The following is a 274,420-nucleotide window of genomic DNA, read 5'->3' on the forward strand; positions in this document are numbered from 1 at the left end:
AAGCAGGTTGGCCACGTCCTGCAACAGACATGTGCAGACTCTGAGATAAGATCTTACCACGTGACTTGTGTCTGAGAAGGGCTGATAAGGCATAGTGACTAAACAGGGCTCAGGTGGCCTCTAGCAATAATGCTCATATGACTACCACACCTGCAGTTGTTACTGCAACCCCCCCACCCCCTCCCCCCACCTCCCTCCCCCTCCCTCCACCGGGGAGGGGGACAGGCTTTATCAGGAGGCCCTGGGACTAGAATGATCTATGGCCAATTGTTCTGCCTTAATAATAATGGTTCTGATTATAGTATATTAATAATGACAAAATGACCATATTGGTATTATTACTGTGACTGCTATTATTATAGTTGATTCTCATTATTTGCGGTAGTTACGTTCTATAAAGTTGTTGACAACTTCAAATAAGTTGATACTAAACCATTATTCCTAGGGGAAAAGAAAGGTTAGGTACGTACAAGACTCCTGTTACATCATTTTCATTGATTGATCAATACAGAACCTTATTTCATGTGTGTTTCTGTTAAACACACCGTATTTGGCATATATTGTTGATTCATTGTCTGACACGGGTAGTTTTGAGACTTACCTGACATGTATTTTCTTCTGCAGTGCACATCACAGCCTTCTGGCCCTTAGGAACCCTAGAAAACATTTCACCATTATGCACGGGGACTATTTTAAACAGAGAAATCACTAACAAAAAGCAAAACATGCAAAAAACAGAGCACTATTAGAGACGGCGAAAGGACACTTGTTTAAGGTGGGGAGAGCTGGCACAAGAAGGCAGAGCATTCATCACCTCATTCAACCTCAGCTGGGAACATGTGCATCAAGTTCCTCTCTAATTTCAAGAGACAAATACCTAGCAGAATGCACAGAATAGCAAATAAACAGGCTTGCTAAAAAAGAACTGCTTTGTCTAATTTCTCAATTAGTTTAGAATTTACCAGACTCTGGCACGTACCCCAACACACAGTAAGAGCTTGAGCAGAGCCCCAAGAATCTGAAACAGCTGAAATTTCCGTCTCTGATTTTGGAAATGATCCGAGGTATCCATTTTCCAAACACATCCAGTTTCCCAGGAAAAGGAGATACTTTATACGGCGAACTGTGAGAGAAACCACCCAGCAGGTTACAGTAAGCCTTAGGCTTGGCTTGCTATTGGATATGCCAGAGGTTGGCTTAACACATCAGGGACACCCATTTCACTGTTCCCATGTATGCCAACCTGACAGGGCTCCCTAGTTATGTCAGGACTAAATATTACCCAAACCCTGACCAGGAACCCGACTGCCCATTGCAAGCCAGATGTATTTTCTTTGTTTTGTTTATAGAGCATATTATCAGTCTCCCCAGGGCACTTTATACTCAGAAAAGATCTTCCCAGGAACCAGTAGATAGCTTTTACGGTTTGGCAGTGTTTATACAAGACTGGGCTAGGGGGTGGGCGAAATGAAGTAAAATCTAAACCTGTTTTTCATTCCAGGCTCTTAGTTTAAATGAGCGGCACACTGCCCACAAAATAAGAGCACCTAACCAAGAGGAACATGAAAGGGTAAGTCCAGGTTAGATTTCTAGCAAATTCATTCTCGTCAGGGCCTCTCTTCTAAAGCCATTTGTTAATCACAAACACAAGTCTAAAACCACTATTTATTCACTGATTTACAGTTTGGAAACAGCTTGGACATCTTTCTTCTAGACTAGAATGAAGATCTTTCTTGTTGAACATTTAGTTTGTCAGAGCACAGTGCTAGATACTTTCACAGATAATGTTCAGTTTAACTTCCACAATAACAGAAATTTTTACTTCAGGCTCTGCTGGTAAAGGAACGAAGGTTTAAACTTGTAGTGTAATTTGCCCCCCCCTCCGCCCCCCCCCCCCAGTTCAGTTAGTAATGGGAGAACTGGAAGGAGAATCGAAGTTTTTAAGACCAGGAATAGGATAAGAATTTCTTTTCTTTTCTTTTTTTTTTTTTTTACCCAGGGTCAAAAGAATGACAAATTAGACTACATCAAACAAACAAACAACAACAAAAACCTGGCATGATTTTTGGCAAAACATGAAACTTATCTGACAGGTATTTTTTCTGCAGGGCACATCACAGCCTTCTGGCACTTAGGAACCCTAGAAAGCATTTCACCATTATGCACGGGGACTATTTTAAACAGAGAAATCACTAACAAAAAGCAAAACATGCAAAAAACAGAGCACTAAATAGACTGCAAAAACACCACAAGCAACACAGTATGTCAAGAACCTCTACATTCCAACTCAAGATGCGAGACCATCTATGCAGGACTTGCAAAAGAAATTTTGGAAAACCTCGTTCGTGACCCCAGGTGGATGATCTGGAGAGTCAACATTAAGGGAAGTTTCATGCGTTGTGCATTCAGTCTTCCTTCAATAAGGGTGGAAAGGAGAGCCTTGCCTACCTAAACCTTACCCTGAATTCGGCAGGTTACAAGAGATCTTGGCATGTGTCACTGGAGGTGAAGGAACTCCCGGATTTGTACTTAATCCACTTCTGAAAAATTCTTCAGGCAGGTGGCTGAGTGATGCAGCCTTAGGTGGCTGAGTAGAAGGACCCACACTGGGAACAAATTGCGCATCACTGATGGGGAGCACAGATGTTTCCGAGGGGGCCAACTGGGGGACAAATTGAAGGGATTCAGCTTGAAGTCATCTTGCACTCCACCCAAAAGAACTTTCTGGAGGAGTAATGTGACTCCAACAGAGGAGATGCTAAGTGCCCATTTGCAGGGGGGTTGGGGGGTGGTGATGAAGGAAGCTGCAACCACATGGGGCTTCTCTGGGGGATCCATGACAGCATCACTGCAGAGAAAGAATCCCCTCGAGAATCCCCATACAGTGGAGACAAGGCTCTGCATTTTAACGCCCCGGGCACACAGTTAGACCACATTTCCCAGCTGCCCTTGCATTTCAGTGGCATCATATGACTGAGTTCCAGCCAACAACGTGTGGGCAGCAGAGGTGTGGCAGATTACCTTCCCAACTGAAGTACACCCCACTGCATCCTCCATGATCTTCTCTTCCCCACCCACAGCAGAGCAAGGTGAGGCCCTAGAAAATGGGGAAGCCACACACTGGAAGAACTATGGCTTTGAATGACGCTATGGAACTGAGTCCTGGCACCCCACCTGGCTCAAAGACTGATCCAGGTTCCCCAGGACATGGGTGAGAAATAAATGTTCCCTGTTAAGTCACTCTAATCGGGGGCCATTTGTTAGTATAGTTCATGTAACTCTGATTAGTAAGCTCTGATAGCTAGAAGACACCATTGCCCGATTGTATCCGTGACCAGCAACTAAGGCTTTTTCTGTCCCTTACCTCTCTTTCCGCCTTCCTCCCCAGCCCTCTAACTCCAGAGAAGTCAGAGGCTGACTCAGTGTGGGGCAGGGAGGAGAGACAGGAGGGAAAATAAGTCCCTTCCTCCACTGCAGACTTCCAACCTGTAGTAGCGGAGAGGGGACATCCTTACACAAGCTGAGAGTATGACAATTTTAATATTACCCCAGACTAGATATTCAGGCTCATACAACAGGGCCAACACGGTAATAAAAATCTCCAAAGATATTTTTTATTATCTTAAGTGTCTGGGGAAAAAAATATGAGAACAGCTTGTGATTTCATCCAGGGGTAGAAAAAAGCTAGGCCCACAATGAGAGAAAACATAAAGCTTTGTTTTTATTGTTCCCTATTGGAGTCAAGCTCATTTAACACAAAGGTCAACACATTTAGATTGTTTCTAGTTTATTGCTACAAACACTGCTTCAGTGGATAACCTTGCACATATATAATTTGGTAGGCATGTGAGTCTAGCTGTATGATAAATTCCTGTCATTGGAATTGCTGGTTCAAATAATATGTGTGTTTGAAATGTTGATAAATATCACCAAATTGCCTTCCATAAAAGGTGCTCTCCAATTTACCACCCACCAGTAATGTGTGAGAGAATTGGTTCCCCCCCTCAATTATAGAGTTTTGTATTCATTTTCTGAGGTCACCATAACAAATAATCACAAATCTGGTGACTTAAAACAACAGAAATTTATTTCTGCACAGTTTTGGAGGCCAGAAGTCTAACATCAAGATGTTGGCAGGGCCATGCCCCCTTCAGAGGTTCTGGGGGAGACTCTTCCTTCCCTCCTCCAGCTTCTGGTGGCTCCAGGGATTCATGGACATCCTTGGCTTGTGACAGTGTCACTCCAGTCTCTGCCTCCGTCCTCAGGGCCTTGTCCTCTTAAGGCTGTGTAATGTCCCCCTACCTCACTCATGAGGATGCTGGTCTTTGCATTTCAGTCCCATCTGGATAATTCAGGATGATCTCCTCATTTCAAGATTCTCAACCTAATTACATCTGCCAAGACCCTTTCCCCAAATAAGGTTAACATTCACAGGTTCCTGGGATTAGGACATGGGTACATCTCTCTGGGAGCCACCATTCCTCCTGCTATACTTTTAGTAAAACTTTAGAAAATCTTTATCAATCTCAGAGATGCAAAAGTAGCATCTCTATAGTTTTATATTCCCTCCTTCTTAAATACTCTTGTTCCTTGATTTCTGTGACGCCGCTCTGTCATGTCCTTTCCAGGCTGTTCCTCCTCGGTCACATCTGGGGGTCTGCTCTCTTGTCCACATGTCCTTCCCAGGTGTACTCCTCAGAACTCTCACTTCCTTTGTCTTCCTGCTGTTCTTCCATCTGAGCTCAACCAGCCCATGGTTTTAAATACCACACTTATTTGTCCGTACTCCCACATTTATGTGTCCTGCACTCCAGACTCCATGTCCAGACTCGCCCTTTCCACTCGATGCAATTCCCTGCTGAGCACATTGCAGCATAAGGTCAAAGAAGACAGGTGAGCCCCTATCTATGCTTATCAAAATATGTTCCATGTTCTGAACCAAGTGTAAAAGGCAACAGAAGTTCTACGTTTTAAAAAAATGACAATTTGTAAAGCTCTGATAACTAATCCTTTCCAAGAACATTGTCAACCTTCATTAAGGGGAATGAGGGATTCCATCAGGAACCATAAGCTAATGCAAATGATTGTTCTTGCTGCATAATAAAACAGGCTAATAAACAAACAAATAATAACAGCCTATCTTTAAATTTTTGACATTTTGTTCAACATCAATTTTTTGCAGTAATTTTTATTTTTTAATATTTTAAAATATTTTTATTTTTAAAAAAGTATATTTTAAAATGTTATTTATTTTGGGGTGGCTGGGTGGCTCAGTCAGTTAAGCGTTCAATCTTGGTTTCAGGCTCAGGTTGTGATCTCAGGGTCATGAGATCGAGCCCTGCTCAGCACAGAGTCTGCTCAGGATTCTCTCTCCCAGTCCCTCTCCCTCCCCCTTTGTCCCTCCCCCCCCCAAATAAATAAATAAATAAATAAAATCTTAGAAAAATATATTATCTTGATTATTGAGTTTTTTGGTGTCCCTTAAATTTTCTGTCCAAGGCAAATGCCGCACTTGTTTCACCCTGATCTGGGCCCTGTTTGGCATGGAAAACCAAACCCTCGACTCCCCACGCTGCTCCACTCCACCCCCAATCTCAAACTTGTTCCTTGTTCATCTCAGTAAATGTTAGCTCATTTTCCCAGTTGCTCAGGCCAAACCTCTGAATCTGCTTTGATCCCTTGCTTTCTTCTATCTCCCATGTTGCATCCATCAGTAAATCTTGTCAGCTCTATCTCCAAAATTACCTACAGTCTGACCATTTCTTTTCACTTCCTCCGTTACTCACATAGTCTAAGCCATCATTGTCTCTCAGTTGTATTACTGCAAACATGTCCCTATTGGTCTTTCTGCCTTTACCCTCTAGCGGCCTCCTGGTCCACCCAGAACAAGATCCAAAGCCATTCTATGTCTTACAAGACCCCAAATGATTCTGTCACCCATACCCCTACCTTACCACCTCTCTGACTTTATCTCCTCCTGCTTCCTTTGCCCCTTCCCTGCCCCCATGCTCTAGCCACACTGGCCTCCATACTGTTCCTCGAGTATGTCAGTGCCTCAGGGCCTTTGCACTTGCTGTCCCCCTGCCTGAGATGTATTCCTGCAGATATCTGCATGGCCAGATATTTCCCTCTATTAAGATCTCAGTTCAAATATCACTTCATAAAAAAGGTCTTCTTGACCATTATGTCTAAAATAATGCCATCTTTCTACCTCCCACCTTCATTCTTCTCTATCCTATTACCTGTTTTTATTTTCTTCATAATGACCAGTAGCCATCTAATGTAATACATACATTCCTATGTTTATTTTTTTGTCTGTCACCTCCCACTAGATTGTAAATCCATGAAAGCAGAGAATTTCTATCATTCAGAATATATCTCCAGTGCCTAGAATAAGACCTGGCTGGGAGTAACTTTTTGGAGCTAAAATACTTGAACTTGCTCCTACTCCTAAAAGGCAGTTAAATATTTTATCCTTGGTTTTATTTCTAGCCACCTACATGGCCTATTGAAGTTTATTCTGGATGTCTCTCTCTCTCTCTCTCTCTGTAAGCAAAATCAGGTCTTTCTGGTGTTCTCCCTCTCTCCTCCTTACCCCTGCTTCAGGCGGTTAATAAAAATCTGATGACTATAATGATTTTCCTCATTAAATCAGGAAGATGTGGTATCAGTAGACTGACAGGTGACTGAAAGTCACCCTGGAGAATCATGCTGATTGGTACTCTATAAGATAGAGGTCAAAATGATTTAGTTCTTAATATGTGAATGAAAACATTTTAAAGCTTGTTTATATTGCTTGTTGATTATTCCACTGAGCCTTGTCATTAACACATTGGGGAAAATAAATATAATTCAAAGTCACCTTTACCAAAGAGAAAATGATCTCTCAAGAATAAAAATAAATTTCAAAAGGAACAAGTGAGACAAATTTGGAGGGAAATGAATGGCAGCGAGTCAGGTCGTTAAAGACTTGGGATGCTACACAGGACAGATAGAGGGTTGGCATCTTAGTGCCACTCACGCTGGACCAAACACTGGCATTTCATCGGCTACTCATAAGAGACAAGGCACCATGGAATCTGACCAGAGAGGTAATATTATCACCCCTACTTAACTGACAAACTGAGGTTCCCGGAAGTTTGTAACTTGCTCCGGGTCACACCCAGCCTGTGCTCAGTATTCTCCCAGGGGAATCACAAGGAAGCTGAGAAAGCTCTTCCTATCTGGAGTGAGAGGTTTGGGTCCCATATCATTCCTTCTAATTTAGAAAGAATTTCACACAGCCTGAAAAGGAGCCAAGAATAATGATTTAAAAGATGGACATGTGCGAAGAAAGGGTCAAAGCCAATCTATTCATGGTGAAGGAGGAGAAGGGTTGAAACAATGTTTCCTAAACCTTCTTGCTCTCAAATGATTTACTTTGTAACTGAGAAAAAAGGATGCTGATCAGCTCCTTGACTTAAACTTATGAATGGAGGTACCATAGAATAGGAAAGGGTAATTATAGGATTTTAAAAACTGCCTTGCATTTACTTTACTTTATTTTTTTATTATGTTCAGTTAGCCAACATGTAGTACATCATTTGTTTTTGATGTAGCGTTCAATGATTCATTAGCTGTGTATACCACCCAGTGCTCATCACAACACATGCCTTGCATTTTAAAATAAATTATCCACCTCCACATTTGGGGTAGACAGAGGACAGAGGCAAATGCCATTTAAGTACTAGCTGCCCATAAATTTTAAGTGACAAGATGAAATTGGAGTTAATATAGTAGCAAAATGACCATATCCTGTACATAACTTTGTCATTGCCCTTGTCGTACTGTAGGAACTACTTGCTGAGCGTTTTTCCTGTTGGCTGTGAGTATCGTAACAGTAGCAACCACTTCTTTTTCATCTCTGTAGTTCCAGCACCATATCGTTTGTTGATTTTTTTTTTTATAAAGATTTTTATTTATTTATTTGAGAGAGAGAGAATGAGAGACAGAGAGCATGAGAGGGAGGAGGGTCAGAGGGAGAAGCAGACTCCCTGCCAAGCAGGGAGCCCGATGCGGGACTCGATCCCGGGACTCCAGGATCATGACCTGAGCCGAAGGCAGTCGCTTAACCAACTGAGCCACCCAGGCGCCCTCGTTTGTTGATTTTACTTACAATAAATAATGGCCACCATTTTCCTATTAATTAAAGACAAATTAGACCCCCTCAAAGATATCTGTTTGTGAATTAGAGTTGAGCCAGAATGTAATAGTCAGTACTCTGTTAGTTGTAAGGGGCAGAATTTCAACTCAAATCGGTTGAAATTAATTGTGGATCCTACAGTAGTTCACAAAATTAATACAAGTTTTACAGGAATCATGGCAAATGTCAGTTTCCCTAATGTCTCCAATGAGCGGCATCCCTTTGTCATATACTCTTACAGAACTCTGTCCCTGTCCTTAAAGGAACTTGCATTTATACATTTGCTTGTGTGCCTTTTCTGAATAAGTTGGCATCCTCCCACCAGAGTGTAAGCCCCATGAGGCAAGGGCCATGTTGACTTAAGCTTGCCATTGTGTCATGAACACGAGCACTTAGAACACTTAGAATAAAGGATGGATGCAATTGCTGAAGATATCATCATGAATAACCTATTTGAGGAATTGTAAACACAAAGCAAAGCTGAGAGCCAAGGACTAAGCCTTAGGGAGGGCCTAAAATAAATCAAACAAGAGGAAGAAGAAGCAGTTGATGAACCAAGCAGAGATGAACCCCAGGAGGGAGATTTGGCTTATTTGGCATTTCTCTAGTCAAGAGAGGATAAAGTTTCAATGAAAATGGAGAGATGGCAATGTTTATTGCAGCGAAGTGGAAAAGGATAAAAATTTTTAAGAAGTCACAGCCCCCTAGGTTTGTTCTGGAAGAGAGAGATGAGACTCAACCCACTGCCACAATCCCTCTTGACCCAAGTTGGAACTGGCCGCCCCATGGGTCAGAGAAAGCTTTCCCACTTAGAAAAAGCCTGAGCACTTGGCCTTGATCTGAGGGACTCTGCAGGCTTTAAGGAAAATGAATAATTTCAGAGCTTCTGCTTGTTATTTATTTTGTTAAAGGTCAGAAGTTGGGATTTGCTTCTGGTAAAGAAAGGAGTGAGTAGGTCTTTAGCTATGCAAAGAAGAATGCAAACTTTTATACTGGAATTGAGAAGCAGACACAGTGAGCAGACAGCTGGGATTTCTTTACTCTGGCTGCACATTAAACCACATGGGGAGCTTTTCGAACATAACTGTACCCTGGCCCCCATTCAGAACACACGAATCTGAATCTGGGCAGGTACAGTCCACTCACTGGAGTTTTTAAAAAGCTCCCCAGGTGATTCTTGCGTGTAGCCAGGATTGAGAATCACTGAACTAAACTGTTGTAAGTGATAAGGTCAAAGCATGGTTTTCCTAGGGGGCAGGGATTATATGCGGCTTTTAGATGTTTAGCCTCTGCGTGAGGTTAGAGATGGGGAGTCAGAAACTTGCTAAGTGAAAAGATGAGAGGTGGTCTTTGATCTAATTGAGGAATGGATCTTCTATAACATGGTGGCTGGCCTAGGGCTAAGGAGGTAGACAGCCAATATTGACTGTCCTCCCTGACTCTCATTTCCACCCCTGCCCCCCATGCCCCGAAAGGGCACAACCAGTGAACTTTAGATTTTTGTTATCTGACTTATGACTGAGGTCATATTTAGTTTTTTTTTGGGGGGGGGGTTGTTGTTGTTATTGTTGTTGTTACTGCCTTCTGTGATAATTCCTCACAGTAAACTTTTGTCAGCAGGGACATGGGGAGTGAGGGAAGGGGCTGTGTCCACCGTTGGGCAAGAACGGCAAGGTGGCAAGAGGAACCCAAAAGAGCAGCCTGGTACAACTATCTTGAGGGAAGTGACAAGCATCTCTCACTCAGTAATCTTCGGCTGTATCTGACAAGACACTGGGTTTCTCATAAGAATGTGGAGTGAAGGTGAAAGATTTTATTTGTGTATCGTTTTTAAAAGTAATACAAAAGGTGAGCGCTGTGAATTGTGTAAGACTGTTGAATCACAGACCTGTACCTTCTGAAACAAATAATACTTTATATGTTAATAAAAAAAAGAAAAAAAGAAGATAGGAGGAAGGGAAAAATGAAGGGGGGGAAATTGGAGGGGGAGACGAACCATGAGAGACTATGGACTCTGAGACACAAACTGAGGGTTCTAGAGGGGAGGGGGTGGGTGGATGGGTTAGTCTAGTGATGGGTATTAAGGAGGGCACATACTGCATGGAGCACTGGGTGTTATACGCAAACAATGAATCATGGAACACTACATCAAAAACTAATGATGTGGGGCGCCTGGGTGGCTCAGTCGTTAAGCGTCTGCCTTCGGCTCAGGTCATGATCCCAGGGTCCTGGGATTGAGCCCCGCATCAGGCTCCCTGCTCGGCGGGAAGCCTGCCTCTTCCTCTCCTCCTGCTTGTGTTCCCTCTCTCGCTATCTCTCTCTCTGTCAAATAAATAAAATAAAATCTTTAAAAAAAAAACCAAACTAATGATGTAATGTATGGTGATTAACATAACATAATAAAAAAAAAAGTAATACAAAAGGGCAATAAATTTGACTGGGGGCAAAAACGTCAAGGACCAAGGAAAGATTTTTAGATTTGGCATTAAGATCTGAGGGAACATCCAAACCGCCAGTTTCGGAGGCATATTTGTAGAGTCTTACAAACAGGGCTGTGTGTGATATGTATGTTGGGAATGGTGGTGAGGTGCAAAAGAAGCACGAAAGTGACAAGTATTCGAGCAACAGAGGCATCACTAATGCCCACTAAGGGCAGAAATTTGGCAGTAAAAAGGAGAGAAATAGAATCTCAGCTAGAGGAGTTTACAGGATCGAATGAGGATGCTCTTGTGTGTTTGATTTCAAGAAAGGATGGAGGTGTGTGTGCTTGAAGAGAAAGGAAGAGACACCGAGGGGAACTACGGATGTTGGACAAGAAGTGCATAGGGGTGAGCCCACAGACGTAAGACATTTTTAGGTGAGTGGTCTTGAAACTTCAGAGTGTGCCATTGTTATGGGTGAAACATTTTTGAGGGTTTACTTTGAACTCAAGTATGTTTATTTATTTAAAAAATTGCTTACATATGCCATTGTGATATACATTTTAAAATTGTGCAAAATGGATATTTAAAAGTGAGGATATAAAAATAAAATATTTTAAAATAGTTTATTCATGCACAAGTATTTTGTATTTAAAATTATTTATATCCACTACTATATATTATTAATAGTGATAATAATATATTTAGTGGCAGCAGAGTGATTGAATATGCTTCACTGTTTTTGAAAATCTTGATTTAACATTTTGTAATATAGCAATTCAAAGGTCTGGTTCTAATTTCAGCTTATTCCGATACTTGATTTTGTGTCTGTTATCGCTGAAAAAGATACCTCACAAAGACATGTAGATCTGATTGAAAGTAGTGTACCATTTGCTTGGCATACCAAATCATGATCCTTGTTTTTCATTCCCACCCATCAGTTATGCAAGGGTGGTCATTGAAATTTAGCTAGGAACTTTCCATCTTCCCTCATGTCAATCATTCGCTCTTGCAAACTAACTGTAAGGTGTTCTGTCTCTATTTTTAACAAATGTGTATAAAAGCCATTGAAGTTCTCTGTTTGGAAAACAAATTTAAATAGGTCATGGGGGGTGTAATAATGTACAGCATGGCAACTATACTTAATGCCATACTGCGTATGTGAAAGTTGCTAAGAGAGTAGATCTTAAACGTTCTCATCACAAGGGAAAGGGTATGTGTGATGGTGGATGTTAACCAGACTCATTAGGGTGATCATTTTGCAACATATGCAAAAATCAAATCATGTAGTACACCTGAAACTAATATGTTGTATGCCAATTATTCCTCAGTTAAAAAAAAGGAAATGGGAAAAAATATTGTTTATTGAGTGACAACTTACACACAGTAAAATACACTGGTCTTAAACTCAAAAGAGGATTTCTAAGCAGAAGAAAATTCAGTTTCCAAGTTTCTCAAGTGCGCATCTTTGGCTGCTTTCACAGGGAAGAAACACAAGTCATTTGGAGCAACCCCCTGAAATATTGTGGCACACTTGCAGCACCAGTTTTGAAACTGATCCTTCCATAGCGTATATTTTTAAAAACAATGACTTTTTTTTAAAATCATCACTAGAAATCACCTTTACCTTGAAGAGAGATTAAACCTATCAAACGTGCTAGTTAGCATTCTAGTGGCATTTACTGCTCACCATAGGAAAGGTTAGCAGATTTGTAATGCTTCTAATTTTGTAAAAAAAAAAAAAAAAAAATGAGTATCATCTTTATGTTTGGCAATGATTTTACCTTAAGATAATTGCTTCGTCCCTGGGGGACCATGTTGTCCACTGTTGCTGCCCTGACCAACAAATGCAGGACCTATGGCCTAAGGCAAAGCATTATTTCCTGCTCACAGGTCCGGGGAGACTCTGCTTCAGGCTGTGGGTCACTGAGCTTGGCTCTGGGCGGCCCCATGCATCTAATTACAGAGCATAGGCTGATGGGCAGCAGGGAATAGTCTTCTCGTGGTGATAGCAGGTGAGCAGGGATTGGCTAGTGCATTTTAAGCCTCAGCTCATGCAACAGCCTCTAATACCCCATTGGTCAGAATGAATCACACAGTAAACTCAAAGTCAAGAGTGGAAAGAACAGTCTGCCCACCATGAATCCGTGTCAAGGGTATTAAAATGTACTTTTCTAGCAGGGGAATGACGAATTGGGATCACTCAGTTCACCACAGGTTCCTAAGATTTTTGTGGTCACTTCTCATCTCACTAAAACATATTATACAAACTTCACCACAGGGAATGTTATCTTTGTCACTTTTTCCCCAGAATGTCTTTATTTATTCCTATCAAAGTTCTTGTCCCATCAGGAGTTACACTCACATGGCTTTTAACAAAGCTAAAACTTTTTTTTTCTAATTATTTTTTAATGGAAAGCATTCCCTATTGAATTCTTCTACTGGCCACCCTTCCTTCGAGGTTCCCACGCACACACAAAGATCCTTCTTCTGTTCATTAGTGAAACCCAAACCCTGAAAACTGCCAAGTTGAAGCATGCCTGCAACATCTGTGGTTTCCTCCAACAGAATAACAAACTTCCCGAACTGCTTGACTTGTACTGATATTGATTCAATTTTTGCAGCAGGTTGTTGTTTTTTTTTGTTTTTTGTTTTTTTACAATTTATTTATTTATTTGAGAGAGAGAGAGAGAGCATGGAGGGGGTGGGGAGGTACAGAGGGAGAGAGAGAGAGAATCTCAAGCAGACTCTTCACTGTTTGGGGAGCCTAATGTGGGGCTTGACCTCACGACCCTGAGATCCTGACCTGAGCCAAAATCAAAAGTCAGATGCTCAACTGACTGAGCCACCCAGGCACCCCCAGTGTTTTTTTTAAAATATAACTTCCAACAGTATTTTCTGACAGATAAATATGTATTTGTTTTTAACCATATTGTTTTCAATGTATCATTTTGGCCATTTTCACCACCAAAGGAAGAACAACTGTTTCCACTAGTGGTGTGTGGCTTGTTTGGTTTCCGTCTTAAGACATTTCATATGAGCATTCTAAATATTTATCACCCAATTTAATGAAATGTTGAAGAGTACTAGATTGATACCGCATTATTTCAAATATTGCTGAAAAGTAGTAGGGCTTTTTCATGTTTTTCCTGCTTGATTTTTTTTGTTTGTTTTAATGTGACTTGGTGTTCTATCAAAGGAGAATATCCACAATATCTGAAAAGGATATAAAAACACACCTCCCTTTTCCAGTTACCTATCTGTGTGACACTGGATTTTTTTCATCACCCACAAATAACAGGGCACCACAAATTTAACTCCACAGCAGATTAAAGAATCCAGCTGTCTTCTATTAAGCCCGACATCAAAGAGATTTGCAGAAATCTAAAACAATGCCTTTTTTCTTGCTAATTGTTTCTGAAAATACAGTTCTTTTAAATGAAAATATTTAGGTTAATATACAATGGGTTTGTTGTTGCTATTTTAAAACGAATTAATAAGCAGTCTTTTTTTAAAAAGATTTTATCCATTTATTTGAGAGAGAGAGCATGAGCAGGGGGAAGGGCAGAGGGAGATGGAGAAGCAGACCCCCCACTGAGCAGGGAGCCTGATGCAGGGCTTGATCCCAGGACCCTGAGATCATGACCTCAGCCAAAGGCAGATGCTTAACAGACTGAGCCACCCAGGCACCCTCCAAGCAATCCTTTTTGGTGGTAAATATACATAACATAAACTTTAGCATCTCAGTCATTTTTAAATGTGCAGTTCAAAACATTCATATTGTTGTGCAACTATCACCACCATTCACTTCTATCCATCTCTGGGACTTTTTTCATCTTGCAAAACTAAACACTACATATACCTGCTAATAGGAAGTCCCCATGCCCTCTCCTTGCGTCTCCAGCAACCACCATTCTATTCTCTGTCTGTATGATTTTGACTACCCTAAGGACCTCACAAAAGGGGAGTCATAACAACATTTGTCTTTTTTCTACCTAGCTTATTTCACTTAGCATAACGTCTTCAAGATTCATCTGTGTTGTAGCATGTCAGAATGCCCCGTTCATCCATCAAAGGACACTTAGGTTGCCTCCATGTTTTAACTATTGTGAATAAATCTGCAATGAACACAGGTATGCAAATATCTCTTCAAGACTCTGCTTTCAATTCTTTAGGGTATATACCCAGAAATAGAATTACCCAGAAGTAAAATTACTGGATCATATGGTAATTCGATTTTTAACTTTTTGAGGAACTGCCGTACTGTTTTCCATAGTAGCTATATCATTTTACATTTCTCCCAAAAATGCACAAGGATTCCAGTTTCCTTTTTCATTTCTGTAGAATCAGTAGTAGTGTCTCGCTTTCTTTCCAATTTTAGTAATTAAATATTCTCTCTTCATTTTTTTTAGTTCATCTAGCTAAAGGTTTGTCAATTTTGTTGGTTTTTTCAAAAAACCAACTTTTTGCTTAATTGATTTTCTATATTGTTGTTCGCTATTTTGTTTACTTCTCCCCTAATTTTTATTTCCTTCCATTTTAGCTTTTGTTTAGTTTGTTCTTTTTTTCTCATTCAGTTGTTGATTTTGAGATCTTTCTCCTTTTTTAATGTAAGTGTCTAGAACTATAAATACCTCTCCCCACCCCCAGCAATGTTTTCTTTATGTCCCATAAGTTTTGGTATATTGTGTTTTCATTTTCATTCACCTCTAAGTATTTTCTAACTTCCCTTGTGATTTCTTCTTGGATCCATTGGTTGTTTTAAGAGTATGTTGTTTAATTTTGACAAATTTCTGAATTCCTATTTTTCTTCTGTTAATTGATTTCTAACTTCATCCTGTTGTGGTCAGAGAATATATCTTGTATATCTATCTTTTTAAATCTTTTGAGACTTAATTTGTTGCTTAATATATGATCTATCCTGGAAAACATCCCATGTGCACTTGAAAAGAATGGGTATTCTGTTGTTGATGGGTATAATATCCTATATATGTCTGTTAGAGTTAGATGGTTTATTGTGTTGTTCAAGTCCTCTATACCCTTACTTATCTTCTGTCTGGTTGTTCAATCCATTATTGGGATTGAGGTATTGAAGTCTCTAACACTGTAGAATTATCTATTTCTTCTTTCAATTCTGTTAGTTTTTGCTTCATGTATTTTGACGGTCTGTTATTAAGTGTGTAAATGTTTATAGTTGTTATACCTTCTTGCTGTATTAAACCTTTTACTAATACATAATGTCATTCTTTGTCTTATAACCTCTTCTGACTTGAAGTCTAGTTTGTCTGACCTTATTATAGGCACCCCTGTTCTCTTTTGATTTTTGTTTGCGTAGAATTTCTTTTGCAATCTTTTCAGTTTCAGAGAGAGAGAGAGAACATGATCAGGGGGAGTGACAGGGGGAGAGAATCTCAAGCAGACTCCTTGCTGAGCACAGAGCCCGCCACAGGGTTTGATCTCACAAACCTGAGATCAGCAAACATAAGCTGAAATCAAGAGTCGGATGCTTGACTGACAGCCACACAGGCACCCCTCAATCTTTTCAGTTTCCACCTGTTTGTGTCTTTAGATCTAAAGTGAATCTCTTCATTTTTCCAAAGAAGACATACAGACGGCTAACAGATCCATGAAAAGATGTTCAACATCATTCATTATCAGGGAAATACAAATAGAAACTACAATGAGATATCACCTCACACCAGTCAGAATGGCTAAAATTAACAACACAAGAAACAGATGTTGGCAAGAATGTGGGGAAATGGGGAACCCTCTTACACTGTTGGTGAGAATGCAAACTGGTGTAGCCACTCTGGAAAACAGTATGGAGGTTCCTCAAGAAGTTAAAAATAGAACTACCCTACAATCCAGCAATTGTACTCTTAGATATTTATCCAAGTATACAAAAATATTGATTCAAAGGGATACATATACACCTCAATGTTCACAGCAGCATTACCAACAATAGTCAAATTATGGAAAGAGCCCAAATGTCTATTGACTTATGAATGGACAAAGATGTGGTATGTATGCATACAATGGAATGTTACTCAGCCATAAAAAAGAATGAAATCTTGCCATTTACAATGACATGGATGGAGCTAGATAGTATTATGCTAAGCCAAATAAGTCAGTCAGAGAAAGACAAATACCATATGATTTTACTCATATGTGGAATTTCAGAAACAAAACAAATGAACGAGGGGGGAAAAAGAGAGGCAAACCAAGACACAGACTCTTAACTATACAGAACAAACTGATAGTTACTGGAGGGGAGGTTGGTGGGCGAGATGGGTTAAATAGATGAGGGAACTTTTGAAGAGCACCAGTGTTGTATATAAGTGATGAATCACTAAATTCTACACCTGAAACTAACATTGCACTGTATGTTAACTAGCTGGAATTTAATAAAAACTTGGGGAAAAAAAGAACTATAAAAAAATAAAGTGAGTCTTTTGTAGACAGCATATAATTTGATGATTTTTTTTAATCCACTTTACCAATCTTTGTCTTTTGATTAGAGAATTTAATCCATTTACATTAAAATTAATTACTGATGAGTTACTTAATTCTGTTATTTTACTGTTTGTTTTCTATGTGCCTTATAGCTCTTTTTTGTTCCTCATTTCCTGCATTATTGTGTTTATTGACTTTCTGTGTTTAGTTGATTTTTTGTAATGAAATGTTTAATTCCCTTCTCATTTCCTATTGTGTATATTCTATAGCTGTTTTCTTTGTGATTACCATGGGGATATCATTTAATAGTCTAAAGTTATAGCACTCTAATTTGACTTTATACCAGCTAAACTTCAATAACATACAAAACTCTGCTCCTGACAGTTCCCTTCCTAATGCTTTTGGTTGTTGATATCACAAAACTACATCTTTATACATTGTGTTTCCAAAAACATAAAGTAATAATTGTTTTGTTTTTAAATGAATTAAACTCTTAAGTTATGTAGAGAACAAAATGTGGCGTTACAAACCAAAGTTATAATAATACTAGTTTTTATAATTGCCCATGTATTTATTTTTACTATGACCTTTATTTCTTTATGCAACTTCCAGTTGCTGTCTAGTGTCCTTTCCTTTCAACCTGCAAAACTCTCTTTAGCATTTCTTGCAGGGAAGGTCTAGAAGTAATGAACTCCCTCAGCTTGTTTATCTGGGAATGTCTTGAGTTCTCCTTCACTTTTGAAGACAATTTTGCCAGATATAGGTGGACAGGTTTTTTGGCTTTTTGTTTGTTTGTTTTAGCACTTTAAATATATCCACCCACTGTCTTCTGGCTTCCTAAGTTTCTGATGAGAAATCTGCTGATAATATTATTGAGGATCCTTTGTATGTGATGATACTTCTTTCTTGCTGCTTTAAAGATTTGTTGTCTTTCAACTGTTTGATTACTGTGCATTTCAGTGGGGGTCTTTTTGAGTTTATCCTCCTTGAAGTTTGTTGAGTATCTTGATTGTTTATAATCGTGATTTTCATTAAATTTGGGGAGTTTTGGCCCTTTGTTTCTGAAAATATTCTCTCTTCCTCTTTCCCTTTCCTTTTCTCCTTGATGGTGTCCCACAAGTCTCTTAGGTTCTGTTTACTTTTCTAAAATCTTTTTTCTATCTTTCCTTCTATCTTTGTCTCTCTAAAATCTTTCTATCTTTCTAATTTCCTATCTTCAAGTTGGCTGTTTCTTTCTTCTGCTTCCTCAAAGCTGCCTTTGTATTCTTCTAGTGAATTCTTTATTTTAGTTATTTTACTTTACAGCTCCAGAATTTATCTATCTATCTATCATCTATCTATCTATCTATCTATCATCTATCTATCTATCTATCTATCTATCTATCTATCTATCTATCTACCTATCTATCTATCTATCTATCTACCTATCTAGTTTTCTCTTTATTGATATTTACATTTTGTTCATACATCGTTTTCTTGATTTTCTTCAGATCTTTCTTTTGTCTTTGAACATCTTTAAGATAGTTGTTTTCAAGTCTCTGTCTAATGCATCTGTCAGGTCTTTCTTGGAGACAGTGTTTGGTTAATTTTCCCTTTGAGTGGGTCATATTTTCCTATATTTTCATATGCCTTGTGATTTTCTTGTTGAAAACTGAACATTTGAGTCAAATGAAATCAGATTGTTCCCCTTTGTTAGGTTTTGCTGGGTTTTGTTCTGTTTGGCTTTGTTTTGATTGCTGTGGGCTCTTTCTGTGCCAAGGATCAGCCTGAGCTGTAAACTTAAGGTATCGTTAGGTCTTTTCTGAGACTAAGCCTTTTCCTAGGCATGTGTGGTGACTTTCCAATTTCTCCTATATATGTGGTTGCTTTTGAATGTCCTAGGTTTTTTTTTTTTAAGATTTTATTTATTTATTTGAGAGAGAAAGAGATAGCTAGAGAGAACACTATTGGGGTGGAGGGGCCAGGGAGAGGGAGAAGCAGACTCCTCACTGAGTAGGGAGCCCGACGTGGGGCTCCATCACAGGACCCTGAGCTCATGACCTGAGCCAAAGGCAGACACTTAACGACTGAGCCACCCAGGTGCCCCTGAGTGTCCTAGTTTTTAATGTCTGACCCCAAAAGGAGGAAAAAGGAGAAAAACGAAGGGAGAAAACAAAGACTCTGGTCCTTTAAACCCCCGGGGAAGTGACTTCAGCTGGATGAGGAGGGGCTTATAACAACAGAAGGAGGTGCAAGAACAGGACTGCCCACCTTTGTGACCACACTTATGGGATCAGAAGCAGCAATCAGCAATTCAAATACATAGCCCCAGTATGTGGAGGACATGATTTTTATTGCCCCCTGGCTCCCACAAGCAGCCTGCAAGCAGTTCCAGGAAGAAGCGCACAGCTGTGTGCCCCCAGAGTGGGTAAGTAGCTGTTGCTGAGCTAAAAGCTAAGATTGACCAAAGTTTACCACGCAAGCTTTCCCCTGGAAGTTGCAAGTCTTCAACTGACTCCATAATTCCAAAATAGCTACATCAGACAGATTCTGCCAGTATAATTGTTGTCTGAGTGCGGAGACAGATTCCTAATGCCTTCTATTCTGCCATCTTCCCAGAATCCTCCTTGCCTGCTTGATTTTTAAGGGTCCTTTTAAATTGTGCTGCCACCAGGCTATCAATAACTAATATCCAAACCACGAGATACATTCAAGGGGGGGTCATTGCTTATGAGAATGGATATAAACCTATATTTCAAATAGACTTATTAATATTTGCAAGGAATAGTGCCAACTTCTAGTCCTATCATTGTTTTTTACAATAGGTTACAATGACATGTGATTGACAAAGGGCTTGTATGAGTAGTCACAAAATAACAGTTTTGCCTTTATGGTTTATTTGCAGGTGTCTTTTGTTGTTGCTTTGTTGTTGGTGGCCCATTTTCTAAGGGTTGGTTTCATTGAAACATGAGCACACAATCTGTAAATCCACTTCCCACAGCTCAAATCTATGTGTTCCAAACTATTGAAAAGTGGAATAGCCTGAGACCACTATGGTCAGTCCCTCTGAAACCTTTCCCCCTGTGCACCTCCCACCCTGAGTGTGCAACATGGCCACAGGCGATGTGGAATAGGGTGGGCAATCTTCTTACTAAATCACACTGAAGTGTAACTTTATTTTCACAAGACAAATGCATATAAGTAGAGCTTCTAATATTGATTCACTAATCCTATTCTGGAAACTGCTAATTCAGGCCAATAGTTATATAATGGTAAAAGAATTTCTTAGTAAAATATTTAAATTATTTGTTCAAGATTAGATTCTACCAGCAGGGTTAGAAAGGCTAACTCAAAAGGTCTGCTTCTCTTTCTTGGCTCTCTGACCCTGTAGTAGGTCTCCTTCATGGGCTGGTATTTCCTAGGAAGGTAAGTTATTTTCAGCCTAATTCTCAGGGTTTAAAGCTTTCTTTTTTTCTTTTTTTTAAGAATTTTTTTTTTTAATTCATTTGAGACAGAGAGATACAGAGAGAGAGAGAGAGAGAGTAGGAGCAGTGGGGAGAGGCAGAGGGAGAGGGAGAAGCAGACTCCCCGCTGAGCAGGGAGCCTGATGCGGGGCTCGATCCCAGGGCCTGGAGATCATGACCTGAGCCGAAGGCAGACGCTTAACGACTGAGCCACCCAGGCGCCCCAGAGCTTTCTTTTTTTCAAAGCTCTGTTATCTTTGTGACCTAAACAAAATATAATCTGTACAGTATAATGTGGAAATGACATGAATTTTTTTGTGTTTGGTTGAAATTTGTACTTCTGAAGATGGGCTATGGCTTTTCTTTGCTGTCTTATGCTAGAACTATTCATTTTGCTATAATCAGCTCTGGCAACCTTGAGAGAGCCATTTAAAATTAGTCATTCTTTCCTTCCTGAGCTTAATAGACACCTATTTATGCAAGGACAGAGAAAGGATCTTTGCATTTCCAGGAAATAGATCATGAGACTGTGCAAATAGTGCTCTCAGACAGCACAGTGGCTAACAGAATTTTATGCCATTCAGGAAATGGGAAAGCAACATGAGCAAGGTAAAGAGCAAATTATGAATGTATTTCTTTTTCTAACAGACTGTCCAAAGAATTAGACAAAGAACATTAAACCCCATAAGAAGAATGAAGAATAATTTGACCTGTTGAATAGTAGACTGAATCATTGGGAAATGAACAGGTTTATCTTTAGCCATCCAGCCCTCCCTTTATTAATAACAATCTCTAATATTTTTACAACACTTTGCAATTTACAATTTACATAAAGCTTTTCTTGTTGGTAGCACCCTCCTTCTTGCATTCTCTCCTGGTCCCCATGGACTTTCATCAAATCTGATCAACTCATTTCCAGTAAGCAGCTTCAAATCGTTTATGGAACAAGGCAGGGTCAAATTGGAAAAAAAAAATCATTCAAACAAAGGTAAAAATGACTGATAGTGTTTAATGCGTGACCTTTCCAGAGGCATTTGTATTTTACCAGAAGATAAGGTCTTAGATGAATCTGTAATTTTATAAATCAGGCAGCAAGAGAGGTTTTCTGGGGGAAGGGAGGGCATGGGACTTGCAGTGTCCTTTTTGATATCTCTGCAATGAAACTATTTAGGAAATCATTTTGCTCTCCGGCAAGGTATGCCTCTCCCCAAGTCTATATATCTGATAGCATACATTTCTTAGATTAGTTGAATTTAATTTATTAGAGTCCAGCTTTTCAAACTGCCCAAAAATATAGACTCTCAATGTTTTAGAGATTGAAAGAATCTTTGAGTTATTTTGGCCAAACCTCTTATCTTATAGATAAGAAAACTGAAGACAAGGAAGTCTAAATCCAAATGCTTTAATAAACAAGGAAGCTGATAATACGAGGACTAAACTTTGAATTGATCAGGAAAGTATCTTGAAGTGTGTTATTGTTATTTAGACACTGGCCAGGCACAGGATGTTGGGGTTTGTTGTTTTTGTTGATGTTCATAGATCTAACTCAACCATATTTGAGCAGTAGGAGATGTTACTATTCCAGTGCCTATTGATGTGTTGTTTTGATCTGCTATAATCATTACCTTTTGTCCCTAGATTAATCATTATTACTTGCATTAAACTTTTCTAATTGTCTGTATATTCATGAAATTTAATATACAATAGAATACTAGAAAAGTCAATAGATTCTTTTTTTTAAATATTTTTATTTATTTATTTGATAGAGATAGACACAGCGAGAGAGGGAACACAAGCAGGGGGAGTGGGAGAGGGAGAAGCAGGCTTCCCATGGAGCAGGGAGCCCTATGCGGGGCTCGATCCCAGGACCCCAGGACCATGACCTGAACCAAAGGCAGGCACTTAACGACAGAGCCACCCAAGTGCCCCAATAGATTCTTTTTAATACCGGAGTCTTTCATCATATTACCAAAGATGTCCTTCCTTAAAATACAATATTGTTGAGCCACTGAATTCCTTGTTAGCTTTACATCATCATAGGTTTTGATGGAAAATCTTTAAACATCTTGTTGGTTAGCCACATCATGTTTTCAGATGAGACACTAAGACCCAAAGAGCCACACACCTAATTTGTAGCAGAACCAGATTGAGAGCCTAAATCCCCTGAATCCGTGTCCAGGTCTCTGTCCACCATACCACATGGCATGATTTTACAAGCCCAGAAGTCTCTCGTGGCTCCAGAAAGACACATATCCCATATACTTTAAACCTAGAGAATATTGACTGGTATGATTCCTTTGTTGTAAATCAAATTCTGGAAGAGGAGAGGAGAGACAAAGTTATTCTTCTCCCAGGCTTCCTGAGATCACAGGAAATATTCACAGATGATGTGTGAACCTCTAAGAGTTTGATTTTTCCATTCAGTTCTCTTTTGTTTTGCTTGGCCTTACAAGGAAGGAAAATGTATAACTGAGTGATAAAGTCAATAAGATCTGAATTGGCTGTTTGTTTTATGTTTTCCTCATTAAGTATTTCCATTTTGTGTTTAAAATTCAGAAGGTCATCTTAAAGAGCAAAGGTTACATTCAAGATTAGCATCAAAGAATTTCTGGGAAAATTGACTGAGAAACCAAAATCCTGGTCCTTGGAGGAACTGTTCTTTCTGAGAAAAAACTGATGAGTCATGCTGGTTGTAGAAATTTGTAATCTGCCATGAAAATTGGGCATTTATGATTCAAAGATTTCCTTGGCTGCATCTACACTGAATCATCTGGAGGAATATTGGAAAAAACAAAACACAAAAAACAAAACCCAACAGTCAATTGTCTGGGTATTTTGGCTACCTAATGACAAGCATATAGCTGTTTACAAGTATTAAATGACTGTCTGAGGCTTTGTTTTTTTTTTCTCCCCAAACTTTTTATTTAAATTCCAGTTAATTAACATACAGGGTAATACTAGTTTCAGGTGTACAATACAGTGATTCAACACTTCCATACAACACCAGTGCTCATCACAAGTGCCCTCCTTAATCTCCATCACCTATTTCACCCATTCCCCACCCACCTACCCTCTGGTGACCATCAGTTTGTTCTATATAGTTAAGTCTGTTTCCTTGGTTTTCCTCTCTTCCCCTACCCACCCCCTGCAACATGTTCATTTGTTTTATTTCTTTTAAAATCCACATATGAGTGAAATCATATGGTATTTGTCTTTCTCTGACTGACCTATTTTGCTTAGTATCATACTCTCTAGCCTGAGTTTTTTATCATCCAGATTTGCAGTAATGGACATAGTCAAATTCAAACCTAGAGTAGCATCAAGGAACAATTCATTTCTACCTGGAATATAGTTGGAAATTTAAGGCACAGATTTGGATGATTACTGGCTTAATGAAAGAACATAGTTTAGTTGGTGTGCAATGCCACTTAACCGACTGAGCCACCCAGGCACCCAGGACAAAGGCTTTTAAAGGACTATATCGAGAAGATAGGTACCTCTTGTGTTGGTTAAATTTAACCAGGTAAGGGGCGCCTGGGTGGCTCAGATGGTTAAGCGTTTGCCTTTGGCTCAGGTCATGATCCCAGGGTCCTGGGATCGAGCCCTGCATCAGGCTCCCTGCTCCGTGGGGAGCCTGCTTCTCCCCTCCCTCTGCCTCTCCCCCTGCTCATGCTCTCTCTCTCTCTCTCTCTCTGTATCTCTGTGTCTCGAATGAATAAATAAAAAAAAAAATCTTAAAAAAAAATTTAACCAGGTAATGTTAACCTGACTGGACTACAGTGCCCAGTTGTTTGGTCAAACACTAATCTAGATATTGCTGTGAATGTTTTTGGTGGATAGATATGGTTAGCATCTACAATCAGTTGACTTTAAGTAAAGCAGATTGCCCTCCATAACGTGGGCCTCATTCAAGCAGTTGAAGACCTTAAGAGCAAAAATTGAGATTTCCTGGAAAAGAAGGAATTCTGCTTCAAGACTGTCACTTAGAAAGCCTGAGTCTCTAGTGTGCTGCCCTGTGGATTTTGGACTCAAGACATCAACTCTTAGCTAAATTTCCAGCTTGACGACCTGCCCTATAGATTTCACATTTTCTAGTTCCCACAACCACGTGAGTCAATTTCTTAAAATAAATCTCTCTCTATCTCCTATTGGTTCTGTTCCTCTGGAGAATCCTACTGATAATACCTCTGTTGTCATTCTTCTCTAATACAAAAATGTAAAGTTCAGAAGACTCTGCTGGGCTGGAAGTTTGGGGTTACAGCTGCAAGACTCCAGTCAAGCAGTTTCACCTGGAGAAATTTGGAAATCATCATTCCTCTTTTGACTGCTTAAGAAGTACCTGCTACCTTCCAGGCACCACATTAGGTACTAGATGTAGATTAGGTTCCCCCCAGAAGCAGACTATGAAATAAAAATGTGAGGGTTCACGGTGTATTGGGGGTGATCTCAGCAAATACTTGCAGTGGAGTGGGGAAGTGAGATAGGGAAGGGGAGATAAAATGGGGTATGTTAGTGCATAGGGTACAGATGCGGGCTATTAGGTTCAGCACTGCTGAGACTTCTGGGACAGCATATGGTGTAGGGCACTCAGCTGTGTCCCACAGAGTATGCTGACAACCAAGGTTACACATGATACGTTAGTTTTCTAGATGTTGCAGTATTTAAAACATTTTTATATTGAAATACACAAAGGTATATTTTGGAATACACTTATCGTGTCATGAATTTTTGAGATAAAGCATAAGAACTCAAGGATATTTGAGCTGAGAAACATTGTTTTATTGTAGTCTTTGTCTTTCGTTCTCTTTCTTCTCTGTATCAAACATTTAATTCAACTTCCCATTTTTTTTCAGTCATGCCATAAGTTTATTTACAAACATAACAAGTACATTAAATTCAAGAGTTTGATTCATTTTTCAAAGAAATTGCGTGTCTTAAAGTGCTTTTCTTCTTATCTATCTCATGGATTAACTAACATATCCTTATTTCTTAAGTAGTTGGTGTTTTACTATAAAAAAGGATGCAGCAAATCCAGATCCAAAGTACACAGTCATCATAATTAGTAGCTGCCACTTGTTTTTCACTGAAAATGGCAAATTCTTCCCTAGGCCCTCCTCATAGTGTCTCCTGTGCGTGAACCTCTGGATGCTCTGTCCCAACATGGTGCTGGTGGAAGGTCTGTGAAAGGCACTGAGACCCAAGAGGAGGAAATGGTGGCACCATGCCAAGTCCCCCTTTTTTTCCCTCAGTTTCTCACTTGAAAGGCTTTTCCTTGCCAAGACACCCACTTTGTTCCAGGGTCAATGGCTTTGCTCTTTGCAATGCACAGAGCTTGTCTCAACTTAAGTCCTGGTAACAACCTGATGGCCCCTTCCCTAGGACCCCTCCCATTAACAGGCATCTGCGGGGGGCACTGCTGGTTCTGCGCTAGAGGTGCATGCTCTGCTCCTCACTGGCTCTGCTCCTAGATGACTAAGCTTGCGACAGATAGTTTTTGATCTTCTTCCAGGTCTATAACTTAACCCTGATTCCCCATATGCATTCTTATGGACAATTTTCCCTTCCCTAATGGACAGGGACAGGCCCCACTGTGGCCTTCAATTTGATCTCAAGTACTTAATATTGTAGCTGTTCTATTCATATATATATATATATATATATATATATATTTACCTTGTATATGTTGCTATGCCTTCAAAAAAACTGGAAAGAAGAAAAGATGGCAGACAGTATGTAAGTTTCCTAAGAGGCAATGGAGGAAATGTGGTACAAAACAAGAAAGAATAATTTAGAAAGAAACATCGTGGAATGGATGTGTGTGTGTGTGTGTGTGTGTGTGTGTGTGTGTGTGTGTGGTGTAGCTTGGCTGGGGGAGGTAGGAAAGCAAAGCTATGATCAGAGAGCTGAGGAGAAAATGAGTCAAGTAGATCCTGCTCTACTGTGTCACCTGAAACCTAGAGGAAGTGTGTGGAGAAACTAGGCCATCCATCACTTGGCAGCAGTAAGCTTCTTTTGCTCCAAGCTGTACAGATTGTGTTAGAGAAGAGGTTATTTCCAGTGCTCACTTCTGCTTGTACAACCAGAGAGAATAACCTAGAATTCCAGTAGACTGACTTCCATATACAGGGAGGCCTTCACGGAAAGTTATTTATGAACAAGCTGTTTTCTTCACAAGTCATCAATTTTTGTCTTTTTAAAAATAATAACACTTGTAAATTTTCTGTTCTTGTCAAATAATCTTTTACTTATAGATCTTATTTTGCAAATGGGTCAACCTTATTTATTTTTAACTTTTATGTCACCATAATACTGAGAAAACGCCACATCAATAAGTACTATAATTTAGATTCTGGATTCTGAACTTCACACAACCAACTCTGTGGATAATAAATGATCTGGATATTGCCCAACTCTACTTCATTTGTGGTCCAATTAGCCTGAATGTCAGTCAGGAATTCTCACCTACAAGTGTTCATATCACAATGCCGATCTGAGACTGAAGTTATTTTGGACAATTTGGTAGAATCAACAAACCATTCTTCTCCTTCATCTTTCTCCCAGGATTGAAGATAAAATACCAGATCATTTCTTGCCACTCTCTTGTGGCTAGAGGTGGTCAGTGACACAGCTTTGGGCAATAAGATTCATGGGAAAGTCTTCTTGGGGGCTTCTTAGAAAAATAATCTTTCCTCAAAAAAAGAAGAGACATACAAAGTCATTGAGAACTCCTTTATTTTGTCTTCTTCCTGCCTCCCTTTGTAGGCAGTGGTAGAAGAATGTCAATTTGGAACTGCAGCAGCCACCTTAAGACAGTAAGCTGAATGGTAAAGGCCAACATGCTAAGGAGGGCAGAATGGTAAAGAAGGAAAGAGCTTAGATTTTTGATGATGTTGTGGAGGCATTAAACCAGCCTTTGTACATTCCTTTAGACTTGTTGGTAAAAATAAATATCCTATGATTTAAACCAGTTACTTGGATTTTTCCCATGAGTTTTATATTTAACATGAAGCCAACATAGTCCCTGAGAGTGTTCATGGAACCAATAGCCCAATCCTCCCCATTTACACATAATTGCCTGGGTCCAGAGGCAGGAAAGATGGAGAAATGGAGTATAGTGAAGGGCAGAAAAATTTTTCCTCTTCCATTCTAGGTTCTTTGGCTGGTCTAATGATTAAATTGGTTTAAGACAGATTAACAGGAGAAAAACAAACAAAATTTCATGGATAGGGGAGAGAGAATGAAGACTCAAAGGGCAGCTAGTCAATTGAGGCTTATATAACATCCTGAGCTAAGGAAAGATGTAGGGGTTTGGGGATACAAAGGGGAAAATACCATTCACAGGAAGGCAAAGAAGATGTTTACGAAACAAAGGTTGCCTTCTTATGCAGATAAATTTCTTAGGGGAAACGATATTTCTGGTAATAGCTCTCTTCCAGGTACAGGTCCCCCTTCCAATATAAAATTAAGCGGTTTTCCTGAATCTACTGGGTTTTAAATGCCTTTAGCTCAAAGTAATCTTTATGCCAAAGAGACATATTTTGGGGTAGCAAAATCTGCTCCCCTCCAATAGCATGGTCTTCTATTCAGCTTGGGTTCAGAAAGGAGATCTGACCACCTTATAAAGGGAGGTGGCAAGCAGAACCCTAAGGGGCTTTGTTCTTGAGGGGTTTTGTGAGCCTTGGGATTTAAGTATCTCTGGGTTTTTGCAGCTTTGGGAGCACCAAAAAGCAGCAGCACCCTGGACAGTAGCTTTGGGGCATCAGATACCATCAAAGCAGGTAGAGCAGATCACAACCAGATTTGCTCCTAAGCACACATGTGCCACTTCCTGAGGACTCCCAGAAGTAACAGGAAGAGACTTTGAAGAGGAGCCCGAGGTCCTGTGCTAAGCATATGGGGCTAACGATCCAGTGACAGATAACTGGTATCACAATGAGCTCATTTGTTCCCAAAGAGAAGGAGGCCTGTGACGTTCATGGTACACACAACACACACAAAATACTTTTTATTTAAGTAAATTCCTGACACCATAATATTCAATCTATTCTGCAGATACAGCATGCTAATAGCAGTGTCTCCTAAAACAATAGCTGAACATACTTGCATTGCAGATCCTGGAGTTTATGTAAGCCTCAGTTTTGTGTGGAGCTCACAGGGTGTTTTGGATGTGGTTCTCATCTTTGCTCATGTGAGGCCACTGGTCAGTGGCTTCCCCCACCCACTCACCCACAGTGAAATCTGACACAATATTATATATACAATAAATCAAAGCAGAGCAGATCCGAGAAAGGCAGGATTGAGCCCAGAACCTTACACATGTTGGCCCAGAAGTGCCTTTGCTTCGAATTTGAGGGGATTTTGAGGAGAATTCTCTCTGCATTCATTTTACTTTTGTTTCTGTTTATATAGTTTTAGCTACTCAGATGAGATTGGATTCCTTTTGCTATTCATCTCTTAGAGTGTTTTCCCAATTCCCTCCCACTCTGAGTAGAATAAGGATTTCCAAGGCAAAATTCTACTTGTGAAATGGAGATGGAAATCTGCATCTTTTGCTTTTTATTAGACAATGACTTTAGAGTAATAAAATTTCCAGATACACAGGTGGGAGTCTAAAGAGGCCCATCTACCATTATAGCTCTTTGTGTACTGACCTCACCATCCCTTTGTGACTGAGAATTTCTTAGAAGAAAGGACATTTCTTAACTCATCTTTGTATTCCTTGCCTGTCTTAGCACAGAGCAAGTGTTCTGAGGAGTTTTGCTAAATTGAATTAGAAAGAGAACAGAGGGCATTCTAGAATTGAATTATAACCTAACACACCTGCTTCTATGTGTGTAAGAAACAAATCTTTAACACTAGGATTAAGTTTTTTTTTTTTTTTTTTTTTTTGCTTGGGCATGTCTTCAGAATCAAATCCAAACTTCTTAATTGTTGCTGTAAGCCTGCAAATTATTTTCTCCTTAGAAAAAACTTTTTAAAACCTCTGTGCAAAAAATTGTGCTGGGCACTTTCACACATGTTGCTACATTTATTTACTTTCCATTCCCTTGTCAATAGCTTGGACATTATTTTTATTTACTTATCTCAATTTTAATATTTCATTTATTCATATTTTTAAAAAAATATTTTAACACAAGGTACATCTTTCCCCAGAGTGTCCCCTCAGGTCAGTATTTTATCCTCTTGTTACAGATGAGAAAGCTGAAACTCTGACAGGGGAAGGGACCAAAGGATACACAGCAGAAAAGGAGTTAGGTTGTTTTCTGATTCCAGGTACCATGACTTTCTGCCACTCCACAGTTGCACCTTCTTTCCTCCCTATGCTTTATGACCGTTCTCAACCTAAGTGTTCTTATCTTTTTAGTTATTAACCACCTTTCCCCTTCTAATCTCAAAAGAACTCTCTCCATAGTTTTCCTTTATTTTTGTTCGAAGTGACGTTTGTGCTGGAGATTCATGGATGGGTGGGGTGTTGGGATGGAGAGGCTGTAAAGAGTTGAGATTTATTCCTCTACAAGCTGGAGAAATTCTGAATTGTAGGGGGAATGTTTTGTAGAGAAACTACATGTTTTGTGGAGTCTGTCATTAATTGCCTTTAAGTACTTTTTCCTCCCTGCCTGCCTCTTTCCAAAGTTGTTTTTAATAAACAAACATGACCAAGTGGGTTATTTGGAATCTGTATTTGCCATCACAATATTCTGAGCAGTGGTGTTATGAATGCCAAGGTGTTGTGCATGGGTGCCAAAGGCCCCGTCCTTCAGAATTTCTATCATGTACCTGCTTTAGTCCTTTGGTGTTCAGAGTGTAGTTCCTGAACCACCAGCAATACAATCTCCTTGGAACTTGCCAGAAATCAGATTAGCAGATCCTACAAGAGTCCTATTGAATCAGATCCTCTGATTAAAGTTTAATGTAGTTAGGCTAGAGTAGTTTTTGCAGTCATCTTGATCTGTTTTCTTGGAATCTTACCTTTGCTTCGCTTAAAAATACGCACACACACACTTGAAATTAATTCTTGATTATTTTGGTGAGGTTATTCTAACGTTTATATTATTCCACAGGTATTTTTCTAGCTGCCTTTGGGAATGCCATTCAATTAGCTAAATCTGTTTCTTCTAGTTCTACTAAAAACCTTTGATATGTTTCTTTGAAGGCAAGAACCATGCCTTATTTACCTTTGTGCCCACACCGTTTCTTGCATGTAAATGCGCAATAAGTTGAAAGCTGAATGACTTTTCTTTTTGAAAGCTGAATGAATTTTGAATAAATGATTGAATGGATGAATACATAGAAGCAGAGGCATCTAGATGGTACATCCCTTGGACTGGGACAATGTCTTCGTCATCCTTGAATTGCCAATGCTTCACAGAAAGCCTATAAATAAATAAATCCTTCTTGGTTAAGTTGTAGCTGTTTGATGAGAAGATGTTGTCTATTTATTCCTGGCATAAGACCCCACAGAATAGAAACAGGAGAAGTGCAAATAAAACCAATTGTTAAATACAGCGCTAGCCACCTTCACAATTGTTACCTCAGCTAATCATCACAACATCTGAACTGGTGTTATTTTACAGAGATAGAAACTGAGTTCTGAAATGTAAGCACCTCACCCAAGTTTACACAGCTAGTGTCAGAGCCTGGTAATTCTTGGCCGTAATTTTCCATGTAACTGTGTGTACAGCCCTGTTGTACACACAGTTTCTGCAGAGATTGAAAGGTGGAAAAGGAATGATGCATTATAATAAAACACAAAAATACACGACTCTGAACTCCCCTGGTGCATCAGAGGTACCGTATCTCCGGAGGAAAGCGCTCCTCTCGTTTCCTCTTAGGCGTACACCAAGCAGGAGCAATGGAACGAAAAAGCTTCCCGCAACCAGATCCTTTTTTTGCCAGCGGAACGCAGGCGCTGGGACCTTCAGCGGCCGGGGGGACCAGAGAGGAACGGACTCACGGCCCGGCAGTTGCCTGGTAACGCCCGCTAGGGGAGTCCCAGCGTGAGAAGGTCCCGGAGAAGTGTCACTGGCCCCGAGTGGGACCTCGTAGCCCGTTCTCTCTGCGCCAGCCTGTCTCCGCGGCTTGGCGGGCTAGGGCAGGGGAAATGTTGCAGGAGGAGTCGGATCTGTCTCTCATTATTGCCCAGATAGTCCAAAAGCTCAAGGGCTCCAATTTGTACGCTCAGTTGGAACGGCAGGCCTGGGTGAGTGAGGCCGAGCGGGAAGGGATGGAGACGGGCGGGGCCGCGGTGATGCCTGCTCTCCGTCTGCAACCCGCTGACCTAAGCGGGAGCCCGCCCGGGTCTCCTCGGCTCCGCTCCTGGGCACGGAAAAGCTTCCCTTGCAGGTGGAAGCTCCACTTGCTCAGCCTCGCGCGTGGGGTAGTAGATTTTTAAAGCAGGCTGGGGCGCACCCCGCCTTTCTTTAGGCCGGAGAATGCTGAAGCTATTCATTCATACCATAGTCCTTTTTTAAGCTGCTGGAATCAGTAGAGATGGGTTGGGCCACGCCTTCCCTCAATTTTTCGGCCTGTGGGTGGGTTTGGACCCCCAGATGCCTTTTTGCTTTCCATTAGTCTATCACCTTCTTGCTCTCTATCCTCCCTGCAGTGATTTTTTCCTCTTTCTCTCCATCCAGCATTTACTGAGTATTTTCTAATGTGCTAAATTCTTTGGATGCAGAGATTGATCAGGAGATCTTTGCCTTTTTGTGTGAATGTCGTATAAATGGGATCATACAGTATGTAAATTTTCGTGCTGGTTTCTGTCACTTAGCATAATGCTTTTGACATTTATTCATATTGTTGGTATTTCACTACTTCTGTTCCTTTTTACTGCTCAGTAGTATTTCATGTTTGGCTGTATTGTGATTTGTTTATCCACTCATTGGTTGCTGGGCATTTTCCGTTATAGTTATGGGTTGTTTCCAATTATAGAGATTATGAATAAAGCTGATATATACATTTTGGTAAAGGTTTTTGCTTGAATATTTGGTTTTTTTTCTCTTGGATAAATATTTAGGAGTGGAATTGCTGAGTTGTATGGTAAGTGTATGTTTAATTCTATGAGAATCTGCCAAACTTTTCCAAAGTGGCTGTATTATTTTGCATTTCTGCCAGCAATTACGAGAATTTCAGTTGCTCTGCATCCTTGTTAGTACTTGATATCAGTTTTTATTGATTAATTTTTATTTATTAATTACATTCCTCTGGTAGAAGCATGATATCCCATCATGGCTTTGATTACATCTCCTGTATGACTAATGATACTGAACACCTTACCATAGGTTAATACCTTCTTTGGTCAAGTAGTTTGTGCAAATCTTTTGCCCATTAAAAAAATTGTGTGTGTTCTCTTATTGTTGGATTGTAAGGATACTTTATATATGACACAAGTCTTTTATCAGATAGGCATCTTGCAGATATTTTCTGCCAATCTGTGGCCTATCTTTCCATTTCCTTAACTAGATCTTTCAAAGAGCAAAATTTTTTATTTTGATGACAATTTTTTAATCAGTTTCTTCTTTTATGATTTGTGTTTTTTGTGCCCTACCTACGAATCTTTGCCTAACCCAAAGTCTCAAAAAGTTTTTCCTATGTTTGGTTCTAGAAGTTTTATAGTTTTAGCTTTTACATTTAGGTCTGTGATCCATTTTAAGTTAATTTTTTGGTATAGATAGATTGGTGTCCAATACCACACCTATTTCCAGTACCGATTTGTTGACACACCTATCCTTTCTCCACTAATTTCGTTGGCACCTTTGTTGGAAATTGATTTAGGACACACACACACACACACAACTATTTCTGGCTCTTTGGTCTGTTTGACTGATCTATTTGTTTTGATTTTTGTAACTTTATAGTAAGTCTTGAAATCAGGTAATTAGTGTTCCAACTTTGTTCCTCTTTTTCAAGATTGTTTTGAGTATTCTAGACCCTTTGCTTTTCCATATAAAGTTTAGAGTTCATTTTGTAAATTACTACAAAAAGTTTGCTGGGATTTAGATTGGGATTATGTTGAATATGTAGATCAATTTTGGGAGAATTGACATGTAAACAATATTGAATTTTCTGCCTATGAACATATTTTATCTCTTTATTTCTATTTTCTTTATTTTTTCTTGTCAGTGTTTTATAGTTCAGTATACAAATCTTGCACATAGTTTGTTTAGATTTTCCCCTATTTATTTTTTTCATGCTATTATAAATGCTGATTTTTTCATTTCATTTTCCAATTGTTTGTTGTTTGTATGCAGAAATATGATTGATATTTGTATATTTACCTTGTATCCTGTGACCTCACTAAACTTATTAGTTATAGTACCACTTTTTTGTAGATTGCATAGGATTTTCCAAGAACATGTATCATATGTGAATAAAGACAGTTTTACTTCTTCCCTCCAATCTGTATGCCTTTTCTTTCTTTCTTTTCTTCTTTCTTTCTTTCTCCCTCCCTCTCTCTCTCTCTCTTTCTTTCTTCTCTCCCTCCCCTCTCCTCCCCTCCCCTCCCTTCCCTTCCCTTCCCTTCCCCTCCCCTCCCTTCCCTTCCTTTCCTTTCCTTTGCCCTGTTGCATGGCCTAGTGCCTCCACTGCAATGGTGTATAGATGTGTTCTACCAGGTTGAGGAAGCTCTCTTTTATTCCTTGTTTTTTGAGAGTTTTATTATGAATGGATGGTGAATTTTGTTAGATACTTCTCTTGTATATGTAGAGATGCTCATGTGGTTTTTCTTTTTTTAATATGTTGATATGGTGAATAATAACTGATTGGTTTTGAATGTTGAACCAATTTTGCATTCCTGAGATAAATTCCACTTGGTTTTGATGCATTATCCTTTATATATATATTTCTTGATTTGATCTGCTAATATTTTGTTAAGGATTTTGTGAATATTTTCATGAAAAATGTTGGTTTGTAGCTTTATTTTAACATCTTTGTCTAATTTTGTTATCAGGTAATGCTGATTTCATAAATTGAGTTGGGAAGTGTTCCCTCTTTCCTATTTTGTGGAAGAATTTGTATAGAATTAATATTATTTCCTTCTTAAATATTTGGTAGAATTCCTAGTAAGGTCACTGGGGCCTGGAGTTTTCTTGGTGGGAACCTTTTTTATAAAAAATTTGAGTAAAATATGTATGCAGGGCTATTCAGGTTATTCATCTTGTTGAATGTTCCATGTGCATTTGAAAAGAATGAGCATTCCGCTCTTGGTATTCTATAAATGTAGATTAGGTCAAGTAGACTGGCAATTTTGTTCAAGTGAGTGTGGAGGCCTACTGAGTATGGAAGCTTCAGTCAGTATCGTTGGGGATCAAGCTTGGCTTGAGTTTTGTTATTACTGTCATTAGCCTCAGTGTACCATAGGCTTCAAATTTGGTGGGTGGGCTGCTGTAACTTTGTGCTTAGAAAGGGCCCTGGAGTACTGGAAGGTTTTTCTCAGTGTGTTCTACATCCTGTGCTTTCATCTGCCTCTGCTTTCCTGTGCCACAGAGAGAAATCTCTCTCCGTGTTCTTGTCTTTTCGTCAGCAGTAGAATGTTGTTTGTTACTCAGTCCTAAGCTCATAGTAGGTACAGGCATTCTCTATGCTCCTGGTCCTGTCTTAGTCCATGTGCCTTGGGAGTGGGTCTTTCTCAGTGTTTCTTCCTCTTCTCCCCTTGGCAACCAAAATCCGCCTTGTATTTGTGGCTGATAACGGGTGAAAGAGAGATTCCTGATCCTCACCAGTGCTGGCTCACCTCGGCTTTGTACTGGTGTAGGATCCTGGGCCCAAGAGCGTTTTGTTTTTTTTTACCTTCCCTTGAGCAAGGTCATTTTTGCATCTGTCTCACCCCCAGAAACAATTAATTATTGCCTTGTCTTCAGAGTAGGAAGTTTTCTGAGCCCTCCCTCAGAGGTTTAAGGCCTTTTCCTCACATGAGTGGAAAGTTAGGCAAGGTAGCACAGTTTTATGCCTGTCATGGAGTGGCAGTTTACCCCTTCTTGTGCACCTGTACCACAAAAGGGGGCTCTCTGCAGTTCCTGGCTTTGCTGCCATTCTTTTGGATGGGCACCTGGTTAAGACTCATGGAAAAGAGCATGAGAGTGTAAATTCCCCATGTGTTTTGAGCTTTTAGTTACTCTAAACTGAAATGCTAGCTCACATACAGTCTACTACAGTTAAAAAGTTAACTGATGTCTTCTTTTTTGCTTGTATGGTAGCCTCCCTTTCCTCCTGTGCTCTGCCAAAGGTGAAATAGTTTGGAGTCCCTTCTGTCCTTGGAGAGACTTGTTATTCTTTGAAACTTAATTCACTTGATTGTCCTACAACTTCAATTTTCTGATGGGTTCAAGAACAAATTATGATTTGGTAGATTATACCATTTTTTCTCATTATTAGGGTGGGAGAGACATTCTTGTACTGGCTTTCTACATCCTATGTATTAGTAAAACTCCAATATTAAGTGTTAAAGGATTGCATCTATGTCCATGAGAAAAATTGGTCTGTAATTTTCCTTTCTTGTAATGTCTTCGACAAACTTTATATCAAGGTTATGCTGGCCTGATAAAATGAGTAGAGAAGTGGTCCCTCCTTTTTAATTTTCTGTTTGCTGAAAGAGTGTTATGAGATTGTGTTATTTCTTTCTTAGATATTTGGAAGAATTCTCCAATAAAGTCTGTGTCTTAGATTTTCTTTTGGGAAGGTTTGTTTTGTTTTTTACCGGACTTTATTTTTTAAGAATAGTTTTTGGTTTACAGCAAAATTGAGCAGAAGGTACAGAGTTCCAAGATATTCCCCTTTCCCTTGTACACAGTTTTCCCTATTATTAACATCTTGCATTAGTGTGGTACTTTTTTACAATTGGTGAACCAATATTGATACATAATTATTAAATAAAATCCATAGTTTACATCAGGATTCACTTTTTGTGTTGTACAGTTCTAATGGTTTTGACAAATGTGTAATGTCATATATTTGCTATTTCAGTATCTTACAGAATAGTTTCACTGCTCTAAAAATCCTCTGTACCCTACCTACTCATCCCTCCCTTTATACCTCGCATGCCTCTGGCAACCACTGACTTTTCTGTCTCTATAGTTTCACCTTGAAGAATGTCATATAGTTGGATTCATGCAGTATGTAGCATTTTCAAACTGGCTGCTTTTACTTAGTAATATGCATTATGTTCCTCTATGCCTCTTTGTTACTCTATTGATAGCTTTTTTTTTGGAATGATATTCTATTATGTGGATGTATCACAGTTTATTTATACATTCACCTATTGAAGGACATCTTGGTTGTATCCAGGTTTTGGCAGTTATGAATAAAACTGCTAAAACATTCCCGTGTAGATTTTTGTGTTGACATAAAATGCCAAGGAGGATGACTGCTGGATTGTATGGTAAGACTATGATTAACTTTGTCAGAAGTTGATGACCTGTCTTCCAATGTGGCTGTACCATATTCCATTTCCATTACCAATGAACGAGTTTCTGTTGCTCCACATCCCCACCAACATTTGGTGTTATCAGTGCTTTAGATTTTAGCCATTCTAATAGGTGTATTGTGATATTCTCACTGTTGTTTTAATTTCCAATTCTTTAATGACTTATGACACTGAGCATCATTTCAGATGTTTATTTGCCATCTGTATATCTTCTTTGGTGGGTGTCTGTTCAGATCTTTTGCCCATTTTAGATTGTATGTTCTTATTGTTGACTTTTAAGAGTTTGTTGTATATTTTGGGTACAAGGTTTTTTGTTTTTGTTTTTTTAAATCAGCTATGTCTTGTACAAATATTTTCTCCTAATCTATGGCTAGTCTTTTCATTCTCTTAACAGTATCTTTTCAAAGAAGTTTTAAAATTTTAATGTAGTCCATCTTGTCATTGTTTTTCTTTTATGGATTGTACTTTTGGTGTTGTGTCTAAAAATTAATTGCTAAACCCAAAGTCACTTAGGTTTTCTATTATGTTATCTTTTTTTAGAAGTCTTATAGTTCTGGGCTTTGATTTGGGTCTGTGATCCATTTTGAGTTAATTTTTGTGAAGGGTACGAGGTGTGCATATAGGTTTTTTTTTTTTTTTTTTGCATATGAACGTCAAGTTGTTCGAATACAACTTGTTGACTTGTTGAGAAGACTATCTTTGCTCCATGGAATTGTCTTTGCTCCTTTGTCAAAGATTAAATGACCATATTTGTGTTGGTATTTCTGGGTCTCTATTCTATTCCATTGATGTGTTTGTCTATTCTTTCACCATTACCACACTGTCTTGATTTCAGTAGCTTTATAATAAAAGTTGGGTGGTGTCAGTCCTCCAACTTTGTTCTTGTTCTTTAATATTGTGTTGGCAAGATTTTTTTTTTTTTTTAAAGATTTTATTTATTTATTTGAGAGAGAGAATGAGAGAGAGAGAGCATGAGAGGGGGGAGGGTCAGAGGGAGAAGCAGACTCCCCGCCGAGCAGGGACCCCGATGCGGGACTCGATCCTGGGACTCCAGGATCATGACCTGAGCCGAAGGCAGTCGCTCAACCAACTGAGCCACCCAGGCGCCCAAGATTTTTAATAACATTAAATTTTAATAGATATAGGAGTATTAAGATTTTCTGTTTCTTTTATTGTGAGTTTTAGTAAGTTTTGTTTTTCAAGGGATTTATTTCATTTAAATGATAATAAATCAGTGGCCTAAAGTTGTTTATATTAAACATATATTTTTTTTAATGTCTGAAAATTCTATTGCAATTTCTGATAATGGTAATTCGTATGTGTGCATGTGTGGTGTGTGTGTTTGAACAGTTTTGCTAAGGGTCTCTCAATTTTGTTAATCTCATCAAAAAAAAGCAATTTGGGCTTTGATGATTTTGCCTTAATTTTGGATCATTTCTTTATTATTAATTGCCTCCTACTTTCTTTAGGATTGATTTGCTGTTTTTTGTTTTGTTTTGTTTTTATTTTCTTCAAATGGAAGTTTACATCAAAGATTTGAAACCTTTCTTCATTTCTAAAATATGCATTTAAAGTTATCCCCCTAAGCACTGTTTTAACTGTATCCCATAGTTTTAATGAGTCATATTTTCATTATCCTTTCATTCAAAATATTTCCTAATATTTTTGTGATTTTTAATTTGATGCAAGTGTTATTCTGAAGTATATTGCTTAATTTCTAAACAGTTGAGATACTCTATTTTTGTTATCAATTTCCAGCTTAATTTTAGTATTGTCAGAGAACATCCTCTGACTGATAAAATATTTTTAAAATTTAAGGGGCTTGCTTTATAACCCAGTGTATAATCAATTTTGCTGAATGTTCCACATGCACTTGTAAAGAATGTGTTTACTGTCACTGTTGGGTTAGGTTTATCTCTATATGCCACTGAGGTCCACTTGTTAATTATGCTGCTTAACTTTCCTATAATCTTATTGAGTTTTTTTCTGCTTGTTTTATCAGCTATTGAAAGAAATATGTTAAAATCTCCCACCATGATTATATATTGTTCTATTTCTTCAATACTCTCAATTTTTGCTTTCTATATTTTAAGGCTGTTTTATTGGTTGTGTAAGATTTATATTGTGTTATCTTCCTGATAGCTTAACCCCTTAATCATTATGAAATGTCCTTTATTTCTAGTAAGTTTCCTGCCTTAGAGTCTGTTTTGTCTGATGTTAGTATAATTACACCAGCTTTCTTTAGTTAGTGGTTGCATGTTATGACTTTTCTATACTTTTATTTTCACCCTACTGTGACTGTATGTAAGATATGTCTCTTGAAAGCTTCAGCATCATATAGTTGTTTTTTAAATGCAGTCTAACAACTGTAGTCTTTTAATTGTATTATTTAGTCTATTTGTATTCAGTGAATTTACTGACATTAGTTTTGTATTTGTATGTTACTGAATTAGTTTTGTATTATTGGTCTTAATATTTGTTTTTTTTTTTTTTAAAGATTTTATTTATTTTTTTTATTTATTTGACAGAGAGAGGGACAGCGAGAGAGGGAACACAAGCAGGGGGAGTGGGAGAGGGAGAAGCAGGCTTCCCACTGAGCAGGGAGCCCAATGTGGGGCTCGATCCCAGGACCCTGGGATCATGACCTGAGCCGAAGGCAGACGCTTAATGACTGAGCCACCCAGGCGCCCCTTAATATTTGTTTTTTTATTTGATCCATTTGCTTCATATTCTGCTTTCCCTCTTTTGTTTTGATTATTCAGTTATTATTCAAATATTTTATTATTTATTTTTCTCTCCATTAATGTGATAGTTATACATTGTTTCACTGTTCTTTAAATAGCTACCCTAGAGGTTACAGAATTTATTCTTGATTAATTATAGTCTCATAAATGATCACTTTACTGTTTCCCTATTATGTAATGCTAGAACTTAGGACACTTTACTCATTTATGCCTCTTTCCTTTTGTTATTTTTGCCATGCCGTTTATGTGTAATTTAAATCCCTCAAGAGAGAGATAGTCCAAGATGGCGAATGAGTAGGAGACCTTAGTTTCGTCTGGTCCCAGGAATTCAGCTAGATAGCTATCAAATCATTCTGAACACCTGTCAACTCAACTGGAGATCTAAGAAAAGAATAGCTGCAAGTCTACAAGTAGAAAAGCAACTACTTTCTGCAAGAATGACAAGATGGAAAAACTCACCTCAAAAAAGAACAAGAGGCAGTACTGACTGCCAGGAATCTGATCACTATGGATATAAGTAAGATGTTGGAACTAGAGTTCAGAATAATAATTATAAAGATACTAGCTGGGCTTGAAAAAAGCATAGAAGACACTAGAGAATCCCTTTCTGGAGAAATAAAAGAACTAAAATCGGATCAAGTCAAAATAAAAAAGGCTATTAATGAGATGCGATAAAAATGGAGGCTGTAATTCCTAGGATAGGAGAATTAGTGATATAGAAGACCAAATGATGGAGAATAAAGAAGCTGAGAAAAAGAGAGCTAAACAACTACTGTATCATGAGGGGAGAATTTGAGAGATAAGTAATACCATAAAGCAAAACAATATTAGAATAATTGGGATTCCAGAAGAAGAGGAAAGAGGGAGAAGGAGGGGCAGAAGGTATATTGGAGCAAATTATAGCAGAGAACTTCCCTAATCTGGGGGAGGAGACAGGCATTCAAATCCAGGAGCCACAGAGAACCCCCTTCAAAATCAATAAAAATAGGTCAACACCTCAACATATAATAGTGAAACTTGCAAATCTCAGAGAGAGAAAATCCTGAAAGCACAGGAGGTCCATAACCTACAAGGGTAGAAACATTAGACTAGCAGCAGACCTATCCACAGAGACCTGGCAGGCCAGAAAGGACTGGCATGGTATATTCAGGGTGCTAAATGAGAAAAACATGCAGCCAAGAATACTTTATCCAGCAGGGCTGTCATTCAAAATAGAAGGAGAGATAAAAAATCTTCCGGGACAAACAGAAACTAAAAGAATTTGTGATCACTAAACCAGCCCTGCAAGAAATATTAAAGGGGATCCTTTAAGTGGAGAGCCCAAAAGTAACATAGACCAGAAAGGAACAAAGACAATATACAGAAACAATAATGACTTTATAGGTAATACAGTGGCACTAAATTCCTATTTTCAATAGTTACTCTGAATGTAAAAAAGACACAGGGTATCAGATTGGATAAAAAGGCAAGACCCATCAATATGCTGTCTGCAAGAGACTCATTTTAGACCCAAAGACACCTCCAGATTGAAAGTGGGGGGGGGGGTTGAAAACCATTTATCATGCTAATGGACATCAAAAGAAAGCTGGGGTAGCAATCTTTATATCAGACAAATTAGATTTTAAACCAAAGACTGTAATAAAAGATGAGGAAGGACACTATATCATAATTAAGGGGTTTATGCAACAAGAAGATCTAACAATTGTAAATATTTATTCCCCTAACATGGGAACAGCCAATTATATAACCAATTAACAACAAAATTAAAGAAACACATTGACACAATAATAGTAGGGGACTTTAACACCCCACTTTAACACCCCACTCACTGCAATAGATGGATCATTTAAGCAGAAGATCAACAAGGAAACAAGGGCTTTGAATGACATACTGGATCAGATGGACTTCATAGATATATTCAGAGCATTCCACCCTAAAGCAACAGAATACACATTCTTCTTGAGTGCACATGGAACATGCTCCAGAATAGAACACATACTGGGTCACAAATCAGGTCCCAACTGGTACCAAAATATTGGGATTATTCCCTGCATATTTTCAGACCACAATGCTTTGAAACTGGAACTCAATCACAAGAGGAAATTTGGAAAGAACTAAATACATGGAGGCTAAAGAGCATCCCACTAAAGAATGAATGGGTCAACCAGGAAATTAAAGAATTTAAAAAATTCATGGAAACAAGTGAAAATGAAAACACAACTGTTCCAAACCTTTGGGATGCATAAAGGTGGTCCTAAGAGGGAAGTATATAGCAATTCAAGCCTTTCTCAAGATACAAGAAAGTTCTCAAATACACAACCTAACCTTACACCTAAAGGAGCTGGAGAAAGAACAGCAAATAAAGCCTAAAGCCAGCAGGAGAAGAGAATTAATAAAGATTAGAGCAGAAAACAATGAAATAAGAACAGTAGAACAGATCACTTTTTCCTCCTTTTTTCAAAAAACATATAACTCATAATTATTTTAAAGTCCTTGTTAACACCCATATCTGGATCACATGTAGATCTGTGTCTATGGCGTTATTTTCTCTTAGCTTTTGTTTATCTGATTTTTACTATCAGCATGACTAGTAAATTTTTATTTGATGCTAGACATTGTGTGTGAAAAACTGTAAAGCCTGTAGATATCTTACTTTCTTGAGGGTTCCCACTCCACTGGGAAGATAGTCTTGTGACTGGTTACTGTAATCCAATTAGGGAATGTTCTGGATTGAGGCTGAGTTTTAGCCTCTTAGGCTCAATCTTTCTCTGGTTCTTTCCTGGCTCTCCAAGGTTTTCAGCTAAGACTTTGATGTATTCTAGAGGTCCTTTCCCCCTTGGGGCCCAAACTCTAATCTTTTTCTTGTCAGACTGCTAAAAAAACTTTTTCGCAGGTTTCCTCCTTAGATTTTTAGCTTTCCACTCCACAGAATCCTAATATTCAAAAAATTTCTTGAGGACAAAACCAGCCATGTGCTTAAGACTTCCAAGTCTCTGCCAAAGCTCTCCTTATTTCTCTGTGCACTGTTGGTAGCCCTGCTTTGTACTGGGTTTGTATTGATTCTCAGCCTCTTGTTCTGTGCTCAGAATCATGAAACCAGGGAAAACATGGTTATAGACACCAGTTCATCTATCAAGATTTTTCCCTGTTACTGTAGTTCTTGTTCTCTCAGCAGTTCTCTTCTACCGTCAGATAGTTGATCCCCACCCCACCCCCCAACCCCCGGGTTTGCTAGTTCTATGCAGGGATGCTGATCAGCCACCAGCTCTTCCGTCAACTTGGAAATGTAAGTCCCATTTTGTGAGGACTGGAGAAGATAATATGCCTGGCACATTGTAAGTGCTTAGTAAATGGAAACCTGGATATCGTTAAAGGTCCAAACAAGATTGCTTAAAACCCATGAGGCTTCTTATGGCCCTTAGAAAAATGATCAAAATCTTTGATCATGCCTACGAAGCTTGGTGGTACTGTTCTTCACTCTACTCTTTCAGCCAAGACCATTTAAGCTCTGTAGGTCTTATATAACCTCCCAGTTTAGTGGCCTGTAGTACCTGGAACTTTTTTTTGGGTAATATTTATCATACCTGTATTTATTTTTTAACTATCTGCTTTCCCCATTAAAGTATAAGTTTCATGAAGGCAGGAAGAGAGTATGTCTTCATTGTTTGGTTGTATTTTACACCTACCAAAATGACTGGCATGAGCCAGGTGCTCAATATGTATTTATTAAATGGAATAAATCCAGATTCTTCTTCTTTAATGTTGATTATAATGGTATATATGGAGTATCTACTACTTTACTATGTGATAAAAGATTACGGAAAGCATCCTTACCATTCAGAGTCTTATGTGGGACTCTGCTTTTCTTTGAAAAGGTTTTTTCCTTTAAATATTTCTTTTTTTCAAACTTGAGATCTAATAAGTTAATAGCTGTTTCTCAATTTATAAGAAATATTAAAGTTCCAGAAAATAAGCAGCAATGACAAAACTTTGTTTTTAAAACTTTTGTATTTCAAATTGCAGGTAAGAGATTAAAGACCTGTGTATAATATAACCTTATTTGGAGATTACCACCCTGAGGAAGTATTTTTGTTGCTTTCTATTTTGAACTCCACTTATATTAATTAAATATGATTATTTATTTGATTATTCAACAAGTATTTATTGAACATTTAGTATATGTTAGGCACAATTCTACTCCCAGGGGATACAATAGTGAATAAAATAAAGTTCTACCATCATGGAGAAATGATAGTATTACAAATAAATACAGGCCCACAATCCCTTATCTAAAATCTGCGGGCCAGGTATGTTTTGGAATTCAGATTTTTTTCAAAATTTAGAAGGGTAATTCAGGCATATTCTATGTTATTTAATATCTCTACCATGGTCTTGTAGCACCTTGTAATTATACAAATTAATATTTCTGCAACAAAATGTATGAATTTTCACACTAAATGTGATAAGTAAGGACTATAAATAGTCTCATGTCAATTCAGGTCAGATCAGATTTTGCTGCCAAATGAGTTCAAGTCAAGACTGATTATTCCACCAATTCAGTTATGAAAAAAACTTTGGTTTTCAAGGAATTTAAAGTAAAGGATAATGTATCTGCAATATAACATCAGTTAATTGCTTTGATATAATAAAAAATAGGGAAAGGGAAGAGAAAAAGATAAAGCAGGGTAAGGAGATGATTACATGGGAACTCAACTTATATTTGGCTGGTTCTTAAGATACATAAAGTAAAAGATCTATAATATTATAGATTGATACTTTAAAAGAATGTAATTATAGATCTTTTAATATTAATACAACCTTGAACCTGAAAACATGTGTTAACAACTTTGCCTTAGCTTACATCCACTACTGCAGACATTTAATAGAAATAAGCTAACTCTTAAAAGGCAATGCTACAATCAGTTTTAGTAACATACTTTTAAACAACTGGCTACTTATTTGTTACATGCCTTTACAATTTTAATCATGAGGGCAGTTTCGTGCCACCAGCCTTTTTCTGTACTGTCTTCATTTTGTCTGTTTGGGTATACTCTGAAAGTGCTAGAGCAGTATTGGTTCAACTTAATTAGAAAAATAAAATCACACAGAATATTTCAAAGAGAAATATAAATGATTTTTAGACTCCCCCCCATTAGCACCTCTTTTTTAATAGTGTAATTAAACTGTATTTTAATATATCCTTTTGTAGATTAAAGTTTAATTATCAAGATCTTAGTGTGATAACATGGAATTTTGTGTTTCTGGAAAGGGGTGGTGTTTTTTGATTTCTGAGTTTTCTTGAGTTACTTTGTTATGAAGTCGACCTACATCTTAAAATCGAATTTGCTCACTCATCCTCTAAGCATGATAACCTAATCTAAATTTGATGTTTAGCACAAAGATCAACATTGTTATTTTGTATCATTCATTATTTGTATTTAAAATGGATGTTGTGTAAAACCTCAAATGTTATTTCCATTCCATTAAGTGTTTAATAAGTCTTTTTTTTTTTCTTTCCTGGGTTTTAATCATGATATTAAAAAAAAACTGGCAAACACAGAGAATGATATAACGTCTAGCTCCTAGACCCAACATGTCAGCAGTTTTCTAGTTTTGTTTCAGATTGGAAAAACAGCAGTCCAGATCCTGGTGGCTCCCTAGGCCTCTCCTGCCCCCTGTCTGGAGGCAGCTGATGTTCAGAGTGGCGGATGTCTTGCCGGCTCGGTCTTTATCATTTAGCGGTGTGTATAGGTCTTGCATACAGCACATGTTCTTATCTTGTGTGCCTTTAAATATTCATGTATAAGTATCAGAGCACAACATTAGTCCTTCAATTTGCTTTTTTCCACGTTCCAGCCTGTTTATCCTTGTTGATGCGGGCGAGCGTACCCTGTCCATTGTAGCTGCTGTACGGCTTTGTATTGGATGAACAGACCCGTTACTTAGCCATTCCTCTACTGAGGGACATTTAGCTTGCTTGCAAGTTTTTCTAAACGCAGTAATGCTGCGAGGAACATTCTGGTAAATGTCTCCTTGCACCGTGTAACTCATGGTCATCCTCACCTGCTGTGTCAGCACCACCTGGGACTGTGTTAGAAATGCAGACTCCCAGCCCCCACCCAAGCCTGCTAAGCCAGAATCTGTGTTTTAACAAGTTCAGGAGATTTGTGTGCACGTTCAATTTTTGGTTTTTCTTTTTTGCATCATTTTATTTAATTTTTCAAATTATCATGTAGTAACATTGACTCATTGACTTTTTTATTGTGGTAAGATATGCATAATATACAAGTTGCTATTTTAACCATTTTTTAAAAAATTTTATTATGTTATATTAGTCACCATACAATACATCATTGGTTTTTGATGTGGTGATCCACGATCCATTGTTTTCATATAACACCCAGTGCTCCATGCAGTACGTGCCCTCCTTAATACCCATCACTGGGCTAACCAATCCCCCCTCCCCCCTCACCTCTAAAACCCTGTTTGTTTCTCAGAGTCCATAGTCTCTCATGGTTCATCTCTCCCTCCAATTCCGCCCCCCCCCATTTTTCCCTTCCTTCTCCTAATGTCCTCCATGCTATTCCTTATGTTCCACAAATAAGTGAAACCATATGATAATTGACTTTCTCTGCTTGACTTATTTCACTTAGCATAATCTCCTCCAGTCCCATCCATGTTGATGTAAAAGTTGGGTATTCATCCTTTCTGATGGCTGAGTAATAATCCATTGTATATATGGACCACATCTTCTTTATCCATTCATCTATTGAAGGGCATCTCGGCTCTTTCCACAGTTTGGCTATTGCAGACATTGCTGCTATGAACATTGGGGTGCATATGGCCCTTCTTTTCACTACATCTGTGTCTTTGGGGTAAATACCCAGTAGTGCAATTGCTGGGTCATAGGGTAGCTCTATTTTTAAATTTTTGAGGAACCTACACACTGTTTTCCAAAGTGGCTGTACCAACTTGCATTCCCACCAACCGTGTAAGAGGGTTCCCTTTTCTCCACAACCTCTCCAACATTTGTTGTTTCTTTCCTTGTCCATTTTTGCCATTCTAACTGGTGTAAGGTGGTATCTCAATGTGGTTTTGATTTGGATTTCCCTGATGGCTAATGATGATGAACATTTTTTCATGTGTCTGTTAGCCATTTGTATGTCTTCTTCAGAGAAGTGTCTTTTCATATCTTCTGCCCACTTTTTGACTTGATTATTTGTTTTTTGGGTGTTGAGTTTGAGAAGTTCTTTATAGATCTTGGATACCAGCCCTTTATCTGTAGTGTCATTTGCAAATATCTTCTCCCATTCTGTGGGTTGCCTCTTTGCTTTGTTTACTGTTTCCTTTGCTGTGCAGAAGCTTTTTATCTTGATGAAGTCCCAAAAGTTCATTTCTGCTTTTGTTTCACTAGCTTTTGGAGATGTATCTTGAAAGAAGTTGCTGTGGGCGATGTCAAAGAGGTTACTGCCTATGTTCTTCTCTAGGATTTTGATGGATTCACATTGAGGTCTTTCATCCACTTTGAGTTTATCTTTGTGAATGGTGTTAGAGAATGGTCGAGTTTCATTCTTCTGCATGTGGCTGTCCAATTTTCCCAGCACCATTTATTGAAGAGACTGTCTTTTTTCCATTGCATGTTTTTTCCTACTTTGTCAAAGATTATTTGACCATAGAGTTGAGGGTCCATATCTGGGTTCTCTATTCTGTTCCATTGGTCTATATGCCTGTTTTTGTGCCAGTACCATGCTGTCTTGGTGATCACAGCTTTGTAATATAGCTTGAAATCGGGCAACATGATGCCCCCAGCTTTGTTTTTCTTTTTCAACATTTCCTTGGTGATTCGGGGTCTTTTCTGATTCCATACAAATTTTAGGATTGTTTGTTCCAGCACTTTGAAAAATGTCATTGGAATTTTGATTGGGATGGCACTGAAGGTATAGATTGCTCTGGATAGCATAGACATTTTAACAATGTTTATTCTCCCGATCCATGAGCATGGAATATTTTTCCATCTTTTTGTGTCTTCTTCAATTTCTTTCATGAGTGTTTTGTAGTTCCTAGAGTATAGATCCTTTACCTCTTTGGTTAGGTTTATTCCGAGGTATCTTATGGTTTTTGATGCTATTGTAAATGGAATCGTTTCTCTAATTTCTCTTTCCACAGTTGCGTTGTTAGTGTATAAGAAAGCAAGTGATTTCTGTGCATTGATTTTGTATCCTGCCACATTACTGAATTGCTGTATGAGTTCTAGTAATTTGGGGGTGGAGTCTTTTGGGTTTTCCACATGAAGTATCATGTCGTCTGCGAAAAGAGAGAGTTTGACTTCTTCTTTGCCAATTTGAATACCTTTTATTTCTTTTTGTTGTCTGATTGCTGTTGCTAGGACTTCTAGTACTATGTTGAACAATAGTGGCGAGAGTGGGCATCCTTGTCGTGTTCCTGATCTTAAGGGAAAGGCTCTCAGCTTTTCCCCATTGAGGATGATATTCGCTGTGGGTTTTTCATAGATGGATTTTATGAACTTGAGGAATGTTCCCTCTATCCCTATACTCTGGAGAGTTTTAATCAGGAAAGGATGTTGTATTTTGTCAAATGCTTTTTCTGCATCAATTGAGAGAACCATATGGTTCTTCTCCCTCCTCTTATTAATGTGTTCTATCACATTGATTGATTTGCGAATGTTGAACCACCCTTGCATCCCAGGGATAAATCCCACTTGGTCGTGGTGGATGATCCTTTTAATGTATTGTTGGATCCTATTAGCTAGGATTTTGTTGAGGATTTTGGAATCCATATTCATCAGGGATATCAGTCTGAAATTCTCCTTTTTGATGGGGTCTTTGCCTGGTTTGGGGATTAAGGTAATGCTGGCCTCATAGAATGAGTTTGGAAGTTTTCCTTCTGTTTCTATTTTTTGAAACAGCTTCAGTAGAATAGGTATTATTTCTTCTTTGAATGTTTGGTAGAATTCCCCAGGGAATCCATCAGGCCCAGGACTCTTGTTTTTTGGGAGGTTTTTGATCACTGCTTCAATCTCGTTACTGGCTATTGACCTATTCAGGTTGTCAATTTCTTCCTGTTTCAGTCTTGGCAGCTTATAGGTTCCCAGGAAGGCCTCCATTTCATCCAGATTGCTCAGTTTATTGGCATATAGTTGTTGATAATAATTTCTAATGATTATTTCTATTTCCTTGGTGTTAGTCGTGATCTCTCCCCTTTCATTCATAATTTTATTAATTTGGGTCCTTTCTCTTTTCTTTTGGATAAGTCTGGCCAGTGGTTTATTGATCTTATTAATTCTTTCAAAGAACCAACTTCTAGTTTCATTGATCTGATCTACTGTGTTTCTGGTTTCTAATTCATTGATTTCTGCTCTAATTTTAATTATTTCTTTTCTAATGCGTGGCTTAGGCGTCATTTGTTGCTTTTTCTCTAGTTCTTCAAGGTGTAGAGGTAGTTGGTGAATTCAGGATTTTTCTATTTTTTTGAGTGAGGCTTGGATGGCTATGTATTTCCCCCTTAGGACCGCCTTTGCAGTATCCCATAGGTTTTGGACCGATGTGTTTTCATTCTCATTGATTTCCATGAATTGTTTAAGTTCTTCTTTGATTTCCTGGTTGACCCAAACATTCTTGAGCAGAGTGGTCTTTAGCTTCCAAGTGTTTGGATTTCTGCCAATTTTTTTCTTGTGATTGAGTTCCAGTTTTAGAGCATTGTGGTCTGAGAATATGCAGGGAATAATCTCAATCTTTTGGTATCGGTTGAGACCTGATTTGTGACCCAATATGTGGTCTATTCTGGAGAAAGTTCCGTGTGCGCTCGAGAAGAATGAGTATTCTGTTGTTTTAGGGTGGAATGTTCTGTAAATATCTATGAGGTCCATCTGGTCCAATGTATCATTCAAAGCTCTTGTTTCCTTGTTGATTTTCTGCTTAGATGATCTGTCCATTGCTGAGAGTGGAGTATTGAGGTCTCCTACAATTAACGTATTGTTATCAATATGACTCTTTATTTTGGTTAACAGTTGGCTTATGTAGATGGCTGCTCCCATGTTGAGGCATAGATATTTACAATTGTTAGATCTTCTTGTTGGACAGACCCTTTAAGAATGATATAGTGTCCTTCTGTGTCTCTAATTACAGACTTTAGTTTAAAATCTAATTTGTCTGATATAAGAATTGCTACCCCAGCTTTCTTTTGAGGTCCGCTGGCATGGAAGATGGATCTCCATCCCTTCACTTTCAGTCTGGATGTATCTTTAGGTTCAAAATGAGTCTCTTGTAGACAGCATATGGATGGGTCCTGTCTTTTTATCCAGTCTGCAACCCTGTGCCGTTTTATGGGAGCGTTTAGGCCATTCACGTTGAGAGTGATTATTGAAAGATATGAATTAATTGTCATCATGTTGCCTGTGAAGACGTTGTTTTTATAGATTGTCCTTGTAAATTTCTGTTGTATATCACTCTTGGGGTCTTTCTCCTTTTATAGAACCCCCCTTAATATTTCTTGCAGCGCCGGCTTAGTGGTCACATATTCTTTCAACTTCTGCCGGTCTTGGAAGCTCTGCATCTCTCCATCCATTCTCAATGAAAGCCTTGCCGGATAAAGTATTCTTGGCTGCATGTTCTTCTCATTTAGTACCCTGAATATGTCCTGCCAGGCCTTTCTGGCTTGCCAGGTCTCTGTGGATAGGTCTGACATTATTCTGATGTTCCTCCCTCTGTACGTAAGGAATCTCTTCCCGCTAACTGCCCTTAGGATGGTTTCCTTGGTTTTAAGATTTGCAAGTTTTACTATTACATGCCGGGGTGTTGGCCTGTTTTCCCTGATCTTGAGAGCGAATGTTTGTTTCATTCCCCAGATTAGGGAAGTTCTCAGCTACGATTTGCTCAAATACATCTTCTAGTCCTCTCTCTCTCTCTCCACTCCCTCTGGGATTCCAATTATTCTGACATTGGAACGCTTCATGGTGTCACTTGTTTCTCTGATTCTATTTTCATGGATTCTGAGTTGTTTTTCCCTGGCCTCCTCTTTTCCTTTTTATTATATTGTCTTCCAGGTCGCTTATTCGCTCTTCTGCCTCAGTTACCCTAGCTATTAGATTATCTAGATTGGATTGGATCTCATTGATAGCATTTTTAAGTTCTGCCAATTCACGTTTCATTTCTGCCCTTAGAGACTCTATGTTGCCATTAATTGATTTCTCCATTCTAGCCATTGTCTTCACAATTGCTAGCCTGAATTCCATCTCCAACATCTTGGTTATATCTGCATCCATTTGTAAATCTGTAGCATAAGTCATAATCTCTGAGTCTTTTCTATTTTGGGGGCTCCTCCTCCTAGTCATTCTCTTGATGGGTGTTTGAGGGAATGTATAGAGTCCAAATTATTGACCAGAACCCAAGCAAGATGCACCTGTTTTCTTGGGACCTTAGGGTTGCTGGCCTCTTGTTTTCCCAGCCTGTCTTCTGTGGGAGGGGAATGCCGCGCTGTTACTCAGGCAACCCTGTTTGGGCGGAGTTGCCCTGCCCCCCTGTGGCGGATGGGCTCAGCGGGAATCAGTCTTTGGGGCTTTTGTTCTCTGGCGCCTTTCCCTGGCGGCTTTCTGCGTCTCTTCCACGAGTCAGAGCAGAAGAGACCGTTTCCAACCCTCTGCCTCAGAGCAGAGAGATCGCAGTCTGTTCTTCAGTGAGCTCTCCAGGCCACACCTTCTCTGTTTCTGTCCGTGCTGCTATAAACTGCAGCGGCCTGGGTTGTGCGCCCCTCCGCAGCGCCCCCAGTCCTGCCTCCAGGTCAGGGCTCGTCTCTGCCCTTTGTGCTTCTAAAACTGCCAGCCACCCCCAGTTCGCAGGCGCGACCCCGCTGCTGTGGGTTTCTGCCCCGGGGGCTGCCCTAAAGTCCTTTCCCCGCCGCTACCGGTCTGCGAGTCTGTGCCCGGTCCCCAGCACACAAGGCTGTCGCTCACCTGTGGTGTAGGATCCCCACGGCCGGGCACCCTCCCGCTGCTGTTTATCCTCCGATATCTGCCCACAGAATCATGGCTCCCTGCTTTGTACCTCGAAACCAACTGCCTGAGATATTCTGTTTGTAGAGATCCAGATCTTCTTGCGTCTCAGGCTGGTTTCGTGGGTGCTCAGAGTGGTCTGGTAGATATCCAGCTCAATTCTGGGGACCAGTTGAAATAGGGTCCCCTACTCCTCCACCATCTTTCCCCCCCAAGTGTTTAATAAGTCTTGATGCTCTGATTGTTATTATAAATAACAGAACTGTGAAAGGAAGGAACCTGAAAGAAGATAGGCTTTGGAGAGAGAAGGAATAATATAATTGATAGGATGTTGTCATAAGTCTAGAATCCCAGAGCATCTCAATGCTAGTGTCCCTTACTAAAAAACTTATGAAATAATATTTCAAATATTGTTTTTTTCATTCATCATTATCAGAAATATATACATATATAGAGAATTTAGAGATCATAAAAAGAAGAAACTGACATTCATTTATCATTTATTTTAAGGAAATGAAAATTTAATGGATTTAAATAAATTTTAATTAAATATATTTTCTGTAAGACATAGATAGAACATGTATATATTTTTTAAAAGTTTTATTTATTTATTTGAGAGAGAGAGAGAGCACAAGCAGGGGCAAAGGGAGAGGAAAAAGCAGCCCCCCCCACCCCCCACCCCAGCAAGGAGCCCAATGCGGGGCTTGATCCCAGGTCCCTGGGATCATGATCTGAGCTGAAGGCAGATGCTTAACTGACTGAGCCACCCAGGTGCCCCAGAACATGTATTGGTATTGAAAGGCCTGTACCATGAGTAGAACTTACCATCTTCTGTCTTTTTTTTTTCTCTCTAGGATAGGATTTGGCATATATATGGTTAAGCTTCAGATTGGACTACTGAAGTTGATATATAAATTAATAATTCAGGGACTCTGATTGTGTTTAGTGTGAACCAAGGACTGGTGTCATTCTTACCCATATCGGTCTTGGCTATTGTTGTGTTCTTTAATCCTGGAAAGTAAGACAATTGTAGGAGTGCTGACAATACTGACTGCATCTTTGGCCCTTCATTTTGTCATGTTCACTGGATGACCTTTCTTGGAGCTACGTGTTCCTGGCTCTTTGGAGATTAATATACGTAACTTGGAAATGCCCACCAAGGCTAGGATGGGGGGAGGCTTGCTTTGACCTCCCATGAATCCATTAAAGATAACATAGTCTTTCTCCTTCCTGATGCACAGGTGGTACCACAAGATCTAATTAAAGGTTAGCTGTTAATTAGGTGCCTGGAAAGCCTTTGAGGTGCATGCAGACCCTTTAATCTCACTACACTGCCCTTCTGCACATCCTGTCACACTATAAAATCTGTGGACTAAGGTCTAGACTTTGTGGAGAATAACTATACAGCACCTGAATCGTCATCTGCCTGATCCACCCCTGTCAGTAAGTTACCTGGCAAAGCTCTCTGTAACTTGTATGGAGTTTCATTTTCTGGTCTCAAAGTGCCTTCTCTCTCTCTTTTATTGATTGATTGATTGATTTGGTATCAGTTTTTTATTTACATTTTAATTAATTAACATATAGTGTAATACTGGTTTCAAGAATAGAATTTAGTGATTCATCACTTACATATAACACCCAGTGCTCAAAACAGTAAGTGCCGTCTCTCATACCCATCACCCATTTGGCCCATCCCCCATTTATCTCCCCTCCAGCAACCCTCAGTTTGTTCTCTAAAGTTAAAAGTCTCTTATGGTTTGCCTTCCTATCTCTCTCTTTTTTTCCCCATCCCCTCTATTCCTCCGTTTTGTTTCTTAAATTCCACATATGAATGAAATCATGTGGTATTTGTCTTTCTCTGACTGACGCATTTCATTTAGCATAATACACTCAAGCTCTATCTACATTGTTGCAAATGGCAAGATTTCATTCTTTTTGATGGCTGAGTAATATTCCATTGTACATATATACCACATCTTCTTTATCCATTAATCAATCAATGGACATTTGGGTTCTTTCCATAATTTGGCTATTGTTGGTAATGCTGCTATAAACACTGGGGTGCATGTGCCCCTTCAAATCAGTATGTTTGTATCCTTTGGGTAAATACCTAGTAGCGCAATTGCTGGATTGTAGGGTAGCTCTATTTTTAACTTTTTGAGGAAACTTCGTACTGTTTTCCAGAGTGGTTGCACCATCAAAGTGCCTTCTCAATTTGGGGGATACTTTACTGTCTCTCCCCCACCTTCTAACAACAATGTAGAAATGAATTATTGTGTATAGCATTTCAAAATAAGAAACCTCTTTTCTCCATAGAATTTATGTACTGGGGTGGTGGTGCAGATAAGATAACTATTAATATATGGGATTGCTTTGAATAAGTAAGTATATCTCTTTGCATTTTATTTCAGCACTGAGTTGCTTAGAGAAGGTCATATAGGGTTTTTGAATTAGGTAAGGCAAAGCTGAAACAAGAGAGAAAAGATTGATAACTAAATGTGAACTGAAGACTGGCTCAGGCATAAAGTATATTATGAAAGGAGGCTAAGAAGTAAAGATGTGGAATAAGGGGGATAAGACAGACAGTGCTGGCAGAGAAGTGGGTCAGCTTTGGGATGTCAGCAAAAGAAAACCAGTGAGGAATCTATCTTCAGGTGAGAGAAACCAAAGTAGGGTTTGAATTATACAACACAGATTGAGTGTAAGGCATGGTCAGCTTGCATAGTGCCAAAATTTCCAATTTGTAACTAAAACTCATTCCTGGCTACAATGCATGTCCACTGGGACTACTTGGATTACAGAAACAGATATGGTCTACCATTTCATAAAGAACCAAAAATATTAGGAAGGAATGGAGATACCCAATTCAGCATGTTTTAATTGAGCCCCTCTTCTGTGGTGGTGATGGGAAAAATTAGCCAACGTCCAAAACAGTGATGTTAATGAGAAGAATGTTTGTGGATTGATGCAGGAAACAGCATTTATTTATCATACTTTTTCTTAGCTTTTTTTTTTTTTTTTAAAGTAATCTCTACACCCAGTGTGGGGCTCGAACTTACGACCCCAGGATCAAGAGTCACATGCTTTACTGGCTAAGCCAGCCAGGCACCCCAGCTTTTTATGTCCCTCAATACATTGTGAGTTCCTCAAGAGTGAGGGAAAATCATGTCTTGTTTTTCTTTTTATGTTCAGCAACTGGCACATAGGAAGTGTTTAATTAATACTGAAAGAAGAATGTAAATCCATAGGCATATACTAGGATATAAATATACTGAAAGGACACAGATGGGGGTAGAGAAGGCTTGGCTAGCTCTCAAGGAGGGAGGGTTGGAGTGAATTCCCAATATAGGAACAGCGAGAAGGTTAAGCAGAAGTTTTCTGTTGTAGGGCACTTCTAAAGAGTGAAGGAGTTCAGAACAAGTCTCCCCAAAATGTGCCACTTTGGTATGTGGACTGTTTTGAGCTGAAGGCAGTTGAGATCCTGCAGGCTCAAAAGAAACTTCTGCACTTAACTACCTAGAAGAATCTAAATTGGGTGTTTCCCAGAATAAGTGTTACTACCAGAGATAAATTTTATCTGAGGGCAAACATCTAATTATGAAACATCTGCTCTTCTTACTCTCTGTGGATTACCTTCCTTCCCTTTGAAGCCCCAGGTTTCTAACCCATTCTTTAGCTCAGGATGGCACATATACCTCATTTTACCTTTCTATTTTGAACCTCTTATGTATGTGGATTTCCCATATGTATGAAATTAAATTTGATTTTCTCCTGTTATTCTGTTTCATGTCAATTTAATTCTTAGACCAGCTGGAAGAATCTCTGAAGGCTAGAGGAAAATTTTTCCTTCCCAACAAAAGATAAGATTATATAAGTTGGGTAGGACTAGGTTTTTAGAAGATCATAAATACCAGAATGAATTTGCTTTTATTCTGTAGGTACTGAAGGGGTCATTGAGGTATTTTGAGGAGGGTGAAGACATGAAGGATTTTTTAAAGAATATTAATCTGTCACTGGTGAGTTCAATAAATAGGAATAGGAGAGAGTGTTCCAGCTTCATCTTCCACTTTATTCTTTCCTACATTCTCTTGGAACTTTTGCTATTCCACAAAGTGATAGTGCACAAGAACATCCCTATGCCTTTGTTCAGTCTGTTTACTTAGCCTATACTCCTTTTTCCCCTTTTTCCAGTTCTTCAATTAGAATTGTTCCTGTCTCTAAGGATGATATCTCTGTTGTAACGTATTTTTTTCTTATGGTAGCATTAGTTTTTTTTTTTTTTTTTTATTGGGTATCTTCATGTCTAGACTAAAAATTTCAGAAAACAAGGGCAATCATCTTGTGTTTCCTATGGGGTTTTGCAGGTGTAGGTCTAAGGAATCTCTAGTGCAAATGCATTCATTGAGAACATGTTTATGAAGTATGTACTATGTGATAGCTATTGTGCTGATTCTTGGGATACAGAGTTGAAAGACACTTAGATTCTAGAAAAACTTGAATTCATCACTGTGAACTTGACGGCTCCTCAATACTTAAAGACTTTTCTGATGATATTTATGGTGATGTTAAAGAATGTTACTTTTGATATTGTTTAATGAAATGTGTCCACTGCATCACTTAATAATATTCAAAATGATCAATGCATAATGTTATGAAATCATATATAGGTAGAAGATTGGTTCAAAGTGCAAGGCAGAGCATTACATGTTTATGTAATAAAGCGTGAAAACTTTACTGAGGTTCAGATTCCACACTGCAACTAATTTTTAGGAAACTACTAGTCAAATTTTGGTATACTATCACAGGAGAGTATCTATAATATCTGAGAAGGATATTAAAATACCCTTCCCTTTTCCAGTTACATATCTGTGTGACACTGATCTTTTTCATATACATCAATCAAAATAACATAGTGCCACAGATGGAATATCACAGCAGACTGAAGGATCCAATTGTCTTCAGTTAAGCCAAACATCAGAGATTTGCAGAAATGTAAAGCAATGCCTCCTTTTCTCACTGATTTTTTGTGTCTGAAAATACAGTTCTTTTAAATAAAAATATTTAGGCTAATATATAATGGGTTATATAGTGTTATATTTATTTATTTATTTATTAAGATTTTATTTATTTATGTGACAGAGAGAGACACAGCGAGAGAGGGAACACAAACAGGGGGAGTGGGAGAGGGAGAAGGCAGGCTTCCTGCTGAGCAGGGAGCCCGATGTGGGGCTCAATCCCAGGACCCGGAGCCAAAGGCAGATGCTTAACGACTGAGCCACCCAGTGCCCTATAGTGTTATTTTTAAACAGATAAATAAATATTTTTATTGTGGTAAAATATGCATAAAATTTACCATTTTTAAGTGTATAGTTCAGTGGCATTCAGTACATTCACATTGTTGTGCAACCATCAGTAACCATCCGTTTCCAGTACTTTTTCATCCCAAAATAGAACTTTGTACCCATTAAATACTAACTCTCCATTCCCACCTTCCCCATAGCCCCCCACAACCAACATTCTACTTTCTGTCTCAATGAATTTGATTGTTCTGTGTACCTCATATATGTGAAATCATATACTATTTGTCTTTTTGTCACAGGCTTATTTCACTTAGCATGATGTTTTCAAGGTTCATCCATGTTGTATATGTGTCAGGATTTTCTTCCTTTTTAAGGACTGAGTAGTATTTCATTGTGTGTACATATCACATATTGCTTATCCATTCATTTATCTGTGGACATTTGGGTTGCTTCCACATTTTACTTACTGTGAATAATGCTGCTATGAACATGAGTGTACAAATATATGTTCAAGTACGTACCCAGAATTGAAATTGCTGGATCATGAGGTAATTCAGTTTCTAATTTTTTGGGGGGGAAATTCCATACTAATAAACAAATAAGGTGTTTTTTTTTCTGTTTTAATTTCTGAATCTGTAAATATCAGTAGGTATAATCCACATAAAGAAAGTACTCTTAGAGCCTCAATTTTTAAGAGAGTGAGAGTCCTGAGGTTTAAAAGTTTGAGAATCAGTGGTCTAGTGAAATGAGTAAAGTAGAGAGATCAGTTAGGAAGTTACTATGGTAGTGGACAAGTTGGACTGGACTTTGCTCATAGAAGAGTGGGCAGGGTGGTAAGAAGAATCTGTCATACGAAGAGAACTTGGAGAATCTGGAAATAATGTGACCTTGAGAAAAGAAGCTTTTAGGGAAGACTCAGTAGCTTTCTTTGAATATTTGGAGGTCTCCAATAGAAAAGGGATTAAGTTTATATTTTGTGACATTGTGTATGTGTGTGGGGGGTGTGATGGTGGAATATGGTATGAGGAATCAATTTTAGCTCATAATAAAGAATTTTCTAATTAATAATTCAAAGGTGGAATTGGCTAAGGTAGGGATGTAGTGAGTTTCTAAACTAGAAAGCTAGTTTAGAGCTTTTCTTTTCTTTTCTTTTCTTTTTTCTTTTCTTTCTTCCTTTCTTTCAGGAGTAGAATTTAGTGATTCATCACTTACATATAACACCCAGTGCTCACCATAACATGTGCTCTCCTTAGTATCCATCACCCATTTAGCCCATCTCCCCACCCACCTCTCCTCCAGCAACCCTTAATTTGTTCTCTATAGTTAAGAGTCTCTTATAGTTTGCCCTCCTCTCTGTTTTTATCTTATTTTATTTTTCTTTCCCTTCCTCTGTGTTCATCTGTTTTGTTACTTAAATTCCACATATGAGTGAAATCATATAGTATTTGTCTTTCTCTGACTGTTTATTTGGCTTAGCATTTTGCTTAGCATAATACACTCTAGTTGCAGCCACATCCTTGCAAATGGCAAGATTTCTTTGTTTTTGATGGCTGAATAATATTTCATTGTATATATCTATACCACATCTTCTTTATCCATTTGTCAGTCGATGAACATTTGGGCTCTTTTCATAATTTGGCTATTGTTGATAATACTGCTATAAATATCGGGGTGCATGTACCTCTTTGAATCAGTATTTTTGTATCCTTTGGATAAATACATAGTAGTGTAATTGCTGGGTGGTAAGGTAGCTCTATTTTTAACTTTTTGAGGAACCTCCATACTCTTTTCCAGAGTGGCTGCACCAATTTGCATTCCCACCAACAGTGTAAAAGGGTTCCCCTTTCTCTGCTTCCTCGCCAACATCTATTGTTTCCTGTGTTGTTAATTTTAGCCATTCTGACAGTTGTGAGGTGGTATCTTACTGTAGTTTTGATTTGTATTTCCCTGATGTTGAGTGATGTTGAGCATTTTTTCATGTGTCTGTTAGCCATTTGTTTGTCTTCTTTGGAGAAATGTCTATTCATGTTTTCTGCCCATTTCTCTACTGTATTTTTTATTTTTTAGATGTTGAGTTTGATAAGTTCTTTATAGATTTTGGATACTAGCCCTTTATCCTATATGTCATTTGCAAATATCTTGTCCCATCCCGTAGGTTGCCTTTTAGTTTTGTTGATTATTTCCTTCACTGTGCAGAAGGTTTTTATCTTGATGAAGTCCCAATAGTTCATTTTTGCTTTTGTTTCCCTTGCCTCTGGAGACACATGTAGTAAGAAGTTGCTACAGCCAAGGTCAAAGAAGTTGCTGCCTGTGTTCTCCTCTAGGATTTTGGTGTTTCCTGTCTCACATTTAGGTCTTTCATCCATTTTTAGTCTATTTTTGTGTATGGTGTAAGAAAGTGGTCCAGTTTCATTCTTCTGCATGTCACTGTCCAGTTTTTCCAACACCATTTGTTAAAGAGACTGTCTTTTTTCCATTGGATATTCTTCCCTGCTTTGTCAAAGATTAGTTGACCATAGAGTTGTGGGTTACCATTTCTGGATTCTTTTATTCTGTTCCATTGATCTATGTGTTTGTTTTTGTGCCAGTACCATACTGTCTTGATGATTACAGCTTTGTAATAGAGCTTGAAGTCCAGGATTGTGAGGCCATCAGCTTTGCTTTTCTTTTTCAACATTCCTTTGATTACTCAGTCTTTTCTCGTTCCCTACAAATTTTAGAATTATTTGTTCTAGCTCTATAAAAAATGCTGGTGTTATTTTGGTAGGGACTGCATTGAATGTGTAGATAGCTTTGGGTAGTATAGACTTTTTTTTTTTTTTAAGATTTTATTTATTTATTTGACAGAGAGAGACACAGTGAGAGAGGGAACACAAGCAGGGGGAGTGGGACAGGGGAAAGCAGGCTTCCCGCCAAGCAGGGAGCCCAATGCGGGGCTCGATCCCAGGACCCTGGGACCATGACCCAAGCCGAAGGCAGACGCTTAATGACTGAGACACCCAGGCACCCCTGGGTAGTATAGACATTTTAATAATATTTGTTCTTCCAGTCCATGAGCATGGAAGGTTTTCCATTTCTTCATATCTTCTTCAATTTCTTTCATAATTGTTCTGTCGTTTTCAGAGTACAGATATTTTACTTCTTTGGTTAGTTTTATTCCTAGGTATCTTATGGTCTTGGTACAATTGTAGATGGGATTGATTCCTTGATTTCTCTTTCTGCTGCTTCATTATTGGTGCATAAAAATGCAACAGATTTCTGTACATTGATTTTATATCCTATGACTTTGCTAAATTCCTCTATGAGTTCTAGCAATTTTTTGGTGGAGTCTCTCAGGTTTTCTACAATGATTATCATGTCATCTGCAAAGAGTAAAAGTTTGACTTCGTCCTTGCCTATTGGATGCCTTTTATTTCTTTTGTTGTCTGATTGCTGAGGCTAGGACTTCTAATACTGTGTTGAACAACAGTGGTGAGAATGGACATCCCTGCTGTGTTCCTGACTTTAGGGGAAAAGCTCTCAGTTTGTCCCCATTGAGGATGATATTAGCTGTGCATCTTTCATATATGGCCTTTGTGATGTTGAGGTATGTTCCTTCTATCCCTACTTTCTTGATGGTTTTTATCAAGAAAGGATGCTGTATTTTGCCAAATGTGTTTTCTGCATCTTTTGAGAGGATCATATGGTTCTTATCCTTCCTTTTATTAATGTGATGTATCACATTAATTGATTTGTGAATATTGAACCACCCCTGCAGCCCAGGAATACATCCCATTTGATCATGGTAAATAATCCTGTTAATGTACTGTTGGATTCAATTAGCTAGTATCTTGTTGAGAATTTTTGCATCCATGTTTATCAGGGACATTGGTCTATAATTCTCCTTTTTTAGTGGGGTCTTTGTCTAGTTTTGGGATCAAGGTAATGCTGGCCTCATAGAATGGGTTTGGAAGTTTTCCTTCCTTTTCTATATATTTTTTTTTGGAAAAGCTTCAGAAGAAGAGGTATTAATTCTTCTTTAACTGTTTGGTAGTATTCCTCTGGGAAGCCATCTGGACTCTTGTTTGTTGGGAGATCTTTTATTACTGATTCAGTTACTTTGCTGGTTATGGATCTGTTCAGGTTTTCTGTTTCCTCCTGCTTCAGTTTTGGTTGTTTATCCAAGTAATTTATCCATTTCTTCCAGATTGCCCAATTTGTTGGCATGTAATTGCTCATAATAATATCTTATAATTGTTTGTATTCCTTTGGTATTGGTTGTAATATTTCCTCTTTCATTCGTGATTTTATTTATTTGGGTTCTTCCTCTTTTCTTTTTTATAAGTCTGGCTAGGGATTTGTCAATTTTTGTTAATTCTTTCAAAGAACCAGCTCCAAGTTTCATTGATCTGTTTTTTTTTTTTTTTTAAATTTCTGTATCATTTATTTCTGTTCTAATCTTAATGATTGCCCTTCTGCTGGTTTTAGGCTTTTTTTGCTGTTCTTTTTTTTCAGCTCCTTTAGGTGTAAGGTTAGGTTGTGTATTTGAGACTTTTCTTGCTTCTTGAGGAAGGCCTGTATTGCTATATACTTACCTTTTATGACTGCCTTTGCTGCATTCCAAAGGTTTTGGAATGTCATGTTTTTGTTTTCATTTTCATTTGCTTCCATGTATTTTTTTTTTAATTTCTTTTTTAATTTCCTGGTTAACCCATGTAGGATGTTCTTTGACCTCCATGTATTTGTGGTCTTTCCAAATTTTCTATGACTTCAGGTTTTATAGCATGGCCTGAAAACACCATGGTATAATCTCAATCTTTTTGTACTGGTCTAGGCTTGATTTGTGACTCAATATGTGATCTATTCTGGAGATTGTTCCATGTGCACTCAAAAAGAATGTAGATTCTGCTGCTTTAGGATGAAATACTCTGAATATATCTGTTAAGTCCATCTGGTCCAGTGTGTCATTCAAAGCCATTGTTTCCTTGTTGATCTTCTGCTTAGATGATTTGTCCATTGCTGTGAGTAGGGTGTTAAAGTCCCTTACTATTATTGTATTATTATCAATGTGTTTCTTTAAGTTTGTTATTGATTTATATATTTGGTTGCTCCCAAGTTGGGGACATAAATATTTACAGTTGTTAAATCTTCTTGTTGGATAGACCCCTTTATTATGATATAGTGCCCTTTTTCATCTATTACAGTCTTTGTTTTAAAATATAGTTTGTCTGATATAAGTAGGGCTACTTCAGCTTTCTTTTGATGTCCATTAGCATGATAGATGGTTCTCTACCCCCTCACCTTCAATCTGGAGGTGTCTTTGGGTCTAAAATGAGTCTTTTGTAAGCAGCATATTGATGGGTCTTATTTTTTATCCATTCTGACACCCAATGTTCTTTGATTGGAGCATTTAGTTCATTTACATTTAGACTAATTATTGATAGATATGAATTTCACTAAATTCATTACCTGTATTACCTGTAAAGTCACTGTTCATGTAGATTGTCTGTGTTCCTTTCTAGTCTTTGTTGCTTTTGGCCTCTCTTTCCTGCTCAAAGGGTCTCCTTTAATATTTCTTGCAAAGCTGGTTTAGTATTCATGAACTCCTTTAGTTTTTGCTTGTCTTGGAAACTCTTTATCTCTCCTTCCATTCTGAATGCCAGCCTTGCTGGATATAGTATTCTTGGCTGCATGTTTTTCCCATTTGGCATGTTGAATATATCATGCCACTTTTTTCTGGCCTGCCAAGTTTCTGTGGACAGGTCTGCTGCTAACCTTATGTGTCTACCCTTGTAGGTTAAGGACCTTTTGTCCCTAGCTGCTTTCAGAATTCTCTCTTTATCTTTGTATTTTGCAAGTTTCACTATGATATGTCTTGGTGTTGACCTGTTTTTGTTGATTTTGAGGGGGTTTCTCTGGGCCTCTTGGACTTGAATGCCTGTTTCCTTCCCCAGATTAGGGAAGTTCTCAGCTATAATTTGTTCAAATAAACCTTCTGTCCCTCTCCCCCACTCTTCTTCTTCTGGGACTCCTATGATATGGATATTATTGTGCTTTGTGGAATCCCTGAGTTCCCTAAGTCTATATTCATGATCTAATAGTTTTATTTCACTCTTCTTTTCAGCTTCATTATTTTCCATAATTTTATCTTCTGTATCAACTATTAATTCCTCTGCTTCTTCCATCCATGTTGTGATTACATCCAGTTGGTTTTGCATCTCAGTTACAGTATTTTTTAGTTCATCCTGACTACTTTTTAGGTCTTTTATCTCCTCAGCAAGGTGTCTATTATGCTTCTTTCAAGCCTGGCTAGTAGTCTTTTTTTTTTTTTTTTTTTTTTTTAAAGATTTTATTTATTTATTCATGAGAGACAGAGAGAGAGAGACAGAGACAGAGGCAGAGGGAGAAGCAGGCTCCCCGCGGAGCAGGGAGCCCGATGTGGGACTCGATCCCAGCACCCTGGGATCACGACCTGAGCCGAAGGCAGACGCTTAACCGACTGAGCCACCCAGGCGTCCCAAGCCTGGCTAGTAGTCTTATGAGTTTTGTTCTAAATTCTTAATCAGGTATATTGCTTATATCTGTTTTGAGCAAATCTTTGGCTGTGATTTCTTCTTGATCTTTCCTTTGGGGAGAATTCCTCCATTTTGTCATTATGTCTAGGTTTGTGTCTTTTGCATGTTATGAAAGCTTGTTATGTTTACTGCTCCTAAGAGTAATACTATATTAAGAAGGGGGTCATACATTGTCCAGGGCCTGGCACTTCAGGAAGTGTGTCTGTGTGCACTCTGCTAATGTGTTTTGGCTGCTCTTTCCCACAGGTCAGCCCTCTGCAGAGTTCCTCCTTGCTTGCTGTGGGAAGTGTTTGGACCTTTAACTAGGTGTGCTTTGATTTGTTTGTTAAGATAAGCCTGAAACAAACAAACACACAAACAAGCCCTGATGAAGATAAAAGGAAAAGGAACAGAAAAGCAAACAAACAGACAAAATACTATAAGCCTGATTCCAAAGAAAAAGAAAAAAAGAAGGAAAAAAGAATAGGAAAAAAACAGCCTGATCCAAGAAACGAGAAAAGGAAACAAACAAACATAGAAACAAATGAACAAAAAACTATAAGCCTGATTCCAAAGAAGAAAGGGGGAAAAAAAAAAAACCAACCTGGTTCTATTTTCACCAGAACTGAAACTGATGCTTTAGAGCACTCTATGATCATTTGACTTGGCACTTGCAGAGGGCCTGTGTTCGTCCTCTGGGGGAGAGGCCTGCTGCATTGGCTCACAGTCAGACCTGCCCTAGTAAAAATGCCCCTACCAGGCACAGGGGGGTGGGGTTTGTTGTAAGCAACTCCAGCCTCCACTGGGGGTACTGTGTTTCTCTCTGAAGTCTCATGGTGCTGGTTGGGGGCGGGGGGGGTGGTGGAGGTGTGTGGTGGGGAAGATGGCGTCACCCTTCTCTTTCTTCCCCCAGGGAGGGGAACTCAGGGGTGCTGTTGTTCAGAAAGCTCTCATAGAAGAGCAATCTCCCTTCCTGTGTTCCAGGCTTCTGTCAGATTCCTGCCCTCAATCTGTCTGTGCCCAAGCCATTGTTCTCCTGTGTTTTATCTCTGGTGTGGCTGGGGTTCAAAACTTGAAATCTTAAAGGACCTAGCAAGGCGTGGACCCACTCCCCTCCCCTGGAGGAGAGCCTCACAGCGCTGTGCCTGGCACTGCTCTGTCTCAGAAAAGCAGCTGTAGGGCCACACAGGTGCCTGGAGTCTATGATCACAGCGAAAAGCTGTGATCAGGTTTTCTGCCCTCCAAGTGAGCCTCTGTCCCAGGCTGTTGAACAGCCACTCAGCGGCACCTAATGGGCCTTTAGTCCTTGGAGAGGCAATATACCCTCTTCCAAATGTACTCCAGGAAGGGGCATGTTCCCTCCCAGTGTGACCCAGGGGATCCCCACACCACAGCATCTTGCAGGAACCCTCCCCACTGCTCTCTCCCCCTCTCTCCCTGACTTCTCTCCATGTAAAAGGCTCCCTTCCCTCCATGGCATGGTGGTTTTTCCCTCCCCCAGCTCACGTCTCTGAACCTTGCACCGCCCTCTAATTGTGCAGATTGTTAATCTTCAGATCGATTTCCTAGTTGTTCAAAATGATTTGATGTTGGTCTAGCTGTGTTTGAGGGATGAGGCAAGCCCAGGGTCTCCCCATCACTCGACCATCTTAACTCTCACCCTAGTTTAGAGTTCCTAAGCTAGAAAACCACTTGAAGAAGACAGTTTTATTAAATGGTTAGTTGACCTAGAAGAACTCTGTAACTTCTTTTAACCCTGAAATTCTGTGATTCTTCAGACACAGAAAAATGAAGTCCAGGATTTGCATGATGGCATAGTGAGAAGTGGAGAGGATGGGGCCTCTTTAAAGGGAGTTAAAAGATCCTTGGAACCCCCTTTTTAGACCTTGCTATGCCCTGGTTAGTACTTCATGCAGTATTTAGTCTCAGGTTACCTCCCAGCTTCTTGGACTCAGCCACAACATCAGCCACTTTGCTTCTCGTTTTCTTTACTTACCAGGTTTAGAAATTTAAGATTGCCAGTGGCCAATGCTTTGGATTAAGACTGTTCTGGTGGAAGTAGAAAGAAACTGAATTTGTGTGTGTGTGTGTGTGTGTGTGTGTGTGTGTGTGTGTGTGTGTCAAGGGCAGCGGGAGCAAAGACGGTCATGTGTTTTTAGAATGCAGAATGGTGGAGGATGTCAAAAATATCAACATAAATGAGTGAAGAATATATGCAGGGTAATGTAACACTTGCTGGATTTTATATATATATTAATATATAAATATATATAATATGTAAATGTATATGTATTATATATATATTAAAGATTTTATTTATTTGACAAACAGAGAGAGTAAGCACAAGCAGGGTGAGTGGCAGGCAGAGGGAGAGGGAGAAGCAGCCTCCCCTCTGAGCAGAGAGCCCGATGGGCTTGATCGCAGGACTCTGGGATCATGACCTGAGCTAAAGGCAGGTGCTTAACCAACTAAGCCACCCAGGCATCCCTGGATTATATTTTTTATCATATTTTTACCAGCTCTTATAGTGAGTTAGAGGTGTTTTGTTTAAAGAAAGGGTTAAATTTTGTTGTAGATTTTTAAAAAAAACCTTTACTTCCAGGCACTCCCTGCCTGCTAGTCTTTTACATTTAGACCATTGTCAGCTGGATACCTCATATTTTATAACACAACTTTAATTTACACTGGACTTCCCAACTAAAAATAACTTTGAAAATTTTTTTATTTAAGTCTCACAATAACCTAGTTAGTTCAGGTGTTACCTTCCCTATTAAATAAAGAACACTGAGATACAAGTCAAATGACTTGACTAAGATAATAAAAGAGAGAGATAATTCAGAATCTTGTGATGCCAAATCCTATCCTCATTTAGTCCCAAATAATTTTAAAATCTGTTATACCCAAGGACTCAGAAAATGTCCTATTTATTTAAAAATTCTTAATTTAAAAAATATATTAAGAAGCACCACTCTTTCAAATGCTTTGTTGTTATATTAAATACTTCATAATCCACTGTTATGCTGCCAAATTAACTTGTCTCTAGAGAAGTCCCAGGAAAAAATGCTGTTCCTTTCGTCATCTTCATATATTAGAGACAGTTATAAATGTGTCATTGATGAGGAAGGATATAATTCTGCACTGGTCTTTCAAAATATTTGGGTTTGCACATGTGCGTTCATGTTTCATTGTGCAAGTGAGGATACTACTGCAGAAGGTAGGCAGAGCACAGGTGCATCTGCTCACAGAGGCTCCCTTAATGGTATACTGCCCTGATGTGGGACAAGTGAGCCATCATGTGGTAGTAATATCATGATATGTGTAGTTCTAACAGTCTTAAGCATCAGAAGCTCTTTGTCTGATTTTGTATTTATGATAACTAATATCAGTGATTTGTTTTCTTTTTTAAAGATTTTATTGATTAATTGATTGATTTAGAGAATGAGTGGGAGGAGAGGCAGAGGGAAAAGGAGAGAAAGAATCTCAAATAGACTCTAGGCTGAGTGTGGGACCTGACACAGGGCTCAATCCCACAAGATCATGACCTGAGCTGAAATCAAAAGTTGGACGCTTATCTGACTGAGCCACCTAGGCGCCCCTTCAATGATTTGTTTTCAAAATAAAATTTCCAAGTACTCCTCTTTTGATTTCCCACAGCAGTTTAATTTGGGAGTGTGCTGAGATTGCCAAGAAGGCTATTAAAAGTGCAACCATTTATCTCTGTGAATCAAGACTTTTTCTTTATGTTGAGCAACCAAAACCAAATACAAAAACAGATTGGATATTAAGGCTATATCATGATAAAGCTATGCATTTATAATGTAATTATACCTTAGTCAATGAGAGAATACTTATTTTCATTGTCTACTACTATCACTTTCAATATGTTTCATATAGTAGATTTTTTTTATAGTAGGGTTTTTAATTGGGTTCAGATTTCATTTGAAAAAAGGATTATGCTGCTAAAACATGTTTGAAAACTGCCTTACCATGTTGTCCTCCTGTCACTGGCCTGCTTTTGATTTTCAAATTTCTCTATTTTTTTTTTTTTTTTTTGAGAGAGTGTGAGTGGGGGAATGGGGCAGAGAGGGAGAGAGCGAATCTCAAGCAGGCTCCACACTCAGCGCAGAGCTCGACATGAGGCTCAATCCCACGACCCTGAGATCGTGACCTGAGTTGAAATCAAGGGTCAGATGCCCAGCCAACTGAAACACCCAGGCGCCCCAAATTTCTCAAGATTTTTATAATTATGTTGATGATTATGAATTTGGTTTGCCTTTGATTAAAAAATATATCTAGGAGGTCTAGCAACCTTAAAATATTGAAAATGTTTAGAAGGAATAACCAATTTTTTCTCTTGAAATTCTTTTAATTATGCTACCTCAGAGTCATTTCCAAATACAGACTTAGTAAAAGAAAACCTGTTTCCTTTTGCTTTGATACTTTTGAATAATGAGCAAGGTTTTGCAGCTTTTACAATCCTAGGAATAACAGACTGGAAACCAGTCTCCTTAGTTAAAAATAACTTTTATAAAGTTCCTTGTTTATTTGGGTGAAAATTGGATAAAAAGGATAGAACATGGTTTGATCAATATAATTTTGTCAAGCAACAATTAATACTGAGTTAATACCTGAGATTCAAAAATGAAGTCATGGTCCTTTGAATTTAAGAGTCAAAAAGAAAAATAGGTGAGCTGAAAATTACAATATAATCTGATGAGTGCTATAACAGAGGAACCGAGTGTACTATCTTTGTAGGGAAGTGGTAGGGACAAATTGAGAAAGGAGGTAGTATTTGAGGGATGTCTTGGAAGCTAGTAGGTATTTGCCAGGGTGGTGAGGGAATACTTGCATCTGAAGAGCAACATGAACAAAAGCCTGGAACCCTTAAAATATTTAACAGTTGGGGGATCAGTGAATGTAGTTCACTGTGACTAGAGAGTAGGGTGTCCTGGGGGGAGAAGGTGTGACAAAAGACAGGATGTTGTTAGCTTGGTGGAAGAGCAGCTGATGAATTTGGAAAGATAAGTTGGTCTGCACTGAAGGGCCAAGTGTGCCCTGTTGAAAAATTTAGATTTCTTGTTTATGCTATCGAGATTTGCAGTTAGGAAAGCCTTATGTTTTAGGAAGGAAATGCTGGAGGATGGATTAATAAAGGGAGAAATTGGTTCATTTACTCAATAAACATTTATTGATCACCTACTGTGTGGAAGTAACTATTCTAAGCACTTGGGCCATAACAGTGAACAGAAAGACAAAGATATCTGTTTTAGTGGAGCTTATCACTTCTAATGTAGGATGGTAGACAATATACCAATAAACATAGTAAATACATTAGTCATATGGCATATAAGGAGGTAATAAATGATAAGAAAGAAGAAAAAGTAGACTAAGGGAGTGTAAAAATGCCAGGTGGGGAGTAGCTGCAATTTGAATAAATTGGCAAGATGTACGGTTCGGAAGCTGTTACAGTGATCCAAATGAGAAATGATGAGGATTTAGGCTTAAGTGTGGGACTTTAGAATGCAGAGAAGGAATAAATTGGGAAACATATTTTTCTTTTTCCTTTTTGATGCTTTTTATTGTAAAATAAAACACAGATAGAAACTGTATAATACAAACCTATAATGTCATCAATTATAAGATGAACGACCTTGGAACAACCACCCTGGTAAAAAAATGAAACTTTGCCAGCCAAACCAGAAACCCCTCCATTTGCCCCACCCCAATCACAAACTCCTTTCTCCCAAGCAACCTGATTTTTATGGTAATCACTTTCCTGCATTTTTGAATAGTTTTATTGACCAAATATATATCCCTCACATGAAGACACTCTCAGTCTTGCCAATTAAAAAGTTAAAAATTTTTTTTTATTTTTAAACTTTTTTAAAGATTTAATTTATTTATCTATTTGAGATTGAGAGAGAGAGAGAGAGAGCTCGCGAGAGCAGGAGTCGGTAGAGGAGCAGAGGGGAGGGAAAGGGAAGGGGAAAGAATCTTAAGCAGACTGAGCATAGAGCCTGGCATGGGGCCAATCCTACGACTCTGAGATCATGACCTGAGCCAAACCAAGAATCAGTTGCTTAACCGACTGAGCCACCCAGGCGCCCCTAAAGAAGTTTTTTTGATATGTCTTTTTAAATCAACAGGTTTTCTCTCCTTCCATTTGTTTTCCTTACACTTTATGAGCTAAAGAACAGAGCCATTTGACCTTTACGATATCTCATATCCTGGATTTTTCTGATTGCACCCTCATGGTGCAGCTTAACATGTTCCTCTGTCCTTTGTATGACTTGTAAATTGACAGCTGGACCAGGGGCTTGATCAGACTGAGGTGTCTCCCTTTGGCCATGACTATTGGCAAGTGGAGTGTTCTTTCGTTAAGAAGCACATAATACCTGGTTGTCTTTTGCATTGTTAACAGCTGTTTCTTCTCAGTGCCTAGAATTAGTAATTTATTAGGGGCTGCAAAATGGTGATATTCTAATTATATCACATCTGTTTTAGTTATTAGCTGGAATACTTTTATCAAGAGACATTTCCCCTTATCTATTATTTAGTTACCCTGTGATGCAGTTTCTATAGGAAAGGCAAGATACATGCCTTTTCCTTTATTTACTGGTTTTCAAGGTAATACATTGGCTCTCTGTCATCCTCAATTTTTATTACTCTATCAGTATTTTCTCCTCAGTATGGCCTTGTCTGGAAAGGGGGCGCTGGTTGGTCAGTGTCAAGAATTCGTAGGTGCTAGGCTGCCAGTCTCTTCAGACCTCATCTGCTATCTTTAGTTAGGCAAAACCCCTCCAAGTTTTAGCTCCTGTTCTAAAATTGGCTTTTCATATGTTCCAGTGAAAACAGTGTTGGCTATTTTGGGGGTCCTCCTGTTTTCACATCCATCACATATCCCACTGCTTCCTTCTGCTTTTTCCTGCACAAATGCTAATACCATACGGGTCTGTGGCTGTTGGTTTGTCCCCAGCTGCTTGTATTTTAACTTTGTTATCACCAAGTTTTGTAAATGTTTTCCATGGGATTTTGGTTTTCCTATTCAGTTGCTTGGTCTGTTTTTATGTGGAAATCAGGGAGATTAACAAATAAAACAAAAAACCACCCAAACCAAAAAATAACTCACTGCCTCCAATGCCATCTTCCCAGAAAGAGGTGTAATCTTTGAGGGGTTAGTGTGAAAGTAAGAATAACTGAAGTTTCTGACTTAGAAGATCTGGTGCATGGTAATTTCAGTGATAAGGATTAAAAAATAGAAGAGAAGGAACAAAGTATGAGTGGAAGATAAGATCAATTTTTGATTTCTTAGGTTTGAAATGCTTATCATGAGTTATCCTAAAATTATTGCCTTCTTAAGGAATAGACTTTTAGAACTTTATAGAAAGAGCTAGGTGATGAAAGATCAACACTGAAAATAATCAAAGCCATTATAAATTGGACAAATTATTACTTTTTGTTAAAATTACAGTGTGAAAAACCAGTAGAATAGAAAGCATGCACTTAAAGATGAAGGAGACACTAATAAGTATTTGTGAACTAATAGTTTTATGTGTTTTCTATAAATATGCACAACAAATGAAGGTTTGCATTGAGCAGCAATCTGAAGAGGAAGACACTTTTCAAAGATCTATTTATAAGGGATGCAACTGGCTTTTTTGGTCATTAGGTGTAAATGCCGCCGTATATGTTTGATATAATATTAGGAGAATGAATTTATAAAATCTGAGTATTTTTCCTACTAGAAAAATAGATATTAAATATTCATAAGATAAAAATCCTAGGTAAAAATTTAAGTATTCATAAGCTGCAAGTTTTTATATTTTGAGTAGACTGCAGTGTACCATCACAGATCCTGTATTTTTTTTTTTTTTAAGATTTTTTTTTTTTTTTTAAGATTTTTATTTATTTGACAGAGAGAGACGCAGCGAGAGAGGGAACACAAGCAGGGGGAGTGGGAGAGGGAGAAGCAGGCTTCCCGCAGAGCAGGGAGCCCGATGCGGGGCTCGATCCCAGGACCTTGGGATCATGACCTGAGCCGAAGGCAGACGCTTAACGACTGAGCCACCCAGGCGCCCCCACAGATCCTGTATTTTAAGAGTAGGTGAAAAAGTCTTCTCTCTTATGAGCTATTCTAGATAATTCTAAAGTGCTCTGACTTCAAAAAGGGATTTTTAAAATAGTATGCACATCTGGACCCTCCTTTTTAAAATTTTCATTCATATTAAATATCAACCCAAATGACTTACTTTTGACTTCTGTCTTTTCCTTTCTTTTTCTTCTTCTTTCTAAAATTAGGCCTGTCTTCAGAGACCTGAGATTAAACTTGAATCACTAAAAGAAGATATTAAGGAATTCTTTAAAATATCAGGTTTGTAAGTTGCTTTTTTCCTCCTAATTCTTTAAGGCAAAATAAGGAAATACTTTATTTGGAGGGAATACTTTATCCTCAAACTTCCAATTACTCATTAAAAATTGTGGAACAGTGGGTGGATAGGTTTCTATTTGATGAGAGTTAGAACTTTCAGATATTTCAATAAAATGCTGCAAAAATTCAGGAACACTGTGGGAATCACTGCATTAAATTAATCAGTTTTGAATGCTGTTTACTTCCTGATCAACATACATCCTCAATGTATGAAGAATCTCCCTCACTAAGCACTTCCTCTTTTACTTTTCATTTGTGGTTTCTTTTCCTTCTACACTTTTTTCCCCTTCCTCTTTTCTATCCTTTCAAAGAAAAGAAAAGAAAATGCTAATTTCTTTTAGAGCAAGAAGAGAAGTTCCCTATTCTAACCTTTGCACACAGAAATTGAGATGTTAAGTGGTTTACTTACCCAGAAAAATTCAAGTAGTTAGCAGCCAAGCTCACTGGTCTGATGGTACCTCATAATAATGTTTCTGTTGTTCAGGAGTTTACGGGCTGGTTAGTTGTAACTAATTGCTTATGATCGATCTTTGTCAGGTGCTTGGCTGTTTCTTGCCCTTCCCTTGGCACATTCCTGATAGTACTAGTAGTACAGTCGCCAGCACTGTTTTGGTATTCACTGAGCAATGGAAGAAGGATTTCTCCCATCCTGAGAAAATGGTACAATAGTTTTACTTAAAAAACAGTGTCATACTGATAATTTTGCTACTCAGTGTTTGCCACTGGACATAGTGAATGTATAGGAAATAATGCCTTAATAACACTTACACACAGCAATTGGCGATTGATAAAGTTCTTTCACAAATGAATATGATGTTAGAGTTTTAGTGAGATAAATTTAATTATAATGTATGCTTATTTTTAAAACTAACACGTTCATATATTTTATTCTTTTTTAAAAAATAGGTTGGGAGAAGAAACTTCAGAATGCTGTTTATAGTGAACTGAGTGTGTGAGTTTTTCCTACCTATTTTGAGATACTGTTATGTTTAGCTGTATTTACTTTGTAAGTAATGAATATAGTATTGCTGTGTACACTCATTATATTGTTATCTTTCATTAGTATTTATATAACATTTCACGTAAGTTAATACATTTAAAACTTACAGTCCTGCCTGAGAATGAATAATGAATAGGTGGGGTTTTTACCACCAAAATTTTTATATTAACAATTCATTTATCCAGTGTAGGTTAGGGAAATAAGTTACTATTTCAGATAACTGAAGCTTATCAACTTCTTTTTATTGTTGCCATTTTGGATATTACCCTTTTTCTGTCTTTATAAAGCAACCATTCTAAATATAATTACTTTTTTTTTTTTTTTTTGCAAAATTGGTGTCATTAGTAAGAAAATCAGTGTTTTTGTTAATCTGGACTTGCCCTCAGAGTCTGTTGAGGTGTATAAAACTATTTGTCATTATAAAGAATAAAGATGTAGAGTTAGCTTTTATAGTTTATTCAATATTCCATTATTCATCAGTTATTTATTGAGCCCCTACCATGTGCTAGCACTATGCTAGGCACTGGGAATATAGTATAGAACAAGAAATCAATTCCTACCCTCATGGAGTTTATAGTCTAATGGAGTTCCTATGTCTTTTTTTTTTTTTTTTTTTTTTTTTTTTACTGCTATCAGTGTGCCTGTGTTCTAGCATTCTCTAGATTCTAACACTTCTGCTCCTAACTTGTCCCTTCTAATCTGCTGTTAACTGGGAAACAAGATAATCTAGTTTATCAGAACTGTTTCTAAAATAGAGACGCAGATGAAGGCCTGTGGACCTGTGCTTGGACACACATTTTAAAAATTAGTATTTACTTCTTTGCTTGTCACCATTTTCCCAGTTGATTTATAAATTCTTAAATAATATCATATTTAAGTGCTATTGAAGTTGGACTGTGACCATATCCCTGGTACTAGTCACCAAGGAATAGATGTTTATCATGATAAGTAAGGTTTTAAATGTACAATATGTATAGAGATGCCACAGGTTGCTTAAATTAATATGAACATGGTGATTTTTCTCTTTGCCTATTATACAGGAAGCTTGTTAACTTTCTTTGTTTCCAGTACTGGTGGAATAAAAGCATCTGGTTGTGTGTAATTACAAACAGTGGCTTCTCATCTGAGGAGATTTTACTGGTGATTGCTATTTTTGTAGTCTAATCCATTCCTGAAAATTGTTCAATGAGTGAACAGTGAGTGCCTTTTTACTTGATGGCAGGGACAGTATTTCATTCATTGTCTTATTTTCAGTATCCTAACAATAGACATTAAATAAATATTTTTGAATAACTTGTTGGGATTTTTGAAGGAGTAAATAATACTACTTTTTTTATTCATTTGGGTTTTGAAGAAATTGAGAAATAAGATAAAACATAAAGGCAAGTGGGTGATCAAAATTATACTTCGATTACTGATAAATACTAGATAGGAGGACACAGCTTAGTGCAAGAGCAAAATGAGTCCTTTAACTGAACTCCAGAACTAAATAGACTTAACCTTCCAGTTAAATAACATTGGTGAGCATGTTCAGTTTATTACTCCAAAATTTAAAAGTTGGATAAGGCACTAAACCTCTTCTGTGGTGTAGCAAGTAAAGCCCTGGAGAGAGGCCAAGAATGTGACGGTAGTGGAGCTCTTTTCACAGGGAGGGACACGTCCAGGGTGGAGAAGAAGTGTTTCCCCTAACATAAATCAGAAGAATAAAGGGGACTGAGTGTACTGTGTTGCATTTTTCATTGGCAGAAACCATTAGATGGACAAGTAGAGAGCGCAAAAAGTGAAGTTGAAGAATTCACTAGGTTAAGTAGAGTAGAAAAAACACGTTCTTACCTAATAAAGGTGTAGACACGTGAGCTGTACAGATGATACCTGAAAGTTGTTCACTTCATTTTAGTAAACATGTCGAAAGATTTTTGTCCAATTCTTGTTTAAAAGAGAGAGAAAAATTTTTGTATTCTGTTATTTACCTGAAACTTTAATTGTAGCCTAGGTGAGTTCTTCCCACTTAAAATTGACTACTTAATTGGGGCGCCTGGGTGGCTCAGTCCGTTAAACGACCGACTCTTGGTTTCGCCTCAGGTCATGATCTTGGGGTCATGGGATCAAGCTTATTTAATTATTGTTGTGTTAATATTTAATAGGCAATTTACATAATCAAATGAGCCTTTTATGTAAGCACTGTGCTAAGCACTTTAAATACATTACCTTATGGAATGTAATCTTCACAACAACTCCATGATTGTGGAATTTATTATTATAACCATTTTGCAGAAGAGAAAACTGAGGCTCAAACTACTTAAATAGTTTACTGAAGATCATATGGCTAGTAAGTGTTAGTGAATGGGTCTTGACCTCCAGCTGTTTGATACTACATCTCACATAGTGTCTATCTTATCTCTCGCCTGGATTAAAAGTGTTATGAAACAAGAATTATACTTTATATTACCTTCAAATAAATGGTATTGAGTCAGCAGATAGGTAGTTATTGGGCCACCAACCAATGCTAACACACAATAAATATTTGTTGAATTGAGTATACCCTGTAGTTATTAATCCTAAACTTACTAAAAAGATTTAATTAAGATATTCTTTACATGGAACATGCACCTTTTTTTCTGTCTTAGTTGTACTTTGTGTAGAACAGTTGATAAAGAATTAGGTTACCTGTTATTATCCTTTAAGGAATATAAATAAACCTTTTTAAAGTCTTTCAATATAGGTATATATTATAAAAACATATACCATAGTCTACTGTTACAGTAGATAGATGCAAATATCTGCCATACTTTAGAGAGGTGTGAATGTTGAACAGTAGCAGACCAAAAATGGAAAGATTTTAGATAATGGGTACCTTTCACTAGACCACAAGATATGGTTAAGTCTTTATAGACATTCATGGCATTTGCTGGAAGAGTGTCAGGCAGTAGATCAGAGTACTTCCAAAATACTAATCACATAGTTCTTCATTGCCTTCTTTCGAATGTTACTTTAAATGTACTTGCTATGTGTTATGCACTGAGCTAGAAATTGAGGATGATGAACAAGCTGCATAGTCTTTGCTTTCACGGAGCATATATCTCAGTGGAGCACACACAGTTTAAGGAGGCAATTATAGTACAGTACAAGTACTATGATGAGGAAGTACGCAGAACACGTAGGGCAGGCAATTAACTCACGTTGGGGATATCATGATGGCTTACCAAAGGAAACAATATTCAGATTCAGATAAGAAAGCTAAGGTAGTGTTAATCTGGGGAAGGAGTAGAGAAGAAAAGTGCTTTAGGAAGAAGGGAGCAACAAGCTTAGAGATTTAGAAGTGGAAAAGTGTGGCACATTGGAGGAGCGAAGTTGTATGGCTGAGTGGTATGGGGAAAGGGACATGGTGAAGGATGATCCCAGATATGTAGGTGGGGATGTGCTTCTTCCTCAAAGCTTGCTATCTATCAGATTTATTTATTTATTTGAGAGAGAGAACATGTGGGCGCTGCACTGGGAGAGGGGCATAAGGAGAGAATTTTTCAAGCAGACTCCATGCCAGGTGCAGACTTGGGACTTGATCCCACGACTCATGAGATCATGACCTGAGCTGAAACCAAGAGTCAGCTGCTTAACCGACTGAGCCATCCAGGCGCCCCTCTAAACTTTCTTAGACTGGATTCTAAGAGCATTTGGGTGTCATTTTAGAATTTTAAGCAGAGTAGTGACATGATCGTATTTGCATATTATATTCACTCAGCAATGTACTGGTTATCTAGTATGTGCCGTGCATTATGCTAGACACTGGAAATGCAATTACTGGTGAATAAGGAAGACATTGCTCTTGGCTAAATAGCCAGACAAATTGGCAAGTAGGTTGAAAATAGTATGGAAGGAGGGGAGACTGCTTAAGAACCTGTCAGATGAATACAGGCAAGAGATGTTGGTTGTCTGTCAGTGGGTGGAAAAAAGATGAGAAGTATTTCCAGGGACTTAAGGCACAGGAAGAGGCAGGAATCAAGAGTGATGCACAGGTTTCTTCAACCTTCATGTCTTCATATAAAAACATGAGCTCTACAAGGACAGAATTTTAGCCTATTTTGTTTACTGATATTTCTATTACCTTAAACACTTAGTAGATTCTTATTAAATATTTCTGAATGAATAAAAATGTAACTTGATTTGGCTTAACATTAATGATTTTTGGGTTGCTACCTCTTCTTACCTATTTATGGATAAACTTCTTTGTGCACTAAATAACTTAAAATTATCAGTAAGTTCTCTCAAGTTTCAATCCTAAATTTCTAAGTTTTATTAAATTTAGAAATAATTATCATTAAAATTAAAGGATTTTGAAAAATATTTAATTCTAAAGTATGGGTCCCTTACAAATGATATAATGAACAGTATGAAATAGATGGTTTTTAAACTATCTTGCATATATGAAGAAATATTGAGGTATATATATCATTTTTTCATTTGTGAGTGGGGAAAGATGATTTATTTAGGTACATGGAGTACAGATTTTAGTGGAAAAAACAATTAGCTAGAAATAATTAGTGAAACTGTTTTAGAGATTGGGTTGAACAGGTTGCTTTTTCTATTCCAGAAATGTTTCCTTTGGACAGTTGAGCATTTTACTCTTAGGTCCTGGGGTAGGTATAATTAAGCTTGGTATATCATAAACACTTTACATGTTGGTGTCCCACTTTGGATGAGGCATTTCTTGAAAATTCACTGTGTGTGGGGCTCCTGGGTGGCTCAGTTGTTAAGTGTCTGCCTTCGGCTCAGGTCATGATCCCAGGGTCCTGGGATCGAGCCCCGCATTGGGCTCCCTGCTCAGCGGGAAGCCTGCTTCTCTCTCTCCCACTCTCCCTGCTTGTGTTCCCTCTCTCGCTGTCTCTCTCTGTCAAATAAATAAAAAAAATAAATAAAATTTTAAAAAAAGAAAGGAAATTCACTGTGTGGTTCTTGAGTATTGGAACATGATTGCTTTGCTGTAGGCACAAGTGTTATGACTAATTTCAGTAGGAGTTATTTGTTCTTGTGAAAGAGACTGGAATCTCTAAGTAAATGTTGAACTGTTATGTTTTCATTTTGTGCTTTCTGTGATTTCATGTCACTGTGTCTCAATCATTATATTCCAACCATTCTGGCTTTTTCTGATTTTTAAACATTCCAAATGTTCCTAACTCAGGGTCTTGTGCTTGCTGCCCCTCTGCCTGAAATATTCTTTCCCTAGATCTTTGTATGGTCAGCTCCTTCTCACTTATGTCTTAGTTCAAGTATTAGCTCCCCTAGATACCTACCCTTGCACATCACTTCTATCTCATTACCCCGCTTTCATTTTCTCATAGCATGTATTGCTATCTGATATTGTTCTATTAATTTGTTTCTTTTTGTAATTATTGACTGTCTTTCTTCACTAGAATGTTAGGTATATGAGAACAGGGGGTGTCGTCTCAATTACCACCATATACTTAGTACCTAGAACGGCTCAAATATTTGTTGAATAAATAAATGTTTTCTTAATAAAAACAATACATTTTGAATACGAATGTAAAGTTACCTAGAAAACAAGACATTAACATTTTTAAATTTTTATTAAATGCGTGTATTATATATTAAAACATAGCTCTTTTAAAGATTGTATTTATATTATCATTTCAACTATGTAAAAAATATGTAATCATATGGAAAAGGAAATTGGGAGAAATGAAAACAGTTGATATGTTAGCAAGTTCATGGATTTTTTCAACCTTAAAAAATTCCTCTAAATGTTACAATATTTATATGCTGAAAATAACAGCTCTGACAATTTTTACATGAGCATTTACAAAGCTAAGTAATTTTAAAATTACTTCAGATTATGAATTCAGATTATTGTGCAGTTCAACTTTTAACAAGTAAATTGCTAATCTAAAACTACAGTATTAGTAGGATAGAAAGCTTTACCATGTTGTTGTACCTTCTATAAACACACAAAATTGCTAACAGATATTCTATTTCATTTATGACATGGACCACAGAGGTAAGTAATTTCTAACAAAGAGAATTAATTAGTTATCAAGATAATGCACAGTATTTAGCTGCCTCTTTTTACCCCTAGGTTTCCTTTACCTAGTCATGCTGCTGCACCCCCTGAGCATCTGAAAGAACCTTTGGTTTACATGAGGAAAGCACAGGTTGGCTGTTGTTCATTTTTAATTTTATTTTTCCATGCCAAGTTATATAATACAGAATGAAAGATCCTAATTGGTATCAGGAGTATATATTATTCATTATATGGAAGCCTGGGTAAGAACCACTCCAGCGATGTGAATAGTATTTGCATGCTCTTCCTTTCTACTTTTAGCAACCAAGGAGCACACCTACTTAACTACAGTAATCCTGAAAATGTTGAGTAGAAGGAAGAAAAAATCATGTACCGTCCTGGCCTGAAATTTTAAATGTGATAAAAGTATTATGTGACCGTTTATTCCTCATGCTCTATGATAGTAAAAGAATGAAATGGGAATGAACTGACTCACTCTTCCCTTAAAATATTGGCTTTTGAAGCCGGTGATACTGATACTGTATTTGAAATAGGTTTGTTCTCACAGCAGGCTGCTATATACTAACTGTATTCTTCTGTCACAGAACTCAAATGAACCTGCTATCTAAAATGGGCTGAAACAACTAAAATTCACTTAAAAAAAAGAAATGATTTTCTTTTCTTTTTTTTTTAAGATTTTTAATTTTATTTATTTGAGAGAGAGAGCACAGGAGGGGGTACGGTCAGAGGGAGAAGCAGACTCCCCGCTGAGCAGGGAGCCTGATGCGGGGCTCGATCCCAGGACTCCGGGATCATGACCTGAGCCGAAGGCAGTCGCTTAACCGACTGAGCCACCCAGGCACCCCAAAAAGAATGACTTTAAACAGAAAAACTGTAAAGAACTGTTAAAATAGAAACTTAGGCCCTGTCACATGCCCCTGACCTCTGGACTGTTCACCTCAGTGTGGCCTGGCGCACCTCTGTAAGCCTTCCTTGCGGTACTGAGTGTGACTCTCTGCCGCTGCCAAGGGGTTTAATGGGCACCACACAGTCGATCTTTCTCAACCATAGTCTCAGAGATTATCATGAGAAATTTCAAATATACCCCAAAGAACTCTCGTAAACCCATCACCCAGCTTCACTTATCATAGTGGTTCGTTCTGCTCCTGAGAAACAATCTGCTGCTTTGAGTTATCACAATCCAAGCAGTGGGTGTGGGGCAGCTTTTTTATTTTTCAACTTTTATTTTCATTTAAAAAGCTCTCAAAATCAGATGGTGAAAGGAAGCAATATAAACAAAAAACATGGACATATTTGAGGAAATATGTAATATGTTCGTATCTCTGGGTGGTACCTTTAGGTCTAACAATCAGACAGTATTATTGATATGTCATAAAGCAAAATCATTAAATGATACTTGTGTGAAAAAATTGTTCGATCGTTTGTTGTAAAGATATAAACTCAAAAAAATAAAAAGATTGGGTCTGAATAATTTTTTGGTGAAATTTGAAAATTTCCAGAGGGTTTGGAGAAAGTATCAGTTTTAGCATATTAGGTATAGGAAAGAAGATAATAAAGTTATTTTCCTATCATGATGGAAAAGAAGAGGTAAAGAGGTAAATCATAGGTCCATTCTTCAAGCCTGCTTCTAGTTGCTGAGAACACATAGGAAGGGTAAGTGTATGTGTCGTGTATAAATATACACCACTCCTCTCTCATCTTCCCAGACTTGCCCATTCACTCAGGGCCTGGTGCACTACAGCCCGTGGGCCAGATCTGCCCTGCCATCTGCTTTTGTACAGCAGGCAAGCTAAGAATATTTTTTTTACATTTTCAACTGGCAGAAAAGCCAAAAGAATAATAATATCTGTGACCCATGAAAATTATAGGAATTAATAAAATACCTTTTATTGGAAAATAGTCTCGTTCATTTGTTTACATATTGTCAGTGGGTGCTTTTGCACTGCAATGTCAGAGTTTAGTAGCTGCATAGAGACCCTATGACCCGCAAAGTCTAAAATATTTGCCGTTTGTCTTTTCACAAGAAGCTTGTCAATCCCTGCACCACATTATTCATTCTTTAAGAGCAGGGACTGTGTTTTTTTATCCTCGGCATCCAGCACAGTGCTTAGCCCATGGAACACGATTTGTTGAAATAATTGATTCTTTTTTTTTTTTTTTTAAAGATTTTATTTATTTATTCATGAGAGACAGAGAGAGAGAGAGGCAGAGGGAGAAGCAGGCTCCCAAGGAGCAGAGAGCCCGATGCGGGACTCGATCCCAGGACCCTGGGATCATGACCTGAGCCGAAGGCAGACGCTTAACCATCTGAGCCACCCAGGCGCCCTGAAATAATTGATTCTTTAACTGTGGTCACACTAAATACCTCCTCTACCAGTTAGTGTCTGCCTGTCTTCTTTTATTTGTTCTCCCTGAGTCATCTAGTTCTTAAGCTCCCTGTTGTATTGGGCAGTTCGCTCACTTTGTAGTCCGGATGGCATAACTCCTATTCCAGCAGTGTGCTCCCTGGCACCTCATCGTCTCTTGCCCCATTAGACTTCTGTTCTGTCTGCCATTCCAGTCCTCAGCCTAAGCCTACCTCTGTCATCTATTTTCTTCTCCCAGAATGTGGAATTACTTAGGAAAGTCACATGAATTCTACGTTTACCCTCAGTTTAGTCTAAATCCATTTATTTGTCTTTCAGTGGATTCATTTTACTGCCTGTCAATCCTTTTATTATTATTCATCATGCGTTATCTGCTTTCCAGTTAGGTTTTCCCAGTTTTTCACACTTGTGTAGCCCCTAATTCTACCTCTCTCTCATTTTAAACATTTAAATATTTTTAACATTCGCCACTTAGTTTATTAAGAACATTCAGGTCCTCTCATTCAGGTTTCCACAGCTTCCCTCTTCTTTGCTGCCTCATCTTTTTTTGCCTCTAATCCTCTATAATCAACTATCTACTGTACATTTCTTCTGTGACGTCAAACTCAACATGTCAAAAACTGAGTTTATTATGTTATTCCTAAAATGAGCGTCTCCTCCTGACCTTCCTATTTCTATTAATTCATCATTACTATAGTAATTTAGACTTGAAATATCTATGATCTCTGTTTTCCATGTCCAAATAGTCATTAAGTTCTATAAGTTATTTCTTCCCATAGTCTTATAGCCTTTTCGTCCTTTTTTATTATCAAGGCCATTACCATGGTGATCACAGCGATGAGGAAGAGGACGACTGCCTTTTATTGAGTGCTAACTTTGTTTCAGACATTAATTCACATCCTGATTTTCAACTTGTTTCCCTCCCCATCGTCATATGTACTCTTATTACAATTAACTTTAGCTACAAGTGGGTGAAACCTTATAACGTATCTCACTGCCTTCTCCCAAGTCTTCAGTGACTATGAATGCCTAACAAGTTCCTTTTCCAAAGTGCAACATTTAAGGATTTTTACTGTTTGTCCCTAGCTTCCCCTTCTACTTTATCAATCTCTGCTCTCATAACTGTCCTATGTGCCCTTCCAAGTGAATTGTTTTGCCTTTCCCTTTTGCATCTTTTAACGCTTTTCTTATTTTGTTTTCTTGTCCCGGAAACCTCTTTCTGCCTGCTTAGCATTATGAAAATCCATCTATTTTGTGAGGGTCAGCTCAGATGACATCTCTTCTCTGTGATAGTTACCATCCCTGTTGAAAAGGATCTCTCCCTCTTTTGGACTCTTGTAGCACACTGTCATTTTATGGTTCTTATCACAAATTGCAGTCTGTTATAGCAATTTCTGTGTACATTTTTTGACTTTTGTTATAAGCCTCTTGAAAGCAGTAACAATTTAAAAACATTTTTTTTTATACCCATTACATCTAACATACTGACCTTTATGTAGTACGAACTTAGGAAGTTTATGTCAAATTAATAATAAAGGTGCTTGCCATCTCTTCTACCGATTATTGTGATATTCATTTAAAAGATCTTTACTGAATGCCTGCTAAAAGACTCTCTACTATGTGCTATGAAGATTCAGAAATAAATTAGATATGGGGCGCCTGGGTGACACAGTCAGTTAAGCATCTGACTCTTGGTTTCAGTTCAGGTCATGATCTCAGGGTTGTGAGATCAAGCCCCATGTTGGGCTCCGTGCTCAGCATGGAGTCTGTTTGGGTTTCTCTCTCCGCCTCCCTCTGCCCCTCCCCCCAGCTCACTGTCCCTCTCTCTCTCTCTCTCTCAAATAAATAAATAAATAAATCTTAAAAGAAAGAAAAAATTAGATAAAGATGCTGCCTGTGGGTAACTCATGGGTTAATCATTGAAAGAAGACATGGGCATAAATAGTTGTAGTGTAAGGTAGAGAGTGCTATGTGCAATGGGGGAGGTGGCCAAAACATTCTGTAGGAGCACTAGGAAGGACTTGGGCATAGGCGGTTCCTTATTAAGTTGTTCTTTGCTCTTTACAATCAGAAAGAACTTAAAAAAAAATCCAGTTAGTATTTCCTTCCCCTTTTATTAAGTAAAACAGGTTGGCAGAAAATATTTTGGAACTGGAGCCTGGAAAATTTTGATTTTTTTTTCCTATTAAAGTTGCATGAGTTATTTGAACTTCACTTAGATCTTGATTGTGTCTTCAGAGTTGGGATATAAATCAGCTCTCTGCAGTTTTTGGCAAGCTAGATTGGTGTTCAGTTTTCTGGATTGATGTGGGAAAGAGGTTTCTTATACTGCATCAGCATTTCCCAAAGTGTTTTCTGCTGAATACTAGCCCTGAGAGATGCTCCACAAAAAAGGGTGCCGTGGACAAATAAGTTTGGAAATTGAGGCCCACACTGCCTTCCTCTTGGTGAATCACAGTTTATTTATTTATTTATTTAAAAATTCGTGTTTTTTAATTGAATTTATTTTTTGTTGAAGTATAGTTGACACGCAATGTTACATTAGTTTCAGGGTTTCAGGTGTTCAGCATAGTTTCGGGTATACCACATAGTGATTTCATGACTCTATGCATTATGTTCACCAGAAGTGTGGTTTCCATCTGTCATCATACAATGCTGTTACAGTACCATTGACTATATTCCCTGTGCTGTACCTTTCACTCCTAGACTCACAATTTATTTTATGACTTTTTAATGGACTTAATTTTTTATTTTTTTTTTTTTAATTTATTTTTTTTTTTATTTTTTTTTTTTTAAAGATTTTATTTAATTATTTGACAGAGAGAGACACAGCGAGAGAGGGAACACAAGCAGGGGGAGTGGGAGAGGGAGAAGCAGGCTTCCCGCAGAGCAGGGAGCCCGATGTGGGGCTCGATCCCAGCACCCTGGGATCATGACCTGAGCCGAAGGCAGACGCTTAACGACTGAGCCACCCAGGCGCCCCTGGACTTAATTTTTTATAAAGGTTTTAGATTTACTGAAGAATTAAGAAGATATTATAGAGTTCTCATAGATTCCACACCTAGTCTCCCCTATTATTAACATCTTAAGTTACTGTGGTACATTTGTTACAGTTAGTGAACCAATATTAATATGTTATTATTAGCTAAAGTTCATACTTTATTTGGATTTCCTTAGTTTTAACCTAATGTCCTTTTTCTGTTCCAGGATCCCATCCAGGAAACCACATTACATTTGGTTGTCATGTCTCCTTAGGCTCCTCTTGGCTATGAAAGTTTCTCAGACTTTCCTTGTTTTTGATGACGTTGACAATTTTGAGAAGTACTGGTCAGGTATTTTGTAGAATATCCCTCTGTTGGAATTTGATGTTTTTCTCATGATTAGACTTGGGGGGGCTGGTTCTTGGAGGAAGACCACAGATAGAAAGTGCCATTTATGGTCCTCACATTGTGTCAGGGTATATACTATCAACATGGTTGGCACTGTTGATGTTGGCCTGGCTCGCCTGGCTTGGGTAGTGTATGTGAGGTTGCTCCACTGCAAAGTCACTCTCTGCCCCCCACCCGCTTGTATATACTGTTCTCCTTGGAAGGAAGTCACTGTTTATGGTTCACATGTAAGGTGAGACAGTTATGCTCCCCCTCCTTGAGGTGGGAGTCTCTACAGAAATTACTTGGAGTGTTTCTGCATGGAAGAGTTGCCTCCCTCCCCCCAGTTATTATATCACTGTGGACTCATGGATGTTTATTTTATACTTTGGGTTTTAGTTCAGTACTCCTTAGTTTTGTTGCACGCAATTTGTTTTAGGCTCTGAGATGTTCTGCAGTAAAGAAACTGTTTAATTTTATTTAATCCAGTGTTGTTCAAACTTACGTGACCGTGAAACCCTATTTCCATGTAAAACAATTCGAGAACTACTTTGCTACACCTTTTAGAGAAAGCAGTATTTGAAGAAACTGATATATGGTGTGTGATTAAATATAAGTATATGAACTTTCTTGTGAAATAGTACTAGTAAGCACATAGCGCTCTAATTATGTGCCAGGTACCATTCTAGGGCTTTACAAATGTTTACTCATTTAACATTCATGACAAGCCTGTGAGGTGTGTTACTCTTAGGATCTTAGATAGGTCCAGTTTCACAAAACCAGTAGGTGGAAGAGTTGGGATTTCAACCTGGACAGTCTGGCTCTAGAATCTGTACTGCCAGATGATATTTAGCCTGTTTCTCTATCCACTCCCGAAATGCTCAAATTCAAGGTATGCTATGTGGTGGAATTTGCTCAGTTCTCTGTCAATCCAGTAACCTAAATAAAAATGAAAATTTTGTTAGTTTTATGTGACTTCAATTCCCATCCTCTTCCTAATTGATCTTTCTGCCTTCTGTTTAGTCACTCCATTTCTTTTTTTTTTTTTAAAGATTTTATTTATTTATTTGTCAGAGAGCGAGCAAGAACGAGAGAGAGCGAGCAAGAACGAGAGAGAGCGAGCATAAGCAGGGGGAGCGGCAGGCAGAGGGAGAAGCAGGCTCCCCCTGAGCAGGGAGCCCGATGCGGGACTTGATCCCAGGACTCCGGCATCATGACCTGAGTCCAAGGCAGGTGCTTAACCGACTGCGCCACCCAGGCGTCCCTAGTCACTCCATTTCTTAAAACTTCCCAGACTTTTAGGGGGTTCATGGGTGGTTCAGTTGGGTTAAGCATCGGACTCTTGTTTTGGCTTAGGTCATGATTTCATGGTGTGATATCGAGCCCTGCGTGGGGCTCCGTGCTTGGCGGGGAATCTGCTTGAGATTCTCTCCCTTCCCCTCCCTCCCCTTCTGCTGCTCCTCCTGCTCAAGCTCAGGTGCAGGCGTGCTCTCTCTCTCTCAAATAAGTAAATAAAATTTTTTTAAAAAACCCAAAACTTCCCAGACTTTTAGGGTACAATTGCAACTTCTTATTTTTGCTTACAGAACTATAAATGATCTTGCTCCTTTTTACCAGTCAGGTCCTATCTCTTGTGTCCTCACACTGTTCCTCCCCATCCTGCCACTCCCCTGCCCACTTCCACACACATCTGCCTTCTCTATCTAATTATGCTTGACTTTCTTCAGTTGTTCCAGCAGGAGAACTGTTGCTCATGCCATTGCTTCTACCCGAAACTGCCTCCCCACAAATCCCACCTATTCTGGCTAACTTCTGCACATTCTCAGGTGTCAGGTTACACGATGGTTTCTGACCTTGAGATCTCAGATTCTCAGGTGCTTTTTCTTTGTCTCCAATCCTCCATACAGGAAGCCCCCTATACCTCCTACCACAGTACTTGGGTTGTCTGTATTACCATCTAGATTCTGCCATCTCTGTGAAGCAGGACCAGTGTCTCTCCTTTCACAACTACATCTGGCACAGTGCCTGCTCATGGCAGATGCTCAGTGGATGTTTTTTTTTTAATGATCGATCAATTGAATAAACAAAAAATAGAAAATGTTCCCCCTTAGAAAATATTCACACCCTTTTTCCTAGTAATTCTACTTCTAGAACCTTATCTAAAGGGAAGAATCAGGGAAATGCAGAAATTTATGTTCATGATAATATTAAAAAATTTAAAAGACTCTCAATGAGTAACAGTAGGGTTTGTATATATATAGCATGGTATCTCCAAAAGACAGGCATCAAAAATGTTATTTTTGAAAGAATATAATGAAATAGGAAAGGGTATACAATATAATCTTAAATGGAAAAAGCAAAATATAAAACAATATAATTCCACTCTAATTAAATATGTATATGCATGTGTATGTGTATACACACCCATGTATATCTCAATTGTACACACACATGCATAGGAAAAATGAAAGAAGAGAACAAAATATTAACAGTGGTTATTTTTGGCTGATAGACATTTATGGATACTTGTTATTCTATTCTTTTCATATTGTTCTTTTTTCCAAATTATCTAGAATAAATGTGTTACTTTTATAGTGAGAGAATTACTAAAATCTTTCTCCTTTAGATAGCTGGGTTATAACTATTATGCTTTATTTTTTTCAGAGTTAAGGAAATAATTTTTTAATTTTATAATTTCATAGTTTTTTACACTCTAAATTATATGGCTTTTAAAGACTTACTTACTTTAGTTGTTATAAAAAAGTAGCAAGGCAATAGGTAATACCGAATTAGAGATTTCAATACAATTGTGATTCTTTTGTAATTTTTTTGCTTCTCATGGCTTAGAAATTACCTTATTTATAAAACTCTTGAAATCTTTTGACTTAATACCATAGATTCCAGTTGTTAGGGAAACTGATTTGAAGGCAACAATAATTTCATTTGGAGAGGATATGGGTTTAGGTAAAAGGTAATGTCTTCCTATTAAACATTTTAAATGTAAAAGGCCATTCATTTTTCTTTTAAATAGCATTTTAAAGCTTTATTTATTTCGTAAGTCTTTTGGGCAGAAACCATTATTTTCTTTGTATCTTGCTTTAGTGTGCTGTCATTTTCAATAGTTTATCTGCCATTTCCACTTCTTTTTCTGTGTGTGCTAAATGTATATTGATATTTTAATTTCAATAATAGCCAGGACTATGTTTTTTTTGAGCATTTATTTTTGAGACTTTGGGCTTGTTTAGTCATGTCTACAGATAGAGCCTGAGAAAAGTTATCTATAAAAGTGGGGAGTGGAAGTGGATCCAACCTCTCAAGTTCATGTCCTTTTGCTTGAATACTTTTGGAAACAGGGAAGTCAGGATTTCACTAACATAATCCATTTCAGTTAAGCCTTTCTACTTATTGGAAAGTTTCTTTCTCTTATTAAACGGTCATTTGCTCCTTACAACATTTACTCACTGGTCATAGTTTTATGCTTGGCACATAGAAAGCATTCCATACATGTCAGTCAGTGAGGCAGCAAGTAAACAAAGGAATGAAGGAGTACCCCTGAATTCAGATTAGAGTTCTTGAGGGAACCTAAAGGGTAACCCAGGTTGCAAGCAACCACTTTCATCTTGGATTTCCCCTCATTGTCAGGAAATTCTATTCCTCTTTCTGATGTCAATAGAAATGACTTTTCTGACTACCCAAGATTTCTATGGAAATAACCTGTCCGATCATCTGACTGAAGTTCTTCTAAGCGGTACCTTGGAAAAGCCCTGCTGACCTTGGCACTGTGTCATAAATATGGAATAGGGAGTGGGGAGGAAGACATGGTGAACCACTGGAGTTACTTTTCTTTCAATATTTTTAGGCTTTAAAAAAAGTGGTTTGTATTTTATTAACAACTAGAAGTTTTGACATACCTAGCTCCCTGTTTCCTTGCTTACTCTTTTTTGTTCCTTCTGTGTGTATGGCATATGGGCTAATACAGCCCTTATGACCTTTTTGAATCAGTCTCATGTTATTTGTGTATCTGTCCTATCTTCCCCACTCCCACGACAAAAATGATTTGTTTCTTAGAGACAGGGATGCCGTTTTATTCATCTTCAGTGGCATGTGTTTCAATAAATGTTTGTTGAATCAAAATCTTTTCATTATTTGAATTTTTAGCTATAACACCTCATGTCCCCCTCTTCTAGCCACAAAAATCCCAATTTTTCTGAATTTAATATTCTTTTCCTCTTATTTTTAGTTATGCTTTCTTCTCTTCTGGATTATTTCTAAGTTCCTGCTTCAGTTGTGGAGCACATAAAAATGATAATTGAATAAAGATTTGTTCAACATTGCTTCAGTTCTTAATATTCTTTCTCATTCTACTCTCATGTGCTCCTTTTAAAAGTTTCCTCATTTAGGGACACCTGGGTGGCTCAGTCGTTAAGCGTCTGCCTTCAGCTCAGGTCATGGTCCCAGGGTCCTGGGTTAAAAAGAATAATTTACTAAAACATGGTATATGTGGGTAATCAATTTATGACTGACTGTTGAAAAGAACTTATTATTTCAAGTTTAAAAGAGATACAGGGGTTAGAGAAGAAGGTAATCAATGCTGCGAAAAAACAATAAGACAAATCCAGATTATAACACATCCTGCAAGATAACTGGCCTGGACTCCAAAAAAGTCAGTATCGTGAAAAAGAAAAGGACAAAGAGACTCTAGATTCAGCTACATGGGAAGAGACATAACAACCAAATGTAATGTAATGCATGCATTTTTAATGGATTGTGGATTAAAAAAAACTTTTAAAAGATATTTTGGAGACAACTGGAAAAGTTTGATGGTGGACTAAGTATTAGATGATGTGAAATATTATTGCTAATTTTCTTAGGTGTGATAGTGATATTGTGGTTATTATGTAGGAGAAGGTTCTTACTAGAACATTCATGCTGAAGTATTTAGGACTGAAATGTCTTGGTTGGAAAAATGACAATATAATAATTCCTGTAAAGTTTTATTTTTACTAGGTTATTAATGGGATTTCTGAGTATCAAACATTTACAAAATGCTTAAATGTAATTTACTTTTTTATTACCTGCTATTTTTTCTTATAATATGGATTGTTGATTTTTTAACCTATCCTCATCACCATCCTCCCCTAGAACATCAGTTCTATGAGGACTGAATCCTTCTGTTCATGGCTTAATTCATAGCACTAAGGATAGTATCTGGCACGTAGTAGGCCTTAATCAATATTTGTTGAGTAAACTAATGAATGAAGTTAACCAATCTCAACCAACCTCACCGTTTCTATATAACTCATAATATCTTTAATTTTTTAAAAATTTGTTTTGGTATTGTTAATCAGAAACAATAATAAGTTGTTCTTTATATTTCAGGGAAGCTGGGAAAAAAGAATTTTGAAGAGTTTAAATAGTATGTGCACTGAACTGAGTATCCCATTGGCACGAAAGGTACTTTTAACATTTAAGTATTTTATTGTGAATCAAATACTAGGAGACCATGAAGTTGTAACTGTTAGGCAGATTTATCTTTTTTTTTTTAAACCAGTGTATCAGTTTGTTTTGAAACAAAAATCTGTAAAAGGCCACTTACATGGGTGTATTCTAAATAGGTTTCTATTACATATACTGTAATGCTTTTTGTAATGAAGCATATCTTGAGAGTAAATAAAAATACAGTATATAAGTAAATAAAAATACAGTATATAATCTACATACAGATTATTTAGAAATTTGGCTGTAAAAGTTATAAGTGTTATAAATGTACTTTAAGAATTTTAATTACCTTTGGTCTCCTTACTTTTGACCAATTAGCACAATAACCATATTTTTTGAATTAGAGATGGGGTTCAGGCATACTATCATCTTGTAATAGCCAGTATGGTACCATCTTTCAGGGTTAACATAGAGAATGGAAAGGTGATTTGTCATCTCTCTGTTGAACTGTTTAGTTCTAATAGTAGTAGTATCAGATCTAATTCTCAACATTTATCTGTCACTATGGGCTTTGAGGGGGGAGAGATAAAGAGGAAGAGAAAAGCCACTTGAGGAATGCTCTGGATTCTTTTTGGCTGCTCCTGCGTAGGGAAAACATGTTTCTCTTCACTTTGTTCTCCCTACCTGCTATTTATTCCTTGTCGTGGGACAGGATATTGTGGATGAACTTTGGATAATAGCCAAGGACAAGTTAGTGAAGGCACCAGAAGGATGGTGTAAAAAAACAGATAAATTTATATGGAAAACTGTCAAAGTATGTAGTATTGTGTAATATACTGTCTCTCATAGAGGAAGATGATGCTCCTGACTCACAGTCACACTCTCTTGGCCCGTCCCCCTTGCGATGCATTTCTGAGGTTGCTGGATGGGGTAAGAGATGTAGTATGTGGCTGAGGAGCAGTTTTTCTTTGTGAAATTTACTGGCCAGTAGAGATCATTTGCCTTCTTTTCTTGGGCTCATTAGTATCACATTCTACCTGAGCCATTGAGACTAGATATAATAGTTAAATAACAATAATTTAAGAGTAATTCCAAAAAAAGTTCACCATATGTAATGAAATTATTTTTTTCTTATGGTAGCTTATTCAAACTTTTAGATAAGTTATTGGTTCTTATTTTTCAGCTGCATTGCTAAACTTCACAAAATGAAACCAATTTTAAAATTACCTTTTTTAGAGGCCAGTTGGAGAACAGAAAGAACTGCTCAATAAATGGAATGAAATGGGAACTGATGAACCAGGTATATGAACAACTTTTTTCAAAATGTGGAAGTAGGAAACAAATTGCCTTTTTAATTGTGGATCCAAAATAACAAATTTAACAATTCTTTTGGAAAGATAGCAATTTTCCTTCCCTGCTAATTACTATCCTCTACTTTTTTTGCTTAAACTTCTACTTTGCAGTTTAAAAATTCCTAACTTTGGCCAATGTTTTACATTATTTCGAGAATATTTAAATCAATTATCCTTTTTTAAAGCAGCATTTGAAAACATTTTTATAGTAAAGTAGATTAAATCTTTCAGTGGATTTCTTAGACTCATAATTAAGGTAAATATTTTTCAGGCTCTAAAGATAGGTTAAATGGTGAAAGTTTTGAGACTTCTTAATGTTTTTAAGTATTTATTTTGTTTCATTTTAATGGTTAAAATGGAGTCAATCAATTTTATAAACATATGAGTGACAACTATATCTCATTTACTATGATAAATAGATGCATATAATTGTATAGATAGACATGTACATAATCCCTCACCACTCCTTTAAAAATAAGTGTGGGGGACTGGGCAAGACATAAGTACTGTACTAGAGGAGCAATGTGTTATACAAGCTCAAAAGGGAAAACAGTTCAATACAACTAGAGGAATTCACTAAGAAAGTATTATTTATGTTCTGTGTACTTTGAGAATACTCATATAGAACTTTTATGTTATATTGACATTGTTTTTTCAATTCAGTTATAAACTTACTACAGATTTATGGAGGGGAGTCTTTTAATTTCTTCCAGAATATGTCATCTTAGGCTGTTAAGGGAAGGGACTGCCTTTTCATTTTTGTGTTCCCAATACTTTAGACAATGAGTGACAAATTATCGATACTCTGCAAGTTTGAATTAATCTAGCTGCATAGTAACATATGAAAGAGTCATTAACATTTATATTAATAAGCATTTATATGTTGTATTAATTGAAATTTTGTTCTAATCTATTTTATTAATTCCAGATTTAAGCCTTTTCAGACCTGTTTATGCACCAAAGGATTTTCTGGAGGTAGGTTATATTGGATCAATATAGGTATATTAATGAGGGAAAAAATGTGGAAGAAATGATGATATAAGAATATCTCCAGGCAGAGGAATCACCATGTATAAAGCCCTAGAGTCACTGAAGCAGCAGAATGACATGATCAGATTTGTGTTTGGAAATAGCTCTTGGAAAATACATTGGAATGTGGAGAGATTAGAGGCAAAAAAATCAATTAGGAAGATTTTGATTAAAAACTAGTAATTGTAAATCAGGTAGCCTGTTGCCTGGCCCATATAGATGCTCAGTGAATCTTTTCCTTTTTTAGTCCTCCCCTGTTTGAGTAGTCTAGGCAAGACATGAAGTAGCCTCCTAACTGGTCTTCGTACTCCACCCTTGCCCACCCAGAATCTGTTCTCAGTGCAGTTCCCAGAGGAAGCCCTTTAGGTACCATTCCAAATAAACCACTCCTCTGGTATCCAGCACTTCCCCACCTCATTCTACTTAAAAGCCAAAGTCATGGGGCACCTGGGTGGTTCAGTCGTTAAGCATCTGCCTTCAGCTCAGGTCATGATCCCAGGGTCCTGGGATCGAGCCCCGCCTCGGGCTCCCTGCTCGGCGGGAAGCCTGCTTCTCCCTCTCCCACTCCCCCTGCTTGTGTTCCCTCTCTCGCTGTGTCTCTCTCTGTCAAATAAATAAATAAAATCTTAAAAAATAAAATTAAAATAAAATTAAAAAAAAAAAAAGCCAAAGTCATGACAGTGGCATCAAATATCCTATTTGATCTGATACCCCCTTACGTCTCTGAGTTCATCTCCTATAACTTGTCCCTGATTTGTTCTACTCCAGCTACTTTAGCCTCCTTGCTTTCCCCCAGCTTCCTCCCATCTGAGGGCCTTTGCTCCTTGTTTTCTCTGCCCACAGTGCTTTTTCCTCAGATACTTGTCTGCATGTTCCCTCATTTCTTATGTCTTTGCTTTAAATATCACCTTCTTGGCAAAGCCTTCCCCCCACCCCCCTGCTTGGAACTCCTGTTAGCCTTTTCCTACTTTGTTTTTCTTCATAGCATTTATCATTATATAACATTCTCTTTTTCTATTTTGCTTATTGCCTGCCTTCCCCTATTAAATGGAAGATCCACAAGGGCAGGAGCTTCTCTTTCTGTTTTGTGCACTGCTGCAACAATTATAGAGTCAGATAATGGAAGACAGTCACAGGACTTCACAGGATTTAACCACAGAAGGCTTTTGTTTCAGCAAGAGAAAGAAAGCACATACAAATACAAAGAGATACAAACTTCCAGGGATAGCTCCTAGGGCCCTTTGTTAGTTGCACAGGACATGCTTTGTCTTTGGGTTATGAACTATCAAGATACAAGTGAGATACACTGGCCTTGGGAGTCGAAAGATACAAGTGAGATACACTGGCCTTGGGAGTCTAGACACAAGTTTCCCCAGGGGTCTTTTATATCCCCACTGGTAAATCAGGTGAAACCAACAATCTGTACATTTTCAAGAAACAGTATAAATAAACTGATATGGACTGCCTCCAGGGGACATTAAATAGCACAGTATAAACGACTAGTTAGTATATTTCATCCCATCTTGGCCAAGGGTCACTCCCAGACATCCAGGTGTCCCTGGAGATAAGCATAGAGCTACCACAAACCAGCTGCAAGTTAACTGTTCCATCTCCAACAGGTAGAATAGTGCTTAGCACATAGTTGCTCAATAAATAGGTCTTGAATGAATGAGTAAAAGAATGAATAAATCTTTCACATTTTCTTTTTATTTCTTTTCTGAACTGTTGTCTCTGATACTAGTTTGCCAGCATAAAACATGTGGTTGATGCTTGAACAGCGCAGGGGTTCTGATCCCATGCATAGTCGAAAATCCACATAAAACTTTTGACTCCCCCGAAACTTAGCTACTGATAGTCTACTGTTGACTGGAAATCTTACTGATAACATAATAGTCAATGAACACATATTGTGTATGTTATATGTATTGTATACTGTATTCTTACAATAAAGTATGCTAGAAGAAAGAAAATATTAAAATCATAAAGAAAAGAAAACATTTACAGTACTGTACTATAAAAAGTCTGCATTTGAGTGGACCCATGCAGTTCAAACCTGTGTTGTTCAAGAGTCAACTGTAGTATGTCTCCTTTTTTTTTTTTTTTTTTGAGAGAGAGAGAGAGAGACCAAGGTGGGGGCGTGGGGGATGTGAGGGGTAGAGGGAGGGGGAGAGAGAGAATCTTAAGCAGACTCCATGCTCAGCACAGAGCCCAAAGCGGGCTTTGATTTCACAGCCCTGAGATCAGGACCTGAGCTGATATTAAGAGTCGGACACTTAACTGACTGAGCCACCCAGGCTCCCCAACTGTAATCTCCTTTTAACTCTAAGAAGTTAGTCTGGTCAGAAACTGCCTTTATGGTGATGGTGTTATTTCTCTTAGCTTGTTAAAGATTTCTCCCAAACTCTTCCCTTTTCTAGTACTTAAGGGCCAAAAGTTCGTGTAATTTTTGTATGGTTATCTTTAACTATGTTTTCTCCTTAATAATCATAACATTCTGTTTCCTTCAGGACTGTTGATGCATTGATCCTTTTATTATTCAGGCTGAGATTCTTCTTTAACTAAAAAACATTGTCTATAATTACATCCTTACAGTTGCTGCATTTCTAATATTTTCTCTTTTCTATTACCCACATATTCATTGTTTCTTTCTCTTTTCTATCCTATGTTTGTGAGGTTCCTGTATAGTATAATCCCTTGTTTGTGTAATTAGGCTAAAATTGCATTGTTCTGTATTAGTCTGCATTTAGCACTGTTGATTCTTTGCTATATTTTTTTTTTTTTTTTAACAAATAACATTGATATTTTTAGTTTCAATTTAGTGTTTGCAATTTTAGGAAACTGTTTTGGCATTATAGCGCATTCCATTTTATCAGTGATTAGTTATCAGTTCATTAATCCCTTTCTCAGGTGTGGTAGTATTTCTATTACCATAATCTCCTTCACTGGATTTTTTTATTTTTTAAGCTTTTATTTAAATTCCAGTTAATTAATATACAGTGTAATATTAGTTTCAGGTGTACAATATAGTGATTCAACATTTCCATACATCGCCTCGTGCTCATCACAAGTGTGCTCTTTAAGTCCCATCACCTATTTTACCCATCCCCCACCCACCTACCCTCTGGTAACCGTCAGTTTGTTCTCTATAGTTAAGATTGTGTGTCTTGGTTTGTCTCTTTTTTTCCCCATGATCATTTTTTTGTTTCTTAAATTCCACATATGAGTGAGATCATATGGTATTTGTCTTTCTCTGACTGACTAATTTCACTTAGCATCATACTCTCTAGTTCCATCTATGTCATTGCACTGGATTCTTGATTTTTTTTCCTCAAGATTTTCAATTTAAAAATATTTTTTAAATTGTAATTATTCTTTCCTAAAAATGTATGTTAATTGTTAGAAAAATAAGAAAACACACATAAGAAGAAAAAAAATTTTTTTAAGAAGAAAATTTTTTTAAAAATTACTTTTAATACCATCACACAGGAATAAACATTACATTATTACACATTTTTTAACTGAATATATTGTGAATATTTTTCTATGTCATTACTTACATTACCTATATTAATTAAGGCAAATGCCATTGTATTTTATTATATAAATTAACTATAATTTATTTAAGTAATTCCCTCTAATGGAATGTTTAGGTTGTTTCATATTTTTCTGCTATAAACAGTACTTCATTGACATTCTTTCTGTACTGTCTTTGCAAACATCTTAATTATTTCCATAATCATACTTATAGAAGTACGATTTCTAGATTAAAGGGTATGTAAATGTCTAAGACTTTTTTTATCTGCTTAATTTTGAAAAGTATGTAAACGGTTTTTCTTGTTAGCTTGGCTTCTGAATTTTTTTTTCTTGTGGGTTTGGTTTAGAGGCAATACCCTTCAGTATTATTTCCCCTATCTCTCTAAAAATGTTGTCAGTGGCTGTTTTTAAAAGGGCTAGAGTTGATTCTAAAATTTTCCCTGGCAAATATTATAATCAAGCAATTTTTATTTTTTATTACCATCAAAAGGTTTTTCATTCTAACTAAATTCTTAACTTTTTAGACTTTCATATGGTAGATCACCAGTTGGAATATTAAATTTAAAGCATGTTTATGGTATTTTAACATTTCAATACAATTGAATAGTTTTTTAAAATATAATTAAAGTATATGCATAGCCCCAAATAGTTTTTAATTTTGTGGTGATACACCAAGAATATTACTGCCAATTTTGTAAGTGTAAACATTCTATAAAGAAACTAACCAATTTTGTTGGATTTGTTTTTAAAGGTGTTAATTAATCTTCGCAACCCAAATTATGAAAATGGTGATTCTCTTAGTTTCAGGACTCATTTGGGTTTAATCCAAGTACCTCTGAAAGTAAAAGACATCCCTGAATTGGTAAGTATAGGCATTTCAAAATATTACATATTTTAGAAGACAGCCATTAGAAAAATATTTTAGTGCAGCATATATCTAAAGCAACAGGACTGTCTGCTCATTAAATAAATTAAGTGAAAGGTTTGTTTTTTATTGTCAATATGTTATATAGACAGTGAGTTACTTTGCTGGTAGGACTAAAGATGAGCTTTCATGGACCTATAAATGCTTTTGCTTTTTTCTCATTTTAATCAACAGCATAGACTTATAAGACAGCTTGTTGCGATTCAGGTGTATGATCTATGGCAATATAACTCACTGAAACAAGTTGTGAATTTTATTAAAAAGTTTTAAAGAATGTACATTTTATTTAATTCAACTAACCTTTATTAAGCTTAACAGGATGAGGCACTGAGGGAGAAAAGGAAAGAGAAGATGAGGTAGAGATTGTCTTTGCTCTGGAAACTATCACATTTTGGTGAGGAAGTTAGTGTTAAAATAGAGCAATTATAGAAAGGTGGGGAGAATTCCTAATGGTGGAGTTAAGAAATTATCACTCCTCCTTTTGCTGATCACCCCAAAGCAATAAGGAGCACAGAACTATAAATACTGTCATTGGTGAAACTAGGAAACAACTTATAGCTCTGTTAATGTATTCAGTTGGAGAACTGGTAGGAAAATGATAAATGACTTAAACATGAAAGAAGGTCAAGCTCAAATGCCTCTATCTAGAAGATGGGAGATACAGATGAGAGGCATGCCAATTATCAGTTTATCTTTTAGCTCTATATCCACCTTTTTTTGCTCTGCTTTATTATGCTGGAGCTAGATCTTACAAACATTCCTCTTTTGCTAACTGGCTTGATGTTAGGCTTTATCAGTAGAAGGTTCTGGAGGGGCACTGCAGACCATAACAAGAAAAAGGAACTTCCCTTCCTGGTTCCTATGTTCGGAAGGCAGCCGATCAGCATGGAGAAACCAGCTCCAGACTGTGCCCTGACAAGTTTCTTCACCCATTCCCTCACCCCCATGAACATTCCTGGGGTAGCCATTCTCTCTCCTTAAAAGACTGAATCTGGGGCACCTGGGTGGCTCAGTCAGTTAAGTGTCTGCCTTCTGCTCAGGTCATGATCTCAAGGGTCCTGGGATTGAGCCCCACGTTGGGCTCCCTGCTCAGCGGGGAGCCTGCTTCTCCCTTTCCCTCTACTCCTCCCCACCGCTTTCTCTCTCTCTCAAATAAATAAATAAAATCTTTAAAAAAAAAAAAAGACTGAATCTCATGGAATCCGAAATAGAAAACAAACAAAAAAGAGAATAAACTCACAAATACAGAGAACAAACTAGTGGGTATCAGAGTGGGGAGTGGTGGGGAGATGGGCAAAATAGGTGAAGGGGATTAAGAGGTACAAACTTCCAGTTAGAAAATAAATAAAGCACGGGGCTGAAAAGTACAGCATAGAGAATATAGTAGGTAATAGTGTAATAACTTTGTATGATAACAGATGGTAACTACAACTTACTATGGTGAGAATTTTGTAAAAAAAAAAAAAAAGTCTGAATCTCAGTCTTGAGGGCAAGGGGGACCCTTTCCTGAGTTCTTAGTTCCTTCTTGGTTCCTTCTTCATCAGTCTAGAAGTCATAGTTGCTTTTTGCATTTGCTAATTCTATTCTTCCCTGTTCATATTTCTGGTATGATTTCTATTTTCTGACTGGACACTGACTGATACAAGAAGCAAGATGATTTTCTCCATAGAACTTTGGAAAGGCTCAAGAATTGGAGACACCACATGTTATAGAAGGCCTTGGTGAGCAATAGGGTTGAAAATGAGACTGTGTGAAAATCTATATCAGGAGAGAGTAGACCTACAGACTCCTACCACCTTGCATATTCAGATGACTCCTCCTTCCCCACAGGAGACCAGAGACATATTCATGAGAGAAAAAGAATCAGAAAGGCTAAGAATTCAGAGACTTCAGATTTAGAGCAGTACAGGAATGAGACACTATTTTGAAAACAGAAATTAAGTGAAAGTTGACCAAATGATGAGACTGATACCGTCATCCCCTACCTCCATCACTGTGCCTGCCCAGTTCTCTCCCTCTACTGCATCCTATGCCCTATCCTTGCAGACACAGCTTCCCGTTGATTGCCTCATTCCTAAATATGACTGACCAGCCTAGGATCTCCAGATATTTGAAATCTTCCAATTTGAAAGGCAGAAACCAAAATTAAAACCAAAAAAAGAAAAATAGCCAATTTAAGGAATGAATGCTTATCATGAGCACTAATAATTGTTTTAGGTTTAGAGTTACATTCACACTCACAGGATACAATAGGTCATAACCTGGCATCAGATTCACTTAGATTTGTAGAATAGGACAGGACAGAAAACATAGCATGTCTGTATATGACGTAGATCTTCACTGGGAGTCCTTACAGCCAATCCTCTGCTACTTCCCAGCCCTGACAAGGAATGCATGCAATTGGAAGTGACAAAGTTACATAGGTACAACATAGGGAAGTCATACACGATAGGAACTGTTTCTTGTAATGCACATGAGCATAACTTCCAAGTCCTATCAAGAGACACCACACCAGGCAACTAAGGCCTGTGTTTTCTAATAGATTTTTATAGTCCACTCACAGTCTTCTATTTCAAATGTAATTTATCATTAAGGGTCATATTTTTTCAGTAAAGTCCATTGCTTAGTAATGTAGCTGGCATTCCTTTGCCACAATTTGTGTGTATGTGTGTATATGTGGTGTGTGTGAGATCCAGAACACAGGGCAACAGTGCTGGGAGAAGGTAAACCCAAGGTCATCTTCACATGGACAAAGAGGTTAGCCTATTAAACATTTCTTTCCAATAGAAGACTTAATCCATTAATATTCTCAGAGAAGATACTACTCATGAAACAAGAATTACACAAGAACAGAGTTTCATTAAAACCACAAAACATGAGAGAATGAAAAAGAACATTTAGGAATCAAAAATATGGTAGGAGAGTTGAAAACAAAGGTGAGGAAATCTCTATCTGAAGACAAAACAAGGGGCGCCTAGGTGGCTCAGTCGTTAGGCATCTGCGTTCGGCTTGAGTCATGATCCCAGGGTCCTGGGATCAAGCCCCACATTGGGCTCTCTGCTCAGCGGGAAGCCTGCTTCTCCCTCTCCCACTCCCCTGCTTGTGTTCCCTCTCTCGCTGTCTCTCTCTCTCTCTGTCAAAATAAATAAATAAAATCTTAAAAAAAAAAAAAAGACAAAACAAAAGCAAAAAGCCAAAGAGATGAAAAATAAGAGGGAAAAGATTTTTTTTTTTACCTGGATGATTAATCCAGAAGGGCTAACATCTGACTAGTAGGAGTTCCAGAAAGAGAAAACAGTGGTAAGGGAATTCTTAAAATTCCCAAGACCTGAAAGATAGGAATCTCTGGTATGAAAAGGTCCCCACCCACTTTCCAATGCCATGAATGAAAGAAGAGCAATATCAAGGCCCCTGAAAAGAAGACTCTAAAAACTTTATAGAAGGAAAATAGAATACATATAAAGTGTCAGGAATTAGAGTGGCATCTGACTTCTCAGCAGCAAAACTGGAAGCCAGAAGATTTTGAAGTAATCCCTTTAACAATCCAAATGATTTCAAGCCAAGAATTCTGTATGTAGCCAACAGTTAATCAGATGTGAGGTTGGAGTAGACATTTTCAGATATATGTGATCTAAAATATTTACTCTTATTTGGGGAACTATTACCAAAACCTCCAAAACAAGCTCATAAAGAGAGCAAAATAGGGGAACCCAGGAAATAGGGTTCCAACCTAAGAGAAGAAAAATTTCCAGAATGAGAGTGAAAAGAAGTTTCAGGGCAAAGGGTGTGCAATAGGACCAGAGCACAGGGATTCCAGATTGAAGCAAGAGGTGGAGGGTTCCAGGATGAATGCCTGCCAAGAAAAGTTTGACCACATGCAAAATTATATTGTGGAGGGTCTTTTCAGAGTTGTTGAAGGGTAAAGGAAGAGATAAATGATTAAGGTAGTATCTTGCAGAAATACGATGGGCCCGAAATCCAATTCGACCAGTGTTTTTATAAGAGAAGAGACACAGAAGAGAGACGAGGAGAGTTTCTTAAGACAGTGGAGGCAGAGATTGGAGTTAGGCATCTATAAGCCAAGGAACACCAAAGGTTGCCAGCAATACCAGAAGCTAAGAGAAAGGCTTGGAAGAGATCTCCCCTAGAGTCTTCAGGGAGAGCATGGCCTTGTTAGCACCTTGATTCTAGCCTCTAGAACTGTGAGAATAAATTTCTGTTGTTTAAAGCCACCCAGTTAGTGGGACTTTTTTTTTTTTTTTTATGGAAGCCCTAGGAAACTAAAATATAAAGCATATAGATGGTACTTGAAACTTAGTAAGCAGTATATAACTGTTAATCATTACTAAAAATCTAATCAATTAAAAAAATAATTTTTAAGAAGTTATTTTTTTAAAAATGTTAGAAGTCCTGTTTGTAGTAGTTTATACAAAGTGTACAGAAGAGGAAGTGGCAGATTCTTCTGCTGGAAGTGGTGGGAAGTCTTCTCAGAGGTACTGCCATTTGGACTAGTTTGAAGGAGTTTGCTAGGTAAAGAAGCAGGGAAAGGATACTGTATGAAAAGGTTTAGCATGTGTGTGAGTGGGACTAGGTATGTCTTCTGTCTGTCTGGGGGGACCTGGAGCTGATGTGGATTCATTCTTAGCTATTGAAGAACCAAAAGCCTGTGGCTAATTTTCAAAAAACTTGTGGCTATACCCACTAAGAGTATGGTTAGTCCTTCTCTTCCTGCTGTGACGAGGGCTAGTTGTTCCTGCCTTCCTTGAGTCATGTGGGCTGGTGATACGATTCTGACTCCAGGATGCATGGTTTATTTGAGATCCTGGTCTGTGTGTATGAGTATTGAACTTGGTGAGGCTCACTGATCAAATGATCCTTTAATAGATGGCTTTCAAACCTAGTTTACAATGTTATGTAGACTCATCCATGTTAAAAAGACATTTTTTTAAATAAACTGAAATTTATTAACTCTAAAGTGAAATTGTCAACTCATTCCTGTTTACTGTTTCAGTCATATAGAGGCAACAGGTTGGAAACTAGAGCTCAGCAGGGTGATTCAATATTTATGGAGCCCCTCTGCTATGTGTCACTCAGCACACTCTACTGGGCGTACAAATATTTGTAAGACATAGTCCTTGCCTTCCAGGAGCTTCAGGTTAATGGGGAGATGGACAGTAAAAAGATAATTTCAATATGATGTGATTCTATGCTTTGGAGAGGTTTATAAAAGGTAATACATATAGCATATAAAGTTGTTTCCATTAGCCCAGAATATCAAGGAAGGCATCCCAGAAGGCCTAGTATCTTGGGTGAGTTTTGAAGGAAATCTGAGATTGGGGTGCAGGTCTACTGATATTGAATGAAAAATAGTACAGAGCAGTGAAATAGAAAATGAATGTTCAGAGTTCTGTTTCTGTGCCTTATCATGTCTTAGCATAAGTAAAATTCTCCACTGTGATTACAGAAGCTAATATTGACATGTTTATTGGATCTAGGTCCCTTCTGTAGTATGAAGGGACTTTTCCTCTTTAGTCATTAAAAATTGGAAACATAAATTGAAGTGCTTTTTAAAAGTATATGTAAAAACCAAGTTTAGTTAAAAATTGAAGTATAACATCAGTTATTTAAAATCAATACAAAAATGAAATGACTGTACATGTTAGGCTGGATAACTGTCTTATGAGGGGCAGAAATAAATCACTAACTTAAATAATAATATAATTATGAAGGATTAAAACTAATTCCATCTTTTAAAGGAGAAGGAAGTTTGGTTTTAGCAATTAGAATAATAACAAAACACTGAGGCAGATATTAATAGAAATATTTAATTACTTAGGGAATAAAAATAATGTGAATAATATGGGGTTGTTATATATTTAAAAAATAACAGACAAACATGATTACTTACCCTAGACATTACTAGATAAGTGGAGGAAGTCTGGAGAATAAATCTAATTTGTTCTTAGTTTAGCAGAACACTTGAAAGTCTAATTTTACTTAAAAATTAATTTAAGTTGTTTTGGATATTTGCAGTGTTTAGTTGATTAAAAGCGAAGTGAAGTACAGTACCATAGAAAACAGGTAGAGAATCATATTGGGAATTTTAGACAATGAATTTAGAAGATAAAATTGTTGAGTTCTACACATACTGTGTGGGTATGTTTCAGGAAAGATTTGGATGTTACTAGTTCTTTACTCAAAAGTATAATTATCATGTCTTACTTTACTTAGTTTACTTACTTTACTTTACTTACTATTACTTAAAAAAGCAAAATTTTGACTAACACATTACTCTTGAAAAGTTCAATAATATCACCTTCTTTTTAAGATATTTGAAGGAAGCAAAGATTCATTTTTCATTGTGATTTTTATTTAAGCTTACCTTTGGAGGAGGCTGATTTTTTTTGATACTGTGTAGCAAAGCCTGAGATGTATGTTAATTCTATGTGTGTTATTTTTCAGAAAGAATTCTTTGTAGAACTCGGCTTAACTACAGGACAGCTGGGTATAGATGATTCTACACAAGTGCCTCCTGGTGAGTGTTTCTTCCATACAGCAGATAATTAATGATAAATGAGAGTGAGTTGAAGGCTCATCTTGTCATTTCCAAATTAATCTAGTAACTTTTTTATGTCTGAAAACTTAAGCATACTTTTTGATTACTCCTTGATTACTGTTAATTATTGAATAGAATTCTGTATGTTATAATTACCAGAATTCAACTAGATTTTGTCTTTTTATTTGAAGGTCTTTAATTTTGAAAAGTCATTAAACATACTTAAGTCATTTTGTTGGTAAAATTGTCACTGGCAGCCCTCATATTTTCATTTACTGGCCATTACCATCTATTTTTATTACTGTTTGTATCACCAAGTTAATTATATACATATATTCTACCTTGTATAAACTTAGGCTATAAAATTAGTGTCTTTTAAATCTTAACCAAACAGAACATTTCCCCAGCTTTTCTCTTTTTTGTGCATAAATACAATGTGTTTTTCATAAAAGACCAGATTAGTATTTAGCTATAATAAACAAGAAGTAAAAATTGACTTAAAATATGGAGGCCTATATTGTAGTGGAATTGTTCTAGTCTTTCCTCCACCACTGGCTAGCTATGTGACTTGGACAAGTCACTTTACATTTCTGGACTTGTTTCTTTCTCTATAAAATAAGGAAGTTGGCTATTTCTTATTAATAATAGTAAATATAATAAAATCATTGAGTACATACTATATGTTACATGTGTATTATCTCATTTTAACCCCAGCAGCTCTAGGAGGTATGTACTATTACCATTTTTAAAACTTTATTAATGTATAATGCATATAGAAAAGTACGGGGAGGCTGCCTGGCTAAATTGGTAGAGAGTGTGACTTCGATCTCTGGATTGTGAGTTTGAGCCCCAAGTTGGGTGTAGAGATTATATTTTTTAAAAAAAGGAAAAATACATATATCCTAAGAGAATGGCTCATTGAATTTTTATGAATTGGACACACCTATTAAAATACCATCCAGATCAATAAACTGAAGGCCCCTTCTACCCTCTTTCAATCTTTATTTCCTTTGTCAAAGATAACCACTATTCTGATTTCTAGCAGTATAGATTAATTTTGTCAGTTCTTGAACTTCATATGAATGGAAGCATATAGTATGTACCCTTTGATGTTTGACTTCTTTTATTCCACATTATGTTTCTGAGATTCAGCCATATTGTATGTATTTGTGGGCAATTTTTTTGCATTATAATGTTCTACTGTATTGATATACCACACATTTATTTATTCATTCTGCTGTTGATGAGTATTTGGGAAGTTTCAAGTTTGGGGTTTTACAAATAAGGCTGCTGTGAACATCCTAGTATGTTTCTTTTGGTGAGCATATGTATACTCCACTGTTGAGTATACACCTGGGAAGACAGTTTCTCTCTCCTGGGGTTTGCATAAGTTCGGCTTTAGTAGATAATTTCCAAAGAATTTTCAAAAACCGTAGTACCAGTTTACACTTCCACCAACAAGGTATGAGAGTAGAAGTTGTCCTATATGTTTGCTAATGCTTGATGTATGCCATCTTCTTTGTAGTCATTCTGGTGGCATATAGTTACACTACATTGTGGCTTTAATTTTCTAGTGTCATGTGAGATAGAAGTATTACTACCATTTTAAAGTTGAAGAAGTGGAGATGTTAAGTAACTTGCCCAAGGTCACAAAGCTAGTAAGTGCTAGAACCAAGATTCAAAACTAAACAGTCTGCCTCCAAAGTCTGCCATTATATGCTGCCTCCCCTCCTAACCCCTTTGATAGTCCTTTTTTATTTTATAAGAAGATATCAGATATCTTACAGAAGAAGATATTGCTATGGTTTAGATGTTTTTGTCCTGAACTATTTTGAAGTTCTAATCCCCTAGGTGATGGTATTAGGTGGAGCCTCAGGCAAGTGATTAGGTCAGGAGGGTGGTGCACTCACGCATAAGATCAGTGCCCTTGTGAAAGAGCTCTCTAGCTCCTTCCACCATGTGAGGACACAGAGAAGAGGCAGGAGTCTGCAAACCAGAAGAGGGCATTCACCAGAGCCCAACCATACTGGCGCCCTGATCTTAGACTTCCAGTCCCCAGAGCTGTAAGAAATAAATTTCTGTTGTTTATAACCCAGTCTGTGGGTGTTTTATTATCGTAATCTGAACAGACTAAGACAGATATCTTCTATTTCTGTTCATGGCCAGTGATAGCCATATATATAACAAAAGGAAAAGAAAATAATAATAATACAACCTTGAATGATATTTATGTTTTTCATTTTTGAAATAACCCTTAAGAATTGCTTAATATTATTCTAAATCCTGTAGTAGCTATGCTTTAGAAAGCCTAATTGTTTTCTTAATCTGGAGTATAGTTCTTTCTTCTTGATTCACTTGTGACACAACAAATGTGAGACCCTGCTAAGGGCCAGAGACTAGTGAACACAAAGATGTGACGTAATCTTTACTCTTGGTGAAGATATAGTGGAAAGTAAGATTCAGATAAGAATCAGTGTAGTATTTGCTATTATTACATACAAGGCATACAAGGGACAGTTGGAGCAGAGGAAGGAACACTACATCTGCTAGAGAAGGCTGATCGTCTCTTTAGTTGATGCAGTTGTTTTTATTCTCTACTCCTCAAAGCAGGACTGCTAGAAATTGGGAGGAGGGAATCAGGTGCCAAGATGGTCACCAGGTTGCCAGGGGACCCAGGCTCTATTTACCCAGACAGTCACATGTAAGTTCATGGCCCTTAACACATGGTTATCCCATTCATTAGAAAAGGCAAACTAATCACTGTTGTAGAATCTAACAAATCCAATTAATAGCTCCTCCTTTCTCAGCTGGTGGGAAGAAAGAGGAAGAAAGGAAATTGAAAAAATGATTTTCTCTGGGATGGGGAGAAGAGCTAAAATCTTTCCCTCTCATAGTTTCATAATCTTTTTTTTTTTTGCTCCAATTTTTGAATAACATTTATAGTAGTATAATGTGCATACTGAAAAGGACACAAATCCTAAGTATACAGATCAGTGAATTTTTATGAAGTGAAAACACTTGTGAACCCTCTGACTAGATCAAGAAATAGAGTATTACCAGCATCCCAGAAGCCTCCAAGTACAATTCTAGACTCTGCCACCTCCATGGGTAACAACTATACTGACTTCTAACATCATAGGTTAGTTTTGCCTATTTTTTACTTTATAGATAGGGATCATACAGTTGATGATTTCTACTATTGATGGTCATTTGAGTTGTTCCCACTATTTGGTTATTACCAGTAATGCTGCCATGAATATTCTAGTATATGTCCCTTGGGGCACATATGCATTCATTAAGGTGTATACCTGAGGGTAAATTGCTGATTGTCCTAGGATGTGCATACGTTCAGTGTTAGTAGGTGCGGCCAGTTTCCAAGGGCTGCGCTATTTACATTCCCACCACCTTCGTATGAAAAGTCCATTTGCTTCATTTCCTTTGAATGTAGAATTGTCCGTTTTTCATTTTACCATTACAATGGGTGTGTATTTCATAATGGTTTTAATTGCATTTCTCTGATGACTAATGTGGTTGAGCCTCTTTCCATAACTTTACTGGTCCTTTGGGTCTCCTCTTCTGTAAAGAACCTGTTCACATGTTTTGCCTATTGTGTCAGATAGTTGTCTGTCTTTTCCAGGAGTTCTTTACAGGTTCTAGATACAAGTCCTTTGCCAGGTATATGTATTGCAGATGTATTCCCCACTCTGCGACTTACCTTTTCACTCTCCATGGTGTCTTTTGATGAATAGAAGTTTTTTCTTTTTTTAATGTGATTTAGTTTATCGAGTCTTTTCCCAGTATGATTGGTACTTTAAAAGCAAATCTTTGGGATGCCTAGGTGGCTCAATCAGTTAAGCACCTGACTCTTGATTTTGGCTCAGGTCATGATCTCCAGGGTCATGGGATCCAGCCCCACGTCGGGCTCCGCACTCAGTATGGAGTCTGTTTGAGATTTTCTCTCTCCCTCTCCCTCTGCCCCTCCCCCTGCTCTCTTGCACTCACGTACTCTGTCTTTCTCTCTCTCAAAATGAATAAATAAATAAAATCTTTTTAAAAAAAAGCAAACCTTTCTTTCTCCCATATAATCTTTTAAAATGGCATTTGTATAGTGGAATTTTACCTATAATAGCATTAAGGCTTTTTTCAGCTATGCTTTCATAGCAGATTAGAGAGCAGAAGTAGGGTTTTGCAAATGAAGCTGTCAAGATGAGTAGACATTTTTCTGTTGTGAAAAGATATTCTGTTTTATTTTAACAAAGGAAAATTATCAGTTTTTTCTTCTGATTAAATGTAGTTATTTTTAATTTCCATAAACTTTAAACAACTTAGAAAAAAGATTTTTCTACATATAAAGATACATATTCTTGTAGTTCTCTATAGAGCCAATCAGCTTTAAAACAGTATCGATAGCAGAAAAAATATACCTAATATTGTTCTAAACGTGGTTGATCATATTTGTGTCTAATAATTTTATTTTATCATTTTTAGAACTTTTTGAAAATGAGCATGTACGTATTGGGCAAAAAGGTAAGCTTTTGATTATACTTATACTTTCTGAAAATGAAACAGTCTGAAGTAAATGTCTGCATTCTATACCTCCAACTGAAATTCAGTCTCTAAAAAGTTAAAAATCTAAAAAAGAGTAATATTTAGTTGTGTAGTTAATATAATGGGAATCTTTATAAAGAGGAGAAATGCATCATTTTGGCTTCATCAATAAATGTTAGATAAAGAAGTACACAGATGGTTCACTAAAAAGGAAATAATAAATGCAGACACACATTCTTCAAGAGTGTTAGCTTACTCCATTCAGCAATAGAATTTCATTTTAAAATCAAAGAGGCGGGCTCTCTCTTTGATGCACCGACACACTTCTCATTAGTGTTAATGGGAATATGCCCTTGCATCAGGAGAAACTAACTTTCATGCTTCTCGATGACTGTTCACAATGGTAAGACTTAATAGCCAAAGCGGCTCTTAGTGTTCCAGGGAATAATTTTTCCCTACCTTTTGAAGATTCTTTTCCTTGTTTTTATAAATCTTGTTTTGTCTTTGAAATACGAAGTGCAGGTAAGTCTTTGGATCACAAAGTACCTTCTATGGCAATTGTACTGTCATGTTCTAAACTCCCTAGTTCAATTTTTCAAGATCATATTTATTCAAGACTTCATCATTTTTCCCTCATATGTTTGACATTTGCATTAAACACAATTGCAAATTAAAGAATATGTCTCATCTCTTTTTATTTTATATGATCCCTTTATTTCTTTAGGTTATGTCATTTTCATTTAGTATAAGCTTTTATTTTTCCCTTTTAAGAAAAAAATAATAAGAAAACTTATGTTAGATAAATACCAGCAGTTGTCTGGTATATCTTTTTTTTGCTTTTTTTGTTTTGTTTTGTTTGTTTGTTTTGGGAGAGCTTTTATTTCCAGACTTAATAGTTGGTATTTTCATTAAAGAAAATAAAAATGAAAACGAAAGCAAAAGGATAATATATTAATTTTGTGAACTTGGCTGCTTACAAATAGTTTTTGGCCTTCTTAAAGGTTATTAGATCTTTTATTTTTTACCTCTTTTTTAAAAAAAAATCTCTCTTTTCTGTTGATTTTGGCAGATAGCTAGGAAGTCATCTAATAAATTAGATATCTTACATCCTTCATAATTCCTTTTTTCTTTTTTTTATATTATGTTCAATTAACCACCATATAATACATCTTTAGTTTTTGATGTAGTGTTCAACGATTCATTAGTTGCATATAACACCCAGGACACATCACCTTTATAATTCTTAACCATAATACTTCAAATACCATACTACTTCCAAATACTAGAACATTCATGACTTAGAGAATATGCATAAGAAATTTGAGTTTTTTGTAAATATGACTTTACTTGATCATGGAACCCAAAGATTATATATATATATGTGCAGCTATAGTTAAAGCAAAGTGATTTCCAGATACTTACATTAAAAACTTTTACCAGATTAGGCAGAAGGTGGGGGAATTTAAGGCTTGACACGTATAGGGCTGTAAACAGGGCCACATCAAAATTCAGAGAGTAAAAGAAGGTTGTCCAGACGTGATGTAATGTTAGATATAAGATGAAATGTTAGCTTCCCCAAAGATATTTTAATTAAGGATTTCAGTGTTATTTCTTACATTATGAATTTTCTAATGAGATCTTTCTACACTTCTGACAGTTCTAGCAGAACAAGATGGTGCAGCTGCTCAACAGTATATCCGACAAGGAAGCCCCACAGCACTGAGAGCAGACTTATGGGCTCTCATTTTGAATATTTCCAGTCAACCGGAGGTAAGAAGGAGAAAAGATGGGCCAGATTTGAGCTATTAATATTTATTCTTCAACGACCAGTTACTCAAAATAGAAATACTTTTGTTTCTTTTTTTCTCTACTTTGGTTTCTTAGTCTAATATATTTACCCCCTTTTTTATTTTCAAAGTCACTATAGTTTTGAGTTCCAAGACAAGATTAACAGAATTTAATCACTGTGTGCTTAACATAGAAGTTTTTGTTATTGATAATTAGTTGGATACTTTAAACTTACAGGTGCAAAAACCAGTAAACAAAATTGTAAGAAATGGAGTCTGCCAGTGGAGGTCAGTGAAGACATCTGGTAGAACTGTGTTGTTAGAATAGGGAGAAATAAAGAAGGACCACCCCACCCAGTATATGTGAATGAGCCCTTTCTCCCTACAATTACTTTTGAAACATGCACTATTTTTATGGTTCTAAAAATTGACATACTATATGGGAATATTATTTTTCTAAGTATAGGAACATTTTATTTTAGGAAATATAATGAATATGAAGAGAAATCACCAACAGACAGGTAATAGATTCAATAAGGAAAAATGATACAAGACATTGATTCCTTTTGAAAAAAAATTTTACTTTTTTTGCTTTAAGCCCATTGATCATATAATCCATCCACTTAAAGATTTTATAAATAGCAAACGGATACTTCCCTAGCCTAGTCCTTGAAAGCATGGGTGTTGGAATCATATGGACCTGGTTTCAACTCCTAGCTTTCTCAACTTATTTGAAATGAGTCATTGAGCAAGTTAAATTTCTTGAAACCTCAATTTACCCATTCTTAAATATAGGTAATAATATTTATATCATAGAATGGTTGTGATTAAATGAAATGATGTATGTTAGTCTTCTACCACAGTGCCTGACACAAATGGTCACCGTTAATGGTAGTAATAAAATAATACTTACATGTTGCATTTATTATGTTACAACTTAATTATAATTTATAATAATGCAGTTTTTAAGAAAATTAAATATTATAATAAAAACTACACCTCTAGCCTTTGCAAATTATATACTTGTGTGCTTGTGTATATATGTATGTTTTAAATCTCTGTGATCAGCACTGTCAAAAATCACGTCCTTTTTGAAAGAATAAACATTGTGATTTATTTCAGAGAAGTTTTAGACCAACTGATATTGCTGATTTTTTTTTTTTTTTTTTAGAGATTTTATTTATTTACTTGACAGAGAGAGAGACAGCGAGAGAGGGAACAGAAGTAGGGGGAGTGGGAGAGGGAGAAGCAGGCTTCCGGCTGAGCAGGGAGCCCTATGCGGGGCTTGATCCCAGGACCCTGGGATCATGCCCGGAGCCGAAGGCAGATGCTTAAGGACTGAGCCACCCAGGCGCCCCAGATATTGCTGATCTTTTGTGGTGACACTAGAAGTAACAGTTTACAGAATAGATGTTGAGTGTATATTGGGCATTTTTTGTGAGTGTATCAACTCTTGGAGAAGAGATGGTAACTCTTGTTCTGATCTAACCGTGTAGATGACCTACCAAGTTCACTAACCAGGCGCTAGATTAACAAAATCTGTCTCTCCAGAGGAACTAACTGCTGCTATTTTAGGAACAAACTTAGAATTTTTCCAGAAGTATCACCCTAGAATCAAAGTAGTAATCCCAGATAGTGATTGTTTATTATAATATACAAAGGCAGTTTTTACACTTGAATTTTGGAGCTAATAGTCATCTTAATTTTTAAATGCAAAATGGCAAGTTTGTAAATAGAAATTAATATTATCAGAAAAGCAGTTTTGATTTTATTGAATCAAACATCTTCCATCGCTTACACTTATTTTCAGCTGTAAAAGTATGACCTCAACAAACTGGAACAAACAGTTCCAAATAATTGTTATAGGTAGTACATTAGAGGGAGGAGGGGGGGAAAGAAAGGGGGAATGGTTGCTTCTTATCAAGAATACTTTATCAGAACTTTTTGTTCAATTACTTTTCAGTCACTTAAACTACACATAGCATCATAATTAAGGAGTTAGAGAGATAAGTGGAATATTTCACATTTCACACCCATAAGGATATTTTTAAAAATCTTACCTCAACAGAAAGACTGGATATAATGCTTTAAGTTCCTAGTAATTAATTTATTTCACTAGAACATTACTAACTTTGATTTTTTTCTCTTACTAAGAAAATACGTGATAAGTTTAAAAGGATTGCTTTTATATATTTTCTTTTATGCAAATCTCTAGGTGTATATAAAAATATACATATTTAGTAAACATTATTCAGATTTTAAACATTTTTGCTTAATTTCAGTGTGCTAATTAAAGAATACAAAAAATTTCTCTATACTTTGCTCTAGGTACTCCCTTACTGATAAAATCGCCAGGACTAGTATTAATATTTAACATTTCCTTTAGTGAGTTCATAAGGTTCCCCACAACCTTACGCGGGTCCACAACAACTCCTGACCTTCCTAGGTTTTCCTGGTCAGCTCGTTAGTCTTCACAGTGCCTGTTTCTGACCTTCACTCTCCTCAGCACTTCTTTGCGGAGTCTTAGCGAAACACCTCACCTTCTCCTACCCAGAGAAAACAGAAATCATCCTAAGAAACTCATTCAGATTCCTTCTACCAAACCTGTAAACTTAACTGCATCCAGCACCTGTTCTTGCCTCCTCTACTTTTGTAGCTAAACCTTCTGAAAGAAAAGTCTATGGTGGCAGCATCTACTTCCTTAAAATCATTAATCACTCAGTCTACCATAGTCTGGGCGTACACCCCACTACAGGACTATAACTGCCCTAGCTAAAGTCACCAAGGAACAGTGGACACGTTTTAGTCTTTACGTCTGCTGCGTTTGATACTCTTGCCTACTTCGCCCTTGAAATATTGGTCTTTAGTTTGCCCTAGTTTCTTAGTTCTTCATTCTCTTGTTCTCCTTTTTTTTGTGTGTCTATTTGGGTTCCTTTTTTAGACCTTAAGGGCTTGTATTTCTAAGAATGCCATTTTGATCCTCTTTTCATTCTGTACATGTTTCCTGGACTGTCTCATCCATAAGTCACTTAGTCCCTAATGGCTTTGACTCTGGGTTCAACCAAGCTCTCTCTTAAACCTAAAACTTTTATTTCCAGTTGCCTACAGAACTCCAATATGTGGGGGTCCCTGGGTGGCTCAGTCAGTTAAGTGTCTGCCTTCGGCTCAGGTCCCGATCTCAGGGTCCTGGGGTGGAGCCCCGCATTAGGCTCCCTGCTCAGTGGGGAGTTTGCTTGCCCCTCTTCCTCTGCCCTTCCCCCTGGCTCATGCTCTCTCTCTTTCAAATAAATGAGCAAAATCTTAAAAAAAAGAACCCCAATATGTGTTCTGAAAGTATGCCAGACTCATGATGTCTAAAAGAAAAGGCATAATCTTTACCTCGATGTGTTGGTGGTCCTCCAAGAGATGCTCTATTGTCTCTCTTTGCACCATGCAGTTCTCTTCCTGAAAAAAACCTTCGCAGACTTTTGTCTGCTTGGAGACTCCTACTCATCTTTCAAACACAGCTTATTCCATCACCTTTTCTGAGAAGCTTTTCTAACATTCTCTCCCCTATCTTGTCTTCTCCCAGCTCCGTCACCGTTACAGTTAGATACCTCCTTCTCTTTTTCTCCCTTCATAACCAGGGCAGGAGCAAAGACCTAACGACATAGAAAAATGTACCATACTTCTTACTTTATTTGGCTGCCACTTTTTCTAGGTTGAGTGCCTGAGGACAGAGATTTTTTCCTCTTCACCATCTGTGAATGTCAGTATCTTGCATAGTGTCTAGATGTTTAATGAACTGTAAAATGTTAGGAATGTTCTTTGAGGTCTTTCATTTCCTGAGAGTACATTTCCTTTTTTTCTTTAGTTAAAGTAGTGTAAGTCTGCATAAAATACCAAACAAATATATATACTAAACTTTAAATATTCTCTGATACTAAAAATTTGGGCTACTTTGTTTTTCAGAGATTGCTTTTTATAATTATAATTTATTACTCTTAAATATCTATATTACTGGAGCTTATACAAAATATTCTTTAAGAATATCCTGTTATATTATTGTATCCTGTTATATTATTGTAATCATTGTATTTTATAAATACTTATGTATTTTATAGAATAAAATTAAGCTATTAATATAAAAATCATCCCTTATCACTATAACATTGTTATAATTTCAACTCTCCTATCCATGTTTTTCTTTCATTTTATATGGATAAATTACACTAAAAGTTATTGAAACCAAACACCATAGACTGGAATTGGGAAGACTAGTTCAGCCAATAGCCAGTTCTATAATGTTAGCTAAGGCAGTTAACTTGACCAGATCTCATTTTCTTAATGTGCAAATAAGGCAAATAGACTAGATATTTCAAAGGTCCCTTCTAGGTCTCAAATTGTCTGATATGCTTTTTTTTTTCTAGAATTAAAAGATTTTTGTCGGTAGCACTGTTAGATGTCAAGAGTTATAGATGTTCAGTTACTCACAGCATTTTGAAGACGTATTTCTTTATGGAAGCATACTGCACTACAATTAGAATTTTAATGACTTGCTTTTAATAAAATATTTATTAGCTTTCTAGCATTGGTCATGAAGGATGTTTATTAATTTACAATAAAAAGCATTACAAATGCAATTACAAATTACTATTTAGAATAGCAATTAAAATGAAATTCCCTGTGGGAGGTGCCTGGTTGGCTCAGTTGTTAAGCATCTGCCTTCGGCTCAAGTCATGATCCCAGGGTCCTGGGATCGAGGCCCACATCAGGCTCCCTGCTCCATGGGAAGCCTGCTTCTCCCTGTCCCACCCAACCCTGCTTGTGTTCCCTCTCTCACTATGTCTCTCTCTGTCAAATAAATAAAATCTTCAAAAAAAAAAAAAAAAAAAAGAATTCCCACAGGGAATTTCTGAATTATAGGCAATAATATAGATGTGAATACATGTTTGCAGTATATATTACCTAAAGAAATATTTTCTTTGATTTAACTTCACTTTTTTATGTTAATATAAATATAAACCCGACATTTTTTTTTTTTTAAAGATTTTATTTATTTGACAGAGAGAGACAGCGAGAGCAGGAACACAAGCAGGGGGAGTGGGAGAGGGAGAAGCAGGCTTCCCGCCGAGCAGGGAGCCCGATGCGGGACTCGATCCCGGGACCCCAGGATCATGACCTGAGCCGAAGGCAGACGCTTAACGACTGAGCCCCCCAGGTGCCCTAAACCCAACATTTTAAAATAGCAAATTAAATAAATAATAAATTGAAATCACTCAGGGTGCCTGGGTGGCCCAGTCGGTTAAGCATCCAACTGTCGGTTTCAGCTCAGGTCAGGATCTCAGGGTTGTGAAATCAAGCGCTGCGTGGGGCTCTGCGCTCCAGAGGGAGTCTGCTTGAGATCCTCTCCCTCTGCCCCTTCCCTACTCATGCATGTGCATACTCTCTCTAAGATAAGTAAACAAATCTTTAAAAAATATAAAAATAAATTAAAATCACTCAAATCACTCAAACTAAAATTATTAAGACTTGATTTTTTTAGAGCAATTTTAGGTTTATAGCAAAACTGATAGGAAGGTGCAGAGATCTCTCATATACCTGCTGTGCCCCACACATGGATTATCTCCCCAGCTGTCAACATCCCCCACCAGAGTGGTACATTTGCTACAATTGATGAACTTTTATGTTGACATATCATAATCACCCAAAATCCAGTGTTCACCTTAGGGTTCATCTTGGTGTTGTACATTCTAAGGGTTTGGACAAATGTATAATGACAGGTATCTATCCTTATAGTATCATACAGAAGATTTTCACTGCCCTAAAATTCCTCTGTGCTCCACCTATTCATCTCTTCCCCTCCAACATGCTAGCAATTACTGATCTTTTTACTGTCTACATAATTATGCCTTTTCCAGAGTGTCACATAGTTGGAATCATATATTATGCAGCCTTTTCAGATTGGCTTCTTTCGCATAGTAATATGCATTTAAAGTTCCTCCATGTCTTTTCATGACTTGATGGTTCATTTCTTTTTAGTGCTGAATAATATTCCATTGTCTGGATATACCACAGTTTATCCATTAACCTGCTGAAGGACAACTTTTGGCAACTATGAATAAAGCTGCTATAAACATGAGTGTGCAAGTTTTTATGTGGACATAAATTTTCAACTCCTTTGGGTAAATACCAAGGAGCAAGATTGCTGGATTGTATGGTAACAGAATGTTTAGTCTTGTAAGAAACCACTAAATTGTCTTCCAAAGGGACTCTACCATTCTGCACTGCAACCAGCAATGGACACGAGTTCCTTTTGCTCCACCTCCACCAGCATTTAGTATTGTCAGTGTTCCAGGTTTGGGCCATTCTAGTAGGTGTGTAGTGGTATTTTGTTGTTTTAATTTGCATTTCCCTGATGACATGTGATGTGGAGCATCTTTTCATATGCTCGTTTGACATCTGTACATCTTCTTTGTTGAGGTGTCTGTAAAGGTCTGTTAAGCTCTTTAGCCCATTTTTTAATTGAGTTGTTTGTTTTCTTATCGTTGAGTTTTAACAGTTCTTTGTATATTTTGGATAGTAGTTCTTTATCAGATGTTTACAAATATTTTCTCCTGGTCTGTGGCTTGTTTTCTCATTCTCTTGACATTGTCTTTTGCAGAGCACAAGTGTTTAATTTTAATGCAGCAAGCTTATCCATTATTTCTTTTTATGAATCATGTCTTTAGTATTATATCTACAAAGGCATCACCACATCTAAGGTCATCTCAGTTTTCTCCTATGTTATCTCCTATGAGTTTTATAGTTTTGCACTTTACACTTAGGTCTGTAATCCATTTTGAGTTAATTTTTATGAAGGGTGTGAAGTCTGTATCTAGATTAATTTTTTTGTATGTGGATGTCCACTTACTCCATCATTTTTTGTAAAGATTGTTTTCTGTTTTTTTTACTCCCTCATATTTCCTTTGCTCTTTTATCAAAGATCAGTTGACTATATTTATGTGGGTCTATTTCTGGGATCTGTATTTTGTCCCATTGATTTATTGGTCTGTTCTTTTGCCAATACCACATTGCCTTGATTACTATAGTTTTATAATAGGTCTTGAAGTTCAGTAATATCAGCCCTCCAATTTTGTTCTTCTTCAATATTGTATTGGTTATTCAGGGTCTTTTACCTCTTTATATAAACTTTAAAATCTCCTCCTTCTCCTTCAATATTGTGTTGGCTATTTTGGGTTTTACCTCTTGATACAGACTTTAGAATCAGTTTGTCGATATTCACAAAATAATTGTCTGGGATTTGATTGGGATTGCATTGAATCTATAAATCAAGTTAGGAAGAATGCACGTCTTGAATCTTGACAATACTGAACATGGAATATCTCTCCACTTATTCAGTTTTTCTTTGATTTCATTCATCAGAATTTTGTGGTTTTGCTCATATAGATCTTATACATATTTTGTTAGATTTTTACCTAAGTTGAAATTATTCTTTGGGGGGGCTAATGTATATGATATTGTGTTTTTAATTTCAAATTCCCCTTGTTCATTTCTTGTATATATGAAAGTGATTGGCTTTTGTATATTAACATTTTAATCTTGCAACCTTGCTATAATTGCTTATTAGATCCAGGAGGTTTTTTTGTCAAATCTTTTGGATTTTCAACATAGACAGTCATATCATTTGCAAACAAAGACAGTTTTATTTCTTCATTGTCAATCTGTGTACCTTTTATTTCCTTTTCTTGTCTTACTGCACTAGCTAGAATTTCCATCATGATATTGAAAATGGTGGTGAGAGGCAACACCCTTGCCTTGCACTTAATTTTAGGGGGAAAGCTTTGAGTTTCTCAGCATAAGGATTAACATTAGCTATACGTTTTTTGTAGATATTCTTGTTGAGGAAGTTGAGGAAGTTCCCCCTCTAATTCTAATTTATGAGAGTTTTTATTATAAATGGGTGTTGGATTTTATCAAATGCTTTCCTTTATCTATTGATTTAATCATGTTTTTTTTTTCTTTTTAACCCATTGATGTGATAGATTACATTAATTGATTTTTGAATGTTGAACCAGCTTTAAAGACCTGTGGTAAATCCCATGTGGTCACGGTGTACAATTCTTTTTATACGTTATTGGATTCAGTTTTGCTAATATTTTGTTGAGGATTTTTTTTTTTTTTTTTGTCTCCATGAGTGATATTGGTCTGTATTTTTCTTTTCTTGTGTTATTTTTGTCTGTCTTTGGTATTAGGGTACTGTTGACCTTGTAGAATGAGTTAAGAAGTATTCCCCCACTTCTGTTTTCTGACAGATTGTAGAGGATTGGTAGAATTTCTTTCTTAAACGTTTGGTAGTGAACCCCTCTGGGCTTAGTACTGTCTGTGTTGGAAGGTTATCCATTATTGAATCAATTACTTTAACAGTTATAGGCCTATTCAGGTTGTCAGTTTCTTTTTGTGTGAATTTTGGCAAGTTGTGTTGTTCATATAATTGGTCCATGTCACCTAGGTTATCAAATTTGTGGGTATACAGTTGTTTATAGTATTCCTTTATTATCCTTTTAATGTTCACAGGATCTGTAGTGACGTCCTCACTTTCATTTCTAATATTAGTGGTTTGTGTCATCTTTTTTCCTTAGTTAGCCTGGCTAGAGGTTCATCAGTTTTATTGATCTTTTCGAAGAACCAGCTTTTTTTTTTTAAAGATTTTATTTAGAGAGAGAGAGAGCACGTGCATGCACACATGTGAGCGGGGAGGGGTAGAGGGGAAGGGAGGGAGAATCTCAAGCAGACTCCCCACTGAGTGCAGAGCCCAACATGGGGCTCCATCCCATGACTGTGAGATCATGACCTGAGCTGAAACCAAGAGTTGGATGCTTAGCCGCCTGAGCCATCCAGGTGCCCCAGAACCAGTTTGGTTTTGACGATTTTTCTCTACTGATTTTCTGTTTTCAGTTTCATTTATTTCTGCTCTAAATATTATGATTACTTTTTTCTGCTTACTTTGGATTTAATTTGCTTTTCTTTTTCTAGTTTCCTAAGGTAGAAACTTAGATTATTGATTTTAGATTTTTGTTTTCTAATATATTCATTCAATGCTTTTATAAATTTATCTTTAAGCACTACTTTCAGTGCATCCCACAAATTTTTATAAGTTGTTTTCATTTTCATTTAGTTCAAAATATTTTAAATTTATCTTGAGAGTTCTTATTTGACCCATGTGAATGTTGTTTAATGTTCAAGTATTCAGTCATTGTCCAGTTATCTTTCTGTTACTGGTTTCTAGTTTAATTCCATTGTGATCTGAGAGCAGATGTTATGTGATTTTCATTCTTTTAAATTTGTTTAGGGTGTTTTATGACCCAGAATTGGTCTGTCTTGGTGAATGTTCCATGTGAGCTTGAGAAGCATGTCTATTCTGCTATTGTTGGATGAAGTAATGTATAGATGTCCATTATATCCAGTTAATGGTGTTGTGTTCAACTTTATCCTTTACTGATTTTCTACCTGCTGAATCAGTCCATTTCTGATAGAGAAGTAATAAAGTTTTATTTCAATTGGAAATGTATGGTTTATTTAATAAATAATGCTGATAATTAACCATCTTCCTGAAAGAAAACAGACCTTTTGCCTATGACATATAAAAGTAAGCTTCAGGTAGATTATAAGTATTTAAATAAAAAATATCAATTTTAGAAAAAAATAGAAAAATATTTGTATAAACATGTGGTAGGATGGCCTTACCTAAGGCAAGCAAGAAAACCCAAAGCTGTAAGGAATTTTTATTTTATTTATTTATTTTAAAGATTTTTTTTTTTTTTTTTTTTTTTTTTTTTTTTTTTTTAAAGATTTTATTTATTTATTTGAGAGAGAGAGAATGAGAGACAGAGAGCATGAGAGGGAAGAGGGCACAGGGAGAAGCAGACCCCCCGCTGAGCAGGGAGCCCGATGTGGGACTCGATCCCGGGACTCCAGGATCACGACCTGAGCCGAAGGCAGTCGCTTAACCAACTGAGCCACCCAGGCGCCCTATTTTAAAGATTTTTTAATATTTAAATAAAAAATAGCAATTTTAGAAAAAAATAGAAAAATATTTGTATAAACATGTGGTAGGATAGCCTTACCTAAGGCAAGCGAGAAAACCCAAAGCCGTAAGGAATTTTTATTTTGTTATTTATTTTTTTTAAAGATTTCTTTTTTTTTTTTTACAGAGAGAGAGACAGCGAGAGAAGGAACACAAGCAGGTGGAGTGGGAGAGGGAGAAGCAGGCTTTCTACCGAGTAGAGAGCCTGACATGGGGCTCGATCCCAGGACCCTAGGATCATGACCTGAGCCGAAGGCAGATGCTTAATGACTGAGCCACCCAGGTGCCCCGCCATAAGGAATTTTTAAAAAATTTGTCAGTGTATGCCCTAAACAAGAATCAAACAACATTTCTTTTTTTTTTGAAGAAAAGGTATTTGTAATACAAATGACAAAGGGTTAATTCCTCACTGTAAATAGCCCAACAAATTAATAAAATAAATAAAATCTAATAGAAAAATAGGTAAATGTTATGAAAGGCAAATCATTGAAGTATAAATTCAAATGCCCCATAAGCATATGAGAGGATGTTCAACTTTATTGATATTTGGGAAAGTGCAAATTAACACAACAGTAAGACCATATTTTTCATCCGTGAGAAAATTAAAAGAGGTGAGGATATAGGTAAGTTTTTGCTCTCATGTCTTGCTGGTGGGAATTTGAATTGATGATTTTTGGAAAATGATCAGGCAAACTGTAGTCCAACTAATATATATATATATATAAAACCTTCAGCCCATGTTCCTTCCTTTGCCAGTGTATCCCATAGATACAAAAGCACATGTGTATAAGAATATCTATTACAGTGTTACCTGTAGTGACAAGCAACTTCCGTATCTATCTGTAGGAGAATGATTAAATAAATGGTGATCTCTCTATGGCAGAGCTTTAAAAATATAAAGCGTATGTAGCTATCAAGAAGAAAGATAGATGTATACCTATTAACACAGACGGATGACCATGCTATATAGCTAAGTTAGAGAAGCTGAATAATGAGTATAGTATGATTCCAGTTTATGTTTAAAAAATGACAACTAAAACCCCTACATATAAGTATATATTTATACAAGCATGGAGAAAGTTATAGAAGAATACAAATTATAAATAACGTTACAAATACAAATAACATTAGTTTCTTCAGGAAGGCAGAATGGGAAAAGGAAGGATTATTACCTTTTTCTTTATCCAGCTTTAGATTCTTTTACTTCTTTAATAGTCACATATCAGTTTGTGATTTTAAATTTATTTGATTTTTTAAAAGAGGCATACGTCTAAACTTACCAGCTTTTCCACTCTAATGTTTGCTAGAAAACATTAAAGTATAATACTAGGCTCTTTGTCAGTTGTCAAGGATTGGTATTTGAATTAGGTACTGTTCCTATCTTTAAGAATGTTCTTTTATGGGGCGCCTGGGTGGCTCAGTCGTTAAGCGTCTGTCTTTGGCTCAGGTCATGATCCTAGGGTCCTGGGATCGAGCCCCCCACATCGGGCTCTCTGCTCAGCAGGAAGCCTGCTTCTCCCTCTCCCTCTCCCCCTGCTTGTGTTCCTGCTCTCACTATCTGTCTCTCTGTCAAATAAATAAATAAAATCTTAAAAAAAAAAAAAAGAATGTTCTTTTATTCTAGTGAGAGAAATGGATTCAATAGATACAATGGAAGTTAAAATAATTTTGCCTTAGTTAAGAAATCAAAACATCATAAATAAGAGCAAAGTAAGGCTTTTTTATTAAAATTAAAATGACTAAAAATAGCCAGTAAATCTCCAGATTATCTTTAGGCAAAGAGCACTTTGACCCAAACCAGAGAACTGTGCATTAAGCATCTTTCCAGATTAAGAAATCGTATTTCAGGGGCGCCTGGGTGGCTCAGTTGGTTAAGCCACTGCCTTCAGCTCAGGTCATGATCCTGGAGTCCCGGGATCGAGTCCCGCATCGGGCTCCCTGCTCAGCGGGGAGCCTGCTTCGCCCTCTGACCCTCCCCCCTCTCATGCTCTCTCTCTCTATCTCATTCTCTCTCTCAAATAAATAAATAAAATCTTTAAAAAAAAAAAAAGAAATCGTATTTCAGGAAACATAGAGTCGGACACCATCCTGCCAAGGCAGCTGCTCACAACAGATATTCTTTGTCCCACATGACCCTTCCCCTCACCTCTTCCTTGTCTGAGGCAGTGTCTTCAGAAAGAGTCTTACAGATTGGTGTGTACCAGGGGAGCCAAGCAGTGTTTGCAGATGGGCAGAAGCCAGGGCTGAAAGTGCCTGGAAGATGTTTGGAGGCATTGGGAGGAACACAAGGGCCAGCTAAAGCAATGAGATGATATTTCCATCTGTCTTTAAGACAACTATTATCCCCTTGATCCTTACCTTCATTCTATTTTTCGAATGCCTGACCAACTATTAACCTGATGCTTAACTGGATTATAGTCTCAAATCCCTCCTCCCTCTTTCCTTCCCTCTTTCCCTATTTTTCCTTTTTCCTTTTTTCTCTCCTTTCCATCTCCCCTCTTTATCTTCTATGTCTTACTCTCTATTAAATTAAACATTAGCCTAATCTTTTCACTATGTACCATTAATCAGATTTTATGGTGTTATGGGACCATATTCTAATATTAAAAAAACCTGACTTCTTCATATGCTCTGTTGCCGGAGTCCAGCTCCAGCCGGGGTGGGTCTCTCGTAGGAAAGGACGGCGTCGGCGAATGAGGAGACACAGACACAGGGTCAGGGTGCAAGCATCTCCTCCTGACAGCCTCGGAGGAACTTTATTTATATGTTAGGATATTTTTGTTTTTCCAAATCTTAGATCATTTTCTGGATTACAGCCATAGCCTTCTTTCATTTTTCCTTTGTAATGATTAACATGACCTTTATTGATTTCTGCTTATTGGCTTTCGCTAAAATAAAAAACAGTACGCAAAGAGAAAGGTGCTAGACAGAGCGTGACCGTCTTGTTATTTTGTTCTATAGAAACTAATTCTTCGTGGAATTAGTTTCATTATGATTGCTTAGATAGGCGTAACTAAGATGAGTAGTCACTTTATCATGAAACCCCAGAAATATTCCCACAATTATAAAGATTGCCATAAATAAAATGAAAAAGAATAGCAGGAGCCAGCCCAGAAATATTCCCACAATTATAAAGATTGCCATAAACAAAATGAGAGAGAATAGCAGGAGCCAGCTGTGGAGTCTCCTGTTTTCAGGATCGTCCCCCATACTTGGACTTTGTCAAACAGCATGAGTAGCTTGACTCGCACCACTATGTGATTGCTTTTACTAGCTGGGATGATTTAGGATCTTTAACCTTTTTATTTTATAATAATTTAGATATTAGAAAAGCATATAGAGTAGTCCTTCTGGGTTTTTGCGTAGGTTCTAGGGCCTGGTTTCCTGGGATCAAATCTTACTACCTTTGTGGCCTTGGACAGCAAGTTGCTTTTTTCTCTGGATCTGTTTCTCAAATATAATTGGGAATAATAATCACTGAGCTATTTTATTTTGTTGGTATGGGATTAAATGAGTTAACCCATGTATGGGTTAATAAAACAGTTTCTGGCATCTAATAATTAATAAATATTATTGTATTTGCTATTAAAGTTAAATAATGGTTAATCAGTTTAGCAAACGTTGATTGAATACCCACCAGGTGCCCAGATCTTATCCTAAGTGATGGGATTAGGTATGTTCATTGAGTATCTACTATTGGCCAGGCATGGAGAATATAGAAGTGAATAAAATGAAGTCCTCTTGGTGTTTATGATAGTATTAATGATTATTATTTATTAAAATTTGAGGCTGACTTTATAAATCTGATTGACCTTTAATTTTGTTTGCTTGTTTTACTTTTAAATCTAGGATATCTTATATTATGAGCAGCTTAAGACCAATGTGATACAACATGACCTTTTGGTGGACAGTCTAATCTATAAAGTAAGTGAAGGTGTACATAGTTTTTTCATTTCAGTAATATCATTAAACAATTATTGTGAGTCTTTAACATACAGGACCTGTGCTTTGTATGATAATACATGTTAACCTTGAAAAATAATTGTAAGTGATCTTTGTACTTGTAAAGGTAAGGTTCATTTTCAAAATTTGTAGTCTCCAGTCAATATTATCCTCCTTCTCTTTGAAGCTGTCCTCATGATTCTTTCCTGATACTCCCATTTTTGATTAAAAGAATGATAAACATTTCCACACAAACCGAATAAAAATGCAACTGAAAGAAAAATCAGACTATATTTTTGAGAGTCAAAATCAGACTAATATTTTTATCTTATTTATCTCATGATTCTTTAGGGCCTACTTGCTTATTCTCTTGTATTGAATTCGTTTTTATTTTTAATTTTTTGTAGTTTTAGACATCTGGTCAAGCACATCTCAAGGTTTATGATAGGGATACGTTGAGTTTTTGTCTCCAGGCATCTGATATTGAGTTGGGAGTTGAGATGTAGATAGTATAAGCATGATATAGGATATGTCTGATTCTGGATTAATAATTGGGCTATTTAAAAGACTTGGATTTTTAATTTAGGACTTGTAAGATAGAGAAGAAGGGCATATTATTTCAGGCCTCAGAAATGGGAGAGAGAAAATTACAGGTTGAGGACCTGAAGATTTTTATGGGTGGAACGTGACCAAGGTTAATAACAACAACACCTGGCATTTAATGACTGTCTACCATGTGCCATACAGTGTTCCAAACTCTTCACATAGATTGTCCTTAATCCTGAAAACTACCTTAAGAGTATCAGATACCAGCATTTAGGTATCATTTATAGATAAATGCATCTTTTTTTTCCTGGGAAAAAGCCTTACATTCAGTAAAATCATACATTAAAGATAATAGAGCTTATGGGAAAAATAGCATTGGGGTAGCTTTTGCAACTTTGTAACCAGAGCATGAACAAAAACAATTATTGATAGTTTGGAAGATGAATTGGACAGCCAGCAGGCTGCTCCTGCAGGAGCTATTAAAAATACAAATATAATGAAGTAGAAATGCTAACAGAATGCAGGTGGGAGTGGTAACACTGGATCCCTGGGGCTGCTGTTAAGGTGGGCACAAGAGGAAGCACCTAGGAGATGTGTGGGCCAGGGGTGTGCCTGTCTGGAGAGGGAGCTCCTCATATGGTCATTTGTTTTTAATTTTCTTGAAATGCAATTATAAGGGCTCATGCCTGTGCAGCAGCTGAGCTGAAGGCATTTTTCCTTTCTTGCTGAAGGTTGTAATTCTACTCTTGCCATTTTGGCACCCCTATTAAAAGAAAAGTTGCATGTGAACCAACACAATTTCCATGTTATAACAGATATCGTTCCCTTACCCCCCAGCCACATATTGACATGTGTTATAGCAAAATAGGAAGTACTATTGTTTTACCATTTTACAGATGAGGGAACTGAAGTAAAGAAAGATTAGAGAAATTAGTTAAATTCACATATTAAGTAGCAAAGTCAAGATTTGAATGTAGATAACTTCACAACCATACTTTTTAAATCACTATTCACTACAGGAATCAAAGTCTTGACTCTCTCAGAAGTTTTACATAGGTTTGGATCACAGGTACTATTTATTGTTAACTGAGGTCAAACAGTTGTGCTCAGGGGATTATTTTAGCACTAGCGTTAAGAGATCTTTTGAGCTTTCATGCCTTTCAACCATTTTTCTATTCAAATGAAGAAGACTCACAAGGGAAGTTCAGAAAGTCAGGGAGGGCTAGCATGAGAATTCTCTTTGCTGCCAAGATGAATTTCAGTTTGAATCAGTAAAGGAAGAGGTAAACAGTTTGTATCTGAAAAATTAAATGTAAGTTTTAGTAGAATCAATCCTGACAGTCCACAGCTTGAATATTTTTAGGAAGATACCTGTCTCTGGTTGTTCCTGATTTGTGTGTGTTGAGCTTCGCTGATCTTTTTGGAGCAACTCCAAATGTTATTAAAGTCAGCTTTGGAGAGAATGGGCATTTAAAAAAATTATTTGAAGTTTCATTACAGCTCCCTATGGCAAAGACTAATTTTTAATTTAACTGAAAATAAAGTAAAATTATGTTAGTGGTTGAAGGAATGGATGGAACAAGGCAATATTAAATTTAGAACATCACCAAACCCTCCCTAAGCCAAATTATTCAATGTTTTCTCTGGACTGTATTTTTTTCCCACAAAGTTGCCTTGTATCCACACTTTCTACAGTTTTGCACCACTTACTATGACCTGACAGTTTATACCAGTGTTTCTCAACCTTTTCTTCATTATTAGCTTGCTGAAGAGAAAAATTAATTTTTCTCTAATATAAAAAAATTAAATACCAAAGAGTAAGATTTGGGGGCCTATAAACCATTGTAATATGTGAAATTTTTTGGCCTTGGAGAACTAATTCTCACCCCCTTAGAGGTAATATCATCTCTATTGAGAATGCACGATCTCTGCTTCTACCCATATTGTCTTCTGACTTGGAAGACTGACCCCTTTCTTTTCTCTTAATTTGTGTCTTTAAGTTTTTCTAGACTTAGCACATATTCACTACCTCCAGAGTCATCCATAATTCATTTCATCCTCCCTTGATTGCTACTATACTCAACGGCTTGTTTGAAATTCATAGATTGAGCAATATTATCTTGGATTTCTTTAATATTTCTTTATAATTGTTCCCATATTTCTGTGGTGAGATTGTAGACTTCTTGAAGATAAACAGTTGTTTGTGGGGTAATATGCAATGACTTGCAAATGAATAATCACAATGGTGTGGAAGATGTTTGGTATTTCAAGGGAATGGCAAGAATGTGAACTTGAACAGTAGAGGATGATTTTGGAACAGTAATTTGGGGCCAGCTTGCTATGGTTTCTTCTGGATCTTATGATTGCATCTGCTTTTCCAACTTTAAAACACTTAAATATTAGATTAAAAGAAGATAAAAATTAAAATAAATAATAAGGAATTACTAACGGAACCTAAAAAGTTGTGGGCAATTTGAGGTCCAGTAATGTATATATATTATTAGTCAAGTAAATTTATAGCAGTGATGAAATCTAATTGAGACATTTCTAATCATACATAAGTAAAATCATTACAGTGTTATTTCTAAATAATGCATTTATGTCGTAATACTATAGACATATTCCTTTAGGTTCTTTTCAGTACTCTCTACCTTTAATTATAGGATGTGAAGTTGACAGCAAGCAATGATGATTATTATTTTGTATTTGAAGATTATTTATATCAGGTAAGTTGAAAAATCAAAACATATAATGTTCTTGTTTTAAGTGCTCTAATTCATTATACTTTAGGAGATATCTCTGTTTTTAACTGAATCCTCCTGAAATCTAAACCATGTTTGTTTTTTATCAAATATTCTAAGTTTAGAATAAGGTTAACTTTTGTTCTTACGTGGAATTGGGTGGGAGAATAAGAGTTCTCAAATGAGTGTTTGGACTGTTTCTTTTGGTCATATTTGCTATGACTAGGAGAGGTACAGGCACGGATTCTTAAATTGGGTGTTAAATACATACTTAAGCCATCCCAAGATGTTTAGAAAAAGCATTTTACATGACACTTTTCTATTAAAAGTATTGAATAAATAATTAAATGTTTTGAAATCAGTTTGAGGTGTCTTGATTATTCTTTGATCATTTCATATGCTGATGTTGTAGATGTTTGGGTCCTTACCTAAGTCTTCTTTGTATCTACTAAAATTAAAACATCTTGTCATAAATAGAAAATGTGTAATTTATATAGAATTGCCTAGATGATATTCTTTTTTAAAAGATCACACATATATATTAATAATTTTATTTTGAGTGTCAATATAAATGTCATGGTGAAAATATCTACTTTCCACGTAGTAATTTCAGCTTGAGTAAATAGAAATCAGTTCCAGTTGTTTGGATTAACAGATTTCTGTTGGTAATAGTGGTAGTAGTATGCATCTGTTTAAGAAAAAGAGTTAAAAAAGAATCTCTCAAAGTTTAATTATTCATTCAAAGCACTGAAATCCAAAGACTTTATTGATAAAATTAAATTTGAAATAACCCTAGAAACAAATTTAAGAGGATTTTAATGATTTCACATATGTGATTAATTTTTTATTTTAAAAAATAGTAAGGATTTAAAATTCCATTTTTAATGTAAAGTCAGTTATTAATTAAAATTTAGAAAATACAAAAATCTGAAAGTTTATTTACTTATGTCACCAGTATGTATACCCCAGTGTCTAATTGTTAGTAATCAGTAAAATTCTGAATATATGGGTAAAGTTAACATTTCATTTATATATTAATGTTATTTTACTGATGACCTCTAAACTTAAGAAAATTGAGTGGATATTAGCACTTTTGGAATGGTAGCATAGAACCATCCCCAGCAGAAAACTGGTGAAAAATTATTTTAAAAACAAAAATATTTTAAGTATCTGAAAATGGTCCTAAGGTCATACATCAAATCAGAAAAAAAAAAAAAAAATTATTCAAGAGAAGCTACTAAATCCCCAGTAAGAACAGTCTGTGGCACTTGAGCCAAGACACACTCTCTCCTTCCCCTCACCCTGAGATCAACAAGACAGAAGCTTCAGTTCATCTGAGTGTGACCAAGAAGATGGGGTTCCCTTTCCCTTTAACTTCCAGTCAAGGGCTACACTAGCTCCATAGAAGGTGTAGGTAGCCAGTATTTCTCATATCCTTTAGCTCCTTGTTGCAGATGCTAAATTCCAGAATATTGCTGCCAAGAAGTCAGAAGCTCCCTTCTTCCACCTGCCCTCCACTCATAGGGTAGGCCTCTGCCCCATATGCTCTACCTGCTCTCAATAGGCTGAGAATACTGGGGCCCCACTTCCCTCACCCCAGTTTGCTCATAGGGTGGCAGTTCCTCACTGGGAGAGGCAAGCTGAGAACACCAGAAGTTTACTGTCCCCAACCAATGTCCTCAGAAATCAGAAGTGGGCCACAGTCCTACTCCTAGCTCCAGAGCAGCGACTCAGAGATTTTGTCCAGGGACATAAGAAAAGCGACCAATGAAGCTGTCCACAAAGAACTGACTTTAAATGGAATGTGGGAAGTTCAAGTTTAATGGGTTTCTCTAAAACAATGGAGATTTTAATGATAGGCAATTAAGAGGAGACAATTAGCTTCATGAGAGTAATGAGCTAAAACTACAAGCCACCTAGTTTACCAGAGAGACCAGAGAAGGAGACAGCTGGGAAGAGCCTTGCCTGGGTAGTAACAAATTTCAAAGACTGGCCTCAAAAATGACCTCTGTGAAGGATTCAAAATTTGATTGTATCCGACTGTGGTACAATTTATACCTGAGAATGTTGTTGAAAACAGTAGAGCAATCACCTGGCAGTTAGTGGAGCCGAACATCTGGTTGTGATATGGGGGGGGGGGGTGCAGAAAGCTTAGCAGAGAGGTCAGAGAGAGAGACGATTACAGAGAGCCCTGCTAAAACTTGTGTCATCGAGGAGTGACTGTACCCGCAAGGCTGCATCCTCTGACACACATCAGAGGCTTCACACTGTGAGAGAAAGGAACCTCGGTAAAATATTTCAACCAAGTCAGCAAACAAATAAGCAGACTCATGTTTGATGGAGTCTCATTTATTTTTGCTTTTGTTCCTTGTGCTTTTGGCATCATATCCAAGAAATCACTGCCAAGACCAATGTCAAGGAAATTTTCTTGATGTTTTCTTCTAGGAGTTTTATGGATCAGGTCTTAAATTTAAGTCTTTAATCCATTTTAAGTTTACTTTTGTGAGCGATGTGAAATAGGGGTCTAATTCCATTCTTCTGTATGTGAATATCCGGTTTTCCCCACACCATTTATTGACGTACTATCCTTTCTGTATTGAGTATTCCTGGCTCCCTTGTCAAATATGAGTTGACTATATATGCAGGGGTTTATTTCTGTGCTCTTGATTCTGTTCCATTGATCTCTTGTGTCTGTTTTTATGCCAGTACCATAAGGTTTTGATTACTGTAGCTTTGAAGTGTAGTTTGAAATCAGGAAGTGTAATGCCTCCACTTTGTTGTTCTTTCTCAAGACTGCTGTAGCTATTCAGGGTCCTTCATGTGTTTATACAAGTTTTAGGATCGGTTTTTCTGTTTCTGTGAAAAATGCCATTGGAATTTTGATAGGGATTGCATTGAATCTGTAGATGGCTTTTGGTAATATCGACATTTCAACAATATTATTTCTTCTGATCCATGAACACGGAGATTTTTTTCCATTTGTGTCTTCTTCAGTTTCTTTCATCAAAGTCTTATACTTATCAGTGTAGATCGTTCACCTCCTTGGGTAAATTTATTCCTTAGTATTTTATTCTTTTGGATGTTATTGTGGATGGAATTATTGGGTGTTTTTTTTAAGCTGTTTTGTTATTAATGTATAGAAATGCAACTGTTGGGCGCCTGGGTGGCTCAGTCGGTTAAGTGTCTGCCTTCAGCTCAGGTCATGATCTCAGGGTCCTGGGATTGAGCCCTGTGTTGGGCTCCCTGCTCAGCGGGGAGTCTGCTTTTCCCCCTCCCTCTGCCACTCTCTCATGCTCTCTCTCTGTCTCTCAAATAAATAAATATCTTTAAAAAAAAAAAAAGAAATGCAACTGTCTTCTGATGTTGGTTTTACATCCTGCAACTTTACTGAATTGGTTGATTAGTTAGTTCTAGCAGCTTTTTGGTGGAGTCTTTAGGATTTTTATGTATATAAGTTCATATTGATGCAGGTGGGTCAGGTCTGAGGACTCAGAGGGGGTCCCACTGGACCAGCCTAGAGGGTCCTTGGCTTCACACAGGATGGAAGTCAAACATGAGCCAGCAGGAGGTGAAAGCAGAGTTTATTGAAGGTATAGAGAGCAGATACAGATGGAGTATCTGGGTGACTCAGAAAGGAAAAGAGGGAGTCTTTGCTTGGGGTCTGAGGTTTTTATTGATGATTGTGGTCTGGTGCATGTGTCTTCTCAGGCATCCAGGAACCGATCAGAATGAAGACAGGGTCCAGGTGTCCATCATAAGTCACTTATTCCCTGGAGCCCGGGGGTCTTGGCATCAAGGTGTTTAGTGACAGTGGTCTATAATGTGCACATAATGGCCTCACCTGGTCATTCCTTAGATGGTATCTGTTGTGCTAGAAGACTCCAAAGAAATCATTAAGTCCTCATCCCTTATGAGGAGGACATACATTAAGGTATGTATAGGGCAGGGGTGCAGGTCCTAGCAAGAATAGAAGCCAGAAAAAGAAGCAAAGGAGGAAAAAAAAAAGCCAAACCTTTTTTTTTTTTTTCTCATGGGGTCCCCTTCGATTTCCCTGTCTCATTCCCTGCTATGGGATTTTCATTCTCGTATTCTTAAGGGGTGTTGAAGGGCGAAGGTCTCATCTTCTGTAGCTTCTTCAGGCTGAAAGGGATTGTAGACCCTGCCTATTGGAACGCATAAAAATCCCAATTAAATGAAGGGCCCCTACTTGTAGATTGTCAAAGATGTTCATGAGGCCTCATCCTTAAAATAGAACGCCTCCTAGAGAATATCCGTTCTGATAATTTTTCTGACATATTTATGCAGAACATGCAACAACAATAGCTCCCACAGCAAAGAAAAAGCCCTAGCAGAACTATTGCTACTACTAGTAAAAGAAGTTTTTTCCACCAAGACCATCCATTTCCACTAAACCAGGAATAAATCCAATCATTGAGGGAACTAGAGGAGTCAGACATTGCTTCAATTTGGTTGTGCATGTCTGATAAAAGTTTAGATACATTAGCTGAGTTATCTGGGATATATACACAACATTCAGTCTTAATGATAGCACAGGTTCCTCCTTGAGCTGCTGTTATTATGTCTAAGGCCATCCTATTTTGTAATACAGCCTTTCTCATTAATGCAACTTCAGAATTTAACAGGCTGAGTGCATGCATAGTATCATTAAGGGCGTGTCTGGTATAGTTTGTGAGGGCCTCTATGTGCCAGATTATGTCTTCTATTCCCAGTTGGGGCAGGAAAATACCTAACAGGTGATCATACCAGTGGAAGACTGACCGTGTCCAGCGATGGAGTAGATGGGGGTAATTTGCAGGCATAGATAATTTTTTACGCAATCTCCCTTGTATCCAGGGAAAACCCAGGGTACAACGCCCTATCCATCCAGGGGGTAGCCAAGGCCACAAATTTGTGCCACATAGCCATTGAGTTCCATTGGGTGCTAACCATCTGATGCCTGGTCGTCTTATCCAATCAGTAGCAAACCAGTCAGTTGATTGTAAAACAATGATATGGGTACAAGCTCCTGGGGAGAGCCATCCTAATTCACGGGTGCTATTAGGCCAGGCATCATAGGTATGATTTCTTTGCTCCCAACATAAAAGAGCTTTCTGGTTTAATTGGCCTATGGTAGGAGTAAGCCACATAAATTCATCCCATACTTGAAAATAACCATCCTCGGTATATCTCATATTATTGGGCTTAGTTGTTCCCCACAATGCTTTCTTATTTTCAGTCTTAGAGTTGGCATATTCAGTCATGATTTTGGCAGTCTGGGGGTAGGAAAAAGGTCTTTTATGGCCTGGAGAATTCCAGGTAATATTTACCATAGGCCAACAAGAAACATTGCTGTTAGTGATAGAGATGTCCCTATATATGCTTGTATTTGGCTGGAAAACCATATCTTTTACATATTGGTGTAAGTAATGCCAGTCTGTGCCTTGTAAAGGAGAAACCCACCACGGGAGGCCTGAGGTGCTGGATAAAGGGAGGAGGCCACAAATCCAGCAGGAACTTTTCTGTAAACTGTCAGCGTAGTGTTGAGCCCATTGCAAAAATAAATTGGGGCCAGTAGCTTGTCCTAGAGATAGGTAAGGAAAGAGTAAATTTAGAAAAGTGAAAGACTTTAAAAGCGCCATCGAGCCTTACTTATTGGTCCTTCAGAGCAGCAACTTTAGTCTTTTCCTCAGGTTCGCAGGCATGGGTGGATGCTGGGAGCTCCAGGTAGACACTGCAGCAGGTATTTTCTTGAAAAGATAGGTTTAATTCGTTGACAGGCTCACAGGCATATGTGTCCCCTTCTTCCCTTGGCGGTGGTATCAAAGTTGGCTCCTGCAGAGACTCAGGAGAGATAGGTTTGATTCTGGACAAGTGAACCCAGCTCAAGAGACCTTTAAGTTTTACTGCTGTGGGGGTGCTGAGTAAAAGCTGATAGGGCCCTTTCCCACCTTGGTTCAAGCTGATCTTCTGGTGACCCCCTTTTCCATGTTTTTAATGGTCTCTTGCTCCCTGATGGCATGGGCACAGACTGCTTGTCTTCAGCGGGGTTTGGAAGTACTTTCTTTCCATACTTTTGGAGAGACTAGTGCTTTACCCAGACTAGGAATGTATTTTAAAATTTGATCGGTTTCCTCAGCAAACCATAAAGTTGCAGTGAGAAAACGTCATATTTTCCATATGTCATTTCAAAGGGGTTCAATTTAAGACTCCCCTTTGGAGCCACTCTTATTCTGAGTAAAGCAATCAGCAACAGCTTATACCATGTTTCATGAGTTTCTCGACAGAGTTTTGCCAAAGTTCGTTTAAAGATGTGGTTCATTTTGTCCACTTTTCCTGAAGATTGAGGCCTCCATGAGAGATGAAGTTGATAGCAGATCCCTAGGGTCCCTGATAATTGTGTTATTTTAGCAGCGAAAGAGGGTCCATTATCACTTTGCAGACTCCAGAGAAGTCCAAACCTAGGTATGACTTCCTTTAATAAGATCTTAGAAACCTCTAAAGCCCTGTCTGTTCTAATAGGGAAGGCCTCTACCTACCCTGTCAATGTATCCACATAAACCAGCAGATACTTCTATCCCAGAGAGGGTGGCATTTGAGTGAAGTCAGTTGGCCAGTCTTCCCCATGGTAAGTGCCTCTATATTGAACTGGCTTAATTAAGAGGGGAGGCATAGGATGGGACCCTGGGTCATTTCTGACACAAATCTCACATGCCCTGGCAACTTCTCTTAGAGTTTTGGCTAGATTCTTTCCTCTGAATACTTGGTGCAATAGATTTTCCATAGTGTCTCTACCAAAGTGAGTGGAGTCATGTATTTGCTTAATTATTTTCTTTTTTTTTTTCATTTTAAACAAGAAGTTTATTTAAACAACAAGACACTTGAAAGGAAAACAATCTAGGATTCATTTCTTTTAGAGTAATTTATCCCCACTTAAAGACAGATCATCTTACATGTAATGGCTACATACAAAAAAGTTAAAAAATTGTCCTTGGTTTTACAATGATAAATGAAAAACATTAAAATTCTCCAGTCAAACAAGGTATGCAAAGATTTTTATGTTGTTCTTTTTTTGTTAAACCGTGAAAGCAAAACAACTTGCTGGAATATAAAGGTAAGAGCCGACTGAGCATGCCACAAATGGAAAGAGGGGATATTCTCACAGAACCAGTATTTTCCCCTATCCCATCTCCATTTGATGTCAATCAAAACATACCATTGGCCATTTAGTTAAAAAAAAAAAAAAGGGCAATTGTGCTTGTGCACATATATAGTTACTTTATGTCCACCAAGGGAAGGGGGGAGGGGAAAATGAAAGACAAGGGAAGGGGGGAGGGGAAAATGAAAGAACAGAGAAAACTCTACTGCAGTAGTCAGGGTGTGGTGGGACCAGATTGTGGTGTTCTACCTGAGAATGTCTTCCTGATGTGGAGGAACAGAGTCCTGGAGTGAAGCAGCGAGTTCCCTCTCTAGCAGACGCCTCCTGTCTGCTGCTGGAACACATCAATTACATCTTCATCCTGCATCTCCAGCAGCGCCGGCGTGTCCGTTTCCTTGATCGGGTGCCCGTCAAATCGGAACCTGACCTGCGTCATGGACAGACCCTGTCGTTCACAGTAGGCTTTCATCAGTTTACTAAGTAGTGTATGCCTCTTAATCTTAAAGTACACCAGAGAACCATCCTGCCCCGCCACCTTCAAATGAATATGATTGTTGTTCTCAGCCGTGACTTCTTCCTTGGGCTTTTCCTCCGCCATGGCGAGCACTGGAGTCTCCTCTGCTGCCGCTTCACCAGAGAGGTGCCAGGTCCACACCGAGCGAGCACACAAGCAGCCCCAGGAGTGGCAGAAGAAGGCTCAGTTATTTTCCATTGCAATGCCTTGGGGAGTACATATTTGTTATTTAATATATACCATCTCAGTCGATTTCAGATCCCTTTTGTAAGGCCCACTGAGCCTCAGAGGGAGTATAGTTTGGGCTTCTTTCTTGCAGAGGACCTTCTGGAAGCTAAAACCTGTCTAGCAAGCTCTTTCTTCCTTGCTGTCGCTTTTGCTATTCTATCCGCAAAATCGTTTCCTTTACTCCTTATTGTTTGGTCTCTTTGGTGTCCTTTACAGTGTACAACTGGCTCCTCCCAAGGAAGCTGTACAGCCTCTTTGTACATGTTAAATTATGTACTTATGTTAAAGTACATAATAATGTTAAATTATGTTTAATAATAATAATGTTAAAATTTTCCCTTTATGTTTCATAGGGGAGCTGTTTGAATTTGGTAGTACCCCTTTCCAGATGGCTGCATGGGCATGAAATATTAAGAAGCCATATTTAGAATCAGGATATATATTTAACTTTAACCCTTTACCTAGTTGTAGTGCTCAGGTTAAAGCAATCAGTTCGGCCCTTTGTGCTGAAGTATGGGGAGGGAAAGCTTGTGCCTCAGTTACCTCCTGTAGGCTGACAATAGCATATCCGATTTTTCTGGTTCCCTCATGCATAAAGCTACTTCCGTCTGTAAACCATTCGGCCTCTGGATTGGGCAAAGGTTTGTCCTTTAAATCGGGCCTCCTTGAATACACTTATTTTTCAGTGTCCACACAGGAGTGGATTAGAAGCTCCTGCTTGCCTTCATCAGGTAATAGAGGAGCTGGGTTTAAGCCTCCACACACCTGAAGGGTTAGTTACATCAGGGGTATCAAGGAGGAGGGCTTGATACCTCAGTAATCTCTCTCCTGTTAAGCATTCGTGCCCTTTGACTTCTAAAACCCCTTGGACTTGATGTGGGATCATGACATCCAGATGTTTTCCTAGAGTAAATATGCTAGCTACTCCAACTAGGTGGGTAGTCACAACACTGCTGGTAAACATCCTGGCCATCCTTCTGCTACCAGATCTAATTGTTTGGAGAAAGAAGCTACTGGGCTAGGAACAGGTTTGAGTTTTTGAGTTGGGACACACAAGGCTATTCCTGTCCTTTCTCAGACATATGAGGTGAAGGATTTTTTCCAGGTTTGGGAGCCCCAAGACAGGAGCAGTGCTCAGTTTTTCTTTCATACCTTTGAAGTCTTGGTGGCAATCATCATTCCATTCCAGGGGTTCTAAATCACTTCCTTGTAATGCTTTATAAAAGAGTTTGGCCATAAGGCTAAACCCTGGAATCCAAATGCAACAAAAGCCTAGCATGCTTAAGAAGGTTCTTAACTGCCTTGTTGTTTGTGGTACTAAAATATTCAGTGTGGATGATTTTCTGTCCTGGGCCAGTGTCCGTGCCTCTGGAGTGAGGACATAGCCCAGGTATTGAACCTTCTCCTTAGAAGTCTGGGTTTTCTGCGGAGATACTCTGTATCCCCATTGTCCTAAAAAGTTAAGGGTGAGGGTTGTATTTTCATCAGAATCCTCTTTTGTAGGGCTGGCAATCAATATATCACCCATATATTGAAGTAAAGTTCCATTAATCTGTTGTAACCCCCCCCCCTTCCATTTTTAAAGCATTCCCAAACAAATATGGGCTGTCTCTGAATCCCTGAGACAGCACCGTCCTGGTCAGCTGGGGGATCTCACAAGTATCAGGGTCAGTCCATTCAAAAGCAAAAAGATATGGGGAGTCAGGGTGTTCCGGTATGCAGAAGAAAGCATCCTTTAAGTCTAATACCATAAACCAATTTGCATCTGTAGGAACTTGTGTCAGTATAGCATAAGTGTTAGGGACTATAGGATGAATAGGGATCACTGCCTCATTCATTGCGCTTAAATCCTGGATAAAGCAGTACTCCCCATTTGGCTTCTTAACTGGTAGAATGGGGATATTGCAGGGTCACTTACAAGGGGTTAATAATCCATATTTCAAAAACTTCTTAATTAGAGGCTGAATACCTTCTTGGGTCTCTGGTCTTTTCCAAGAATATTCTACACGTGGTCTTAGGGAGATAACAATGGATGAAATATTATTGGCTCTCCCAGGAACCTCTGTTTCCCATACATTGGGCATTATTCTGATTGTAATATGGGACGGTATACTGTCTGGCACATAAATATTATTTCCCACTTGCATGTCTAGGCCCATTACCATTATAAACTTTGTTTTCTCTACATTTGGGTCTGTCAGTCCTATGTTTGTGGCTTAGGAAGTAAGTTGCTCCCAGTAAGGGTGTAGGGCATTCAGGTAACAGGAGAAAGCTGTGTGAAAGCAAGAGACAGCCCATGTCACAAGCTACTGGACAAGTCAGTTGTCTCACCTGTGCCCATCCATCTATTCCAGTAACTGTACAAGAGTGCTGGGATAGAAGCCCATTAGGCTGAGTCAGGACAGAGTAAGTGGCTCCTGTGTCCAATGCAAATTCAGTATCCTTACTTGCCCCATCAGAGATTGCCTGAGGCTCTTGGTTATGTTGAGATGTCCAGGAGGAGCCATAGGGAGAGCTCGGGCCCCTTCAGGCCTCTGTAACTTTGGCCAGCAAAGCTTTTGGGGCTGGACCCACCTTCCTTCTGAGGTGGGGACAATCCTTTTTCCAGTGGCTGTCCGTCTCACTGAAGGCACATTGATTGGGACCCCCAGCCTTTTGTGAGCCAGGCTTTGCCAGAGTCCAGCCTTGTAGGTTTCTACACATGGGGATCCTGGAGTGGTGAGTTCCCCATTGCTGTGGCCAAAAGTGGGGCATGGCATTTATTTTGGACAAACATGTCCATCTTCTCTGCCCTGTCTCTATTATTAAAAACAGCAAAAGCCATATCCAACAATTGGTTCATAGGAGTTCAGGGCCCACCAGTTGCCTTCTGTCATTTTCCCCTGACACCTGCTGCAGATTGCAGGATAAAATGCACAGCCAATAGTGATGGCCCTTCTGGAGAATTGGGGTCTGTACTGGTATACTTCTGGAAAGCCTCCATCAGAGACCCTCCAAAGAGAGCTGGGTTTTCACCCTTTCTTTGAGTTTCTTCCTTTACTTTATCGAATTAACTGGCTTAACTATGCATGGTCTCATTCCCTCCTCTACAGTGCAGCAATGAAACAGTAAGATCTGTAGGTTTCCCCCAAGTCAGATCAAACATCAAAATCAGTTCCAGGATGTCAAGTGCCTCCCTGATTTAGGAACTCAGGCCACGCAAACTTTACATTGTCCTTTGGGGTCCTGATATAGGGCCCTAAAGGGTAACACAGAAGGCACTTCATTCCATTTCCCTTCCCTATAAATCAAGCTGTAAAATGGTATTGTAATTCAAACTCCCATTTGCAGGCCAGTTTCTTGGTCCCCCAAGTGATAGTGGGGCCAGGCCTCATTACAATAGAATATTAGCTTCTTCTTTTTCAACTTCTCCAGCATAAATTGTGCCTAATTATATAACAAACAAATGGGAATCCATGGGAATGCTCACTCTTGCCCCCATTTAGGACCATAAGCAAGGAGTCAGATTGGGGCAAAGATTCTAGGATGATATTGTTTAGAATGCAAGAGATCTAAGGCAGAGGAGAGAGTCATTGGCTACAGTGGCCCCAGCCAAATGAATCAGATCAAAGTCATGGAGTTTCCTAGAAACCAAAAGGAAAGATAATCTCTTAAGGATAGGGAAGCCTGCTAATGCTGAATACTATGGTCAGACAATATAATTCCTCAATGACTGGGTGAACAGTTTAAAGGGCCAAAAAGGCGAAAATTCAGAGGGGTAGAAATAGGTGTAGAGGAGTGATAGGGTCTGGCATAGTGAGCAAAAGGGTGCAAAAGATTCCAACTTGCCACATTTCTCCCTCATCTAACAAGATGCCGTGTGTCTCATCCCTATACGCCAAAAACCCATTGCAACTGGGGGCACCAGGACCACTCTTTATTCTAAGAGTTTTGGTCCTCGACAAGATTGGCCACCAATCCCCAGCATTATTCCAATGTCCCAGAATTGCCGTGAGGAGACAGCCACTTGGCAGTGGAAAGGAGAGAGAGAGAGAGAGAGAGAGAGAGAGAGAGAAGTCCAGACTCTATTCTAGGGAAAGCATGTGGTAGATCGAATGTGCTACTTATGGGGAGAACCAGGGGGCCTATCTTCCCCCCTTATCTGTCTGTTTGTCCCAGCGGCAGTCTAAAACCACCATGGGGGCTCACAGCACTGGATGATCAGTCCTTCTGTGTGCATCCCTGGGTAAGCCAAAAATTAATTACCATGGTTGGGGGGAAGTTTTTCTATGGGACCACACCTGTCTCAAATCATCTCTGATACTTCCCTTGGTCCTTAGTTGCCTCAGAGCACCTTTCAGCGGGAAGGAACAAGTATCCCTTTTCTTCGGAGCTGAGTGACTCAGTCTCTCATGACAACTAACAGCCTTGAAGTTGTCTGGAAGCCAGAGTAAAAAGAGTTTCAGAGCACAGAGAGAATGGGGAGTAAGAAGAGCAGGTTCACAGACAAGTTTTGCCAGTTTCTCTTCCTCCCTGGAGAATGGAGGAAGAAAACAGAGAAGCACAGAGACAAAAATTACATCAGCATTAAACCAGCTCTGTTTCCCAGAGGAGGAACTTACCAGTTCCCGAAAGCCAAGTTGTGCTTCGCAGACTCAATCTGGGGATGCCAATGTTCCTCTGTGGGTCCCTTTGGTCGCCAAGATGATGTGGGCAAGCTGGGTCTGAGGACCCAGAAGGCGTCCCACAGGACCAGCCAAGAGGGTCCTTAGCTGCACACGGGATGGAGCCAGCAGGAGGCAAAAGAAGAGTTTATTGGAAGAGTAGAGAGTGAGCAGATCAGATAGAGTGTCTGGGAGCCTCAGAAAGGAAACAAGAGAGCCTGTGCTTGGGGTCTGGGTTTTTATTGACATTGTGGTTTGGTACACGTGTCTTCTCAGGCATCCAGGAACTGGTCAAAACAAGGACAGGGTCCAGGTGTCCGTCATAGTCACTTATTCCCTAGAGCCAGAAGGTTTTAGTGTCAAGGTGCTCAGTGACAGTGGTCTGGAATATGCACATGATGGCCTCACCTGGTCATTCCTTAGATGGTATCTGTCGTGCTGGAAGTCTCCAAAGAAATCATTAAATCTTCGTCCCTTATGAGGAGGACATACATTAAGGCATGCGTAGGGCAGGGGTGCAGGTCCTGGCAAGAACAGAAGCAAAGGGGAAAAAAAAATTTTTTTTTTTTACTCTTGGGGTCCCTTCAGTTTCCCTGTCTCAGTATCATCTATAAATAAAGACAATTTGGTTTTTTTTTTTTCTGCCTATTCAGATGTCTTTTATTTCTTTTTCTTATCTGATTGCCCAGAATGTTCTTTTAAAAACACCAGTCAATCCATGCCACTTGTGTGATTAAAACCAAAAAGACCAAAATCCTTCATGGGGCCTCTGTGACCCTACATGCCTGGCTCACCTTCCCAGCCACATTGCTTACCTCTGTCCTGACTCTCCGGCCCGGTGTGTTCCAACCACTGATTGTTTCACTCCTCAAGTTCCCTGTGTTCCTTTCTACCTCAGGGCCATCAGACCTACAGTTCCTTTGATGTGAAAGACTGTTACCCTCGTGTCTTCCCCAAGTAAATCCTATTTTTCCCTCAGCTCTCAGCTAAAATATCATTTCCTGATGTATACCTTCCCTGACCTACACGCTACTTCCCCCACACAAACACACACAACCAGGTCTTGGCCATCTGAAATGTGCTTTTAAAGTACTATGTAGTACTTTTCATACCTTTTATTTATAGCTCTTATTATGACTTATTTGATTATTTTATGATTGTCTCTCCCATATAAATTCCATAGTGTTTTTGTCCTCATTGTTAATCCTAGTGCATACCATGCTGTAGATACTGAATGAAAATGCTAATCTTTTTCATTGATGAGTTTTCATTTTTTTTTGATTTTTTTTTTTCATTGTTGAGAAGGAAGCTTTCTTCTTTTATCTAAAGGATTAATTTTAGGAATTATTGGCTGTCATTGTACAGGGTTCAAGATTTCCTTAAGTCGAGTTTAGGTCTAGATGTGATAGATCCTTTTTGTGAACTCAGTCCTAAGGGAAACAGATTAGTTAATGTTGCTCAGTATTAAAGTTATAAAACAAATGAAACCAAACAAACTAAATATCTACTGCTTGGCAAAAATTTTAACTAACTTGTTAAATTTTTTTGGTCCTTCCTGTGCTAATTATTTCAATCCTGAACATGAAACACTAAATATATGAATAAATATATATTATAATATCAACTAAAGATCAGTAATGACATGATTTATAGCATGTTGACATTCTACTTCAGTGTGTGGGTAAAGTGTAAAGAGAAAGTGTAAAGTTGACAATTTCATCCCCTTTGGTGACTGGAGAGAAGAGGATTGTCAATTTCAAATTACAGTTACAAAAGTTTTTTAGTGGTGGTAAAAGGGACTTGCCAGGTAACAAATCTGCCTCCTCCAGCGAACAGAATCAGTAAGGGTATTGTTTGAAATGAGAGTGGTAACAATTTCTTGAAATAAGTTCCAGAATTAACCCTTGAAGGTACGATGGTACCTGCTTATCCATAGTTTTGCTTTCCATGGTTTCAGTTACCCATAGTCAACCATGGTCCAGAAGCAGATGATCCTCCTTCCGGTGTACAGTCTGAAGGTCAATAGTAGCCTAAGGCTGCATCACATGCCTACATCATTCCCTTCACTTCATCTCATCACGTAGGCATTTCATTATCTCACATCCTCACAAAAAGAAGAAAGTTGAGTACAGTACAAGACATTTTGTGAGAGACAGACTATATCCACATATTTTATATTACAGAGTATTGTTATAATTGTTCTTCTTTATTATTAGTTATTGTTCTTAATCTCTTATTGTGCCTAATTTATAAATTAAACTTTATCATAGGCATGTATATGTAGGAAAAAGCATAGTATATATATAGGGTTCTGTACTCTCTGTGGTTTCAGGCATCCACTGGAGGCCTTGGAACATTCCCTATGGCTAAGGGGGGATATAGATAGATATTCATTTTTGCCTCTCCCACATAAACTTGGAAAACTTACAAGTGACTAAGTCTGACAAACAGAATTATTTATGAACAATGGATATATCTCTGAGAAAAGCAGACTAATCATCAGTAAATATTTATTGATCTTTATTGATCTGTATATTATATGTAAATTATATTACCTTTGATGGGCTTACATTCTAGCTAAGGAGACAAAACAACATGAAAAATGTTTTGAAATTGTTTTAAGGTGTTTATGTAAAGCATTGGATATTAATTCATATCACAGACAGTAATACTGTAGGAGTGTGCTTTAACCTTTATTTTCCATTCTTATCAATATTTCAGTCCCAACTGTATTTTTTTTTTTTAGCTAGATCTCATGGGCTTTGCTACTTTTAGTACTTCAGTAATAATACTAAATAAGCTTTAATGCAGATCTTTATCCCTATAAAATAAAGAAAAGGATAATTATAATACATAAGCTTTGTCTTTGGGAATTATGCAGATAGTTATTAAGGAAACACTTTCCATGATCACACCTTTTAATGATTTATTTTACAATTAGTCTGACTAAAGAAGAGAGAAGTTCATTTTATGTAGTAAAAATATATGTAATAGTATGTATTGAAAACAATATTCTATTATCAGAAATTGAATTCTGATTTTTCTCTGGGAAAAATTATTTATATATGTGCATTTATGTGTGTGTGTGTGAGAGAGAGAGAAGACATAGTTTGTTTTATTATTATTTTTTTAATCATTAATTATAGGCTTTCCTTTGGCAGAACTGCCTAGCTACACAGCTGCTCTGTGAGGAAATGGTTGATGATAATGGAGTAAATTTAATGTTTCTGGCCATGCCCTGGGTCCTAACCCATTTATTGAGTTTCGTGACTAGACTACAAAGTTAGATGGCATGTGACATTGCTATGTCCATAGATAGATGAGAAAACGTCTAGTAATCCCTCTAAGGGAAATCTGGGCCTGTGTCACAAGGATACACCAGACACTGCTCCCGAGTGTCTCATGTTAGTTACCTAAATTTTATAGGCAACAACACTGAATATTATACAAATAGTGCTTTGAGTAATAGTCCAACTTTCTAGTATTCCAAAGTTTAGTTAGTTTTTATTTTGCATGAAATTCTTAAAAATGCTTTGTGATGTTTAAAATGTTAAATTGTCAGTTTTAAATTGTGTTCAAACAGAGGATGTTCCTCATTCCACAGAAGTAAATTGGGTAATTTAATCATTTTGGGGTTCTAGTACATCATGACAACCTATAAAAGTTAACTTGTGGTCCAAAGTGTATAAAATATTCATAAGGAAGAATTCAGGGAAGACATGGGGATTTATTCACTCTGTTGTGTGACAAATCTTTTATCCTATGCTTGGCTTATCTAGCATATACTCAGCAGTACTAACATATTAGAGTATGCCATACTTACAGATATGTTAATGCCATTAAATGGAGTTTAAGAAAGGCCGAGGGGCAATCAAATATCATTTATTCATGTATCCATGTCACATTATATTGAGTGTGTTCTGATATAGGCACTGTGTTAGGTGCCACATAAGAGGATTTTATCAAACTCACGTTTTAGTGGAAAATGAGGGGAAAGGCAAATGCATAGTTATAATTTGATAAATGTTCTGATACAAGTCTATGTAATGTGCCATGCAAATACAGTTAAAGTAGACATAAATTCTAGGAGTAGTACAGTTTAGTGGTGACTTCAGAACAGAGATGTTGTAAGAAATGTCTGGTTCTTAAAGGCAAGGAATTAGGAGGAGAATGGGAAAAACAAAAATGCACATGAACCACATGCATACAGTGACTGGTAAGGAGAGATTAGCTTAGCATGGCAATGAACAGCTCCAGTGGTTCAGGTTATCACGCGTTAATGGACACCTGCTAGAGAGCAAGTTCTGTGTGAATAGACAAGAGAAAACAAAGAAATGTCAATACCATGATCAGTCATTATGATCACTTCCTCTTGAATACGTGTTCAACTCCCTTGCCTTCCTCCCACTTTCTAATAGTAATTACCAGACAAAACCTTAACCCTGGTTAAATACAATTCTCTACCAATTCTGTGGCAGCAGTATGCTTTTGTATGTGGCTGGAGAAAAAGATGCAACCATGATAACTAGCTGTGCTTTACATTCATGACCACTAAGAATTCATGACCTGAGTATGCTTTACATTCATGACCTCAAAAGAGTTATTTCTGCCCAGAAATTCTACTTCATTTCTCCAGTTCAGTCATTCATCTGTTCTCCTTGATGACTTTGCGCACCTCCTGTCTTCTTCATACCTCCACCTCTTCTCTTTCAGATAATGGCTTTGAGTCCTGTTTCTGAAAAAAGTCAAAGCTCTGAGAAGAGAACCCCACATACTCCCACCACCACATGTACTGCACCCACCTGTGCCTGTACCCATATACTCAGCTTTCCTTTCCTCTTATTATGGATAAACTGTCCCTGCCTTGATCTATGATAAAATCAGTCTCTACATTTGGACGCTAAAACTCATGTCACTTTGGTACTCAAAAGCAGTGCAATTGTTAGTTTTTCTATTGTCAATTTTCCCATATCTATTGGATCTCTCCTCTCAGTATACAAATATGCTGTTATTCCTCTCATCCAAAAGACAAAGCAAAATAAAATGAAATAAAAATCTTTTTTTTTAGAGATTTATTTATTTATTTGAGAGAGAGAGAGAGCACGAGCTGGGGGGAGGGGCGGAGGGTGAGGGAGAAGCAGACTCCCCACTGAGCAGGGAGGCCAACGCAACCCTGAGATCATGACCTGAGCCCATGACCTGAGCCCAACGAAGTCAGACGCTTAACTGACTAAGCTACCCAGGCACCCCGAAACAAGAATCTTTCTTGATCGCTGTTCCTTCCAGCTACAGCACCATTCCTCTGTTCCTTTATTCAGCAAAACTTCTTTTAAAAAATCCATAGATATTGGGGCGCCTGAGTGGCTCAGTCAGTTATGAGTCTGCCTTCAGTTCAGGTCATACGCAAGGAGCCTGTGCTCGTGCTCTCTCTCAAAGTCTTTAAAAAAAATCTGTAGATACTGTTTTCAATTTCTATCCTCCTGTTCTCTCTTGAATCCTTCTTTATTACTTTTTTGCCCAACTGTTCCACTAAAGTCACGAGTGACTTCATATTGCTGAGTCCAATTAGTTCCCACTTCTCATCTGGTTAATCATCCCCTCTCCTTGTCTTCTTCTCTTTTTTCACTTACTTTCACTTACCTTCTAGGATATTGTGCTTCTTGGTTTCCTTCTGTCTTACTAGCTGGCATTCTCATTCGCCTGGTTTTTCCTCCTCTCCCTGTCTTATCCTGGAATACCCCAGGGATAAGTCCTCAGACCTCTTTTTTCTTTCTGTTTTTGCCTTTGGTGATCTCATCTGTTCTCACAGCTTTATATCATCCATGTAATGACAACTCCCCATTTTCTGGACCTCTCCCTTAAACTCCAGGCTTACCTATGTGCTCCCAGGAGCTGTTCTGCCAAAAAGCCTTATTACCCGAGGCTCATTTCCTGACCACTTTTAGGTCCTAATTTAAGTAGCAAACTTAAACTTCTCCCAGTGTAGACATGTGCATGTGTGCGTGCACTATCCTTCATGTCTGCATTATTTTCTTCCATTGCACTTACCATGTGACATACAATATGTTTTGAACATGCCTGCCATGTAGTATGTGTTCAATAAATACCTGTTGGAAGGAGGAAGGAAGGTAAGGGGGGAGGAAGGAAGAGCAACTATCAAAGGTAGATTTTGGTGACTGGCTAAGTACGTACGTTGGGAGAGATGTAAGAATCAAGAATGACTGGATTTTCAGGTTTTCAGTAGCTATAGACTTCGTGGTTCCAGGAATTCAGATTAGTCATACAGAAAGAATGTATAGGTTGGAAGCCAGGAAGACAGAGAAGGGAAAGATTTTAAATGTTTGTTTTTGTCTATAAAATGTGTTAAGAAGATGAGTGCCCATGCCTAAGCAAGAAACTAGTCCAGAATAAAAGGCTTTGTTTTTTTAATTTTCTCCCACTATTCTCCAATCATTGCAAGTGAAATTGTCAGCACTTTTGTCATTTATTTATGCATTGCCTATTAGGTTCCAGGATCTGCTCTGGATACTTTATGTATTTTATAACTAATTGTTACCTGTAAGGTAGGTTTATTCCCGTTTTACAGATGGAGAAGCTGAGGCTCAGAGCCCCAGCTCAGTACAGCTACCAGGACGCCTAGCTAGGGCTGCCCAATCTCAAAGTCCTCGTAAGCCACTTTGCCTTTTAATTTGTGAAAATTTAAATCAGGGAAGAGTGTTTTAAAGAATCATTTTTGAAAATTCATCATTTGAAATTCTCCAAATTGGTTTGAAAAAATTCTCCAAATTGGTTTGAAAAAAATTGTGTAATAGTTCTAAGTTAAAGTGACTTCCAATTGATATCCATTGTTTCTTATGTGCTTTTTATTACATAAATAACTTATTTCTTAGAAACATTCACCAGAAATATGTTTCCAAGAGACTGAAGAAAACTATAAGCTCAAGTAAATCTTTTGTAGCTACATGTGGACATTTTAGGTGTAATTCTACTGTATAAAAACCATAGTTGGGACTTACACATGCAGTTTCTTACAGCTCTTTATAAAGTAAATCATTGCCATGTATAACCTTATCCTCATAAAGTTCAATTTTCACTTAATTACTAAGTAATCAAAGTTAAACTTTGTAGTTAATTTGCTCGTTAGTTTCTGGTTAATTGAAGTTGTCATCTTTATACAATCACAAAATTGTATAGCAAATTTACAGTTGAACTGTTACTTCCTTACAGATACAAATTTGGAATCTCAGAAGCTACAAGAGCCCAGCTAGAGTGACAGTTGGCAGCTCTTTGCCCGTACGCTAGGGTGGCACACAGAACATGGTGTCTGACGTACCACCTCCAGCACTGTCACCTTACTGTGCCCGGTATTCTCTCTAGAGCAGTCTCAGATATCTTGTCTTCGCTAGGGCAACGGAGACGCACGGAGTATATATTTAAGCACAGATCTTCTCCTAACACTAGTATGTTCCCACCAGCCTGCTAAGGGAGAGTTAATACAAACATTGCTTTAGAAATTGTTCTCTTTCCAGGCAATGCTGGAAAGATATTTGTAAGTATATTTTCCTTTTGTTTAATTTTACTTTAATTATATTAATTATTATTGGTTGTATTAGTTTGTTATTATATTAGCTATGTTACTTTATTAGTTATATTAATTGTATTAGCTTATTATTGCAGCTATAACAAATTACCACAAATTTGGTGCCTTAAAACAAGTATATTTTCTTACAGTTGTAAAGATCAGAAGTCTGAAATGAGTTTTAGTGAGCTAAAATCAAGGTGTTGTCAGAGATGTGTTCCTTTTACAGGCTCTGAAGGAGAATACATTCCCTTGCCTTTCCCAGCTTTTAGAACACACCTGGTATTCCTCGGCTCATGGTCCCTTTCTCCATCTTCAAAGCTAGCAGACAGTATCTTCAAATTTCTCTGATTCTGACCCTGCTGCCTCTCTCTTTCACTTATAAGGATCCTTGTGGTTATGTTGGACCTAACAAAATAATCTAAAATAATCCCTTCCTGGGACACCTGGGTGGCTCAGTGAGTTGAGCGTCCATCTTTTGATTATGGCTCAAGTCCTGATCTCAGGGTTGTGGGATCGAGCCCCACGTTGGGCTCCACTCTCAACACAGAGTCTGCTTCAGATTCTCTCTCTTCCTCTCCCTCTTCCCCTCCCCCCACTTGCACTCACTCTCTCTCTCTCTCAAAAATAAATAGAAATAAATCTTTAAAAAAAAAAAACTTAAGGGGCGACTGGGTGGTTCAGTCGGTTAAGCGTCTGCCTTTGGCTCAGGTCATGATCTTGGGGTCCTGGGATCAAGCCCCGAGTTGGGATCCCTGCTTAGCCAGGAATCTGCTTCTCCCTTTCCCTCTGCCCCTCCCTTCCCCCGCCTATGTGCTCCCTCTCTCTCTCTCAAATAAATAAATAAAATCTTAAAAAAAAAAACACTTAAAAATAATAAATAATAAATAATCCCTTCCTCTAAAGATCTTCAATTTAATCAAATCTGCGTAATTTCTATTACCATGTAAGATAGCATGTCCACAAATCCTGGGATTAAGATGTGGGTGTCTCTGGGGGAGCATATGGTGTACCATGGTGGTACAGGAAGTTTTGACAAGAAAAGAGATTGATATTATTTACTGATTTGATAAAATTTTATGGATTTAGAATTTTTTAGAACTTAATGATTTTACTAAATTATTGGCAAATATTCATCACAATTATAGGTCTAAAAATAAAAATTATATAATTATGATCATTTCACAATATATACAAATATCGAATCATTATGCTGTATATCTGTATATCTGAAACTAATGTTACTATAAGTCAATTATATCTCAACAAAAAATATATGATTATGTCAATAGACTCCCAAAACATTTGAAACATATTTGAAACTGTATTTTATAACAACTATTTTATTAAATTTCTGTAAAAAGCACAACATAAAATTTACTATCTTAACCTTCTAACTGTACAGTTTAGTAGTGTTAAGTATATTCACACTGTTATGCAACCTAACATCTTTTTTTTGCACTCTTTATATAAAAGAATGGAAATATTTTTTTCATGACATAGAAATAATATTTATGTGAAGCCAACATTTTGCCATCTTAACATAATTAATGTTACTTGAGGTTGAAATACTAGAGATATTCCCACCAAAGCAAAGAAAAAACATGAATCATTTTGGAATTTCTAGCCAATGAATAAGATAAGAAAAATAAATTAGAGTTACAGATATCACAAAGAATATAAAATTATTATCAAGTATAGATAAATAAAAATTCAAAGGAATTAACTGACAGCTTTTAGAACTAATAAAATAATTCAGTTAAATGTGTGTTTACCAAGTAAAATATTAAAATTATTTACTCTTTTAAATATGAGAAGTAATCATTTAGAATATACAGTGGAAAAAAGAGTCGGACAACATAAGAGCTAAGCTCACTCACACTATAAACATAAAGAAATGCTGGATAGAAGATAACAAAGAATGTGAATACATAGCCAAACATTCATCACAGTTTTCAATGCACATATCCTTTGGACAATTCTATTTCTATGTATTTGTCCGACAGAGATATTCATATATGTGTGAAAATGACACAGTAAAAGGCAAATTACTTTGGCATTGCCAGAAATAGCATAAAGTTGAAAATTGCTTAAATGTTCATTTATAGAGGACTAACCCATTAAATAAATTATGGTATGTACTTATAATGAAATACAATGTAGCTCTTAAAATGAAGCAGCTCTATATAAAGCAGCAGTATATTCATATGTACTGGTATGAAAGGATCTCTAAAATTCATTAAGTTAAAAAAAAGTCAGATACTGTACATTGTATATGGTGTTCTACCTTTTGAGCTGAAACGGCTGTTGTGAAGGTCCCCAGTAACTAAATCCAATGACCAATGGTCAGTCCTCTTCTTAATTGATCTCTCAGCAGCATTTGACCCAATTGTGCCCTTTCTTCACTTGGCTTTTAAGACACTACACTCTTTTTGGTTCTTCTCTTACTTCAGTGGTCACCAGAGGCAAATCTAGCATTTTGGGAACCTAAAGTTTATATCATTTGGAAAACCCTTCAAACATAGAAAATGCAGTATTACAAATAAATCATAATTAGGTAAGCACATGCATAATGGCTTAAAACAAGGGGGGAAATCATAACAAATTATTAGAACAATAAGAGGTTCAGGTCTCCTTTTTCTGAGATCTTATTAGGCAGTTTACTAGAAATGCATACATAGAAATGTTTTCTGATCACAGCCTGATTTCCCCTCCTGACTTAGAGCACACTCCACCTCCCAGCAATTCCCAGCACACTCCACCTCCCAGCAACCCCCAGCACTCAAAGGTACCCATCCTAATAGAGGTCCTAAAGACCCTTCATTAGCATCATGGGAAATTCACCTCTCTTGGTTACTCCTCAATCTCCAAGACTGGTTCCTTCCCTTCTCCCTCCTATCTTAATGTTAAAGTGTCCCAGGTCTCAGTTCTTGATCTTTTCTCTAGTAATACCTACTCACTTGCTGATTTCACCAAGCTCAACTAGCTTGTGACTTTCATTATCATCTGTATGTTGATAACTTCTAAACTTATATCTTCAGTCCAAACTTCTCTCCCATACTCTAGACTCGTATCTCCAACTGCCTGTTCAGTACCTCATTTAGGTATTTTGCAGATATCTGAAATTTAGTACATTGAAAAATGAAGCCCTGAAATCACTCCCGAAATTGTTCCACTCAACTTTCCCTATCTCAGTTAATGGTAACCCCATTTTTCCACTTACTCAAATCAAACTTCCTTCCACTTGGCATTATCCTTGATTCCTATTTTTCTGACATTATATTTAGAATTTGACCATTTTTCCCCACTTCCACTGTGTTGCAAATTGAGTTCCCAGGGAAGCAGAATGAGATTGAGATTAGCATGCCAAAGATTTATTAGGGAGTGCTCTTGCGATCAACACCTGTAGAAGGGCAGTGAATGAAGCAGGATTGAGCAGAGAAAGAAGTCTAGCTGCAATACAATATAAATGGAAGCCTCAGCTAACGCTGCAGAGACTTCTAAAGATGCGATAAACCTCAGACCTGTCCTGAGATGGGGGCAGGAAATTCAGACCTTTTTGCCATGTATGAGTTGTCACTGGATGCGGGCCATTCCAGGAAAGCGGCATGATCCTTGAGCAAAATAGCTCTCTTCAGCAGAGGCATTCCTTGAAAGGAGCTGACTGCTGAGAGCAGCTGAGGACTGTCTGCTTCAGCACTACTAGCAGCTAAGTCCTTTATTCCTAAAGAGAATCTGGGTGGCACATCCCAGTGCCCAGCACTCACTGCTACCAACTTAGTCCAAGCTGTTACCAGTAGTTTCCTAAAGGGTCTCCATCCTTCTGTCCCTGCCCCACCCCCATGGCCAATTTCTTCACGTGGCTAGAGTGATCCTTATAAAATATAAGTTAGATCATTACACTCCTCTGCAGTGGCTCTCCATTTCACTTCCAATGAAAGCCAGTATCCTGACAATGGCCTGCAATGCCTTGCATAATTCGGTCTCTCTTTACCTTTCTCACATATCTCTTCCCGCTCATCTGCTCCAGCCACATGTATTCGTGCTGTTCCTCTGACATATCAGGCATAGTCCTGCCTTAGCACCTTTTCGATTGTTGACTCTTCTGCCTGGAGAGTTCTACCGCTGGATGCTGGAATGCTCCACCCCTGGATATCCATATGTTAACTTTCTCAAGTCCTTTCAAGTCTTTGATTAGATGTTACCTATATGCAACTAATGAATTGTTGAACACTACAACAAAAACTTATGATGTACTCTATGTTGGCTAACTGAACATAAAAAAAAAAAAAAAAGATGTTACCTCCTCAATGATGCCTACCCTGAGCACTCTGTTTTGGTTTGGTTTGTTTGTTTGTTTTTTAACCTTTAGACATTTTTTTATTTAAATTCAACTAATTAACATATAGTGTATTATTGGTTTCAGAGGCACAGGCCTGTGATTCATCAGTCTTATATAATACCCAGTGCTTCTTACATCACGTACCCTCCTTAATGTCCATCACCCAGTTACCCCATCCCTCCCCCCCCTCCCCCCCCCGCAGCAACCCTCAGTTTGTTTCCTCTGATAAGAGTCTCTTATGGTTTGTCTCTCTGGTTTCGTCTTGTTTTATTTTTTCCTCTCTTCCCCTATGATCCTCTGTTTTGTTTCTTAAATTCCACTTATCAGTGAGATCATATGATAATTGCCTTTCTCTGATTGACTTATTTTACTTAGCATAATACCCTCTAGTTCCATCCACGTCATTGCAAATGGTAAGATTTCATTTTTTTGATGGCTGAGTAGTATTCCATTGTGTATATATATATATATATATATATCCATTCATCTGTTGATGGACATCTGGCCATCATAGTTTGGCTATTGTGGACGTTGCTGCTATAAACATTGGGGTGCAGGTGCCCCTTCGGATCAGTATATTTGTATCTTTGGAGTAAATACCCAGTAGTGCAATTGCTGGGCCAGAGGGTAGCTCTATTTTCAAATTTTTGGGGAACCTCCATACTGTTTTCTAGAGTGGCTCCACCAGCTTGCATTCCCACCAACAGTGTAAGAGGGTTCTGAGCACTCTCTTTTAAGTGGCAACCATCCTTTTCCATTTCCCCTTTACTGTGTTTCCATAGCACTTACAACCTAAAGTACCATATCATGTAATTATTTATAATGCTTGCTATTTATTACCCCCACCATAATTAAGCCCCACAGAGAGGTTTTTTTTTTGTTGTTTATTTGCTTGTCTGTTTCCTTTGTTGTATCCCAAACACCAAGCACTTAGAGTGCTGGTGCATAGTAGAAACAGAAGGAAAGAATTAGTGAACTGATTTAAAAAGATAACATCTGTAGATGTCATTCAGAATGGAGCACAGAATAAAAGTAATTAAGAAATATGGCAGGTCAAATAAGTGTAGCTCAGTCTTATGTCTTATATCTTATAGAAGTCAAGTAGAAGTGAATAGAGAATGGGGTAAAGGCATCATTCAAAAAGGTAATGGCTGAGAATTTTCCAGAAATGGGGATAAACAAAATTTAAATTTGAAGAAACATGACAGTCTTGAGCCATATAAATAAAAACAAACCCCAAGTTAAATATACTAAGGGAGTGGGGGAATACAGAATATAGAATAAAATTAAAGTAATAGTAGTAGTAGTAATTGCAGCTAACATTTTAATAATATTCACCATGTGCTAGGTACTGTTCAACACACTCTTTTGAGATTTATTTATTTTAGAGAGAGAGAGAGAGAGAGCACAAGTGGGAGGGGCAAGGAGAGGGAGAGAGACTCTCAAGCAGACTCCCCCCTGAATCAGGCCTCGATCTCATGACCCTGAGATCATGACCTGAGGCAAAATCAAGAGTCAGATACTCAACTGACTGCGCCACCCAGACACCCCAACACGCTTTATGTATATTAAATAATCCCCACAAGAGCCTTTGATGTAGATATTATTATGGTATGCATATTACACGTGCGGAAACTGAAACACCAGGAAGCCTAGTAGCTTGCCCAATGTCCCAGCTAATAAGCCGTGGAACTAGAATTTGAATGCTGGCAGTGCAGTTTCAAAATAAGTTCTAGATAGGTTAATGATTTTACCATAAAATGAATTTATCAGAAATTCTAGACAAATGGCAAGATCTCATTCTTTTTTATGGCTGAGTAATATCCCATTGTATTTATATGCCTCACCTTCTTTATCCATTCATCTCTCTTGTCATCTGTAGCAACATGAATGGACCTAGAGGGTATTACACTAAGTGAAGTAAGTCAGACAGAGGAAGACAAATACCATATGATTTCACTTATATGTGGAATCTAAGAAAACAAAACAATTGAACGAACAAAAAACAGAAACAGAGTTATAAATACAGAGAACAAACTGGTAGTGGCCAGACGGGAGAGAGGTGGGAGGATGGGCAAAACAGGTGAATAAGGGGCACAAACTTCCAGTTATAAAATAAATAAGTCCTAGGGATGAGAAGTACAGCATAAGGAATATAGTCAATAGTGTTATAATAACTTTGTATGGTGATAGAAGGTAACTACACTTACTGAGGCGAGCATTGCATAATGTATAGAATTGTGAAATCACCATGTTGTACACCCAAAACTAATATAACATTGTATGTCTACTATACTTCAACAAAAAAGAGAGAGAGAAAGAGAGACCTAGAAGAGAGAGAAGAACATGTGAATTCAGAGGCAGAGATTTCAAGCCAAGGAACACGTGGAGACACCAGAAACTGGAAGGAAGAGGCAAGGGAGGGTTTTCCTCCAGAAGCTTTGGAGGGAGTATGGCCCTGCCAATTCCTTGATTTTGGACTTCCGGTCTCTAGAACTGTGAGAGAATAAATTTTTGTTGTTTTAAGCCACTAAAAAAATGCCAGACAAAATTTCCTGTTTTAGTCAGGATGTACTAGATTATACTGCAATAGCACACAAATCCAAAATCTCAGGGGCTTAAAACAACACAGGTTTATTTCTTGCTTATGGTCATGTCCATCTGATAGGATGGGACCTAGCTCTGTGTCATCTTCACTCCAGAACCTAGGCTGGTGGAGTAACCACTATTACTGTAACCATGGTGGCTGTGAAGAGGAAAAGAGGGAACATGGTTATTGCTCTAGTTCTTGAAACTTCCATTTAGAAATTTTCAAATGACACGTATCTGTTTCATTGACTAAAGAACAAGTCACATGGCCACACCTAACCCCAAAGTGGCCAGAAAAGACAAGCTGATGTATATTACCCAAGGGGAAGAACCAGAAATATTTGATGAAAACAGTGAAAACTTTCATAATCTAGGTGAATATATAGAGAATATTTTAAATGTGGGGAGGAGCTTTCTAAGCATGAAAGAAAGTATTGGTAGATTTCAGCATATAAAAATTAAGAACATCTCTGTGTCAGAAATAACAAACTGAGCAAAGCCATTTGTAACATATTATTAGACCAAAGGTTAGAATTCTTCATGTACAAAAAATTTAAACAATTTTAAAACATCAATTTTAAAATGGACTAAGATGATGAGCTGGAAAATAGCAAAAGAAATGCAAATGGAAAAGTGTTCAACTTTATTAGTAATTAAAGCAAAATGCTGTTTTTACTTATAAGATGCTGATAACCCATTTTGATGAGAATAATAGAAAAGGGGGGCACCTGGGTGGCTCAGATATTGAGCGTCTGCCTTCGGCTCAGGTCATGATCCCAGGGTCGTGGGATCGAGCCTCGCTTCGGGCTCCCTGCTCTGCAGGAAGCCTGCTTCTCCCTCTCCCACTCCCCCTGCTTATGTTCCCTCTCTTGCTGTCTCTCTCTGTCAAATAAATAAATAAATAAATAAATAAAATCTTAAAAAAAAAAAAAGAATAATAGAAAAGGTGCACTATGTTATTGCTGTATTTATTAAAAACAAAGAGAAAACAAACTCTATCTAGAGGACAGTTTGGCAATGTGTATCAAAAGTTCTACATTTACAATGCCCATTGCTTTGACCAGACAGCTAGTCCAGTTTTAGGAATTTCTATAAAGCCGTACATAAATATTTAGCTATAGGGAAGTTTACTGAAGCATTGTTTATAGTTGGGGAAAAGCGGAAATACTTAAGTGTTCAACAATAAAAGACAGGTTAAATTAGCTATTGTTTTTCCCTATAGTGGCACATTTTCTGCAGCATTAAAAACTGTGGGCAGGGAATATTTATATTATTGAGACAAAATAGATTATAGAACAGCATACATACTTCTGCTGTTTGAAAAATGTGTGTATGTATAAGAGTAGTCTGAAAGGATAAGCATCAGAATGTTAACACAGCTGGGCTTAGGGGCCCACCTAGAGACCAGAAGTCCTTTTTTGATGATCTGTACTTCTGATTTTTACCATAACCTTGTATTGCTTGTATAGTCTTTTAAAATATAATAAAAATAAATCAGTGGCAATGGTTGGTACACATTTCACCGTTGGGCTTACGATGCTCAGTCTCCTTATCTATTCTTTTTTCTAAAGCTGGGCCCCCTTCTTATGCCTTGGACCCACAGTTTCTCCATTGGCTCCTGCTGCTAGTCCAGCCCTGACCTTGTGCCTCTACTTTGTTAACTGGGCGTCTGCCTTTTCCTGTCATTCCCAATTCTTTTCTCAGTAACGTCTTTTGAATCCCAGGTCTTCCAATACCAGGACCCAGATTTCCTGTCACTGATCACCTTGGGATGGATCTCCTGCCCCCAGGATGCAAGCTGGTGTCAGCAACCCAGTTCCTCCAAAGGACATCTTTGATTCTGACTTTCTGCCCTTCCTATTTTCGTCTCCAGGCAGATGCCACACTCCACCTGCTGGGCAGGACACCCACCTCCTAACCTGTATTGGGCTGCCACTTGTTCTCCAGCTGCCATCCCTTCTAGATGCCACGAGTTACCTTTCCTCCCACCCTGACATGCCCAACCGCCGGCTGCTGCATTCCTGCAGAGACTCTAGGTCCAGTTTCCGGCACATCCCAGACTACTCTGTGCCACTGTAATTAACTACGGTCCCCGCTACGCATTTGTCCCCGGGTTAAATTTCTCCCAGCTGCTTCTCTCTTCCGGATAGAAAACAATAAAAGAATCAACTGGTAGTAACTTACATTATCTGCTGTTGTTCAAGGTTTGTGTGGCTGACAGTGAGAAATCTTTGGGTGAACTTTGGCCATCACCCTTGGCATCCACTCTAACACTTAGCATAGGTGTACCAATAGAGGGCACTCCTCCCATTTCCAGGCACAACACTGAACTGGAAAGAGTCTACCTCTGTGCCTCCCGAGCAGGGAAAAAGCAATGAATTACCTGTTATAAAACAGTGCTTAATTGTTTGTTTCTTCCACTGTTGTACCCAGGTATTACTTTGTTTTTCCCGGGATACATCTGTGTTGGGTCATTTTGCGTACAACAGTGCTTCACCACCAAAATCATACATAAGAGGTAAAATTTTAGTTACATAAAGGAAGTATTCTTTAAGACTTACAAAATCATACCAAGACTGTTATATTTTATAGCGTTTATTGGTGTTGTTAATTTTTCTTTTATTGTAAAGTACTTAATAAGATTTCTCTCAGATTATTGTAACCATACTTTCACTCCTACTCACATCAGGGCCCGAGCAACTCATCACAATCACAGGCAAGTGGTTCTCAGAAGCAGCACTTAGAGTTACCTCCTTTATCTTCCCTGTTTACCCTCCCCTCCGTTGCTGTTTTTGTCATCTCTGTTGACTTTTATTTTCCCTCCTAACTACGAGTTTATCACACAAATTTGCTTTTTCTACTTTTTTTTCCCTTCTCTATTCCTTCCCTCAAAATGGTCTACCACATTTAAAATTTGTTGTAATTTATATGCTATTAGCTCTCTAATTTCTATTTGAGGGCTTTCTTCTCTATCACTAGCTGCCTACAAGATATTGCTATTTCAATATCCTACTATCACCTGACAACAGATCTAATTTCAGCTGGAAGCCTTTCTCAATTTCTCCTTTTTATTAAGTGGTGAACACCCAGCACTGAAAGCTTATAACCCCATTGTGTATGATCGTTCTGCTGTTCCCGTAAAGAAAGAAACTGTTTCTCCTGTACGTCCCAAGTCTGTCCGCCTGATTACTACAGCCCCCGCCCTAGGACCGGCCTATGCTGCCCACTGTACTTCTAACCAACCGGCTACAGATTGGGGGGGCCAACAACCTGCTTTTCAGTTAATTTGCTAGAGCAGCTCACAGAACCCAGGGAAACATGTACCTCTGCCAGTTTATTAAACGGCATGATAAGACAGATGAATAGCCAGATGAAGCATACACAGGGCGAGTTCTGGGAGTGTCCTGAGCATAGGAGCTTCTGCCCCCATGGAGTGGTGGTGTGTCATCCTCCCAGTGTTGATGTGTCTGCCTACCTGGAACCTCTCTGAATGCCTTACTACTGGGATTTTATGGAGGCTTCCTCGCCTAGGCATGATCAGTTATTAACCTCATTTCCAGCACCTGTCCCCCTCTCTGGAAAATGGCAGACAGGGCTGAAAATTCCAAGGTTCTAATCATGACTTGGTCTTTCTGGTGACCAGTCCTCATCCAGAAGTCCACCAGAGTCACACCAATAGAACAACAGATGCTCCCAGTCTCTTATCACTTAGAACTTTACAAGGGTTTTCACTAGCCCCGTATTTAGTACCCATTCTGTACCATCCATATCTCTCTCCCTCTCTCTCTCCCTCTCTCTCTCTCTCTCACGTCCACTTTTCATTATTCCATTCTTTCCTTACTCACAAGCTCAGTCCTTGTTATCTCCACCCTAACCTAAATTGCTCATGCTCCTTATTCTTTGTCTCCTCTCTGCCACCACTCTCAACAAAAACAAAAAAAAATTTTTCATTAAAAACTTACCTTAAAGCCAAGTGCAAGAATGCATGAGACTTTTCAATAGACTCAAAGGTCTTAGGAAAAAAGCTACCTAAAGATTTCAGTGGAAGGCAGGAAAAAACTCAGGACCTTAAAAGTTGAGGGAAAGCTCTTTTTTAAAACTACTTTAAACATTTGATTATGCTGAAGTTGCTTTAATTTTCTGAAACAATTCTGATTTCCAATATTTAGCCTCATTCTTGGACCACATGAACTATTTTAGGATTCAGAAAATATTACCACTATATGGTTTAAGACACTTAATTTTTAACTTTTCAGCACATTCCAAAGGAATGTAAACTAATGAGGCATTGCAAAGCCTAGGACTTACTTTAATGAATAGATTAGAATTATCTATAGTTAGCAAAACAAATCCATGCTTCCAAATAGATGCTTCTCTTCTTAACTGCTTAAGGAAGTTGAAAGCATTTGTTTTTTTAATTACTTTGTATCAGTTGCTCATACTTAAGTTTATATTATTGACTTTGAGGAAAGGATTTGCTAATATCAAAAGATTAGCTGGTAGATTTTCAAATTAATTCCATATCCTGCAATGAAGTCCAAGGAGATTGTACTATAGTAGTTTTAAAATTCCATTATGAGTACATCCACGAAATTAGTTAATTTTTAAAGATTTATTTTGATCACATTGAAACCTTCTATGATTTTTCTTACAGGAAAACTAGGACTAGAAGAGTATGCGGTCTTTTATCCACCAAATGGTAAGAGTAATACTATTGCTTCCTCTAGTGGGAAATAGGAAAATTACAACTTCTATAACAAATGTGACCTTGTCTATGTGGAGAAGGGTAATAATTTATTATCTAAAGTAAACCTCCTATAGAATACCTATTTTAGTGAACTTTCCCATGTTTGTGGTAGGTTTGTGCAAGCCAACGCACACCCTCCCCAGCTTTCCTTGAAACCAGTAGGGATATCTGTGAGAAAGCTTAGCCGACTTAGGTCTAGGGGACTTCACTTTCCTCTGCGGGACACCGACTGGGTCCATCCAGGGCCTTCCTTTTTTTTTCTTCTTCTTCTTTTTTTTTTTTTTTTAAGATTTTATTTATTTATTTGACAGAGCGCCCAAGCAGGGGGAGCAGAAAATGAAATCTTTTTATTTCATAAATACCACACTTGTCAAATTATGAGAATAACAAAGTTTAACACCAGGCAATGCACTCAACTGATTCGAGCACTGTGGCAGTGAGGTCGAAGGAAGGCCCTGGGCCTGGGGGGCTCAGTCAGCTAAGCGTCTGCCTTCGGCTCAGGTCGTGATGTCAGGCTCCTGGGATCAAGCCCCCTATGGGGCTCCCTGCTCAGCGGGGAGCCTGCTCCTCCCTCTCCTTCCACCCGTCCCCCTGCTTGTGCGCTCTCGCACTCTCTCTCTGTGTCAAATAAATAATAAAATAAAATCTCTAAAAAGATTTTGAAGAAATATATCACCAAGATAATCTGTTTTGACTATATAAAGTGATCAAATGTGTAATGACTTCATTAGATATTAAGTATTCCTTTGAAATTATTGGACATTTTTTAAGATCTGCTTTTCGGAAAAGCAATATAGAACATTCCTCATTATGATAATGTTAAGTAGTCCTTGTTATCTCCACCCTAACCTAAATTGCTCATGCTCCTTATTCTTGTCTCCTCTCTGCCACCACTCTCAACAAAAACAACAAAAAAATTTTCATTAAAAACTTACCTTAAAGCCAAATGCAAGAATGCATGAGACTTTTCAATAGACTCAAAGGTATTAGGAAAAAAAAAAAACTGTCAAGATAAAAGCTACCTAAAGATTTCAGTGGAAGGCAGGAAAAAACTCAGAACCTTAAGAGTTGAGGGAAAGCTATTTTTTAAAACTACTTTAAATGCATCCTGAAGAAGTCCTTTCACCCCAGTAGAGTTAAGAACATGGGCTTTATAATCCAGCAGACGTGGGTTCAGATCCCAGTTCTGCCAGCTCACCCTATGACCTTGGGTAAGTTACATGACTTTGCTGAGCTTCAGATGGATTAAATGAGACACAATCTATAAAAAGGGCACAGTGACTGATATGTAGCCAGTGCTCAAAACATGCAGCGGCTACTGGTCTATTTCGCTTCTTTGTCAACCTCTCCATGTGAAGGTCATACTCGTCATTCAGGGCACTGTTCTCTCTATGCACCTGTCAGTGTGACCTCTCAGGTTCTTCCACGGACCATCCTCCTCTGCCCCTCTTGAAGCACCAGAGTTCTCCCATGGCCCACCCCACCCCTCGTCTGCTGCTCTTCTGTTCACACATTTTCCTCGGGCTTTTTTACCTGCTTTCTTGGTCCTCTTTGTTCATTACTCTAAAATTTACATCTTCAATTATGACCTCTATAATAATGACCTCAGGCTTAACATATCTCAACATGAACTCATTCATTTATCTTCCTATACCCACTATTTAAAAAAGAAAACAAAAACAAGATGAAATTAAGAACAAAACAAAAACTGTGCTATTTCTCTCTCAGCTCATTGTGCTCTCATCTAACCAGTCATTCAAGGCCTAAAGCCAGGTAGTCATCCTTGTCTCCTCTCAGTCTTGCATCCCCCTCATCTAATAAGTCACCAGGGCCATCCAATTTTATCTTTAAAACGCACCTGGAACCTCTCCTCCCTCTCTTCCTCACCATAACTGCTGCCTTGTCCTCAGCCAGGCTCTACCATCTCTAGCTTATTAATTGTAATAGACACCTCACTGGTCTCTCTTTTTCCAACCTTTTCTAGCTTTGCTTTATTTTTCACAGTGCTGTCTGAGTTTTACATCTAAAAGGAAAATCTAAAAATTGCCATTTTTCTCCTTAAAGTTTTCTTAATGGCTTCCCATCTCTTCACAAGTAATGTCTAATGGCCTTTTGGCCTGGCGTTCAGGGACCTCTTTTGACTCAGACCTCTACTCAGTCTGACTCCTAGCTTTGTATCCCCCCTTTTCCTGTCTCACTTTTCTTTTTATCATAGCAATATCAAATGATTAGCTACATACATGCACATGCACCCCTACATACTCTCTCAGAGCTCCATGCTGCTTCCTGCCTCATTACCTCTCCATTCTGGTGTGTGGAGAAGCCTTTCTTCACCTGCTCTCAGGGCTCACCTCAGGAAGCTTTTCAGGAAGCCTTCCCCGCATCCCCACATTAGGTTAAGGACTCTTTCTTTAGGCTCCCATAGTATCCAGTGTGAAAATCTTTGATATCTCTTGTTATATTGTCTTGATATTATTTGTTTATGCTTTATCTTCTCCTCTAGATTGCAAGCTCCTTGAGGTGTAAGGCCATATTCATTTTTGTTCTCCCAGCATCTAGTCATCGTAGGAGTTTAATGAGTATTTATTTGAACTAAATTACAGGATTTTTAATTTTAACATTTATTTATGTTATACTTCTGCCTCCTCAGAAACCTAATTTTCAGATAACTTTTTATGTTTATCAAAGAATCAGGAAATCAAAGGAAAAATACCTCTGAAGAGCCCAAAGAGGTGTCCATGGCGTCAAGTTCCTCCTCTCTCCATTCCTAGGAGAGGTTTTTCAACTTAGTTTAGAACATACTAGCTTGGGGCCCCTGGGTGTCACAGTCGGTTAAGCATCCAACTCTTGGTTTCAGCTCAGGTCATGATCTCGGGGTTGTGAGATCGAGCCCAGCATCAGGCTCTGAGCTCAGCGAGGAGTCTGCTGGGGTTTCTTTCCCTCTCCCTCTGCCCCTCCCCTCGCTTGCTCACGTGCATGCTCCCTCTCTCAAATAAATAAATCTTAAAAAAAAAAAAAAAAAAAGAACATTTTAGCTTTTACTTAACACACATGCCCAACAAGCTTGGTTTACCAGTGTTTATGCCCCCCACCCCGTACAAAACTGGAAGCGTGGAAAGGGACCCTAATAACAACAGTAGAAGTGAAAACCAGAGGCTTCACAAAGGAAAACAGAAAAACTATAAACCAGCACATAAGAGCACTCCAGAAAATCAGCCTGGGACCATTTTATGTAAAAGCTCTTTAAAAGGTCTCACTGGGTTGTAGCCTACTATCATAATTTAAGACTTTTATTAGGAACTCAAGGCACCAAGGAAAAATATTGCTATAATAATAATAATGGTAACCTCAGCAGAAGCTGTGTTCCCGGCAGCATGCTAAGCACATTGCATGTGTTCATTCACTTAATCCTTGCAAGGCAGGTACCTTCTGAGGCAGGTATGAATATTATCCCTATTTATAGATAAAGAAGCTGAGGCATAGCGTGTCAACTTGCCCAGCTGGTGAGTGTTGAAGCCAGGATTTGAACCCAAAGCCCTTTGACTTCCGTATTCTTGATCACCATGCCCTGTTGCCTTGGGAAGTGTTACTGTGTACACTAAAGTGTCTTTTAGAAGAAAAGGAAGGGGCTAATATATTGAAAAAGTAGATGTGTAGAATAGGTTCTAGGAAGATTTTCATTCAGAATAAAAATAGTTTATTGCTAAATGGGGTAAACCTACAGCTGTTCATAAACTTAATTCTTCAGAATAATTTCTTCTTTCAGGTTATTTTAGAATGTTACCAGAATCAGAGAGGACTTTCCTCTCTGGGCAATTGAGTCTGAAATTGCAGAGTAAGAAGAGACAAAGACTAGTCAGTGTGCTGTCCTGTAATTCTTTACTTAAGGCAATACAAAGCAACATTTTATATTACTCACTTCTACCAAAGATAGGATTACTTTAAAATCTTAAGGACACCTCTGGGGCGCCTGGGTGGCTCAGTCAGCTAAGCATCTGCCTTCGGCTCAGGTTGTGATCTCGGGGTCCTGGGATCGAGCCCCACGTCGGGCTCCCTGCTCAGGGGAGAGCCTGCTTCTCCCCCGCACTCTGCCTCTCCTCTCCGCGTGTTCGCTCTTGCAAATAATAAATAAATAAAATCTAAAAAATAAAAAAATAAAATAAAATTTTAAGGATACCTCTACCACCACTGCCACCAGAACTGACCTGGCTTTCTTGGTCTCAGGGGCCCACACAGAGAGGCTGGCCTACAGCTCACTGACACACTCCCCATCCCTGACCAGGCAGGTGCTTACACAGGGGCACCTCCTCCCTGTATCTCCTTTCCTAGGGTTGAAATGACAGACCATTGTGGCATTGGACATTACCCTCTCACATCATTTGAGGCCTTGTTAGTGGACAGGCTTTCTGTAGTAGATTCACTAAACAACTGGTAGGCAAAATGTCTGAGCTGAGGAGACTCTTCACAGGAATTATATAAGCTTCTCTTGTTTTTATTTTTTGTTCACTTTATATAATTTGTCTTTATTTATTCATTTAATACTTTAGTCCTGCTCTGGCTCCCTCTTCTATTCTAGCTGGGTGATCTGCAGTAATAACCCGAAGTACCTGCTGTCAAGGAGCTTACATTTGAGGGAGGGAGGCAAACCAATAAGCAAGTAAATAAATAGCTAATGAAAATAATTTCAGAGAGTGAGGACATGAACAATGAAGGGAAACAGAAATTGATAGTGGGGGGCGTGGCTATTTTAGGTCAGGTGATCAGGAAAAGTACTTCTGAGGAGGTAGAATGTGAACAGCGACCAGAATATGCAGAGTGAGCTGTTCAAAGAGGTAGGAGAAGAACATTCCAGAGGGAATATATAGCATGGTGAAGGGCCTAAGACAGGGCCATACCTGATGGTTCGAAGAACAAGATGGCCAGCATGACTGGTGACAGTGAGCAAAACATAATCTGGTATAAGGTGAGGTAGGAGACTTAGGGACCAGGTCAGAGAGGGAGACAGTTGATCGAAATTTTGTCTGGTAAGTCCAGTGTCTGGGCTGATTCTTCAGGGACAATTTCTGTTACTTTCTTGTTTTCCTGTGAATGAGCTATCCTTTTTTAAAAATTTTAATTGCAATTAGTTAACATACAATGTTATATTAGTTCAGGTGTACAATATAGTGATTCAACACTTCCATACATTACTCAGTGCTCATCATGATAAGTGTATTCCTGATCCCCTTGGGCTATACTTTCTTATTTCTTTGCACACCTGGTAAATTTTTTATTGATAACTAGATATCTTGACTATTAGAGTGTGGTAACTAGAAATCAGATTGTCTTCCCTCCCCAGAATTTGTTGTTGTTGCTTGTTGTGCGCCAATTGTTTGTTTAGTGACTTTTCTAAACTGCTTTTGTCAGGATTGTGTTTTTTGTATTGAGTGCCCACTAAAGTCTCTGTTCCATCAGTTTAGTGGTCAGCTGATAATTTGACAGAGATTTCCTTGAACATCTGAAACCAAAAGAAAAAAAAAAAAAATTACCCCAGGCTTTGCAGGCTGGTACTCCTTCAAGGCTTAGCGAGGCCATTTATGGTTCTCTCGTAGCCTGCGCTTCCTGCCTATGCAGAGCCTAGGAGTCTGGCAGAAGTGAAAGCTGAAGTGCTTCTTAGGTCTTTTCTAGATTCCCCTGAATAGAGAGAAGCTTTTCAAAGCCTTTATCCTTCCCCAGCCTCTTCCTTCCCAAGGTTATCAATCTGTCTACTGCTTGCCTCATCTGTTGTCCTTGCTGCCCCAGGGAGCTGCAGGGAGTATGTTCGCACTTACAGGCTTTTGATGGTGGGTAGGCCGCTTCAGCCTAGTCCCTCAGGTAGCTACTAGACAGGTCAAGGCACACAGCCACAGTTTTTCGATTCAAGATCCATATTGTTCACTCTGGGCCCAGTAAGCTGCCTCAGGAACACGGGGGGCTATATCTTCATGGACAATGGGCAACGGTAGGTAGGGTAAATTAAAATATCACAATGCTCTCTTTCCAAAATTCAGCAGCTTTTTTTTTATTAAGCATTTCCTTGGTTGTAAGGTTTATTATTATTATTAGATTCCAGAACTCAAAAAAAGTTGATCTAACAGTTCTAGCCATCGCTTTAGCAAAGGGACAGAGTTTTGGAGTTCCCTACTCTACTCTTCTCAGTGACATCTCTTCTCCAATTCAGAGATCATCCTTACTACTATGTGGAATAAAAATGTCACTCTAATGTAAGTTCCAAGAGAACAAGGACCTTTTGATGACCAACATATCTAGCACCGAGAATCATGCATAGCATAAAGTCACTGCTCAGTAAATATTATTGAATGAGAGAGCAAATGAATGAGGGAGTGAATACAGAAGAATATAGAGGAACAAGAATACAAGCAAGGGGACAAGACTTACAGGAGAAATACACATAGATCTGACTGAGACTTCAATAAACAAAACCACAATTTGCTAATACCGTTTGTTTCCTACAAGAAAAGAGAACATAATTAGTTGCTAGTGACATTAGGCAGAGGAGTTTGGGGACTCTCGATCAGTGGTTATCAACCAAGGGCAATTCCATGCCCCACTCACCATCCCCCTGGAAACATTTGCCAATGTCTGTGGACACTTTTGGTTGTCAGAGCCAGGGGAAGCGAGGTTTTACCAGTATCTCGTGAATAGAGGCCAGGGATGCTGTTAAACATTCTACCGTACACAGGACAGCCCCTCACAACAAAGATTAGGAAAGCCTCTTGGAAGACATATGAAAATATGTCATTTTAAATCCTCTTACAAGTGTCAAGTTGATAAATAGCAATGTACTTTGTCATCTTTATTAATTAAATAAATTAAAAACATTTCATAATCCAAAATTTATTTGATGTGTAACTTTAGACATAAATTGAAAGCCTAATGAAAATTGTATTTAAAGTATGATTTTTAGATTGATCTTTAAATATGGTTGTGTTCCAGTATTTGGGAAATTTTAATTACTGAAATAAAGTAACAAAGTCATATTCTGAAGTTCTAATTCAGAAAGATAACAGAAATAGCTAGAAAACAATGTAACCGTTGTCCTAATGCCAACTCTTACCTGTAGACTACATGTAGAATGAGAATAACCAAAGGAAATGATTATTTCCACAAATGAATTAAATAAACTGTACTAAGTAATCCCAAATGAAGGAGTATAAAACTTTGGAATGATGTTAAAGTGAGTCAGATGTGAGAGCTGTGATACAATTAAAAGTGCTACGTATTAACAGAGATAGTGAGGAAATGAAGGGAAAATATTTAGTAAGTGCAAAGCATGTTAATATTTGGTGTATTTTCTGAGTCATATTTACTATTTATATCTTATCTAGTTCAAGATTTATTTTTGTTGACCATGCTTACCATTCTGAGCTATGTCAAAGGTCCATGAAACCATTACTTTAGAAAGTTATTCCTATTGAATGGGACAGGCAGTTCATATTTTAGACTTTCTTTACATAGACAAAGGAAGCTTAGTATCTTAAAATAATCAGTTATGGCAGACTTGCAGAACTCTAAGGCCAGAGAAGAGATGGTGTCCCAAGCATCCCAACGCCTGTTAGAAGTACACTCTTGGATGATGGCCACACGCATGAAACTTGACCCCTGAAAGGCTGAAGTGATGAGAGGCAAAGGAAAGGATTTTGGAAAACTGGCCAAGAACATGACAACCTCTGAGATCAAAGAAATGTTCTAGGCGATATGTGCCTGAGAGTGTTAATGGATTCTTCACTGCTTCTTATGTCTTCTACTTTTGTCTGCCAGAATTTCACTTTGTCCTTCTTCAACAGAGCAGACCGTGCACCGTTTTTTGGAATCGTAAGCCCTGGTTAATCTTGATTAAGCTGAAGTGAACCCTTATCTAATACTTACCAAAAAAAAGATATTCTTAGGTTTAAGCTGATACTTAAAAGTGGTACTCTCCCTTCTGAGACCATAAGATAGTTATGGTTGTTGAGCATCTCCTGTGTCCTAAATACTGGACTATTGCACTTTAAGGACATTAACTCACAGGTGCTTTAGAACAGCTCAGTGAAGTTGGTCTTGTTTATCTCCATTTTAAAAAATGAAAATAGAGACTCAGAGAGTGTCAGTAACTTGCCTGGAGTCACACAGAATTCATATTCACGTCTGTAGGATTTCATTGGCCATTTCTAATTTAAACACTGAGTTTTTGAGAACTTCCTGTCCTACGTGTTAATTACTTATTCATAAATGAATCTTACACTTCAATGTTTTTTTCACTTTTTAATTTTTTTTTTTATATGAGTATCATTGACACGCAATGTTACATTAGTTTCAGGTGACCAGCAGGGTGATAGGATAAGTCTGCGCACTATGCTGTGCTCACAAGTATAGCGACCGTCTGTCACCATAGAGCATTATTGCAATACCACTGACTATATTCCCTATGCTGTGCCTTTCATCTCCATAACTTACTCATTCCGTAACTGGAAGCCTGTTTCCCCCACTCCCCTTCGCCCATTTTGCCTATGCCCCTCCCTACTCTCTCCCCCTGGCAACCATTAGTTTGTTCTCTGTTGTACTTTAATATTTTATTTAGAAGACGATTATAAATGCTCAAATTTCCATCAGTTTATATCTCATTTTGTAAAAGATACTGTGATGGGTGCTGAAGATAATACACAGTATGAATTGTGCCCCTTGCCTCAAATAGCTTATAACCTAGCTGCTTATAGAGCAGCTGTAGATTTCAGAACTTGAGGAAAATGTGAGGGAAGTGCAATTAGCCAATAGTCGTCTTAATGTATGCATCCCTTTTCCCTGCTTGGTAGTTCATGAATTCACTCACAATAAGCTTCCGAATTAGAAGTGGCTTGTCTGCACTAGGGTATTCCTATCCTTGGCAGATCCTTAATACATATTTGTAGAAGATGAAAATAATAATAGTAACAACTCCATTTCTGACTACCTTAACCTACTTGTTCAAATGTTGCTGCGGTAGCTTACAGAGGAAAGAAAAAGGGTTTTTGCAGTAAGAATATAGGGATTTTGTACAATAGCCACCTGCTTTGAGATGTAGTATTTAGAAAAATGTAATATGTACTTACATTTCTGTAAAGCATCAAAATATGTCTATTTATTAACTCATTTTCCTCTCAGTTTTTTTTTTTCAGATGTCAACAATTTTATTGTAGAAAAGTTAGAAAAGACAGACTTTTTTATTATTTGTTAAAAGCCTATAATTAGTAAAAGAAATAAAATTAAGCAGCAGAGAGGGAAGGTAGAAAAAGATGATCATTCATAAGAAGAAAAAGAGACTCAACCAAAGATATAAGCAGAGAGAGAAACTTGAAGAAAGATGGTGTGTGGGCCCTCGTTCTAAGTGCTCCTTGGAACTCGAGCTGGTGGCTGTCACGTCATTAGGAATGTTGACTTGTAATGTGAATCTAATCTGGTTTTAAATTTTTTCAGTTTCTAGAAGCAAAAGACCTTTAAGTTGGTAAAGATTCTTAAACTGGAAGGTCCTTCTATGTCCAGTTTTCTTTAGATCTCACAAATTTTTCTGTGTTTGCTCTAGGCATAATTGTTAAACATAGAATTTTAGAGCTAGATGATATTTCAGAGACGGTCTTAGTTCCTGTGCATGACAAGCAGTTACTGTAACTCAGGAAGTTCGGTGACTTTCCTGAGGTTACCCAGCTGGTTTGTGTAAGCCAACCACTTATCTTTTTAACAGATTGGATTCTAATATACAGGATGAAGTTGTTTCAGGAAGGACATAATCTATTGACTTTCTGAGACCATTGTAATTTGTTCTTAAACTTAGTTCTGTGATCTGCCTTGTTCTGTTTTTGTCTTGTTTTTGTAACATATTCATAGTTTTAGTTTTTCAACATTATCAATAGAAAGTTAAGTGGATATATATTGAAAACTTCTAGTTTGTTTTTATACAAGTATTAAAAAGCATTTTTGTTGTTGTTGTTGGTTACTGTCACTAAGTCTTTCTGATATTCATGAACAAAGTTGAAGCAAAAATAGGAAACCTTTCTATTTTCAGTTTTAATCCTCTCAAGTTTACCTAATGACTCAGTGGGTATACTAATTGAAAAGAAACATTTTTTTTATTTTTTTTAGGTGTAATCCCTTTCCATGGATTTTCAATGTATGGTAAGTTGAGCTTTAAAATATTCACTGTTTTTATCACACTTCAGAAAATTAAACACTAAGATCACACTTTATACCACATCACCCACCCACTTAACAAGTTATTGTGAACATTTTTAAACACTGAGTTTAGTTTTTGTTTATATCTCCAATTAAATTTTTTTAAAAATTAAGGGTCATCACGATTTTGTCAGATGATGATTGCTTAACAAATTAAAATTAGAACATATTGTGAAAGTGCTTCTGTGTTGACCAGGTTCTAATCTGAAGGAAACTAGAGATACATGTTAATATTTAGTTCTCATAGGTGGAAAATGAGGTTACTTAAATTCCTGAACTAATTCTCCTAAGTCTTTTAAACAAATAATAGGTCAGAAAGAATGTGAAGGGAGGGCCAACACTGAGTTTGAGTCTGTGCTTTCTCCAGACTGCTGGCAGAGACAGCAGGTTTCACTGAAGGCTCGCACGTCTCGAGGGACCATGTGAAAAGCGCATGTGCAGGCGTGAGAACCCTAAGTGCCTTTCCGTCCTCAGGTGTCACTGAAGGAGGAATGCAAGAAACTTGATGAAGATGAGCAAAAGGAAGAATGCTCTACACCTTAATGCAATTTAATTTTTAAATTGTCCCACATTACATATAAACATGTTGAAAAGTGTTGTCACCCCAACTGTTATCTCCCCACCTTTACACTAAACAGAAATACCTTAATGTTTTACTTTTATAAAAAGAATCAGCGACACGTTAACACTTCTCTTTGTAAAAGCCCCTCTGTGTTCAACATCAGACAATAATGGTGAATGACATATAACGTAAGACTTTTAAAACTAGCAGACAACGAAAAGGGTTCAGAAGACCTAGGAACTTTGCATTATGCTACCCCTGATGGTGTTGATCACAGGCTTGAATTACAAGGCACTCTGCTTTATTCTCTTGAGCAACCAAAATTTCATAACATAATACATAACGTTATAATGACCTTTCAGCACATTTCTCTTTTATAAATATGTGAGGAATTTAAAATAGAAAACCCCAAAAAGGTTAAGAATATAAATTTTTAAATCTAATAATAAAAATGTTAGCCTGTTATCTATTTTAATTCCAACTGCAAGAATTTTTCAAGTAAACAGTTTTTAAAAAGTGAACTTGAGTGATTTGGAGGACATTAATGATGTCATGAAGGTTTAAATCTAGCGATTCTTAGGGAACAAAATACATCATTGACTCCGACTCTGCTTATTCACACGTCTGGTCACTTAAGTAGGCTAAGGTTTAATGTTCCTAAGGAAGTAGATGAGGCAAAATGTTTGATACAGGTTTCTTTATACTGTTTAGAAATGTACGTGAAGCAGCCACACACCTTAGCAACAACACTTATTCAGAACCAGTATATACCAGAATAACCGGAAAGCGTCCCCAAGGGACGCCAGGTAGTGCTTTGCTACTTCAGGTTTAGCTACTGTGTTTCTTCAGAATTATAATACTTCTCTCATTTAAAAACTGATTCAAAAGTTTTTATTTTTAAACTGGCCTTCTCCTCTCCCATTTATGCAGATTAATGAAGTTATTGTAGGTATAGTGTGTTAATGATTTCACAAAGAAATTCCTATGGTACCATATTTAATTGATTAAAAAGATAATGAGCTAATTCATTTTTATGGAAGAACAAAATAGGGAAATGTGCTTTAAACAGAAAGTAAACTCATGTAGATTTCTTACATATCACATATAAAGGACTAAAGTCTTTTCCATTTCATAGCTATATAAGGGAATTCAACACAAACAGTAGTGGTATCTTGAATAATAACTGATTGTAAAGGTTTTGTATTATACATGTTTGTTAAAAAAAGTGCTGATTTTAAAATTCTCTTTTATTCCTTCACTAGAAATGATAATTAATGAGTACTGAACCCATAAAATCTTTAGACTCAGATTTTAGGTTTTTACATTTCAATAACTTTCAAAGTTAAAGGAAAAAATATGCCTAAAAAGGTAAATAAATTTCAGAGCTTCACTTTGAATTTACAATAATGCCATGTATTTATTCCACATTGCTTTTTCTTAGGTTGTTGCAATTGGAATATGAATTATTCTTTTTAAATATATAGAATACCTTAATTTGGGCTATTTTAATAAATAGCAATTTATTTTGGTAGTAAAATAAGTTTTTAAAATTAGTTTTAAAACGGAAAGATATGCCTGTCCGTTTTTGAATGTGTATGTATATAATGTAATTTTTTTCTCTATATATAAAAGTAGTTTATTTTTGTAGGTATTTATTTACTCCCCTAAAATTGATTTATCTCTCTTTTCCCCTTCAGAAAAAGTGAAATCTCTCCCTTGCAATGCTAGCTTTTGATGATTTACTCATCTGTAATACTGTGCACTGCCATTTATTCCAGATAATTGAATTTTTATATTTGTAAGAATTTAAAATTTTTTTAATCATTTTTCCTTTCACTTTGTCAAAAGGAATTGAGTTGAGTTGGCTTATTGCTTTCCCTGATAACTTAATGCCTACTGCCCTCAGGGGCAGTACTGATGGATTATGGAGCCTGAGAATTTCTAACTTGTCCGTTTTATATCATAGCTAAGATTACTCAGTAAGTTACTGTGTTTTAAAATTAATATTTAGGTAATACAGTTTTATGTATCTGCATTATAAATATGTTCATGCTGCATAAAATTCTCAAGGTTTGAAAAGATGAGAAGCATGACCATGTCAGTCCAGAATAATCATGTTGTCATATCAGCATCTGAGATTAGGACTTTCTGATATTCAGTTGTGGGATGTCTGATTGAGTTGACCCACCTGTGCTTAATTGCCAAGAATTGGTGCAAAGGAAAACTTAATTCAACATTCATTAGAGAAATAAATCCTCTGCCTGAGAGTTGTTTTATTATGAGTCCATAAAAACTGTCTTTGTACATGTGAGATACGCCAGTCTCAAGGACTAATAGTCTAAACTGTTAATCAAAATCTTTATTTTCAAATTGAATGAGTTGAAGACCATGATTCTAAATGCTAGTCATAAATCATCTTATATTTTACTTACCTGACTTCCAAAATAAAAAACTTTGAAAAACTTTCTGGATCCTTTGTGGACAAAGTGAAAATGAATTGCCTGTGTCTCACTTTCTTACTATTTCAATTAAAAAAAGAGAGACTTGACTTTACATAGATTTTAAAGTTACTTTGAATTTTTAATATCCCTCTATATGTAATTCCATTGTGTCATTCCGTTAAGTTGGGATTATGGTAGTTTTTAATTACCCCTTTCTTTATAATTTTTAACGACTGAACTTTTTACATGTGTATATATTTCCTTTTCAACATGAAGAAGCAATATATATGACTTTAAACTTGTCTTTGAATGAATATTACTATAAAATACTGATTTATTCTTTCATATTTCATTAATTTATTTTCTAAAGTTTTAATAGTTCTGCAACGTTATCGATTAATTTCTTTATTCTTTCAGTTGCACCGCTTTGTTTTCTCTACCATGAACCTTCCAAATTGTATCAGATATTCCGTGAGATGTATGTGCGGTTCTTCTTCAGACTCCATTCCATCTCTTCTCATCCTTCTGTAAGTTCATAAAAATTGGATCAAATTAGACTCTAATCTGTTTTCTTTCCTTAAGAAAGAAACTGAGTCTCCTACTCAGTTAAATTATAAAGCAACAAATTTTAATTTGTGATGTCAAGCATTCTACAGAATAAATGAAAGAGAAGAAATTGATATTTAAATATTTATGTTGATAATTAGGGAGGAAAAGGGTCTTGATCAGTTGCACTTACATTATCTTTTATATATTAACAGAAAACACATATAAAAATGTCTGTATTATTGACAAGGATGCCTACCCTCTTTGAGCACTGACCTCCTCATCTAGGCAACGAGGTTAATATGTCTCTGTAGGGCTACAGAGCGCCACGGTAACACTTGGCTCCTGGTGGGTGTTCAGTAAATAAGTGGCTGCTGTTTTTATTATTGTTGTTGTGATTATCATCATACTTTCTTCTTTGTTAATGAAAATCAAACATTTATTTGTCACTTGTTTTTCAATTTCATATTTGACTAATTGTCAGTTACCATAGATACTTTCTTTGTGTTCAGTAGATGGCTCCGTTGACCTCAATATGAACGTCCAAGAGGAGCCTATTGGGAGTCGAACATTTTTATCTATTTCATGTTGGCTGGTCCCTTATCACATCTTTTTTTCCCACCCATGAGCCTGAGTAAAAACAGTGTTTATTTTACTTTAGTTATCCTTTTTTCACCTTTGGGCCTGCTGTGGTCTACTTGCGGATAACTCCACGGACTCTCCGGAAGAAACACTAAATTGGAATGTATCAGGGCTACCAGATTTCCCTGAAGAGAAGACTCTGTCACTGCTATTAAACTGAATCGCTTTTCTTTATCCTGCACAGTTTAACCCTGTGTATTCCTAGTCCACCTGCCTCAGTCTCCGACTTTGCTCTCCTACATTGCTAGTAAAAGCTGACGAGTAACAGAAATCCAGGATGTCTCTGATGAACAAATGAAGCACCACCAATTATCTTGGGTTCCTGTTCTCTGAGACAACTAGAGTTAGTGCTTATCTTACATTAATTTTTTAGTCTAGAGTAATCAGAAATATACAAATAATTCTGTTTTCTAATAACCTCATTTTTAGCCTCAGATTTCTTACTCTCATATTCTGTATCATTTTATGCTTCAGAGTTAAAAAAAAAATTTTTTTTTTAACTGGCTGCCCAGTATACACCCATAGTATTTTCCTTGTGCAGAGCACTGAATCTTGACATCGAGCAACCCTGGATATTCCTTCTCTAGCTCCATGCTGACCTTGAGGTGTCCTTTCTCAGTGAATTGGTTGGGTCAGCCCTGCCTCTTGCCTTTCTTTATTCAGTGGAATAGACTTACAGGCAGTCAGCTCCTTTTCTGGCTTGTAGCCAGACTGAACTATTTGGAACCATGCCAGCCTTTTTTTCCTTAGAAACTCACAAAGAGGATTAAAACTTCCTCACAAAGATCAACCCTGAGGAATGTTGAGCTACAAGAAAGACTTTATTCAGAGTTGTCAAGTAATAAACACACTTGAAAAACCATCTGCTTAAATTCGTTACTTCTTGTCCTCTACAAATAATGCCCTTATACAAAGTAGATTTCAATAAATATATATATCTCTTTATACTAAGGTAATGAAACATGCTTGTTTGATAACTTCCTGATGCAAATTTCAAACAGTCTGTAGTCAGTCTTCCCCTGGGAATGGATTTCAAAGAAAGAGTGAGAAAAGCAGGAAATATTTTCCTGGATGGGTGAGGCAGCCGGAAGGGAAGGGACATATGGAGGGAGAGAGTCAAGGGTGTGGCTATAGTACCAGAGAAATACCTGGAAACTGGAATGCAGCCAGAAAAAACTAGTTTGCTGGACATAAGTGATAAAACAGGGCTTACAAAGTAGCAGGTTTTCTATAAAATGATGTTTTCCTTGGATTCTCTGAATATTATACACCAGGTTATATGGGGATCCTATTGTGTTAAAAAGGAGGTTCCTTAGCATACCTATAATAGCAGGTATACATAAATAGGGGGAAAAATGTATCTTAAACAAAGTATTAGAGGGGCGCCTGGGTGGCTCAGTTGGTTAAGCAACTGCCTTCGGCTCATGATCTCAGGGTCCTGGGATCGAGCCCCTCTTCGGGCTCCCTGCTCTGCAGGAAGCCTGCTTCTCCCTCTCCCACTCCCCCTGTTTGTGTTCCCTCTCTCGCTGTCTCTCTCTCTGTCAAATAAATAAATAAAATCTTAAAAAAAAAACACAAAGTATTAGAGATCATTATAGCATTTCCTGTTTTTTACTCTTAGACAATATAAAAATATTTATGTTGATAATTTTTTCCTCATTTCCATTTGAATAATTTATTGCCAGAGTTAATTTTTAAACACTAAAATATGTATTTCTCTTATGTTTTGTTATTATATCCAGGGTATTGTGTCCCTCTGTTTGCTGTTTGAAACTCTTCTTCAAACCCATCTCCCCCAGCTCTTCTATCATCTACGAGAAATTGGGGCTCAACCGTGAGTACCTTTCTCTCCTAATTGAAGAATAGATTGACATCAGAAAGTTCTGTTACATCATTGTAAAGCACCTTTAAAGATACAATAATCTTTAGAGAAATTAAACTAACAATTTCTCCAATAAAACAAAAATTATCAAGTAATAGAGTGTAGCTCTACATTGTGCCAAAAATTCTTGGAAGAATTTCCAAAATCCTAGTAAATTCTTATTTGCTGAGATTTTTGTGCCTGATATAAGAGTCACCAAAAGGAACTAATTTCTATTCATAAGGAAAGGTGTTGGCCAAAATTGAGGCAAAAATTTGTGAACACAAATACTACATGAGAAATGTGATAATACTAAAATTAAGTCACTTTAGGCTAAATTTTTCAGAGAACAACTTAATGAAAGCTATATAGGTTAAAGTTTGCTGTCTTTTGTTAAAGGAAACTAGATCAATTAACCTAGTAATGATTGTACACTGTGATTATTTTGTTCTAAAAGTTTGAACATTTGTTCATTTATCTCCATATGAGTTATCAGTGAACATGTAGGTATGGTACCTCTGGACTTCAATATTATTGGTTCTCTTCTCTTTTTTATAAAAATAACAATGTCTAAGGCAACAGAAGTTTCTAAATGATTTATTAATGTTTTGTCACTGTCTTCCCCTCTGTGAAACCAGTTTCCCCTATTGGCAGGCATATTTGAAAGGAGCATTAACTCTTTGAGACCACAAAGAGTTTACTCCACACTTGAATCTACATCAGATGGATGGATGAACGGATGGATGAGTGGGTGGGTTTAAGAGACAGACCAGGATTTAAATTCTATCTACTAAACTGCATAATCCTGATAAAGTTATTTAATTCATCTAAGTCTCATTTTCTTTCTTTAAATCAAGATAATTCAACTTCCTCATGTTTAAAATCAAGAGAATTCTTACCTCATGAAGTTGTTTCAATAGTGAAGGATTTTATACATATACATAAAATTTTATACATATATATATGTACTTTCTCTAAAGCACCGTTGAATTTCAGACATCTTAGATCTTAGAAATACCTTTTTAAAACACTACTTCATATCATCCATTGATAATACTGAGATTATACTCTTTCCTTTGTAGCCATTAAAAAACAAGATTCTGTTAATGATTAAGATTATAAAACAAGAATGTGGCAGAAATATTTTATATTGCACATAAGTCTTTTTTTCTTAAACTTGTAGTAAATTGGCCTCTGGTTTTACTCTTGTGCAATGAATATTTGTATATGATGAGGCTTTACTAGGATGAAGACATCTAGTTTACTGCTAGAAACTAAAGTCCTGATTTTTTCTAGCTATTTATGTACTTTAATCATGAAAAGGAACAAATTTATTTCAATGACTTTTGGCAAACATTAAAATTCTTATGCAGAAGAAAGTATAAAAATTTAATTGTCAAGCTAGAAATCAATTTTTCGAAGGCTTTTATGAATTAGAACTGATGCTGTTGAAGGTTTTTAATTAGAATTTAACTTCTTCAGTAGATAATAGGACTATTCAGGTTATCTATTTCTTCTTGAATAAGCTTTGTACTTTGTTCATTTAATCTAAGTTATATTTATGGACATAAAGTTATTCATAATATACCCTAAATATTCTGAATTAACCTTTTAATATCTAGAGAATCACAGTGACCAACACCTCTCTCATTCTTGAGATTGATATTTGTATCTTCTCTCTCTTTTTTCTTGATTGTTTGGCTAGAGCTTTATTAATTTTATTCTTCTTTGAAAGAACCATGTTTTGGTTTCTTTGATTTTCTCTATTATTCTTCTGTCTTTAACTTCATTGATTTATGCTCTTACATTTATTATTTCCTTCCTTATGTTTGCCTTAGGTCTATTTTGCTCTTGTCTTCTTGTTTAAGGTGAAAGATCATTAGTTTGAGACCTTTCTTCTTTTCTAATATAAGCAATATTATTATAAACTGCCTTCAAAGCACCACATTACCTCCACACAACAAATTTTGATATGTTGTGTTTTCATTTTCATTCAATTCACAATGTTTTTTCATTTCTTTCTTTCTTCCTTCCTTTCTTTCTTTCTTTCTTCCTTTCTTCCTTTCTTTCTTCCTTCCTTTCTTTCTTTCTTCCTTCCTTTCTTTCTTTCTTTCTTTCTTTCTTTCTTTCTTTCTTTCTTTCTTTCTTTCTTTCTTTCTTTCTCTTTCGAGAGAAAGAGAGCATGCATGAGAGGGGGATGGAGGGGTGGGCAGAGGAAGAGAGAGAATCTTGAGCAGACTACCCCCCCGCCCCCGAGCATGGAGCCTGATGCAGGGCTCCATCTCACAACCCTGAGATCATGACCTGAGCCAAAATCAAGAGTGAGGCACTTAACTGACTGAGCCACCCAGGCGCCCCTTGAAGTGTTTCCTAATTTCTCTTGTGACTTTCTCTTTGACCATGGGTTATATAGAAGTGTGTTGTTTAATTTCTAAATATTTGGAAAGTTATGATATCTATTATTGATTTCTATTTTAATTATGTTACAATTAGACAACATGCTTCATAAGATTTCAATTTTTTTTAATGTGTCGGAGTTTGTTATATGGCCCAGAATGTGACCTGCCTTGGTGAATATTCCAAGTACATTTGAAAGGAATTCATATTCTACTAGTGTTCAGCAGAATTTTCTGTAAATGGCAACAAAGTCAAGTTTTTGATAATGTTCAAGCCTTTACAAACTTAATTTTCTGTCTACTTTTTCTATTAATTGTTGAGCAAGAAATGGTAGTCTCCAATTATAATTGTGAATATGTCTATTTCTTCCTTCATTGCTATATATATTTTTACTTCATGCATTAGAAGCTCTGTTTTTAGAAGAACTGATCCCTTTATCATTATTTAATGTCTTCATTCCTGGTAATAAATCTACTGTGTTTGATATAGCCATCCCAGCTTTCTTTCAATTACAATTTGTATGGTGTATTCTTTCTGTCCTTCTCCTTTTAATGTATTGATTATCGATTATTTTCTAAGTGCCTTTCTTGTCAAAAGTATAGTTGGGTCTTCCAGTGCAGCAATTTGTCTTTTTATTGGAGTGTTTATTCCATTTACATTTATAATTGATTTTATTGAATTAAAGTTATATCAATTGATACCATCTACTATCTTGGTAGACATTTTCTATTTGTCTTTTTTTCTTTTTTTTAAGATTTTATTTATTTACTTGACACAGAGAGAGTGAGGGAACAAGCAGGGGGAGCGGCAGGAAGAGAGAGGGAGAAACAGGCTCCCTACTGAGTGGAGAGCCCAATTCGGGGCTGGTTCCCAGGACCCTGGAGATCATGACCTGAGCCAAAGGCAGCAACTTAACCAACTGAACCACCCAGATGCCCCTATTTGTCTTTTTTTATTCTTTTTTTCCTCTTTTCCTGCCTGCTTTTGAATTGAATATTTTTTATTACATTTTATCTCTACTATTGGATTATTATTTATACCTTTCTTTTTTTTATATACCTTTCTTAAAACATTTTTTTGATAGATGCCTGTCTTAGTTCAGTCTGCTATAACAAATTACCATGAACTGTGTGGCTTATAAACAACAGAAACATTTCCCACAGTTCTGAAAACTGAAAGTCTAAGATCAAGGTGATAGCATGGTTGAGTTCTAGTGAGGACCCTCTTCTAGGCTGCAGACTGCCGACTTCTTATTGTATTCTCACATGGTTGGAGAGCAGAGCAGAGAAACAAGCTCTCTCATGATTCTTATGAAGGAACTAATTCCCAACCCTGAAGGCTTCACCCACATAACTTCATCTCATTCCAATTACCACCCTAAGACCCTCCCTCTTTCCTAATACCATGACACTGGGGGAGAGAGTTTCAACATATGAATGGAGGGGTGGGACAACAGAAACATTCAGTCCATAACAATGTCCTGGGGTTTACAGTATACATTTTTTAATTAATCACATTCTACCTTCAAAAAAACTCCAGGCCTGGATGGCTTTACTGGTAAATTCTGCCAAACGTTTCAGGAAAAAATATTCTTTCTCTCTGTCTTCAGTTCTTAGCAGTTTGATTATGATGTAGCTGGGCGTGGATTTCTGTTGTGTTTTTCCTGTTTGGGGTTCGCTGAGCTTCTTGAATCTGTAAGCTTATGTCTTTTGCCAAATTTAAGAAATTTTCAACCGTTATTTCTTCAAATATTTTTTTCTACGCCATACTTATTCTCCTTTTCTTCTAGGATTCCAGTGATACAAATGTTGAAACTTTTGGTCTCATCCCAGAGGTCCCTGAAACTCTATTCATTTTATTTTCAATCCTTTTTGCTCTATGGTTCTGATGAGACACTTTCTATTGATCTATATTCAAATTTACTGGCTCTTTTCTCTGTCATTACCATTTTGCTATTAGATCTATCCAATGAGGGATGTTTTTTGTTGTTTTTGCTATTGTATTTTTCAGTTTTAAAGTTTCCATTTGGTTCTTTTTTTTTTTAAAGATTTTTTTTTAAATTTATTTATTTGACAGAGAGATAGCACAAGTAGGCAGAGCGGCAGGCAGAGGGAAAGGGAGAAGCAGGCTCTCTGCTGAGCAGGGAGCCTGATGCGGGGCTCGATCCCAGGAGTCTGGAATCATGACCTGAGCTGAAGGCAGCCGCTTAACCGACTGAGCCACCCAGGTGCCCCTCCATTTGGTTCTTAACAAAACTCAAAGAACTGTGTGTTAATAAGGGTAAATTTTACTATCCATAAATTATACCTCAATAAACTATTTCTAAGAAACTAATTCTGCACTGTATATGGAGGGGGCACAATGTGTGGTGCTATTGTTCTAATAAGACACTATGAGAGATCCAGTAAAATGAAACTGGATGACATTAATAATTTAGACTTAAAAGTCAAATGATCTTTTTTAATTTAAAATATCTGGTGGCCAAAACTTTCTTCAGCATTTATAAACAGATATTCTAAAACCAACCAAAAAGTTTAATTTGTCAGTACTACTCCTTACATGTACTTTGTTATATTAGAATAATAGTTATTTAGTCTTGAGGAATTTCTGAAAACTTGGGGGTGTTTTTTGGTCTTAAAAGAATTAATACCACATCAACAATGGCAATCTCTAGGTCCCTTTCTCTTGCTTTAAGAAAATAACACAGATACTTATCTACATAATATTGTAACAGCTCCAGCAAAGAGTTTGCCTAGCACCACTCAGGGGCAGTCAAGTGATGTTTAGATGCTAATAGATAGTACAGAAGTGTGAGGGACTGGTTTCTCTCATAAGGCACCAAAGCTACAGAGTTCATTTCCTGATTGCAGAGAGAAATTATTATTGTAACATAATCTACTTGTAAATAATGGAGTCTCATATCTCTTAGGATTTTTTTTTTTTTTGCAAAATCAGTTGAATTTTCTGGTTGACCTTTCAGAGTTCTGATAACCTCCCCTTTAAAATGAAGGGTTTGAAATCAGAAATCTAGTTCTAAGGTCCTTTATAGCTTTAAAACTATTTTTCTTTGTCTTCAAAGACTCCTGCCTATTGTTTTATTTTATTCATCCTTTGTAGCCATTTGACTGAAAAATGGGATATAATTCATTGAATTGGAAAAGTATACAGCTATCAAGCACTCTTTTAAGTATTTGGAATAAAAATTCAAATAATCATGATTCAAACTATTAAGAACTGTTGACTCTTAAGACCACCTCATTGATAGCTAATTAGTTCAGACCCTGAAAAACAGAACATAGAAGTGAATGAGTTTTCTAAAGGCTGAACTATAACATAGCAGATATAATTTTTCCTCTTAATATGTCGAGACCACTAATTTGAAGACTCATGGTTTCTCACCATTGCCCTTCTGCAGCTTTTAAGAGAGCATGTAAGATGTAAATGCATAGGTGATTTCTAAGCCTCACAGAGAAGTTACCCAAACAATGAATTGGTTGGCTCTTCTGATATTGCCTTTTTGTAATAAGAAAAGCCACTAGTAAAATGTATTTTCTTTTTCCTTTGTTTACAGACTTCGCATATCCTTTAAATGGATGGTTCGAGCTTTCTCTGGATACTTAGCTACAGATCAACTCCTGCTTTTGTGGGATAGAATCCTAGGATACAACTCTCTGGAAATTCTTGCTGGTAATAAGTGCTTGTTTGTAAAACACACATTTCTATAATAAAGCCCCTTTCCTTTCTAACATTCATCATCTGTAATTGCAGTTTGAGTCTATAGTTATTTGTCATTTTTAACTCATAAATATTTAATAGATCTATCTGCCTTAGAAAACAAGTACTGAAGTTCTGAGATCTAGATATTTATGTGTAACATCCCAACACTAGTGTATTCCTCGTCTTTCTTCTTTGCTCCCAGGGAAGTCCATTTCTCCTCCCTCGTTTCTAGTTGAGCAAGGGCGTACTATCCCTCAGCACCTGTGAGGTCCGTGTAGCGTGTACACTGCAGTTCTGTTCCTGGCTCCCCAGATATCTCAGCGTCTGTTGTGTGCCACTTCCCAACCACTGCCTAAAATCCAGACTGACACAGAGCCTCCCTACAGAATGGAAATCTTAGCTCTTTTGGACTTCAGCTTCTAATGAATTCAAAACCTTTTCCTTTTTGCTAACATCTCTGACTCCTGGTGATTGAGTTTCCCCTTTTAGGTATTCTCTTAAGCCAAAAAAAAATTTCATCTTTTTTCAGGAAGCCACAGATTTATCTCTTATTTATAATTAAGCAGTTCTTACAATAGATATACACACAAGACAACTGTAGGATAATACATAGGGCACAGATTTCTTATTAATTATATTATTTTGCTTCTCTTATACAAAATAGGCTCAGTTATTTTTAATCATTGGGATTATCAGGAAATTCAAATAAATAGCACAAGGTTTTCACAACAATGAGTGGAGAGCAGAAAAGTTGGCAGAATGCTGGGTCCAACCTTCTCCAGTTGTGTAATATTGAATAAATTATTTAACCTGCGTGAGAACTTCGTTTCCTTACCTTATATTGATAGCATTGTGAAGACACCTCTCTGGGTTTGTGGAAATAATGCTTAATTGAAGAAGACCCTTTTCTTGCAGAAGGTTCTTTAGGTACCATATTAAAATATTCTTGAACGCTGAGAGGTCTAGAGTAATTGTATGGCATTTCAAAAAGGAAAATTACAATAATAATAAAGTGCCATGAAGATAAACATCACCCTTGGTGTCATCAGAGATCCCACTTACTGATGTTAACAATTCCTACTATCTTTCTATCTCAATTGGGTTTTAAGCCCACACAGATATGACTTAGGAAAGAAGGGTCTGCCCTCATTTCTCTTGGCTGAATGGCAGTGATACTTATAATCTAGAGGTCGAGGAATTCTGTGACTTCTTTTAGATGTTTCTAATAGGCAGTTCTCATCCTCTGCTTGAACTCTCAGTGTTGGAGTCCTTGTCTGACAACATAGCTTATTTCACTTCTGGACAATATACCTTGTTAAAATGTACTCCTGTTAAACCATGGTCATCATCATGTTTTTTCTACTCTTGCCTTTCCCCAAAGCTTCTACTTTCCAGGCTAAGAAGCCTTGTTTTCTGCTACCATTTCTCAGGCAACGGGATTTTAGACTTTCCAGCAAATAAACCTCTTCTGGGTATGTCATAAATTTTGAAGAGTGTTGTGTATAGCTTTTTGTATTATTTCAAAAAGATATTAGAGCATGTTAAAGAAGGGGGTTCAGTATAAGAAAGTAATAATTAGGATTTTTCAAAACAGAATGGGCTTTTAACTGTCACCCAAAGGTTAAGAGGTTTTCTACTGTGAAAGAAATGTTGAATTGGAAGACCTTCAAGACCGCTTCCAATTTAAATTTTCTCATTTTGTGACTTAAAACCCCCCAGCAAACTCAAGTGAGAGAGAAATAAATGAATGTTGAATAATGCATTTGCTCTAAACTAGGCACTCTGCTGTGAGCTCAATGCATTAATAAAAATGTCACTGCTGTATAGGTAGAAATGCAGTCTGCACTGCAGCATCCGTCCGCTTTCCCTGAGTGTTTTTTTAAATCATCAGAGAAGAATTATAGAACATCTAGAAATGGAACTAGACTGGTGGGAACTCCCCTACTGTGAATCCAGATAAAGAGCCACGGAGTAGACCATTTCATGTAGGCATACCCAAATTAGTTTTTATTATTTCAGACATTTTTTGGAATGGATATTTTGGAACCACCTTTTTTGCTCAAGTTAGTCATTATATAGCCTTTAGAAATTGTTAGTAAATATTACTGGCTTTAATTTTGAATTAATTAGGGTCTTTTGAAAAACAGTTTAAAGTATAAGTGTCTTAGTGCTTATGATGGAGTTGCTTAGAATTAAAGCAATGAGAATAGCTTAAAAGATGACAGGTAAATATTAGAGTTTCTATATTTCCTGTGAAGCATGATTGCAGTTGAGAATATCCCGAAGTGGAGATCTTTACTCCTTGGCAAACAAACGTGTTCTGTGGAAGGGCTGGGCAAATCAAACATGAAGCAGACGCAAAGGAACTTCTGTGATGTGACACCAAGATAAATAAAGGTTATGAGCACATAAGCACTTGGGATGCTGAGGTCAATTAGTGAACTGATCTTTTTTTCCCCCTCTTATCTACCTTTGGAAAAACAATTTCCCGCCATGTAAAACTCTTTCCTGCTACAGCAGAAAATTTGGCCATCCTGTCAAGCTTTCACCAACTCTATTAAATTATACACAAAAAAGGAAGTAGCAATCACACTCCTTAGCTTCCCAAATGTCCCCATTGTCAAAATGATTCCAGATTTTAGAAATCTATAAAGAAGTTGCTGGTCCACAGAAATTCTTTTCTTTGATATTCTTATAAATTTAGAAGCTTAGTGACTTTAAAGTACTTAAGTTTTCTCCTTTTTTGTTAAAAGGTAAATTTTTTGTCCCTGATCTCTTGTATCCCTTGTTACATATTAAATAATCCCAGCTGATTTGACTTTTTAAATTTTGTTTTACCAGTACCATCTTTTTTTTTCCTCAGAGTTCTCCTGTCTAACTAGTTGCAATGCTTTTTTTTTTTTTGCTAGACTGCCCAAAATCTGTTGTATCCTAGAAAAGTGCCTGTGTTTCGCAGTCTGGTGTGGTTGCACTCAGTGTCTGTCTGGGGAAATTAAGAGGTCTGGATGCTGACTTCTCCTCAGGCACAACCACCTACCTGTCAGAGCCCAGGATCACCATAGCATCATGCTTCAGGCCATCTCTGGAAAACCATTCTGAAGGACAGCAGAGATGACGATTCATAGGAAAGCACCCAGATTTTCATGTCAGGGAAGAGTCATTACTACTTACCTTCAATCTCAATAAAGTCATCACAGAGTGAATGGTTAGATGCTCAGGCTCCAGAGCCAAGTTAAGTTTTCACTCTACTATTTTGTACCTGTGGGACTCCGAACATGTCCTCCAAACTCATTGGGCCTCAGTTTCCATCTTCATATAATGGGGCTAGCAGTGGTACTTAACTCATAGAGTTGATGTGAATTATCATTAGCATTATTATTATTCCCATAGTAAAAATGTATTTAAAGATATTTGTATTAGCTATGCCATATACTTAGGAGCCAGTCTTCCAAATAATTTTGGAGATTCCTTACCATTTATTTCCTAAATTTCAAGGACTTACTGGATGGGGAGGAAACTACCACCACTGGTGATAAAAAAGAAAAAACAAGGGAGAAGTCAAGAGACATCTTTAGGCAGCACCATCTCCTTGTCAGGGTACCTGCCTCTTATTCGGGTCCTTTCGCTGTTCACGATGATGCATTCCCTCGCGTGGGGTTTTATGACAGATTATATAATAAGACGGATTACATGTTAGCATTACTTTCTTGTCATATGCATATGATTGATAGAAACAAAAATCCAAATGTTGCTGTCTACTACATGTACATTATTGACCCTTAAGGTGTCCTATAATTTTTTTTCGAAGTTTCAACTTTTTTTTTCTATAGCCAACATTAATGTAAATTTCAGGATCAGTCCACAGCAGCTCTCCCCACAGGCCTATCCATTTATGACACTCTAGGAAAGTCAATGCTGAATATAAAAGTATAAATACAACAAAATACTAGAAAAATATATATTTTTTAAGATTTTATTTATTTACTTGATAGAGATAGAGGGAGAGCACAAGCAGGGGGAGGGCAGGCAGAGGGAGAGGGAGAAGCAGGCTCCCTGCTGAGGAAGGAGCCCGACGTGGGGCTCGATCCCAGGACCCTGGGATCATGACCTGAGCTGAAGGCAGCCGCTTAACCAACTGAGCCACCCAGGTGCCCCTAGAAAAATATTTTTTAAGAAAAGTCTTTATTGCACATGTCTATCAGGATACCTCTTGATAGATACGAAACATGATCTGATAAATTTGCAAATACAGTCTCCATATAACTTTTCAGAATCCTGTTGCATTAGTAAGAAATACCTGCATTAAAATAAACCTTTATTTGTCTGTATTTATTATATTTGTTATATATTTATTTATATTTAAGAACTTACGGCTTAAGTCATAGGTAGGAAAGAAGCAATTTATAAAATGGCTCTTTTAAGACCACTGAATTTTCCTTTTTCCCAAACCTGTGGGATTCGGTTTATCTAGCCATCGGGCACTCCGTCCTCCGGAGCAGACGGTTTCCGTTCATCGCAAGGCCTTAACTCAGAATGCGTGCGGGCAGTCATGTAAAGCGCGAGCTCTGAGCCCTCCTGGGGCTGTGGGCATAGCGGTCGATGTGTCAGGCTGACGGGTAGGCCAGCAGTTGAAACTGCGTTCTTTTCCAGTGCTGGCGGCTGCTGTGTTTGCTTTCCGAGCCGTGAACCTGATGGAGGTGACATCACTGGCTGCAGCCGAAGTAAGGATAAGTTTCACTCAGAGGGGCTGGGAATAGTTCCTGAGAGATTGCCAGGCCCCGGCCCTGTAGTCTCAGATGCATAGGATACACATTACTCATCGCCTAATTTTTTAACTCGGGTAAAACCTGTAAGTTTCAAGCTAAGTGATATTAAGTACTCAAGATTCCTTAATCAGTTGAAGACAGTCTTCTTGTGAAGGAATCACAAACAAGATTATTATAGGAAACCATTATAACCATTATGGGGGAAACAAGATACCCAGAAATTTTAGTAGCAGCTACTGGGGCTTGGGTTGCATTTTCTGGTTATTGTTCACATCCGTGTATTCTGCTAGAACAAGGAAAAACGAGTTGAGAGAGTTAAAGAGCATGCATTCAGATGATACAGTAAAGATACAAGGTTTTTTGGTTATTTTTAATAATGGATTAATTCTTTAAAGCTGGTTTCTTTTCAGTAGTATAATTTATACCCGAAACAGTTCAGTTAAATAGTGGCTTACCGTATTACTCTGTTTGTTATCTCTCATAGAAATTTAAATTTTACCCTTAAAATAGCTGCCTACATTCTTTGTTTAAAGGGAAGAGGATGTTTATGCATCTTGCAATTGAATAAACATTAGTTCCATCTCAAAATGATTTCCTGAAGCCAGATACTCCGTATACTAGAATAACGGGACCAAGATTCATAATGTACGTTTATTTATAGAAGCAAGTTGAAATGTTAGACCTCTTATAAACTCCTGCTACCTTGTATATTTGAAGAAGGCTCAAGGCAAAAGTCCAGGTTACTTTCTACTGCACGTTTTAGCATTTTGCACATGTTCTAACATTAAGATGTTCAGAAAAGAGAAGGGAGGTTGTAGCTTCAGTGCAGATTTAGGACACACGTGAAGATCTTAGAGAAGGTGTCAATGCCAGACTTACATTGCAGTGGTGTTTCTGTTGTGGCTTCCTTTGCCCATTAGAATACTGATATTAATAATTCTTTCTGTTTTTTTTTGTTTCAGGCAGTTCTTGCTGACCTTTCTACTTTAAAAGTTATGCCTCTTCTTCAAATTTTTCTGTTTGCTACTGTCACCTGATCTTCTTCAAGGTCACTGACAACACATCTAGTTTTTCATTAGAAAATAATCATGAACTATGCAAACTGCATAAAACCAAAATGAAACTTTGCATATAAGCCAATAAAGATCATGTTCCCTCTTCAGTTAAACCTAAGTAGTTTTTCACTTTTTGAAACGGTAACTCCACACACCAAATATTGCACTGCATGCTGCTGATTTTCAAGAGAGAAGCAATAGACATAACTTCTGCTAAATTGAGCATACTATATATATACTCCTGACTTGTAAAAGGCATGTAACAATATATGCAATAAGAACTCAAGATACTGTAATAAACTTGAAGAGGTAATGTAGCCTCTGGGACAATTTTCTTCTGTCAGTTTGCAAATTTATCTCTAGATAATGTATCATTTTGTCTTGTAAATTGCTCTTCACTCAGAGCCAGGGGTGGCGTAGAAAGTGGGAAGATTTGAAAAAGGTAATGGAATTCAGATGTACTTTGGCGTTCTTAACGACTTTTCTCTCACCGGACATCTTCTAGATCCCCTTCCACTTTATTTCTCCCTGAAAGGTCTCAGTGGGGCAGGTCAAATACAGTTGTCTCCATCTGACAGTGTTTTCTTCATCGCTTTCCGAAAAAAGAAAATTACAGAGTGATCTCTTCAAACTTCTCAACCGTCCACCTCTTGATGAGAAGACTTGATGCTGCGGAGTCTGTTACTTTGGAAGAATGCAAAGAGGACACCCACGGATTCAATGAAGGGAGTGAAAAATCAAAGGCATATCCGCTTTTGCTGAATCTTGGTTTAACAAGATTTACTTCCAGGGCAGAGCAGCTGAGAAACTAGCAGGAGGTACGATAAGACATTCATTTTAGAACTGAAGACATTATGCTGGGCATCAGTCTTATATTGGTCTTTTTTGTAAGTGAAGGGTTTTATTTTATATCACTTCCTAAAGACCTACCATTTTCGTAATTCGGAATGATAGAATGTGAAAAAAAAAAAAGTCAAAATTTCAACACAACTTCGAATCAAGAGATTGATGCTCTTACTGAATGCCTAGAATTGTATTAAGTTTTGTCCAGATGTATTTCCTGAGTCTTTTATTTGAAGAGTATATATAAATTAGGAAATGTCTGAGGTTTAGCACAAGACTGCAAGTGTGATGGAGTTTGATAGAATTAGTTCTTAATTTGAAAATCTTTATGCTTTATTCATCAGGTGCTTATTGAAAACAAAATAATTTATTATTCAGTGATTGATTCTTGAGAAACCCCATTTCATTGCTTTTGAAAGTGATTCAGTTATAATCATATGCTTTGCCATTTGGGTGTGTGCAAATGCACATTCATCATGAAGATAAGCACACATCTTTGACTACTGTCTCCCTTTCTTCCCTGTTAGAGTTTTAAATGATTAAGGTCAACTGTGTACAGCTACTTTAAGAGAATATTCATAAGCCTTTTTCAAAACAGAAATGTAGTGGTGTAGTAGAAAAACTCTAGACTGAGTTCTTGTCCTAGCAGTGAGTCCCTAGATAATTTAATCTCTCTTATCTGTAATTGAGGGGGTGGAGGGTATGAGGGGCAGGCAATAGGAAATTACTGTACTTGTTCTTGTTTACCTTACCAGGTTGAGTAAGACTAAATGCGAAGATATATTTGAAAGTGATTGATTTTTAACTGCAAAGCACCAAGCAAATGTAAGATGTTGGTATTAATTTTAAATATGACATTTTAAGGCCAAGTGGTAGAAGATACATATGAAGAATGCTTAACTTCATTAACATCTGATTGACTTTATTTGATAATTTGAGACTATGACTATAAAAAATGAAATCTGGAACATGGCAGAGCAGACCCTTTCATCTGAAACAGGTGCCTCCAGCCAGCAGAGCTGAATCTGAACCCCGAAGCTGCTACACACTTTGCTGCCGTCACAAACCCCTCCCGGCTGTACTTAGCTGCTCGTGGAAAATAGCGCATCAAGGGCATTCGGGCTGTGTTGCCCCCTCTGCCTCTCACCGCACTCCTCACACGGCCCCTCTTGGCTTCCTTCCTCCTGTGTCCTCCTACGCCACCTCCTCCCAACCCCCGAAGCCCCCACATATGCGCTGCTAGTGGTCACAAGGACCCGAGTGACCAGTGTTAACCAGGTAATCTTTCTATCTACAGCATTCAACACTGATGGCGAAACAAGCTAGTAGGCAAATTGTATTCAGCTCTTCTGGATTTCAGTTCAGCCACTAATGTAATATGTATGACTTTATATGATGGAAGAGTTTATTGAACGGTCTCTCTGATAGAACATTTTGGTAGTGCAGCACTCTGGCTAATTGAAATTTCCAGCTGGTCTTAACGGCCTAGCACCCTCTTACACTCAGCAGGTATTCTCTCTTCCTATTTCATAGAGAAAATAAAGACCATTAAGGTTGAACCCCCTCAGCCTTCTGCTTCAAACTTAGCTTTATTCTCCCTATACTCATCTCCTTCCTTCTACTCTCCAGAAGTGTCTAGTCTATTCCTACAGCTCTCTAAATACAGGCTCGGTTTTTCACTTCCATGCTTAAAAATTCAACAACACCCTCTTGCTTCAAGGATGAAGCCCGGGCTCTGTAGCATAGCAGAACAATTCTCCACAGCTTGGTCTTTCCATTCCTGGGCCCCCACTCTGATCCATTATCCTATACTTCAGTATCACCAGGTTACTTGCTCATCTTCAACCAGCTGTGGCCATGCCCTTTGTCTCTGCCAGAAGGACCTCCATATTTCAAGGCCCAACTAAAAAAAATCTGTCTTGTGAAGACACCCTGGAGTCTGTATTTTGGAATAATTACGCCCTTCTCTTTGTTCTCATAAAACTGCTCATCCACGAATATGGGTGCTAAGAATATTGAGTGACAGTTTTTTGTATGCATGTTGATTCTCACGTCACTTATTCTGAAGTCAGTTTTCATTGACCGGTCCTAAGTATGGAGGATGAAAAAAGAATTTGTCCATTGTGTTTGTATCCCCTGACTTATTCTAAAAATTGTTGGGATCTGCTTTTCTTAAAACATAATTCCTCCTAAGTATCTACTAGTCTCCCTTCTTCCACAAAGGCTCTAATTTGTATTTGGAGATTTCCCCCCACCCTAGCACCATATGCTTCAGATGAGGCTGACTCCACCCCAGGACCTCTGGGTCCCGGTCAAGCCAGTCACCATGTACCATCCCTCTTGGCCGCAGGGATTGCTTCAGGATCAGTGCAAAAATCTAAGACCAATGAGGACCAATGAAACGTGATTACAAGACTTCGGTTTAATCTTTTGAGAAAGCTGGGTATCAAAAAGAGAGGATATAAGGTCTGCAGCTGCAGCCTAGAAATGGAAAGCATGAAAAGCTGCTCTGTTGACCTTGTTGATCCCCCAGTCACATTCCACCAACCTGCCCCTGGACTATTTCGTTACCTGAGCCAAAAGATTCTTTTTACAACAGAAAGGATCCTAACTGAAGGTGCAGTTATTTTACCTTTTAGATGGCCCACTACAACATGAGTATCATTACGTGGTACAGGACTCCTGTCTACACACTGCTTAAACTGGAGGAATCTTTTTTAAACTTTTTTTCAGTCAAGACACACCATGACCTTACAAGGATAAATTCTATGTTCCAGACCTACTGAGCCACCTGAAGTACCTTAAACACACAGTATGTCTCTCAACTTTGGCCCTTTGCCCATATAGCACCTCTGCTTAGAATGCCTTCTCTTCCCTCTTTACTGAACTCTTGCTTGTACCTCAAAACCCAACTCAGGTGTTGCATCAGCAGGGAAGACTGCTTTCTTATGAATTCTCCTCATACATAAGTTATATCATAATCATATGTTAGCTTGTCTTTCTTCCACTAGACTAACTCCTTAAGGGACAAAATGGTTTCTTTTTCAGTTTTATATCTCTAGAACTGGCATTGTGCTTGCCCCATAGTGGGCTTTAATAAATGTTTGTTGAATGAACAGATGAAATCATGTAACCTAATTCACTCATTTTACTGATAAGGAAACTTGCCCAGTTCAGAGTAACAACTTAACTTGTTCAGTGTCACACGACTATTTTACCCACTAAGTTGACTTGTGGAGTTGCCTCCACAGGGAGAATATCTTCCCTTCCAAAAGAAAAGAATATCTCGAGAGAAAAAAACACTTCATAACTTTATAAGCACTTCATAACTTTAGAAACACTTCATTTTTGCATTTAAATCCACTTTACTAAGGTATAATTTATGTACAGTAAAATGTATGCATTTTAATTTTACAGTTCTATAAGGTTTAACACATGTATAGACCCACATCACCATCACCACCACAATCACTTGTAGTATACGACATTTCCATTATCTGAAACAATTCTCTTTAAAGCCTGTTCCCATTTGATCTCCATTCAGACAACCACTCATCTGCTCTGTCCCTAAAGTTTAGATTGGTCCTTTCTAGAGGTGCATGTAAATGGCACCCCACATATGTACTCTTTTTTGTCTGGTTTCTTTTGCTCAGCATAATGTTAGAGATTCATCCATGTTGTGTGATTAGTTGTCCATTCCTTTTTATTACTGAGCAGTATTTCATTGAATGACTATTTCATACAGTTTGTTTATCCATCATTGTTAAGGGCATCCATGTCCTCATATCTTGGTGTATTATGGACATAGCCACTATAAACATTTGTGCGCAAGCCTTTATGTGGACGTAGATCGTCCTTTCTTTTGAGTAAATACATAGGAGTAGACTTGCAGAGTCATACGTGAGCATAAATTTAACTCTCTAAGAAACCTCTAAACTCTCTTCTGAAGTAGTTCTACCATTTTACATTCCTACCAGCAGTGTGTGAGTTCTAATTGCACCAAATCCTCACCAACACTTGGTATTACCATGTTGATCATTCCAACAGGTGGTTTTACTTTGCATTTCCCTGATTACTAATGATGTTGAGCATCTTTTCATGCTTATTTGCCATGTATACATATTCTTTTTTTAAAAATGTTCAAATATCTTGCCCATTTTTAATTATGTTAAGTTGTAAGAATTTCTTATTCTGAATACATTTACGTCTTGTAACATTTTCTCCCATCCTGTGGCTTATCTCTTAATTTTCTTAAGTATCTTTTAAAGAGCAAAAATTTTAATTTTATTGAATCAGTTTATCTTTTTTCTTTTATGGCTCATGTTTTTTGTGTCCTATCTAAGAAATTTTTCCATAACTGAAGGTCACAAAGATTTTTTTCCTATGTTTTCTTCTAGAAACTTTATAGCTTTAGCTCTTACATTTAGGCCTATAATCCTTTTTTTAAGTTAATTTTGTGTATAGTACAAGAGTTAAGGATTGAGGGTCATGTTTTTGCATATGGATATGCAATTGTCCCAGCACTATTTGCTAAAACACACACACACACACACACACACACACAAAACTATCCCTTTTATGTCAGCACCTCTGTATAAAATCAGTTGATCATATATCTGTGGGTTTATTTCTGGACCCTATTCTGTTCCATGGATTTATGTCTATCCTTCTCCAATACCACACTGTGTTAATTTTGCACCTTTAGAGTAAATCTTGAAATCAGGTAGTTTAAGTCCTCTAATTTTGTTTCCTATGTCAAAATTATTTTGGCTATTCTAAGTTCTTTGCATTTCTAAATAACTTTTAGAACCAGCTTTTCCACTTGGTACCAAAAATTTTTTAAAAGATGCTGGGATTTTTATTGAAATAGCATTGAATCTATAAATCAGTTGGAGACAATTGATACTTTAACAATATTGAGCCTACCAATCCATGAACATGAGATATCTTTCCATTTAGTTACGTCTTCTTTAATTCCATTCAGTAATATTTTGTAGTCCTCCATGTAGAGCTCCTGTACATACTTTGTTAAAATATCCTTAATTCTTTCACATTTTTATGCTATTGTAAATGGTATTTTTAATTTCACTTTCCAATGGTTTGCTAATATATAGAAACACAATTGATTTTTAAATATTGACCTTGTATCCTGAGACCTTGCTAAACTTAACCATTCCTAATACCCCTTTTTGTAGCCTCCCTAAGATTTTCTACATATATGATATGTCATCTATAAATAAAGACAATTTTACATTTTTTTCAAATCTATATGTTTTTTTTTTATTCATTGACTAGGACTTGCAATAGAATATAGAAGTGTTGCAGTTCACCTAATTTTAAATTAAGTGTACTTCTTTCTTGAATAAGTGCAATAAATATTTTAAATATACACCAGTGTAATAGTTTGGTCAATTTAGGAATAAAACAGTGGGAGGAAATGAAACGTTCAGAATGAGGTGGGGAGACATACTGATACACAGTGAAGATAAATTTGGTCAGTTGTATGTTGCTGATGATCCAGATGTCTTCTTCAAATTATTCCTTTTAACTTAAGCAATTGACTTCAGGTATTATCAATGTCTTTCTTATGTTAACTAGGCGATTGTTTTTGTATTACTTCTTCAATTACTCTTTATCCTTAAAACTTTGTTTTTAGATAATATGGTGTGTATATATTTATTCAACAAACACTAAATGCTTACTCAGAACAAGGTATTCTGCTGAGCACTCAATGTTTATATGTATTTGTATGTTCGCTTTCTTAGTAACAAATGTGGTAAGAGACAGAACTTCTTATATAAATAGAATACTAACCCCTCTTTTTGCAAGCAATGGTGCCTTGCCTCCTGTGGTAGGAAGAATAATGGTCCCCCATTAAAAGTTCGTGTCCCGGTCCCTGAACCCAGTGAATATGTGACCTTACATGACAAAAGGCACTTTGCTTCTGTGATTAAATTAGATTTTGAGATAGGGAGAGTATCTTGGATTGTCAGGTGGGTCCAGTGTAATGACAAGGGTCCTTATCAGGGAAAGAGGGAGGCAGGCAGGAGTGTCAGAGTCAGGGAAGGATTGGAAGATGTACTACTGGCTTTGAAAATGGAGGAAGGAATGCAGGTCGTTCTAGTAGTTGGAGAAGTCAAGGGAACGGATTCTCCCCTACGGCCTTTAGGAGGAATCCAACCCTGTTGACACCTTGATTTTAGGACTTCTGGCCTCCAGAACTATAAGATAGTAATTTTGTGTTGTTTGAAGCCACTTAGTGTATGGTGATTTGTTGCAGCAACAACAGGAAATCAATCCACCTCCTCTCAGATAAATTAGATTTACTGTATCAACTGTGACATATGATAGTAAGTTCACATTGCTTCAATTCTCTTACCTATAAAATAGATGATTCTACCTGTCCTGTGTCTCTCGTGGGGTTTTTATAATGATCAAATAAGATAAAATGTGTAAAAGTATTTTGAAGACAACCTTCTGCTCTGGTACTGACAGGGAAAAGACCCCACAAAGTTGGGCTATTTTAAGACAAGCGTTAACAGAGGAAGAGAAGTGTTGGGGGAAATGTATTGCTAAGTCCTAATGTTTCCTTCCATGTGGACGTTGTTCACTGGTGTAATGTTCCTCACTCCATCCCCCCGTGGACAGGAGTAAATTATATTATTGATGAGGTTGGGATCAGTGAGTGGGCATATAAAGCCAACTCCTTTCTCACATATTTCTCTTGGGATCCAACAACCCAAAGCAAGCGTATGTTCTGTACTGCTCCTCTACACCCTGGCTTTAGAAAGTCTGGATCCCAGGGTATGGAGGGGCGGGAGTGGTGGCAGGAGGGGGTGGCTACAGTTGTTCAGTGCATCACTGAGTGCACAAGTTTTGAAAAACCTGTCCTTGCTGCAAAATTAAGTCACACTCCCTGAGATTAACTTTATCAGCAAGATAGATGATATATCATCTTCATAAGCTTTCATTTGCCAAGGTTTTAATTTTATCTCTCAAGTATTCAGAGCTCAGGCAGGAAAACAGGTGCTGTTTCATGGATCTCCAAGCCTTATTCACCTGGGCCAGAAAGTTAAGGGTTGCAAGGAAGAAATTACAACGATGGGTCATGGAATATAAGCTAGAAAAGAAGAGAAATGAAGGATAACTAGGAGGTGATGATAGATATGGATCAAGAGGGGTGAGAGGATTAAAGGTAAAAACAAAAAAGTTAAAAAGCATTTTTGAAGGCAGGGTACTTCAGCAAGTAACTTGGAAGGATAATGTTTGTAACCAGAATGGGATATTTGCATTTGAAATTTTGAACTTGGTGCCATTTTTGTTGATGCCAAAATCTAAGGCATGGTGGATAGTGGACATAGAGTAGAGGAGAACATCATTGAAAATATGAGGAAGTCAAGAAACCAAGAGTCCATGGTGTTGGAGGAATCATCCATATAAATATTGAAGTCACCCAGGAGGATGACAGAAGTAGGGGAGAAGAAGAAAACAGACTTGCAAGTTAGTTTTTCTGAGAATCAGAAGGAAAGACTCTGAAGCTACTAGTTAGTAACTGTAACTTGGAGGAGGAAGAGTGGTGTGACCAGATGGTGTGAGCCTCAAAGGAGCAGAAGGGGTTTGCAAGAGGGAAGGGGGAGTAAAACTCAAATTGGCATTGCCAAGTAAGGCTGGTGCTGAATCATTTTGCATGTAAGAGAAAAGAAATAATCCATTCAAGAGAGTGGCAAAGAAACCGTGTCCCCAGGATACAGCCTGCTTTTAGTTAAGCAAAGAGGTGAAGAGAACTTTCCAAGAAGAGGTTGAAAAATACAGTTTATTGATCTCACATTGGGAATTCCAAGAGACAAAAGGAAATGCTTTCCTAGGGAGGGGAATGAAAAGTGGGGTGGGGATTAGGTCCGATTAAAGGAAAGAAGTTTGGATAATTGATGACTGAGAAGCTTGGAATTCTGATGGAGAGTGGGATAAACAGGGATGTGTGGACGGGCTGGTCCTCTCAGAGGTGACTGAACCATCAGTTCTACTGCTGTGGTCCAGACTACTCTTGTTGGGACAGCTGCTCCCTCCAGCACGCTGAGGCTGGCATGGTCTAATTATAGTCAGCTGCCTTTTCAGACAGCAGTTGTGGTTGTCTCTGAGAGAGCACTGCACTAGTTTGGTGACTTAGCTATTTTTTTTCCCCCACCCAGTGAATTTAGTTTTCCTCTCTCTCTTTTGGCTTTTGCCTATTCATTATTTCAACTTACTCATGGCTTGGGGAGAGACTATTTTCTTTGCTCAGACAAAAGGATACCTCCTTTATAAATGGAATCACTGCAAAGTTTTCATGAAATATAGAAAGCAACAAATTATCTCTAATACACAACTTAATTTGCACCCATAGCATGTACAGTGATGGACTGACCCAGAGACAGAGAGAGAGAATGAATGAATGAATGAATGAATGGGGATTAGAATGTCAATGGTAAGACTATATGGAGAAACAGGCAGGTTTTTCTCTTTCTCTCTGTCACCTTTCAAAACACTGTGTGCCTTACTTTCAAAAAAGGGCACACAAATTTTTTGTGTTGTTGGGCAGCCTCCCCTAGTGTAGGAGAAAAGTGACTGAATGATTATTTCATGTATGAGAGCCTAAAGCAAATAAAAAGACTTGAATACATGTATGGAAAGAAATATTTGGATCAGTGGACAGGCTGATAGAACACCAACTCTGTCAGAGGTCTGATATTGCCAGGCTGCTGGCAAAGTACAGAAATGTAAGGGGGCAGTGTACGAGGAACAGGAACTCCCCTGGACAGAAGGCCAACCCTGGACTTCAGCCCCGGGATAAGGTCAGTGGACTCATCTGTTGAGTAGGAAAAACACCCTTCCTCTAAGGAACCACCAGACACCTATTCCATGTGAGGGAGATGGTTGGAAGAGACAGGAAGAGTTCCTATACCTGTGCATAGGGAACCATGCATCTTAGTAACTCCTGTGCTAGACACAGAGGGAATAGTCACCACTGTTGAAAGCAAATATTTTCACAGTATCTCGTATTTTTGTTTATACTCTATTAGACATTGACTTGAAACCCAGCTCCAACATTTGCTAGCTCTGCAAGCTTGCTAAAATTACCTCATCTTTACAAGTCTTAATTTCTTCATCTGTAAAATGCTAATCAGTGCCAAATAGGGCATATAGTATAAATTTCCCACTAAGCACTGTTTTAGCTGCATTCCAAAATTTCCAAATATTGTGTTTTCATTTAGTTCAAATACTAATTTCCCTGTTTGATTTATTCTTTGATTCAGTGTGTTAGTTTCCAAATAGTTCAAGTTTCCTCTAGTTATCTTTGCTATTGATTTCTACTATAATTCCACTGTCATCAGAGAACATACTTTATATGGCTGGAGTCCTTTTAAATCTGTGGAGACTTGTTAGCAGGCCCAAGATATATTCTGTATTCATAAGAATTCTGTGTGCACTTGAAATGAATGTGTATTTTGCTGTCTTTGGAGAAAGTGTAAGACACATCATAAACTTGGTTTTAAAACCAGTGATAAAGAGAAAATCTTAAAAGCAGCCCAAGAAGTCCCATTTTGTGCAGAACAGCAAGGTTAAGGATAGTGAGATATTTCTGTAGGAAACATGCAAAATAGAAGAGCGTGGACCAACATCTTTAAAGTGCTGCAAAAACATATTGTCAATCTAGAATTCTTTACCCAGTGAAAATATCTCTCAAAAATGACTGGGGAAATAGACTCTCTTTCACACATTGAAAAGCTGAAAATACTCATCACCAAACAGACATGCCTTAAAAGAAATGGTAAAAGAAGTCTTCAAACAGAAGAAAAATGGCATCAGAAGGAAATCTGGATCTATACCAAGGAATGAAGAGCCCTGGAAGTAATAATCATGTGAATAAATATAAAAACTTCTTTCTTAGTACTTAAATTCATTTTAAAAATAAACCATGTAGGGGCGCCTGGTGGGCTCAGTCAGAAGAGCTCATGACTCTTGACCTCGGGGTCATGAGTTCAAGCCCCATGTTGGGTGTAGAGATTACTTAAATAAATAAATAAACTTAAAAAAATAAACCATGTAAAGCAAAAATAATAACAATAAATCATGAGGTTTATATAGAAGTAGAAGTGAATATGTGGCAAGAGTAGCACAATAGCCAAGTAGGGTAGAAATATATTTCTGTATATTATAAGGTTCTGTACATGAGTGGCATGTCATCACTTGAAGGTACACTGTAATAAGTTAAAGATGTATATAAAAACTCCTGAAACAACCACTAGAATAAAATCACCAGGATATAATGAATAAGCTAAAGGAGATAAAATGGAATTATAAAAACATGCAGTTCAAAAGAAGGCAGAAAAGGAGTGAAAAGGAAACAAAACACAGATAGAGAAAATAGAAAACAAAATACTCAACCATATCAATAACCACATTAAATGTAAGATTTAAATGTAAACATTTCAGTTAAAAAGCAGAGATTGACACATTGGATAAAAACAAACAAAAACCCAATCCCTAATTACATCGTCCTTATAATAAACCCATTTTAATATGAAAATATAATTAGATTAAAAGTAAAAGGATGAATAAAAGATATAGCATGCTATCACCAATCAAAAGTAAGCTGGAGTGACTGTATTAAATCAAACAAATCAGATTTCAAAGCAAAGATCATTACCACGAGAAAAGGTAAAGTCATCAAGAAGACATAGAAGTCCCAAACATTTATACACACAACAGAATTTCTAAATATATGAAGCAAAATTGGTAATGCTAAGAAAAATAGACAAATTTAAAATTATAGTCAGAGATTTCAACACCCCTCTATCAATTATTTACAGAAAAAGTGGGCAGAAAAATCAGGATATAAAAGAACAACGTTATTAACCAACTTTATCTAATCACATTTATAGAGACTTTCATCCAATAACAGCAAAATGCACATTCGTCTCAAGTGCACACACAATTCTTATGAATACAGAATATATCTTGGGCCGGCTAAGAAGTCTCTGCAGATTTAAAAGGACTCCAGCCATATGAAGTATATTCTCTGATGACAATGGAATTATAGTAGAAATCAATAGCAAAGATATCTAGAGAAAACTTGAACTATTTGGAAACTAATACACTGCTAAATCATCCATGAATCAAAGAATAAATCAAAAAGGGAAATAGACAGTATTTGAACTAAATGAAAACACAGTATCTGGAAATTTTTGGTGTTTAGTGGGAAATTTATACTATAGAGGCCTATATTAGAAAAGTAGAAAGATTCCAAATCAATCATCTTAGCTTCCATTAAAAAACTAGGAAAAAAATAACAATATTCAACCAAAAGTAGGTATAAAAGGGGAAATAATAAAGATCAAAGCAAAAATTAATGAAATAGAAAACAAAAACAATAGAGAAAATCAATAAAACAAAAAAGCTGTTTCTTTGGCAAGATCAATAAAATTGATAAACCTCTATCCCGACTGATCAGGAGAAAAAGAAAGAAGTAAAAAATTACCAGTATCAGAAATGAGGGACATGCTATAGCTACAGGAAATATGAATAATTTATGCCCATAAATGTGATGTCAAGTAGTTTTAGCCATCCAACTGTGCTCTTTCTCAAAATTGTTTTGGCTGTTCTGGTATGTCTGCATCTTTTATTGAGGAATTGATCTTGGACAAAAACCCATGCGTAATTTTTTTCAAAGGCAATTGCTAAGGCTTCACCTGGTAGGCCCCATGAGGGAGAGCTGCCCCCACACCAGACTTGGTGCACAGCCAACACAGTGCAGCCTCTAAAAGAAGTTGCAACGTGGACCGGCCTCCCCTGGATGGCCGTGCTCTTCACTATATCTGTCTTCCCAGCCCAGGTGCCTTCTTATGGAAGCCTCTTTATCAGAGGTCTTCTACAGGGGCCTTCTTCAGGAGCTCTGCCAAGATCTTCTTTTCAGGGTGCTGGGGGTGAGGAGGACCTGACGACATTGTCTTCCCCTCTGACTCAATACTTGGTACTCTTCCACTTCTGTCTCCTCCCTCTCTCTCTTTCTTCCTGGTCCCCTGCAGGAGTCTTTTGTTTGGGGCTCCCTGAGCATTAAGACAATTGGTGCTGATACACTTCACCTTCAACTGGAGTTGTTTCATGGGACAAAATGGAAAAGGAGGGTGATGCTTTTGTCAGGTTAGCCTCTTGCTTATACTATTGCAGTAATGGTTAAAGGCTCAACTGATACTTTGGTTTTGGCTTGTTGCCTTAATCAGCTACTCTGATGCCTGGGAGCTCAGGGCACTCTCAGCGCAACCCAGCTCAGTCCTCGACACATTTTTCTACAAAAAAGACTTCCGGGATTTTGATTGAGATTTCGTGGAATCCAAAGATCAATTTCGGTAGAATTGATATCTTAACAATATTGAGTCTTCCATTTCATGAACATGGTATATGTCCATTTATTTAGGTCTTTTTAAATCCCACTCAGCAATGTTGTCACAGCATATCTCTGCATTTGTTGTCAGTGTATAGGTCTTACACAGCCTTTGTCAGAGCTTTCTCTAAGTTTCACATTTTTTATGCTATTATAAGCACTATTGTTTAATTTCAATTTTTGATTATTGCTAGCATATAGAAATACAATTGATTTTTGTAGACGGAAACCTTGCTAAACTCATTACTAGTCCTACTGCTTTTTGTAAATTCCCTATAATTTTCCACATAAATGATAATATCTATGAATAAGAACAGTTTTCCTTCTTCCTTTCCAATGTGGATGTCTTTTATTTCTTTCTCTGGCCTATGTGCACTGGCTAAAACTACCAATAAAATGTTGAGTAGAAGTTGTGAGAGTAGACTTTCCCCCTGTTCCTAACGTTAGGAAGAAAGCATTCACTATTTCTCAATTAAGTATGGTGTTATAGTAGATGATTTTTTTTAAGATTTATTTATTTATTTGAGACAGAGAGCAGGGGTGGGGGGTGGGGGTAGGGGGCGAGGGAGAGAGAAACTCAAGCGGATTCCTCACTGAGCACAGAGCCCAACGTGGGCTCGATCCCATGACCCTAAGATCAGACCTGAGCCAAAACCAAGAGTCTGACGCTTAACCAGCCACCCAGGAGCCCCTACAGTAGGCTTTTTATAGATCCCTTTTGTCAGGTTAGGAAGTTACCTTCTAGTCCAAGTCTACAGATAGTTTTTATTAGGAATTAATGCTGAATTTTATAAAATGCCTTTTTTTTGCATCTACTGACATAATCATATGGTTTTGTTCTCTTAATGTGTTAATATGGTGAATGGTATTTAAATAATTTGGCACAGTACATATAGGAGAACCTGGATAATGCTTGATTCTTTCTTTTTATCAGTTATCAAGGCCATTGGTTGGTTCCTTATTATTCTTCAAAGATGGTCATTTGTTTTTTAAATATCATTAGGAACATAATGGATTTAAATGTGAAATTCTATGGGTTTCAATCCATTGCAATTTTTGTCATGATTGAAGCTCAAATTGCTCCACCTTTGGTCAGTGACTGCACCTTCAAAGGGGCTCCTACATCCTTTTGGCACAACTCTAGTCATCACTGAAAGCTAGCTTGCTGTCTGGTATGACAAAATGTTCCAGGTTCATCTTGTGCATCTTCCACCCCAAACCTGAAAACAGCCAATTCTTCAGGAAGTTCTGGTATCTTTTAGTGGAACACAATATTTCAAAGCCACAACCTGGTTGTTAGGGTCATTCATTGCTATTAGGTTAGTCATTGTTACCAGGCTTTTTCAAGAGTTCAGAGATAATTTCCAATTCAAATACAAACTACAGTATTTTTATCTTAGCTTTTCTATATTATATCTATATCTCCTTTTTTCAACATTGATAATCATTGTTCTCAAGGACAGAAGAGATGATGGAATAAAATATCTATAACCACTTACTTATTTTATCCAACAATTCACATACCATAGTCTCAAAACAACAAAACTATCACCCCAACACAAGAGGGTTTTTAAATATCTTTGTCATATGTTCTCATCATTCTAATACTATTATTTATAGTTGCACCAAATCTCTGACCATATGTCAGAGCATATAGTCAGAACATACTACACCCCTCTTCCATATAATCCTTATTTAGTCTTGGTGTTCTACAAGCTACTACATTGAATACTCACCATCAGTACTTATGCTGATGTCTTCCTAATCATTTTAGCTATCTGAAGCTTCGATTTCTAGTAGATTCCTCAAGAAGGACTCAGAGAGGGACAATAATCCCCAAAGTCTGCATGTTGATTACAGCTTGTATGCATCTTTTTTTACTTGAAAGTAAGTTTGGCTGGATATAAAATCCTTGGCTCCCATTTTATTTCCTTGAACATCTTAAATATGTTATTCTCTCTTCCTCTGCCCCCAAAAGAGATGATAATCTAATTCTCTTTTCCTTATAAGTCACTTGCTGATTTTGCCTGCATTTTCTAAGGATTTTTTCTCTTTCTTTAAAGCCATGTAATTAAAATATGCCTTGATGTTGGTTGTTTTGTGTTAATCTTCTTCTTTTTTTTTTTTTTTTTTTAAGATTTTTTATTTATTTGACAGAGACACAGCGAGAGAGGGAACACAAGCAGGGGGAGTGGGAGAGGGAGAAGCAGGCTTCCCGTGGAGCAGGGAGCCTGATGCGGGGCTCCATTGCACGACCCTGGGATCATGACGTGAGCCGAAGGCAGACGCTTAACGACTGAGCCACCCAGGCGCCCCTTGTGTTAATCTTCTGAGGTTCATGGCGTGCTGTTTCAACGTGTAATTTCAAATCTTTTTTTTTTTAAGATTTTATTTATTTATTTGAGAGAGAGTGAGAGAGAGCACCAGAACAGGGTGAGGGAGGGGGGGAGCAGACTCCCCGCTGAGCAGGGAGCCCGATCCTGGGCTTGATCCCAGGACTCCAGGATCATGACCTGAGCTGAGGGCGGCAGATGCTTAACTGACCGAGCCACTCAGACTCCCCTCAGATCTTTTTTTTTTTATTTCAAGAAAGTTTTCTTGAAATATAATTTTTAGTGTTTGTTGCGTTTCCTTGTTTGGGTTTTTTTCTACAGGAAACCCTGGGATCGTAGGTCACCTGATATCTTTACATAACTCTATTAGATAGGCCTTCCCATTCCCATTTTTCAACTAAGGAAACTGATGATCAGAAAAATTATTTAAGTTATTCAAGTTTCCACAGCTGGTAGGGGGAGAGCTAGAACTCTAGTCTGATTACTTCTGTATCCTGAGGGCTTTCTCCCACACTACCCAGCTGCGCAGGTCGAGATGTCACACAGCCCGATTTTCCCTGTTTTTATTTCACTGCCCTTCTTTCAGTGGTCACTCTCCCATGTCTTATAACCTTGCTTCTCAAAGAAAGGTCTTGGACCAGCAGCATTAGCATCTAATGAGTTTGGAGCTCATTAGAACTGAGGAATATCCTTTTCTTCAGGACTACTGAGTTTTTACAAGATCCCCTGGCAATTTCTGTGCACATTAAATTTTGAGAAGCAGTGGTCTAGCAGAAAAATCTGAAGGTACTCTAGGCAGTGTTTCTCAAACTTTACTGCATGTTAGAATAACTACAGAATCATGAGTGCCTGGGTGGCTCAGTGGGTTAGGCATCTGCCTTCGGCTCATGTCATGATCCCAGGGTCCTGGGATCGAGCCCCACATCAGGCTCCCTGGGAGCCTGAGGGAGTCTGCTTCTCCTTCTCCCTCTGCCTCTCCCCTTGCTTGTGCTCTCTCTCTCTCTCAAATGATTGTGCTATGTCTCTCTCTCTCTCTCAAATGAATAAATCTTAAAAAAAAAAGAAGAACTACAGAATCATTTAAAAATCCCGATACCCAGGCTACAACCCTACCAATGAAGACAGAATCTCTGGGGATGGAGCCCAGGTATCAATATATCAATATATTTTAAGATTCCCTAAAAGTGCAGCCAGGTTTGGGAATCCGTGCTTAAGGCAGTTCTCTTCAGGCCTTATGTTCCTCCGAATCGCCTGGGTGCATCTGAAATGGCAGTAGGTAGAGGGTGGGGCCTGAGAGTCTGCATTTCTAACGAGTTCCCAGATGACAGATGTTGCTGGTCCCAGGAGTTTCTGGTGTCAAATGAAACTACCTGGGGTTTCCTCCAGCAACCCCAGTCAGTCCGAATAGGACAGGATCAGGGCCGGCTCCCGAAAGGCATAGCCCTGGCCTGCTTACCTTTGCGGGAGATGAAACAAGGAACTCTGGGAGAAGGGGGTTGGCTGGGGTGGGGGGGTTGCTGCAGGCTCTTCTAGGGCCTTCCAGGTTACTTCACACCTGGCGCTGGGCTGAGCAGCCGCACCTAGCAGACAGGCTGACGGTTCCCGGGGCATCAGATGGCGGCACGGCAGCCGCGGGGCAAGCACACACTTCTCTCTGGCTGCCTGCGCCTTCACCGGCTGTGTACTTTTTCTTTCCCCAGTCTGTCCTTCCCTCCCTTCACCCTAGGTTCCTCCCTGGGGCACCTGCTGCGTACTTGGGCTTTGGACTAAGTCCGAACTGCAGAAGCCGAGGCCATAGCCCTGAGGCGCTCAAGCCGGAGAGTGAGCGCAGCGGCGATGAGTGCCTAAAAGACACAGCAGGACAGAACTTGATTTGGTTTCCGTCCCGGCCCCATTCATGACCTGCAAGGTTTGGTCTGACGACTGCAGCTTGGCAGGACTTAACACGCTCTCACTCCAGCTTATAATTTACATATTTTTCTCCCTTGGCAAGACCCCAGCTACTGTCAGCAGCAGGTTGTGTGGGACTCGCTGGGCATGAGGCAGCCCCGGGTTGGGTGAGCTGCGGCCCAGAGGTTTGACTCAAACCCACTGGCCTGCAGTGGGGCGGGGATGGTTGCTCTGAGGCAAAGGCTGAGTAAGGGCTTCCCTCCGGACGCCCTGAGGCTGAGGAATCCCCTGCCAGCCTTACCTGGCCCTGTTCCTGAGGTGGCTGAACACTTACCCAGAATTCTGGTGGCCAGAGCAAACTGACTCACTTTCCTCTAGGTCTGACAGAAAGAAAAGAACGACGGCATTGGGGAGGGAAAAAACCGAGACCTTAGGGTGCCCATTGCAAAGGCTGCGGAGTCGAAGATTCTTTAAATCTCAGTTTCTACATTGAGATCATCCTGTGTTTTTTTACTGGGGGTTTTTTCACTGACAATTTTCTGAGCACTACCTACAAGGCCTTTTCCACATGCCAGACAAAACTAGTCATCAGGACACGTGTTGGCCCTCTGGAATAACACTGTTTTATTTTCTAGATTCTGAAGACTCTATTTCATTTCTTGCCAGTTTCTAAGGATTCAGAGAAAGCCACTCTGGGACCTAAAAGAGTTAATGTAGCTCAAAGGCTGAGCAGGCTTTTCCTCTCTGCTGGTAGCATAATTAATCCTTACTGTTCCCAAAACCTGGCCAAGGGAAGGCTTCATTCCCCAGATGAGGTTCAAACAATCTCCCTAAAACCTTGTCCCAGCTAGTATCCATGGCCAGGTATCCACGGTGCAATCTGGGTTGGACCCAGCCTCTTGGGATTGGCGTCTGGTCTCCCATGACTAGTCTTAAGTAAATATAAGCTCCTCTCTTCACTTCCCTAACCCTAATAACACCCCCTTGGGAATACTATTAAAATGAGCTGTTTTGAGAGCTACAACAAAAGAAGAAATTTCCTATTCCATAAGTAATTGGCCTAATGAAACCTCACCTGTGGGGGGTGGCTAATTAACCAAGAGAGAGCAGAGGAGCGAAATATCCTAGGGTGTGGAGGGGGCTGTCTTTGGGACTGGAAGTTAGCGTCACCACTAAGACCCTCTGGCAGCCTTAAGCATCCAATGAATTAGAGGAGCTCCCTAAGGGCTCTTAAGATCCAGGCTTGGTGATGGGTATTGAGGAGGGCACGTTCTGCATGGAGCACTGGGTGTTATGCACAAACAATGAATCATGGAACACTATATCTAAAACTAATGATGTAATGTATGGGGATTAACATAACAATAAAAAAAAAAAAAAAAAAAAAAAGATCCAGGCCTGGAACCATCTGCCCTGAAAAGCCCCAGAGTTAAGGTTCTGCTTTCACCCTGCTGGTTCTCAGAGTGGTTGCTGAGAAACAGCATCAGCATTGCCTGGGAACTTGTTAGAAATGAGCATTCTCAGACACCATCCTGGATCTACTGAGTCTGAGCCCTGGTGGGATCCAGCAACCTGTGACTGAGCAAGCCCTCCAGGGATTGCGGTGCAGGCTCAAGTTCTCGGAACACTGCTCCAGTGAAAAACACCGTTGTTTGCTCAGCCCCTTTTACATCTGGATCACCCAGAGGGAAGGGGGGTTGGGAATTTCAGATCTGTCTGCCTGGTTCTGAAGACTAGCTTTGTCACCGCCTAGTCCTGTGACCTTGTACGTCTGTTCCCTCAGCTCTAGGATGGGGGGAGTAATGCCTCTTCCAGAGGAGGTCACGAGTGTCTGTGTCTTCCCCCCAGCAATCCATCGGATAGGAAATTTACAGAACAGGACCCACCGCCCCTAGAGTGAAAATCTGTGAGACAAGGAATGGCCACACATGTACAAGATGCTAAGGTTAATACATTTTTAATTAACATTTTTAAATGGCTCTAGGTTTACAAGAGTTCAGTTCAGCCTTTGAGTCCCGAGGATAAAGAATTGTTTATAGCAGAAAAATGTTTCCCCAGGCTGACTTTCATCCAAATAGTTTCAAAGATTAGATTAAAACTTTCCTAAAAAGTGAAACTTAACTTCCTGCACTTATGCTTCCTCTTCTTTTCTTGTGAAGAGAGGGAGAAGAACAGATCGTATGAAGTTTGATTTTTGGTTTTTTTGTATATGTAATTCAGGATTAGGTAAAGTTAAAACTGATCAAAATGATTTGAGCATTTTCCTTCTCCCTTACTCATGGCAGAACATTTTTCACTCTATGTTGCATGCTACATTGCTTTTTGCGTACATATAAAAAAGCGTATCTTTAGAGCAGGAATTTTAGAAAGCACAGAGAAATATGAAGAAGAAAACGCCCATATCCTACTGCTCAGAGATGACCACTGTTAATGTTTCAGTACATTTCTATGTGGGTTTTTTTTTTCCTGCTAACAGGTATGATTATTAATATGTGTATGTACATAAAAACTTTTTAATGGGATCATATCATATTGTGATCACCCTGCAGAGGTGGGATGGACTCCTCCCACCCAAAATTTGGTTCAGATGTCAAAACTGGTGATGCAACACGCACACACCAAGAGGATATGATAAGATTTATTACTCACATTCTGAGGCTTTCTGGAGGGAGGAGGGTAGTTCAGGGCAGGTGTCTAAAGAGGTCCAAGAATGGCTCAAGAGAGCAGGGAAAGGCAAATGGCATTGGTTTTTCTTGTGGTTAGGAGAGGCTGGGGTGGCCAGGCCTTGTGTGGTTTGCTCCTCCCACTGGTGCCGAAGGAATGGTGCCCTGCTCTTTCTCATCAGCTTGCCCAGATATGGGGCAGAAAGGGAAAGGAGAGAGTGGTGAGCTCAAAAGCTGTCACCAGCCAAACACCAAAACTGGAGTTAGACTCTTTATTACTTGCACGGTTGTGCATCTTTGTCCTAAATTTACTATCATTTGTTCTATGTTTAGGAGTGACCAAAATCTTCATTGTCGAACTAAATTTCTTTTGACATTGGCATCTTGTGACAATGCCAGTTTTCCCTGTAACTGATCATTTATTTGTTCATGTTCCAGAATGATTTATGGATTAAAAACAACATTGATTCTTTTCTTACAAAACAAACAAAAAAAGATCATGGAAGAATAAAACGTAGCATATATCCTGAAAGCACTGCATCACTAAGTTTCCCTTGAAAATAAATACAGCTTCCTCAGGGAAAAGAATACAGATAGTTTCCTTGTTTGTGAGTATATTTGCATATGTAATGATCACACATATCTCTCGCTATTCTGCAAAATATGACTGCAGAATGTGTGAGTCACATATCTAATCTGCTTTTAAATATTGGTTCTAAAGAACGTAGGTATTTCTAATCCTACAGTTGGAGTCCACACCTTGTAACAACAAAAGACAACTCAAGTCAGCTTTGCAAACAGGAATCATAACTAACCGCGGGGCTATTTTTTCCCTCTGTAATAAAGAATGTTCCAACATCTTTAATGACCGAAGATAATCCTCTGTCGTCATCTGGTGCATCTAGGTTATAAAAATATATACACTGCTTTGAAGAAAGGTTCTGGTCCACTGATGTCAGGTGAAGGTCAGATTATGGAAAACTGGCATTGTTACAGCAAGAAATGAGGCCTGCTTATGTTTTCTCTTGGTATTTTGAATAAAGAATCTCACTACATAGTTTCCAGCTTGAAGATTTAATTAAGGGCATGAGGAGTGATTGATTCTAGATGCTGATCACTGATGATGACTTGCATGCACTAGAGAAACACCTTCTATTGAAATGGATGAAGGGAAAAATATGGTTTCATACTGAAGGCCTCCTGAAGAACATTTTGAATAGACCAGGAAGATCAGAACAAATTGGAACATCTTCTTCCAAGATAAAAAAAGCAATTTGGTAGAGACATTAGCCAATCCTATTTTTCCCCTTGAATGCAAAAGAACTAATCATCTCTGAGGGGCACCTGGGTGGCTCAGTCATTAAGCGTTTGCCTTCAGCTCAGGTCATGGTCCCAGTGTCCTGAGATCGAGCCCCACATCCGGCTCCTTGCTCCACGGGAAGCCTGCTTCTCCCTCTCCCACTTCCCCTGCTTGTGTTCCCTCTCTCACTGTGTCTCTCTCTGTCAAATAAATAAACAAAATCTTTAAAAAAAAAAAAGAACTTGTCACCTCTGAGAAATAAAGTGGGTATGCTTTTTGAACTGAAGTGTAAACATTGGCAATACAATGTCAAAATAGTTGCTAGATGAGGGAGACATAAGACAGGAGGATGGAGGCAGGGTGAATAAATTGAGAAAGAATGCTCTCCCACAGTTTTTAATTTAGAGAAATGGGTGCTCCTCATACTTCCCCTAAGAGGTATGGCTCAGGCCATCGCAGAAATGCTCCTGGAGCATGCCTTCTGGTGGCTGCTCTCCCTGGGAAGCTTCCTGGAGCTTCTGTACTGGTCACCCGGGAGCCAGGTCAGAGCTGAGCTCACACTCCTTCCTCCGGGAGCCCTGTGTGTTAACCTTATTGAGATGTTTAGCCACTCAATGGCTTTGGTTTCAAACGGCCTCTCCTGTTTTCGAACCTCAGGAAGAACTCCTTCAGTACCTTCACCAGGGATAGAAAACAACCTGCATGAACTTGTTCACACCGAGCTGGGGGGTAGAGGCACTGACCCTCTTTCTCCGTTGCCCTGGCTGTAACAAAGGCTGTGGTGACTGACAGCAACAGGGCAAGGATCCCAAGGGTCCTTTAGCCCCAAGTGGTTCTCCCAGTAAAGAATCCTGGAGGCTGTGTCTTTGTGAGCACTTCTGTGCTCCATAAATCTCCAGCATGGAAAAGCCAGGGAGATTTAAGACTGTTGTCTAAGCCTCCTATCTCCCAGGCTCAAAGTTGTCTAGTGACAGCCCAAGGCACTTGGCAGGAGCCCAGGAACCCAGCCTGGAGCTGGCCGCATCATCTTGTCTCTGCAGACTACTGGCAAATGCCTGGGCCAGTGAATGACTGGGCAAACCGCCCAACTGCAACTTAACACACACAACAAACCTTTGTGATGGGCATTCCCAAAGTTAGTCTTTTGATATACCCAAGAGACCTTCCCAGGGGCGCTCTGTTTGCCTCTGCTTCCCCCCACCTGCAGAGCTTCTAAGGCCTCCAGCTACTGCCAAGCAAGAGCTCTGTGTGGTCATGTTAACTCTTGACCCAGAACAGGAATTTCTGTGGTGACCCCAATCTAAAATGAGTCCCATGAATCTTCTGAAGATATAAAAGATCTTAACTCTTGATCAAAATAACATGTTTGAGTATCCTTAAATCTCTTGCACGGCAAGTTCATATTCTTTTTTTTTTCCTTTTCTTTTCTTTTTTTTTTTTAAGTAGGCTCCATACCCAGCATGGAGCCCAATGCGGGGCTTGGGCTCATGACCCTGAGATCAAGACCTGAGCTGAGATCAAGAATTGGACGTGTAACCGACTGAGTGCCCCCCACCCCGGGCACCCTGGCCAGTTCATGTTCTAATACTGAGCACTTTTTGAATTTGTGAAGGAAGAAGTAGTTCTCTGTCTTCAGGAACATTGGCTAATTATTTGTAGAGAGTTAAAAACTACCTTGATATAAATTTGGGCTAAGCCTCAGATCTTATTACTGTCTGATATTAAAGGGTGAGTACTGATCATGAAAATGATGATAATGGCCACACTTTATTAAACACCAGGTTTGGGTCACATGCCGTGCTAGACACGGTGCCTACACTCAAGAACACCACAAGACACATTTTATCACCCCCACTTCACATACGTTAAAAGTGAGGCTCTGAGTGGTGAGGGGACTTGCCCAAGGTCACACAGGCTAGTAGAGGCAGTTTCACACCTGGTCTGTCTTTTACTTCCCCCACCCCCCAGCTATTATTTTGACTTTGTATTGGCGATCTTTACAATTCAGTTCAAAAAGTTTATATTTCAGGGATGACAAGTTCTTTTGCAGTAGAGGCGGAAAATATTTCTCCTAAATCTCTCTCTCTCCCTCTCTCTCTCTGTTTTAAGAACTTTCACAATAAGATAGACTTTGATGAACTATGCGTGCTGGGACTGAAGAAAACCAAAATGGCCCCTGAGAATGGTAAGAGCACCTACCTCATAGGATTGCTTGGGTTGGATTCCAGTAATGCATGTGGAGCAGTTAACACGATGTCTATCACACAGTCAGCATTGAAAATGTTGACTATCACCATGATGGTGACGGTGACAGTGATAATGACAATGATGACATGGTTATTGCCCTCAAGAAGTTCCCCATCTGGTGGAGGAAGCACTCAGGTAAACAGATGATCATCCTACAGTGCAGCGTGAATAATGCATGAAGGGGGACCAGGACCAGAGAGAGAGGAAAACTCGAGCCAGCCCAGGGGCAGGGGTGTGGCTGGGGACCACAGCATTCAGTCAACACACAGACGCACGGTGCGGATGTGCATGGATGACTGTAAGTGACTTAAAACGACTGCTTGTCTGTTCATCTGTGTAAACAGGAACAGAGTTAGGTCCTGACAACTGCTACTTCATCATTTCCCTTTCCTTGTGCTACAGAGGACCAGGATCTGTAGGAGCTTTTAAAAATATCACCTTGCATGCCATTGAAGAGTATTTTGGATTTGTATTCCCGTTATCAGAGATCCCATTGTAATATAAAGGGGCAGGAAAGATGGAAAAAAAAGAATTACGGTTGCCTACAAAACTGAACACTACATTTCCTGTGATTAAAGTCTCAAGGCTGAAGTTCCATGCTCACTGCAGACTTTTCTGACAGAAGTGTGTACCTGTCAGAAGGTTTTAAAAGAGTGTGAACGAGGTTCTTTTGGGTTCCCGGAGACTCTGACTCAGGACTCCAGCAAGAGGCCATTTTCGTGTGTTGACCTTTCGTGAATGGCTTTCCCTGACCCGGGTCACCTGAAGACATGGCCTCCGGGCTCCTGGTCATCTGGGAATGTGGCTATTCTCAGCTGCCCCTAAGAGCAGAGTAAACATTCAATCATTAGCCAGTTGTCAGTAAGTATCCAGTCTGCCCAAAGTGCTATGGGAGACTTTATGAGGGACACCTGATCCCTGGCCTTCGCATTTCCAATCTAGTTAATAAGGTAACGTCTACACTAGGAGAGAAGAAGTACCACACCAGGCTGCCACAGGAGGGGTTCAGATACTGAGTGCCACAGGACTTTGGAAGAGGGAGAGAGCTGCCTTGCTCCATGTAGGTATTTGAGGGAGGAACAAAAGGATGGGTCAGTTGAATGGATGGATGGGGAGGGGGGCCTGGACAGATGAACACGTGCATGGGTACAGCGGCGTGACGCCATAACACAGTGGTTTTGAAGCCAGTTGGACAAGAGCTGCTGTTCTGTCATTTACTAGCTGAACGACCTCAGGAGATGTGATTAACCCCGCCAAACCCAGTTCCCTCACCCACAAACTAGAGATAAGGCTTGCCTTGCAAGCTTATTGAGGGAATCGAATGTGATAAGGTTTGTGAAGCAACTGGCATATGGCGGGCGCTCAGTGAAGAGCCACCATGTTTATTTCTAGCGGTCAGGGTCTAGAAAAGTTTTCAGGTGGACACGGAATTCGAAGCGGGCCTGAGACGAGACAGACCGAGGCGGACAGAAAGGGGGAAAGGACAGTCTGTTGGAAGAACAGCATATGAGGACGTGTACCTAGAAGAGCTGGGGGCCCAGGCAGCGTGGCTCAGGGAAGCTAACTGCAGACACAGGTTCGCGGGGTTAGAAAGCCCACCTGGGGCCCGAGTCGGGAGGCGGGACACGCCAAGGGGTTCTGGCTCTTCCCGGGAGGCCCCGTGCGGAATCCTGAAGGTTCGGCAGGAAGCAGAACGGCTCCCTCCGGCCTCCCTTTCTTCCTCTTCCTAGTCCGACCTTGGCCACATCCGGACTTCCTTTGAACTTGGAGGCTCTCATTTTTTACAGTATTTATAGTTCCCTTTACTCTGACGAGTAGCCCCTGGGCTTCCTGTGCCCAGGACAGCCGCGGGGCAGTGGCAGCCAGCACCCCCTCCCTCCGCAGGGGCCGCTGTGCGCCGAAACCCGCCCCTGACAGTTAAGAAGCAAATGATTTTTAAAGATTAGCTGGCACCAAGGGAACCAAGGCCCGCAAAGCTCCCCCGGCGGGTAAATGCTGCCGGTGAATGCGCCCTCCCGGGGCCCCGGGCAGAAGGCCCTCGGCCCGCCCGCAGATGCGGGGGCGCGGTTGCGGCGCTTCGCGCCACCGAGCCGGCCACGCGGAGGCTCACGCACAGCCCACAAGGTGCCTGCAAGGTTTCCTTCCACAGGAGGCAGCAGAGGCGACGGGAGAGGTTCTCGGCTCACGGCTTTCAGGAAGCACGAGCGCCGGAGCTCAAGACGGCCCGGAGTCCCGCGCATCTTAACGGGGTCCTTCCGGGACCCCCCTCCGGGAGTCCGCAGAGTCTGCAAAAGGCCGGGGGCATGTGCGTTTTGTGAGGAGAGGACCCGTCGTTTTAATCCGCTCCTTTGGGTTCCAAGCCCTCCCGCGCGTCTTGATCACGTGTACCCTCCCTCTGGCTCTGCGCGTCCCTCGGACGGTGGGGAGCGAAGAGGATGGAAGCAGGCTCAGGGCCCTTCCGCTGCCCCGGCCCCACGACAGAGCCTCCGCTAAGGGCGCGTTCTGTGTTACTGTGGCCAGAAACGCGCCGTGTCAGGGGGCACTACAGGCACGGTCTCGCCGCCCGCGGCGCCTCGGCTCCTTCCGCCGCGCCCCTCCCCCACGGGGCTGACTTCCTGTGCGGAGGCCGCGCCCTCTCCAGGGGCGCCGTGTGCGGCTGCGCCGCGCTGGCTGGTGGGCGAGCGCCGGGCCGGGGTCCTGGCCCGCTTGCCTCTGCGCTCGGCCACGACAGCAGCCGGAGAGAGAGCAGGGAAGTGGGGGCACTCTGCGGTTGCTTTGGTTGCTGTTGTTCGTCCTCATTTCTTTGAATGACCGGGCGTCTCTTTGAGCCGACCTCTGGCACGTCGTGGTAGCTGCAGCGCTAAAGAGCCGCACTCGAGGCCGACGACTGCGGCTTGAGTCCTGGCCCCAGCACTTGTTACTGATGCGACTTCGGGCAAGTTTCTTAACATTCTAGACCGTGGTTTTCCCAGGTGTAAAATAGCATCCTGGTGCCCCCCTGGGCTGGTGGGCCAACTCTGCACACGCAGCCAGGCCGTTGTGCCCAGCCCAGCCCGCCCTTCCCTTGGGTGCGCTGTGCGAGTGAATTCTCTGTTAAATGGAATGTCAGGGGAAGTGAGGTGCACTGACTCCAGGCCTGGCTCATAGAAACTTCTGCGGTAATCCTCCACATTCTGTCTTACCCCATTGGCTGCCTGAGGGGGCCTGCGGGCCCCGGAAGCCCTGTGGGATGATGGAGCCACCAAATGGAAGGAGCCTGGGTTCCTGAATCACCGAGTGCCAGGCCACCTGCCAAATACCAGCCCTGAACTATTACTTGAGTGAAAACAGCTCGTATTCGTTAAGATTCTAAGATACTGAGAATCTACGATGAGTCTCTATAGCAGTAGGTCTACTTCATGAAGTCATTGCAAGAATTAAATGAATTAACATAGGCAAAGTCCCTAACACAGTGCCTGGAACATATATAAATGAGCTATAAACATAGGTGCCATTATGATGGTATTTGGATGGATGGATAGATAGAAAATGACCTAGAAAAAGGGAGAGACAGAATTATCTTTAAGGGTTGCAAAGATACGTGGTCAGAGCCTTTCTTCCCCCAGTTTTATTGAGATACAGCACTGAATGAAGGTGTGCAGCATAACGGTTCGACTTGCATGTATTATGAAATGATCACCACAATAAGTTTAGTTAATATTCATCATTTCATATAGATACCCAAGAAAGGGGGGAAAATATCTTTTTTTTCTTTGTGATGAGAACTCTTGGGACCTACTCTCTTAACTTTCAAATATATTATACAACAGAGTTCACGTTAGTCACCACGCCGTACATGACATCCCTGGCACTTATTTATCTTAAAACCGGAAGTTTGTACCTCTTGACCACCTTCATCCAATTCCCCTTCCCCCCACTCCTACCTCTGGTGACCACAAATCCGATCTCTTTTTCTATGAGTTTGGTTGTTTGTTTGGTCGGTTTTGTTGTCGTCGTTGGGGTTAGATTCCGCATATAAGTGAGATCATACAGTGTTTTTCTTTCTCTGTCTGATTTCTTCCACTAAGTCCAGAGTCTTAGCTCTTAGATTATTGTCAAGATAATATTAAAAATATATTTTTACTATACGGCTGTAGAGTTTGCATTTGGGGGGCAAGAAAGGCACCGTAGGAAAATAAATTGAGGCATTTATTAGTACATTTATATGTTTCTTGAAGAAGAATAAAAGACAACTGCTTTTCTCAAAGAGATACTGTCTGGATGAAATAGACAGTTTTTTAAACCAAATAATGGTATTTATGCAAAAATAATATCTTCTCTTTCCCAGTCATTAATCGTTGAGATAATTTGCTTCTATGAGGGAGGGAGGGAAGAAGGAAGGAAGGAAGGAAGGAAGGAGGGAAGGGAATGAAGGGAGGGAAGGGAGGGAGGGAAGGGAGGAAGAAGGGAAGGGAGGGAGGAGGAAGGGAGGGAGGGAGGAAGGAGGGAAGGGGGGAGGAAGGAAGGAAGGAAGAAAGGAAGGAAATAACTGAGCCCGCCTCAGCAGTAACCACCTCTGAGATGTTGATATATCTCTTGCAGTGTTGCCTTTCTGTCCCCGTCACAAAGGCTTAACCCCCAACATCAGCATTAGTTCTTTTTCATTTTTATTATTACAACAACCTCCTACTAGCCAACCTGCTCCCTGTTTACTCCCCATGCCTCACTGCCCACTCCCAAATCTATCTAGCACAGTGTCCTCAGAATATTGCCTCAAAATCCTTCTTTGTCACCCTCTCTCTCCTGCTCCAAACCCTGCAAGGCCCTTGGTTGTTTCTTGCAGAGAATCTCAGATATGTTAGAGAAGAGCTATAATGGTAGAGAACAAATTGGTGTCATGTATTCTTTAATCATTGATTGAATTCATTCAAATAACATTTCTTTAAAGATTTTATTTATATTTGAGAGAGAGTGTACGTGAGTGGGGGGAGGGGCAGAGGGAGAGGGAGAAAGAGAATTTCAAGCACTCCATACTAAGCATGGAGCCTGCTGCGGGGCTGAAGCTCATGACCCTGAGATCATGACCAGGGCCAAAATCAAGAGTCGGACGCTTAACCAAATGAGCCACCCAGGCACCCCTCAAATAAAGTTTTTGATCACCTGCTATCAACCAGGAGATACAACAGTTAACAAACAAAACAGGCAAAAAAAAATCTCTGCCCTCATGGAGCTTACTCTAGAGTGTAGGAAGATAGAGAGTAAATGAATAAATACGTTAAATCACGGCGCATTAAATGGTGATAAACAGGAAAAAATTAATTACAGAGGAATAATAGTACCTATCAGGAGTGGGGTGGGGGGATGCCATTTTAAATAAAGTGATCAGGGAAGGACTCATGAAAAGTGATATTTAAGCCAAGACCTAGAAGATGAGGGAGCAAGGTATGTGCAGAGCTGAGAAAGAGCATTCCAGAGGAAGAATTTTGGACCAAGAGCAGGCTTGGTACGTTTGAGGGGCAGCACAGAGTCCAGTGTGGCTGGCATGCAGTGAGTAAGAAGAGTCCAGATTGAGTGAGGGCCAGAGGACAATCAGATGGAGTTTGGCTTTTACCTTGAGTGAACTGGGAAGCCATTGGAGGATTCCAAGCAAAGACATGTATTGAAATGATTGCTCTGGTGGCTGGGTGGCAAATGGCCTAGAGTGGGCACAGACAGAAGCCAGGAGACCAGCGAGGAGCCCAAGATAGTAATATGAGCAAGAGATGATGGATGATGGAAACTTAGACTGGGGTGGTACCAGTGGAAACTCTGGATATAGTTTGAACATAGATCCAAGATGGTTTTCTGATTGATTGGATGTAGAGTATTAGTGTGAAAGAATAAAAGAAGAATCTATAGTTTGAAGCCTAAAAATATAAAAGATGAGAGAGAAACTGGTTTATTGTGGGAAGATGAGGAGTTTCCTTTCTGGGTGTGTTAAGTCAGATGCCTATTAGACATCCAAGTGGGGATGTCAAGTATGTCGCTGGAATTCAGGGGAAAGGTCCAGGCTGGAGACATAAATTTGGAAGTTGTCAGCATATAGATGGCATTTAAAGCTGTGAGACTGGCTAAGATCACCACTCAGAACATGTGGATAGTGAAGACATCAAAGGGCCAAGACCGCGGGGCCCCCATTCCAAGTGGTCTTGGAAATGAGAAGAACCAGCAAAAGAGACTGAAAAGGAGTGGCCACTCTGAGAGACGAGATTAGCAGAAAATAGCTCCTAGACGCCAAGTGAAGAGTGTTTCTAGGACAGGCTGACAAACTACATCAGATCTGCATTAGTCATATAAGCTGAAGGCAGATCATTGGATTTAGCCATTGGATTTAGCCGCATGGAAGCTACTGGAGACTTGGGCAAAGAGCAAAATGGGAGCAGAATACTGATAAGGCCACCCCATCATGAAAAACTAGGAGGAAGAGAAGTAGAGACAATAAGTATAGATACCTTTTGAATGAGCTTAGCTATAAAGGAAGTAAATAAAAGGGCCATAGCTAGAGGAGAATATGGGGTCATGGGAGGGTTTTCCTTAAGGTGGGAGCAATTACATCATAATTGTATGTCGCCAGAATATCAAGAGTTTATTGGCTGAAGTAGCTTGCCATAAGCATAAGATTTCTTTGAAATCTTAAAGATTCACATAAATTTCCCCTTTTACTCTGACCCATATCTGTCTTAATGTACAAGTATCTATCCTCCCTCGATATGGTGATTTACAATAAGAAATACGTATATTTTGTCTTCGTCCCCATTTCTGGCACAGAACTCCTGAAACCCTTGGAATATCCTAAGTGATGAGAGCAATAAAGGTGGCTTTTGAAAAGTCCCTAGGTAACCAAAGGATGAGGGCAGGTTGTCAGGGAACCCAAGCACGAGTTTAGAAGGTTGGACCTTTCAATCCCACCCCATGCTGTGTCTATCAGGATTCCTCCTATGGTGTGTGACAGAAGCCCGATTCAAACTTACTAAACAAATGTGGAATTTATTCACATAACTAGAATGTTAGAAGGGGACGAATCAGCTCCAGACATAATGATCAAGGGTTCAACTAATGTCATTAAGAATCCATCTCTTTTGCCCTTCAACAGACGAATGGATAAAGAAGATGTGGTCCTGGGATCAAGCCCCTAATCGGGCTCCGCACAGAGTCTGCTTGAGATTCTCTCTCTCCCTCTGCCCCTCCCCCCACTCGTGCGTGCTCCCTAAATAAATAAATAAAATCAATCTTAAAAAAAATTAAAAATAAAAACAAAAAAAGAAGGTAAAACCACATATACAGAAGAGATCAAAAGTCATAAATGGATGCGCAATTGAAAATATGAGAAATGGGGCGCCTGGGTGGCTCAGTTGGTTGCGCGACTGCCTTCGGCTCGGGTCATGATCCTGGAGTCCCGGGATCGAGTCCCACATCGGGCTCCCTGCTCAGCAGGGAGTCTGCTTCTCCCTCTGACCCTCCCCCCTCTCATGTGCTCTCTCTCTCTCCTCTCATCCTCTCTCAAATAAATAAAATCTTTAAAAAAAAAAAAAAAAAGAAAATATGAGAAATGTTTGATTTTTTAAACAAAATACATCATATCAAAATTAATCATAAGAAAACTAAAAAAGTTTTTAGGTTTTAAAAATAGATAATTAATGTTAGCTAATGCCACAGTGGTAATGTATCAAATCAGCATGTTATACACCTTAAACTTCTACGATGTTATTTGTTGAATTATATCTCAATAAAAATAAAAAGTTTTTAAAGGGATAATTAAATGTTACTTAAGTAATTCTAGACCATAGAAAAATGTAGAAAGTTCTATAATTTAGTGTTAAAAGAGATGATCAACCAATCAATTAAGCATGCAAAAATTTTTTAAATTAGCCAACAGAATCCAGCAATGAATCAATATCTTCACGATCGAGTGGCATTTATTCTAATAATTCAATAGTTTACTATAAGAAAATCTGTCACGTAATTCATTGCTACAACATTTTCCCAATTATCTACTAATACTTAACAAATGACCCCAAAACCCAGTGTCTTAAATAAATAACAATGTATTATTTCTTGTGATTCTGTGGTTTGGCTGGTTTCAGCTGGGAAGTTCCGCTCCACACAGTGTAACTGAGTGACTCATGACTGTCTTCAACTGGGAGTTCAGTTAGGGCCGGAACATCCAAGATGGCTTCTCATCATTTAGTAATTTAGCCCAAGCTTCATTACTGTATAATGTCTGGCTTCTGGGGAAGGAGGTGTTCTAAGAGGACCAATTCCCTTGTACAAGGACTTTTCAAGCTCTGATTGCATCATGCTTGCTAATGTTCAGTTGGCTGAAATCGCATGAAAAGCTACAGAAGTGGGAATACTGGGGAGTGTATTTCATTGATGTCACCCATGCAACAGTCCACCACAATATTAAAAGAGAAAAATCAAAGGACCCTACCAACAAGTGCCCAAAACACATTTGATAAAATTTAACAGCCATTTCTTTCTCTTTTTAAAAAGATTTTATTTATTTATTTAATAGAGAGAGAGAGAGAGGAGAGCATGAACGGCGGGGGGGGGGGGGGGGAGGGGGGGGAAGAGGGAGAAGCAGGACCAGGACCCTGGGATCATGACCTGAACCAAAGGCAGATGCTTAACCAACTGAGCCACCCAGGTGCCCCTTAACAGCCATTTCTGATAAAAACTTCAGGCAAAAGAGGTGTGGAAACCAAGAGCAAACATTCATACGGAATCATATGAAATCACCAAATGTCCAGCTCTTTTAGACCTATAAAACAACAATTGCATGTGACTTAACCTAATATTAACCTAAATGGCAAATGCTAAAACCATTTCCACTAAAATCAGGAACTGGAACGGAAAGCCATAATCATTACTATTATTTAACGTTGTCTTGGGATTCTAACAAATGCATTGAGACAGGAATATGAAATAACTGAAATAAATAATGAATAATAAATGTTGAAAGTGTCTAACTGTTGATATGGTTATATACCTAAAAAATCCAAGATAATCTTATAAAATATTACTAGAGTTAATAAAAGAACTGAATGTTCTGTCTTCTAGCAATAAGCACCTGAAAAAAAAAAAATGGGAAAAACGTTTCATTCACAATAAACTGAAAACTTTTCTAGAAATTAATAAGTAAGGACACTTAAATGAAACTATAACATCAAAGTATTTAAACCCAAATCTTAACAAATGGAAAAAAAAACAGTCTTGGTTGAGAAGACAACATAATGTAAAAGTCCATTCTCCCAAAATTAAGATATAAATTTAATGCAATTACAGTTGGAAGGCCAGCAGCGTTGAGAAGGTGAGAATTGGATAAATTTGTATACAAAAGAATAAATGCCTGAGAATAGCTAAGAGAAAATTTTGAATAGGCAAAAATTTAATATAAATTAAAATTAAGGGAAAAGATTATGCAGTGAAAACTTTCCTCCTGTCCTTGTCCCACATCTGCCCAGGTTCATCTAACCCCCCACTATATGTATATCCTTCCAGAATTTAGATAGATAGATAGGTAGGTAGATAGATAGGAAGACAAAATCTTTTTTTTCCATATTCTCTACATAAAGCGTATCAAATTATACACTCTGAATCATGTTTTCTACTTACTAAATCTCCAAGATACTTGTAGTACAAAAAGAGCTTTTTGGTTCTTTATTATTTAGATGCTTCACCTTCCATTGTATAGATAAACAATAATTTATTTAACTAGTTTCCTATTATGGAATGTTGAGGTTATTTCTAATGTTTTGTTACTATAAGCACTGTTACAATGTGTGTGTGTGTGTGTACCCACGTCTTTTCTCCTAAATATATCTGTAGAATAATTTCCCAAAATCACCATTGCCAGAAATATGCATTTGAAATATTGCCAAATTGCCTTACATACGGGTTATGCCAAGGGGTTATGCTTTTACCAGAAATGAATAAGAATAGGTTTGCCCATAGCCTCACCAACATGGTGTGTTACAAACTTTTGGATTATTGCCATTTTAAAAGGTAAAAATGGTATCTCAGCATAATTTTCATTTGTACTTGTTTTTTCCTTCTTATTAGGAGTGAGATTGAGCCTCTTTTAAGAGTCATTTGTATTTCCTTTTCAAAAACTTTTCATATTCTTTGCTCATATTTCTAATGGGTTGGAGGATAAACAAATGAATCAATGGAACAAAACAGAGAGTCCTAACCATGTATTTATAGTTTCAAGTAGGACAAAAGTGATTCTTCTTGTCTAGAAAAGGCAAATTTATAGACATAGAGAACAGATCTGTGGTTGCCTAGGCTAGATGGTAAACAGATAGAAGAAAACTTTTTGGGGTGATGGAAATGTTCTAAAACTGGATTGTGATGGTTGCAAAACTCTATCGACTTACTCAAATCACTTAATGATGGATGAATTTCACAGTGTGTAAATTATACTTCAATAAAACTGGTTTTTCTTTAATTTTTAAATTTTAATTCCAGTATAGTTAACATACAGTGTTATATGAGTTTCAGGTGTACAATGTAGTGATTTGACAATTTTATACATTACTCAGTGTTCATCATGATAATGCATTCTTTTTTTTTTTTTTTAAAGATTTTATTTATTTATTTGACAGAGACACAGCAAGAGAGGGAACAGAAGCAGGGGGAGTGGGAGAGGGAGAAGCAGGCTCCCCACGGAGCAGGGAGCCCGATGCGGGGCTCGATCCCAGGACCCTGGGATCGTCACCTGAGCCGAAGGCAGACGCTTAATGACTGAGCCACCCAGGCGCCCCTTGATAATGCATTCTTTAATCCCCATCACCTATTTCAATCAGCCCCGTACTCACCTCCCCTCTGCTAACCATCAGTTTGTTCTCTATGGTTAAGAGTCTGTTTCTTGGTTAGTTTCTCTCTTTTTTTTCCTTTGTTCATTTGTTTTGTTTCTTAAATTCCACATATGAGTGAAATTGGATAGTATGTCTTTCTATGACTTATTTGGCTTAGCATTATACTCTCCAGCTCTATCCATGTTGTTGAAAATCAATAAAGCTGTTTTTAAAAAGTGATTTTTTTTCTATCTAGTGGGGAAGGATTGGATATTAAATAAGGATGAGGGGAGCCTGGGTGGCTCAGTCGGTTAAGCGTCCAACTCTTGGTTTCAGCTCAGGTCATGATCTCAGGTTCCTGGAATCAAGCCCCGAGTTGGCTCTGTGCTCAGCGCAGAGACTGCTAGAGATTATCTCCCTCTCTCTCTCCCTCTGCCCCTCCCCCTGCACTCTCTCTCTCTCTTTCAAATAAATAAATAAAATCTTTATAAATAAATAAATAAATAAATAAATAAATAAATAAATAAATAAATATGGGAGAATGAGTGACTCCAACCAAAAGAAAATAAAATGAGCCCCTCTCTTACCCCATACACAAAATAAATTCTAGGTGGATTGAAGATCTAAATGTAAAAATTAAAACAACAATAATATTGGAGCAACACATGTAAAATCTAGGGTGGGTGAGAGCTTTTCAATCAATATTGGAAATTCAGAAGTTATAAAGTACATATATACATATTTGATGAGATAAAAATGAGAAGCTCTGGCTTGGAAAAGACACCCTAAACTGAGTCAATAGATAAACACTAGCCTGGGGAGCAACCCAGAGATCAAAGGGTGAACAGCTATAACATACAAAGAATTCTTACAAAACAAGTAAGTCAGGGATAAACACCCTTAAAACAGCCAAGGATGTGAATAGGTAATTCACAGAAAAGCAATTCCAGGTGACCAACACATATATGGAAAGACGCTCAAACTCAGGTGTTACAGGGAGATAGGAAGTAAAGTCACAACAACACATCCAGTTTACACTGATCAGATGGAAATATGGGGGACCAATAATCCCTATTGCTAAAAGGGATGTGGGGACTCTAGTACATTTCTAGCTGGAAATATGTATTAATGCATTTTTTTGGAAAGGAATATGGCAACATCTTTCATGATTAAAAATACTTAACATGTCTGACCCAGAATTTGCACTCCCAGAAATCTATCCCTTAGGAGTGAAAGCTTTAAGACTTAAGGACATGTTTTCACAGAAATGGACTCCATTGTAAACAGTGATTAAACAAGCAAACAAAAAACTGGACACAAAGTAAATACTATCTATGGGAGAATGGTTAAAGAAATTGTACTACTGCTACACCATAGAGTTCTATGTGGTCGTTAAGAATAAATTGGAGCTAACCTGAGTGAATTAAGAGGGATTCCATTAGGTGCTGGAGAGAAAAAGCTAGATACAGAAAAAAATAAAAATAAGAAAACAATGATAAACATATATGTATTTATACAGATGTCCTTTGATGTTTATGAATAATTACATGAACAGGGAGGAAAAATAGTGTAAGGCTGACGTCTTCGTCTCCTCCAGCTGCTATAACAGAATACCACAGACTGGGTAGCTTCATCAGCGGACATGTATTTCCCACGGTTCTGGAGGCTGACGTCCCAGCTCAAGGTGTCAATAGATTTCATTCCCGTAAAGGCCCTTTTCCTGGCTTGCCAATGGCCACCTTTATCCTCATGGGGCCAAGAGAGGAAATTCCAAGGTCTCTTCCTCTTCTTAGAAAGCCACTAATCCCACCATGGGGGTCCACCCTCAGGACCTCCCAGAGGCCCCACCTCCTCATCCCATCACATTTGGAGGTAGGACTTCAACACGTGAACTTGGGGAAACCCGAATATCCGGTCCCTAACATAAAGAATAAGTTGTCTACACAGATTGCCTGGGGCACCAAGGATGCTTTGAGGATGCTACAAAACAACTAAAAAGGAAAAGGGGGGAAAGAGAAGAAAATAAACAAGATTCCGCTATTAAAGTATTTATCTTTTAGTAGCCGATTTCTATATAGCCGATAGCTATTGCCTGGGAGATTTCTCTCTGTTTTCAAGTCGGAGACACGCTGGCTCAGAGGATTATTCCCTCACCCAGAGCCCCCCAGCAAGGCAATTACTGAGCCAGAAACACCACCCAAGCCTCCTGACTTTCCCGTGGCTTGCACGGGAGGTGAAGTCTGTTCCCAGCTAAGTGCAAGCCACGGGCATGGAATAGAGGAGCGAGGGTATAGACGGTAAAGGCTTGGCTTCATGCACCGGGGGTTTGGACGTGGCCCTGCCACTAGAGAGTTGCCCAGGGTCACCTGGCTGGGTGGAGGGCGGGTGGCTGCTTCCCGGCGCTTCCGGAAGAAGCAGAAGTGAGAGCGGCTGCCCCCACGTGAACCAGCGCCCGGGTCGAGCTCCGTGTCTGCAGCCCGTTTGGGGCCAGCAGTGCCTTTGGGGGGATGAACAGGGAGTGGGAGTGGACGACCAGATGCAGCAGATGAGACAGGAAATCTGTTCCTCGGTGGCTCTTGGCAAGCCGCTGGGGGTCTGGCAGAACCGGGAGGCGTGGGGGGTGGCGAGGGGAGGGGCAGAATGTCTCTTTTTCATTTTTGATTTTGCAGGTCCTTCTGAACGAGAATCGTCACTGCCTGCGTGTCTTTGGGAAGCCGGCGGCTAAATTACAAACAAAGGGAAGAGGGGGCGCAGTTGAAGTAGGGAGGGTGGAATTTTCTGGAATTCAGTGGACTAAAATGATTTCAGATGGAAGTCAGTGAGTGGTCAGCCTTAATTTCTCATTCTGTCGACTTGTCTCTGAGGGCCCGGGGATCTAACGCTTACAAAATAAAAGCAAGCAGCAATTTTTTTTTTCTTTGCGTCATTAAAAAGTTTACAACTTGTGATTCCTGAGGGTAGATCGTGAGCATTTCCCCCGGTATCTGGGAGTCTATCTGGGACGTGACTTCCTCCAGAGCGGGTCCCCTGGGGGGAGCCCGCGCAACTCAGCCAAATTCAAGGGTTGCAACTGAGCCTGGTAGCAAGCTCGCTCCGCTAAAAGGGGCTCTGGCTGCGCCCCAGCGAGGAGGCACGACTGGGGCCGGGTTCTGCTGGAGCAGCTGCGGGGCGGGGTCGGCCCGGGCTTGCAGAGCCTTCTTCCTTTGACCACAGCCAGCCGCTCTTTGCCTGCGCCCCACTTCACCGGCACTCAGCACGATAAACGGAGCTCTTAAATAAACGGGAAGCAAGCCGACACAGTCCAGAGGGCGAGATTTATTTTTATTTAGAAAGGTTGAAGAGGAAAAATTCAAATCTGATTTAAATATTTACTCAAGGAGGAGATCCACAGACGGCTGCAACATTCTAACCCAGACTCGGGACAAGAAGCTGAACACCGCCTTTCTGAAGTAAGCCACAGGGCCCGGAGAAAGCCCTCGGTTGGAAGAAAGAGGCCTGAAGATTTCCGGAGATTCATGAAATGCACTCAAGGTTAGAGACGGTGCGGCCCAGCTCCTCGTCCCCCCGCTGCTCGAACGCATTTGCTGGGACGGGGCACGTGACTGAGATGCTCTCAGCCTTCTCGCTCTCATCTGAGACAGAGGGAGTGGAGAAGGCATCTCATGGAACTCTTATGAGATTAAAAAAACAAGCACTGAAAAGTGTTGGCACAGAGGAAGTGCTTAATAAAAGCAAGTTTGACTATGGAAGGACGGTAGGCCTCCTAACTGCTGATTCCTGGACCCTCTTACGTCAGGACTCAGTGCGGCTGAGCTAAGGCCCCGGAGTCTGTATTTCTAACATGCCCCCAGAGTTTTCTACTGGATCACTAGGTTTGGGAACCAGGGTCCCAGGAGCGGAGCCACATAGAAGTGGCCCCAGCAAGATTCTCACCCAGGAGGGCCCCATTCACATTCGGTCCCTTGGCTTCAAAAGCCAACAAATGCCTAACACACATATTAAACTCAGGCTAGTACTCCTGCCTGGCCTCATCCTCCCCATCTCCCCAGGGCATCTTACACCCCCAGATGCTCAGGCTGCAAGCGTGATTTCTCTCTCCCCCCCTCCCCAACCTTCACAGCCATCACCGGTCCTGTCAACAGGACCCAACCCCCCCAAACCCAGCCCTTCCTCCTGACCTCTGCCCTTACCTGAGCCAGCTTCCCCTCTGGCTCTGCTGTGGACCATTTTCCAGCAACAGCCCAAGAGACTTACAAAGACTAAGTGAGGCCCCAGGGCCCCTCCGTCTAAGCTCACCTGGCTCCTCCCTGCCTTCCCCGAGCTTCAGCCGCTGCCGCCTCCCTCCCTCTCACACATGCTAAGCTTGGGCCTGACTCACCGCCTCGGCACCGCCTCGTCCCTCTGCCTGGAACATTTGCTCGCCCCATCTGCCCTCCAGCCTTCCCATAGCTCCCGCTTTCTCCTCCAACAAGTCTCTGCCTCCATGGCAGCTCCTCAGGGAGGTGTGCCCTGGCTTCCAGAGCCAAGGGAGCCAGCTCTGTGACCTATGGCAGGTCCCTCAGCGTTTCTGGAGCTCAGTTTCCCCATCTCTAAAATGGAGATAATAGTAGTACTCACCTCCTAGGCTTTCTAGGATGATGATATGAGTTTGAATGCACATTTTTTTTTAATTTTCAAAATTTAAATTTTTTCCCGGTTTTATTAAGATATAACTGACACATAGCATTATATTAATTTAAGATGGAGGGCGCCTGGGTGGCTCAGTTGGTTAAGCGACTGCCTTCGGCTCAGGTCATGATCCTGGCGCCCCGGGATCGAGTCCCGCATCGGGCTCCCTGCTGAGCAGGGAGTCTGCTTCTCCCTCTGACCCTCCTCCCTCTCATGCTCTCTGTCTCTCATTCTCTCTCAAATAAATAAAATCTTTAAAAAAATTAAAAAAATAAAAAAAAAATTAAGATGGACACCACAATGATTTATATATATATTGCAAAATGACGACCACAATAAGTTTGGTTAACATCCATCCCCTCGCGTAGCTACAGATTTTTCTCTTACGACGAGAATTTTTAAGATCTATTTAGCAACTTTCAAACACACAATACGGTCTTCTTAACCGTGGTCACTGCTGTACACTACATGCCTAGGTCTTACTTACCTGACAACTGGAAGTGTATACCTTTTGACCCCCTTCCCCTATTTCCCCCACCCCCAACCCCCTGCCTCTGAAAACCACGAATCTGTTCTCCGTATTTCTGAATTCTTTTTTTTTTGATTCCACATATAAGTGAGGTCATACAGTGTCTGTCCTTCCCTGTCTGACTTCCTTCACTTAGCATCATGTCCTCAAGTTCCATCCATGTTGTCACGAACGGCAGGATTTCCTTCTTTTTTACAGCTGAATAATGTTTCCTGGCATATAAAGCCCACATTTTCTTGAGCCGTTCATTCACTGATAGAAAATGTACATTGTTTAAAATGGTGCCAGGCCCTTAGTAAGTGCTCAATAAATGTGAAGCATTAGCTTGTGTTCAGGTCAGAGCGTTACAATAATTTGCTTATGTGCCTACCTCTTCTGTGGACTGTGACATCCCGGGGGTACTTACTCATCCTTATATCCAGGCCAACTGGCAGGGTATCTGGCCTAAAGAAGACACCTAAACTGGGTTGAACAGTGTCCCCGCCCCCCCCAAATTCATAGGCACACAGAACCTCAGAATGGTATCTTATCTGGAACTGGAGTCTTTGCAGATGCAACGAGCGAAGGCGAGATCATACTGGATAAGGACAGGCCCTGAATCCCGTGACTGGTGTCCTTATAAGAGGCCATGTGAAGAGACAGACAGGACACAGAGGGAAGGAGGCTATGGGGTGACAGAGGCAGTGATGGTACCGAGGATTGTCCCCTAGAGCTTCCGGAGAGAGCGTGACCCTGCAGACACCTCGACTTGGGACTTCCAGAACTGTGAGAGAATAAATTCCTGTCGTTCGAGCCACCCAGTTTGTACTTTGGTAGGACAGCCCTGGGAAATAACTCAACCCCCAGTGAGCGGTGGGAGGGTGAGTGAGTGAATAATTCAGACACCTCCTTCCCCCACACTCTGACTCCCACGAGAAGGCAAAGTCTTCCCTGCTTTCCCCTGTCACATTGCAGGAGGTTCTTAGGGGCTTCCGCACACAATCCCTCCCTCCCTTGGGAGGCACAGCAGGGATGCAGAGTCCTTCCCCCTCCCGCCTTAGAGGTGGAGAGCCCGGTAACCGCCCTGCCTCAGTCAAGGTCAGCCCACCATAAACACGGCCCGTCACCGCATCAAGACAATGGCCTCTGTCCAGGAAGGAGGAAGTCGTTCAGACCCCTCGGTCGGTTGGACAATCCCGAGGAGGGGCCCCGGCGTGGAGGTGCGGGGCTGACTCGGAGCTCCTGCAACCACTGCTCGGCCCGCTCTTGGGAACCTCTCACTTCCTCTCTCACATCCTGGCTATTTTTATATATCGAGCTGCCTCATTTTCCCCAGGGGGTCATTTGGGAAAGATAAAAATGCCTCTGAGAAACCACAGACCAAAATACGTTTCTGATGAGACCCGCCCACCCTCCTGGTGCCACTCGCTTGGCCGGTTGGTTCACTCCCACCCACAGGGAACACCGGTCGTTTGTCCGGGCCCCTGTGGGTCACTCTCCGGGTCCTGGATTCCCAGCCTTTCCAGGTCCACCCCTCCAGTTTCTAGGACAGGTCATGAGTCGGAGACATCCTTGCCGCTGATCTTCCTGAGGGCTTGCTCTGCACCAGGCACCCTGAGCTTCACTTAATGTTGGTTACACCCCTAGAGGCAAGGACTACTATTGACCTACTTTGGTGGTGGGGAAACTGAGGCACCAGGAGCTTGGATGACTCATCTAAGGTTACACAGGGAATAAAGGGTCAATGACAAGCCGGAGTGGGACAATGGCAATCTGGCTCCAGAGCCCGGGCTCCCAGCTACTGCTGATGGCGCAGCTCAAGGACACGTCTCTGCGAGAGGCAGACTGTGTGTCATTGGGGACCCCAAAACGATTCCTTACCTTGGTTGTTGTGTTTCTAAAAATAGGCTTGATTTTCTTAGCCACAATCCACTGGAAACCTTTACTGAAGCATTTGGGGTCAGTGGGACATAGATTCCATTCCCGGATCTGCCCCACTGGATGTGTAACCTTGAACAAGTTACTCAGCCTCTCTGGGCTCTGGTTTCTCCATCTGTAAAGTGATGGCATTTACAAGTTGTCTGGCACCCAGTAGGCATTCAGCAAGTTTAGTTCTGTCAGCCTCCCTCTGCCTAAGTAGATCTTCCATGAAATTCCACAGTTAAAGAGATAGAATGTACCCTTCTGCCTTAGCCCATCTGGGCCACCGTAACAGAATACCATAGATCAGGTGGCTTATTAACAACAAATGTATTCCTCACAGTTCTGGGGGCTGGGGAGTCCAAGATCAAGGCGCCAGCAGATTCCATGTCTAGTGAGAGCCCACTTCCTCGTTCATGGATGCCTGTCTGCTCCCTGTGTCCTTACATGGTGGAAGGGAAAACTCTGGTCTCTGCAGCCCCTTAGAAGGGCACTAATCCCATGCTTGAGGGCTCCACCCTCGTGACCCAACCGCCTCCTCTACCAATACCATCACATTGGAGGTTAGGATTTCAACACATGAATTTGGTAGGGGGGGCGGGGGCACAAACATACCATCTCTAGCACTACCTAGGTCACGTCTAATTTAAGCCAGATCATTATCAAAGCAAGAAATTTGATGCTAGCAGGGACCTTCAGAAATCGAGAAGTTTGGTTACTGACTCTGAGCACTAACGAGGCAATTACAAAGATGTACGGTGAACACTCCGAACATGGGCTTTGCTGAGCCCCGACGACCTTGACTTCTGGGAGGACATAGTGTACTGGAACGAATGCTGGACTTTGAGGCTAAAGATAAGATTTGGACTCCTGGATCGATCGGGAATGGGGACTAACACCTGCTCTGTCCAGCTGACCCGGTTATTCTGAGGCAAAAGAAGTATGGGGTAAATGAAAAGTAATTGAGATTCTGTATTATAAGGAGTTCACAAGTACAGAGCAGGGTTGGATAAAGGTGTGTTTGCCATGAAATGAGTTTGTTGGCAGCAGAGATACCAATCTGAATGGTGCAAGTTAAAGGCTCCATTCTGGTGTGAGAGGTGAGTTGGGTATTCTTGATTTGCCCTCCCCACTCTGTGCCCTGGGAGATGCTTCTCTTGGGATGCATCACATCGCTGGTGTTCCCCATCCTCCGGCTTGGGCCCGGGCATGAGAAGGGACGCAGTGCTTTTGCCCTCTGCTTCTTGTCTAGCAAGCTGTCCATGGGCAGGGCTGCAATTTTCTCCCTAAGACCACACTCTTGTTGGGTGGCCTCTTTTCCTCCAATCCGGCTCTCATCATCTCCCACCAAGAAGGTTAACTGGGTTGAGAAGGCCTGTTTAGGGGAGCGGGGAAGCGGGCCAGGAAAGGGAAGGCGGCTAATACGGGGAGCGTCCACGGTGCGTATGGTGAACATTGGGCTCAGACCTCTGGAAAACAATGTTGTAGAACAAGCCTCAGCACTGTCCCGCCTAAGGGGTGAGGAGGCTGGGGTCCCCGCTTCAGACCTCGGGGTTCTAAGACTCCTGGCCACTTGCCTTTCCTCTTGGCTGCCTCGCCTGCCCACACCTTGTCAACTCTGTCTTCACCTGCCAACTCTCTTCTCTTCCCCCTTGGGTGAGCCATCTCTTTCCCGCCCTGACTCCCAGACCTGCCATGCTTGTCCAGATTATTCCATCTGGATAACCAGACGTATATAGGACACAAGCTATCTGCACCAGGGGCTTCCTCTTCAAGCGCCTGCAGGTCCTCTCTGACTGAAGGCGCCCATGACTCCTCACTCAGGGCAGACCACAGTGTTGGGGTGCTGAAGCCCCTGAGAGCCGCCCTTGAACAAAGACCGAGGGGAGCCCCAGTGGATAATACCTCACCCCTTAAGTAGAATGACTCCAAAACTCATTCTACAGCTTTCCAGAGGCGTGAGCAGAGCCACTCACAGCGACATCTGCTTGTCCACGCTCCCTGTGGTGGCCGCCTTCCCTTCCCACTTCCTTGCGCCCCTAACAGTTCTTGGGGTCACCTCCCAATTTACCTGCTTGCACTTGAATCTTTGTCTCAGAATCTGCTTCTGTGGGAACTCAGCCTAAGATACCAGATAATCATACCTTGATCTGAGACTTGACGGGGTGCCTCATCGGTCCAGGCCGCTCAGAAGCCTGAATCCCATAAGAGAGTTGATAAGACCCTTCAGCATCAGGCCGCACTGCTCACTGTCCAGCCTCACCTCTCCCCAGGACGGTCGCCACCGCACCCTCCCGCCTCACCTCCACGTACCAGTTATGCTCAGTGACTTGCAGTTCTTGGAATTTCAATCCTCAGGCCTCTGGCGCCGGGCCATGTTCTCTCTGTGCCAGCAACATCTTTCCCCTCCATTCACTGGTCTACTTTCCACCTGCCTTTGAGGTTTCAGCATTCCTTGACCGCCCCCCACAAACATGCACCCTGCTGGGTGACCTGTCCCTCTTAAGTGCTCCCAGACCATTCTGCTCTTATATTGCCCACCTTCTCCCACTGGACTGTAAGCTCCGTGATGCAGGAACCCTATCTTACTTATCTTCAAAGTCTGAAGCCTAGCACCCCTAGCTACATGGAAGAGGTTTTGAATAAATCCTTGATGAATTAATGGGAAAAAAGTAGTAAGTGGGCAAGGCTTTTAATTTTGGAAATGGAATAAGACAATTCCTCTAACACAAAGTAAAATAGGGTAAGCATCTTGGGGAAAAGTCGAAACCACTTTGCAGCCTGCCAGAACAAAGAGAAGGCAGCCAGTCCTTCCCCTCAAAGAGGTGAGCTTTGGCTCTTCTGAAGGTCATGGAGGACAGTGATAGTTGGGCAACGGACTTAGGGAGCATGAGGAGCAGGGAGAGGAGGCTTTCCAGAGCGTAATATCCTAGGGCGGGATGTGTCTGAGTCAGCCTGGGAAACGAGGAATGATCTGGGCCAGCAGAGTGCAGGGTACCTAGAAGAGTGTTGGGGGCAGCAAGGAAGGCGCGGATGGGGGTGCTTCCTCTGACCACGTAGACACAGTCCCAGGGCATGGGACTTTGCTTATTGTTCGCTCTACCGCCCCTCCCCCAGCACTGCCATCTTTCCTTCCTTCCTCAGCTTCCTCTGTTCATGGGTGAGGCTTCCTGTTAAGTCGTTCTGAGAACCATGTCTTTCAGAGCTTCAGAGACCAGGAATGCCTGCCAACAAAATTACCATTAAAGATCCCCACTGAATTCCACGAAGCCATTCCTTGTGCTGCTGATGTGGGCATTCCAGAGCACGCCCAGCGTCCAAGGGGACAGAGGGTGGGAGATGTTCTCTTCACTCTCAGGGGCCCATCCGTGACATAGTACCCAGTGACACTCAGGAAAAGTAGCGTGTCACTCCACTTTTTGTCGACAAAGCCCAATTGTAACGATCGGGATGCTTGCTATTTAAAGTTGAAATCTGCTGTGAAGCATTTCCAGGACAGAGACTCTTTTGCAGAGTGGATCGCCATGTTCTTTTATTTTTAAATTAATATTTTTTTAAAAGCCTGTATGAGGTAAATTTGCATTTTTTTTCTAGGATCCAGAAAAATACATATACGTAACTAGGTAGTGAAAGAAGACAATCAGCATTCGTAATAATGACAATAAGATGCCACAAAATCCTGGGGTGCTTTCTGAACATTAAACTAGGGGAATAATCCCTCGTCCACAATTCCAAAATTCATTTGGTAGCAAAAATTAACCTACACTAAGGAGAAGTTAATTTATATTCATTTATCTCAGAGCAAATAGTCATACCTTTTTTTTTGTTTTTAAGATTTTATTTATTTATTTGATAGAGAGAGTGAGAGAGCGCAAGCAGGGGGAACAGTAAAGGGAGAGGGAGAAGCAGGCTCCCCACCAAGCAGGGAGCTCGATGCGGGGCTCGATCCCAGGACCCTGGGATCATGACCTGAGCTGAAGGCAGACGCTTAACCATCTGAGCCACCCAGGCGCCCCGCAAATAGTCATACCTTTTGCTGCCGGCATATAGAATGTGTTTAACAACAGACTGCCGCCCTAGTTTCTGTTTGGGGGGCATTATATAATATATAGTTTATGAACACTATTATTTGTCTAGAATACAAAATATTTTGAATTCCAGAATGCATCTGACCCAGGGAGCTTCAGGTAAGTGATTATGGGCCTAGGCCTATATAAATTATGTTCAACCTTACTTTAGCATAAGCATTTTTTTATGTAGTTGGAGTGCTGGCTCTTCACTTTTCATTGCCTGCCTCCTTCCTGTCCCCTCCTGGATCCATACCCCAGCGTCCTGCCCTCTGCCCAGGGAGGCCAGTCAAGTGGATGAGCTCATTCTGGCTGACTCACTTGATGGCCGGTGCAGGGACTGGCTGGAGAACTGAAGGCGGGGGGAGGGAGGCTGGAGTGTTTCTTCCCACTGCGTCTGGCTTTGGTGTCCGTCACTGGCCCTTCCTGCCCGGCAGCCCAATTCACATCCACAGCTCTGATGCTGTGAACTGGGGAAGAGTATGCCCTCCCCTTCGCCTCCAGCTCCCCACTCCTGCAGACCTCTGGATGCACCCACTTCATGCTTGTTCTCTGCACCTTGTCCACACCTTGTAAGCAACCCCTTTATTAGAGTCTGTCCATTTCAATCCTCTGCAGTGAACACTTACTTGCTTCTGGCTGCACACGGACCAGTTGACAAATCAGTCTTTGTACTGCCCTGGAAAATGCTCTGAACTCAAGAGGCCCGAGTTTATGGATTGGCTAATTTGGGGCACTCCCTTCACTTTTCTGGTCCTTGGTTTTCCCTTCTGTAAAAAGGGGCTGATAATGCCTATTTCAGGGTGTGTTTTGATAATAAAACCAGTCACTCTATGTGAACATGTCTAGGAAACTCTAAAGAAATACAAAGAGTTCAAGAATTCTTAAGAAACTAGACTATTCAGTTATTCCGAATATTCTTTTTTTTTAATTTCTGCTTTTTTATTTTTTTTTAAAGATTTCATTTATTTATTTGACAGAGCGACACAGCCAGAGAAGGAACACAAGCAGGGGGAGTGGGAGAGGGAGAAGCAGGCTTTCCGCAGAGCAGGGAGCCCGACGCGGGGCTCGATCCCAGGACCCCGGGATCATGACCTGAGCCGAAGGCAGACGCCTAACCGACTGAGCCACCCAGGCGCCCCTATTCCAAATATTCTAAACCCCTCCCCCACCAACTCTTCTGGATAAAAGAGTGTTTGCTTTGGGTCTCTGCTCAGGCTGCTATAACAAAAATACCACAGACTGGATGGCTTAAACATTTATTTCTCCCAGTTCTAGAGGCTGGGAAGTTCAAGAGCAAGGTGTTGGCAGATTCGGTATCTGGTGGGAGCCCGCTTCTTGGTTAGCAGATGACCCTCATCTACTCCTTGCATTCTCACATGGATGAGAGAGAGAGAGAGAGAGAGAGAGAGAGAGAGATCCTGTATCTCTTCCTCTTTTTTTTTTTTTTTAATTTTATTTATTTATCTGAGAGAGAGAATGGGAGACAGAGAGCATGAGAGGGGGAGGGGCAGAGGGAGAAGCAGACTCCCTGCTGAGCAGGGAGCCCGATGTGGGACTTGATCCCGGGACTCCAGAATCATGACCTGAGCCGAAGGCAGTTGCTTAACCAACTGAGCCACCCAGGCGCCCTCTCTTCCTCTTCTTATAAAGGCTTTAATCCCATCAAGAGGGCCCACTGTCATGACCTTATCTAACCTGAGTACCTCCCAAAAGCCCCCCCTCCTACTACCATCCCATTGGCGGTTAGGGTTTCAACATATGAACCGGGAGGGAGTGATAAACATGCAATCCATAACAATTTGTTTAGAGCAAAGGATACCTATGCTCTGTTCTGAGACCAGAGGAGGCCATAGGCGACTTGAAAAAGGAGAGCCCATGGTCTTCCCCATCTCCTTCCTACATGTCCATTTCAGGACTCAGCTGTTCTTTGCTGCCTGAGCTTAATTTCTATCATCCACTTTAGTGAGTGTCTTGGGCAGAAGCTCATGTGCTTTAGTCTTACACTAATCAATCCACTTTTCCTTTTCTATCTTCCACCATTTTGTAATTACTTGGGGTTTCATTTTTGTGTTCTTCCAAGTCTTCAATATCCTATCCAGTTTTGGGGCTGCTTTATCTGCTTTAAAGTCACATGCTTCCCTAGAACATAAAGTAATAATCTTTAGTAAGAACTCTATCAGTCATGAAAATTCTTTTTTTTTTTTTTCTACATCCAGCATGGGGTTCAAACTCAGAACCCTGAGATCAAGAGTCACATGCTCTACCAACTGAGCCAGACAGGTGCCCCTAAAATTCTCTTTGCCTCTTTATCCCAACACTATCTCAAGCAAGAATCTTCATGGATGGTTTTTACCAATAGAAACTGTTGTTTTGGCTCTAGAAAAATCTAGATCGATTTGTGTGTGTGCATGTGTTCAGACAAAATTCATCAGAAAGATATGTAACTCTCTAATCATATAGGCTTGGCCTGATCTTTTCATGGAGCTGGTCTTTCCAGCACTACATGGGTTTTCCCCATAAAAGGGAACAATCAACAAGATTAAGTTACTTTGAGTTCTTAATTGATTTTCCAGAACTTCCTCTTCCTATCACAAAATGGAGCCTTCTGAGCAACACATTCAATTTAGCCTAATCTTGCCTGGAGCTTTAGTAAACAAGATACATTCTGGAAATAAAAGTGATTTCACATGTAAATGACTAAGTGATACTTTCAACTTCCCAATAACCCTTATTATTTATCTTTATTGAATTTAATGCCAAAACAGATTCTGTCTTCATGTTACACACTTCTTTTTTTTAAAGATTTATTTATTTATTTGAAAGGGAGAGAGAGAGCGTGTGTGGTGGGGGGAGGGATAGAGGGAAAGGGAAAGAGAGAATCAGGCAGACTCCCCACTGAGCATGGAACCTCACTCAGGATGCCATCTCCTGACCCTGAGATCATGACCTGAGCTAAAATCAAGAGTCTGTCACTTAACCAACTGAGCCACCCAGGTGACCCTTATGTTACACACTTCCAAAGTTGTTGTTTTAATCCCTGGAGTTCTGTTGTACCAAAGATTTGCTAGAAGTAAAGAGGACATTCTTATACAATTTGGCGATACTTTGATATGCAAAAATTTGGGTCAGGCTAATCACAGTAATTGTATTTAATCACTATGTCTTAGTGTAATTTTCCTTCTTGATAATTTATAGTTAATACTGTAAAAGAAAAACAGAGTTAATCTCTTTTAAGTAAGACATGGCATGACGCCTCTGTAGTATGTATGGTAACCCATGTGGGAAGCCTTACACAGTACTAGGTTCTAGGGCAGAAATGCCCACTACTAGCTGTTACCCACCCCTCAGGGCTTACAGAGCAGATTAATGCTCCCCATGTGTGAGTTAAACAGAACTGAAATTCAATTCAGAGGAGGTCTCCTCCTTTTATCAGGAGTCAGCAAACATTTTCTATAAGGACTGGGTAGTAAATACGTTAGGCTTTTCAAGCCATATAGTCTCTGTTACAACCTCACAATTCTGCCATTGTAGTGTGAAAGTAGGTCATAGACAATAGAGAAGCAGATGGCATGGCTGTGTTCCAATAAAACTTTATTTACAAAATTGGTGTTGGGCTTGTAGCTTGCCATCCCCTGCTACATGGTATGGTAATTATCTCTAACTTGTCTGTTCCATAAGCCCATGCACTTCTTCTAATGAAGATTCTCCACTGTTAAAATATTCAGAAATAAAGTTCAGTCAGTAGGCAACCATCATAAAAATAACTGATGCAGGCAAGAATCATCAATGGATACTAAAACAAATGGGAGAGCCTGATGAGAAACAAGATGCATAGTCTCCAAATAACTCCCTACAACCTACTTATTAATGGCAAAGGGGAAAATAGTAACTTTACAGGGGAGAAATCTGGCAGAAACCCCCCTCCATCAAGAGATCAAAGTTAATATACCTGCTCCTGGGATAAATCAACACCATACGCCTCACTTCTGTGGGATTCCTGCTAAAGACAAATAACCTGAATCTAATTGTGTGAAAACATCAAACAAACCCATGTTGAGGGACATTCTACATGATGTTTGGCCTATACTCTTCACAAATATTAGTCTCACAAAAGACAAAGACTGTGCAACTGGTCCAGATGAAGGAATAGAAAATAAACATGACAAGTGAACCCAGTGCACAATCTGGGATTTTCCTTTTTACGAAAGACATGATTGGGAAGATTGGCAAAATCTGAAAACTTTGTAGTCTGTAGATTGAAGAGGCTTTTGTACCAAAGTTCATTTCCAGATTTTGATACCCATACAATAGTTATGTCCTTGTTTTTAGTACATACATGCTGAAGTATTTACAGGTAAGGGGGCATCGTGGCTGTAGCTAGGGTGACCAGTTGTCTCAGTTGGCCTGGGCCTGAAGGAAGCAAGACTTCTAATGTTGAAATCAGGAAGGTCCCAGGCAAAATGGGAGGAGTTGGTCATGCTCATTGCAGCCAACTCTCAAAACGTTCAAGTAAAAAACATGTGTGGTTGTATAAAACAAATGTAGTCAATGTAAACATTTGGGGGATATGCGTGACAAATCTTTGTCATATTCTTGCAACTTTTCTGTGTCTGAAATTATAGCAAAATAACAAGTTGAAAGGAAAAAAAGACCAACACGGTTTGAAGAAACATCCTCCAAAGCAAATTCAGACATGTTCTGTGGGTCCCGGCAGTGAGTGCCGTGGCCCAGAGAGGCCACACTGATCAGAGTCTCTGGGTTGTCGAGTGTCCCTCAGATAACAGCTCCCTGGAAGCCTGCTGCTGGAAGCAAGGACAAAACAAATCCCCAGTGATTAACTGGTTCCTAAAACAAGAGTAGCTGGAATTTTTTCTTTAGTGTTTGTGAGCACCTTGCTCTGACCTTGGGCGTCTGTCTCCTCTCCCAGGACAGAAGCCCAGGAAGGTTCTAGGGACCAGAGATGGTCCCCAGCAAGGTGGCTAGGATGAAACCCCTGTTGTCAGGGAAGACTGAAAGGTGTGCCGATGCTTCTGGGGTCCTAGTGCACCCGTCCCTGCTCTGTTTTGCTTCTATGTGCCCTGAACAGAGTGGAGAATGGTGGAGAGAGGAGGGAAGCATCTACACAGGAAAAAAAATGGTAAGAACTGAAAGTCTAACTGGATCCAGCCTCTTATCAGTCCTCATCATTTGCGTCCTGTGCTCACACCGGTCCAAGCTGCCCGTGTCTCTCACCTTGCCGACCGCAGTGGCCCTAGTCATGCCATAGCAATAGCAGACGCCATGATGGTCCCGCTTCTGCTCTTATCACTCGCAGTCTGCGCCCCTTGTTAATCTCTACCTCAGGCTGTGCCACACTGTCACCTCCAATGGCTTCCCATCTCACTCAGAAGAAAGTCCAAACCCCGAGCGATGGCTCCGGAGGCCCTGCCGGGTGTGGTTCTCAGACGCCTCTCTGACCTTATCCTATACTAGCCCCAGCCTTGATTACTCCCCTATAACTGCTGGTCTCTTGCTCTTTCTCAGGCTACCCAAACATTTCACGCCTCTGGGCACCTGTAGTTGCCTTTCCCTCTGCCAAGAATGCTTTTCCCTCACATTGTGGCCTGACTTTCTTTCTCACCAATTTCAGTTCTCTGCTCAAATAACCCCTTCTCCCTGCAGTCTTCTCTTGCTGCTATGTCTAAAACTGCAAACTTCTAACACGTTCTCTGCTTTACCCTTCTCCTTATCACTTACCACCACTTCATATACTATACATTTAACTTATTTGGTGATAGTCCTTCGCCCCATTAGACTGAAAGCTCCATCAGTGCAGAGATTTGTTTGTTTTTGTGGCTGAATTCTTAATCCCCAGAACACCTCCTGGAATATACTAGGCACATAAATATCTGTTGACTGGTTACTCTACTCAGGTTTGTGCATGCCCTGAGCCCCGTGCTGCCGCACTCAGTGTTGGGATGCGTGGGTTCTAATGTGATTCATGGCCAAGAGCACCTTGGGACTTAAGCACGCATGTGCATAAACGCTCAGCAGGTTCCAGACTGTTTGAAGGGCCTTTGAGTCCAAACTCTCCTTTCTCTTAAAGGTCCCGCCTTACATCCTGGCAAATAGAGTTAAATGCACCTATCTTCCATTTTAAACGTAATTTGGGCTGAGACTTTTTTAAAGGACTATTATACTTTTGCTTTTGAAATCATTTGGTAACGAATCGCTCGGTGAATTTACACTTGGCTCTGAATTTCAGCAGGTCATTGTGTACACTCAGAAGTTCTTTGGAAGTGGAATCGAATCTAACCTTTAAATGGCTTTCAAATGCAACAACGTTTTTATGACTCATCAATTCAGCAGTTAATGAAATCGGGCTAATTCTATGCTCCGTGGGCATTTATGTGAGCACTGCTGAATTCAGATTTGGAAATGCTCCTTATAAACATTAGAGCTGGTAACTGTCTCCTTGGGGGACTCAGCCAAGTTTGTGGGCCCCTGGGATCTCACGGGACCCAAGTCTTGGACCCAGAAAATCCAACAGATAAAATGGTCTTGGCAAGAATCCAGGATTAGAGAAAGGAAATCTCCCTTCACTGCCCGAGACTGTGGGTCCTTGGTGAGGGGGTCCATGCTCTGTGGGCACGGCTGGGAGCCAGGAAGCCAGGGCAGGGCACCCGGGCTCGTGCTGAAGTCTCTGTCCCCGTCGGCTGCTGTGCACCAGCCAGCCGAGGAAGCCTCCTTCACCTGTGGCAGACCTCTGGTGGCCAGGCACACCCCTTCCCTTTGGGACCCCCTCTCCCCACTTCTATCATCTCCTGGGCCCTGGTGGCAGAAATGTTTTCACTGACATTTTGTGACACTTTTGCAGAATTCCGCTGACTCATGAGAGACAAGATGGGGGATTGTTCTGCAGCCGTTGCCACGTGGGAAAACAGATCAGTGAGTCACATCATATGCCGAGCGAGCCCTGCTGTTGTCTGCGCGGAGCAGTTTTAATCATGTAAACTTCAAAGCTGTCCCTCATTTGCAATGACATTAGCCTTGGTGATTTTATTTTCTCTCTCTCTCTCTCTCTTAAGCTGTCAGTTGCTGAGGGCTTCTTGTTGCTTTCTCTGGCAGAGGCACGTTTATTTATCACAGGAGAGGTTGGCTCTGAAAGGATTCGTGCAAACTTTCTTCTGGAGATGAAAACATGTCATCCCTCGCCTGTGCCATCTACCGAAAACCCTTCAAAACCAAAAGCTAGCGACTGTCCTGGTGGACAGATGTCATCGCAAGCAGGCGTGGACCATTGTGTTTGTTTTCCTCGCTAACCCTGCACGACTTTGAACCCATTCTGTAAATAAAAGAGACAGGAGCACAAAACTCTTTACACTTCCTGCCTTCCCCCCCCAGTGTGCTGACATTTCAAAGCCCCATATGTTTCCCTCAACGAAACTTCATGAAAATACATATTAAAAAAAGATCTGCGACCAATGTATGCTTCTTCATTTAGCTGTACACTTTAGAAATATTCTGCACTGAGCCACAAGCAAGATGTAGTTTTAATAAATATTTCCCATTCAAAAATGTACAACTGGTAGAGTTTCAAACACGTCAGACTCCTAAAGAGTTGGAATAGACATTTGCCAGTTACCTCCCCAGCACGGATACTCCCCCTCTGCACTTTGATCTTCCCTGTGGATACACCCCTCTTCTATTCTTACTGCGGGTCAAGATGGAATTGACCTGGCCCCCAGCTCCAGGAATGGACTATAATGGGCTCAAGCCAATCATGGATCCCATTCCTCAGGCCACATAGATGGGTCAGTAATGAGCTCGTGATCCAATTTGGGCCAATGATTCATAGTGATAAACGCCTACATTAGGAAAAAAGAGCTCAAATAAACCTCAAGGAGCTAGAAGAAGAACAAATGAAGCCCAAAGTTAGCAGAAGGAAGGAAATAACGAAGATCAGAATGGAAATTATATATGAAATAGAGTTTAAAAAGACAATAGGAAAAAAATCAGTGAAACCAAAGCTGCTTTTTGAAAGGATAAACAAAATCAGCAAACCTTTAGCTTGACTTACCAAGAAAAAAAGAAAGAACTCAAATAAATAAAATCAGAAATGAAACAAGAGACATTACGACTAATACCACAGAAATAAAAAGAAGCATAAGAGACTAAACAATTGTATGCCAGCAAATTGGACAATCTTGAAGAAATGGACAAACACCTAAAAGCATACAACTGACCAAGGCCGAATCATGAAGAAACAGAAATTCTGAACAGATCTATTACTAGTAAAGAGATTGAATTAGTAATCAAAAAGCTACCAACAAAGAAAAGTCCAGGACAAAGAGGCTTCACTGGTGAATTCTACCAAACATTTGAAGAATTAATACCAAGCTTTCTCACACCCTTCCAATTTGAGCTAGTGACAAGGGTGACAATCACCGGACCTGTATGGTAAATACTACAGCTTCTCTGTCCCTGGATCACGCCCAGTGTGGTGTGAGGATGTGAGGTGCCGACCGGCTGAAGCAATTTGCTCCCCTTTGGGGGAGAGATCCCAAAATTGCCAGGAGCCTTTGTGTGGAATCTGGAGATAAAACTGCCACCACTTTGAAAACTGGAGAGACTGTAAAAGCCAGCTCCTCGGGTGGCTTAGACTTACCTGAAGCCAGCCCTACCTCTGGACTTCTCATTTATGTAAATCAATAAATTCTCTTTGTTGGTTAAGCCAGGTCTAATTGGATTCTCGGTCGTGTGCAAACACAAGAGACCTAAATGATTCAAGGCTGCTCACTCTATTCCTACCCACGCATTGCCAGCATCTAAAGAAACTGAAATCCGCGGTGAATGTGTTTTTGTTTCTTTGATATTGTGGTTTCAGTTCACCAGCATCCTCCACTCTTCCTTTTCTACATGGAACACCATTGTCTCTTAGGAAACCACCCTTCCCCCACTCTCACTCCCTGCCACCCTAGCTGACCCCACCTCCTGGCTCCAGCAGTGGACATGTGACCCGGGCATAACCAGTCAGGGCATTCCATTCATGGGACTGTCTGATTGGATCAGGGATAAGTAAACTGTCCCAAGATAGCCAATGAAAATAAGATCCAGGACTTCTGTTTTAACTCTTATGAAAAAAGCAGTTGAAGAATTTGCAGAGGGAAGAGGATAGAAACATCTTGGAGGGCATATTTGCACCATCATATTTGCACCATGAATGTTTATGGAGAGAGCATTCCTAAAAATGAAGCAATAAAAAAAAAAGAGAGAGAGGAGAGAAAGTTTAAGAGATGGTGAGAGAAGGAGGACCAAGTCCTAACAACTTTGTCTGAGGCCTGGATTGAGCCATGCCTGAAGCATGAAAAGCAGTCACTTCCTTCTCGTCAAGGCAGTTTGATCTGGGTTTTCTGTCACTTGTAGTTTAGAATCTTGTATAATATGGACCAGAAATTTTTTTCACACTGAAATAAATATTTATTTCCATTTATTATAATATTCCTATTTTCCTCTAGTACTACTTAATGCAGAAAGTCTGGAAAACACAAAGAAAATAAAGCAAAATTGACTTTTAATACTACAACTCTGAAATTATGACTCCTAACCTGTAGTGTATGTTTTTAAGTCTTTTCATATACATGTTTATGGACTTCTGTAACATAATTTCCAAATCATGCAGGTGCTTTATGATTTGTTTAGTTCCTTCTTTTTAACAGCTGAAGTCATTTCCTTTCTTTCTTTCTTTCTTTCTTTCTTCTTTTTCTTTTTTTAAATTTACTATTTCCTATCATGAACATCTATGTCGATAAATCTTTGCACACACCCATGGCCATTTCCTTAGAATAAATTTACATGGCCATATGTATAATAAATTCCTCATTCGGTTGTTTCCAAATTTTTATTATAAATAATGTTTAAATGAACACATTTATGCATTTCTTTATATGAAATAAGCTCCTAGAAGTGGAATTGCTGGGTAGGGGACATGCTTGCTTAAGGCTGTTGCTGCACATTGCCACCCTGCCTTACAGAATGCTGTTTGAGTCTGCACCTCTGCTGTTCTGCCACATGATCCCACACACTGGAAATTACTATTGTCTCAAGTACAATCAAAATGAACATTTTTTTTCATATGTTGGTTGGCTATTTGTATCGATATCTTCTTTTTTAAAAATCTGATCTTATGTATTTTTATGTATTTTTTTTTTAACTTCAGTATAGTTGACGCACAATGCTACATTAGTTTCTGGCGTACACATTAGTAATTTGACAAGCTTATATTACATGTTATGCTAGGTTCCCCACGAGCGTAGCTACCATCTGTCCCATTACATCGCTATTATGGTATCATTGACTGTATTCCTTATATTCTGCCTTTTATCCCATGACTTACTCAATTCCATTACTGGAGGCCTGTATCTCCCTCTCTCTTTCACCCATTTTGCTTAACCCTCCATTCCCCTCCCCTTTGGCAGCCATCAGTTTGTTCTCTGTATTTGTAGTTCTGATTCTGCTTTTTGTTTGCTTATTCTTTTTTTTTTTTAGATACCTTTTATGAATGGAATCATATGGTATTTATCTTTCTCAGTCTGACTTATTTCAGTTAGCATAATACCCTCTAGTTGCATCCATTTTGTCTCAAATGGCGTGATCTCATCCTTTTTATGGCTGTGTGATTTTCCAGTGTGTGTATATGTGTGTGTGTGTGTGTGTGTGTGTACACACCACATTTTCCTTATCCATTTGTCTATTGATAGGCACTTTGGTTGGCTAGTGTAAACAATGCTGCAATAAACCTAGGGGTGCATATATCTTTTCAAGTCAGTGTTTTCATTTTCTCTGGGTAAGCACCCAATATTGTAATTATTGGACCATATGGTATTTCTATTTTTAATTTTTTGAGAAAATGCCATACTGTTTTCTACAGCGGCTGTACTGATTTACATTCCCACCAACGGTGCACGAGGGATCCTTTTTCTCCCCATTCTTGCCAACACTTGTTTCTCGTCTTTTTGATTTTAGCCATTCTAGCAGATGTGAGGTGGTATCTCATTGTGGTTTCCATTTGCATGGGAATGATGATGAGTAGTGTTGGGCATCTTTTCATGTGCCTGTTGACCGTCTGTATGTCTTCTTGGGGAAAATGTCTGTTCAGTTCCTCTTCCTATTTTTTAATTGGATTGGTTTTGTTTTTGGTGTTGAGTTGTACAAGTTCTTTATATAATTTTGATATTAACCACTTAATGGATATATCATTTACAAATATGTATTGGTATTTTCCATATATCTTGATTTGCATCTTCACACCTTAAAGTTTGGAAATCTTTTTCTTTTCTTTCAGGAGTAACTGGATAGATAAGGTAATGCCTCATTATCAGACATTTTAGTTATTTTTCCAATGATATTTTCTGTATGTGCAAAAAAACTCCAGGTTTTAGTGGATGCATTTTGGTTGGAAACACACATTGCCCATTGCTTTGAATTTTTTCCAACAGATTGTTTACAATCTAATTAAGTAGAATGACTTGAGAGGTACTATTGTGTGGTTATACTAGTTAATTAAAATGGGTTTGGAGCCAGACTTTCTGGAGTCAAAACCCAGTCCTATCACTTAGTGGTTATATGACCTTGGATAAACTGCTGAAAATCTCTGCGCATTTTCCTATCTGTAAAATGGAGATAATAATACCTATTTAATAGAGTTTTTACAATCTCATTAAGATAAAATGAGTGAAGCCCTTGTAACAGACCTCCTCATACAAGTTAAGCCCTCAATAAACATTAATGATTAGTAACAGGATATAATAATAGCTAAGCCATATAGAATGTTTACTGAGTTACAAAGGATATAAACAACCCATGTGATCGTCACCAATTCTCTGAAGCAACTTCTTTTGTTATGTCCATTTCAGAAATGAAGAAACTCAGATGCAGAGGGATTAAATAAGTCAGCCAAAGTCTCCTTATTCACGTACAGAACTGGGACTCACACCCATCTGTATTGCCTCTGAGAGAATATAGAGGACAGATTCTTTGCATTTTTAAAAAGATTTTTCATTTGAAGACCATATTTTTGTCATCAAAGGAAAATGTCATTCCCACTGCAGGTAGAACTTCACATTCTTAAAAAAAGCACTTAAATCTTATATTAGAGCAATTTTGTCCAGCAACTTAGCTAAGATATAGTTAATGATGATAATAATAATGAAAAGCAGGATATTTAAAACAATTTAGGGGCGCATGGGTGGCTCGGTCATTCAGCGTCTGCCTTCGGCTCAGGTCATGATCCCAGGGTCCTGGGATAGAGGCCTGAATCGGGCTCCCTTCTTGGCGGGAAGCCTGCTTCTCCCTCTCCCACTCCCCGTGCTTATGTTCCCTCTCTCACTCTGTCTCTCTCTGTCAAATAAATAAATAAAATCTTTAAAAAACAAAACAAAACAATTTAAAGCTTACATATATTAGTGCCCTTATTGTCTGCTTATAGTACTTACAGCTTATTTAGGAAAAAAAACATGAATGGCATTACTACTGTGTTTTTAATTCTAAATCAGAAGATTGTTAAGATAATAGGGCTGTTACAATCATAAATACTTCTTAATGCTCTTCAATACATCTTACAAAACACTCACTTTGGAAGTCATTGTTTTATAGTTGATGTCCACATGCATTTTGTTAGATAGGATTCAGCTGGATAACAACAAAATCCAGTAAAGCTTGGCATAATGACATTTCAAGGTTTATAACCCCATTGGTAGGCAGAAAAGACAGTGCTGTTTCTACTTACTGAAGATTAGTGCCCGGTGATGGGGAGATGTTTATAATGGCTCTAGGTGTGGGTGGTGACGTAGATGGAGAGGACAGATCAGAGAAAGCAGCTCAGAGAGAAATGTTATTAACAGTAAAAGATAAGCCCTTTGGAGAAATAATAATAGTTATGAAATAGGAATGAACCTCCCAGTCATGCAGTTCAGCCCCCTCCTGAGATGGGGATGAGGAAGTCTCCCCCCACCCCCACCAAACTGGTTACATAATATTTTTTTCCCTAGAAGCTCTCACAACCTCTTGTATAAACTGTTAATGTGCTTATTCAATCGTATCATGGGGAACGGTAACTAATTTTTAACTTTAACCAGGATAGCTTGACCTTCCCATCATAACTCTGGTGAACCAAGACAGAAAACCGTTCATATGCATTCTCTCCCCACCACAAGTTGTATCACAATAAATGGCCAACAGGAAAACTGAAAACACATTATTTGCACTTTTGCTCGATTAAAATATTCAGCTTTAAATGTATTACTATTCAAAAGATCTCTCATCTTAGTCACCAAATCCACCATTTGGGTCAAAAACATGAGGCGGGCACCCACCTACTCACCGCTACATCCAAGCACATGGTTTTGAGGATGGGACAATTCCCCTGGGCTTGGAGATGGACAGAAGCCACTTAACACGTATCTGCAGATTCCTAAAAGAAAGAACTTTGAAACCGTCCCTCCAAGATCTGGTTTGGCAGCTACTTTGATGTCTGCAGGCTTAAGGGGTTGGATGGAACCTGCCCCGTGCTGCAAGTCAGAGTTCCTCAGTCCTGGTTCTCACCAGGTGGGTGGTGCCCAGCAGAATTAGCAAGTACTCTGAGGCTCGGGTTCCTCTTCCATAAACTGGGCAAAGAGGATCAGCGATCTATGTGGGTGAATGCAAGGGGTGCCCATTATGATCACAGCTCCCAAACTGACTTAATGTACACCAACCAGGGATATTAATTTTAGCCTCCTAAGCTGTAGCCTCATCTGCCTTAAATGGAGGCAGCCTGATTTGTGAACTCTAGCTTGGTCTAAGGCAGACTCTTCTGGCAGTTTCTCCAGAAATTCACTGTGGGATGAAAAGAGAGTACAGAAACATCCGTGGCCTTCCACACAATTTCGTGGCTGTTTCTTTTTGGCTGAAATCATTGGAATCAAATGGAAATCATTTCATCATTCCGAATCATCTCTAGATTAGCCTTTGCTTAGATGGAGAAATACATGATGGAATGACATTTTAAAAACTCCTCTTATAAAACATTGCTTCTCAAATCCACGATGCCCAAGTATAAAGCACTATGGTCAAGTAGTTAAGAGTGTGGACTCTGGAGCCTGACCACCTTCAGATCCTGCTTTTGCCACTTATTAGCTGTGTGACCTTGGACAAGTTACTTAACCTCCCTGTGCTTCAGTTTCCTCATTGGTAAATAGGATAATAAAAGTACCTAGCTTATAAGATCGTAGGGAAAATTTGCTTAATTAACAAATGGAAAGGACTTAGAATATTGTAAGTGTTGTGTTCGGAGTTAGCCCTTAGAACAGTGTTTGACAATGAGGCACTGAGCAAATGTTAGCTTTTACATTACTGTTTTAAAGATTTTATTTATTTATTTGGGAGAGTGCATGAGGGAGCACAAGCTGGGGTGGGAGGGATAGGGAGAAGCGGACAAGCAGACTCCCTGCTGAGCAGGGGGCTCGATGCGGGGCTTGATTCCAGGACCTGGAGACCATGACCTGAGCTGAAGGCAAATGCTTAACCGACTGAGCCACCCAGGCGCCCCTACATTACTGTTTCAAATGATAGAGGCTGTGATGCAGAAGAGTGGGAAGAAAGAACAGGACAGGAAGGGAGAATAGGACAAATCCATTTGGTTTATACCTGTTAGTCATTGTACCTACAACTTTTATCAAACCAGTTATCTTTCTGGAGAGCTCCGAACTTTGCCTGGGCATCCGCTGATGCCCAGAACTCAAGATTGGAAGGAAACACAAAGCTCAAATAACAGGTAAGTAGAAGGAGCTCATTTTGAAAAAATATGTTTGCTTTTTAATGAAGTTTTAAATGAGCTCCTGGGAAGGTTATTATAAAGTATGTGCCTACACCAAATGCCTTAATGGGAAAAGCCTTATTGCGATTCAGTTGTTTAAATAACACACAGGTCATGTCCCTCCTGGGACTCAGTTCCCGCTGTGGGAACTAAAGTTCCTTTGAATGTCCTGAGGTATTCCCAAACTTCACACAATCACATTTTAGAGCTAGAAGTTTCTTTAGAAATCATCTCCTCCTAACTGATCTTTTTATAGCTGAAGAAACAAGCTCAAGAAGCATTAAAGGATTTGCCTGAGGCCACTCAGCGACCACACCCACTTTCTTAACTCCTAGCCGGGTTCCTTACAGGTAACACATTTGCAGTTGCACAGAGAGGGGAAGATGGGCAGCGGGGTACTACAGTGCAGTTGGGAAATTCTCCAATTTTCCCCTCCCTCAACAGAAAAAAGGATAAACTGATCACTTACCTGTGGAGACAATTATTATGTAGCAGAGAAATTATCTAGGCTCAGCAGTGACTCACCAAATGTTCAAGATAAGGGTTTATTAGAGGCAGGTACGATTTTTCTGTTTGTTTATTTTTACGTCATCAGGACTAAAACCTGTTGCTGCATTGGGTCCAGGTGGCACTTGGTGATGCCCGTGGACAAAGAACGTGGCTGACTACCTAGGAGGTGGGGTTTTGCACTCCGGGAATTATTCTAGCAAGCAAGATAGTCTGACACAGGGCCAACCCAGAGTTCTGCGTTGGGACAGGATCTCAGCATGCCTGTCGATAGCTTAGCTTTTGGCGATTGCTTCTGCACTCCATTCACACTCATCAACATGACAGGAAGCATCTAGGAGCTGGCCTCGAGGAACAGGGCTTCCGTGATTTGGGCCATTTCATCCAGTTATGGCTCCCTGCCCCCAACCACCCCCACCGTGGCCAAGGTCCACAAAAGAGATTTCTGTAAGAAGTTGACCCTACCAGAGGAGCACTTAATCTCACATTTGAATTTGGAGGGAAGATGAACATAACTGTTTACTCAACTTGGCAAGTGCTTGCAAATCCCCCACTCCTCCATCTACGAATAAACAATACTTATATGCAAAAGATAAACATCAGTGTTTGCCCACCACTTTTGAGCGCCATGGGTCAGCATGCCCCTGAAACTTCGCCAGAGAGTTCTCGTCTCCCGTCTTTAACTTGGCCAGGTTATCCGGTAGTCGTTTGAGTTATAGGAAGTGCATGTGACATCTGCCTCGGCAGAGCAGAGGTTTCTGTAAAACTGACTTCCACTCCACGCTCATGTGCAGACAAAACTAAGAGATAAGAGAGAGGTCCTTGCAAGGAAGTGTGGGGCCCTCATGGAACTCTCTGAGCTGTGCAATGTTTGCATATTCCTGGGACGTTTATCGCCTCTGACCTCGGCACTTGTCTTCTATTCCTGGAGATCCCCTAACCACCAGATGACAGCTTCTGCAATTCAGACACCGACTCAAGATTTTGTTTGTATCTGCGACCACACAGAACCAGGACGCGGATCTGCGTCTGTAGCCTAAACACCCTTTAAGACTTCAGTTTTGGAAAAACAAAGTGACTGCCTGGGAGGTGTGATTTTTCACAGCTGCAGGGATTGCCCCGATCCACAGCCCCCTCTTCAAAGTGGCTGGTGCCTGGAGTTCCACCTGTGGAGACTCATCTTTCCATAAAGAAGCAATTCACCCGGACTGTCCAAGGAGGCTTCAGACCCCTGTGAACTCTTGAAATTATACCCAGAGTTTGGGTATATGTGCATCTGCCCATGTCTAACTGTGAAGAAAGGATCTTTGGTGGTTGCTGGTAACCCAAAATGTCAATAACCCACCAAGTGTAAGAGTGATTGCTTTTTCTGATAAGATGTTTGAAGTTATTTACCATTAGGGGTGCGTGAAAACACATAGACACATGGGCATAAATTTTATATATCACAAAGAAGGCCAACTGAAAACCTTGCCTAAGATATTTTCAAGGGGAAAAAAACCACAATAATTTAATTAACTTTTTTCCTAGTTTTCATTCGAAAGAAAATATCTGTACTAGTGAGAGAGATTATCACAACACAGATGCTACCTTTCCATGCTTAACTTCAAAGATAAGGTCTGAGCATGGGACTGATGAGAATTCTGAAACTGCTTCTGGAAAATGTTGTCTCTTAGAGCAGGAGTTGTTGAAACTCTGTAAAGGGTCGGGTACTAAATATTTCCGGCTTTTCAGGCCACGTGATCTCTGCCAAACTACACAACTCTGCTCTTGTGTGGAAAGCAGCCAGAGACAATATGTAAACATATGGGAGTGATGATGTTTCAATAAAACTTTATTTACAAAAACAGGTGGTGGGCCAGATTTGGCCCATGGCAGCAGGTTGCTGATGCCTGTCTTTAAGTTTCAAGATTCTATTGAATGAAAATGATAAGGCCCACATATCCCAGGTTGTAATGTATACCAACTTCAAGCTACTTAGCAAAAACAAAATGCCTGATCTTGTTATTCTGTTGGTCATTGTATTGGAATGAAAGTAATTTCAACAAGTATTTCTACATGCTGGGCAAGCCACGGGTGATGTTAAACACCTAACAGTTAAAATCAAGAATTCCTCTTGTCAGATTTTTCCAGGGCATAAGACAAAAATAAAACTGGATTATTTAAAATGTGATTTGTCTTTCGGTACAACTCAAGGAAATCAGATTTTTGGCAAATGACTACGATAAAATAATCCTTTTACCCTAGGGCCTCACTTTGGATGGGAAATCCCTCCCTGATCCTCCAAAGGTAGCCTTCTGTTTTTTCTGGAAACCTGATACCTTTTAGAATCACAGGCTTCTGACATTGAAAAAACATTGTGGCAGTGGCCGCCAGGCTTCAGGCTGCTGCTTGTCCAACTGGGGAGAATGCTCCAGAAGTCTGCGATCACCTTCATTTCCTAAGCAAAATGGTGGAAATGCTGGCCCTCTTTTTACTTTCCACATTTGAAACAATTAGTCATTTTATCTTCTTGTTTGATACCTAGGTATGCATGCTGCTTGGTTAGAACCTTTCGTAGCTGTATAGAAGCACATAGGGAGACTCGAGCAAATGAACTGAGAGGAAAGGAAAGTGCGGGGATGGGAACTGGAGAAGCCAGAGGGAAGTCAGTGCAAAGGCTCTGGATGAGTCCATCAAGACTGAAATCACTTCTCCGGCTTGAAATATACTCCCTCAAAATTAGTGAGTGCTGAGTTACTTGCAGGAAAGGCAATCAAAATGTAAGGAAGCTCTGCCCATCGTCCTCGAGGAGCTGAATCGTGGTTGCAGACACACAGAGACAAGCAAGGAGCGATTGTACTTGCTGGTGAACAGATAGATTTTTTAAAAATTTTATTTGAATTCAATTAGTTAACATATAGTGTATTTTCAGTTTCAGAGGTAGAGTTCAGTGATTCATCAGTTGCATATAACACCCAGTGCTCATCACATCACGTGCCCTCCTTAATGCCCGTCATCCAGTTACCCCATCCCCCCACCCCCTCTCCCCTCCAGCAACCCTCAGTTTGTTTCCTATTTGTATATGGCTTTTATGATATGAGGTGTGTTCCTCAATATCGTAAAAGGCATTTACGAAAAGCAGACAGCAAATATCATCCTCAACAGGGAAAAACTGAGAACTTTTCCCCTAAGGTCAGGAACACGACAGGGATGTCCACTCTCACCACTGCTGCTCAACATAGTACTAGAAATCCTCAGCAGTCAGACAACAAAAAGAAATAAAAGGCATCCAAATCGTCAAAGAAGAACTCAAACTCTCGCTTTTCGAAGCTGACATGATACTCTACATGGAAAACCCAAAAGACTCCACCCCCCACATTGGTAGAACTCATACAGGAATCCAGCAAAGTGGCAGGGTATAAAATCAATGCACAGACGTCAGTTGCATTTCTATACGCTCACAATGAGACAGAAGAAAGAGAAATTAAGGAACAGATAGATTTAAATTGACACCAGTAATCAATAAGGGTTCCTGGGTGGCTCAGTCTGTTAGGCGTCTGACTCTTGATTTCGGCTCAGGTCATGATCTCAGGGCTGTGAGATAGAGCCCTGCGTCAGGCTCTGTGCTGGGCATGAAACCTGCTTAAGATTCTCTCTCTCCCTCTCGAAAGAAAGAAAGAAAGAAAGAAAGAAAGAAAGAAAGAAAGAAAGAAGAAAAAATTGACACCAGTAAACAGACTTCCCAAATGCCAAGGTAGGAGGCGGTGCAACAGAGAGATCAGGGATGCAGTCCCCGTGCAGGATTCAGTAGGGAGGAAAGATACTCTCTCTTCTTTTAAAGTCAGGCTTTTGAAGCATAATTTACAAGCAGAAAAAGTCTCCCGTGTCAGTGCCGAGTTCCATGAGTTTTGACACACACAGTCATGAAACACTATTTCCATCTCCACCAAAAACTGCCTGGTGCCCCTTTGTAGTCCACCTCTGGGGCCACTCGTGGCCCCTGGCAACCGCCCATTTGCTTTCTGTCCCTCTAGTTTTTCCTTCTTCGGGATGGCAGATAAGTAAAATCATACAGTGGGTAGCAGAAAACAAAACAAAACAAAACAAAACAACGAGATTTTAATCTCAAGAAAGAGGAGCCTTTCGGAGATTGAATGTCTCTAAAGCACCTTGAGACACGTGGGGCGGTTGGTAAAGGGAGCTGGTGCCCTGACAGCTTCCGTGGATCGTGGAACTTCTGCTGGTAGGTTATTTCCACACAACTTTCCTAAAAGAATACCTGACCGTGTCACACCTTACTGGAAACCTTCAGTGGCTTCCCTTTGCCGGCTGGATAGAGTCCAAAGTCTTTGACGTGGCTTTCCAGGCCTTGCAGGATGTGACCCCCATTGCCTCCCCGAGCCCCATCTCTCCCCATCGTCCTCTTTCCCGTTCTCTACTTCAAAATTTGTGCGCGGACTGCTCTGCACGCATTCTGGTGCTTCCACGTGACCTGCCCTGTCTCACCACCGGGCCTTTGTACGTGCTTTTCTATCAAGACCATTTCTCCCTGACCCCTACCTCTTTGGCTTCTGACTCTGGCTTCCTCTGGAACCACTTCCTGGCCTTCCCGGTTTGGTTTAAACACCGTTCTTATGGGCTCCGACTCTTGTACCCCCTCGTCTCGGTGCTTAGCAAACTACGTCGTAATTGCATGTCTCATTGTGTGTCTCTCAGATGAAAATTCGAAGAGGGAGAAGTTTCTTTTAGCTGGGGGTGGTGGTGGTGGTGGTGGTGGGGCAGCTGGGAAGAAGTGAAAAGAGAAAATTCAAGAAATACTTTGGGAAACACTTGGCGTCGGAACTGGGCCCTCGACCGGGTACTCACCTGTTGACTTGCAGTCCCACCTGCCTTTCTGTATTGTGCTTGGGAGAGGCAGGGCCAGGCGTCTGAAAATGACATTTCCCAGACTCTCCTGCCATCTGGGCGCAGCGGGAAATCCGCAGGCAGCCGAGGAGTCCTGCTCGGGCTCTGGGAGTGAGGTGGTTGCTGGAGTCGCGGCAGCGGAGGGGCACTGATTCCCGCAGTCGCGGCCCCAGCCGAGCAGCCCCACTTCAGCTGCCGAAGCCTGGTCCAGGCAGCAACCCTCTGGCACATCCAGAACTGACAAGCGGCACAAGCAGCAGGTGTGGATTGAGGGGTGTTAGCCAGAGGGTGCTTAGCTGTGGCTCCTTTTATCCGCCTTCAGCACCCTTCCTCCTCCCTTTAGCTCTTCCAACCCTTCCAGCATCTTTGAAATCGATTCAAAGATGTATGGAATTCCTTGTGTTCAAAACGCAGAGTGGTTTCTTTCTTTCTTTCTTTTTTTAAGCTTTTATTCATTTATTTGAGAGAGAGACAGAGAGAGCATGAGTGAGGGGAGAGGCAGAGGGAGAGAGAGACAAGCAGACCCCTCGCTGAGCACGTAGTGTGGCGTGGGGCTCGATCCCAGGACCCCGAGGTCACGGCCGGAGCCAAAGTCAGATGCTTAACTGACTGAGCCACCCAGGTGCCTCCCTAGAGTGATTTCTATTCTCCTATCCAAACGCAGACCAATATTGCCTTAAAATCAGGATAAGGGGTAAAGACAGAAAGGCATTCTGTCGGGGAGAACTGCCGTGAGCAGAAGCCCTGAGGTGAGAGAGTTTGCAGGGATATTTGGAGAAATCGTCCAATTTGGCTGGGGCATGGTGATCGAACAGGAGAGGGGTGAGAAGAGAAGCCAGGAGGCCTAGCAGGTGTATGTCGAGGAGGAGCTCAAATACTGGGTAGAAGAGTCTGCCCTGGTTTTGGTTAACAGAGGAGATTCACTGAGGCCTGCAGCCAGGTGCTGTGACTCGAGCCGTGCGGGAGAAGACTGTTCTGTTTAGTGGCGAGTGTGATGAGTTTGAAGGAGGAGAAGGATCCAAACCCTCGCAGAAATATAGGATTTAGAGGCTGTGGGGGTGAGATGAGTGAGAGAGGAGAAATCAAAAGTTGCACCACAATTCTCCCCCCGTTTCACTGACAGAAAGGTGGGGGGGCATTAGGAGAAGTCGGGGAGACAGAAGTAAAGTGACCTGGAAGCTGTGGGAGGCAGAAAAGAATCGGCCTCTGGAGCACTATGACTCTTCACCTGTCATCTCGTTTGAGTTCAGTTCCAATTTTCTAGCTCTTTCCACTACACTGTTCATTGGCATTGGTCTACAACTTGGCAAAGAAGCTGGGTTTATATAACATGATTTGGTAGTCATCTGCAGAGAAGAGAGAACCAGAAACATAATACTGGATGAGATCATTAAGGGCGAGAGTAAGGGAAGCCAGGCCCGCAGGATGTCTGTGGGCAGGTGGGTAGGAGGACGAAGTGCTGGAGGTGAGAGAGAGGAGGTAGAGAAGAAGCAGGGGGACCAAGACAGTTCTGAGCACTGGAGGTCCAGGGAAAAGAAGACTTCATAAAAACGGGACTTGCCACGACAGTCACCTCCTGCAAGGTGTTAAGGAGAATGAATGTTGAAGACAATTCCATGGGGTTTGCAGACATCAATTTCAATGATGTAGTGGGGACAGAATCTAGGTTTCTAATGGCTAAAGAGCAGTTGAAGAATGAGAAGTAAGAAAGTGAGAATGACCTATTTTTCCGTCCTCTCGGCCCTGTTGGCATCCATTTCCTGGGCCTACCACAGAGCCCTTCCCTCCCCACACCCCCAGCAATGCGCCCGTGAGCTCCCCATTCCGTCTTCATCCAAGTCTAGGACGGACCAGTTGTTGGGGTCGTGTGTACAAAGCTAGGCCCCTGACCTGCAAGTCTGCACTTCGTGTAGAGAGAAGCAGCTTCTTGTGCAGACTGAAGTTATCAGCGTCGGAGTGATGCTTAAAGTTGTAGATTAACGGGGTTTATAGTTAGGCTAAGGGTTTTTCTTAATGATGTCAGCAATGTATTAAATCAAGGCTAGTTGCCTTCCATAACTTCACTAAAAACAAACAGAAAAGAACTATACAATCTCCCCCTTGTTTTTTTTTTTTTTTTTTTTAATAAGTGTAGCCTGTCTCATGTACTTGACATTCACTCAAAGTCACCAAATCACATCAACGCCCAGGATGAAGTGTTGAAAGCTGCATCTCTCACAAGACCCCGGTGAACTCTGCAGACCACGCTCTATGTCGTTGGCAAAGAGCGGGCCACGGAGGGAGCCGGCAGGCTTCCTGTGCTTTGACGGGCTATCGGAAGCCATGGTGAAAATCTGATTACTTTGCAAGGGTGCCAACCTTGACCTAAATCACCTCGCAGAAATCCGTTAACAAATCAGAACAGAGCATCTCTCGTAGCACCAAGCAAGAAGTGCGAGCTGTCAAAATTCTGGTAAGTCCCGCTTTGGGGATAGGGCACACTTGACCAAGTTAGACCTTTCATAAAATGCGGAGTCTGCTAAACCCAAACCTAACTATGTCCATGATAAAATATCAGCCTTCTCAATTACGTTCTGTGTGAACAAACAAGCCTCTAAAACATCCAAACAACGGTGCAGCAGGTGGAAACAGGTGTCACCATTTATTTTAAGATTCGTTTATTCAACAATTGAAAAGAGGAATGTTGCTTATTCTACACAACAGCTTAGGATCTGAATAGTTTACTTGTTATTTAAAAAAAAAATATAGGGCTGTCAAATAGTTTTTTCGATTTCTAGAGGAGCGCCTAAATGTGTAATTCTGTGTTGTTCTGCCATACAAACATAACAGGTTTTTCCTGAAACCTGCTGTAAAAAATTACGTTGCCCTGAGATAGAATGTTTTAAGGTATCTTAAAAAATAAAACAAAAAAGGGGTGCCTGGGTGGCTCAGTCAGTTAAGCGTCTGCCTTTGGCTCAGGTCGTGATCTCAGGGTCCTGGGATCGAGCCCCGCATCGGGCTCCCTGCTCAGCGGGAAGCCGGCTTCTCCTCCCTCTCCATCTTCCACTCCCCCTACTTGTGCTCTCTCTCTCTCTCACTCTCTCAGATAAATAAATAAAATCTTTAAAAAATAAAACAAAACAAAACAAACAACCCCCTCTGAATTAGTCTGAAACAGCCGAGTTTTATTTTTCCTAACCACCAAGGCCGACAGCAATAAATACTCATGATTGGGATCTTTGAGTATGACGTGCTAACAGGGGACACTAAAATCCCAGTTAATTTCCACTGCTGGTCTTGAACTGGCTGTTTTTTTGTTTTTTTTTTTCTAGAATGTAAAATTTTAAACAGAGATGTTCCTTTAAGTCATGTTGCTTTACTTCTTTCTTTAGTCATAAAGCATGTGGGCAGGAGGATGCGGGAGGAACACGGATGGCGAGGTGGGTTCGAACTGCTTCTCCATCACCCTCCTTTAGGACAAAATAAATCTGAGAAAAATGAGCCTCTCCCCTTGCCGGCTACACTTCATCACCTCCCATTCACGTCCCAGCCCACTGCCATCTGGCTTCCATTCCATTGCTCCATTCAGACTGCTCTGATTCGGATGTTACCCATGTTTTCCTACTTGCCAAATCCACTAACCTATTTTTAGGCCCCCCTTCCTTGACCTTTCTGCGGCATTGGCCACAGCAGCGCAGACCCGGGTTTCTTGACCCGCGTGCCTACAGGAATGGGCAAAACTGGGTCCGGTACAGCCGTCCATGCAGACCCCTGTCACATGGGGGGCACGTGCCCCTTCTAGGGGACCAGTGGCTACTCGTCTCTGGCTCCATTTTGGCCACGGAGTCCTGTAGACCCAGCACTGTTAAAATCTCTTGATTTTTGTTTTTTTTAAGCTTGGTTTTTGTGAGAATATTTCCAATTTTTAGACATTGGCTCAGATTTTTGAGATGCTTGTGGGACCAGGAAATATCTCTGCAGACCTGCCTCCCAGCAGAGGATCCTCTAGTTCTGTCACATTCTGGGCCTACCTCTCTCTCTCTTCTGCCTGTTCATCTCTGCCTTGCATTGGCTTCCCCCCCACCCACCCACCTCTCTCATGTTGGGGCTCCCTAGTCTTCCTCCTTGGCCCTCTTCTATTTTCTCAGCCTCTTGGGTGATGTCGTGAGCCTAGGGCTGGCTCCATGGGTTTGCAACCAATGTGGTTGCACAGGAGCCCACACTCAGAAAGCCTCCATGCTTGGGTTTTAATGCTGTGCAGCTGCTGTCTTGAAGTTCTTAAAATATCTTTGAGTGTGCGTCTTGTGGGTGAAGTCTGATGGGACAACGGAGCATGTCCCGGAGGCTTGGCATCTCAGTTCTGTGCAATCTCTCCTCCCCCTGCCTCCCTGGGAAGGGTTCTTGGTCTCCTTCCCTTCGACCTTTGCACCCCTGGGTCCTGCCTGCTCCAACCCCCCCATGCCTCCCCTACTCCTGCCCAAACGGCTGCTCTTCACCTGGCAGGGATCTGAGCACAGGTGTGAGGAGAGTTGAGGTTACAACCAGTAGCATCTCGGGGCGAGGCCCAGCAGCGGTGGCTGTCGACCCTAGCCCCCACCCCCCAGCTGGTTGTCAGCAACACCGATCATTCAGTGGGCGAGTTGGCCAAGGTCAGCCCCTCACCACCCTTGATCCAAATACCTTGCACATCTTGGCACAGAGGTTGCGATACCCTTGGGGTTGCCCATCTGCGGCGGGTTGGGACAGCTAGCTGTATAAAGGGGAGATGCCTGATTTGACTTCCTGGCCCCCTGCTGGGGTGCGGCACATTGGCCTGGGCGCTGGTGGGAGGGGAACATGGCAGTTGTCCGCTCCACCTGCAGGACGGTTTGCCACTCCCGGGCTGGATCCCCTGGCACCTGCAAGGCACTGAGTTCGCCCTGTGAGTATCTCCAAATCCTTTGGGCCCACAACTGTGCCCCGGGGCGGGGGGGGAACCTCTTCTTCCTCCTTCTAACTTCCCTGAGTCTAGCTTGTGGTTCATTTCTTCTGACTAGCTTGAGTCAGCTTCCAGGGTCAAGCCAAGAAATTACGTTGTGTAATTTTAGTGATTCCAAGTTAAATGTTCTGGTGTTTACATTGAGAACTGGCAGGGCACACTATAAAGACTCATGGTAAAATTCATGCCAATAATTTTAAATTTTTATTGATTTAGAACACCATTAAACAGCAAATAAAAACCTCCATGATGTGCTGAGAGACTGTAGAAGGAAGGAAAACACTCTTGTATTCTAGTGCCTTCAGTACATTCCATGACTTTAACGGCACTCTTTTCCTGCTGTTTGAACAAGGGACCCACATTTTTCTTTTCCATCGGGCTCCACAAGTTGTGTGTCTGGGCATGTCCAGGCCCTCCTTCGCTGGTGGTTCCTACCCCTCGTCTGCAGCCTGGACCTGCACCTCCTCTCACCAGCCATGTTTCTGAGGGCACAACAGGCCAGTGGGGCTGGAGGCTTTCAGGAGACTGGCAGTCAACATGGTCACCTCTGAACTCATCCCCCAAATCAGCTTCTCCCCTTCTGCTTTCCTTCTCACCTCATGAAATTTCATCTAGTCACTCTCTTGTCACAGAGTAGGTGCTAAATTCAATGAATGAACAAAATTTTGGAAACAGTTTCAATTCTCTCCCTTCCCTCAATTTCCCATATCCAATTGGTCCCCAAATTCTATCTGTTCTACCAAATTTTCCAGGCCCTCCCCTCCCCCCATGCCTGCCTGAACTACATGTTTCATACCTGTTCAAAACCCAGGTCATATATTACCCCCTCCAAGAAGCCTTTTTGTAATTGGCCAGGCAGAATTAGTCACTCTTTCTCCTGCGACCCAATGGCCTGTTTTTACAGTATTTATTATGCTCTGTTGTAATTACTTGCTTATATGTCTGTTTTCCTTCCACTAGGCTGTGAGCAAATCAAAGATAGGGTATATTTATTTATCTGCATATTTTTATGTCTAGCATAGTATGTTGGAGACTCTCAGGAAATGAATAAGTGGTGCAGGAAAAAAAAGACAGAATTTACAGGTACCAGAAAAAGCCCATTTTCCTATTATCCCTATTATCCCTATTTTCTAGGGATACCCGAGCCTGAGGGGGCAGAAAATGAAGGTAGACCCCATATCTGGGTATCTAGATGTTCATTTCAATCACAGACTTGTCATAAAGAGGAAAAAGGGGGCGAGAAGAAGCAGGAAAAATATTCTTTGCCATTGGCAGAAACATGATATAATAGAAATCACTGAGTTATAATTCCTATATTTAAAAACATTTTTTTGGAAAGGATTTACATAACCCTTTTCATTTTTAAAAATGTTTTGACATACAAATAGCTGTACATGATAATATACCTTGATGGGCTTGGAAATAAGTATATACCCATGAAAACATCACCATCATCTATGCTGTAAACTTATCCATCACCTCCAAAAGTTTGCTCCTGCCCTTTTATGATGATGATGATGATGATGATATGATAAAAATGCTTAACATAAGGTCTACCTTCTCAGCAAATCTTTAAGTGTATAATACAGTATTATTAACCACAGCTGCTGTGCTGTGCAGAAGATCTCTAGGACTTACTCATCTTGTATAACTGAAACTTCATATCCTTTGACTAACACCTCCCTGCTTCCCCCTCCCCAGCCCCTGGCAACCACCATTCTACTCTCCTCTCTGCTTCTAAGAGTTTGACTATTTTATATTCATCATGTAAGTGGTATCGTGACACTTTTTAAAGCTTCATGCTTATTTTAAAAAAATATCAATGCCATGTCCAAGTAAATTTATGTCTCCCCAAACGTTTTAGTCATGCCATACATTTGGTTGAAACTCCACTATACTCATTATATGTTTTTCCCAGTGTCTTATGCATAACCCACCCTCCACCAAGGTATCAAAAAAAAGAAAAAATGTTGTACTGACACCAGAGACCATTAATAACATAGATTACATCGTTATCAACATTAAATATGAAATCTGGGATAAGGCCTATTGTTAAGCCAAACTTTAAATATTAGTAATAGCAGAGCAGGAATTCTTTAAAGTTAAAAATGGAATCATAAAAAATTCGCTAAAGTCAGGGTCGGTATGGTCCACAAATCCCTTGAAAATGCAGCAGGTTATTTTAGGTAGGTTAGTACTCTCTTTTAATTTAAGAAGTGAGGCTATCTACCTTTTTTTTTTTTTTAAGATTTTATTTATTTAACACAGAAAGAGAGAGCACAAGCAGGGGGAGCAGAAGGCAGAGGGAGAGGGAGAAGCAGCCTCCCCACCGAGCAGGGAGCCCCACATGGGGCTCGATCCCAGGACCCTGGGATCATGACCCGAGCCGAAGGCAGACACTTAACTGACTGAGCCACCCAGGTGCCCCGAAACAATTTACCTCTTTTTGGGCAAAGTAACAAGCATTGATATGGTCTGAGCTGGAGGTTTGGTAAAACAGAGAACTCTTCAGCAATTCCTAAATTAAGTCCTTATAGCTTGATTCCACTGTTTCAGAATGTCTGGATCAAATCATCTGGGGTGTCTGTTAAAAATGCCACTACTTAAGCCCCATTCCAGGCCCACTAAATTAGAATCCTTGGAGGAAGGGCGGAGGAAACTACATTTTGAACAAGCCCTCCATCCCATCCCAAGTGATCGTTAGGTACTCCAGATTTTAGGAAAACCCAATTTGCAACATAAATACAATAATTTTAGATGGTCAAATAAAACAACTTTTCATCTCCCTTTAACATTAGGAAAATGAAGAGTTCTATCTAAGTGAGTTTTCCAGAAGAATTTCATTTCAGTATACCCCATAAGTCCCGGAGCTTTTAAATGTTTTAAACATTTTAATGAAAATCCTTCCAAACTGTGTTATATAATGCACCATCCTCTCAAACAGAATACATTGCCAAAATGGGGCATCATTATTGGTGACTCAGGATCATTATTACAAATATCATTACAAGAATAGCTTAAAAAGTTATGAAGCCTGTAAAACTGTCTGATCCTCCACTAAATGCTCCAGCCGGCTGTGTTTTTATGGTACTGCAATAGCTTTTTTGAGTTTTGTTTAAATAATTTTCCTGTTTTCTTCCTTGCTGTCAGGTAACTTTTATTAATTGCACCATTACTTTTTTTTACTTTCTGTGTCTGTCTTTAATAAGCTCTGGGAAAGCACGAGGAACTCTTTATGAGTGAAGTTTTTGTGTGGGTGCAAAGATCAGTTGGGATGCTTTCAGGTGTAATAAAAAGCCACAGTTCAGACTGGCTTAAACAATAAGGGAATTCATTATCTCCCATAAAAAGCATGCTTGTTTTACATAGTTGAAATCAAACTGTATATACAAGTTTTATCCTGCTTTTGAAACTTATAATATCAAGCCACTTCCTATGTCATGAAACCCTTTATAAATACTCTTATACATAACATTTCACCATATTAATTAATTCAACAACTATCTGTGGGGGTATTTTCTCTGTGCCAAGCACAGGAAGGTGATGGAGATGAAGTAGGGGGCAAGAACAGGCTGGTACCCAGTGTCTGGGAGCTTCCAGTTTAGTAGAAGTTTGCCATCATTTATTTAACCATTATTCTGTTTCCAAAGAGTTGTTTTGCAATGACAAATAACATTCTGATAAACATGTCGCTTAATTTGGGGTTTATTTCCACAAGAGTAATTCCTTTTTCTCTTTCTCTTTCTTTTCTTTCTTTCTTTCTTTTCTTTCTTTCTTTTCTTTCTTTCTTTCTTTCTTTCTTTCTTTCTTTCTTTCTTTCTTTCTTTCTTTCTTTCTTTTCTTTCTATAGAGCACGAATGGGGGGGAGGGGGCAGAGGCAGAGGGAGAGAGAGAATCTCAAGCAGACTCCCCAGGGAGCAGGGAGCCCGATGCAGGGCTTGATCCCACGACCCTGAGATCATGACCTGAGACGAAATCAAGAGTCGGATGCCCAACCCACAGAACCACCCATGTGCCCCACCACAAGAGTAATTTCTAAAAGTGAATTATTGGGTCACTTTAAGACTCTTGTTATGTATGTTTTTTGAGGGTTTTTTTTTGTGGTAAAATACACATAAATTTACCACTTTTAACTATTTTAAAGTTTATAAATCAGTGGCATTAAATACATTCACAATGTTGTACAAACATCATCACTAACCATCTCAGGAGCTTTTCATCATCCCAGATGGAATTTTTACTCATGAAACAGTAACTTTCTGCTTCCCCCTCTCCAGACCCTGGCAACTACCTTTATACTTTCTTTCTCTATGAATTTGATTTTTCCAGATACATCATACAAATGGAGTTATACAGTATTTGTCCTTTTGTGTCTGGCTTATTTCACGTAGTAAAATGTTTTACGGTTTCACCATGTTGTAGCATGTGTCAGATTTCATTCCTTTTTAAAGCTGAATAATATTCCTTTTACATACATACCTTATCCCTTCACCTGTTAATGGACGTTTGGATTGTTTTTACCTTTTAGCTAATTGTGACTTATTCTATTTTATTTTTTCTAATTTATTTTTTATTTTATTTCTTTTTCAAGATTTTATTTATTTATTTGAGAGAGAGAGAAGCACATAGAGGGAGAGGGAGAGAGAGGGAGAAGCAGACTCCCCACTGAGCAGAGAGCCCAACACGGGGCTCGATCCCAGGACACCAAGATCATGACCTGAATCAAAGGCAGACATTTAACCAACTGAGCCACCCAGGCGCCCCATATTTTAATTTAAAAAAAGAAGATTTTATTTATTTATTTTAGAGAGAGAGTGGTGGGAGAGAGGAGCAGAGGGAGAGGGACAAGCAGACTCCGAGCTGAGCACAGAGCCTGATGCGGGGCTCGATCTCATGACCCTGAGATCATGATCTGACCAGAAATTAAGAGTTGGACGCTTATCCGACTGAGCCACGCAGTCACCCCTTATTCTATTTTTAAATAAATTTCTAAAATGGACTATGGTTAGGTCTACTGACAGTATTTAAGTAATTCTTTTTCACAGTTTACTTGACATAATTATATTTTTAAACTATGTTAATAGTAGGAAAAAAAATCTCAGCATTGTTTTAACTGGTATTTCTTCATTTATTAGTCATGTATACCATTTCCAACTGCTTATATTTCCACTTTTATGAAATGTCTGCTCATATTTTCACCTTTTATATATTAGAATCTGAAGATTTTTCTTACAGTATGAGTTTTCTGTTTTAATAGACGATAATTTTCCTATTGTCAAATTTCCTGCACATATTTTTTCCAGTTTATTTTCGCCTCTTCATTTTGGTTTGGCTTCTCTTTGGATCTAAAGAATATTGTATATTTTAATGGAGTCAAATTTATCAGTTAGTATGTTTGTAAATTATGTAATTTATTTTAAGCTTAGAAAATTCTTTCCTCTTAAGAGTATATTTCTTCGCTGATGTCTTGCCTTCAACACTTTATTTGTCTGGAGTTAGGTATATGGTGTAAGATGACCAGCAAATTTATTTCCTTCCAAATAGCTAAGCAATTTCTATGGACATTTTTTATTGCTAGTCTTACTTCACCTTTCTGCTACGTTTGACATTGCTAACCACTCCTTTTGAAAGTTTGTCTATCTTTTTGTTGCTCACTCTCTCCTGGTTCTCCTTCTACATTTTTGTTATTGATTTTCAGGCCCCTTCATTGCACCACCTCTTTCTCTACCTGTTCCTAAGATTGATTTCAACTCTTTATTCTTTTCATGTTGTACATTCTCTCTGAGTAATCCACCTCTTGGATCTATATGCAAATGATACCCTGCCATTTTTTAAAAATCTTTGGCAGAAACTCCTACCTGGGTTCTAGATCTATGTGTTCAGTCCTTGATTTGTTCAATATTCACCAAATAGTAATTGAACATCTACTCTGCCACGCACTTCTCTGGGCTCAAAAGATAAAAATGCCTACTCTCATGAAACATACATACTTGTGGGTAAGACTGGCAATATGGCAAGTATATACAATATATATTTCTTTTTTAGGTAAGATAAGAGCTATGGGGCAAACTGATGCAGGCAAGGAAGTTAAAAACTGTCTGTGGGTGGATGTGGGGGTTGCAGTTTTAAACTGAGTGGTCAGGGAAAGCCCCACTGAGGAGGGGGACATTTATGCAAAGAGCTGAAAGAGACAGATAAGGGAGCAAACATGTGGTTATCTGTTGGAAGAACATTTCAGAAGGTGAAGCAAATGCAAAAGCCTTGAGGCAAACGATGTGTCTGGTTTGTTCCAGGAGTGAGGAGACCCCGGGGCTCCCCCAGATTAAAGGAGAAGGAGAGCAATAAGATATGAGGTCAGAGATGTAACTGGAGTCAGATAACACAGGATCCTGTCCCCATTTTATGGCTTTTACTCCAAGAAAGATGGGCTGTTTGAGAGTATTCAAAAGAGAAACACCATGGCCTCTGGCAGATGTGTTGAGAATAGGATTTGGAGGGCATGGGCAGAGTAAGGAAGCCAGTCAAGAGGCAGCTGCAATAACCCAGGCAACTCAACTTGGTTGGACCAGAGCAGTCACTATAGAGGTGGTGAAAAATGGTCAGACGATTTTATTATTTCAAAGGTAAGGTCAATAGGATTTGCTGGGTGACTAGATGTGGGGATAAGAGGAAAGGCCTCAGTCACTGACGGAGATGGGGACCATAAAGAGAAGCCAGTTTTGGAGAAAATATCAGGAGCATGGTTTTTGGACGTGTGAATTTGAGATGTTAGTTAGATATTCAAGTGGAGATGTCAATATGAGTCCGGAGTTTACAAGATAGTTCTGAGCTGGAGAAATGAGTGTGGGAGTCATCAAAAGATGATGGCATTGAAAGCCGTGAGAGCAGATGAAAGTACCAGAGAGTCAGTGTAGGTAGAGAAGAAGTCTACACCCTGTGCTCTGGGAGCTCTGTTGTAGATTGATATTGAAATTATTACTGTATTTTTACACCTGCATGTACCAAAGACATTTCAAACTAACTCTATCTGTAATTCAGTGGTCTCTCCCCTTTCATTCTCCACTTCTCAGTAGAGAATCACCATTTTGATAGAACAGAAGAATTTGAAAAAGGAGAGTAAGCTGTTACATAGGTTTAAGTTCCCATATGATTATTAAAATCTCACAGCAAATTTCACTTTGAGCTTCCTGGCAACCAAAGAATGCATATCACTTCTCAAATTCTTAGAAGCCTTGTTGCCATTGTTACTTCTTTCTCTTACTTGAAAGTAATAAGCCACTAGCTTTTCTGAAGATCCCTTGCCACCCATTTTTGCTCCTGTGCATGTACATTACTACAGCTTTCTTCCGTCTGTCCAACCACATTGCTCATTAGGTAGAAATCTGCTTTTAGGCTTAAATCCTTCAAATTATAATAGGGTATACTAAGAGCTTTTGAAGTGGTTTGATATTAAAATGCACACACACACACACACACACACACAATGAGTTTGAGGCCATGCAATGCCAATGTTTTTCAGTTATTTACATGCTATTGTTGAGCAAAATATGGTTGTTCTTCAAAGAGTGCATATTTACTCTTCTTTAAGAAAGATTTTACTTTATCCATTTACTAAAAGTTCAGATGATATTATTTCGATTAGAATGCCTTTCTCTTCCTCTTTGTCTAGTTTTTTTTTTTTTTTTTTTAAGATTTTTTATTTATTTATTTGAGAGAGAGAGCACGAGCTAGGAGGAGGGGCAGAGGGAGAAGCCGACTTCCTGCTGAGCAGGGAGCCTGACAGGGGGCTCCATCCCAGGACCCTGGGATCATGACCTGAGCCGAACGAAGGCAGACCCTTAACTGACTGAGCCACCCAGACGCCCCTGTAGTTAGTCTTTGATTTGGTAACAGCTTCTTGTCCTTGAAAGCCATCTCAATTATTATTCCTCTAGGGAGTCTTCCCTGCTCCCTGGCAGGCTGTAGTTAAGGAGCATTCTATTTTCTCCTGTATCATCATATTTTTTCTGTAAATCTTTATTTATATGTCTCCATCATTAGATGGAAAGCTGCTTGGGAGCAGGCATTCTCTGTTTTTTAACCTCTGATGCCCAGCAAGTAGCACAGTGACCCGCATTAGTAATCAATTAGTAGCTGTAATTGATCAGTTGATTGATCAGTAATCACTTAGTAATTGTGCTATTAGTAACACAAAGTGTGTAAACCTGAGCAGCTGAATTAATGTCCTTTGCCAACAAAAGAGTTTTAATTAGCACACAGAAAAATTAAGACTTCCTTTTTGTTGGGTGGACTTCTGAATCTGTATCATGTCAACTCTAAAACCTAAATGATTTTCCAGGTCTTAGGATCACTTAACACACTTATATCTGCAACTTTTGGTTGGCTCTGAGGCTAAGTGACATTTTCATTATTTTTATAGCCAATTTATGTCTGGTATCATGTTAACAGAAGGTTCTTTTAGGGATTGTACTTAGATCACTATTGCTTTTTAAACTGTATTTTTTGCCACTTTACATTTGATTGCCTATCAGGTGCCAGTACTGTCTCAGATAACAGGTACTTAAGCATTTAAGCTTCAAGAGAATCTTGAAATTTAGCTTTGTTATTTTAATAGGCCTTGTTATGGGCTGAAATTGTCCCCCCTATTCATATGCTGAAGTCCTAACCCCCAGTACCCCAGAATGTGGTCTTATTTGGAGATAGGGTCTTTACAGAGGTAATCAAGTCAAAGTGAGGTCATTCAATATGACTGGTATCCTTAAAATATGGGGACATTTGGAGACAGACGTGCATAGAGGGAAGACAGGGAGAAGATAACCATCTACAAGCCCACGGGAGAGACAGGGAACAGAGCCTTCTTTCACAGCCCTAGGAAGAAACCCAACCCTACTTGACACCTTGATCTTGGACTTCTAGCTTCAGAATTGTATGACAAATTTTTGTTGTTTAAGCCACCTGGTCTGTGGTACTTTGTTATGGCAGCCCTAGCAAACTAATACAGTCATATTTGGTTTTTCAGTGGCAAAAAATGTAGACCGATACCAGGGTTGATGGGTTCCAAAGACTTTTGCTTTTATTTTGAAGTACACTCTTTGACATCTCAAACTTTGGGTGAGGGGTGCAGTGTGTAAACCTGAACTGCTGAATTTCCCTTGATAAAGTCACTTTGGATCATTTGATCATCAGTTGAACTAAATTACTTCTTTGCAGTTATTCAAATATTTATTTTGTACTACTTCTATGGGTAGTGAAGTCTATAAATTTGTTCCTTGCTTTGATAAGTACTATTCCTTTTATTTGTACCTGTTTAGTGCATGAAGAACAGTACAGGAAGGGTACATTTAGAGAACATGTGAATAATCTCGTGGCATTAAATTCAATCTATATACTGATGGCTCCTAAATTAAAGTCTCCAGCGTGGGTTTTTCCTCTGGACTCCAGGATTGTATATCACACTGCTCACCAATATTTTCACCCGGATGCCTAATGGCATCTCCCAGTTGAACCTACCCCCAAATGAGCTTCTAAACCTCTACCACCAGCACCACGTGCTTCCAACCCAGTCTCCTCACAGTCTCCCCCATGGGAGGCACCTCTATTCTTCCAGTTGCTTCTGGCAAAAATTTCAGCGTTATCCTTCAGTTTGCTCTCAACATTGTACAATACAACATCGTATTTTGTTGGTCTATGAAGCCTGTTGATTCTTCCTTTAGGATTTACCAAGAATTCAACCACTTTTAACCATCACTTCTGCCACTATTCTGACCCAAACTTCCATCGTCTCTTGTCTGGACTGTTGCAGGAGGCTCCTAACTCTTGTTCCTGTTCCTGCTATGAAGCAACTAGAGTGATGCTATAACAAAGTAGGCCTGTGGATGTGGGTGGGGGATGGGCTAAACAGGTGATGGGGATTAAGGAGGGCACTTGTGATGAGCACTGGGTGTTGCATGGAAGTGTTGAATCACTATATTGTACACCTGAAACTAATATTACACTGTATGTGAACTAACTGGAATTTAAATAAGAAGTAAAAAAAAAATATGTCTGATGGCATTAACGCTATTCAAAATCTTCCACTGGTTTCTGAACTCATTCAGAGGAAAAAGCTAAAGTTCTTACCATGACCTGTAACACCTGATTTTCTGGTCCCCATGACTTCTCTTAGAGCTTCTACTACTCCCTTGGTCTACTCTGGCCATGCTTACCTTCTTGCTATTCCTGGAAAAAGCCACACACACCATTTCCCCAAAACCTTTCTGCTTGCAGGGATCCTCTCTCCCCAGATAACTGTAGAACTATTTCACTTTGTTCAAGTCTTTACTCAAAAGTCACTTCCACCCTCCTTGCCTTCTTAACCCCTTTAACACTTATCGTATTTAATACATGACATATTTTACTTATTTATCTCACATATCATCCGTCAGCTTCCCCAGTAAGAATGTAATGCCATGGGATGTGTTTTCTTTTCTTTTTTTAAAAATTGTGGCACATAGTAAAGGGCCCGGTGAATTTTGGCTGAATAACACAAATTTGTCCCAGTTAGAGAGACAACTTTAAAATCGCATCATCTTCTTCCTTCTGGATTGGCAATAATGCTCTGAGAATGTGCTCCTCCATAATTTGAACCTCCACATTTACAGGCTTTCTGCTTTCCTTCCTTTCCATGTCAGAAGGCTTGTCCTCCCAAACTCTCCTGTCATTATTCCACTTCCCTATTGCAAACACATTTTGGAGCACCTTTGTGTAAATATTAAAACATTTACCTTCCTGGCAACTACATTATGTGAAATATGAAATTATTCATAAACTCACTTGATATTAATGTTTTGAGACAAGTACTTTTTTAAAAGGATTTTTAAAAATTTTTAAGTAATCTCTACACTCAATGTGGGGCTCCAACTCACAATCTTGAGATCAAGAGTTGCCAGCTCTACCAACTGAGCCAGCCAGGTGCCCGAGGCAATAACTTCTTGAAACAAACCTGTTTTCTTAACGATTTAAACCACAACAGAGGCTGTAGAACCTGCATTTGCTGGTGACAGAAATTATTAAATAACAAAGCATGAATAAATGAATGAAATAAATGCCTACCTTTTTATTATTGTTGTGTGACTGTGAGCTCCTCAGGTCTTGGACAGAGGGATTATTTTATTTATCTTTGATCGTAGCACCTAATATAGTACCTGACCCCTAAAATGCATTTAGTATTTGAAAGCATGAAGGGCTTCTCTTAGTTCACAGTGCCTTTAATGCCTTAGTCCTCCCATGTTTCTGCCATTATCATTATATTGAACCCAGTTTATGTGCCTCCCTGGATTTGCTTTGCATAATTTTCTGTTTAAAGCTACGATTACCATTCTAGAACATTACCGCACTGCAACAGCATCTTTCTAGATTGCAGAAGGAATATTTCAATCTTCACTGAGGTGAAGCTTATTGAACTTTGCGGCAGCCTTGGTGGTAGTGGTCTTGATGTTGTGAGGCTGTTTACTCCAGGTCACTCATGTTGCTTTGGGATATGATTTAACAAAGTCTCACTTAATGCCTTGAATCCCCAGCTTTTTTTTGCGGGGGGGCTTCCCTGTAGCTCCAGAGGTGGTAGACACCGCCGAACTGCAGGTGGACAGTTGGGAAGTGCTACTGGCTCCCATTCACTTGCTAGCTGAGCTCATGCATGGATAATACTAGTGCTGTTGAGGGATCTGGCTTTCCCGGCAGCTGCCTGGAGTAGCGGGAGGCAGGACTCAAAAGTATGGGGGCGGTGGGATGGGGGTGGTTCATGTCTCCTGCAATAACTTTTGACTGATGGGAACTAGGAACCGTTGTTCTTCCTTCCTCTGTTCCAAAACACTATGGTCTCCCAAGTCCTCTATGGGGACATCAGGTGAGGCAGAACAGCAAGCACTCTTCCTTGCACAGCTGTGGCCAGCTCAGTATTTCATCTTCTGGATTTTTTGCTATCTCCTTCCCTACTTTGTTTCCCTCCCTCCCCCCGCCCCACCTTGTTTCCCTGGAGTTATACTCTCTAAAGAATTTCTGTCATATAAGCCTTTACCTTGGGTCCTGTTTTCTTGAAAACCTGGATTAAAATATCATCATTGATTGCCCCTCCCCAGGCATATGGTACTGTAAACATTTTTATGTGCCCAGCTTTGTTTTATGTGCTCTATTTTTCACTTTCCTCTTTTGCATAATTTAATTGGAAACAAGCTCTGTCCTTAACACCCTCAAGAGTTCAGATAATAGTATCTAACTGGGCACCAGGTACCCTTACAACAGCTTTTACCTCACAACAGCCCTGTGTGGGTACCATTATTATTGCCTTTTTACAGAAGGGGAAACTATGGCTAAGATGTTCAGTAGCTTGGGCAAAGTCACACAATTAGTAAATGGCTGTGTGAACACAAGAATCTTTCTTTTTCTTTCTTTTTTTTGGGGGGGAGTAGCAGCAGAGGGAGAGAGAGAATCCCAAGCAGGCTCCACCCTCAGTATGAAACCTGATCCAGGGCTAGATCCCAAAAACCTGAGATCATGACCTGAGCTGAAATCAAGAGTTGGATGCTTAACTGACTGAGCCACCCAGATGCGCCACCCCCCCAATCTGTATTCTTAAAGACACCATACCTCAAATAAGCCTCCAGTAAGGACATGGCTTTCCTGGAACCAAGATATAGGAGCTCCTCCTCTCCTCATGAAGAGTTTCAATTCCAAATGGCTGTACTTATGGCCATGTTTATATACATTCAAACTTACTAAGAAGAGGCTTAACCCTGCAGTATGTGGATGAACTTTCCACAAAAAAGTGAGGTGGGTCACCCTTTACAACTTTAAAATAAGTCTATTTTTCTCTTCCTTGCTCCTGTATATTCTATGGCATCTTTTCCAAAAATAGACATGTCTTGTACACTTTGAAATTGATGGTAGGTAATTCCCTCTTAGATAATCTCTTCAAGTGTTGTAAGAACCCTTTAGCAACTTTGTGCCTCATAATTCACAGATGTTATAAATATTTGGTTGGTGCTGTGGACCCATGGGACCACACTTTGCCCGAAACACATATTTTACCATCCTAAGCTTTAGTTCTAGAACAAACACTTGGTCTTATGTGACTTAAGATTAGGTAAGTAGGCATCTGATTTAGAAGCATAGTCTCTTGTATCATACTCAAAAAGTTTTTCCATTCCATCAATCATTTTTCCAGTCTCTTCCCGTCAAAAGTGTAGGCATATCATGTTTTACCGGTTGCACAATTTGCCTTTCGTCTTCAGAATTAACAATACTATCCGAGGACTCATCTGTGTGCAAATGAAGCAGTGCTCATTTCCTCATCATTTTCAGTTATGAACCTCTCTACTTTTGTCTTCGTCACAATTTGACTCCTTTTTCTTTCTTTCTTTTTTTTTTTTTTTAAAGATCTTATTTATTTATTTGACACAGAGAGAGTTAGCGAGAGCAGGAACACAATCGGGGGAGTGGGAGAGGGAGAAGCAGGCCTCCCGCCGAGCAGGGAGCGGGATGCGGGGCTCGATCCCAGGACTCTGGGATCATGACCTGAGCCTAAGGCAGACGCCCAACGACTGAGCCACCCAGGCGCCCCTTGACTCCTCTTTCTACAGGGAGCATTTATCACTCCTACTGCTTTAGCACTTATGAGATATTATGTGATCAATAGTATTCATGTAACACCTCAAATTAAGCAGTAACAGCAAACATCCTTTTTAATCATAGAAATGACTCCAGAAGCCCATTGATTAGCTTTGGTGGGCAAAACTGATTTGCTTTTGCTCTGCTGGGTGGCTTTTAAAAAACTATGTTAATATGTTAAAACTCTTAAAACGAGTTTACCCGGCAGGATACCTTTTAAAAGACTTCCTTCTTCCACGCAAGAAAGATGCAATGACGAAGCTTACCACCTTCACTAAACTAGGTGAGGAATATTCCCTGCCTTATTGGCTTTAGGGAGAAAGAATCTTGCTAACGAGTTATTTCCACTGTGTCACTTTTCTTCTTAGTGCTTTAATTCATTCAATAATTTGAGGACCATATTAATATGCAGAGGCTTCACTGTTCGGATCCTGGGGCCATCACATATAGTATCATACATAGTATCACTCCCTTTAAAGTTCTCTGGACCTCATTTCCCTTGCGAGACTGGGTGGGGAGTTCGTGGGAAAACATATGGTGGTCCGCAACAGGACTTCCACCAAAGGGAGCTCTTCGCATTTCTCCGAGGGGCTTGGCTGTTACGGATGACGCCCCGTCAGGCGCCGAAATTCTAGGGTCGCGGAGTCAAAGCCAAGAAAACTGGCACATCTCTCTGTAGGCGAAACGCGGGCCGGAGATGCTCGGTGGGCAGGCGGGACGCAGGAGGAAGCCCCTCTCAGTTAACCGCGGACCGGAATTCCCCACTCCCGAACCTCCACCTCAGCTCCGGCTCCACGCCCACCCAACGCCTGCCGCGCCCGCCCGCGCGGTGACGTCATCCCGCGGCAGCCGGCCGCCCGGACGCACCGCCCACGGAGTGGGAGCCGGAAGCCAAGCTAGTTGCGGCGCGCGGCGTCCCGGAACCGCGGGAGCCCGAGAGCTCGCGCACCTGGGGAAAAGGCGGTGGGAGACAACGGGCATGCGCGAGGTTTCTTGGCGGCGCAGGCGCGCTGCTGGCTTCGTTCCCGGGACGAGATCCGGTTCTCCGGGTTGGAGCGGGTGGGGAGCCGTGGGCCGTCCTGGCTGCCCGGGAGAAGGGGGAGAAGGAGATGGGGAGAGAGCCCGACGCTTGGGAAGGGCTGGTTTGCTTCTGGAATGGGAGGGGCCGGGTGGACGGATCTTGCGTCTGTGCTGGACGTGCCCTACGGAGTTAAGGGATTTTTTTTTTGTCGGAAGATGAACTCAAAGCACCACGCAGGCAAAGAGCGATGAGCTATCCTAAATTAGGAACACGCTCAGAACACACGCCCGGAGTCTGGGGCCAGTTCTCCCTGAGGGATGAAAACATACCTGTGTGCCAGGCAGCGCGCAAAGGCAGACCTGTTATTTTACTCTCTTGTAGCCACCAGCAACCTTGTGGGGCGGGCATTATTATGTGGTCCCTAATTTTCCCCTCCGGAAACCCAGGACAGAGTAATTTTCCTACGGGTTACACAGCTAAAAAACGGTGGAGTTGCAGTTTCCTCTAGGTTTGTCTGATTCCAAAGCTCAGTGCTCCCCATCAGATGCTTGAAGTCACGAATGGGTGAAAATCAGACAATAAAGACATTCTGTAAATTAATGGAAAGTCCTAAGGTTTGGACGTTAAGAACTAGGCTGTAGGAAGGCAGGCGTCAAGGAAAGGGGCTCAACTTAGATTTTAATGGGATTTGGCAAGAGGAAAGAAGAGAAGAAAGTTTTCGGGAGGCAGGGAAAGGGAAGGCAAAGGCTTGGAGGTGGGACAGGAAGTCAGAAGAAAAAGAAGGGATTCTAATGGAACCCCGGTGTTTCTTTGCGGCTTGCAAATGGAAGCAACTATATTCTATAGATCCTCTTGTGAAGACAATGGACTTTCTCTTTTCTGCACCTAGGTTTTTGCTAGATGCACAGTGATGCTATACCTTTGTGCAACAAGAGGATGCATTCTGGCCACTCTAATAGAAACTTTGGCACCCTTGACACAGATGATATGAGATGAAGGATTTAGTGCTGAACTCTGGCCTGCTTGAGACAGGTCTCTTCAGTGTTGGCAGGTACCTCCCTATGTCCTTTTTGGCTCCAGCAGTGAGAGGCATAAACAGTTAATCATAACCTCAAGTCAAGTCCGGTCCCCTCTCAGTGCCAACATCCCTGTCTTTCAAAGAGAAGGAGGGGGTGCCTGGCTGGCTCAGTCAGTGGAGCATGCCACTCTGCATCTCCAGGTGGTGAGTTCAAGCCCCAGATGGAGTGTGGAGCCTATTTAAAATAAAAAAGGAAAAAAACCCATATAATTTTTGGCTAAAGAAGTTTGGCCTCAGTGATTTGATAATTTGTTTGTGGTTTTATACTGCAGTTATTGCTGTATAATACAGCTTCCTCTACCCAATTTAGCAACTAATTAACTACTACCTTGTATTAGCTTCTAATTATTTAATGAGTGTAAATTTTATCTCCCAAGCAGGATCATAAGATTCCCCAGGCAGGGACTGTGTTATCTCTTATATCCCTGAGTACTGACTTGACTTTTTTGGTCTCCTGAATTCCCACTACTCAGTACGCTGCCTGGCACACACTAGGCACTCAGGAAATATTGAATGAATGAAATGTTGGAGAGCAGAAAACAAGCCTGTTATTTATATTTTCCTGGTCTTCTAGCAAAATTCTCTCCTTCTGGTAGACGCTTTTGTGACTTGATTGCTATGCCTTTCAGCAGGGGAAATAT

At 39.4% G+C, this 274,420-nt stretch overlaps 1 protein-coding gene, 2 long non-coding RNA genes and 2 pseudogenes across 6 annotated transcripts; 2 read left to right on the top strand and 3 right to left on the bottom strand.

Moving 5' to 3' along the window:
- Positions 1 to 25,480: 25,480 nt before the first annotated feature.
- Positions 25,481 to 25,660, bottom strand: LOC118540604 (cytochrome c oxidase subunit 7C, mitochondrial pseudogene; annotated as a pseudogene).
- A 5,786-nt stretch (positions 25,661 to 31,446) lies between these two features.
- On the top strand, positions 31,447 to 191,140 carry TBC1D19 (TBC1 domain family member 19). Of its 4 annotated transcripts, XM_036099857.2 has the most exons (21): positions 31,448 to 31,698; positions 71,801 to 71,873; positions 72,837 to 72,882; positions 79,019 to 79,094; positions 90,078 to 90,152; positions 91,374 to 91,437; positions 92,418 to 92,464; positions 96,804 to 96,914; positions 103,440 to 103,512; positions 108,022 to 108,060; positions 109,739 to 109,851; positions 123,784 to 123,858; positions 127,086 to 127,148; positions 156,648 to 156,732; positions 158,869 to 158,913; positions 169,096 to 169,128; positions 172,606 to 172,715; positions 175,119 to 175,210; positions 181,206 to 181,321; positions 186,002 to 186,072; positions 187,080 to 191,140. In XM_036099857.2, exons 1-21 carry the CDS (start codon positions 31,600 to 31,602, stop codon positions 187,152 to 187,154), a joined length of 1,581 nt encoding a protein of 526 aa, XP_035955750.1. In that variant the 5' UTR covers positions 31,448 to 31,599; the 3' UTR covers positions 187,155 to 191,140. The 4 variants fall into 4 exon arrangements, with proteins under 4 accessions (XP_077924600.1, XP_035955752.1, XP_035955750.1 ...); XM_078068474.1 differs by lacking the exon at positions 127,086 to 127,148 and having other exon boundaries at positions 31,447 to 31,698; XM_036099859.2 differs by lacking the exons at positions 123,784 to 123,858; positions 127,086 to 127,148 and having other exon boundaries at positions 31,447 to 31,698.
- On the bottom strand, positions 134,630 to 134,917 carry LOC118540603 (small ubiquitin-related modifier 2 pseudogene; annotated as a pseudogene).
- Positions 191,141 to 224,983: 33,843 nt separating the features above from the next.
- On the bottom strand, positions 224,984 to 226,003 carry LOC118540605 (uncharacterized). The gene is made up of 2 exons (XR_013446127.1): positions 225,877 to 226,003; positions 224,984 to 225,356 (listed from the first exon to the last, which is right to left on the bottom strand). It is a non-coding gene; the product is annotated as an uncharacterized LOC118540605 (long non-coding RNA).
- Positions 226,004 to 239,712: 13,709 nt separating this feature from the next.
- Positions 239,713 to 241,564, top strand: LOC144381242 (uncharacterized). Its single transcript, XR_013446128.1, has 2 exons — positions 239,713 to 239,779; positions 239,920 to 241,564. It is a non-coding gene; the product is annotated as an uncharacterized LOC144381242 (long non-coding RNA).
- Positions 241,565 to 274,420: the final 32,856 nt, after the last annotated feature.

Source organism: Halichoerus grypus, chromosome 3 (assembly GCF_964656455.1).
Source record: "Halichoerus grypus chromosome 3, mHalGry1.hap1.1, whole genome shotgun sequence".
NCBI classification, from domain to species: Eukaryota; Metazoa; Chordata; class Mammalia; order Carnivora; family Phocidae; genus Halichoerus; species Halichoerus grypus.

Excerpts from the sequence above, each read along its gene's own strand:
- TBC1D19 (XM_036099857.2), top strand. The coding sequence starts at position 31,600 with ATGTTGCAGGAGGAGTCGGATCTGTCTCTCATTATTGCCCAGATAGTC. Across the intron at positions 31,699-71,800 it reads AGTTGGAACGGCAGGCCTGG|GCCTGTCTTCAGAGACCTGA; the intron begins GTGAGTGAGGCC and ends TTCTAAAATTAG. Across the intron at positions 90,153-91,373 it reads GTATCCCATTGGCACGAAAG|AGGCCAGTTGGAGAACAGAA; the intron begins GTACTTTTAACA and ends TACCTTTTTTAG.